This window comes from Pelobates fuscus, chromosome 6 (genome assembly GCF_036172605.1).
Source record: "Pelobates fuscus isolate aPelFus1 chromosome 6, aPelFus1.pri, whole genome shotgun sequence".
In the NCBI taxonomy this organism is placed as follows: Eukaryota; Metazoa; Chordata; class Amphibia; order Anura; family Pelobatidae; genus Pelobates; species Pelobates fuscus.
This window is the reverse complement of record NC_086322.1, coordinates 117296693-117514547: the sequence shown is the minus strand read 5'-3', so window position 1 is coordinate 117514547 and position 217855 is coordinate 117296693. Positions and strand designations below refer to the sequence as shown.

At 41.6% G+C, this 217855-nt stretch overlaps 1 protein-coding gene and 1 long non-coding RNA gene across 2 annotated transcripts; both read right to left on the bottom strand.

Moving 5' to 3' along the window:
* Nucleotides 1-97312: 97312 nt before the first annotated feature.
* LOC134614421 (uncharacterized) lies at nucleotides 97313-98193 on the bottom strand. Its single transcript, XR_010091250.1, has 2 exons — nucleotides 98037-98193; nucleotides 97313-98001 (listed from the first exon to the last, which is right to left on the bottom strand). It is a non-coding gene; the product is annotated as an uncharacterized LOC134614421 (long non-coding RNA).
* A 15-nt stretch (nucleotides 98194-98208) lies between these two features.
* NEK1 (NIMA related kinase 1) lies at nucleotides 98209-213880 on the bottom strand. Its single transcript, XM_063458188.1, has 34 exons — nucleotides 213560-213880; nucleotides 209986-210082; nucleotides 206285-206382; nucleotides 201429-201512; nucleotides 200751-200818; nucleotides 200578-200664; nucleotides 197419-197473; nucleotides 196346-196546; nucleotides 193098-193167; nucleotides 191812-191966; nucleotides 190049-190108; nucleotides 189705-189770; nucleotides 189570-189617; nucleotides 178854-178928; nucleotides 165874-166061; nucleotides 165668-165790; nucleotides 165427-165529; nucleotides 163743-163826; nucleotides 156105-156192; nucleotides 155576-155646; nucleotides 153220-153315; nucleotides 147803-147979; nucleotides 146507-146572; nucleotides 145800-146034; nucleotides 145064-145207; nucleotides 142402-142605; nucleotides 139777-139897; nucleotides 137505-137584; nucleotides 130269-130477; nucleotides 115589-115746; nucleotides 114076-114344; nucleotides 108191-108324; nucleotides 105602-105734; nucleotides 98209-99296 (listed from the first exon to the last, which is right to left on the bottom strand). Exons 1-34 carry the CDS (start codon nucleotides 213674-213676, stop codon nucleotides 99283-99285), a joined length of 3978 nt encoding a protein of 1325 aa, XP_063314258.1. The 5' UTR covers nucleotides 213677-213880; the 3' UTR covers nucleotides 98209-99282.
* Between the last annotated feature and the right edge of the window lie 3975 nt (nucleotides 213881-217855).

The window sequence follows — 217855 nt, the reverse complement described above, 5'->3', positions numbered from 1 at the left end:
TGTACTGCATCATTCACAGGCCTCCAAACAGTCCCAATTTTGGTGGCACAATCCCTATTTTAGTGCCTTGTCCTTCCACAACTTTGTTCCTTGATGTCCTGCTTTCAGGGACACGAGGGAATTGTCCACAGTGCGAGCACATTATAAGAAGTCTATATCAAGGGCCCTATAGGGGATCTATATACGCTTCTACAGGGGATAAGGGGTGGCCAGTGCCCCCCTACTTTATTTGGTGCACCTTGTGATGCCTCACAGCCTGCAGGGCTGGTGCTGCTTAAGCGCCTTCCCAGAGAAGGGGCTACAGTGCAGGTGGGGAGACCAAAGATTAAAACGTAAACGAAAGCCCTGAGTAGCTGCTCACTGTCATTTAAAACTAAATATAAATTAGTATAAGGGGTCACTATGACCCCATATAAATAAAAGGGAGCTTAAATCCTCCTGCATGCCCCTACTCGTGGTATGCCGTGAGTAGGGGCATGTCGCCTAAACAGTGCCCCCCCTCCCCGCGCCACCACCCATGACCCGCACGTGGGGGCTATTAATATAAACGGGGACCCAATGTCCCCCCTGGTCCCCACCCATCTCCCCTTTAATAAATTGGGGTCCCCACCCACCGCTCATGGGTGGGAACCAAGTGGAACATTAGTTAGTTAATTTATTAGGGTCCCCCCCTGCTGCTCATGGGTTGATACCTGGAGGGGACATTAGGTCCCCCCAATTATTTACTTAATTAGGGTCCCCCCCCATTAGGTCCCTCCCATTATTTATTTAATTAAGGTCCCAACCTGCACTGTTTTTTCTCCGTGCTGTGTGGGTTAATTCCCCATGTTTGTTCTCTAGGTAGTACCCGCACATCCCTAAAGCATAATCATAAAATACTTATTTAGACTGATAGCAGAAAGCATAATTGTCTTTATCTATGATTAACAGTCTCATGGGACCCTTTGGGAGGCATCAGTGATACGATTCACATCACTTGCCTCCCCCTATTAGCCCTCACCTCGTCCATCTTAACGGAACACTTATGTAGGGGGATATGCCTTCAAACTCTCCTTGGGCAACACTACAACTGTGTAAAGTGACAGATATCACACCTTCACTTGTGCTGGACGATAATGAAGTTTGAAATACGAGAGGAATGAAAATACTCATTGACTCTCTCTTTCATATTTTACTTCTCTTCCCATCAAAGTAGCAGCAAATGCTAGACCCAATCCTTCCTAGCAGCAGCAGCAACTAATAGGTCTTAAAGAAACATGGTGGACGACATGGCATCACTAGTTGAGAGTCAGAAATTCACTCCACACAGCAGAGCAGAAGAGAGTCAGAAGACCAGAAACAGAGTAACTGACAGTAGAAAGATGTACAATCATACATTGCTTTTCATAATTGAACAAAAGTCTTTCGGAACGCTTTAAGGTTTTATTTTACATATGTGAAAGAGTCAGGCCATGTGTAATTTCGGTTCATGGGGTTAGGAACATATATTAAAATTATATTTTAGGGTATAATGTTCCCATATTGGAGTACATTTTTTGCCTGAAGTGTGTGAAAAGTAGGACACACTGGCAGCCACAGAGTTAACATTATCTCCAGCCAGCCTTGCAGTGATTCTTGTAAATCACTTCTTGACACTGCATCTGAACAGATGATGAGCTCAGTCAACCTCACCTTCCCGTGTGGTCTTTGCACTTTTCTCCAGGCCAAATGTTTTATAACAATGAATATTTCAGAATTGCTGAAAACCTTTTCACTTAATGGCCATAGACAAAACAGAAACATTTACCCAGATATCAGATTAAGTTCCAAGTATTAGATGTCCTTTTAAAGGGACACTATTTCTGCTTCATCTAATTTAACCTGTTATAGTATCTGCAGTTCCCTGGTGCTGCCCTTTCATTTAGTGTGAAACAGTTTTTAATGTTTTTAGTTTTAATTATAGGCGAGAGTCCAAAGCTGCAAATCCTCTCTGTGCTGCTTTGGCTTATGAGGAAGTATTAGCCTGAGCAGAAATGGGAAGCTGTGATTGGCTGAGCGTTTCAGCTGACGTCTTTTAGCCAATCAGAGCTCCAACTGACAGTATGAATGAGTATGGCTATATGGAAATGTGTAATCTCTGCCTAAGCCACAGCTCCAGTGGGGGCTGGACTGCCGGTGGCCAGGGACTCCTATTTAATGTTAAACTGCTCAAAAATGGTGTAACATTGAATGTAGGGACAGTGCTAGGAGCCTCTAACCACTATAACCAATTCACGGAGATGAAACGGTTATAGTGACTACAGTGTCCCTTTAATTATAAACATGCATTAATTTTTTCACAACAACAAGGGAAGATTACTTAAAGGGACACTATAAGAACTCAGACCACTTCAGGTCATTGAAGTGGTCTGGGTGCATATTCCCAGGTACTTTAACCCTGAACAGTGATTATTGCAGTTTTTAATTAACTGCAATAATTACCTTAATGGTTAACTCATGCATAAGGACATTCAGTGTCACCCGAAACCCCATAGGTAAGCATTGTATAATGCTTTCCTATGGGTCTGTTCTAATGCAAGGAAAGGTGGTGTCCCCCAATGTACGCAGTCAAGTTTGACTCCTTACCTGGGATCCACCAGCTCCTATTGCTGCCTGAACTACAGCTTGAAGAGAAATGGAAGCTCCTGCTTAAAAGCTTCCATTAGGTCTCCTGAGCTAAACCCTGCAGGGCTAGCTCATTGACTGAGAGCGTTGGCTGATCTCAGAAGAAGAACGAAGCTCTGTGCTGCTAGGCTTAGCTTAAAACAAGAGATCTTTGAAGTCACACCATTCTAAATGGTTTGACTACTTAGTAGGTGAGGGTTCCAGGGCACTTCTGGCACCATAACCACTAGAGTGTGCTGTAATGAGTATGTGCTTGTAGTGTTGCTACTAGTTGTCTACTTTATTTATGGCATTTTAATAATGCATCATAAAGCATTAAAGATGGGTGTTAGCTCTACCATGGAGCATCAAAGAAAGGTTTGCAAAATAAAGAGACTATTGGTTTCCACAAACTATCTTCAATTTGTCATTGAACAACCACTTTACTTAAAAATATCAAAGATCAGTTATTACATATCCATAATAAAGATATTTCTATAACCTTAGATTAGTTCAAATGCAAGGACAGGGTTAATTAATGTTAAATGGGAATAAAATAACTAATTGTGGTTTTACACAGAAATAGCAAACCACAAAATATGCAAACATAAGAGAGCAAGACAGCTCCAAAATAACAAAGAGAGCGCAGACAATCCCTAAACATACAATCACAGAACACATATTGCCTGTGTGGGAGCCATGTTGTTCATTGTGATTTCCTAAAATATATTCAAAGCATATTTTAATAATGTGCACTCATTTATATTGGTAGTTTTTTTTGTTGTTTTTTTTTTACAAAGCAACCCTAGTCTTATATTTTTTTTTTTTTGGTTTACCACATAGTCAATTAAGTAGTTTGAAAACAATATAACCAGGCGGTGGAATTTATAACATTTTCCAGAACATGGAGTAATATCATGATCGATAAATATTTTTTTAATTATATCCCTTGCTTAAGACAAATTAAACCAATGGTTCTTAACAATTTAAGATAGGGACCCATATTGTAAATACATAGCACTAGTTTGGTAATTAATAATAAAAAAAAAAAGTAGCCTGGAGCCATGATAAGCATTGAAATAGCATGGGTATTCCATTTTTGGTTTTATACATACGGTATATAGAATATGTTTGTATTGTATATTAACTGCTGACTAATATAACCTGGAGTTATATTCAGGAATCAGGATTCTAGCGTGTGCTGGTGCCCAGTAAGTGGCGTGTAGATCTGTATCTTATCTCCAACCACAATATGGGTAATCGCTGTTTAAAAATGCTGGGTAGTGAAATTCCAAAAGGGTATAAGAAATATGTGCACATTTACACTTACCGCTCAATCAGCTTCCAGCTAGTTCACACCTTTCTGCAACCTAATATTAAGCTCCATTAGTGCAAGTCCTGGGGCATTTAAACAGCATAACAAAAGTAAATTGTCAGCACACACTGTCCTAGTTGGCTGAGAAATCACAGAAGTTTGTGATGGAATGGTTTGATAAATATAACACCTATTTTCAACCATCCTGCGAAACCCAAAAAACACAAACAGATGTCTCCTGTGTGTTTGACAAATCATTTTAATAGAAAAAGACCTACAGGAAAAATGCCACATAAGCAAATATACTCTTTTTTTGAAATCTGCACAGTTCATCACCAAGTGCACTATTAAATCAATTTTACGAACTCTGTTTTCTGCATGTAACTCCCCACCCATGCTAAAATATGATTATCTGATAACTGACAATATACAACAGCATTTCACATTTTATAAAGTAACCTTTATTATCCATGGGAGAAATTGGACTGTGTTCAGTCTGTCTCGTAGTGCTCTGTGATAGAACCAGGCATATAAATAATATGCTTAAATTAAAAACACCTCAAAACAGATAGGTGTGGTGTTTCAGCCATTTTATGAGTGACATGTTTATCTCACTCATGGCCATATTGAATGAGTTATACTAGATCAGATAAGGTATAAACCCACATTTCTAAAGACTCATTGTAATTACTAGAAATGCCTAATCCAAAAAGTATAATGAATTACTCTAAAATTATGTCAATCTGAGAAAAGAAAAATTCAGCAAAAATATTTGAAAAAGAGGAATAAAAAGTGTCAAAAACACAGCTTATTTTAGCCCATTGCAGGAGAAAAAAGCAGGCGAAAAAAGTCACCAATGTATGAAAGGTGTAGTTTTATACGTAAAAATGGGGCATGCGCACAAACCTGATACAAATGTCAAAATGAATGCAACAATATTTGTATGGCACCCACTGAACGAGGGAGAATCTCTTGTTTTGGATTTTACCAGTATCGTAAATATTCCACAGGCCAGAATGTGGTATGTGGTCAGGATCCAATTCTACAGGAGTATTACAATACATATGAAGATAAATGTGCTGAGATATATGGAAGAATTACAGGAGTCAAATAAGCAGTGAAATATTATATATGCAGCTACCTGTGTGACATGGAATCTAAAAATGTAAATGGATCAACATATGATATATAGGAAGAAATGGAGCAGATAAGATGTGAAATTTGACAATAGAGTGTACTGCCACCTCTAGTGGCAATCAGTCAGACGGATACCTTAGGTGCTTCCTAGTCCAGTGCTGCACAGCATGCAACACTGGTGTTCAACGTCTCCACACTCTGCATGGAGACGCTGAACATTTCCCAGAGGGATTCAATGTATCTCTATGAGGAGATACTGATTGTTGCAGGGCAGTGTTTTGCCCCTGCATGCACAAAGCATCACAATGCTTTCCTATAGGAAAGCATTGGATTGGCTGAGATTATCAATGATGATCTCAGATACGGAGGCCGCAGTGAGACCGTCTTGGTGTGAGAGAAAAGGTGAAAAAAATCATCTTTTCAATAAGATCGGAGCAGGGCCGGTCCCTGGACTATAGTGTCAGTAAAACGTGTATGTACGCTTGACACAATAGTGTTCCTTTACCGTTATAATGTGATGGTGATACTTCTTTAAATGTTTTTGGTTACTGCACCTTTAAGGTGAACACTGACGTTAGTGCCTTAGAATGTGCTAAACTCTTATTTCTGAAGTGATTCACACTCTTCAATGCAGGTTTTCTCCAACACCGATCACACGAGCTCTCCACCGTCTTATCATTAAGAAAGCTGCCTGATTTACTCATTACTGACTTAGACCGGAAACTCGACTTCTCTCACTGCCTTCTACCGCTTTAGTCATTTTGTTAACGACACGGAATAGATTAACGGACTCTGTCTGCCTTGCTCCTTGCCTGTCTTCTCCTGTTTGGCAATGCTTTGATTATTGGGTTTTGGATTACCTCTATTATATTTGGATATTAGCTCATTTTTAAAACCATCATAAAATGAGATCTTTGTGAGATCTTTGTCAAGAATCTATTACGTTACTTTTTAGTTTTGTTTTTTAAAGTGTACTTAATTCAGTTCATCTGGAAAGATAATTCATTTCTAGATTTATTAAAGAGGGTTATGTCGACTTACCTTATAATAGGGTTTCAGGATTCTCCTCTTTCTTCTTCAATCAGGATCTCATCTGACAGGAAAACCATTTTTTATAAACCTGTATATACAAATACAACACTTACATTCAAATGAGAAAAATGGCCTATAAATAATTTTACCCTAGACCTCACAAACGTTAACTTCGGAACTCACAAGCGGTAGTTTGAGTTTTTCCTTTTTGTTTCTATATTTAGAATATCTTTTGAGTGGTAGTTCACATAATCACTCCAAATAACACATTCTGGAGGCAAAGGGATACATCTGTACCCCAACCTCTTATAAACAATATAACTCATTAGATGATTTTTCAAATAAACAAAGATATTGCCAGTATTTTATTAAATACTGTGTTTGTGGATAAATGATGACAAGAAAACTAATTTTACATATTACTGTCCAGGATTACTAAATACCCAGATTATGGTTTCTATTTTGTTTTAGTAAATAACTTAGTAGTTAAGGAGAAAATTAAATAAACATGTCAGTACTTGAATTTATGTAGGTGTTCCAATTTCAATCCAGTGTAACTGTAATCCTATTACTTCTGTCACTAGATACTATCTTTCCATAAATCGGTTTAAAACAAGTAAACAAATGAAAATTATTTTCACCTAATGAAGCTGTAATACGTTTAGTTGGAATAACTATGTATATATTTGTCGTTTTTCTTATCAGAGAAGAGAGGCCATTTTGGAATCACAGCACCATTTTCAAACCCTCAGTGACAGATACTGATTAAAACCAAGGCTACAGAAAGCATGTGAAATCAACGGGCAAATACATTTTGTGCAGAACACCATGAATTTGTAGCATAGCTCCTGCTTTCATCTGTGGAGGGAACAGAATCGGGCTCTATGGTGCATATACTATTCCTTCTAAGGACAATAGTATGTATGGAATGCATCATATTACGCACACCAAAAAAATACAAAAATAAAGGGAATGGCACTTCAGAGGATTTTTATACTATGTTTACATATGTGCTATATTTATAAAATATGTATTTGTGAAGTGTGAAAATAAAATTAAATGTTGAAATTTACGCTGGTCTATTTATCTCTATCATGCATCTTCCACGGCTCAAAACATACACTTGCCACTAGTCATTGGCAAGTGAAAATGTATCCCTGGATAGTATAAATTTACTCCTGGAGAACATACTATGGCTTGCAGTGGTGAGTAACTGTTATGGCCCTTTTCTGTCACTGTACATGTGTATTTTTGCGCAAAGTCAACGAGAAAACAGAAACATTATAGAGATTTCCAAAAAGGGGACTAAAGCACTTAAAGGACCACTCTAGGCACCCAGACCACTGCAGCTTAATGAAGTGGTCTGGGTGCCAGGTCCAGCTAGGGTTAACCCATTTTTTTTATAAACATAGCAGTTTCAGAGAAACTGCTATGTTTATAAATGGGTTAAGCCTTCCCCCAAATCCTCTAGTGGCTGTCTCATTGACTCCGCTAGAGGCGCTTGCGTGATTCTCACTGTGAAAATCACAGTGAGAGCACGCAAGCGTCCATAGGAAAGCATTGTAAATGCTTTCCTATGCGACCGGCTGAATGCGCGTGCAGCTCTTGCCGCGCGTGCGCATTCAGCCGACTGGGCGGATCGGAGGCAGAGAGCTCCCCGCCCAGCGCTGGAAAAAGGAAAGTTTTACCCCTTTTCCCCTTTCCAGAGCCGGGCGGGAGGGGGACCCTGAGGGTGGGGGCACCCTCAGGGCACTATAGTGCCAGGAAAACAAGTATGTTTTCCTGGCACTATAGTGGTCCTTTAAAGTAGGGCGGCCACCATGAAACCCAAGAGAACCAGCAGGCACATTCTTTTAGTGACTCCTCCACTTTTTTTAGAACAGAACACTTTGATAACGCTCCCCCAATGTTTCTATTCCTCCTGCTCTGGTACATTCTGTGCCCTGGTCGGGCCTGGACTGAACCAGATTGTAAAGTCACATTCTGAAATCACTCTTCTTAGAGTTTGTAGAGATGGAAGACAATGTTTTAAATTAATTTATTACAACACAAAACAGTGTACCATTAAATCCAGCCTTTTATTACATTTATTAGCCCAGGGGCAAGGCCTTAGGACTGAACATATTGTGACATTTCCAAGACTGCATTTGAATTTCATAGGAGTTTGCCACAGCTAAACCCGTAGTAAACCTGGAATTATATCAGGAAAAATCTCTAATGTTTCTTGTCAAATGCAGAACCACACAAGAATAAAAATACTCATTTAGTGGATATTTATATTTCCTGTGTGTATTTCAATTTATTTAGTGTAATTTAACTAATTCCCACTTGCTATTTTTTTTAATTTTCCACAATTTTCTTGTTGTCAGTTTTACATTTCAGAAATATTAATCATCTGCTCAAACAATGCTGGTGTCATGGGAAAACACTATTTTAAGCAATTTGAATAATTTCCAGGTTTCTCCAGAATTTGCATAAGCAGCTAGCTACTGATCTAGAAAGGAGTATTTAATTAGTGACGGTTAAAATATAGCTGTAGGACAGGATAGCCCTAAAGAATTCTATGTAAAAAACAGGATCCCCCTTGTTTGTAATTTAAGCAGCTCTCTTATGGCTTGTTAGAAATCGGAAGGAATTGCATTTTAAATCCCAAATGGGTCTGAATTAAAATGGCAGCATAACATGCAAAACTATATGTATATTAATAACCTCATTTTGCTAACGAGCCATACAGAACCGTGCCTACAAGTAACACTGCTCAGTTCTACACACAAAAGCAACTTATTCTGACAATATATGTTTTGTTGTGACCTGTTTTTCATCCGTGACTGAGCGCTGAATTTATGCTCGGGCTGTCACTGTAACAAGCACATTTTGTTCAAATCAAATCAACATCAGAAAACCAAAATGGGGAACTCAGAGGAGCATTAGGAGCATCAGTGGAAAATGATTAAGCATTAGATGTATTTTTTTAAACCTTGAGCAATGAAGTTAAAGTAAAAATATAACGCGATTCAGTAGAACCCTAAAAAAATATAAGAATAATTTGCTAAAAGATAATCGTACTATAGTACACTTTGCTATGGTTTTTACAACTGCAATTCTCCAAATGTACTAAAAAATATAAGTACACAGTAATGTTGGTGATGTGCACTGAAAGGGGAGGCAAAATTAAAGGGGCACTCCAGGCACCCAGACCACTTCTGCCCATTGAAGTGGTCTGGATGCCAATTTCCACCACCCTTATCCTTGCAAGTGGAATTATTGCAGTTTTTATAAACTGCAATAATTACCTTGCAGGGTTAAGTCCTCCTCTAGTGGCAGCCACTAGAGGGACTTCCTTGATCTTAGAACACGAAAAGTGTGTTAAACGACGCTGGACATCCTCACGCTATGCATGAGGACCTCTAGTGTTGCCGGAATCCCCATAGGAAAGCATTGAAGGGACCTCCTGTGGGCGCTGCATTCAGGTAAGTCACTGAAGGGGTTTTAACCCCTTCAGCAACATAGGATGGGGGCTGAAAGGGAGAGGGGCACTGCAGGGTCGAGACATGTTTTCCTGGCACTGGAGAGACCCTGTAAGTTCTAGGTGGCATTAAGCATGACATCTCTTAACAAAATAGACACATTCACTAAAGTCTCTCAGAAAATAAAATACAATTTTAAGTCAAAACTGCTGAATTAAAAAAAAAATGCAATCCTGCTATGTTTTCCATTTCAACCTACAATTTTAAATTGTTGACATTTCACACTTTAGTGCAGGGGTACCCAAAAGATAGGTCCCCAGACATTGTAGAACTACAACTCCCATGATGCTTTACATGCCTTAGTATGACAAAGTATCACAGAAACTGTAGTTTTAAAACATCTGGGGATCTACCTTTTGGGCACCCCTTCTTTAGAGAATAATCCGTATTATGGCTAGTGCATATTCAAAATAGTGGCAGAGTACACGCAGGGCATGAACAGTACTGAATGCACACTTACAGGCTTATTCACTAAAGGTGAATTGTCAGAAATTTAAAGCAAATTCAAAACACCACACAGACGTTGCAATGCAGAGTTATAAACACTCGATGATCCCGAGACTCCGAAACGTGGCAAAAGTAGTGATTCCCATATATTGGGGACAAATGGGTACAGCTTCATTACGCATATGGGTGGAGGAGGTTGAAGACATAAGTAAATTTGAAGACCTAACAGCTACTTTAGTCAGATACACCCAGCATCGGTACTATTGGTTGGAGTTCCTGTCCTCAGACAATTTTACAAGAGGTATCACCGGCTATTTTTTTTTCTCTATCTCTTCTTCTCTCCTTCCCTTTCAGCGCCTTTCACCGGCACTCTTCATTCTTCTTTCATTAGTTCTCGCTCAGCTCTGGATGACACATCAGATAACACTACTTAATGTTTCATGGTTTCTATTTGCCCATGAGTTAAGCACTGGCGATTTCAGTTTACGTCTAGAGCGGAAACCTTGGTTCATCTGTTACATAATTAATCATTATGGTTTTCTTATCTTTACGTGTGCTATAACAATGTATTTTTGCATCCTCTGCTTAGGACAAATATAAAACAATCTTCTCCAACAAAAATCTATTTTTTTTTATTCTGGTTGTGCAGATGGTCACAAGATATGAACAGACGCCACAACAGCGTGTTGCATGCAGTACAGATATTAGACAGTGGCATAGAAATTCGCACATTTTTTGAGTTAGGTAAAATAGCAGAGTCACATGCTTATCCATCATATGCAAAGTGTGTGTAAAGTGTCGTCATCGCTTAATATTGGTAGTTTGCCCAATGAGGTTAAGTAACAAGCTTAGTTTTTTTTTTTTAATCAGTGCACATTTTTAATTTAAGAAAAACTAACATATTGTGGTATGAGTCATAACGTGTGCGCTTGTAGAAGCTTCTTACTGGTTAAGTTAGTAAGATTGTCCTAAACATTTGAAAGAACTGTAAAATTTAATAGTAAAACATAAGCTTATAAGATATGAGTAGGGGGTGGGTCTATATGTATGGAGCCATGACCGGCATTATGGTTAGGCATGGCATCTCACCATAGCTGAGTGACCCTGTAGGAGCTGCATAACCATGCAAATGGTGTACTAAAGGCCACCCAGGCTGGTTAGTCACGGCTCTTAGTGCTTAGGCGAAGGAGGCCACCATGTGTTTTAGTTACTGGGTGCTGAGTTTTAGTGGGTTTGGGTGGGTTGGGAGACATATAAGTACAAGTGTCGAGCAAGGTAAGTAAATCACAAGTGGTAGCTGTGTAGCGGTGCCGTGTGTGAGGGAACATCAGGCTATTGTGATACTATACTCAGTGTCCCCTTGTACCTATCCTGCTCAGCCTATGCCCTTAGCTGTCAGGCACAGTCCAGACCTCTTTGCAGGGTCTCTTCTTGCTATAAGGTGTGCCTTGGCGGCAGGCAGGGGCGTATTACCCGCGAGGCAAACAAGGCATTTGCCTTGGGCGGCATTTTCCAGGGGGCGGCAAAAAAAGCCGCCCCCAAATGCCCAAGGCAAATGTCTTGTTAGCCTTGCGGCTAACAGACATGCCGGCGGGCTGCTGGGTGATCGGGCGGCACTGCTTGGCGGGCGGGCGGCTGGCCGGCGAGGGAGCACTTCCCCTGAGCTGTCTGCTCAGCTCCCTCGCCAGCCGCAGAGTGAGTCTGGGAGCCGGAATATGACGTCATATTCCGGCTCCGCCTCCCAGCCTCACTCTGCGGCTGGCGAGGGAGCTGAGCAGACAGCTCAGGGGAAGTGCTCCCTCGCCGGCCAGCCGGCCGCCCGCCCGCCCGCCCGCCAGGCAGTGCCGCCCGATCACCCAGCAGTAACTGGACCACCAGGGAGGAAGAGACACCCCCCTCCCCAGCATTCCCAAAGGTAAGGAGGGGGGTGTTAAATTAAAAAAAAAAAATGTGTTAAAAATTAATTTAAAAAAAAAAGTGTTAAAAATAAAATAAAAAAAACGTGTTAAAAATTAATTTAAAAAAAAAGTGTTAAAAATAAAATAAAAAAAACGTGTTAAAATAAAATAAAAAAAACAATTTGTTAAAAATAAATTAAAAAAAATGTGTTAATGTGTTAAAAATAAATTTAAAAAAAAGGGTTAATGTGGGTGGGTGAGTGTGTGTCTGTTAGTGTGTGTGTGTGTGTCAGTGTTTGTGTCTGTTAGTGTCTGTTAGTGTGTCTGTTAGTGTGTGTGTCTGTTAGTGTTTGTGTCTGTTAGTGTTTGTGTCTGTTAGTGTGTGTGTCTGTTAGTGTGTGTCTGTGTCTGTTAGTGTGTGTGTCTGTTAGTGTGTGTTTGCCTGTGAGTGTGTGTGTATGTTAGTTTGTGTCTGCTAGTGAGTGAGTGTGTTTGTCTGTTAGTGAGTGTGTCTGTTAGTGTGTGTGTGTTTCTGTTAGCGAGTGTGTGTGTGTGTGTATTTAGAATGCGGGGCGGGGGGAAAGGTTGGGTGGGGTGGCGCGGGGGGAGGGGTGGCGCGGGGGGAGGGGGGGCGCCTGAGTTTTGTCCTGCCTAGGGCAGCACAAAACCAGGATACACCACTGGCGGCAGGAGCATGTGAGCGGCAGTGTATAGACTTCTGGGGCTTGTGTCCATGCATGGCGTTCTTCTAGTTTGCTCCGGGAGGCTGCAAATATGGCGTTAAGCCTTGCCAGAGTGTCATTTCCCTTTGTGTCGAGTGTGTCAGTTTTTGCAGCCATTTTGGGGTCAGCGGGCTCCATCTGAGGTAGCTGATCCACGATCTGGGTGGGCACTCCTGGGATCGGCATATGCCGTGGAGGTAGCCTCCTTTTGATCCTTGGTCCAGGTGATAGGTCGGTGGTCGTTGCTGGGGTAGGAGGGTGTGTAGTGCCTGGAGTAGGCCCGCTCTCCCTCTGCTTCCCTGTTTCCCCTGACGGGCCTTCGTGTAATAGGAAGGGTCTTGTGAGGAGTTGCTCCCACCTGTCCCAGAATTGCTGAAATGCCAGGTCCAGGCTTGTGGGCTGCGGGTTCATGGGCGCTGGTCTCATGAGGTGGGCTGCGTCCGCCATATTGCTGGTTCTGGAGCATCCAGAGCCCAGGTTTGAGTGGGCAGCTGCAGTCCGATGGGCTGTGTGTGTCAGCTTGGCAGGGACCGGGATAACCCCCGCGGGTCCATAGGGGGGGGAACAGGAGCTCAAACTCTGCCTTGCTGTACTTGTGGACGGCGGGAGAGCGTCCGTCTCCCCCACCGCCGCCATGCTTGTAGGCCGCAACATCAGGGAGCACTGACCCGTTTTCAAAATCCACGTATGTGGTGCCTACTCGCAGGTCTCGGTCTCCCCTATCGATTGGTTTCCACTGTGAGTCTGATCGCGGCCTCCGCTTGTCGAAAATCGGCTTTAGGTCAGGTTAGCCACGGGAGCAGCAGCGACATGCGTCTGCTCCATTCAGCGGTCAGGCCCCGCCCCAACAAAAATCTATTTAACACAAAGTGAATTTAAAATTTTAGGCTACTTTGAAATTCATTTTGAATTCCTAACAATTCACACTTTAGCCTGTCTATGTCATGACACCTTTCTAGTTTCCACACTCATTGACACTGGGTACCACACATACTGAAGGCTCTGGCTTCCTGCTGTGAGATGTCTTCACGTCACAGAACAATAGATGCCCTTACATAAGCTCAGAGCTATTAATATTTCAGGCCTAAACATATAGTGTGCTTGTGGTATTAGATGCTCCCTGTACCTGGCTATTTGACTATCATTCATCCGATATGTATTGGTGACAAAAACATCTTAACTTATGTAAGTCTGCTCATCCAAGGGACATGAGACCTCACCATGTTTGTTTATTTATTTATTATTGCGATTTATAAAGCGCCAACAGATTCCACAGCGCTGTATAATTGTCAGGATCGGGACAGGGATCCAACACGCAGAGTACAAAGAGTAGCAGATACGTATACCGGACCTTAGAATGGCCGGACTTAACGTAATACTACGTATAGAATGGTCAGGGACAAGCCGAGGTCGAGGGAATGAGAAGACAGGTAAGCGAGAGACAAGCCGGGTCAAGGATAACAGAGAGGACAGGTAAGTAATAACAAAGCCGGGTCAGAACCAAAAGACAAGAGAATACAAGAGCACTGTGTGACTAGGCTGGCTAGAACCACGACAGGGCAATGAGCAAATGCTGAGAGCTCCCTTAAATACCCTGGTTCTAGAGACTAATCACGCCTCCGCCGAGACCTGATTCGTGTCCGGGATTTGACTGACAGGTCGGGCTAGAATAGCGTCATGACGTCGACTATTGAGCGTCACGTTACAAAAAGGCATAGTTCTCTCGCGGCCGGCGTTTACATGCGCGAGGGGACCGCGAGGAACGGGAGAATCATGCCGTCTGGATGGAAAAACGTCTAAGTCTCTACCCGTCTCAGGAGTAGAGACTACAGGTACCCTGACAATAATTAGTGGAGAAACATACAATATACACAGACAAATGCAAGAGGTAAGAGAGCCCTGCCCGTAAGCTGATATCTAGCCATTGAAGCTCTTTTATACAAAGTGCTTGGCTAGATGGCCCATGAGCTTACAATCTAAAGGATACCATGGGGATTTGAGACAAGAGGTAGCAGGGGAAGTTTGGAGGATATGGCTGAACGAGTTAACAGAGAAGCAGCTATTGGTAAGATGTTAGGGGAATGAAGAGGTAATTGGGTGAGAATCTCAAACAGCTGGAGAAGCATGCTATATATTTAGGGGGAGCTTGGGTGGGCGGGAGGAGGGGAGGGTGGGTGAGAAGTGGGGAGAAAAAATGCAGTCTTTCACTGAGTTGAGTGAGGCTGTTTATGCTGATTATAATTTTTTTTTTTTTTTTTTTTTTTTAATTCTTTATTTTTATTGTGCATAAGTGAACAAGTTGTCCTACATCGTCACGATAACGATTGCAAGAACATGCATAAAACATAATGAAACAGGTTACATACGGTATTAATCTTCATGAGTCATCGCTGGCTTCATTTTGCTGCTTCAGCACATTTGTATATTTAAAGGTATTACTGCTTATCTCGTATGAAATGGCGTTTATGCTAGGCATGGTTATAAGAAACAGAACAGAATAAAGAACGTCTTTTTACCTTAAAGACAGAGGCTAAGGTCCTATATATGCTTAATCACTTATCAAGACATGGTTTAAACAAAGTTATAACAAGTACTTATGTTAGTTGCAAACAAGCTATACATATCCTAGTCAGCCTCAGTGGTATGCATTGTTAATAAATGTTTAAATACAGAGTATAAGATTTACGAAATAAGAACCTGCTTGATATTAAAGATTGCATGCTTTAAGTTCTATGATAGACACCTAGTCTAATGTGTGGCTAAACAAGATAAAATCTGCACGTTTTTTTTAAAAGGAAATACTGACAGACAATAAACTAAGCCACGAGCTAGAGTATGAACTGTCTGTGTTCCCCTGAGGTTTGTCCTAAATCAGTCCGTTTGCCAGGCAACATGAGAGGCGCGGAGGGAGGCAGTGTTAGCTGTCTTCAGCCAATACCCCGTGCATGCCGTAGTGGACAGTCCATCCCTTGCTGCTGGGCAGGAAAGCGTTCAAGGGGCATCAGTGGGTTGGCTGTGCAGCCTCTTGCAGGCAAGGTTCCTCCATGGTCCTGGAGCAATGCGAGGGCTGGTACTTTTGGACCACGAGCCTGGGGTCCTTCCAGGACCAGAATCTTCAATGACGGACGGTTGCGTTGGGCCTTGCGTGGGTCAGGCATGCGTCTTCGCCTGATTCTCGTGGCCCTCCGCTTGTGTGGCCGGTACCTGTGGTTCTCGCCCCTCAGTGCCCTCTGTCCAGGTGGGCGTTTTATGTGAGTTGCTGTAATAGGGGTCGTCTTTGTGCCCTTCAGGGGTTTCCCAAGCCTCCTTGTGCTGCAGCTGTGCACTGTAGGTGGTTCACATGTGGGTATGGCTGGTCGTGTACGTGCCAGTAACCGAGCCCAGAACCGTTCAAAGATTTCCTCAAGGGAGTCTCTCACTTTAGGAATGGGGCTGGGCATTGCAGGCTGCTGCTTTAGCGTGCCGTGAGTGTTAGAGTCGATTGAGTCCGCCATGTTGGAGGCCCTCTCCCCTGGTCTGCTGGTTTTGGCTGTCAGGCCTGGTTGCAGGTAAGAGGTCGGGCCAGCTCCGTTTGGCGGGGACCGGGATATCCCCCACCGGTCCATCGGGGGGGGGGGGAGGGTAATGCTTGGTACTTATCTGTGGCTCGGAGTAGTGAGCGGGAAGCGGCCGCCTTCCCACACAGTCCTCTCCTGTAGGCCTCAGCCTGCCGTTACTGTTCCCGCGCGTACCGGGTGACAAGTTTGGTATCTGCAGGTGTGTACCGGGTTCCCAAAGCTGTCTAGCTTCTTTTTGAGAGTCCTCTAGTCTCTTAACCCCAGATTTCATGCTTTTTTTTCCCCCATACGGCGGGAGCTCAGGCAAAGCATGTCTGTCTCTCTTGCTGGTCAGGCTCCGCCCCCTATGCTGATTATAATGATAAATAAACATGCCTTGTGTTGCACCAGATCTTCAGATTCCTAAAATGTTTATTTATGTGATTATTACCCACACACAATGATGGATTATAATTCCATCCATACACTGTGCTTGCAGTTTTACTTGCAAATGTATAGATATGTATAGATTATGAGAAAAAACTATTTAAAAATATTTTTTTCTCCCAGCTGTCAGTCAATGCCTCAATGTGCTGAGGCATTGAGGGAAAAGGTGCTGAACAAAAAAAAAACTCCCACAGGAGGTCCCTCTGCTCTCTTCCCACATGTGCTGTGGTTGCTATGGAAACTCCCTAATCAGTGGTAGAATAGGAACACAGTGATGTCACTATGGTTTGACGTCGGCACGCTGGCAACAAATCCAGCGTGCTGATGTCACTGAAGAGGTTTGCGGTGCATGGGTATGTATTCCCAGGCAGGGCAAATCAAAGAAGAACGGAGGCGGAACAGTTGAGGAATGGTGGCGCTGGAATGGAGTAGAGGTAAGTAAATGCATCATGTACCTTTGTGATATATGGTGTATTCAATTTATATGGGAGAGATTTATAGGCATGTTACCAGTCTCACCTTTCATTCTGCACATTGAGATGGTGACTGAAACCCACCAGGTATGTAGGTCTACCAGCGAAGACCTTTACTAAGACCGGGAATCAGGCCAAGAGCTACCCCAGCTGAGCTGGCCTCTGGAAGGGCTTGACCTCCCACAAAGGTATTGACCTCTCTGCCCATGCTCCATCTCACAGGTAGGTATCGACCTCTCTGCTTGTGCTCCGTCTTCCAGACAGGTATCGACCCCTCTGCCCATCTCGTCTCTTAGGTTGGTATTGACCCTTCTGACCATGCATGTCTACCAGATATGTATTGACCCCTCCATGCTCTGTCTGTCCAGCAGGTATCGACCCATCTGCCTGTCCTGCTTGTGCTAGGCAGTTATCAACCCTTCTTCCTGTCCTGTTTTCAACTCTTGCACTTGCAGCTCTTTTTTCTCTTAATATGTATCTCGGACTAGGGACTAGTGCAGCCAGCAAGCAGGTCAATAGACTCTACTACTGTAATCCTTGAGAAAAAACTGACAGGGCTCCCAGTTACCAATGTAACTAGCACACACTACTTTATTAACACACACTCAGGAGTAGCCCATCTCCGCATTACATTAAACTTATGGTGACACACTCAATCCAATACACATAACACAATCAAATGTGGAATCATACAGACACTCATAAAAATACAATATTATATTTATAAAGAGTAAGACAAAGACTAACAAGAAATAAGTCCATTGTCTGCATAAACCATAAAATGCAAATCTACCTGAATATGCTAATTAACTAGCCTTGCCATTCAGGTAGTGCACATAATTGTATCAACCAACAGGTGGTGCTTGCAATATTGAACTAAAAGGCAGTACTGCATAGGCTCCACAGCCAAATCCATCTAGTTAGTGCAGAACACCAGCCGTAATAATACACACCATGCACCTATAATGGGTACAGGTTGACTTAAACATCTGAGTCATCTGGGGACCTTCATGATGGGCCAGTCTTATTCTCCCAGTGTCTCCTTTTGGTTAATCCTGCTCTGCTCACACATCTTTAATATGTCAGAAAATCACCTGAAATGAGCAGACCATAGACTGATAGTAGACAGAGTATCATAGCATCACCAGCTTTGAGAAATATAGGATGTATGGACCATGAAACATAGGATGTATGGACCACGAAACGTAGGATGTATGGACCACGAAACGTAGGATGTATGGACCATGAAACGTAGGATGTATGGACCATGAAACGTAGGATGTATGGACCATGAAACGTAGGATGTATGGACCATGAAACGTAGGATGTATGGACCATGAAACGTAGGATGTATGGACCATGAAACATGCACATCATTTGTTTTAGATTAAACGCTTTCTGAACAGATATTTCTTAACTACTTAACACATGACTTGCTCTTTCCTCAAAATGCAAGCGACCATGACTACTCCAAAAACATTCCAGATGATTATTCAGACAAATAAAATATGATGCATCTCTTAGTCATCGAAAGTCAGTTAACCCCTTAAGGACACATGACATGTAATGATTCCCTTTTATTCCAGAAGTTTGGTCCTTAAGGGGTTAAGGGAAAAATGCAGCTAAAAATATTATTTAAACAGCTAAAATGGAAGTTCATGTATACAGTCAGACTGATGAAGTTCGAACCTGCCAGCAATCAGAGGGTTTATTCACTGAATAGTCAATTGTAGTGATGTGAAAATGGCCAAACTGTGGCTGTAACCATGTTTGAGATTAGTTTTTTCAGTTCAGTTATTTTGGCTAGCAGACTTGGGAGCTGACGTCGGCGGGGGAGGAGAGGTCACCAGCGCAGAGGGAGCCCAGCGCTGGAATAAGGTAAGTGGCTGAAGGGGTTTAAACCACTTCAGCGCCACGGGAGGGGGACCCTGAGGGTGGGGGCACCCTCAGGGCACTATAGTGTCAGGAAAACCGCTATGTTTTCCTGACACTATGCTTATCCTTTAAAAACATATCGCCCAACATCAGTGAAGAGGGAAAGGGGGTAGGCCAGTGTCGCTGGCACTGCCCAAAGTGGGTGGACTCACCTAAAAAGGAAGCGGGTTGTGCAAAGAATAGTCACCCTGGTCTGACTGCATGCCAGGCTGCCTGTCAATAATGCAGACTTAATCATGCAGAGAGTGAGCTATCAGTGATCTCTGCAGGGTCCTAGTGCCCTGAACCCAGCAGGAGAGCATCTACACCAGGGGTACCCAAAAGGTAGATCCTTATCAGGGCCAGCGCCACCGTTAGGTGAACATTAGGTGGTATTTCCTGGTGGGCTCCCCCTGTCATGGGCCAGAGCGGTGGGCGTGCGGCTCTTGAAAGCATGCAGTTAGCATGCTGTTTAACATAATATAGGATATGTTAAGTTATGCTGCATGAAATATTCTGTATCATATTTGGCAGACCCAGCAATCACCACATATTTCTCTGACAATCAGATTCATCTTAATCACAGCTGAATGACTAGCACGTACCGCGTCTGTTTACACTAAGCTGCACTAAAATCACCAATCAATAGGATTTACCAGACATCAACATCAGCGATCTGAAATAAAAAAAACATGTCACAGATCAATCTGTATGTCTATCCATCTCTCTATTTTAAAAATGGCCTTTAAGCATGTGGTAACATGATTGCCGTCAGACATCTCGGATTATATAATCTCTCAATGACAGATCCTGTTTTTTTACTTAATACTCCAAGAAATTACTGATTTACAACTTTTTTTAGTGCTTCAGGGAACACGCAGTCACAAAAAGAGGATAAACATAGTCCTCTGTGTGTCAGGTCATATGATTTTTTTATTGTCTGAGAGCAGCTCTGGTGAAAGGAATTGAAAAAGCAGAGGTGTTGTGTCTGAATACCTTGCAATCATTTACTTCACTTTTTTTTCCAATCAAACTCTAAGCTTTCACAGCTTTTAGCGAAGCTTATGTGAAACTGCTAGAAAGTGGAGGACCACCAATATTGTGGATTAATTAATGTCTGGTGTAGTCACAGCTCCACAGTCTCTCCTTCCACTCAGATTTTAAGCTTTTATTCTTCTTCTATAATAATACTTACAATGTTTTATGGGAAAAACAATAAAATAAACACGGGGCCTGGATGATCTGACAATTAAATACACTTCAAGACATTAGTCCCTCCACTGTTTACGTTTGGTTGCGTCCCCTACCCCAACACTCACACTCTGACTCGCATCCTAGTTATCCCAAAGGAGAGAAAGGATCTGAGCATTTGTTTGAGCTGAGGACTGATCACCCTGCTGAACATTGATCTTAAGCTTTTGAGATTTTGGCCTAAGGGTCAAACTACACAGAAGCTTAAAGATAGGAGGCAGGAATGTTTTTGATCAATTTTGGATGATCAGAATGATAGTCCCACACCTAAATCGAGGACATTTAGAATGTGTAATTCTAACTTGAATCATCTTTAAATTCATATTATTAAAAATTTAACTATTTAAGATATTTAGAGGCTAACTTGGATTTCTGTTTACAGACTATCGAACCATAAAGGCTAAACTCAGTATATGGCAAGACTTGCTTTGTGTAGAATAAGGATGTTGAAGTATTTAGCTTTGGAAGTAATTTTGTATTTTTTTTATGTTACTTAATATCGACTTGTATCTATTTCTACATATTTGGATAATACAATTGTAACTATTAATCGGAGTATAAAGGTTTTATCTGTCTCCTACCGTCGGTAAGATATATTTAGCTTTATCTTGGTTGCAGATGGTTTAGGATTCTCACATCCATTGTTACTTAATTTTTGGGGGGGGACACATACACTCTCTCTCTCTCATTTTATTTTATTTCTTTAAATCGATGTAATTATTTTTCTCTTTGGACCCTGTGGTTAGCTTTGGTACAGTGTCATCACATACGTTTGTTGTTTGAGTGATTATTAAGGGTTAATCTAGATGCATTGTGTTAATCTGTGTTGTCTTCACTATATAAGATGCTGTTTGTGCTTTTGGGGCTTTACCTTTGAGTGCTCTATCACAAATGTATGTGTGAGAGAGACCAGGGTGATGTTATATTTACATATATTTTGACTGTCCCGTGCTATGAAGTGATTTTATTAAGTGAAGATGAAAGGTCAAGTTTTATCTTAAAATGTGTCAGCACTCCGTCTTTTTGAATACTTAATTGAGCACTCATTGCGGTGCAGTTTGGTGGACCTCAGATTGCTTTCTTAAAGGATTACTCCAAACACTATGAACACTTCAGTGATTTGAAGTGGTCATGGTAGTAGGAATCTGTATGTGCAGTGTTCCATACAGATTAATCTGCTCTTTTGTGCTAGGGGTTTATTATACACTCAGCACGTGACTTTGACAGTCTAGAACGAGCTTCCAAATGTCAATTCTGTGCATAAAATGTGTCCGTCGTTAGCACGTACAGAATAGACACAGAGTTTCCCCTTGCATGCACTGAAGCATTTTTCTCCCCTCCCCACCTCCCAACAAAATTGCTCATTAAAATAAATTAATTAAAAATCCCACCACCTTTCCACTTCGTGCATGCACTCTCAGCCAGCAAAACAGTCCAATTACAGGAGCTTTGCCAAGTGCTGGATTACAGGTAAATAAAAATCTATTTTTTGCTGGCTTACTACACAACAGAGAGATGATCCCCCAAGAAAGGGTTAGAGTAACCCTTTAATTGTACTGAATGCATTCTAGTAAACAACAACACACCCATATATTTTTTTCTATGAAGGCCTGAATCCCATTTTCCATTGCGTTCACTCAGATCAGGTTGGATTTTTAGAGCATGCAAAGCCAGGGACTATACCTAACATGTGCTCGACATGATCGATAAAGCCCATACACTGGCCTGCCCGTCCCTTCTTCTCTCCACTGCAGCAGGGTTCAACACCATTCATTGATATTTCCTTGGTAATATCCTATGATAAGGTTAGGCCCTGACATGCTCACATGGATCCATTGCCTAAACACGTGTGTCAGGAGTGGACCCTAGGTAAGTTGTTAAACCATTCTCAAATGGTTGACTACTTACCTTTCAAGGATGCCAGTGCACTCCTGACAATATATATAGTACTGTGCACAGCAATGGTTATGATCCTTGGAGAATTTTTTTTATTTTTATTTTTTTTTACTTAAGATAAAGGTCCCCTTTTCACCAGTCCAATAGTAGTAACAATTAGGTCTAAATGGAACAATGGCATTGTGATCATTTCAACATTGGTTTATACAATTACATATAACTATGACAAAGTCATAGAGGAGCAATAAAGACAGGACCAGTGTTTAAACCAGACAATCTCGAAAAGGCTAAAGATTTTCAATATCTTGAGTGAAGATGTGTGCGTAAAATGTTTAAATGATAATGATGGATGAAATGGATCCAGACTGAATGAAGAGTTCTGTGTTATACATTCCTAAATAAATAAAGGCATCTATATTCCTGATCTGTAAACCTGCTATATGTCTCCAGGGCCAACACAACTAAAATAAAGAGCATTCTGGTTAAGGATGATAACTGGAAAGGAAACAAACTAATATTGGACATGTCACCTGCCTATGTGACCTTAAGTTAAGTGAAACTCATTAGACGTGCGAAGGCTTGCAGACTCAGTGATGGGTATGTAAACCGTGCTGCTCCCTGAAGCTGAAATATTTCACTTGCAGCCAGATAATCCTGATAACAGAGTCACACAGGAAGATTTCCAATATTTTGCTTTGATTTATTGCTTTTATCCAACACAATGGGTTCGAGGTACAAAGCAGTGAATAATTCATCTATCTGAGAAATGTCTCTTTAGTTCTACATTATTATTCTAAAACAGACAATTCTTTTTAGTTTTTTCCTTGCCATAAAGGAGGCTCAGATTACTCTTATGAAGCCACAGCTTTAAACATGACCATGTTCACACCCATGTAACGTGCCGTATTGTGTATATCTTCACAAAATTCATCCGATGCTTTATTTCATGGCAGTCTATAGACTTTAAGCTCCTTTGAGCAAGGCCCTCTTCAATCTATTGTCCCTGTAAGTTTTTGTATTTGTCTCATTTATTGTTAAATCTCCCCCTTTGATAATATTGTAAAGCGCTACGGAATATGCTGGCGCTATATAAATACCAGTAATAATATGTTGCACGATATGAAGTGTACCATTAATTTTCCATTAATTTCATTGTGGGGTGAAAATAACAAACATGTAAGCTAACGTTACGTTAAAAAATACAATATTAATCACACTATATATTATGGTTACATTCACTAGCCTCTATATATTCTATGCATTCACGTACGTGGTAACCTTTAGAATTCCTACAGTCACAACGTGATTTTATGTCAAATACCACCAATCACTTCAAGGGAATTATATTAAAAGGCAACCAGTATGTAATAAATCTAAAGTTATTTCCATAATGTACTACTTTGATTACTATATATGGATTTTCTAATTTTCTAGTGGTGTGTATAGGTATTTTATATATGCCTCTGCTTCTGTATATGTAGACGGTCATTTGCTCTGAGTTCACACCCATGTAACGTGCCGTATTGTGTATATCTTCACAAAATTCATCTGATGCTTTATTTCATGGCGATCAGTCACCATTAATGCAAATGATTACTAGATCAATATTTCAGCCTATTAGAAGACATTAGAATATAAAACCCCTTTTTTGCCCATGATCGGGAAGATCGCACAAAAAGGACAGTCCTTTGGAGCAAGGCGATTGGGACATCTTCCTTAATGTAACACATATTGCCTCCAATCAGTGATGACACTTCTCGGGAAACCACAACAATAATACAGTGCGTACCCCAAACTTCAATAATGACTATATTAAACATTACTTAGACAAAATAAAACATTAACTATAAATAGAAACATGGTAAGTAAACTATTAGTCATACATTTTCCCTACATCCACTTTACTACCTGTACCTGTACTAGCACCTTCAAAATCTACTGCGTCCCTCCTTATAGTTCCCCTATCTGTTCTGCAAATTGGGGGCCTGTGGTGAGTTGTGTGTATCACTACTCATATACCGTATGGTGTAACCTAAATGTTACTACCACTACCTGAATCCTTGTGCAGTTTGAACGAGGCCTAGTCTCTCCTGTCTTCTCTCTAACATGTTGCTGCTCAGTGTCAGAACTAACAAACTTTTTGGGCCTCCCTACTATTTGCTCATCATTGCATGTATGCATTTGTGTGTAGTGTCTGCGTGCTTGATTGGAGGTGTGTTTTTATAAGCAACGTGTGTGTGTGTAAATGTAAGTGTGTATTTGTGTGTAGTGTTGGTGTTTGAATGCAGGGGTGTATTTGGCTGTAGTGTTGGTGTTTGAATGCAGGGGTGTATTTGGCTGTAGTGTTGGTGTTTGAATGCAGGGGTGTATTTGGGTGTAGTGTTGGTGTTTGAATGCAGGGGTGTATTTGGCTGTAGTGTTGGTGTTTGAATGCAGGGGTGTATATGTGTGATGTGCGTAGTGTTAGAGTTAGATGCTGGTGTGTACTCACATATACACATACAATGGCACACACGGGACACAGATATACACACAAAGACATTACACAACATGTATGTTTTATCCACCCTTTTGCTTCAATAACTTAGGTTTCCCTGGAATCCAGCAGAGTCTGCAAGGGTATGCCATCAGCGTTTGAAGCTGACTTGTGTGCTGCCCTCTGTGTGATGGGAGGAAGTGATGTGTAATCTGAGCTCATTTGAGCAGGATCCTCATCAACCTTTTGTTCCTGTAACATTTTATAATTCTCTCATTTATTGTTACATTTACCATGTTTATAATATTGTAAAGCGTTGTGGAATAGGTTGGAGCTATATAAATAACAACAATACTAATAATAATTAATACTTCCTCCCAGGTCAGCACGGCCAAAGTGGCTGCACGAGTCGCATCACCGCTGATGCATGAAAATGCAAACTTTAAAATGAAATATGTATTTCTGTAAATTGTATCTGCTTTTAAATCTTTGATGTTCTCAATGTAAGGGATACAGGAGATTTTGCTATCTGGTGAAATAAATTTACACTGGAAAAAAAATTGTCTGATGCTCACAAATCAGAATATGGGATCGCTTTCTCAGGGACATAGGAAGGAATCTGCTAAACAAATTGGTGTGTTCATGTGTAGCTAGTGTGTAAAGGGACCAATTGTGGCCAGTTCAGGACTTAAGGAACGAAAGTTGAAATGTTTGGTTAGGAAAGGAGCTATGTGATTGGCATGTTTATGTGGTACTGCATGCCATTAGTATACTGTCACTAGCAGACCTGCAATCATGGCTTCTTTGTTTATCTGGTTTTAGTTTAGAGGATGAGAGGTGTGGTCTCTGGAGAATGTAAATGAATGGTGTGAACTCCGAAACAGTTTCTCCCTTAAGGCAAAGAAATAAGAATGAATATAAATCCCATTCTACCCTTGATTTGGCAGATAACTGGTGTGCAACCTAGTAACAATTAGTATGAAACACTTGCTTTCTGTTTAGTAACTCACTGGAACATGGTACAGTAGTGTTTTTAAATTGCTGAGCCTCTCATAAAACTAGGATGCAAAATGAAGAGGTTTGTTAGAACAACCTTTAATTATTGTAGTGTCAGAGAGGCCTTAACTTCAGATCCATCTGCAGTTCAGTAGTGCATGCAATTAATATATATTACATTTAAGAAAATATTTACTTAGGACACAAAAATGTGTACATTTCAATCCTTTGAATGGTTCACACAGTACCTAAATGTGTATGTTATATAAATATATTGTATCATTGCTGTAGGCATGGTAGAATGTTTTGTGAATGCTGAGTTTGACATTTTAATCCTGTGTGCATCATGTGAATCTTGTTTGGATGCCATAGCTACTACATTTAAAGAAAGCATGTAAAACTCGCGGCCCACAGGCCGCATGCGGCCCACTATGGCCATCTTTGCGGCCCGGCGAGCCGCTAGTACATGCTTGGTGTTAAAGCAAAAATGTATCCAGCCTAGGAGGAAGCAGGACGCTGGCGGCAGCGAGGGAGCTCAGTCTTCCTGCTCCTCACTGCTCCCTTGCGTGCGCCATCTGTAGTTATGCCAGGTGCCGGAATATGACGTCATATTCCAGCACCCGGCATCACTAAACTGTGCGTGAGGGAGCAGTGAGGAGCAGGAAGAAGATCTCCAGATAGAAGATCCCCACTGGACCCCAGGGAATGATGGGAGTGTTTGCAAGAAAGTGTAAATGTGTGTGTGTGTCTGTCAGTGAGTATCTGTCAGTGAGTGTGTTTGTGTGTCTCTGTGCATGTCTGTCAGTGAGTATGTGTGTGTCTGTGTGTGTCAGTGAGTGTCTGTCAGTGTGTGTGTCTGTCAGTGAGTGTGTGTTGTGCGGTGGCCGCAGCTGGACAGTGGAGTACCTGGAGGTGCACAAAGGCATGCAATGCCATGCTGACGTGCTCCACCTTCACAGGGTTTCAAGAAGTAGCAGGAGGATCTGCTTTGGCACAGGATGCGGACAGCGCCATTTGGGGTATACCAGAGGCCGGACTCCGGAGTCGCATACTTTCAGCGGCAATGTGAGTTTAGTCTGCTTATTGGCTAGAGGGGGGTGCTGGGATTTAGTAGAGGGAGGGACTGGGATTTAGTATATGGGGAGGACTCGGATTTAATAGAGGGGGGGACCAGTGGGATTTAGTAGAGGGGGATGCTGGGATTTTTATATACTGGACGTTTCAGAATAAACCTATGTTTCTATGAAAATTTAAGTTTTTGTTTTTTTGCGGCCCACTTAAACCTTGTTTATTTGGCCCGTGCTAGACTTTGAGTTGGACAAGCTTGCTTAAAAGGTTTAAAGAGCCTCTGCAAACCATTGATGATCTTCAGGTTTTTGGAGTGCTTTAGAAATTAACTGGCTGTGCCATTTGTCTTGTTTTATCAAAGTGTTGATTTCAAGAGGAATTCCCACTTTTATGCCTCCTCCCCCTCTTGGTAACATCTTCTGGCTGTCATCTAGACAGCCAGGATTGTTCCCTTCCTCATCCGCTTCCAGCTCCCACTCATTAATAGAAAAAAAACAAATAAGAGTGCTATTTTAGTCTCCACTAATATTTGCAGATTTTCTGTTTTATCCGCACATTGACATATTGTGGCACATATGAAGAATGTCTATACTATATATGATGATAAGTATTTATATTTACTCATTGTGTTGGTCTATTTAAACAGGTCTTATCTGTTTACAGCTGCTACTGCATATAAAAAAAAATAAAAAAATAACAATATAAAATAATAATAATTATAAGGGGCATCGTTATATTAGGTTTAGGGGGTGTTCTTTTCAAAGGGTTTTTTATTTGTTCATTTGTTGCATTGATTAAAGCCAGCAGCTGACCTTAGGGTCATGCGGACACATCTCATCTGTTTTCTGTCCTTACAGTGCCCACCTGTAGATCCTTATCCGGGTTTTGAAGTAAGTTACTAGTGCTTATTTCCATAACAGAGTATTCTTTATTTATTTACAATGAGCAAAGGAAGTTAAGCAATGGAAAGTCATTGACATAGGAAAATAGACTGTAATTAAAAATGAACATTCAAGTGACACGCCAGAAGTGACAGAGTGAGAAAAAATTGATTCTGACAGGTTTAAATGAGCATTTTGTTTAAGGATTCAGAAAGGAAATATGGTAACATTATTAAATAATATTTTTTTTGTTCTTTGTTTTTGTTTTGCTTAATTTCTCGTAATTATTAGCACAGATTCAATATTTTCGGCTGAAATTTTATAATGATCTACGTAATATTTTAAATTATATATAATATTTAGATTTTTTTATATGATATTTTTTTATATATATTTTAAAAAAGCTATTTAAAAGTTTATCCAAAAACCATAAATCAAGGCCTATCTCCTTATATTGTATTTTCGGAAACATCAACTTATATAGAGACTTATAGAATAATGTTATACAAAAAAGTTAAATTATCAGAAACAGTTTATTAAAGGTCCTTCTTCTAAACAAAAAATGTTTAAAATCCTTTAAAGATTATTCAGATTATTGAGTATTAAAGCATTTATATCAGGGATCGACTGATTATCGTTTTGACGATATTATTGGCCAATATTCGGCTTTTTTGTAAATATCAGTATCGGCCTATATTGTTACCGATAATGAGGTGGTCCAGCACACGCAATCTCCCCTCTCTTTTCACGAGGCCCTGGCCGTCAAAGCGTTGCCGCTGGTTACCGCGGGAACGCTCTGTGGTGCAAAATCGGGAGAGTTTGAGAGAGGAGCTGAAGTAGTGCTGTCTGCATTCTTTCTAGTGTCTAGTGCTGTCTGATCTACCAATTGTGTTCTAATTGTGACCTCCTTGGGCCCTCTCTGAGCCTATGGGTCCCGGCTCTAGGTATATAAGTTTTGTACCAATTCAAGTGGGGATGGCACTACCCCTATGAAGATTCCTTGGAGGCTCCAAAAAAGGACTTGAGTAGGATTTTAAAAAGAGTAACAAATTTATTGATATACAAAAAATTAAAAACAAAATAAATGTATCTATAAAAAAGTCCTCAATAAAAGTCCTTTAAAATGGCCAATACGCATTTCACTCCAAGGATTCTTCATAGGGGTAGTGCCATCCCCACTTGAATTGGTACAAAACTTATATACCTAGAGCCGGGACCCATAGGCTCAGAACCAGGTGAGCACCACATTTATTAACCCATACTTGTGTTCTTCCACTGCCAAAATCTACACATTGGTCCATTCTCTTTTATGTCTTTGAGAATTACTCCAAGCCGAAGTTGAAGGGTGGTGCTACCATAATAAGCACACACGCCTCAATACGGAGCCAGTGTTTCTATATACAGGCTCCTTAAAATGTGAGTGTACAAGTTCACTACGATATAACTACTATTATTGCATTGCCACTTTATATACCATCTGCACTATATTGTTTCTTTATGTATTTTTTGACATGTACTTCATAGTGCACCATTGAACGGAATAACGTTTGGTAAGCTGTACATGTGTTTGAGCGCTCCACTTATAGGTGTAGGTCTTTGTCACTTACACCGCACTATAATCTACATATTCGTTTAGTGGAATTGAGGATATCTCCACACAAGTGTATAGAGCTGCCTGTAAATCATTTCTCATTTTCTAAGCACTTTGTTACACACATTCCTCCGTAAAAAGAGGTAACCTGTGATTGGTATTCATAGATTCTGTATATCCTCGTGTGTATACATAGCTATTATGTCACTCTTTGAACAAATGAAAAAACAATGTACTAATATAGATGAACTATTTGGTGAAGAAGAACATGTCTTCAACCAGATTGATAGAATGGAAGAAAAATCCATATTTGATTGTCAAAGAATACTTGAAAGAACACTAAGTAAAGAAACCAGAATTAAATGGAAAAATTGCCACTTTGGAAAAATATATCCGTGAAACAATTACCCCAAGAGGCCTTAGATTTTTTAAATTTCCCTCATTTGATCAGGAGGACAAAGCATTTATGGACGATTGGGCCACTATGCTTGACTCCTTCTCCTTCACCATGATGCAAAAGATTATTGCAAAAAGAAAACTCACTTTAGATCAATTAGACACAGAAATAAATAAGGAACAAAATTTCCTTATAAACCACACAAATGCAGAAGAATATTGGAAAATCACGGATAAAATGCAACATGTCATAAATAAAGTGGAACAAGAAACAATACAAATAAAAAAGAGCAAATACACACGTGACAAAAATGACTACAGACGCAACGAAGTCAGAACATTTGGGAAAAATAATAAACCAAAAAATCATAATACATATGACCAATATAAATATAACTCCCACAATCCACGCTACACTCGCACAAATTATAAACAAAGAGAAAGTCCACTCAGGGACCACTATAAGAGGAAACCCAGTGAGAAAACGGAACATAAGCTATTTACTAAACCCCACCATAAGACTAACACACCCAATATGAGAACCCCTACCCAGAAAAGAGCCAAATCAGATGAATTTCTTACAGCCCAAAGCAAATTTAGACACAACCCCAGAAGAATATCCGACATCTCCACTAACAACAGATTCGAACCCCTTGCACGAATTACACAGGAAGAGGATTTTTGGAGTTTGAGGAACAAGGACAAACACAAATTCCTCTCACGCCAAAAATCACCAAACAAAAGACGAAGGAGTAAGGAAGAAGGGGAATTAGAGGAGGAGTGGACATACAGAGGAGAAAAGAGAGACAGACGCAACCCATAAAGACTCAAAAGGAGATTGAAAAGGAAGCAGGCATTTTCAACCTCACTTCCATCGAACTGAATTGCACACAAATTAAACTATTACAAAAGGTTCTAAAGTTTGCACCCACTAGGAATCTAAATAAATTCGAGACTTATGTGGATCTGAATAAATGTAAACGCACTTTATGTTTAAAAAATGTTTTCCCAAAAAATCCAATTGTGAACAATGTAATCACGACAGATAAATACACACATACCACACTAAAAGAGAAATCAACCTTTTTTCCTAAACATTTAATTTCAGGAGAAATAGCCACTTATGAGAAAATGGGGATGTCGGACATTAATAAATTAAAAAAAGCCAACCACTATCAACAGAATCTTAAAAAAGATGAATATAATTTTTTTTTAAAAACTTCAGAAAGACAATGACATTGTAATTAAACTGGCAGATAAGGGGGGGTGGGGGGAATAGTCGTTTTAGATATAAAAGACTACCACACAGAATGCATGAGACTATTAAACAACCACGTCACCTATACAATTTAAAAAAAAGACCCAATAAGTGAAATTAAATTTTTTTTTATGATCTTATCAATAGGGGCCTACAAAAGGGGATTTTAAATAAAAAAGAATTTGAATATCTGAATGTGACTGTCACGTCCTGCTCTGTTCTGTGGAGATGTCTGGCCTTGGCTTCTAGTATCCAGTACTCTTGTTACAATTCTTGTTTAGTTTTTCTTGGTTTTTGGTTTTCTATTCTATGTCTGGTTTTCTTTATGCTGGGATTTCTGGGTTAATTCCTGTAATCCATCCCCGGGATTCCCAGTCTCCAGGTTTCATTTAAATGTTTGTTTTATGTTGCCAAACCCGTTTGTTTTCCATCATTCATTCTGTTTCAGTGTTCTTGCAGGCAGCTCCTCAAGGCTTCTGCCCTTTCTTGCAGGTAAGTGCTAAATATGTCTTTTGGTTGTTTTAGCATACATTAGGCAGTGTAGGACATGCCAGATATGGGGTACATTGGCGTTGTTGGCAGGCTTATGCAATGTATGATCATATAGTGTGACTAAACCCCCATGATTTCCATATGTAGTACTTAGTTATTTCTCCTCTTGTTTTGCCTATGTTATCTTGTCTTGTTTTAGTTTGTATCCCAGTCCATGTACAGTCCTGTCTAGTCATGCCCATGTTATGTTTGTTTTCCTCATGTCTTGTGTATATGTTCTGGGTTTAGCTTACTATCCTTCTCTGGTTCTGGGTTCTATAAGTTCTGTCTTGTTTTCATGTTTGATGTATATCTTTAGTCTTGCCTTGTTTCTAGTACTGGATACAATCTTGCTGCAGAGCCTCCCTATTAAGCTCCTGGGAGGTCTGCTTAATTCCAAGCTCCTAGTTCCTGGTATTCGCAGAAGCTGATTCAGGGTCTTGGTATGTGGCTGCACAAACGCTGGTGCTCAACACCAGGGGGCATGCGGTTACCCTGCACCGGACCCTGCTAATCCACCTCCACGCTGAAGACTCCCACCTAACATCAGGCATAATGGGTCCCAGTCCACGCGCCGCCTGGACACTGTGTCTGGGTTTCGGGCACCGGACCGCCACCCTGACAGTGACACATCCAAAGATACCAGTGTTTTATTACCTCCCTAAGGTCCATAAAAACCCTGAGCTTCCACCTGGAAGACCTATAGTCTCAGGCATAAATTCTATATCCTGCAGACTTTCAGAATATGTGGACAAATGCCTCCAACCTACAGTTCAAGGTATCCCTAGTTACCTCAAAGATACAGGAAGTATCTTGAGACACCTGCAGACTATCAAATGGGAACATGACTACTATTTGGTAACTGCAGATGTCAGTTCCTTATATACTATCATCTCACATCAAAAGGGCTGTACAGCGGTGAGATTCTTCCTAGAACAATCCCATTCTTTTGAACCGGACCAAATTGATTTTATCATGGAAGGGATGCAACTTATTTTAACGAGTAATTACTTTTGGTATGATGATACTTTTTACTTGCAGGCATGTGGGACGGCGATGGGCACCAGGTTCGCACCCAGCTACGCCAATCTATTTATGGCAGATTGGGAACGTCAGTATTTACAACTCAATGGAGGCTGGGTGGAGGGCCTGGTGACCTACCGCCGTTACATAGATGACCTGTTTTTTTTATCTGGAAGGGCACAGAGGACACACTACACAATTTTTTAAACCAACTAAATAATAACGAATGGGGTATAATTTTTTTTTTGTTTTATATTCTTTATTTTTGTTGTGCAGGTGAGTACATGACATAGACAAAACGCCACAACAGCGTACATAGAAGTATACAGGATAAATTGTGGCATGAATAGTTGCACATTTTTTTTTTGTTTGTTTAACTAGCTTAATATAACAGATGTGTTCTAAGTTAACAGTTACACATTGCTGTGTAAGGTTTGTGCGTTGAAAGAAAGAGCTAGGTTTGTCACACAGCATGCAATATAGCGTTTCTGAGCTATCTAGGCTCGCTAGATTTATGAATTGTGGGTTATAGCTAGGCTTGTCATATAACAGAACTGTCCTTCCCATCGTGTATAGGGCCGGCTATTTTCTTGGAAGACCCTTAAAGGCTTCCCTGACATGCTATCTAGGGCTACATATTCCTGGAATTTGTTGTGTGTGGTGTAAGCTAACAGTGAGCAGTGTGTTATGTGTTGATTTAGCTGGGTTGGTGTGTGCTCATAAGTGGTTAATCGACCCAGCAATGCCAGGAGGATGAGCGACAAGGAGAGCAATAAAAAATTGTGAGGTCAGACATTAAACCTAGGTAGAGTTAGAGTACCTGTCTGCTGACGCTAAATACCTAACATTGAAATCAACATGAACATAAAAATAACACTTTGCGTTTTCCCTTATTTTTGTATCAAACATTGTGAATCTTAAACCACACTAAGGGGTGGCTTCTTGGGGAGGCCTGCGTAGGAATACCAAAAGTCTCGCAACCCAGGGTGTTGATTGCCGTGGTACGGCGGGTATAGTAGGGTCTATAGGGGGGTACGGAGAGTCCATATGAAGCCCCCGGTATGCCCTGCTTATTGATAACAAATAAAAATAGAAAAATAAACATAAAAAACGGGAAAGAGGAGTCCGGTGTAGGTTAGACCTGTGACCTGACTTAAAAAGCCGTAATTACAAGTCTCAGTTTTGGTACGTCCTGGAGAGGTAGGTTACTGCTGAGATCACTGGGTCTCTCACTTCAGGTTGGAGTTGCCTCTGCGTTGTGCGGCTGTCTTGGCACGAATGGCGCAGTCCGCGCTGGGTCCCAACGGTGTTTTATGTTGGTCGTGTCTGTCCTGACTGCGGGTATGAGGGAATTTTCTGGGAGGCCGAGCGTTGGTAGTAGCCGCGCCGCCTCTTGCAGGTCTTTAACCGTGTGGGTTTGGCCGTTCATTTGGACCTGTAGGGCCCTTGGTGAGCGCCATCGGTAGGTTATGTCGTGTTGCCTCAGGAGCGTCGTGATCACTTGGAGGGACCTGCGCCATTGCAGGGTGTCCCCTGATAGGTCTGCATAAAAGGTAAGATTGGCATTTTCAAAGGTGAAGGGAGTCTTCCCCTTGAGAGCAGTGAGCATCGCTGCTTTATCTGCCCCCGAACGGAACCTCACCACTAGGTCCCTAGAGGCACTTTCTGGGGCCCTCCTTGGCTTAGGAATCCGGAAGATCGCCTCAAAGCTTATGGATTTGGCCTGCTGTGGTTTCAGCAGTGCACCCGTGAGCCTCCTTATTAGGTGTGGGAGCTCTTCTGTCGGTATGTCCTCCGGGACGCCTCTAATCTTGAGGTTGTTGCGACGTCTATGGTCCTCGAGGGCTGCAAATCGTTGGTCAGTAGCCTCTTGGTGCTTCTTGAGTGCCTGTATTTCAGAGCGTAGGTCGGTTATCTCCTGGGCCTGTCCTATTGTGGAGGCCTCAACCATCCCTATGCGAGTCACCAAGCCCGTCAATTCTCCGCGGAGCTGGGCCACATCGGCTTGGAGCACCCGCTGCACCAGCATGCTCCTCAGCGTGTCTGTGGTGACCGGTTCAGGCGGTTTTTGAGGTTTAGGTGGGGGTGCCAGCGGGCCGAACATTCCGCTTGTGCACTCATCCAGGCTCAGCTCGTCGGAGCCTGAATATCCCGCCATGTCGTCGGCCATTTTGGCCCCATGTGCGCCTTGTGCCAGGCGGAATAAATCCCCGATATCGGGCCCCGACCTGGGCCTGTCCGGTTTCGGCTTTTTCGTCTTCCGTCCCATGAGGGTTGCGGATCTGTGGGCTCGGTTTGTGGGTCGTCGTTCAGACAAGAAGCCGTTTTTATTAGCCGTGAGTGAGGAGCTCTGCTTTCATGCGACCGTTTCGGCTGGCTGCTAGGCTCCGCCCCAGGGGTATCATTTTAACTACCAATTTTAGTAAACATACGGTTACATTTTTAGATTTGGATATCTTTATAGACAATGAAAGAATAAAAACTAAAACCCATTTCAAAGATGTGGAGGTTAATAGTTTTATCCACACATCTAGTTGCCATTTTTCCCCTGGTAAAAAAAACACATTCAAAAAACAAAGACCACCACTTTTTTGGATAAAGGAAAAGGTTTTTATGGATGCGGTACATGCTTAGCATGTAGGAATACAAATAACAAAAAAAGACATATCAAAAAATTCAAGAATTTTAATAATAAGTAGGAATTCCCCATTTAAGACCTCATAACCTGCCATTCAAAGAATATAATATATTTATTGGAGTGCTCTTGTGGTTTGAAATATGTGGGACGCACTAAACGAAACTTACATACCAGAATAGAAGAACACACTAGAAACATTAAGAAAAAATTTGAGGGACATAGTGTATCACACCATTTTACCCTGGCACACAATAGTGACCCCACTGAACTTAAATTTATGGGCATTCATAAGGTTAAGGGCAACTGGCGAGGAGGGGACCGTAACAAATTATTAGGACAGAGTGAAATGAGAGGGATATTCAACCTCGGGACTTTAAAACCCCGAGGTTTGAATATAGACTTCGAACTCTGCCATTTCATTTAAATAGGTATATTCTATCCGCCCATTTATATATATAATTTTATTCCACATTATACATTTATTCGTTTGCACAATATATATACATCACCTCCCTACTTAGTGGTGTATTATCCATTTCCCACTGTGAATATCACAGAATAATATATAAATATAAACTCAAACCTCTATTGGATATATGTAATATCCATAAGGGTATCTATCTTAGTACATACTAATAACACTTTCACTTTAAATATACTTATCACCTTATAAGCACTTTATGCACTTTATATTTGCACTATACAATTTTTGGACATGCAACTATTATTACTGTTGTATAACCTTTCTTTCTTTTTATTTTATCCCATTTTTATTTATTATTATCTCTATTTATTTCCTATTTTATTTTTCTGCTATATATCCCTATTCATAGGGAAGATGTCAATCAGGCGGGAGAGGGAGGAGCCAGTGGACACGCCGACACGCCTTAGAGGCGGTACTCATCGGCGTGTTCACGGACCACCCCCTCCCATGCCACAACCCTCTCCCTCCGACCTGCACGCATGTGTGATGTGCGGCAGGGTCGGAGTGCTCGGGAGGCGGCTTAGTGACGCTTACGTGGGTTCGTGACGTCACTTCCGCCAACCGCCCGGATAGCTCCAAAACACTTCCGCCAACCACCACTGCCCACCAATGAGAATAAAAACAAATAAAGGCGCCGAGCACTTTCACCAATTAAAGGCACATGCACATATCTCCCTACATAGAGAGAATGTAAACTTTATTGTGATTGTACATGATGCACTTAACTCATTAAAGGGGAAGACCCAAAAGACATTTAAAAATGAAGATTCAGAGGACCAACATTACAGCTGACTGAAGAAGCTCTATTTTGAGAGTGAAATGCGTATTGGCCATTTTAAAGGACTTTTATTGAGGACTTTTTTATAGATACATTTATTTTGTTTTTAATTTGTTGTATATCAATAAATTTGTTACTCTTTTTAAAATCCTACTCAAGTCCTTTTTTGGAGCCTCCAAGGATTCTTCATAGGGGTAGTGCCATCCCCACTTGAATTGGTACAAAACTTATATACCTAGAGCCGGGACCCATAAGCTCAGGACCAGGTGAGCACCACATTTATTAACCCATACTTGTGTTCTTCCACTGCCAACATCTACACATTGGTCCATTCTCTTTTATGTCTTTGAGAATTACTCCAAGCCGAAGTTGAAGGGTGGTGCTACCATAATAAGCACACAAGCCTCAATACGGAGCCAGTGTTTCTATATACAGGTTCCTTAAAATGTGAGTGTACAAGTTCACTACAATATAACAACTATTATTGCATTGACACTTTATATACCATCTGCACTATATTGTATCTTTTTGTATTTTTTTTACATGTACTTTATACTGCACCATTGAACGGAATAACGTTTGGTAAGCTGTATATGTGTTTGAGCGCTCCACTTATAGGTGTAGGTCTTTGTCACTTACACCGCACTATAATCTACATCTAATCATATGTGTTTGTGATTGTGTGTCTGGGATTGTATGTGTGTGGGTCTGTGATTGTGTTTGTCTGTGATTGTGTGTGCATCTCTGTGGTTAAGTGTGTGTGTTGTGAATATGTGTGTTTAGGTCTGGGATTGTATGTGTGGGTCTGTGATTGTGTGTGTGTCTGTGTCTATTTGTGTTTGTGTGTAAATATATGTATATATATACATACACACGCACATACACACACATACACAAAACCACAGATGTACACACACACATCTATTGTGCTATCGTATGTGTATATAAATGTGTATGTGATTAGTAGATATTTGGTGTCCTTAAATATTGCAATCTCACATAAGGATAACAAATAAGAGAGTTATCTACTCAACAACTGAAAGACTAAAATTAAGAAATTGGCTTTTAAAATTTTTAACTTTTAGCTATTTAGTAAATAATTCCCTAAATTGGTGCCCTAATGTGAGATTTCCATATTTAAAGATACTGAATTAGGGTGCTGTTTAGCAGATAGCTCCCTTATTTGGTGTCCTTAAATATGGCAATCCCACATAAGGATAACAAATAGGGGAGTTATCTGATAGACAAAAATTGTGAAGAGGTGTCAGCCTGCCCACAACAAAAAATCTGGGTGGCTATTGGGATTTCTATTAAAATGTGTTGCCAGATGCCAGCATGCTGGCATCAGACAGTCAATGGCAGCATATTACCCTATCCCATAGTGAAAAGCTTTAGTGCCTCCCCCCAACCCCCCAGTTTTGAATGTGGTATCTTATATGCCCCCCCCCCCATATATTGTTCCTAGAGTCGCCTCTGTGTCTGCATGTGTGTCAGTATGTATATGTGCATACATCTCAGAATCTCGCCAACACTACACACAAATACACCCCTGCATTTCAACGTCAGCACTACATACAAACCCCATCATTATATATAACCACACCATTTTAAATACCACACAACACACAAATGCATTCTTGCATTCAAACGTCAATACTACACACAAACACACCCCTACATTTACTTAAACATACTCAAAAACATACACAAAAACATGCTAACATTCAAACACACAAACACAACTCAGTGCTAAATACATTTAAAAATGCAAATCCATTTTAAAGTGGGGGGAGAAGGGAGCGTGCCAAACATAGGACCCACCCCGGGAGCCAAATGCTCTAGGTACGCCCCCCGCCATCGTGGTAAACATCTTTAACAAATGTCTGGTTTTACAAATTGGTCAGCCATCACTATTCTATACCACATGCTTTCTGAGCCAGCAATCCATCTAGCTGCAGTAATATGAAAGTCAGACTGTGACATCACCTCATAGGGTGTGAGAAAGACTAGACGACTAGAAGGATAACAATATATAAACAATAATTCACACTTGAACAAAATTTGGTTTCCAGGGGAAACAGAATCCATCAATTGTAAAGCAGAATGCAAAGTATGCAGATTGGAATTGGTTGTCTCTTCACTTGCACTGAAGTAGACTATGCAGACCCTGTCAATGCAATCAGAAGACAGACATGGCTATTTAAAACACATTGCATTCACTTACAATGCAGGCAATAAAAGAGGCCCAATCACATGTAAACATGGAATGCATTAATCACTCTGACGGCCTAGCTTTGATTGAGTCCAGGTGTGAGATAGACAAGGGACCTCTATACCAGTGTATGACTCTGGAATGCTTGTGGTACTGGCTGGGAGGTCAGAAAACATGTTTTTCAATGGAAAATTAATACAGGACATGCATTTTCAACAGACAGGTTTTCTTGTCTTTCACACCTCAAATGTGACAATTCCCTGCTGTATCATGGTGTGCAGGTAGTGTTAAACTGTTACCTTTTCATTATAGGCATTATTTAAGAATCCATTTTGACCTTAAAAGTTGTGTATAGATTGTCAGCAAATTCTCAAGGGCGTCTTCTCTAGGCCAGGTGTTATAACAAAGTATGTGCACAGGGCATCCATATTGTATGGTTCAACGTATTTGTCATTTTCTTTAGATTCTTCCATTCTTTTGCGGTAAACAAAATACGCTAATCTTGTACATTCCACACACCTTAAAATTAATATTGCTAAAAGGATTGTTATTGACAAAAAGCGTAAGGGTTGAATGTACTGTTTTCCCCAGGATATGTAGCATTTGGTAAGAGTGCAAAGATGTACGCAGATTCATAGCACCGAAGAAACTAAGTGCAAACCTGCTAATCTTTGTTTTCTTAGAAAGCATGCATTATATACATCGTAGAGCGTATAGGAATTGCACGACAAGAATGAAATGAAAGGTCTCAGCTGTTCTTATATTCACTGCTGGAGTGACACAAATTATTTTCAATCAAACCAATATGTGTAGAGATTGAGAAAGGCAGACAGCCAATATATATAATAAGAAAGGACTGAGGATGCCCCTAGATTCAATAAACATGTTATGACACAGCTGCATTGAACAATAGAGTTGGAAGAGCATACAGCAAAATATATAGTTGTAATAATAATATTTTCTTGTCCTCATAATAAACATCCCATGGATTCCAGACCTTATTAGAAATAATACACATTTTTGGATGCTCCGTGTAACATGTGATTATAAAACACATTTGTTACAGGAACACTATAGCGTTCAAAATAAAAAAAAAACAAAGGATGGAAGCAATTGTACAAGTTCTGATCAAAACAAAACGTGGAATTTGACAATATGTCTGTTCATCCATAATTTACCTCTTTCATTTTGTGCAGCCACATTTATTATATATCAATTTGTTCAGGAGAAACATGGTTTTCATTTCACATCAAATATTTATATATGAAACATAATTTAAAATGAATAAAATCTAAAAAAAAAAAGTGTGATAAACTAAGACATTTTTTTTTTTTAGTTCCGCATGTCATTTTCGCTGTGAATGTCATAATACTGTTAGCTTTTACTGCAAAAAAAAAAAAAAAACCACATATTTGTGTGCAGCCATGTCTCACAAGGACAACAGTACCCCTCACCTTGTATAGATTTCATGGGGTTTTGGAAACGTACAGGGTCAAATATAGGGCTTTCCCCCATTATAGTTTTACACATTGAAAACCCCACCATGGCATACCATTTGCAAAAGTAGACAACTCAAGGTATTCAAAATGAGGTATGACCAGTCTTTTTTTATTAGTCACTTAGTCACAAACCCTTGCCAAAGTTAGCATTCATATTTTTTTTTTTGTATTTTTCACAAAACAAACTACACTTTCAACAATGATATCATCAGCATTATGTGTTATACTGCTCTAAAGCACTCATATTTGTATTCAGCAATGTCTCATGAGTACAACAGTGCCCCCCATGTCCAAGTTTTATAGTGATTTGAAAAGTTACAGGGTAAAATATAAGACTTGCAAATTAAATTCTCTGTACTTTCTGTCAGGGTTGTCAGGCAGGTCTTTCAAATTATAGTTAATAAAATCACATAATTATGTTTGATCGATTACATAAATATACATGTAGAATATTTAGATATATTTATATATATATTTGTGCACGGGGCAACAAGAAGCCGTATCATGTACTTGACACCTTACCATACCTGTAGAGATATACAACATTCGGTTGTGGTGTGCCAAAAACCAAGATATCAGTAGGCCAGTAAATAAAGTGGGCCCACCAAGGAAGGTAGTAAGAAGAAAAAAAAAAAAATTGTATAAAATAAAATAATGAAATAAAAGGGGGAGTGGTTGGATGGACACGAACTGTGCGATACAGCAGTGGAGTCTGGAGATGACGGGGAGCTCTTTTATCAGCACTAGCCCCTCCCACAACCCCAGGCTCCGCCTTTACATTTGTGCACAGGGCAACAAAAAGCCGTATCTTGTACTTGACACCTACCATACCTGTAGAGGTATACAACATTCGGTTGTGGTGTCCCGAAACCTACGTATCGGTAGGCCTCTAAATAAAGTGGGCAAAAAGGGAATGTGCCAAAATAATTTATTCATGCAACAGTCACCAACGTTATCACAACATATAACCTTAAAATGCTAAGTGTTGGGATGCTTGTCTTATCTCTCTCTCTCTGGTTGACGGATGTATCAGCAGTAGGCTGTTGACTTCCAGCGCCCCAATGATTTGATAATATGGGCTGGAATGTTCCTATTGAAGGCTGTTGAAGCCACACCTATCCGGAAGGAGTGTCTGGAATAATGTATGGGATTACAACCTAGTCTCATTAGTAGGATTCTGATATAAAGCGTGAACTTGCTTGTAGTGAGAATGGTCCCACGTAGGATAAGTAAAGGTTGACTGGGAGATAATTGAATGTGGCCAAGATATATATATATAATGATTTCACTGGACACCATTTATTAAACGTGGGGTAATAAGGGATTTGACCCCATTGACTGGTCTTGGTGTGTTGCAGAGAGAGCACATAGTGGTCTTCGTGTTTAATGAGTTGTGATATTTTAAGGCATGACCCTATTTCAAGTGTTGATGGTCGTGAACTCCCTAGGTCTAAGGAACCCCTAAAAGGCCAAGTATATGGCGGCTCTAAAAGTGTGATTAGTCTCTGATTCGAATGGTGAAGTGTCCAAGATATTCGATAGAGACCTGAATAAGTTCCCAATATTTGGTCATCTCTGAGGTGTTTGTGGTGTGCTGCATCTCTGTATTCCTCTTAATAATGTTTTAATTTGATATGAGGATAAGAATGTTTGTTTGTTTGGATATAGTTGACAGCATGTGATGTTGTAACCCTGTGAGATACAGTTTAATTCTGTTATAAGATAGATGCAGTTTTAGGTGGCTTAAAGAAGTGAAAGCTACTAAAGATTCCATAGAGAAAGTGTCTACCACATGAAATTATTTAGTTAACCTAATGAAAGTGTAGACAGCACTTTTGTATGACCGTCTAGTGTTGTCGGACAGGGCCCATTGTGACAGTACTCTGCCATGCGCGAGGAGTTGACCTAATCCATGATGAGGTCTTGAAAATGAGGGTCAGGAGTTGCTATTGGAGAGGCGCTGGGGTAGAGTTCCTGAAAATGGAAGCAAGATAAATGGTCAGCCGCCATGCTGTGACTTACGGGAACATGTGTACACCAGATAAAGAATTGATTAATAGCAGCTAACCAAGTTAAGTGTCTAATGAACCTCATGATAACGAGAGAAGGGGAACGACCCTTATTAGTGATATGGCATGCCGCTTGAATGTCAGAAAACCACCGTACTGTTTGTCCAGACCAAGAGTGTCCCCAGGCCGCTGCTGCGGCTACAATAGGATATATTTCAAATAATGCTGAAGTCGGATTACAGGCCTCCAAAGCTTCGGTTTCGGGAGGCCAACAGCCCCACAGCCATTGGTCACCACAAATAGCTGCAAAGTCAGTGGAAGCCACTGCATCTGACCAAAGCATTGGGGAATTGTCTGAAATACGAGGGATGAACATAGACTTCCCATTCCACTGACATAGGAATTTCTGCCACATCTATAAATCTGCTGTGGCCTGGTAATCAAGGGAAACTCTACTGTCTTCGGAGGGAAGACATGGTAATAAAGAAAGAAAGAAATCGTGAAATGAATGACCTGCCCTGAGGGATTATTCTCATAGCAAAATTTAATGATCCAAGCAATGATTGTGATTCCTTACGGCTACAGGAACCCAGTCGTAAGTAATCATCAATACCTGCTAGGATACGTTCAGTTTTATCCCTTGGTAAGATGGATTCCATAGCCACTGTGTCTAGTTGAATGCCAAGAAAATTGACTGTGGTTTTCGGACCTTCTGTTTTGGAAGGCGAAACCGGGACACCCAAACTCTCAAACAGGTGTATGGTATCCTGTAGACTATGTGGCGAATTATCATTACACTCTATGATGAGAAAATTGTCTAAATAGTTAAGTACTGATGTACATCTACATGAATTAAGAAGCAACCAGCATAAGGCCTCGGCAAAAGTATCAAAACATTTTGGGCTACTTTTTGAACCGAACGTCAGCCTAATGAAAAAATAATACTGGTTTCTCCACTTAACACCATAAAGATGCCATAGAGAAGGATGAACTGGGAGTAATTTAAAGGCATTTACAATGTTGGTCTTATGTAACCATGCCCCAACGCCGGCTGATATTATGAGCTTGAACCGCATTGTCTATCGTGGTATATTGTAGAGAGAATTCCTCAGATGGAATTCAAGTATTCAAACTGGGGATGGTGGAGGAGTGAGGTGCGGAAAGATCGATATTCAGCCTTTTTAAAAAAAATAAATGTTTCCTTGTAACAACTAGTAATGGATTCGTCTGCCAAATAGCAAAGGGAGGTGTGGGAAAGGGGCCTAGGATGAACCCTTGATTCAATTTGTGTAGTAAAAGTTTGTCTCCTGAACCTGGGTCATTGATGGCTGACTGCAAGTTTTTACATTCCGTAATACCAGTAGGTAATGCCAGTGTGGAAACGGTGTGAAAATCCTGAAATCAAGAAATCCACTAATTGTGGAGATGGGTGTGACGTTAACAGTTGAGGCAACTTAATAATATTAACAGATGTGAAGTACTGTTTGGGATGTAGTTTATTGGGGCACATTGTGTTAGAATGTGCTCGGAAACATTGCATACAGATATGTAATAACCTACAGGCACTAAACCCACAAGCACCCACATTAAAATTGTTACATATTTGGGATTGTCCAAGGAACACAATTGGTCTGCCAAGCTTATCTTTAATGACGTTCTAAGACCTGGCTGGTAAACCAGAGGGTTGTTGGCCCGAAACTGAGGTGTCAATGGGGCAAAGATTAGTCGCGTGGGAGGTTGAAAAATACCAAGCACAGGCTGGGGTCCTCAGGCCGGCGAAATGCCTACAGAACAACTCTATGTCCAGTTTGCTCCAAATAATGACCGTATTAAACTGGGCCAAAGTTGCCGCTGCTGTGGCCGAGAATAACCTATGATAATCATAAAAGGCGTATCCACCGTACTTGTGAATGCCTGGGATATCAAGCAGTCCCAAAAAAATCAGAGATCTGCGGATCGCCACGCTAGGCACGTATGGCGGTGCAGGGGTCTGGTGCAGCGTTAAAAACCCACTTTCTGCAGGGTGGCATGGTATAAATTGCAGTATTAAGGGGTTAATCTACTTATTTTGGTGTCCACCCCACCACCATGAGGTTTACTTATGTCTTTTTCCCCTTGTTGTGCCTGTCTTGCTCCAGATGGTACGCTTCCCTAGTTGAGATCATTAACATTGATAATCTCAGTCAATCCAATTCTTCCCCATAGGGAAACATTGGGAGGCTGGTACACACGTGCAGCAAATTGCTGTGCTGAGCCAATTAGCTGCTCTCCGTGAGCAGCTTTTGATTGATAACGGAGTCTGACAAAAGGGCTAGAGTAGAGCTGTGTTTACTGCAATGTTTTAGATTGCATGGTTAAAACTAAAGGCCACTGCAATAACACTACCATTGTTATGAAGTGGTCTAAGTGCTTCAATGGTCTTCTAAAAGCAAAGGTGCATTGTAAAAAAGGACTTTAAAAAAAAGGACATTATTATTAACAATATTATTATGGCATACAGTTTTAATTGTAACTTAGTAGTTATTAGAATATGACAAATATGTCTCCAAGGACCCAAAGAAATGTCCAACAAAGCACATTTTAGTATACATTGTAGTAAATTAAATGATCAGAACTATCACAAGACTATAAACCTGTGGTGTTTCGTGTAGTAAAATCTGCTTGCCCGGGCAGAAGAACAATTTCTCTATGTGCCTGTTCTGCAGTTGTCCAAGAGGGCTGAGGTCCACAGCTCTGGAGGATCTTGTCATCCCCTGCAAAATTATCGGGTGAACTGTTCTCTCCCCACTTCCTACGCTTATGTCATCTTCTTTTATATTCATCACACTTCAATCTGTACCATGAATCTACTGTAAGCCAACAAATGGGTGAGTCAGCTAGGAAGCTTCGCTCAGAGGTCAAACAATACAACTATTTTAAGGGAAACAGTCATACACATTGCTTATATTTGGGAATAAATATATAATTGATGTCCTGTGTAAATCTGACTAACAGTGAATTCATTTCTCTGTGTCAAAGAGCTAATCTAAATTTATATTGAGAGCTTTCTGTGGTATTCATTGAAGTCATATATATATAGAGTCTCCTGGAGCAAAACTCATAAAATGGGGACTTGTGACTGATGGCCTTTTAAATGGCTGCATTGTCTAAACAGCTGCAGTTGCTCTGAGACAGCAAGCATCACAGTCACTTTTGAATTTTTCATAAATGGAATCTTTATAAAATTGACAGACTGCAATTCAAAAATATCATAATGATGGCAATGAAATGATATAACATGAAGTAGGGACTACTTTGTCCTATGTACAATTTTATTTGACAATGAATATGATAAGATAGGGCTCAATTGAAAATTCTGGCACTTGCTTACAAATCTGTATATAACACTGCTCCTACCTATCCTCCGTAATTCACAACAAGGTCCAGTCACGGTCCCTACGCTCTCTGCTGAAGACTTGCATTTATCCTCTATTTGTATGCTCACCTCTGATTATCACCTTCAAGACATCCTATCTGGGCCTTCTTTAATAACGTATGGACCATGGGCAGGGCCGGTGCTAGGATTTTTGACTACACAGGCGAAGATGCATTTTGACGCCCCGCCCCACGCCTCTCCCCAAAAAATAAACAATGCATCTTCACCTCTGTGTCTCGTAGCCCCCTTTTGAATTTCTTAGCCCCCATTAGTGTTGCATATCCAACCTCTTCAATGTCTTACCCCTTTGGCCCCTTTGTGCCCTTTAGTGTGTCTCCTACAACCCCTCTTATGTATTTCTTACTTCCCCGCCAGCCCATTTCTGTCTCTTTCTTCCCCTCAGCCCCTATCTATCTCTCTTTTTTTTCCCACATAGACATGGATACAGGCAAACATACATACATGCACAAATACACAAACATACAGACACACAACCATACAAGCACACAGACATAATTATTCAGGCACACAGTCACAAAGATATACAGACACACAGTCATAAAAGGCACACAATCAAACAAACACAGTCATACAATCTACACATACAGGTACATTGTCGTGCAAACACAGACATACATTCATACAGACACAGGCACACACAGAAATACAGACACAGACATAAAGAAACAGAGAGGCATATAGAGACATACATACACAATGATACAGACAGACATACACACACACACACTGACAGACAGACATATACACACACACACACTGAGACATATACACACACACACACACACACACACACTGACACAGATATACACACACACTGACAGACATATACACACACACACACTGACAGACAGACATATACACACAAACACTGACAGACATACACACACACACACAAACACAGACAGACACACACACTGACAGACATACACACACACAAACACAGACAGACACACACACTGACAGACATATACACACACACACACACTGACGGACAGGCACACATACACACTGACAGACAGACAGACACACACTGACTGACAGACAGACAGACACACTGACAGACAGACACACTGACAGACAGACACACTGACAGACAGACACACTGACAGACAGACACACACTGACAGACAGACACACACAGACAGACAGACACACACAGACAGACAGACACACAGACAGACAGGCACACAGACAGACAGACACACAGACAGACACACACACTGACAGACATACACACTGACAGACATACACACACAGACAGACATACACACACACTGACAGACAGACATACACACACTGACAGACAGACACACACACACTGACAGACAGACACACACTGACAGACATACACACACACTGACAGACATACACACACACTGACAGACAGACACACACAGACAGACAGACAGATACACACACACTGACAGACAGACATACAGACATACACACACACTGACAGACAGGTTCAGGAGGGTGGCTTACCTGGGATCCAAAGTGCTGCCTGAGGTAGTTGGGAGTTGGAGGAGCTGGTCCTGCCCAGCCCCCCTCCTCTCTGCCTCCTCTCTGCTCTCTTCTTGGGGGGACTTCCTCCCATGCTGAAGTGAGGGGCCGGCGGTAGCTCTGCCCCTGCTGGGCGCCAGCCGCGCTGTGTGCTACAGAGGGAGCAGGGATATGACGTGTTCATATCCCCGCCCCCTCCACACAGTCCGCGGCACTGCCGGCTTGCGCTCGGTCACGCTACAAGAAGTGACCGGCAGGAGAGGGGAGCTGTGCGCTTCCCAACCTCCTACTGGTCACCCGGACTTTTGCGCCCCCCGGGCCGGTGCGCCCTAAGGCGGCCGCCTGAGCCGCCTTATGGACGCGCCGGCCCTGACCATGGGCAAGCAATTGCTTGGGCCCCGTGGACCCTGCCACAACACAGTGGCAAAGGTAAAGTAAAAAGGCCCTGGTGGAAGAAGGGTCGACAAAAGGTAGATTTCGATCGGCTGTGTAACTCCAACAATGCTTTGACACTTGGGGCGCTACCATTTTCTCATCCTTGCAGGTTTGTATGTATCACTGAGCAGTATTTGTGTGTTTGAATGTAAGCATTTTTTTATGGAGTATGCTTGTATGTGGTGTTGGAGTTTGAATGCAAACATGCATTTATGTGTAGTGTTGGATTTTTGAATGCAGAAGTGTGTTTATATATAATGTTGGTGTTTAACACAGAGGTGTGTTTGTGTGTAGTATTGACATTTCAATGCAGGAGTGTGTTTGTATGTAGTGCTGGTGTTTTAATGCTGAGATCACATATACACTGTGGTACACACACACACACACACACATACTTATAAACACATGCAGATACACAGATATACACACTGAAACACAGACACACATGCTGATATACAGATACATATACACACTGACAGATACAGTGGCCGGTTCAGGCGCTTGTGTTATGTTTCGTTGCAGGATGGGTATCATTTTGTTCCCCGTGTGGTCCTGGTTCTCTTTTTGGGCTTCTCGTGTAGTTGGCTTAGTTTGGGTAGTCATGAGGGTCGTTTTTATGCCTGCTGGTGCAGGAGCCCTCAGAAAGCGCGTCTGACCATTTTGGCTGTCAGGCCCCGCCCCCCTTCCTGCTTATTTCTATTCTTTCTGCCCCTTCTCCTATTTTACCTTTGCACTCCTTCTGCCCCTTCCAGCCCCTTTCTACTCAATGCTGCTCTTCCCAGCTCCTTGCTGGCCCTTTCTGCTCCTTCATCTACTTTACCAAAGTGCTCCTTCTGATTCTTTCTGCTCCTTTACCTGTGTGATCCCTTTGTCCCTTCCTGCCCCTTGCAGACCCTTCCTTCTCCTTCCTGCCCCTTCCTGCTCCTCGAGCCCCTTCCTGCTCCTTGCTGACTCTTCCTGCTCCATGCTGCGCCTTCCTGCTCCTTTCTGACTTTTTCTGCTCCTTTCAGACCCTTCCTGCTCATAGCAGACCCTTTCTGCTCCTTGCAGACCCTTTCTGCTCCTTGCAGACCCTTCCTGCTCATAGCAGACCATTTCTGCTCCTTGCAGACCCTTTCTGCTCCTTGCAGACCCTTCCTGCTCATTTCTGCCCCATCCTGCTCCTTGCAGACCCTCCCTACTTTTTTTTTTATATTCTTTATTTTAGTTGTGTGCAGAAATAACAAGTAGCCTCAATGCGCCACGACAGCGGCATCAGGGTAAAACGGTAAACAGTTGCATTACAGGTTGTGGCATAAATTAGTCAGGCACATTTTTCTTTAAATGGAGATCGTTAGTGCAACAGTTTGGTGACTCATTTTCCTTCTCCTACTTTACCTTTCTTCTCCCTCTGTCCCTTCCAGCTCATTGCTGGCCCTTTCTGCTCCTTGATGTCTCTTCCTGCTCATTTCTGTTCCTTTTCGTTTCTGCACCTTCTCCCACTTTACCTTCCTGCTCCTTGCTGACCCTTCCTGTATGCTGCCCCCTATGCCTCACTTACCTGATCTGTAGTCTGTCCCCCCATGCCTCACTTACCTAATCTATAGGCTGCCCCCCCCCTCATGCCTCACTTACCTGATCTGTATGCTGCCTCCCATCCCTCATTTTTTTTTTTTATTCTTTATTTTATTTGTGCTTAGCGTGAACAATCATGTTTGCACTGCCACGATAGCTGGTGCAAGCAGGTACGGAAACATACATTAACATAGGTATGGCATTAAAATACACAGCACAGGTTTGTTTTTTTATATTCAGGATGGGAAACATGTTGGAGGTTAAGCATGGAATCATGGTTGCACAAAAGATCTGCCTGTCTCGATATTTAGTAATCCAGTAAACTGGTCAATCATGCAGCCTATGGGGATTAACATGCTAGCTGGACATGCTTGGTACATAAGGTCACATCACTGCACTATCTGAGCATATTATTAGCATTTTACGTCAAGAGCTAACAGATTGTATACATGCTGTACAGTTATATTTGCCTGAGTATGTTAATTGTAAATCTGTTTAGACATATTAGCTAAATTAACAGGCTGGAGAGATGGAAGTGCAGGCTAAAACTGAAATCATAATTAATATAGATTGAGTGAGAGAGACAGGTTTGCTAGGCAAGATGGCATGGTTAGTGTTGCTTGAAAAAAAAAAAGGGGGGGGAAATTTATGCCACCGTGGTTAAAGAACCCTTGGTCCACGGACAGAGACTCTCCTCCCTGAGGAGAGGTGGACGTGATCCTGATTGTGGTTATTCAGGAGGCAGAAAGTAGGCAGCCCCAGTCCCTGTGCAGAGAGCAGCCAACTCCCATCACAGGCAGGTCACAGGTCTGTGTTTCTCAGCTCCATCTGTGAATAATTAAGCTGTGGTGTAGCTTGTCGGGCGGTATCAGCCGGTTGCGGTTGGGAGCTGGGTATGTGTGAGGTCTTCATAGTAAACCGCGGCCGTTGTTCCCATCCCTCATTTATCTGATCTGTAGGCTGCCCCTTCATGCCTCACTTCCCTGATCTGTAGGCTGCCTCCCTTATACCTCACTTACCTGATCTGCCCCCCATGCCTCGCTTACCTGATCTGTAGGCTGCCTCCCTTATACCTCACTTACCTGATCTGCCCCCCATGCCTCGCTTACCTGATCTGTAGGCTGCCCCCCCATGCATCACTTACCTGATCTGTAGGCTGTCCCTCCCATGCCTCACTTACCAGATCTGTAGGCTGCCCCCCATCCCCCACTTACCTGATCTGTAGGCTGCCCCCCCATGCCTCACTTACCTAAACTGTAGGCTGCCCTCTCCCACCCCTCATTTACCTGATCTGTAGGCTGCCCCCATCCCTCACTTACCTGATCTGTAGGTTGTCTCTGCAGGCTGGGAGTTGCTGGCTGCACAAGCTGAAAAATCCAGGGGGGGGGGGGGGCGGCAAGTGCCCCCTGTTTCCCCCCTGCGGACGCCCATGCTGGTCTGAATGCTGTCTCTGCAGGCTGGGAGTTGGCTGCACTCTGTGCTGCTTCCCTGCTAATTCAGTCAGGAGAGAGAAGCAGGGATAAGATGTAGTTTCCTATTCCTGCCTTTCTCAGTACACAGTACCACCTACTGCCTGGCGCCGGTATTGCAGTGTATTATCACTCTCAAAAGAAAAATACCAGCACAATCTGCCCCCTCTGTGGACGCCCATGCTCCAGACCCCTAAAGCACTTTTGCTTGCTGAAATGATTTATGTGTTCTTTTTTCCCATTTTTCAAAAATGCAGATTTTTCATTGAAGTCAACTTCCCCTTACCCGTGCCATTTTATTCCCTAATCTCATCTCCACTAGGTCATCTTGTTTTCCTTCACAATTCCATATTATCTCACTCCCCTTTCCCTAATTCTTTGCCCCTACCTTCAACTCCCCATGCCATCGCTTTCCCCAACTCATTCTGCCTTGCCCTTGTCTAGCAGTGGCTGCCTGCAGTACCCCCCACACCAGCACCTTTCTGTTATGATAAAAGGCACTGGTGCTTGAATGAAGATTGAAATGCTTGGGAATTAAAGAGACCCAGAATAAAATATTAATAGGATAAGATAAACACAACAAATTGCATTAGCAATCAGCGTCCCAAGACATAGATCAACAATTATGTCAACATAAAAAATTAATACTGTTGCAAACAGTTTGTGCTGTGAGCTCATTGTTTCACCAGAGACACTATTTATTGCCCAATATCCTCCGTATTGGGAGTCAATAACTGGAATTCCAGCCATGGTGCTATGGGTGGTTAAGTATTGTGGGAGTAGAAGACCACAGACAATGCTAATGTTTGCCTGTTCCTACGTCTTTTTGTGCCCAGATTCTGTAATATCACATGTTCAGGTTAATAAATTCATGTGCAATGTAATGTAGTTAATAATTTAAGGCAACATCATATAAATTACCTTCCATGCCTTCCGTATAATTGTTATGCCTTCTGTAACTTTGAGTCACTTGGCATGAAATATTTATTCTAGTCTTCTGAAACGCTACAACACTGGGAAATGGAAAACCAGCAGCATGAAAAAGCTATGAAATATAACAAAAAAGGAAAACCATCAGTAAAACTGTTAAAGTGGACAATAAAATATGTCAGGTAAAGAATAGTATTTATAATCAGAAATAAATTGTTAAAAAAAATATTATTTTTTGTATCAAATGCCAGGCCCATGCCCAATGCCAGGCCCATGCCCATGGATAGGCCCATTGATTATAAATTAAATTTTAAAAATATATATATTTTTTTTCTATTCTTAACATGCTCTTGCTTTTTTCAGAGGGAATTAAGTATGGAAACTAAAGAGGGATGCTGGGGAACAAAGTTTGTGTGGCCTGGCTGACAATGTATAAATTCCAGTAATAATAATAATAATAATAATAATAATGAAATTAGTTAAGGTAAAGCTGACTTTGCGCACTATGCAAATGCTCTTGTTGCTTCTGCCTGTTTGTAAGAAGGTAAGGAAAATAGTGGAAAAGTGAGTGTTGGAGAACAGTCCCCAGAAAGTGGAGAGTGAGCGCATCATTAGACTGCCCTTAACTAAAGATGATCTATGCAGACAGAGCACTGAGCTTGGCGCAGCCTGCATGACTGACTGGCAGCCCCACATGCATTCACACCAAGCTGACCTTCCAATTCTTCAGGCAGACCTGCCCCCTTTCTGGGCATACCTGCTCATTTGGGCGCTGCTGGTTACATGATTCACATCAGTGACCCAGCCTTTTACCCCGCCAAGCCATGTCCTGCTTCACCGGAGGCTGCTATTAGTGGGTATGGATTGGCTTGAGAGATGAAAGTGAGAGATTAGCATAGGGTATGTGTTTCCTTATAGCTGCATCCTGTGAGTTACCCTCCAGCATCCGCCAGATACATGACGCTTGGGAGATATGACTGTTTTAGTGTTTTCTGTCGATAAGATTTTGTAATTATTCTCGGCACTAGGCCAAATGGCTCCTGCTGCCATGTTATAAGTCTAACAGCAATGGCAACACACGCTTAAATACCAATTAAAAAGTGCAAGGTACAGTATAATAATAGAATATATGATCTCACAGATATTGCACAGCAAAAAGGTTATATACTATGAAAGATCAAAATAATCTTGGTCAACATAATCATTAGTTGAAGCAAGAAATTATTACTCATATAAGAAAGAAACAAAAAATACAAAACATAGTGTAAGACAATTTAAAACCAATAAAACATGTCGATGACAATAAAATAATCTTACAAAATGATGAGTGTTACAAATGCATCATGGCCTCTCTTCAGGCTCCTATCACAATCTGCTATTTTCATGAGGCTACCACTGGAGTCTAAACTTTAATCCTGTGCCATGCGAACTTCCCTTCCAGGGAGAAATTGCAACATGGTCAAAGTACAAAACGTTTCTCTGGAGCCATATAAAACGCAATGTGAAACCTGTATGTGTATAAAACCACTCAAAGTGCATTCAGCATAATCTCCAAAGTGAAATTTATACAGGTATAAAACACTTAAAGTGCATATAATGTAAACACATGTATCACGTTACTTCAAATAATACATAAAAGAAAAGAAATAAAAAAACAGAAGCATAGAGTTTGGTAAATTTAATTATAGAAAGAAAAAAAAACCTCACAAACAAATAGCACAAATTAAAATTGTGCAAATTCTACATTGTCCAAGGGGTCCTCAATATCTGGAAAAGGTTTGTCCACAGTCCATGTTGTTGACTCACAATGATCTTGATAACATGACCACTTGAGGTTACTCTATATCAACTGGACATTATCAAGCATTTTATGATATCCTTCAAGTCTGAGGTAGTAAAACAGACAAAACTGTCTAGTACTCACTGCACTGTGATCTCATCTCAGTGTCTTCCTACAATGGAAGTTCATATCTGTAAAGATGACGGAACTTTGATCAGATGATTCAAGTAAAAATAACTGTGGCAAATACCTAAGAGTGCCTGTGGCCAGAAGCAAATATAATGCTTATCTAGAATTATATTAAAGTGCTTTCATTTTGTACTTTTTTTTTTTTTTTAAATCATAATTGTAATGGCATTTATCAAGCCAAAGCTTGATAAAGGCTCACAAATGACCCAAAACGTTGCCTATGTGACAATAAAATGCCCTTTTAAATGGCTTGTCTGTCTGTGTGTCATTGGTAAAGAGGAAAGGAACTGTATTTCGATGTGAGCTCAAGCTTTCATCTTCCTCCATTGAATACATTGCCACTTACAGGTAATGGGGTCAATGCAGCCTGCAGACTAGCAGAGACACCCGCAAAAATAGTTTACATTACGGGATTTAAAGGACAGTCAATATCAATAAACTCTCAAGAATTGTAGCGGGGCATAATCCACGATTTGTGAAAATCAGAGTATAGGTAAGATATTATTCCTTTACTGGGGAAGATAGAAAGTCACCAGATACTACATAAATTTCCCATAATCCTCTGAGTGCATTTAGTGGCCCAGGATGACTGATAGTTATATAAACTGCAGTTGAAAAGAGAGCTTTAGAGTTGTGCTAATTAAGCCAGTTGTCCAGGACCACCAACGTGCAGGGTGTATTGATATTCTTATTGGAACAGGATTTGGAAATCCCTAAATCCAGGATTATTGGGCCTTTGAGGACTGGTTAAGGAACTACTGCTTTAAAGCTACATGTTGGATACTCCTGCCTTAATCCTATTTTAATTTATCTACTGATTGTAAGATTAGAAAACTGGGTAGGTAAGTGACAGCTTTTAAATGCATCAAAGGTGGAGAGATGAAACAAGTTCTTGTAACTGCGAGTGAAGAGTAGTAAACATAAACACATTTCAAAAAATGAAAAATAAAGAGAGATCCATTTTCACCCCTAAAATGAACAGTTAACAGTTCTGGGGCAAAGTTCTAAATGTAGATCTCTATGGAAACCAAAGAAACATTCCTAGTGATCATTCCACATTTATCACTATGTCCGGCATGAATTAAGATTTTTAAACAGGTTTGTAAAAATAAATAAATCTCAAATTAATTATATATATCTATATCTATATATCTATATTTATATATATATAATATGGCTGCTAGAACTTCCCTGGAACCAGAGTCTCTTCTTTTCTGGCAGAACGATAGGTATAGAAGGTAGTGTCAGGAAGCAGTGCCTGTAGTAGTTTTCTCAAAAAATTTCTGGAGCTTATATTCAGCTCCAGATATATGCTCCTGGACGGCATAATCCCCATCTAAGGATATGATGATGGTCCTGGTGTACTCTCAGAGGCTTCTTCAGGGTCAGAGTGTTCTGGTGTCAGTGCCAAAAAACTGTATCCTCAGTGGATAGGAGGAAAAATAAAAACAAAATATAGTGCTCTCTGTAAGGTCTGGAATAACACTAGGATAAAAAAGTGGAGGTATACTCACAAGCGGGGAGCAAAAGGAATATTGCTCAGTATAGGAAACGTAGGTGGAATAATCCCCACCAAGGATATCACTTGCAAGTCCTCAGGTTCTTAATGATGAAATTGTGATGTTTAAAAGGATAGGCTGGGAGGCTCCAAAATAGATAAAATTTGCTATCTTTATTGGAGATTAATAAAATAAAACAATATAGAAAAAAAGACTGTATAATAAGGGACTCCCCCCTGGCCTACCTCACCGTCATTGGTCTGGCGATCTGCATGCTGCTACTTCCGGTGCATACAGACCGCCATCTGACCACTACTACCTGTCCGTGGAAACGGCTGTCTCGATCCCCAGGTCTTCGTGGCTACATTCCATACCGCCGTTCTCCCGTACAGCCTTCCGATCCGGAAGCTCCAGCCTGACCTTCGACCCCGTGGACCGAGCAGTCACACCGGCGCCCTAGATTGGCGTCTTCATGGTTTGGGCTTTTTCTTTCAATTACGTGTTGATATGCGGACATGTGGACTCTTGCCGCATAGAGCATTTGTGTCCTTTTTCTACTTATCCGTTTGGCTCGTTTTCATATTTGTTTGGTGACCTGGTTATTTTGTCCCCTCCCCCCCGTTTGGCTCTTTACCAGGCAAACGGGTCGTTTAGGCGCACGACTGCGTTCGCACGTAATCATGGTAAACAGACTTGTGGGCTCTCTTTGTCCTTTTTCCACATATTCCACAAATTCGATTAGTAAGGGGGATTCAGTAATTTCCTTATGTTCGGCTAGCAGTAGCTAAACGATTCTCGAACATTTACGCCTATTATCATGAAAGCTTAGTAAATACTCTCCATACATTGCTATGGTTTCCTAGCTCAGGGTGATTTGGCTGGCGGCCCTCTAGCGGTCAAAACTTGATATTACAGTAGTATAAAGATACATAGGAGACCCTCATACAAGAAAACTATTGGTTGACAGAATGTATTTTCTTCTATGTATAGGTTGTCCAGTTCAGTCTGGATGCAGTTTCTAGTTAGCACATTTATAAGTACATAGTATATGCACAGCGCTTTGTTTAGGATGGTATTTGGCTCTACATTGTTTTTTGTGTAATAGTTCCTTAAACATAATATGGGTCGAAAAACAGCCCTAAGATTTTTGACACCTTCGCTGAGAGCTTGTGTTGGCTTCTATTGAACATGTGCAGGTGCCATTCAGTAATCCACTACCTGGATGACTCTGTTTATTGAGAACAATTCCTCCCCCCACCCAGGCAACTTAAACAGAGCCATCAAGCTATTTCATTGCTTAGGCAGTCCAGTCTCTCCCAGCAAAACTGAAGGTCCCGACAACATAGTTAGTTTCCTGGGTATTCACCTCGATTCCGTGGCCATGGAAGCCAGCCTACCATTAGATAAAATAAGTCATATCATACATATCATCAACCAATACGTCCGAGTTGGTTCCTGTAATCACAAGGAAAAAATAGAAAAATAAAGAACTGCTGGGTTCCCTGAATTTTGCCATATGAATCATCCCGCAGGGTAGAGCCTTTATCTCTAGACTCCTTAGCCTACTGCCCAGTTTTTCCAACGATGATAGTCATATCTCCCTCAATTTCATATGCCAACGCTGACCATCTCATGTGGAGGGAATTTCGGTTGCACTGGAACAGGAAGAGCATGTTTCTTCCTCAGTTGTCAGTGGACTCCCCCATAATTTGGGCGGATGCTGCAGCTACCACTGGTTTTGCATATTTGGCGATCAGTGGCTCTGGGGTAGTTGGCTAGTGGACGTGCAGGATATTGAGGGGTTCTATCCCAACTCTGCATTATTCAAAGTATATCCTATTGTAGCTTCGGCAGTGGCATGGGGCCATTTATGGGCTTGCTGCTCAGTACGATGCTTTTTCGATTATCTAGCCACTTGCCATATCATTAACAAAGGGCGATCATCCTCACTGACTATTATGAGTTTCATTAGGAGACTGACTTGGTTAGCAGCCTGTAATCATTTTTATTTGGTTTGTTGCCATGTTCCTGGAGTTTATAATACCGCAGCTGTCTCGTTTTTAATTCCAGGCATTCCCACGCTACCCACTGCCTCACGTAAAGCCACGGCCACCCCTTTGTTCCAGGAGCTAGTCATGGATTAAATAAATTAATGGTCCATAGTCAAGTCCTGGCCAGCTTAGCCCTTTCAACCAATACCCATCAAGCATATGATAGGGCTTTCTCTTTGTATAAGAAATTAATGGCTGAACATACAATTCATATTATGTTTGACATTACTTCATTGGTAGCATTCGCTACTTTTTGCCACCTTAAGCTGCAGCTGTCCCATAATACTATCAAGCTATACTTAACAGGCATTCAACACCATATGTATTCATATTTCCCAGACAAAACCAGTTTTCTTTCTTCTTACCCAATCAAGGCCATACTTATGGGCATACCAGTGGTGTATCCTGGTTTTGTGCTGCCCTAGGCAGGACAAAACTCAGGAGCCCCCCCTTCCCCCCCCCGCGCCACCCCCACCCAACCTTTCCCCCCGCCCCGCATTTTAAATACACACACACACATTCACTGACAGATACGCATACACTAGCTAACAGAAACACACACTCGCTAACAGAAACACACACTCGCTAACAGAAACACACACTCGCTAACAGAAACACACACACACTAACAGACACACTCACACTCAGTAACAGACAAACACACTCACTAACAGACACACACTAACAGACACACACTCACTAGCAGACACACACACTCACTAACATACACACACACACTCACAGGCAAACACAAACACTAACAGACACACACACTAACAGACACACACACTAACAGACACACACACACACACACTAACAGACACACACACTAACAGACACAGACACTAACAGACACACACACACTAACAGACACACACTAACAGACACAGACACTAACAGACACAGACACACACTCACCCACCCACATTAACACATTTTTTAAAATTTATTTTTAACACATTTTTTTAAATTTATTTTTAACACATTTTTTTTTATTTTTTTTAACACTTTTTTTATTTATTATTAACACGTTTTTTTTTAAAATTTATTTTTAACACATTTTTTTTTATTTATTTTTAACACATTTTTTTAAAATGTATTATTAACACGTTTTTTTTAAATTTATTTGTAACACATTTTTTTTAAATTTAACCCCCCCCCCCAGCCTCCTTACCTTTGGGAATGCTTGGGGGGGGGGGTGTCTCTTCCTCCCTGGTGGTCCAGTGGCTGCTGGGCGATCGGGCGGCACTGCCTGGCGGGCGGGCGGCCGGCCGGCGAGGGAGCACTTCCCCTGAGCTGTCTGCTCAGCTCCCTTGCGCGCCTCAGAGTGAGGCTGGGAGCCGGAATATGACGTCATATTCCGGCTCCGCCTCCCAGCCTCACTCTGAGGCACGCGAGGGAGCTGAGCAGACAGCTCAGGGGAAGTGCTCCCTCGCTGTCCGGCCGCCCGCCAGCGCCGCCCGACCGCCGGCATGTCTGTTAGCCGCAAGGCTAGCAAGACATTTGCCTTGGGCATTTGGGGGCGGCTTTTTTGCCGCCCCCTGGAAAATGCCGCCCAAGGCAAATGCCTTGTTTGCCTCGCGGCTAATACGCCCCTGGGGCATACACAAAGCCAGCGGTCCTACTATGCATCAAAGGTTACCCATTGATAAACAGCTGTTCAAGGCCATATCAGACTTGTGTTGCGGTTACCGGCCCGCCGCATGGCGCAGCCGGGAACCGCTCCTCCATGTCTTCTGGGCGTCGCGCCCAAATCAAAGATGACGCTGACCACGTGGTCGCATCCATCTCAAGCTCCGCCCGGCAAATTTATACGGACGTGCGCGTGACGTCACAACGTCAACGCACGTGCACGTTCTGGGGTCAGAGGTCACCCAGAGATGAATATTTAAATCCCTAACTCACTCCAGTTCATTGCCCTGTCGTGGTTTCCTGTTCCTGGTTTCCTGAGAGTGCGTTTATCTTTGTGATTCTGATTTCCTGGTATTCTGATCTTGGCTTTTCCCTGGTTACTCCGAAATCTGGTTCCCCTGACTTAGCTTGCTTAACGGTATTTGTGTATTTCTGGCTTCCTTGACCTCGGCTTTCCCTTTGACCATTCTCTGTCTCTAGCGTATTAGTCCGGCCATTCTAAGGTCCGGTTTACGCTCTGTCCTTTTATTTCCTTTCCTTTTATATGTATATGTTTACATAGTTTCTGTGTGCTGGACCACACTAGCAGTCGTGACATTACGACAGGGCCATGGATCCTGTGGAACTATGCAAACATATGATTGCCTGTGAGAATAGGGTGGAGGATATGGGCCACAGGTTAGATCAAATTGCCCAGGCATTTCAGACCTTGCTCCAGAGAACTGCCTATTTGGAGGCACCTCCCATACCACCTGTGGCTCCGCCACCTGTAGTGGCTCCTGTGGCACATAAACCACCATCCATAACCCTTTCACCTCCCCCTCGTTTTGGAGGTGATTATAAGGAATTTAGAGTTTTTTTTAAACCAAATTGAATACCACTTCGAAGCTTCCCCTGGTTCATTCCCTACAGATAGATCGAACATTGGCTATCTAATGAACCAATTAATGGGCAAGGCTTTAACCTGGGCTAACCCCTTATGGGAAAGTGGAAACTCAGTAGCCCGTGATTACAATGTATTCCTAACAGCCATTAAAGCTACCTTTGAGCCTAAAGGGAGAGAAAAGAACGCTGCCAGAGCCCTAATGAGAATAAAACAAGGCAGCCCCCCCGTCCCCCCCGCGCCACCCCCACCCAACCTTTCCCCCCGCCCCGCATTCTAAATATACACACACACATTCACTGACAGATACGCATACACTAGCTAACAGAAACACACACTCGCTAACAGAAACACACACACTAACAGACACACTCACACTCAGTAACAGACAAACACACTCACTAACAGACACACACTAACAGACACACACTCACTAGCAGACACACACACTCACTAACATACACACACACACTCACAGGCAAACACAAACACTAACAGACACACACACTAACAGACACACACACACACTAACAGACACACACACTAACAGACACACACACACTAACAGACACACACTAACAGACACAGACACTAACAGACACAGACACACACTCACCCACCCACATTAACACATTTTTTTAAATTTATTTTTAACACATTTTTTTTAAATTTATTTTTAACACATTTTTTTTTCATTTATTTTTAACACTTTTTTTTATTTATTATGAACACGTTTTTTTTAAATTTATTTTTAACACATTTTTTTAAATTTATTTTTAACACATTTTTTTTAAATGTATTATTAACACGTTTTTTTTAAATTTATTTGTAACACATTTTTTTTAAATTTAACCCCCCCCCAGCCTCCTTACCTTTGGGAATGCTGGGGGGGGGGGTGTCTCTTCCTCCCTGGTGGTCCAGTGGCTGCTGGGCGATCGGGCGGCACTGCCTGGCGGGCGGGCGGCCGGCCGGCGAGGGAGCACTTCCCCTGAGCTGTCTGCTCAGCTCCCTTGCGCGCCTCAGAGTGAGGCTGGGAGCCGGAATATGACGTCATATTCCGGCTCCGCCTCCCAGCCTCACTCTGAGGCACGCGAGGGAGCTGAGCAGACAGCTCAGGGGAAGTGCTCCCTCGCCGTCCGTCCGGCCGCCCGCCAGCACCGCCCGAACGCCGGCATGTCTGTTAGCCGCAAGGCTAGCAAGACATTTGCCTTGGGCATTTGGGGGCGGCTTTTTTTGCCGCCCCCTGGAAAATGCCGCCCAAGGCAAATGCCTTGTTTGCCTCGCGGCTAATACGCCCCTGGGGCATACATAAAGCCAGCGGTCCTACTACGCATCAAAGGTTACCCATTGATAAACAGCTGTTCAAGGCCATATCAGACTTGTGTTGCGGTTACCGGCCCGCCGCATGGCGCAGCCGGGAACCGCTCCTCCATGTCTTCTGGGCGTCGCGCCCAAATCAAAGATGACGCTGACCACGTGGTCGCATCCATCTCAAGCTCCGCCCGGCAAATTTATACGGACGTGCGCGTGACGTCACAACGTCAACGCACGTGCACGTTCTGGGGTTAGAGGTCACCCAGAGAGGAATATTTAAATCCCTAACTCACTCCAGTTCATTGCCCTGTCGTGGTTTCCTGTTCCTGGTTTCCTGAGAGTGCGTTTATCTTTGTGATTCTGATTTCCTGGTATTCTGATCTTGGCTTTTCCCTGGTTACTCCGAAATCTGGTTCCCCTGACTTAGCTTGCTTAACGGTATTTGTGTATTTCTGGCTTCCTTGACCTCGGCTTTCCCTTTGACCATTCTCTGTCTCTAGCGTATTAGTCCGGCCATTCTAAGGTCCGGTTTACGCTCTGTCCTTTTATTTCCTTTCCTTTTATATGTATATGTTTACATAGTTTCTGTGTGCTGGACCACACTAGCAGTCGTGACATTACGACAGGGCCATGGATCCTGTGGAACTATGCAAACATATGATTGCCTGTGAGAATAGGGTGGAGGATATGGACCACAGGTTAGATCAAATTGCCCAGGCATTTCAGACCTTGCTCCAGAGAACTGCCTATTTGGAGGCACCTCCCATACCACCTGTGGCTCCGCCACCTGTAGTGGCTCCTGTGGCACACAAACCACCATCCATAACCCTTTCACCTCCCCCTCGTTTTGGAGGTGATTATAAGGAATTTAGAGTTTTTTTTAAACCAAATTGAATACCACTTCGAAGCTTCCCCTGGTTCATTCCCTACAGATAGATCGAACATTGGCTATCTAATGAACCAATTAATGGGCAAGGCTTTAACCTGGGCTAACCCCTTATGGGAAAGTGGAAACTCAGTAGCCCGTGATTACAATGTATTCCTAACAGCCATTAAAGCTACCTTTGAGCCTAAAGGGAGAGAAAAGAACGCTGCCAGAGCCCTAATGAGAATAAAACAAGGCAGCCGCTCTGTAGCTGATTATGCCATAGAGTTTAGAACATTGGCGTCTGAGGTTGACTGGACCAATAGTGGTTTTGTGGCTCCTTTCTCAGAAGGTTTAGCAGAGAATATACAGGACGAGACCGCAGCCAGAGATCTTCCGGTTAGCCTTAATGACTTTATTGCATACATGATAGATATTGATAACAGGCTCAGAGAAAGAGAGAAAAACAAACAACGTACTAGACATTCTAACTTATCCATAGCCCTTTGTTTCTCTAACCCAGTGGTAATTAGCCATGCTCCACCTCCAGAACCTGAACCCATGCAACTGGGCATTGCTAAACTCACTGAGGCAGAAAGACAACACAGACGCAACGAGGGGTTGTGTTTGTATTGTGGTAAAAAGGGGCATCAAAGATTTTCATGTCCAGTCCGGCCGGAAAACTTGCGCACCTAAGGCATGTTCGGGGACTGACCTTAGGTGTGATATATGTCCCCTAAATTGACTAAGAACCGTTTCCTTATAAGCGTTACTTTGTCTTATAAGAAAACCGCTGTACAGTGAGAGGCTATGATTGATTCTGGGGCAGTGGAGAATTTTCTAGACAAGGAATTCTCTGCTAAATATCTCCTGCCCTTAAGGCAGAAAGATAGACCCATAGCAGTAGAGGCTATCGATGGGAGACCCCTTACCCAGCCTCTCATCACACACGAAACCCTGACGATCACTGTCTCAGTGGGTATTCTACATTCTGAAGAAATGGTTTTTCAAATTATATCTTCACCTACATGTCCGATAATACTCGGTTTCCCTTGGCTCCAGAAACCCAATCCACGTTTAGATTGGGTTGAAGGAGAGATTGTTAGTTGGGGTGAGAGATGCAGAGGTGTTTGCTTAAAGCAGGTGCCACAACCAATTGGTACCATCAATATTCCCATAGCGCCTCCCTTAACCACAGAAATCCCACCGCAGTATTTGGACTTAAAGGAGGTATTCAACAAGGATCAGTCGGAGGTTTTACCACCACATAAACCCTATGACTGTGCCATAAACTTGTTACCAGGCACTATGCCTCCTAAAGGAGGAGTATATGCACTATCTCCCAAAGAAAATCTTTGTTTAGAGGAGTATATAAAGGATGCTCTCAGAAAGGGTCATATCCGTAGATCCTCCTCACCTGCTGGGGCTGGGTTCTTCTTCGTTTCTAAAAAAGAAGGAAACCTACACCCTTGTATAGACTATTGGGGTTTGAATAGAATAACGATAAAAAACACCTATCCCATTCCCCTTATTTCTGAGTTATTCGACAGGTTGAAAGGAGCTCAAGTCTTCACTAAGCTCGACCTCAGAAGTGCTTACAACCTAGTCAGGATTAAGGAAGGTCATGAGTGGATGACCGCTTTTAATACAAGAATGGGACATTACGAATACCTGTTTATGCCGGTATTCCAGGATTTCATTAACGATGTTCTTAGAGAGTATCTCCACATGTTTGTTTTAGTGCATCTAGACGACATTCTCATCTACTCCCCAGACCTAGAGACACATCACGAACATGTGAGACTAGGACTTAAAATCCTGTTAAAGAACAGTCTCTACTGTAAGCTGGAGAAATGCTAGTTTGACCAAACCGAGATACAATTTCTTGGATATGTTATATCTCCGTCTGGTTTCAAAATGGACCCACGCAATTTGGAAGCAGTCTTACAATGGCCGTTACCCAAGGGTCTCAAAGCTACACAACGCTTTATAGGTTTTGCAAATTATTACCGCAAATTCATTAAAGGTTTTTCCTCTGTAATCTCTCCTATTACCAACTTAACCAAAAAAGGAGCGAATTTAAGATTATGCTAGCTTTAGTGTACTAATAATCTTAATTTTAATAAGGACAGGAGGCGAGTATTTTGCATTAACTCTCTTTACTAAACTCCATAGCAGTAAAGAAAAAACGTAAAGTAACAAGTAAATCACTGAGCAGCACAGTATATAAGGGTCATACTGTCTGCATAACTTCCTCTTTCTTGAAGCGACATCCAAGTCCAGATAGATGCTCGAACGTCCAGAAACTCAACGAAACTGTAACTGTGGTCTCTGGCGAGCGGAACTTGAGTAGACTCCTGGTAACGAGGTAGGAGATAAGACCAAAACGAAGTCGTCATCCCATCTTACGGAGTCGTGAGGTTAATCAACCAGCGAACAGTGGAGGTCCTGGAGAGGGTTACACTGAAAGGAGAGTATAAAATCGGTTAGGTACTGAACCGTAACTGTTCACGCCTGTGTGTTTTAACAGAATGGAGTAAATTAACTCAATAAAGACTGATTGTAAACTGATTATAGAGTAAAAAGGGTGTGAGATGTAAGTATGTTGTACGACTAGAGTGTCTGTCTAGATGGCCGTACGGGCATGGAGGTGGAAAGATACCGAATGTGTTTAGTTGGTAGAGTAATCACTAAATAAATCCCAATATCCGTCGCCTTCCGATCCACTCCCCCGAAGAGTCAGGGTAGGGAACAGAAGGGAGGGAAAATACTCGCCTCCTGTCCTTATTAAAATTAAGATTATTAGTACACTAAAGCTAGCATAATCTTAAATTTTATAACATGACAGGAGGCTTCCTATTTTGCAATTTTAACGCTGAAGAAGAGACATCCCAGCAGAAGGGGGAGTGCGAAAATAAAATGTACGGAAGGTAGATTCCCGAGACCAGTCCGCTGTTCGGAGAATATCCGAAAGGGACGCCCCTGCCATGAAGGCTGATGATGCCGCCGCACCGCGGACGGAGTGGGCGCCGAAAACGGGGTCTATACCTGCAAGGGAAAGGATCCAGCGGATCCATCGGGCCAGAGTGGTGACCGAGACCGGTGCATGAGGGCGTACGTAGGAGACTAGGAGTTGACCCCACGTAGAGGGGCGGAGTGAGGAGGTGACCGAAACATACCTGCGGAGGGTGGACACGACGCAGAGCTGCGGGTCGTCGGGGAAGAAGGGGTAAAAAACCGAAGTCGATCCCGACTTAGTGCGACGAGAAACGCGGAAAGTGACCCCTTCAGGGGCCACCTCAAAGGCGTCAACATCGAAGGCCCGAACATCGGAAACCCGTCGAAAGGACACTAGGCAAAGGAGAAAAGCGAATTTAGCGGATAGTTGGCGTAGGGAGAGGCGGTCATTTGGAAGCCAATCCCTGAGAAAACGAAGGACTAGACCCACATCCCATAGGTGGGGGTATTTGGGGGCCGGGGGGCGGCGGAGCCGCATACCGCGGAGCAGACGGCAGACCAGAGGGTCTTTGCCGACCGGGAGATTCCCGACGGGGGTGTGAGCCGCCGAAATCGCGGAACGAACGACGTTGACCGATCGGTAGGAGCGGCCAGCTAAGAACAAGGAGGAGAGAAAATTAAGAATCATGGGAATAGGTGCTGTAAATGGATCGGAGTCCCGTTCCATGCACCAAGTAGACCAGGAGGCCCAAGCTGAAAGGTAGCATCGTCTAGTTCCCGTGGCCCATGAGTCCCATAAGAGGTCCCTAGCTGCCTGCGATAGTCCGCTGACTCGCCAGGAACCCCGGAAAGAGACCAAGCCACCAGGGGTAGCCGGTCTTCCAGTAGGAGAGGGTGGAGATACCCTTTGGGATCCGTGAGAAGGTCCGGGAAGGATGGTAGGAGAAGAGGGTCCCTGTAGGAGGAGGCCAGGAGGTCCGGGAACCATGGTTGGCTCTGCCACAAGGGTGTTATGACAACTAGGTTGATCCGTTGCGTCCGCATCTGGTGTAGCGTTCTCGCAATCATGGAGAATGGGGGAAAGGCGTAGGCTCCTGTCGTCGGCCAGTGTTGGAGAAAGGCGTCCGTCGCCTTGCTCTCCGGGTCCGGGAGCCAGCTGAAGAATTCCGGAGTCTGGTGATTGTTGCGAGAAGCGAACAGATCCAGGTGAAATGGACCCCTCCGGGCTGCCAGGGCCCTGAAAATTCTCGTGTTTAGCTTCCAGTCGCTGACGTCTCTCCAGTGGCGAGAGAACCAGTCGGCAGTGAGATTGATCTCTCCCGGTAAGTATTCCGCTTGTAGAGTGATGTTGCGAGGAAGGCAGTAGTCGAAGATGTCCCTCGTGATATCCGACAGCAGGCGAGAGCGAGCGCCTCCCAGGCGGTTGATGTACTGGACTGCGGACACGTTGTCCATGCGTAGGAGGATGCAGCAGTTGGTGCTTTCCCTGGCTAAGCTGCGGATCGCGAATGAGCCTGCCAAGAGCTCGAGGCAGTTGATGTGCATGGAGAGCTCGTGCGCTGTCCATGTTCCTCCCGTGTAGACGGTTCCGTTGGTGGCACCCCAACCCCACAGACTGGCGTCTGATTCCAATACGAAGTCTGGGGTGTCTCCGAATATGGCCCTGCCGTTCCAGGCCTGCATGCTGTCCAGCCACCATGAGAGTTCCTCGCGAACTTCCGTCGTCACCGGGACGGGTTGGTCGTAAGTAGGCCTGTGGCGTAGGTACTTGGTCTTGAGACGTTGCATGGCCCTGTAGTGGAGGGGACCCGGAAATATGGCCTGGATGGAGGCGGATAGGAGACCCACAATCCTGGCCAGGTTGCGTAGTGGAATGGAGTCGAGTCGGAGAACCCTGCGAATCTCCTTGCGAATGGCTGCAATCTTTGAGGCTGGTAGTCTCAGAGTGCAAGTCGTCGAGTCGATCTCGAAGCCGAGGAATTGTATAGTTTGGGCAGGGGTCAGCTCCGACTTCTGTTGGTTTACCACAAAACCCAACGATTCCAGGAGGGACACTGACAGGCGAGTGTGTTGGCGGAGCCTGTGTTCGTCGGAGCAAAAGAGGAGAAGGTCGTCTAAGTAGATGATGCACCTCACGCCCCTGGATCTTAGGTGGGCCACCACTGGCTTCAGGAGTTTGGTGAAGCACCATGGGGCTGAGCTGAGTCCAAAAGGGAGGCAAGTGAACTGCCAAGGACGTCCGTGCCAGAGGAAACGTAGGAGTGCTCGACAGTCCGGGTGTACCGGGACTGACAGGTAGGCGTCTTTTAGATCGAGCCTGGTGAACCAGTCGTGACTTCGAAGGAGGTCTCGTAGGAGGTGGATGCCTTCCATCTTGAAGTGGCGGTAGACCACATATGCGTTGAGGGCGCGTAGATTGATGACGGGGCGGTATTCTCCTGACTTCTTCCGAACCAGGAAGATGTTGCTGAAGAAGCCGCCCCTGTCGTGGGCCGGTTGGATAGCCCCTTTGTCTCGGAGCTCGCGTAGCTCCGCGTTGACCAGGTTGTGGTCGGAGGCTGACATGTGGATGGGGCGAGGGGGCTGAACCTGAAAGGGAGTCCCCGCTAGGTCTATGACATAACCCTGTACAGTCTGTAGAATCCATGTGTCTGAGCAAAGGGCGGCCCAATTCTGGAAAGAAAGGGAAATACGGCCCGCAGTGCGGGTACAGGGTAACAGTGGAGGAATATGGGTTCTTACCTGCGGCAAAGCGGGAACGTCCACGTCCGCGGGGTCCGCGACCTCTATCTGAGCCTCTCGAGAAGGGTTGTTGTCGGTAGTCCCTTGTCGGGTAAAATGGTGTTGGCTGGGTGCGGGGGCCTGAAGGCCAAAATCGGCTGGCGGCACGGCCCCGTTGCCGGCCAGCCCTTCCAAAAACCCCTCTGGTGGGGTTGCTTCGGAAAACTTTGCGCATGGATGACTGCGCCTTATTGAGGGAGGTGAACACGTTCACGTGTTTATTGAGTTCCTTAAGGAACGGTTCACCAAAAAGTTTTCCTTGTGCCTGGGGCCCAATCTCCTTAGTGCCAAGGTCTGCCAGTTTGCCGTTAATACGGTACAACGCTGCTTTTCGCCTCTCCGAAGAGAGCGTAACATTGGTGTTTCCGATGAAACAAAAACACCGTTGTGCCCATTCACGAACATCATGTGCCCATTCCCTGATGTCCTCGGAGGAGAAGGAGTCGGCTTTTGCGTAGGCGTCGTCCGCCAGATACATAATGCGTGCCAGGGGGCCTACAGAATCCAGCAGGTTGTCTTGAGCACCCCATAGGCCTTTCTCCACCCCACGGCGGGGGTCTCTACCACTACGCATCATGAAGGTCGACATGACCTTATCGAATTCCGGGGTCTGAGCGACTTTATCCGGCAGGGAAGGGCGTGGGCATTCAGACCTGAGTCGGCTGCGGACCTCCTTCTCAAGAGGTTTGCGAAGCCACAGGTGCATAAACCTGGCAAGGTGTTCTGGAGGCGACCAATCACCCGATCTGGGGTGCCGTATGTTACGGGGGTCGAACATCGCTTGACCCGAGGGGTCCAAAATAGTGTCCGAGTCGCGAGGTTCTGCGTCCGCAGTATCCTCGGTACCTCCAGACTGGGCAGCACCCAGGAGGGTCTCTCGCATGAAAGCGGAGACAGACTTCTCATCCGAGCCCCAAGCGTCATAGTCCGAGTCGGAAGCATCAGCCTGCCATTCATCCAGGACTGCCATGGACTGGGCAGGGTCCTGCTCTTCGTCCGAAGAGTATTCCAGATGCGGGGCCGGGGCGAGTAACTTAGAGGGCTTGCGTTTGGCAGGTGCCTTACCCTTAGTCAATTTTGGCGTGAAACCTTCGCCTTTGTCATGGCGCTTTTTAGGGCGGGGATCGTCCCTTGACTGGTGGTCGGATAACTCAGATTCCGATTCGTGGCGGGAACGTCTGCGTTTTGGCACGTCAGGAGCCGCGGCTCGGGTCTTAGAGAGTGCCTTCTCCACAGAGGCAGCGACAGCTGCGTTAATCATGGCCTGAAAGTCCACAGGGAGGTTCTGGGAATCTTCCATGGCAAGGGTAGGCAAGTACGTCACTGAAGGCACGGTAAAAAACGGGCACCCAGGTCTTGACAATAGGCTTAGGGTCAGGTTTGTATAATGGTGGGAACAAGCCCAGAATAACCCCAGCAGGGTATGATAGTGACCTTATAAACTGGGGCTCACCCAGTTAGAGAGAACTGCGACAGCTAGTCTCCCAGTAAGCAGCGAATATAATGGGGGCTCACCCCGGTTGCACAGGGTAGAACCCTTAAGTGCAGGTCACAGTAATAATAAACAGGCAGCAGCACTGACCTGACTGACCCAGCCACAGTATATCTTGATAGAAGATGATGAGACAGCAAAACAACAGCATATAGAGGTGATTGAGCAGGTAATCCTTTTGTTCAGACACAAAGGGTGTGAAAAACCGTAATGCAGGCTGCAATAGCAGGTGAATACAGGCACACTGAGTCCCTAATGAGGTGTACAAGGCAAGGTTAAGATGGCCGCGAAATTCTCGCGAGATTCGCGATCCAAGATGGCGGCCGCGAGGTAGGCCGCAAAGCCGGGGACTAAATTTATTAGGCCGGCCGCGAGTGGAAGCGGGCCGGCGCGGAACCGGTCGCGAACGGAACCGGCCGCAAGGAGGGAGCCCAGGAGGGCACTCCAGGTAGGGGGGGGCGGTGGGGAGGCCTGGGGGACCGGGATAAAGCCAGGGAAAGGTCCCAGGAGGTGTAAAGGGGGCAGAGAAGAGGGCCGAAAGGCCACAGAGAGCCCCTAGTCCCACAGCCCACTAAATAAGTGCAAAGGCTAAGGTAAACAGCAATTTAGGCTATGTAAATAGAATACATATAAATAAACAGATAAATAGGACGAAAATGATAATAAATATAAATATAAATATAAATATAAATATAAGAGCTCCAGAGGAGCAAATATTCTGACCTGTCTGCGATGGAGCAGTAAAGAAAGAGGAAGTTATGCAGACAGTATGACCCTTATATACTGTGCTGCTCAGTGATTTACTTGTTACTTTACGTTTTTTCTTTACTGCTATGGAGTTTAGTAAAGAGAGTTAATGCAAAATAGGAAGCCTCCTGTCATGTTATAAAATTGCAAATCGTGGCTCAAGGAAGCAAAAGAGGCATTTAAACAATTACAATCTTTATTTTCCTCAGCACCTGTCCTGACACATCCCGATCCAACCAAGCCATTTATTCTAGAAGTAGATGCATCAGAAACAGGAGTAGGAACCATTCTGTCTCAAAGAGAAAGTCCTGATGCGCCTTTACATCCCTGTGGATTTTTCTCTCGAAAACTAAAACCTGCAGAGAGAATTTATGACATTGGGAATAGGGAACTATTGGCCATTGTACTTGCCCTTAAAGAATGGAGGCATCTCTTGGAAGGTTCCAAAGAGCCACTTCTTTTATTTAGGCATATGCAATGGGGTACAAAATAAAGAGAGGGAAATGCACGAGTGGTATACAGTATAGGGTTAATACATCACTAACAATGACGAATTACATTTCCTGAATAGCAATGCCTAATTTTTATTTTTTGTCGGTTAACGAAAACATACTATAAACATGAGCAACTGCTTTGTATTGCAATAGGGAGCGTAAGTATGCTATTTAGGTTGAGGGCTGGGTAGGGTGAGAGGCTACTCTGTGTGTGTGGCACATCATGAAACGAAAAATATAACATATAAACATAACAGAGAGTGTAACAGGACATACTGAAATGTCATAACGAGTGATGGCGTTAGGGTCAGTGTGTGTCCTCGTGAATTACTAGGGCTATGTGTTAGCGCTTTTTGTCGATTTTTTTTCCCCTTTAAGCGTTTCTAGTCAGCAGAAATCAGACTGATCCTTTACAAGTTTTGCTTATGAACTGTAAGCTAAGACAAGTAGCAGGGGTTTATCTACGGCTATATTAAGTTACAGGGCTTGTCAGTTACTGGACTGAGAGTATCCACATTATGATCTAACTGTGGTTTTTCAAATAAAAGAAAAAGAAATAATAATTTCCCTTGCAGGTGTGTACATAGAGTGGTGTACTGACTTTTGGAAACTATTAAAGTAACAAGCCAGGCTACATCAAGCATATAAAGCAAAACAATATGAAAAGTAGGTCAGGTTATAGTTACATGCTAGAGTTGTGCGTTGCTAAAACAAAGAGCGCCAGGCATGACATTACAGGAGAACCATAAAATGGTGCTTGCTAGCCAGCAGAACTACGTCCATTTAGTGTTTGGTAGGTAAAGCACTTAAGATTATGACCGTATGGTAATAATAGAGTGGGAATAGACACCCCAGGAGACCCCATGCATACTGTGTCAGCCGGGTTAATTTGGTGAGTTACACGGTAGTTACCATACTGAGTCCATTAGAGCATGATACAGTCCAGTTAGATCTGCAGTCCATATGAGTGAGCAGCCAGGCCTTTAGGGCCCTCGGTTAGATAGTAGGGGGTGGTCTGCCTTTGCCGGTCGGTCCGCCAGGTGTGTGTGGTGGAGGGTTCAGGCAGGCTTCCCTATCAGCCTATCCCTCTGCTGGGCATCTTGGGTGTAAGCCCCTGGTAGTCTTGGCGAGTGAGTCGGGGTCGTCTGCAGCGTCTGGCTCCACCCTGTCTCCAGGCCTTGTTCGTGGTCAGCATCCTTGGACCACTGACTCGGTTTCTCCTTGAGGCCGGGTCTCTCCCTTTGTGGGCGTCTCGGAGGGGCCTGTTGTTCTTCCGCCGCCTGCGGCGTGCGGCCCTCCGGTGAGGTGGCCGATGACGTGGAGGGGGTTCCCTCACGACCTTCGGCCTGGACAGGCTTTTGGTGCAGTAAACAAGCGTTTGGCGTTTCGCTTCGCCCGTGGTGGGGCCTTGTCTCTTTCTGTGACCCCTGGTCTCTGTTGCTTCTGTGCGGGGCATTTGAGAGGCCTTCTGTTCCAGCTTTTCCCAGAAGCGCCGGAATATGGCGTCCAGGCGCTCGGATAGAGGCCGAGAGGATAGCTGTCTGCTCGCACTGCCATCCAACGCCATCTTGCCATCGAGGTGATCTGGTAATGCAGGCGGGTATGGCGATTCAAGTGCTGGCTCGGTGCGGACCGGGATAACCCCCACCGGTCCATAGGGGGGGGAACGTGGGCCCGTACTGAGGTGAGTCGAGTAGGTAGGCGTCGGGAGAGCGGCCGTCCCTCCAGCGCCTGGCGTGGGCGCAGGCCTCAAAGTGCCGCCGGGCGATTTCGAGCGAGGCATCCACAAGTGTGGCATCGTTGCCGAGGTCTCGGTTTGCTTCACTGTGTGCCAGCCCTTGGGTGACCAGTTTCAGAGCTTTTTGTGCGGGTATTCGAGCTTAGATCGCCGGCAATTGCAGGAGCTCTTGCTGCCTGCGTCCACTCCGCTCGGCGGTCAGGCCCCGCCCCCCAAGAGCCACTTCTGATTTTTACCGATCATAAGAATTTGACTTATATTGGGGACGCTAAGAGATTGTCCTCTCGCCAGGCTAGATGGTCATTGTTCCTCTCCCGATTCAATTTGGTAATAACATATAGGCCTGGAACCAAGAACACTGAGGCAGATGCGCTGTCTAGACAATTTGAGACAGATGAAGTTCCGAGCAAGAGGTATTCCCTATCATACCTCCAGAATGCCTTATTGCTACTACAGTTTCCGAAGTGTCTTCTCCACTCTTCTGTGCCATAATAGCAGATCAAACTCAGGCACCTGTGGAGAGACCCCCGGATAAACTGTATGTTTCACCGCCACTAAGGAAAAAGGTACTTGGTTTATTTCATGATAATATGACAGCAGGTCATCCTGGAGTCCATTAAACTCTCTCTGCTATCTCCCGGAGGTTCTGGTGGCCTACACTAAGGAACGATATAAAAGAATATGTAGGGCACATGTCAAATATGTGCCGTTCCTGAAACCTCCCACAAACCGCCTCCTGGGTTGCTACAACCAGTGCCTATACCTAATGCTCCATGGACCCATTTAGCCATTGATTTCATGGTGGATCTGCCAAGCTCAAACGGGTTTAACACAATCCTTGTGGTCATAGATAGGTTCTCAAAAATGGCACATTTTGTACCTCTTAAAAAACTACCACCTGCCCAAGATCTTGTACAAATATTCTTGAAAGAGATCGTTCGGTTACATGGAGTGCCTAAAAACATAGTATCTGACAGAGGTACCCAATTTATTTCTAGGTTCTGGCGTGTCTTTTGTAAGCAATTGGGTATAGAACTTTCATTTTCCTCAGCATATCACCCTCAGACTAATGGCGCAGCAGAGAGGGCCAATCAGTCTTTAGAATCTTATTTACGTTGTTTTATCGATGCTAATCAGTCTAACTGGTCTGAACTCTTACCCATGGCTGAGTTTGCCAGAAATAATGCGACTCATGAATCCTCTAATCATAGTCAATTTTTTGTAAATCAGGGTTATCACCCCGCTGTTTTCCCTTCTGAATTTTCTGACACGGATATTCCTGCCTTGAACACTCATTTGGATTCTATTCATGACACTTGGGATTCTGTTAATGCAGCACTACAGAAGGCATCAAAACGTGCTAAAATCCAAGCTGACAAGAGACGGGGTGCCAATCCTGTCTATCAAACAGGTGACAAGGTGTGGTTATCCACTCGTCATATCAAACTTAAGGTTTGTTCTATGAAATTTGCCCCTCGGTACATAGGTTCCTTTTCGGGTCCTCTGCCGTATCAACCCTGTGACTTATTCCTTGGCACTCCGCGCTCACATGAGAATTGCCAATTCATTTCATGTATCCTTGCTCAAGCCTCTTACTTGCAATCGGTACACTAGATTGACTGCTCCTCCTCCACCCTTGGTAGTGGGTGATCAGGAGGAGTACGAGGTTCGTTCGATATTGGACTCCAAAATCTCTAGAGGTCTCTTGTCTTATCTAGTTGACTGGAAAGGATATGGTCCAGAGGAACGTTGTTGGGTTCCTGCTGACCAGGTTCATGCGCCCCGTCTTGTCCAATCATTTCACAACTGCTTCCCTCTTAAGTCGGCTCCTTCCCGCCCGGTGGGCGGTCTTTGAGTGGGGGGTACTGTTGCGGTTACCGGCCCACCACATGGCGCAGCCGTGCCCGACTGGCACGGTCTCGCCTGCTTGTCGGCGAGCCGGGAACCGCTCCTCCATGTCTTCTGGGCGTCGCGCCCAAATCAAAGATGGCGTTGACCAGATGGTCGCGTCCATCTCAAGCTCCGCCCCACAAATTTATACGGACGTGCGCGTGACATCACAACGTCAATGCACGCGCACGTTCTGGGGTCAGAGGTCACCCTCTGACCAGAACCCAGAGAGGGATATTTAAATCCCTAACTCACTCCAGTTCATTGCCCTGTCGTGGTTTCCTGTTCCTGGTTTCCTGAGAGTGCGTTTATCTTTGTGATTCTGATTTCCTGGTATTCTGATCTTGGCTTTTCCCTGGTTATTCTTCTGGTTCCCCTGACTTGGCTTGCTTAACGGTAATTGTGTATTTCTGGCTTCCTTGACCTCGGCTTTCCCTTTGACCATTCTCTGTCTCTAGCGTATTAGTCCGGCCATTCTAAGGTCCGGTTTACGCTCTGTCCTTTTATTTCCTTTCCTTTTATATGTATATATTTACATAGTTTCTGCGTGCTGGACCACACTAGCAGTCGTGACAACTTGCTAGATGCAACCCTATTTGAACCGATCACTAATACCGTCATTAAAGCCACAATCTACCTGACCTTTTTTGGGTTCCTAACACCATGCAAATTTACCATCCGCAGCAAAAATTACTACCATGATTGCCTCAAATGCTCCTACTTGGTTAGACATCACAATCATTATGTACTGTCACTACCCGGTACCAAGACTAGTCAGCTGGGACAACCGGTTCGAATCACATATTACCCTATGCAAAACAGATGGTGCCCAGTGAAGGTTTTGGGGGCTTATTTCCTCACCCTACCTACACCAGACGACACACCTTTGCTGTCACTTCATGGGGCAGTCCTAACTACCTCAAAGTTCATGTTACTAACAAGACTGGATTTAGAAGACTTTGGGGAGATTAGGCAACAGTTGTATTCCAAGTCAAACTCAAACATATATGAATAAATGAGGAAAAAGAGAATAACATGTTATAGTGCAACCCTGGAGATACCTCCCTAGTGCACTGAGCACCATTGTGGCTGTCTGTACCTGCTCCTACCATCTTTAATTTGATTTTAGACATTATATATATATATATATATATATATATATGTACTATCATGAGCACCTAACACAAGTATTAAGGCAATTTGGCCTGGATTTGTGGGAGGTGCTTGGTATCCACTCCTAGCCTACTTAAGGCACACCCCTTACCTTGCTCCTTATCGTTCGAGGTCAGCGTTGAATGACCCTCCCACCACAACACATTTTACCTTTTATTTCCTTCTTTCTTTTTCCTTGGTAGGCCCTCTTCTTTCTCAGGCCTACCTCATCATCGGTTCCAGCACACCACAACCGACTTGCCCTTTTTTACTATCCTACATTTAATTATGGTATTTCACTCTGTACTATCATGAGCACCAACACAAATATATATATATTATATATATATATATATATTTTTTTTTTATATATATATTTTTTTTTTTTTTTTTTTTTTTGTCTTTTTTAAATAAACACATCTATAGATTATTCTCATCTCGACTGTGTGCCTCTTTCATTATCTCCTTTGGTGTCCTGCACCTTTTGTGATATAATATCCATTACAGAGTGTTATATATAGAGCCAACGGTGGGCTCTAAAATCCATAAGTTATCTGCACACTTCATTGAAGCCGTTATTTACCCAATGTATACACACACACACACACACACACAATCTTAATACAATGGGTAGACAACGCTCCAATGCAGTGTGCAGGTAACATATATATATTATCACAAAGGAATGGTTGTTTCTTTTTTTTCTCTTCTCTCTTTATTTACACTGTTTAAACTTCCAGGTTGCACTATGTTTTTCTCTTTTTCGTTTTCCACGTGTATTTATGTACATTTGAGATTGACGAGGAAATACCAGTTTATTACTCGATTGATAAGTATACATATTGTTTTCAAACTGTTTTGCGCACCCTCCGCTTTCTTTTTTTGTATTATATTGCATTGATTGGTTGTACCTGTAAGGGAGCAACCTTGGAGTGTTTGTGCAGCTTCTAGGATGTGTTATATTGTTAGTATAGCATTGCAATTTTACTATAATAATTCAAGTTTTTAAACAGTTCTAAATTTTGTTCCTCCTGTGATGAATGAAATTGTTGACAAGTGCTTAGTTAAATGTCCTGTAAATCTTGGACCGTGTGGTGTTCATTGACGATGCCATAAAATGATATTTTGTGTGTATATGTTTAATGCATAATCTTTTAAATTAATGTAAAAAAAATCAAGGTTACTTCTAAACTTCTTAAGTCCCTAATATAAACTTATCCTATTTTATAATAAGTCTTCCATCACAACATCAGTGTCTTAATATAGCAATTCTTTAATACTAGGCTTTACATTCTGAGTAATAAAAATATAGCACTCCTTCTCCCTTATTATTTCCTGTACCTCCTAAAAATGTATAACCATTTAGATTAATTGCCAGCCAGGCATTTCATCCCAAATATTCTACAGTTAATGAGTTTGCCCTGTTGTCTCATGGTTGGATTCAACAGACCATGAGTTAATGTTATATTCACAAAACTGTATAATATAAATTAAGGGTTTAAGTAAATTGGCCATAAACGAGAACCAGTAACAGTTTCAACATGGAAGCAAAGCAAAAGAAAATCATTAAAACATAAATAATCCCACATAAAACGTGGACATTTTCCCTCCTTCATTGCTTTAGCTCTGTCCTCGTTCACAAGCCAGCCCATTAATAACTGCTGCTTCTCTATGGAAAGTGTGCCATAACAAGATTAATAGATCTCAGAAACTAGAAGGACGTTATCATTTTGCTAAAGAAAATTAAAAAATGAGCATCGTTTGCTGTTTTTTCTATGTCATGTATTGAACCTGCACATGGTACTGTTCACAAGATATATTGATGTGACTATTAGGGCAATGTCAAATTAGCATATGTTCAGAATTATAAAACTTTAGAAGCATCTGTAACATTTTATAATCCACCATCCTGACTCGGAGCTGTTCACGTTTCAGTGATTTTGTTTTATACTATAATACAAGAAAAATATAGTGCATTTTACAGTGAAGGCTGTTAAACCAAAGCCTATAGATTATTTTTCTCATTTATCTAATTGAATACAGCTTTCTCAGAAAAAGGCCAGGGTAATAATGGGTAAAATGTGCTGCAAGAGCTAGAGATTAAAATTGAAGGGACTCTGTCGGTTAACATATGAAACAACGCGTTTTGGAAGGCTCTTAATTTGTGCTCACAAAATTGCTAGATAAAGAGTTCTTTAGCATTGAATGAAATTAACACTACACTTTTTTTCAGCTCTGCAGGGAGCAGAGTGTGACCTGGTCACACTCTGTGTCAGGATTACTAGAGATGCCCAACACGCAGAACTAAAGTAGATAATAAGAAAATTCCTAAGACGTATTACCGGACCTTAGACAGGCCGGATTTAACGTATAAAGGTAAATAGACACAAGACAGGGAAAAGACAAGACGTAGAAATAACGTAAACGATCAACAAGCCACGGGTCTAGGAATGGATAAATCAGAATAGTCAGGAGCCAAGCCAAAGGTCAAGGAATACAGAGATCGGATAGTCAAAAAGAAAACCAAGGTCAAATACACTAGAATCAATACAAGGAACACGCTCTCGGATAACCAAATGGAAACCACAACAGGGCACAGAGAAATGGACAAAATAGGCTTAAATAGCTTAAGATGTTCCCTTATAGGCTGTAGGGAAACATGTAATCATGTGTGTGTGTGTGTGTGTGTGTGTGTTACACACCCACATGATAATTTATGGTCTGGCCCTTTAAGGGTTAAACAGGAAACCCTTAAGTTATTCACAGTTGCAGCGGCCGGCGTCTTTAATGATTACAGACCCGGCCGCTGAGAGAGGAGGAACCACCACCATGGGTGAGTGATTGGCGGCATTCCCAACACCACGTGGGAATGCCGCCGGACCTAGGCGTGCCTAAAAGGTAAGTTATCGGCGGCATTCCAATTAGTGTGTGGGAATGTCGCCGCAACAATGCGCGCGCGCCGGATCCCATGCCGCTCTGACAGGACCGGATCCGGCGGGCGGTGTGACACTCTGCATGCAGCCTTTCTGTATTAGGAGTTCTCACATTTGTCATGGCAGCCATATTGAAGGGCAAACGCGATCTCGAGGTAATTATCATGTTTATTGTTTGCTAGATAGTAATATATTTGCATACCTGCCAAAAACTGACCTTGTCATGCATAGACTTTGCATTCCTCTGTCATCTTTTAAGTTATAAAGTCCCTCTTTTCTAAACTAAACAGATTTAAGTTTGTTAACCTTTCTAAATAACTAAAATCTTTCATTAATTTTAATAATTCTAATACAAGTGCCCAAAATTTCTCAGCATATTCAATGTCTTACCACTGATTTATAAAGAAACAAATGTATATTTTTATTCTGAGAATTAACGCTTCTTTTTATGTATAACAGTACCTTACTGGCCTTGACATTGCAATTGTTGCCTAGTCTATAACAATCCCCAAATCCTTCTCATGTGGTGTTATTCCCAATTCACAAACGTTTAAGGTATAAGATGCTTGTACATAAAGTACCATGAATTGCATAACTTTGTATTTATCTACATTATAGTTCATCTTGAGTGCCCAGTCCCCCAATCTATCTAAGTCCCTTTGTAGTGAAGTATTATTCTGCTCATATTATATTACTTTACAGAGCTTTGTGTTTATGTTGAATAGAAGTGGTTCCAGAACAGACCCTTGAGGGACACCACTTGCCACTATTGTCCAGGAACACTATAGTATAGAAAAGTATCTGTACTCTATTCAGTCAAAGTTCTATCTAAGAACAAGAATTTTCATCTAGACCAATTCATTTTAGTTTGAACACTAACCTATTGTGTGGAACCATATTGAATGACCTGACAAAATCCAAATAGATCACATCTTCTGCAAAACCATGATCTATAGTTCTACTTATTTCTTTGTAGAAAGCAATTAGGTTAGTTTTACAGTATCGATGTTTCATAAAACCATGCAAATGTTTGCCAATAACAATGTTCCCATTGAATTTCTGAAAGTATCCTTCAATATATAATATTTTCCTGGTAAAGATTTGGAATGCTTTTTGAATATAGGAACCTCATCTGTCTTTCAATTCTCTGGTACATTTTCTGAAAGAAACGAAACCTGAAATATCATAAACAAAGTTTCACTTATTTCCACACTTAACTCCTTAAGTACTCGTGGGTGAATACCATCAGACCTTGGGGCTTTGTTTATATTAACTTTTTTAGTTGCTGTAGCAATTGAATTACAATTTTTCTTCAAGTTTTTTTACTGCAATTATTTGAATATTTCTTTCTAGATATATATTGGGGGGAAAATAGTTATTTACCATTTCTGACTTTTCATGATCATCATTAACTAACACACCAATCTCTGATTTCACTGTACATACACTCATTTATTTTATAAATTTGTATCTAAATAATATTTTTGGCTTGTTTGCTATCACTTTCTTATTTTCTAGTTTAACCCCTTTAACCACTTAAGGACCAAACTTCTGGAATAAAAGGGAATCATGACATGTCACACGTCATGTGTCCTTAAGGGGTTAATCACCTTTTTTGCATGCAGTATTGGCTTCCTTATTTTTTTACATAAGATGCCTCTTGTTTGTCTTATTTAAATGCACTTTTCTTATTTTTCATTTCTTAACTTACCTTCCCACTAAGACATACTGGTTTCAATATGTATCTTTTATATTTATTATCCAAGGGTACATGCTGAGAAGTGCTTCTACAAATTCTCCCATGAAGGTATCATTAAACAGGCTCAAAAATGGGATTCCCCTTACTGAACTATTAGTCCCTCTTTCTCAATTTATGTCTGTGATGTAGAATTATTAAAAACCTGTATTGAACCTGTGTCGAATTTTTGCACTAACTCCATTTTAACCCACATTACCTGACAGATCCTCCATTTTAAACTACATTACATGACAGAATTTCCCAGCAACATTTAGTGTAATGAATAGAGACTGTATTTTCTATAAAGACATAGCTGACTCCGGAATTATTGAATCTCCTGTAACATGCAACAAAGTATAACCAAGGCCAAGGCCAAGGCCATGAGAAGCAGGCCTAATGAAATGTTCTATTCATAAAAGAACCCTGCACCTGACCACGAGTCTGACATCACTAACTACCCAAAATGACGCTCAAGCCCCCCTTCCCAACGAGTAAGCCTCATGCTGGGAGAGATGGCGCTTGAGCCATCTGTCCACACCCGTGTCCAGAACAATACCACCTCCCGGTGGGAGGACACCTAGCTAACCACTTAGTTCTTGATCCAATTAATAATATTGATGGGTGGACACTGACATAGCCACTTAACATTTAATCCAATTAATTATGTTTATTCACTGATATCTCAATAATCAATGATGATGTAATTTTGCTCTTATAAGGGTCTGCGAGCCCGCTTTCCCTCAGATGCCATTAAATTTTCTGAAGTTATTTTTAACCTGAACTGCATGTGTCAGTGTGAACTTACTTCTGCGTATACGCAATTTAATCATCTCAGATTTGGACAGGAACAGATAGACATTTAAACATATTTGTTTATTTCTAAATTAATCTACATCAATTTGGCGCATCCAACGTGGGGCACCGGGCTATGGCCTCTGGCCATTAGCCGTACTAAGGAAGATGCTGTTGGACGGGGGAATCAGGGGGGGAAGGAAAGGAGATTGATCACCTCTGATTACACGGTAGAGACTTCTGCAGAGCCACCGGTATGTTCCAGCCCCTTTGATTGACCCGTCCACGTGTCTGTGACTGCTGCCGGGAGGACATCAAAGACAGGTAATATATTGCCCGGTGTCTTGTTACTCACTTGTTTACCTGCATTTAGTCTATCTGTTGCCTGGGTGTGTTTGTATTGGCCTGTTTTAGCTTAAGTGCCCGGGTAGAGTGTTTATCTGTGTACCCCTTTTGGGATAAAGGGGGGTGGACCTGGGGGTGTTTGCCTGGGGTCCTCTGTTTGCCTGTTTACTCCTTTTAGGAACCACGTGGCTGTGGTTGTAAGGAAAAAGGGGGGTGGACCTGTGGAAGTTTTCCTGGGGGTCTTCTTTGCCTGTTTACCTCTTTTAGGAGCCTCGTGGCTGTGGCTGTAAGGAAAAAGAGGGTGTTGGATCTGTGGAGGTTGTGTAGACTCATAACTTCCTGGGAGTCCTTCTGGTGTCACTTTGATAGCCTAGCTAACCTCATTGTGCACATAGCTCTGCTTGCAGAGAGGTGGTACCCTCCAGCTTCGAGCGCTGAGGCTGGTGGCATTCCAATTGTTATTTGTGGTGCGTGGATTCGGGCAGGCATTGCTGTCTCCATCACCACGGGGTAGTGAGACTTATGAGTGGGTTCATAGGGGCGCTACGAGGGTGAGGATAGTGGTGGCCACATTTAGTGGACTGCTGTAACGAGGGAGGCATATGGATTTCGGGCCGGTGTTAGCTGTTATCCTTGGCCGCTGGTAGTGAAACTTACGAAAGTTGTTCTCCGAGCGGGGACACTACGAGGTTGAGGGAGGTGACTTTGGTCACACGAGTAAAGGAAAGGGATTACTGTTGATTTTATTTGAACTGTGATGCATGCACTGTATTTCAATTGAATTGTTGTTTTTGTTTAATTGGGAGTCATTCAAACTCCTGTGTCTGTCTCTAAAATTCCACTTTACTTTTACCTTTTCTATACTTCCTGTGTTATTTACACTATCCACTCCTATTTCTCTTGTGAGAGAAGTGATTCTCACCCCGCTCCAATCCGTGACTACCACCTCGGGTAGGCGGATTTAGTGACTGGTGTACGTTTTGGGAAGACGCACTTGAGGGGGACCCACCCTTCTTGAGTGGCAGTCGAGCATTGTAGACGTTCTGTTTCATTTTTCTTTCCCTATATCTGGGACGCCTGTATAGGGGGATATGGGACAGGAATTGAGTAAGCCCGGTAAGGGCTGGCTAGCGTGTGATTTAGTTGAAGATAGAGAGGGAGAAGAAATGGTTAAAGGATTTGAAAAGATTGCTAAAGTGTGCAAAATTGCTGTGCCTTCATGTGGTAGATTGCAGCCAGAAAGCTGGCGTAGATTACTGACAGAGAAGAAAGGCAAGCTTACAGATAATGCTTTACTGGTACAGAGTAGCAAGAGCTATTCAGCAGGAAGGTTGGGGTGAGGAAGAACTAGATCACAAAGGGTTAAGAATGTATGTATATCATAATAATTGTGTTACTGGAAGGCTCTCTCAGCCAGAGCCCTGTCATGGCGTCCAGGAGGTGACCACTCCCATCATCCCGTCAGTAATGACGGTCATCATCCCTGGTCCCCAATCTTAAATGCTGTGGGGTTTTTGTATTTTGTGTCAGCCATTAGATGGCAGAGGGCCACCCTGGTAGAGGGTGGGAGTTTTGTATTGAGTTTCACTGAGAGTATTACTAAATGTTGCGTTTTTGTGTCTCTTTGCTTGCAATAACTGTAACGTAACTGTCCTTCCAGTGCTGACATGGTTAAATCTGGTGCCTGTCTCTCCTCTCTTGCTTCCCCCCCCCCCCTTCCTCCCTCCCTCTCCTGCTTCTGTTCTCTGTGTGCGGAGGTTCGGGAGGGGGGAGGGGGGTTGCATGCTGGCAATTCAGATTTGTTTCTTCCGTAGCGTTATATATATATATATATTTGGACGTGTTAAGTGATTAATGGCTGGTGAATGATGGGGGGTTAGTTGCACCCCGTGAGTTTATTTTTGCATCATGTTGATGTATAATGTTTTAAACTGTCTTATTTAATCCGTCAAGTCTGTCCACAGTTTGGTATTTCATTTTGCCGAACAGAATGTTGCTTCTCTGATTTATTTTATTAGGCTATAATTTAGTGTAAAGCTGAAATGCCCTAAAAGAAAATGGCCCCTAGAACAAAAGAAGGTTGTCCTTAACCCCTTAAGGACACATGACATGTGTGACATGTCATGATTCCCTTTTATTCCAGAAGTTTGGTCCTTAAGGGGTTAAATGACATCTCGTCAGTCCTGGCTCCTGCCCTCACTTCTGCCCTTACCATATCAGTGAGGTCATATCCGCCCATAAATCGTGTCACTTCTGGCATGGCTGACGAGACCTACTCTTAAGACATGCTGTTTTCCTTAAACTCCCGCATATTATGAACAAGAAAGTTACAATTACTATAATAATCCTGCTATTAGTATCCCTATATTAGAAAAGTGTCTGTGACAAGTGATAGTTAATATGTAGATAGAATGTTTATATATGTATGTCGATTCACGTGTAAGTAACAAATGTGTTTTAACTTTGTGTACAAAAATTTATAACTTGCTGGAAGAAGGGTTATCTTAAAGAATATTTACTAAAAGAAATTTCTAATAAAGATTTCTTGAACAAATGGTGATACAATTAAGGATTGGTTTCAAAATGTTTTGATCTAATTGAAAAGGAACCAGTTAACATTATAAGCATAACTATTAACAAATGGTTAAGGTGGGAGTGTGTTCTAATCTGTCTTTATTGGATAGTATTTGCCTCCAAGATTAAGGACTGACTAACATAATTTTTGTTGTAAGCCCAGATATTTTATTGTTGCATATGCATAGAAGTTGAGACTTTGGGCATTATAGTGTATTGATTCTAGATCTGTTACTAGCAGCAAGTGCTTGGCCTTATGCCTATCCCACGCATGCTTAAACATTTTTACCGTGTTAACCTCTACCACTCCAGTTGGAAGGCTATTCCATGCATCCACTACCCTCTCAGTAATGTAATACTTCCTGATATTATTTTTAAACCTTTGTCCCTCTATTTTTAAGACTATGTCCTCTTGTTGTGGTAGTTTTCCTTCTTTTAAATATAGTCTCCACTTTTACTGTGTTGATTCCCTTTATGTATTTAAAATGCTTTTATCATATTTCCCCTGTCTCGTCTTTCCACCAAGCTATACCTGTTAAAATCCTTTAACCTTTCCTGGTAAATTTTATCCTACAATCCATGAACCAGTTTAGTAGCCCTTCTTTGAACTCTCTTTAAGGTATCCATATCCTTCTGAGGATATGGTCTCCAGTACTGTATCCAGTACTCTAAGTGAGGTCTCACCAGTGTTCTGTACAATGGCATGAGCATTTCCCTCTTCCTACTGCTAATACCTCTCCCTATGCAACCAAGCATTCTGCTAGCATTTCCTGCTGCTCTATTACATTGCACATTGTCATTAACAGCCAGAAACTGGAAAACAAGAAAGGTGAATTAATGTATAGCTGTTTATAATGCTTAACAAAATCTCTATTATCTTTTTCATTTATTTCACAGAAGACAATGTTATTTGTCTAGTTTGTATGCTTAAATAAAAAAAAAAAAAAAAATAATACATTACCAGTGAAGAGTACAATAAGTTTTATCCCATTTGCGAGACATAAAATTGTGATAATGTATATTTGTGATATAGGTAAGAATTACATTTTGAAGTTAGATATAAATAAAATAAAGAACGAGAGTCAGGGATAGCGTCTGTCTCCACGGGCACAAGTCTGGTGTGGGAGATGTAGTGGGTTAGCCACTGCGGGGCACCCACGGAGTGAAACGTTCGAGGCCTGTGCAGACAAGATGAGCATGTTAGCCTTTTATTATTTTTCTCTAGGGAAAGCATAGGGCCAGTTAATAGTTGTTGTACATGGGCTATTTGCAGCCTCCATTGCATTTCTACCTAGTCTTGATTTTTGATGTATCCTCCATTGCTACATCACCTGTCTGCTCCCCTACCTGCCCACCCCCGCTTACTCCTTCCACCGATCCCTCCCCTTCATCTACAGTACTCCACTTTCTCCTCCTACTCCTCCCTCTACTCCACCTTCTCCTCTCTCCTCCTACTTCTCCTCTACTCCTCCTCCTACTCCTCCCTCCTCCTACTTCTCCTCTATTCCTCCTTCTCCTCCTCCTACTCCTCCTTCTCCTCTCTCCTCTCTCCTCCTACTTCTCCTCTACTCCTCCTCCTACTCCTCCCTCTACTCCACCTTCTCCTCTCTCCTCCTACTTCTCCTCTATTCCTCCTACTTCTCCTCTATTCCTCCTTCTCCTCCTCCTACTCCTCCCTCTACTCCACCTTCTCCTCTCTCCTCCTACTTCTCCTCCTACTCCTCCCTCCTCCTACTTCTCCTCTATTCCTCCTTCTCCTCCTCCTACTCCACCTTCTCCTCTCTCCTCCTACTTCTCCTCTACTCCTCCTCCTACTCCTCCCTCTACTCCACCTTCTCCTCTCTCCTCCTACTTCTCCTCTATTCCTCCTTCTCCTCCTCCTACTCCTCCCTCTACTCCACCTTCTCCTCTCTCCTCCTACTTCTCCTCAATTCCTCCTCCTACTCCTCCCTCTACTCCACCTTCTCTTCCTCCTACTCCTCCCTCTACTCCACCTTCTCCTCTCTCCTCCTACTTCTCCACCTTCTCCTCTCTCCTCCTACTTCTCCTCAATTCCTCCTCCTACTCCTCCCTCTACTCCACCTTCTCCTCCTACTCCTCCCTCTACTCCACTTTCTCCTCCTTCTACTCTTCCCTCCTCCTCCTACTCCTCCTTCTACTCCACTTTCTCCTCCTTCTACTCTTCCCTCCTCCTCCTACTCCTCCTTCTACTCTTCCCTCCTCCTACTCCTCTCTCTACTCCACCTTGTCCTCTTCCCCTCCTCCTACTACTCCACCTTCTCCTCTTCCTACTTCCCCTGTCCTTTCTACTCTACCTTCTTCCCCTCTCGCTCTATCCACTACTCATTCCTCCATCTCCCCACTACCATATCTATATCCTTTATATGCTTCCTCCCTTCTTATTCCTTACCAATTTCCTCCGCTCATAGACAACTCTGCCTCTACCTGACAACATTATATTTTGAAGAAAAGTTGCTCTGGCCACTCTTCCGCCACTTCCCAGGGGGGAATACCACACTAACGAAAAATTATTCAGACTGGTGGAGGTGCACTTCATCATGAAAGAACTGTTTTGGGCACTCTCAAGGAAATAGTGCGGTCCTAACCCAGATTCCCATGGAAGTAAGACACCTGTATCATCACTGGGAGGTGGCTGTCCCTCATGTTTTTCTTCACTAAGTCCCCAGAAATCTCATGAAAGGAACCTGACTCATTAGAACAAAACATGAAACACTAACAATCAATTTACAACTCTCTACAGAGGGGGGTCAGCAAGAGAACTGTAAATAGAAAGACAAATACCCCCCAATCTCACACAGAAATAGGTGAGGAAACCTCTTCTACTGCTCCTCATGGTTGCTTTGAACAGATGAAAGAAGAAACAAGACACCTTTCAACAGAGCATGCAGTAGCTTTACCAGATCCTGACTCCACTCTGTTTGCGGATAAAGAGGAAAGGTACCATACTGGATTTGCTGTTGCTACAGAAGATCAGGTACGTCAAGCATCTTCACTTTCCTCACCCACATCTGCTCAAGACGCTGAATTGACAGCCTTCTCAGTGGCATGGAAAATGCCTGAAGGAAGACATGCCAATATCTACACTCAAGATATGCCCTGGGTGCAGCACATTATTTTGGATCAATCTGGAAGATAAGAAGCACCACTCAGCTGACCAAGCTGCCAACCAAGCCACAAGTGCACCAAGGGAAGTGGACAGAAGGGTGTCCGCTGAAGAAACGTCTATACTCACCATGTAGATCCTATCCACAGATCTCAAGCTTCTGAAAGAATGACAAGCAGCTGCTGACCCTGAAGAAATACAAAACTGGAAAAACAGAAAGGGGCAACCCTTGAAGACGGGCTGTACTCCAACACTCAAGTTCTGTTTACCCAAAACCATGTACTGGGCAGTGGGCCCATGGAACTTTATACCTATCCAAGACCCTCATGAACTCTTTGATCTCTAAATACTCTAAAGCACCTAGAATTACTCCTGTAATCATCAGTTACTGCCGATCCTGTGTTATTTGTGCCAAGGACAGCTCAGGCAGAAGAGGAGGAGAATCCTAAGCACCTAGCTAACTCTCACTATCCCTTTCAAGAATCCAGGTGACAAAGAGCTGCTGGGTCAAATATGCACTAGTTATAATAGACATTTTGTCAGGATGGCCAGAAGCCTAGCTGGTCATCAATGTGACAACCAAGACCATATACCCAATAGTGCATTGTGAAAGTTGCAGAGATCACTCAGTGGATTCACTGTTCCAGATTCAAGACTCTCTCTGCAAGTAACATTTGTTGATTTTGACAAACCTTTGACTCTAAAGGAAAAATGACTTGTTAGAAAACAAAAAGATATCAACAAGTAGGTGGTTGATGGCCATAATGCCTGACCACCTGCCATCGATGGAAAGCCGAGGACCCCAAAAGGAGTCCTCGTGAAGCTAAAGAGATCCAAACGCCAAGCTTCCTCAGGATTATTTGCTCATCCTGAGTTTGTGGTGATATTAATATTGACTAAATGATCCGAGTCCACCTACACTGATGTAGCGTGGGACAGGTTTAATACTATGACGAATAAGCAAATGTGCCCTAGCCAAGGTTATTATATCCATACACATAATACATGACAAGGTACTCTTGACACACCACATTCATGCTTCAGAACACAAAGAGGAGCACCCCTCTAAAGGGAAAGTTTGACACACATATATATATATATATATATATATATATATATATAGATGCCATAGGTGTGCCAGGGGGGGGGGGGGTACCAGATGATTTTGCAGTTAAAGAAAAGTTTGAGTCCATTTTCCCAACCGTCACTGCTAATAATAGTATTTTGATTTGTATTTATTATATCTATTACAACCAACAACGCTTTGTTAATTACACCAGGGATGCCCTCCAGGGATTAGCCAAACAGCTGCAGGCTACATCTCAAATGTCCTTCCAGAATAGAATGGCCTTAGACATGATTCTAGCTGAAAAAGGGGGTGTATGTAAAATTTTGCCCGACACCATGACATGTTGTACTTACATCCCAGAAAACACAGGCCCTAATGGTAAAGTCACCTTAGCCATAGAAAAATTAAATGAGCTCTCTGAAGAGTTAAAAAGGAATTCTGGGATAAAAGATCCCTGGGAAAGATGGTTTGGTTGGATGACAGGATGGCAAAAAGCTTTAATGCATATTGGTATAGCAATACTAATTTCTCTTTTTATCTTTGCTCTTCTCGTTTGTTGTGTCCTCCCTTGTCTGAGAAAATTCCTACAGAAGACTGTTGATGACCAAGATTTTCAAGATCTCAACTCACCCTGTATACCGCTGCAAACTATCCCTTTTGTTGATAAAGTGCAAGAGTTCTAGGAAGGGACCAGTTTAGGGACAGCATCCGTCTGTGATGGGTAAAGTCTCCGTGCGGAGAAGTGGTGGACAAGCCACCATGGGCCACCCATGGGAGTGAAGCGTTCGAGAGCCATGCTGACGGATGAGTTAGCCTACTAGGGTCAGATTAAGGGACAGAATTGCACTTTGCATTAACACTTAGCTAGCGGCCACGGGGTTTCTGTGCCTTTGGGCTAACACGTCTTCTGGTATTAACAAATAAAGTTTATCTTTTAGAATCTAACATTTCATAGGGGGGACTGATGTAGAATTATTAAAAACCTGTATTGAACCTGTGTCGAATTTTTGCACTAACTCCATTTTAACCCACATTACCTGACAGATCCCCCATTTTAAACTACATTACATGACAGAATTTCCCAGCAACATTTAGTGTAATGAATAGAGACTGTATTTTCTATAAAGACATAGCTGACTCCGGAATTATTGAATCTCCTGTAACATGCAACAAAGTATAACCAAGGCCAAGGCCAAGGCCATGAGAAGCAGGCCTAATGAAATGTTCTATTCATAAAAGAACCCTGCACCTGACCACGAGTCTGACATCACTAACTACCCAAAATGATGCTCAAGCCCCCCTTCCCACCGAGTAAGCCTCATGCTGGGAGAGATGGCGCTTGAGCCATCTGTCCACACCCGTGTCCAGAACAATACCACCTCCCGGTGGGAGGACACCTAGCTAACCACTTAGTTCTTGATCCAATTAATAATATTGATGGGTGGACACTGACATAGCCACTTAACATTTAATCCAATTAATGATGTTTATTCACTGATATCTCAATAATCAATGATGATGTAATTTTGCTCTTATAAGGGTCTGCGAGCCCGCTTTCCCTCAGATGCCATTAAATTTTCTGAAGTTATTTTTAACCTAAACTGCATGTGTCAGTGTTAACTTACTTCTGCGTATACGCAATTTAATCATCTCAGATTTGGACAGGAACAGATAGACATTTAAACATATTTGTTTATTTCTAAATTAATCTACATCAATTGTGTAATTAAAATCTCCAATAGTTAAAGTGTTACAAATGTGCAGCTCTCACACGCTGCTCTTACAGCTGTTATTCCTCATCAATATCAACATTAGGTGGTTTAAATATATCATAACCAATATAACAGATTTCCCTTATTTTACCCTAAGCAGATATCTACCCATAACGCTTCCACATTTTTACTTGTCCCATTCCACTTTCTTAATATTTTGCATAAATTGTTATATATGACACCAATAAAATTAAAGTGTACCTCTTTGTCTATTTGAATTGTTGTGAGATATGACTTTGTAGATGACTAAGTGTATAATACTAATAGGTGCCTGTGTTAAGAAGCCAAATATAAAAATGTATAAGTTACTCACCGATAATAAAAAAAAAAAAAAAAAATCCCAACCAAAAACAAATAAGCAAAAACCAGAAGGTTAATGTAACACTCCAAGCACCGTAACTAGTACAGCATGCAGTAGTGGTTATGGTGCATGAAGTGCCCTGGTCCCCTCATCTTAAATGGTCAAACCAGTTTCCTGCCTCCAATACGTCTGACAAAGAGCTGGAAGATTATAAGCAGGAGCTTATGTTAGCTCTTCTGAGCTAAGCCTTGCAGTAACTTTTTTATGAATGACGAGCAACTGATTGGCTTAGAGCATCAGCTCATAATCAATCAGCGGTGTTCCAACTTGGAAGCACTTCATGTTAAAACTGAATTGAAGACATTGGATACCGCTAGGGACACGGAGATCCAGCGCTGGAAAGGAACCTTTGTGGTTAAGCCATTGGTGAGCGGTATAACCCCTTCGGGTAAGAAAGCGCCAGGAGAATCATGGCACCATGACGACTTAAAGGTACACTCCAGGCAGCTAAACATGTTAAAGGGAAACTATAGTGCCAGGAAAACAAACTTGTTTTCCTGGCACTATGGCTTCTCCCTTTGTCAAGCCACTGCCCCCCTGCATGGTGCAGGACTAAATAACCCCTTCTGTCACTTACCTGTGTCCAGTGCCGATGCCCTCCGCTGCTGGCTCAGTCCTCGCCCCCACCCCTGTCAGTTGGCAGGGGAGACCTCATACGCATACCGGTGATGCTGGAAGTCCTCATGCATAGCATGAGGATGTCCAGCGTCATTTAGACGACCAAAAGTAACCCAGCCTCCATAGCCACCCCCTCTCACATTTTAACATGTTTCTGATTCATGTTTCTGATTCCCAGTCTCTGAAGGAAACTTATTTTTTGCAGCCAATGAAAACAGAGTATTACCTAGTATAAGGAATGCTCATAGCACATACTGCACTGCAGCTAGAACCCATATGTGCTCCTCTTCCTCCTCCCTCCCCGTAATGCATTCTCCTCCGGCCCTGGTCAGCCAACCTCCCTACCCACAGTTAACCCCTTCCCTGCCAGACCCAGTCAGCCAACCTCACTATGAGAGAGAGAGAGAGAGAGAGAGAGAGAGAGAGAGAGAGAGAGAGAAAAAGAGTGAAATTACATTAAATCAGAGGAGGAGCAGAAAATCTGATCAAAGTAAATATTAAAACCATAGGCATGTGCATGGGGTGTGCCGGGGCACACCCTAATCCCTGCAGGCCGCGCTGTGTGCCTCCATGGGCCGGTGAGGGAGATGAAAGATCCCACAGGCAGTGAAGGAGTCAGGAAAGGACCCGGAGAGCTCTTGCCAGCAGCTCTGCAGGCTTCCTCTCGCGAGGTCTGAGCATTGCCATGGCAACACTCAGATCTCGCGGGAGTGAACTCTAGCCCTGCAGGCTAGAGTTCACTCACACTAGGACCAACAGGGATCAGAGATGGCAGCAAGGATCCCCCTCCCAGGCAAAAGGTAAGAAGGGAGTGGGGCTATTTCACAATCTGTACCCCTACCCCCACACACAATCCCTCCAAACAAATTCACACAGTACACAGCACCCTCACCCACAGCACACTAATATCACCCACCCACACACACACAGAGCAGTGTATGTATGTGTGTGTATGTATATTATACATTATATACACACACACACACACACACTGTGTGTTTGTGCTTGTGCTTTAGGGTGCACACCCTTATGCAATAGGCTGAGCATGCCTATGACTAAAACAGGTACTTCTAAAGTTAATTTTGAAAAAAAAAAATTGTGAAAAAGTTATGGTGTCTGAAGTGTTCCTTTAAATAACTGAAATATGTAGCATACGCTATGATAATTAGATTTATAGCCTTCTTTTCCTAAACATTATTCTATAAAATAAACAAACAAAACTAATCTCACCTCTTCTCAGCAGGTAGTAGAGCAAGATGATTCTGCTAGAATGCCTGAACAAAACCCAGCAGTGCAGGCCCAGCTCATGGGCTGAGAGTGATAACAATGAGTCATTCAATAGACTTTAATACAACTGATATCTGTCATGATACAATAGTTGTTTTTATAAACATTGCAAATTAAATATTACACAGCCTGTTAAAGATTATGTAAACGTGATCACACCAATTCGTAATGCACACTCCCAATAGGGTCGTCACTTAGCCGGTATTTTACCGAGACAGCCAGTATTGGAGGCCAGTGCTGGTATTGCAGTAATACAGGCAAAACAAATGTTTCTCACTATAAACTGAGATTAGATGCAATACCGGCGCTGGCCAGTAGGTGGAGAGAGACAGGGATAGGAAGTTACATCATCTCCCTCCCTGCCTCTCTCTACTCAGTGATCCGTGGGGAAGTGGCTCTGCTGAGAGAGTCCAGCCACCAACTCAGTTAAGTGAGGGATGGGGGGAGACAAATGGAAGGGTAGTGTGTAACAGATAACACAGGGGGTACAGGGGAATAAGAGATATATAGACATGGGAACACAGATACATGGGGAAACTGGGAGACACACAGACACTAAAGGAAGACACAGACACATTGGGACACTGGGGTACACAGGGGATCCTGGGAGACAGAGAGACAAAGGGACACTAAAGGGAGACACAGGGACACTATGGGGATACTGGGTGATCCTGGAGACACAAAGACATGGGAACACAGACACTAGGGGACACTGGGAGACATGGGGACACTGGGAGATCCTGGGAAACACAGAGACATGGGGACACTGACACTTGGAGAGATGGGAACAGTGTAAGACATATGGAAACTGGGAGACATGGAGACACTAGTTGACACTGTGATACATGGGGACACAAACACTAAGGCAGGGGTTCTCAATCTTGTCCTCAAGGACCCCCTACCAGTCCAGGGTTTAGGAATTACCTGGGTGTGTCTAAGGTGTTTAGAAAAAGGGAAAAGAAACACCTTAGACTCTAAGGTGTTTTTTGGGGTTTTTTTCTAAACACCTTAGACACACCCAGGTAATTCCCAAATCCTGGACTGGTAGGGGGTCCTGAGGACTGGGTTGAGAACCCCTGCACTAAGGGATACTGAGATACAGGAGGACACTGGGAGACATGGGGATACAAGGATACATAGTCTCCCAGTGTCCCTATGTATCACGGTGTTCCCATGTATCTTAGTATCCCCTAATGTATGCGTCCCTGAGACACTAGGGCACACTGAGACACTAGGTAACACTGGGAGACATGGGGACCCTGCAAAACTAAGTGAGACATGAGGACATTGAGACACTAGGATACATAGAGTCCCCATGTCTTCCAGTGTCCTTTTGTATCCCAGTGTTCTCTAGTGTCTCAGTGTCCCCATGTATCTCAGTATCCCAATGTCTCCCAGTGTCCCAGAGACACTAGGGCACACTGAGACACTAGGCGACACTGGGAGACATGATGACACAGACACTAAGAAACAGTGGGATACATAGTGTCCCTATGTTTCCCACTGTCCCAATGTCTCCCAGTGTCTGTGCCCCTGAGACACTGGGAGACATGGGAACTGAGACACTAGGGGACACTGGGAGACTTAAAGACACTGCGCTGTAAAACAGTGGGAGCAATCACTCTTACAGCAAAATCAAACCAAGTAGTTTTTTGCTGATTTTAAAGAATTTTCAGTTATGTCACTCCTTGTAATTTACATATTGTAATGTCACGCATGTATAATTAAGTATGCAAATTAGTATGGCTGGTATTTTATTTTTTTCAATGGATTCTATGGAACTATAGTGTCAGGAATACACATTTGTATTCCGAACACTATATAGTGTTCTTTTAATATATTTTCTTTTAATATATTTTCTTTCCCTCTTGCCACTATATTTCTTTTTTTCTCTCTACGGACAATTTTATATTCACATCACTCCCACAGGAATCTCAATTATGTCAAACTCCCTCATTCCAAGAGTTGGTCAGGGCCCAGCTGAAATGTAGGATGTGTAGTACAAAGTCTTGAGTTATCAGATTCACTTTTCAACTGAAGTAGTATACCTTTCTTGCTTAAAATCCCTCTAACTAAAACAAAACTCTTTGCTAGATTATATAGTGTACAGCTGAGTTTCTCAATGCAACTTTGTTTTGTTTTTTTAAATATACACACATTAGCATATAACCCCAAGATTTATGCTATTATGCAGGTAAAGAGAATTTACTAAATACAACATCTAATGTTTTATCTTTTAGAATTACACATATTCATATTTTTTATAATTTTACTAAATGGCTGAGAGCCCTTGTATTTGCACGGTTGTCTTTGGAACAAGGTAATGCTAACTTTATAAACAGGAACTTGCTTTTATACGCAAGTTAAAGGTTCAATCAGGTTTTTAATTCCCCATTTTCATGAGCTTTTGCACTTTTTCTTTTGCAACTGCTTCCATTGCATGGGGTCACTGGGCAAGTGTCCCGCTGTGTTTTAGATTGATGTCTCTTTAAATGAGCCCAGGGCACACTAACATTGAACAGAAGGCCGATCCAATGACATCAGCAAAGTGGAACATTACACAATAAAATCAGCAGGCTCTCTGTGAGCCTATAAAAGGATAAATGCCAAAAACAAATTGAAAACATTAACATTGAGTTAACCCCTTTAAAGGGTTAACAGTGTGTTCTAGTAATCTATAAGCACCCTGTGTAAATGTCTATTAGTATATTTTCAAGAGAAGGAATTTTCACATACAATTTCAACCCCAAAACACACATTTCAGATTTAAACAGGAAATTGTCATTGCTCTGGAAATTACATAATTAAATAAAAAAAATCTCCTAAATTGAATATAAAGCTTTTTTTAGATCCTCCTTTTCCTTTTCAATGTATAATAAAATGTAATAATTGACATCATAATCTAGTTCAATCAATGCACATGGTTTTGTTTTCCTCCTTTCTCTCTGCAGTCAGGTGCAAAGGGTACAGACAATGATTGACAGGGAACCAAGATGGAGGTAGATAGTTTTAGGCTAAATATATCAGTGTGAATAACTACATTTTCATATCACAGACACATTTGTTAAATAAAGAAATAAGTAAAAATCATATGTGATGGTTTCCCTTTAAATTTGGATATTGGTAATAGTATATACTTTACTGGTTAGTCAACAAATAAACCGCTCCCTTTCTCTCTGTTCATTCCCACACCGCTAACTCTCAGTTGCAGGATTTTTCAAGTACTGCCCCGTTCCAATGAAATTCTCCTTGCCATCAGCCTCTCCCCCTTGCCTCCTGTCTTCTAAGGAGCCACTGAAAGCACACTGCTACCTCAATACAGTTTCCCTCTCTGTTCCTTTGCTCCCATAGCCCAGCTCTCTCTTTTTCCACTGCTCAGTTCTCCCACACATCACTTTTAAGAGATTATTTTGGCAAAAAGTCTAAAATAAAACGCTTATTCCACCACCATCAACAGCTCCCTTGTGGAATTCTGCTATGCCCTCTCTGATGTCATGGGATCACTGGATGATTGTCCAATCCAATTCTTATTCAGAAGCATTGTGGATTCTAGGCACATGTGCGTCTCATCAACTGCCAATGAAATTTCTTTCAGAGAGAATAATGGAACATTAGGATTCTCTATGAAAAGCCATGTATGAATGGGCATGAGGACCAGGAAGTAGTAGTACTGGCTTTCCCATGCAAAGAGCTTGGAGCCATAGCTTCAAGCTATGTTGTCAAGTCTTCAAACAATAGAAATACGTGGCATTGGACAACAGAGGATGGAGGTAACTATGAATGACGTTGTTATTGGTCTTTTAAATTACAGTGGAATTGCCTCTGTTCTAAATGCAAGTATTTTTTAATGTAGTTGCACTTTCAATTACTTTTTCATTGCAAACACATCCTTTATTGTACATGGTGTACAGTACTTTATGGTAAAGTAAAATATTCCCCACCCACCAGCAACAAAGAATAGTCCTTGATAGTGTTATCCCCTTTGTTACTTTAATAGTTAGCCTTTATTAAGGGAAAGAACAAGAGATATTACACCTCGCATTTGAGTTACATGTGTACTCATTGTATCTTATTTTCTGGCTAAATAGATTTCAGCTTTCTTACACTATTGTCAAAATGACAAACAAGACAACCATAATAAACAAATCTAATAATATAACAGTAATACAATATTTGTAAGGTTGGAGGTACATGCAATGTTGCAAAGATAGACATCCAAGAAAGAAGAATTGTGGTAGCTGTGATGTTTAAACATGTAGCCCCCGTGTCCTTTCGATGCTGTAATTCCTTTATGTACAGGAGTGTCCAACCAGCTCTATTAGACATGCACTCGTTGAACCAATGAATAGGATGACAGTGTATTTTTTATGCCTGCTCTATATATAACTGCAGTGGTACTGAATGCACAAATAAACTTCTGTTTTGTAAGTGCTGTACGCTGTGGATCACTTTAATAACTGAAAAGACTTGTCAGCAGTGTTCTTATTTTGATCCCGTCACCTGCAGACCTCTGCATACAGTGTATTGGGCCTTGTTGGAGCCCTCTTCATACAGTATATTGGACCTCACTGAGGATTATAAACTGCCATAGTAGATCATAGAAGAGTAATCTATTCAATAACTTGATTGACAAAAAAGCATAGGCTTTACTCCTGAGTAGGACCACTGAGAATAAATACGGTAAACAGTCAGTTTTTCTACAGGCTATTGTAGTCTGTAGGTAAGCACAAGTACGCAAATATCAAATTTGACTATTCCAATAAAACCCAGCAACAAGTCAACATCAATAGGCTTCCTTAAACCCCAGGAGAACCAGGACCAGTGCTACCGGTGCTCAAGTTATTAAATTCTTTCAAGCATTAAGCAATTCCAACGTCTATGACTCACTGCCAGTTGATCAAAGGATGCAAGTGAGAAATAAAAGGGGCAGAGAGAACAAAATAGTTTAAAAGCAAAATAAAAACAAAACGGCTTACTATAAAAGGGTGAGCTAAAAACGTTGCGATACCTCACGGTATTTTAAAAAAATAAGAAAAATAGTATATATATGTTTTTTCAGAGGCACCCAAGTATTAACATTTTGATAACTTTGTAATGAAAGTACAAAATAATTTTCCTATATTCATTAAAAAACAAACAAAAAAACCTCCCCCCCCACACTAACAAATTAAGTTGCATTCACACACTATACACACCAGCTGCATGTGCACAAACCGACTCTCCATACATTTCATATTTGCATTTACACTTATTCTCCATTAAAATACATTTCTGCATTCACACATCCTCACAGTGCAAATACAAACATACATTCTCACACATACACACACACTCAATTAAAAACAAACATAGAAAAGTTGGACATAATATTTGCCCAAAGAACCACTCCACGCAGCATAATAATCTACGCTTCTTGTCTCCCAATATTTTCATCAGAGGGGTGGGTGGGTCACTAAGATTTTAAGAAACTGAGAGAATTGAAAGTGGGAACCGTTTAACACAAAAATCTATGTAAATAGGTAAACTATTGGTGCTTAGAGTGTCTCTTTAGGGTAAATGGGGATCTGCAGATGCTAGGGCTCTGGTGCAAACATTTTCAGCATCTTACGGTGAAAGGACAGAACTACTGCGTCACGGAGTGTTTTAGGAAAGAAAAAAAATGATTAAAACAAACAGATATCACAAGTGGCTTGAGAAATTCTGAGTCTTGAATGGTGGGCTGCTATACTTTGAAATGCTCAAACCTATGTTGTGTTTCAATCTGGCTCTGCCAATATCACATCAAATGTTGAAGTATTTTTTTAAATTTTTGTGATTTACCACAAGGAATAAAGATAAACAAACCATTAAATATAAATTACAAAATTAGGATTTTTATTTTGGAATGTTAGAAATAACATACTTTTTTTTTTAACATTTGCATAATGAGAGCTTAAATATTCCAATATTTATTTTCGGTTTCTTATTATAAGCAAATCTCTTATGATGCTTAAAAAACAAAAAATATACATAACAAAAGACACCGGAGTCTATTCATTAAACCATGAGTCTTAAGGACTTGCTAATTTGCAATCAGTATTAATACATATTTGTTTTTACTCTAATTCAGCTATTTTTGCCTTAATTATGCAAACTCCATCACAAGCCCTCACAACAATGCATGTGTAGTGAATATTGTCCACTCCGTTTAAAGTTATTACTTTACCATGATATCTGAAGAACAGAACAAATATTGTTAAGGTATGAAGAATGTTGTAGATATTGTTAATAAACAGGATTAGTATGTTTTAGCCAAAATAATCAATGCTGACAGTTTTCTAAAGATGCTTACAGAACCTATTAATTAATCAGAGCACATTAAGACAAATACTAGCCTGTATTAAGTTCTGCAGACTTTGCAGGATAGGGTTTACAATTAGACCCGGATAGAATTGCTATTAGTTACACAATATTAAAGAGACACTTCAAGAATCATAATGGGTTACGGTCCTTGAATATAAGTACCCAATTTCTCTCAGAAGAGAAATGTATATGCATATACACTTGGACAGCTCTATCTATGCTGCATATCTCAAACCCCCTGCTCGGCTGAGATGTATAGGATATGTTCAGAACCCTCACTAAAAACAATAGGAATGCAAAGATTGGCTTAAAGGTATCATCAATCTCCTAATTTTCCTGGTTATTAGCAGCAAATATAGAGATGGAGTGTATGTATGTTTGTATAAATATATATATATATATATATATATATATTTTTTTTTTTCCTTCTTGTAATATTTTAATTATCTATAGAAGGGTGTTAAACGTGATGTTAAAAGGGACACTCAGGGCACCAATACACCTTTAATAGATTTTGACCTCCTTTACATGCGGTATTTTTTTGCATGCTCAAATCTTAACCTTCTTAGCCACACCCGCTAATGCCACAAAGACCTTATTAAAACATATGCACACAGTCTCAGCCCCAATAGCACTAATTAACAGATTCATTTAAAGCCTGGCTGTAAACTATAAACAGATAGTGACATTGTTACAATATATCTCCCTGGGTGTCTGCTACTTCTTTTACATAAACACTATAAAGATTTGAGCATGCAAAAAAAATACAGCATATTAATGAGGCCAAAACTTATCAAATGCATTAAAGTTGTATTTGTGCCAGGTGTGTCCCTTTAACCGAAGCTTGAAGTGTCCCATTATTGTGATAACCTGAAAAGGCAATAAAAAAAAATAATTTTCTTCTAAAATAGTTAATACCCTCGGTTAGTGTTTTTCAAGAGAGGGTGCTTTAGAAGATTATATTTTATACAGACACACACAACACAGATTGTCTGCTTTTATGATGCTTTTACAACTTTCTCACATTTGACATCTGTAAATAAACATTAACAGATCAGAAGCATAATAATAAATATGTGAACCAATTTTCCAATCCCAATGTAATATGTGACAACAAGAAACAAAGAAAAAACGATTAGTTCTTACAATAGCTTGACCTGATCTGCTTGCATTTGTGTTAAATACCAGACAATAGCTTTCTTAGAGTAGCATTGGACCATCAAAATGCTAATGGAGTTAGCCTTCTTTGGGCTTGACAAATAGAACAGAGAAGTTAAACAAACAGCATACAGATCTGGAAGGTAGATTACCAAGGCATAAAGAGGCTTCCCTCTGTTCATGCAGATGGCAAACCGCAATAATAAATCTTTAAACGCCAGGAAGCATAGACTACGCACTCTCTCTAGAAAACTAATAAAAAATAAAAAGGTAACGTTCATACTGTTTCAAGCAGCATTGATTGTAAGAAAATCCTGAGATATTCATTCATCATTATCTGTAGGGGGAAAAAAAAAAAACACACAAATACTAACGTTACCACAGAGAGAAATAAACTGAAATTATATAAACAATCAACAGAATAGCAAAGAGATCGAAACAACTGGCTGTCATGCTCTATAAATCTTTTTATGGAAATCGTTTAAGGCTTTTACAACCCTTTTTATTTATTTAGAACACACAAAAAAAAAAACAACCAAAAAAAAAAACAAACCCTGTAAAATACGGTAAGTTTTAAACTTACCTAGCAACTCTCCGCTACTGGTTTCCATGGTCTGTTAAGGCTTCCCTTGTGAAGTCCAATCTAATTTCTCACAGAGATGCATTTGATTGGACTGATTTTCCAAACTCCATTTATACTGTAGGGAGGCGGGGAGGAAGCACTCCTTGGGTGGGAAAGGAGATTCCAGCTTCCCCTTGCAGGCGCTCTCCCAGCGCTGGATGCAAGGGTAGAAGCTCATTACGTCTGTCATAAAGGTCCAAAGTGCGGAGACGATAAAACATTTTTGCACAGAATTGACATTAGGCAGTTCAGAACAGAAATCCAGCTGCCTAAGTCATGTGTGCCAGGGTTGTAACCAATACACACACAAAAACGAATTTATATTTTTTTGGCTCTGACCACACTGCCCTACAGTTGTTGGGCATGTGCACTAAATGAATCCAGAATGAAGTATACATGGGTTAACATTTAAAAACAAAGCATAGTTATGTTAAGAAGAACCTGCTGTGTGTTCTAGTTCTCATATTGCTTACTCAATAGGTACAAAGCATGTAATCAATTTGCAATATTGATTGTTTTCTTGAAAGTACATACAGTACATATAGTACATATACCGGTAGTTGAAAAACGGAAAAAAAACCAAAAACTAATAAACAAATAAAAACCTACTATATTGATTGTGGTAGTGACCACACAATCCTTATTTTGTGTCTGAAATGTAAGTTGATCAGACACAGAAACGCTTACTGCATTCTCCACCTTGTGTTTGTCTGAGAAACTGCAGTCCGCACAAAAGGATTCTTAATAAACTCTGATAACCAAGGAATCAATACAGATTGGGACAATAGCTAGAATGTAAAACGTCAGCTGTCATTAGTACATTAAATCTATATGGGGACAGCAGAAATATAAGCCGATGTCAGGAAAACAAGAAACAAGAATCTCAAAACAAATTGCTCTATGTTGGTGCAGATGGTTGGTGGTACACACCACCATAAGAGCATGCAGATGCCATAAAAATGCACACTGCCATAAAATGCACATTCCATGTTGTGCAAATGGTTAAAATCAAGAGCCCAATTGTATAATGCGGCATACAAACAAAGGCTATTATTACACATTACTATTCGTTCATTTAGATGGTTTCGTAATCTCTGAATTCCTGACAACTCACACATTAGTAAATAACCCTGACAGTGAGCTTAATTTGCTAGATTGCTGTACATTATAATCAAATGGATGTTTTAGGTACTATGTGCATGTGTATTTGTTATTGTAAGAGATTGAGGGGCTGACTGCCACGTGTTCATTCTTGTCTGGCAACAGGAACCACCACAGTGATTCTTCAGGTAAGGTCTTGCGCTCTACCCACTGAACTGGCCGTTATTAACCCCCATGCCAGATCATTTTCCCCCTCTGTCTGCTACAGATACACTTTTTGGCTACTTGCGTCAAAGTGAGAGCTCTCTACTACTTTAGAGGAAACCAAGCCATTGTCTCTGCTCCTGGAATACATGAAAGACCCGGCTTAGGCCACTGTTCAAAATGAAACATTGTCCAATTTATTTTTAAACTGGCACTAGCTAGGGAAGAGGGTACGACAAGAGGCGAGTAGGTCTACCAGTGAATGTGTGTGTCAGTCTCTTCTGTGTGTAGATATGTGTAATTGTCCTGTGTGTGTAAATGTGTAATGTTAATTATCGAGTCATTTCTGAGTTGCAAATAGTTCAGAACTTAGTATGGACTCCCAGCAACACAAGAGGTTGAAAAATCCTTAGAATCAGATGTCCCTGGGGGTTTTGGACGTTGCAGAAATTCTGCACTGAGGTAAGCAACAGCTTTTCAGTGACATCATAAAGGAATGGAAGCTAGGTGTGAGGCATTGCATAGATGGGATACCCCATGGTCTTTTACTGTAGAACATAATTGAGCTATCCTCCAGATCTATGATATTGCAGTGGAAGACTCTTTCTAACTGAAAACAGTACTTTCTTGGCAAAATCTGTAGACCCTTTTCCAAAACTTCAGATAAATGTGATTTAAAAGGTTCCTCTATTCATACTGGTTGCTGGCTAGATAATGGCAGGAAGGTTACTTGAAGGTTTCTAAGGTTGCATGGACTTTGATAGTCATTCTAATTATAGTTTGAGTACCTCTGTTTGGTTTTAATGCGGAATTGTGATTTTTCTCTTTAGCAATGCCAACCATTTGGGACTAATGTCTCCCCCCCTTGGGGGTTTGATCAACCTGACAAATGACCGGGCCATCTTTTTTTAAGGGGGAGGGTAGGGATATTTCTCATTAGCCATATGGGCACTATACTATACACAGTGCTGCTTCCTGTAACACAAGTACAGATAAACACTTTAATAACACTCATTCAACATTTATTTTCTTTGAACACCTGACAGATCTTACTCTCATTACTGTATACACTTAAAATATTTCTGTGTAGATTCAGAATAAAAATACAAGATAATATTTCAGCCATTTATTTGTTTTCTTTATTGGCTATGTTTGTTTTCCTAAAAAAAAAGCTGCTTTGTTGAACTTAATGTATGCTTGTACCCATTGTATCATTGCACATCACTATGGAATATACTGGTGCTTTTAAATAAATGCTACGATAATTGTTTTTGGTTTATTTTTCCTATTGCTTGCTAAGAATTTATAAGGATTGGACACATTATGTAAACAGCACTGAACAAATGACATAACACATTCTGCTTAGATGATAAACTCTTTATCAAGAACTATCCAAGTGAAAGGTGTATTCTTAGCTTCTGTTCATGAAAACCGAGAACGGGAGTCGTACCCAAACACACAGGAAAGAGGAAACCCACAAAAGATAGATGAGAAAGACGTATTACGAGCCTTAGAATGGCTGGACTCAACGTATAATACAACAAGAAACAGGGTCAAGACACAATCAAGGACAGGATAACAGAAATACTCAGTCAATACGAAGCCGGGTCAGGATAACAAAAATTACGAGTCAAATATGAAGCCGAGGTCAGGATACCAGAAATCACAAGTCAAATACAAAGCCAAGGTCAAACACAGGAAATCACAAGATCTTTCAAGATTCTTTTCTTTCAGGAAGTGTTCCGGAGGATTGGAGGAAGGCAGATGTGGTTCCTATATTCAAAAAAAGGGTTCAAAAATCCTTGCCTAGAAATTATAGACCTGTGAGCTTAATTTCTGTGGCTGGTAAAATATTTGAAAAAGGTTATTAAGGGATAATATTCAAGAATTCCTTGAGAAGAACATGGTTATCAGCAAAAATCGGCACGGTTTTATGAAGCACAGGTCATGTCAAACTAACTTGATTGCGTTCTACGAAGAAGTAAGTAGAAGTATAGATCAGGGTGTTGCAGTGGATGTGATCTATTTGGATTTTGCCAAGGCATTTGATACAGTTCCACACAATAGATTAGTGTTCAAACTCAAGGAAATCGGTCTAGATGAAAATGCTTGTTCTTGGGTAGAACATTGGCTTAAAAACAGAGTACAAAGAGTCGTCAATAATGGTACATTTTCAAGCTGGACAGAGGTGGCAAGTGGTGTCCCTCAGGGGTCTGTTCTGGGACCCCTTCTATTTAACATGTTTATAAATGATCTTGAAGACAGCATTGAAAGTCATGTTTCAGGGTTTGCAGATGACACAAAACTTTGTAAAATAATACAATGTGAGCAAGATATTACTTTGCTGCAGAGGGATTTAGATAGACTGGGGGACTGGGCACTCAAATGGCAGATGAAATGTAATATTGAAAAATGCAAAGTTATGCACTTCGGCGTAAAGAATACACAAGCAATGTATACCCTTAATGGAAGCGAATTAGGGATAACAACACAATAAAAGGACTTGGGAATTGTTATAGACAACAAACTATGCAACAATGTGCAATGTCAATCAGCAGTGACCAAGGCCAGTAAGGTATTGTCATGCATGAAAAAGGGCATTCATTCTCGGAACGAGAATATAATTTTGCCTCTTTATAAATCACTGGTAAGACCACATATTGAATATGCTGTGCAATTTTGGGCACCTGTTCTAAAGAAGGATATTATGGCACTAGAAAAAGTGCAGAGGCGGGCTACAAAATTAATAAAAGGAATGGAACATATCAGCTATGAAGAAAGGTTAACAAATTTAAACCTATTTAGTTTAGAAAAACGTCGCCTGAGAGGGGATATGATAACATTATACAAATATATTCAGGGCCAATACAAACCATTGTGTGGAAATCTATTTACAAACCGGACTTTACATAGTACAGGAGGCCATGCGTTTTGACTGGAAGAAAGAAGATTTCATCTAAGGCAAAGGAAAGATTTTTTTACTGTAAGAACAATCAGGATGTGGAATTCTCTGCCTGAAGAAGTGGTTTTATCAGAGTCCATAGAGATGTTCAAACAGCTACTAGATGCATACTTGCAAAAACAGAATATTCAAGGATATAATCTTTCAATGTAGGGTAATAACTGCTTGATTCAAGGATAAATCTGACTGCCATTCTAGGGTCAAGAAGGAATTATTTTCCTAGCTTGTTGCAAAATTGTGCTTCAAACTTTTTTTTTTTGCCTTCTTTTGGATCAACAGCAAAAAACAAATGTGAGGAAGGCTGAACTTGACGGACGCAAGTCTCTTTTCAGCTATGTAACTATGTAACAAGGGAACCTCTAAGAGCACTAAATGATGATCCAACATAACCCACAATAGGGCAATGAATGAGGGCTAAAACAAGCCTTAAATAGGCTTTTTACCCATGTTCTGATAGGTCCACGTCATCACTGCAAGCCAAAACAGATTAGAACCGCAATGATGATGTGGTCACTTTAAGAGTGGGCGTGACAACAACATCCAGGCTGCACTGCCTTAACTGCCATGCTCCAAAATGTCGGATGCCTGTCTCTTGCAAACTCATGGCAAGGGCCCCACGCAGAGGATACCGCATCACTCCACAGCGGATTACTTGAGGAGGCTCCACAAAATTTTCCAGCACTTCTTGCTGAAAATGCAGCAACGACTCTCAGCCCCCAAAGTCTACCCCCACCTGGAAGATAGAGAAGCTTAGCAGCGGAAGGGGCCTACTGGGAGAAGCACAAAGGGTAGGAAACCTGCTTGTCCCAAGGCGCAACTAGCTAACCTGAGAGCTACAAGGGGCTTGCCGGCCCAGCTGGGCCAACAGAATCGCAGGACAACCCAGGACAAGTGGCGAAAGACGGCCTGACTCTCCAACCGCCCACAGCAAGGGGTGAAAGTGAAAAACACCAAGATCTATGGGGTATCGAAAATAGCTCTCTATCAAGCATGGGAATGGAGGGGCTCACAAATCCGAAAAGCAGCAACTGCAAGCAATGTACACAAATGGGAACAAAGAGGCATAGGCTGACTTTGACCAAAGGACTGGGGCCTAAACCCTCAAGCCGCTCAAAAGCAGGCAACCATTATCTTAGTGCAGATTTGTTTATATCAATCTTTCTCCCTCACTACTAAGCTAACTAATATCAAGATTGTATGGTGCATTATAAATTAGACCTAAACCTGAGGCACTATCTTATGTTCTTTCTCTTTTAACTTGACTTTGCTCACACTTATTAACACTCAGGACATAACTCTGTCGCAAGCAACATTAACCCATAACAAATGTGCTTTCTAATGCCTTACAACGGTAATCTTTGTCTGAAGCTACGCTTACTCTAGCTGTTGTGGCACTGTAAACTTGTGTGTATTTTCTTTGCAAAACTAAAATAAAGAATAAAAAAAAAAAAAAAAAAGTGGGCATGATGTCATGTCGAAATCTATTTATAGATGTCCCGCCACGCGACTGTGTGTTTCGGCAAGACCAAGCGGCAGGAGGAGGTATGGACAGATCGAGGGAGGTGAGTCTCCCTCAATGTGCCGTGCGGAGAGGTATGCACGGCTCGGCGGAGGTAAGTAATGCCACAATTTTACAGATAACTAACATGTAGAGTAGTGTACTTGATAAAGAACTATACAAATGTTCCCTGCACCTTTTATACAGTCAGGGGTACACAGTTATAAACGATGGAGGACTTCACTGATTACTTACCTTCTTGATAGGCTCCATCTGCCATTACTAAACGGAGAATTTTGTGATACAAATGCTGGTGTTCACTACCAAGAATCTGTTGTACAACTGTAGAACATGTATCAATATTTTCATCTTCATCTTCATGAATAGCCTGAAACAAGTGCAGCAAAATGTAACATCCACCATGCAAATCATAAAAGGTTTGACAGCACTACACCATTATAAGATTCAGTAATACACCCTGTTCCAAATTATTATGCAAATTCTATTTAAGTGTCAAAAAGATTAAATATTTTGTTTTTCAGTTTAACTCATGGATGGCATTGTGTCTCAGGGCTCTTTTGATCACTGAATACAATCTCTGATACCTGTGATAATTAGATTGCCAGGTGAGCCCAATTTAAGGAAAAACTACTAAAGGAGGGTGTTCCACATTATTAAGCAGAGCACCATTTTCATGCAAGATGGGGAAGAAAAAGGATCTCTCTGCTGCCAAAAAGAGTGAAATAGTTCAATGCCTTGGACGAAGTATGAAAACATTCGATATTTCACGAAAACTTAAGCGTGATCATCGCACTAGTAAGAGATTTGTGGTTGATTCAGAGCACAGATGGGTTCGTGCAGATAAAGGCACATTGAGGAAGATTTCTGCCAGATCCATGCATCGGATCAAGAGAGCAGCTGCTAAAATACCATTACATAGCAGCAAACAGATATTTGAAGCTGCTGGTGCCTCTGGAGTCCCACGGACATCAAGGTGTAGAGTCCTCCAGAGTCTTGCAACTGTGCATAAACTCTCTATTCGGCCACCACTAACCAGTGCTCACAAGCAGAAACGGCTGCATTGGGCAGAAAAACTCACAAGTTCAGTGGTTGCAAGATTTGTGAAGCTGCTATCAAATAAGGGGTCCTATGTTAAAATGTTTAAAAAGTTAAAATGTTGTTATAAGTTTGATTGAAATAGCTTTCAGTAAATATGCTGCAAACACAACAAATGACAATTTTCAGTTCTTTACAACCTATAAAGTGTTTTAAAACTTACTGTGCGTAATAATTTGGAACAGTGCATTGTAAGTTTATGTTTAAAAAAAAAATACTGTTATCATTAGGAGGTTTGTTCAATAAAATTGTAATTGTACTCTTAATAGTTGATAACATGAGAATTATGTTGACTGTTCTTTACATCAATTATTTAGGTAAATGAGAAAAATATAATCTGCATAATTTGGAACAGGGTGTAAGCAAGGAATCTATTTTTTTCCCCACAGATTATGTTGACAAATCAGTATAGTTTACTGGAGGACACTAAACCATTTTGGTGTGACCATATTGGGCTGAAAAACACCAGGGATATAAAATTATCCAGTCTTAATTCCGCTGAATGATTTAGAATCCTCATCCATAAAGTGTCTGTCATGATAAAATGTATTTTATTGAAAAAGTTTCCTTAAGTTGTAGATAAACATTCAGCAATAGTAGACAAGTCAAACAAATATTTACTCTTGACCGCTGGTGGAATGCTGGAAATTAAATAGCTCACCATTCTATATGATGCTGTGATGGAGCTCCCTGTACCCTGGCTGGGTACCTCCGCCAAGGGTCCGCTTCATAGCTGTGGCTGGATAGGAGACTTTGCTCTAATTGTTCCCAGGGATTGGACGCCACTCAGTCCTGGGAACTCCAGTCCTCACAAGGACTTTCCCTGCTGCATGCTCCACAAGCTGGCACAGGGACTGACCCTTTTCTTCCAACCCCCAAGTAACTGGACGACACACACTTCTGGTGTATAAGTCTGATAATCCTTTATTGTTACATCCTCATTTTATGCACAGACAGGGGGTCTCCACTCTTTCAGTACACTTCCCTTAGTCCCAGGGGGGGGGAAGGGTTACAGATAACCATCTCCCGCTCTGGGAGATAACAGGACAGCAGTTCCATACATTAAAACATACTACATACAGGGGGGAAGACTTAGAGGCTCCGTGCCCCGGGAAGGGAAGCGGTTACAGACGTACAACATATATCACTGGATATCCCAACTAGGATCCCTGCAAATAGCGGGGCTATCGGATGTACAGAGCCTGAGAAACCATCGTACAAAGTCTTGAGGCTCTGTACATCCCCGAAATTAGTTCTACGGGGTTGTATGGTTTAAGCCAGTCAATTCAAACTTCTAAACCAAGGTTCAACCAATTAGGTAAAAGGCGCAAAACTAATTTGCACCAATCAGCGCTCAGGGAGGAGAGAGGCTTCACCGCCCAATCATGAGAAAGTGCGCAAAAAAACCCTGGGCACCAATCAGAGTTTGGTAGGAGAGGTGTTTCGCCACCCAATCATGAGAAAGGGCGCAAAACCCCGTTTGAATGGGCGCTCCTTCTACTGTTGGTCGCCTGGGGTGGTACTCGTTCGGGAGACAAGCGAGTTCTGTTTGTATGAGTGCTCCCAAACCTTAACAGGGCATATTACACAAAATACACGAACAGACAGCGGGGGGAAAACACACGAACAGACAGCGGGCATATGGAACTCAGTGACGGCGATCCGTCACAGATGCCATTAGGAGCATAGATTTATGGGACTAGCAATTTGAGGATCATAGGAACTCACCTTAATTTTATTGTAGACCTCTATGAACTTATCAAAACCAATCTCTTGCTCTAACTTGAGCCGCAGCTCCTCAAGATGGCCAAAGACGCTGTCGCCGTCGTCGCATTCACTGGTAAAGTCCTCATGGCTGTCATCTGAAGAAATACAATGATAATACTTTGTTTCAGGGACAATCTACTGTATCTTATGTATGCAGCTCTTGTGCCAAATACTCAAAAAAAAGGTACAAGAAAGGAAAACGTGCAGAAAAGGAAAACATTTGATGGAAAAACTTCTGCCACCTAATATGATTTCAGCTAAATTTGGAACACACAAATTTTACCTAAGTTTACCTGAGGAATGTTTAACATACTTTTAGGAGACAATAGGGTTTTTTAAAAATGTATTTACTCTTTATTTTACAAAGAGTACATCACGCCACTGTTTTCAAAGGAACATATGTTGGAGATGGCTTGCTCCAGATTTAAATTATTTTAAATTTATATATGCTCTACAAATCAGCTTAATAAATAACCTGTATGTGTTTGCTTTCTCTGTTTTTATTTCTAACTTTCTTTTAATCAAAAATCAGCCAGGAAAGGTGCATATGTATACAGAAGACGGGTGAAAGCATCAGAAGTGCATAATGGAAGAGAAGACACACAGTTTGCTGCATTTCTATTAGTCCAGTAAAGGTGGGAGATTGAGTTATATAGGGTTCACAAAACAGAGATGATTTAATCAATTTAAAAAGAGTATTTATCAGGGCCAAACTGAAGTGGTTCTGGGAAGAAACAAATTAAAGTGTAAAAGTTAGTAAAGAGGAACATCTCACTGTGGTAAACGCCACAAACTTTTATTCATATTTGCTTCAGAGAGGACTTGATAGCACTATAAATACGTTTTCCATAGAATAAGAGGAAGTACTGGATAGGCAGCCATAAACACTCAAGCCATCAGAAACCAACCAGCACCTTGCTTCATCCCTTATAAGAGGCAACAAGGCCGCAAGCTGCCCTATATCTAAAGAGCCGCCGACAATTAAGGGGATGGAAGAAAGAGCACTGTTGCTTACTGCTGGATGTCTAACCTGTAGTGATTCCCAAAGGTGTCCACAGGGGACCTTATGGCTCCCTTGCAGATCTATTCGGAAGATGCTGTTGCTACTCAAAAGCTTGAAACAAAGCAAGTAGAAAGAGGTTTAATAAACATTATAAAACAGAGTAAGCCAGGAAAGAGCATTGTTTATCCAGCTTGCCAACATGGATATACAGATCACACCACCATTAGGGGAATCCGGAAATGTCACAAAAAGAGAAGACTGCAATCGGAAAGATAATCTTGTGGGTAGGATTATTGAGGGATATGACCAAGGGGAGACAACACTGTTCAAATACTACCCTTCCCCCATTCCCCTTTTTACTATGTATATTTGGAGTCCTGATCAGATTTATTTTGGCGCTCCTCCCCTCTAGGTGCCTTATAAGAAGTGAACACAGAAAGCACTAATTTGAGGAGAGCTTCTTGAAACAGTATAATCATAAAGTACTGTATTAAGCATGTTTATCTCCCACACTAAGATTCTTGTAGGGGGTAATTTTGAAGGTACTTAAAAAAAGACAGATACTGGGCAACTTGAAGTCTAGTTGCCTTTTATATTTAATGAAGGGGAGTCACTGGGAGGGCCCCTAAGGTCTTTAAATATGTGAAGCAGGTCAATCACCTACTTGTTGGTTGCCTCACATCTGAATAAAAATGTGCACGGACGGGGTTTCAAGGAAAGGCAAATGACCCTCAAAATGTATCTCAAAATTTGCAGGATACAAAGACACACTCGATTTTTTGGTCTTTTCATTTATAAGAAGATTTTAGTTACCTGCAGTATTGGCTCTCTTAATCAGAATCACATTGTTACAGTGCAGTTTGCAATTAAGATCTCTCAGTCATCTTTATTACTCTCTGTGATTACGATAATGGTACACTTTTGAATAAGTGATGCCCCCAGACAGGCAAAAAGTTGACTCAAACAGTGCCAAATAAGTGACTCAGCTTTATAAAGCTCATTCCCTAGTTTATGACTACACTAATGCACATTAAAACGGTAACGTTTTTATTAATGCGTAGGTCTCCACTAGATACTTCTAAATAATGATTCTGCTGGCTAGAAACTTCTAAAATTTGCTAGGAAAAAAGATACAGGAAATACAAGATGAAATACAAGATAAAATACTTAAGAAATGAGTTATATATCTTGCTTGAAGAGTGAATAAGTTCCACCACAATACAATGAGTGAGCGCTAGATAACAACAGTGGGCGGCAACTCTATAAGGGAAACCCTCAAATACCCTTAGGAAATAACACAGTAGAAAGCAAATAAAAATAAGAGCTGCGCCTATAGAAACTAAAATAAAAAGTCCAAAATTAGAACGAAGGATAAAAAGTCTTATCTAGATATATTTGGTGCAGTCGTCTGATATAGCAATATTCAGTCCGGAACACTCTTTCTTGATTAGTTCTTCCTTGTGGGTCCACTCATATGTAAGAGACAAGAAAGGGAGCCGGATAGTGTAGTAGGTTAAAAATAAAGGAGGTAAAAATAATATAAAAGTCTTGAATGCAAACTCACATTTGAGAGAGCAAGAACTTGCTCTGGTGTGAAGGGCGTGCAGCGGTATAATCCCCGCTTATGGGATATGCAGTGAGTGTTCTTCGTATTCGGTGTGTTTCCTCCGTCCTATATACGTCAGACACTCGGATAGAGAGAGACAACCAATAGTGTACACTGATAGGTGACTAATGAATAAAATAAAAATAAAATGGATACTCACAAGAGGGGAGCAGGTCAACTGCTCCCTTTAAATAGCGCTGGTGGTATTATCCCCACCTAGGATTGCTTGGAGTCCGGAATAATGATAAAAAAAGGCCAGGTACAAAGTAAGATAAATAGGTATAAAAATTCAATATTAAAAGGTAGTAAAATATACTTTAATATTAAAAATACACAATATAATAACCATAAACGCGTTTCGCCAATACGGCGTTATCAATATGGGGAAAGAACCTGATACCTGGCAATGGAAACTTTAAATAACAAACACAGTATTTTGAAATTGGCGCCAAAAAATTGGGCAACCAATCACAGCAAGAGTTAACAATAAGAAAATAAAATCGATTTAAAACAGTGTGAATATAGTATAACAGGATAGAGAGCCATAATAGCAGCATAAGTGTATAATTATATATGTAAAACGAACTATATGTACACCAGAATAGAATATAGCACGGTCACATGACTGGCATAAATGCCCAGGGGGATGTTGGGAACTATAGTAGGACGCCGGTGGGCACTGCGCAGCCGCCGGCGTCTTAATAGGGATGCGGCGGGGGGGGAGTGTATGAAATCACGTCAGCTCGCATTGGGCATGCGGCTGACGTGAAGGAAAAGAACGACGGCCAGCACAAAGCTGCGGCCGTCGATATGAAAGGGGCGGGGGGAAGATGGCGCTGCGGGCGTCATGGCAACCAAAATAACAAAGCCGGTCGGCTCGCACAATAGTGCGGCCGGCCGGCCAGGGCAAAAAGCAAAAATAAAAAGGAAATAAGAATTGGGAATAAATGGAATAAAATAAAAACATAAGTTACACATCATGTCTGATCCATAAAACAGTGTGATCAGACATGATTGTAATAAAGGAGGGAAGCATAGATAAATAGTATATAGAGTATAAAAAAAAAAAAAAAAAAAAAAAAAAAGGAGAAAGAAAATAACTTAATACAGCATATAATAGAAGCATGAAATGGATAATACAGCATATCTGGTTGGGCATAATGGTATATAAGAAAAAAAACAAAACAAAACAAAAAAACGGAAGCATATAAAAAACAGAGGACATCTTAAGGGGACAGTAATCTCAAAAAATATTAACACATAAAATATTAAAAATGCAATATATACAGAAATTACAAGAAGTTAAACAAGTCAAAATCAACATTGAGGCCAAGTGGGGCAAGGGTTTGGAGTTTGTCTCCAAACCCTTGCCCCACTTGGCCTCAATGTTGATTTTGACTTGTTTAACTTCTTATAATTTCTGTATATATTGCATTTTTAATATTTTATGTGTTAATATTTTTTGAGATTACTGTCCCCTTAAGATGTCCTCTGTTTTTTATATGCTTCCGTTTTTTTGTTTTGTTTTTTTTCTTATATACCATTATGCCCAACCAGATATGCTGTATTATCCATTTCATGCTTCTATTATATGCTGTATTAAGTTATTTTCTTTCTCCTTTTTTTTTTTTTTTTTTTTTTTTTTTATACTCTATATACTATTTATCTATGCTTCCCTCCTTTATTACAATCATGTCTGATCACACTGTTTTATGGATCAGACATGATGTGTAACTTATGTTTTTATTTTATTCCATTTATTCCCAATTCTTATTTCCTTTTTATTTTTGCTTTTTGCCCTGGCCGGCCGGCCGCACTATTGTGCGAGCCGACCGGCTTTGTTATTTTGGTTGCCATGACGCCCGCAGCGCCATCTTCCCCCCGCCCCTTTCATATCGACGGCCGCAGCTTTGTGCTGGCCGTCGTTCTTTTCCTTCACGTCAGCCGCATGCCCAATGCGAGCTGACGTGATTTCATACACTCCCCCCCCGCCGCATCCCTATTAAGACGCCGGCGGCTGCGCAGTGCCCACCGGCGTCCTACTATAGTTCCCAACATCCCCCTGGGCATTTATGCCAGTCATGTGACCGTGCTATATTCTATTCTGGTGTACATATAGTTCGTTTTACATATATAATTATACACTTATGCTGCTATTATGGCTCTCTATCCTGTTATACTATATTCACACTGTTTTAAATCGATTTTATTTTCTTATTGTTAACTCTTGCTGTGATTGGTTGCCCAATTTTTTGGCGCCAATTTCAAAATACTGTGTTTGTTATTTAAAGTTTCCATTGCCAGGTATCAGGTTCTTTCCCCATATTGATAACGCCGTATTGGCGAAACGCGTTTATGGTTATTATATTGTGTATTTTTAATATTAAAGTATATTTTACTACCTTTTAATATTGAATTTTTATACCTATTTATCTTACTTTGTACCTGGCCTTTTTTTATCATTATTCCGGACTCCAAGCAATCCTAGGTGGGGATAATACCACCAGCGCTATTTAAAGGGAGCAGTTGACCTGCTCCCCTCTTGTGAGTATCCATTTTATTTTTATTTTATTCATTAGTCACCTATCAGTGTACACTATTGGTTGTCTCTCTCTATCCGAGTGTCTGACGTATATAGGACGGAGGAAACACACCGAATACGAAGAACACTCACTGCATATCCCATAAGCGGGGATTATACCGCTGCACACCCTTCACACCAGAGCAAGTTCTTGCTCTCTCAAATGTGAGTTTGCATTCAAGAGTTTTATATTATTTTTACCTCCTTTATTTTTAACCTACTACACTATCCGGCTCCCTTTCTTGTCTCTTACATATGAGTGGACCCACAAGGAAGACCTAATCAAGAAAGAGTGTTCCGGACTGAATATTGCTATATCAGACGACTGCACCAAATATATCTAGATAAGACTTTTTATCCTTCGTTCTAATTTTGGACTTTTTATTTTAGTTTCTATAGGCGCAGCTCTTATTTTTATTTGCTTTTTATTTGCTTTCCACCACAATACAAGCCTGTTCAATATGAAGAGTAGTATGTGCTTTCTGTAAAGAATACTCTTCAGGAAATACATTTCTAGAGGGAAGGGGAATAGTTTAACAGTAAATGTACTGCTTCTCATTAGTAAACATACTAAACAAAAACAAAAGCAATTATGATATTCTGAAACTTAAACTAAAAGCAAGAATATGTAATAAGACAAAACGTGCTGGCCATACCAGACTGCCACTCTTCATTAATGGCACTTTCACTGCTCGGAAGATTCTCATCATCTTCCTCCTCCTCCTCTTCTTCTTCTTCTTCTTCTCCCTTTTGCTCCTCACCATTGATGGTAGATTCTGTCGTTTCCAGCTTGTTCTCTTCCAATGGCTCCACAGTCACAACAGTCTCTTCATCAGGACAGTATTCTTCAATTGCTTCATCCCTCAACAGTTGCTCCATTGATGCCTGCAGCTCCTGCAAGTCTCTGTCTGTCTCTCCAAACATGCTTGTAACCAAATGCGAAAAAATATAAAAATTTAAATAAAATAAACATGGAATTTATGGAGCAGATACTTGGATAGAGTTTTCTCAAGACTGCATTTGTTGCAGAAGTCAAACAAACTAACATGTAATGAAATTTTTTTTTGAAGCTGTAATTAAACAAACAATTGGGGAAAAAAAAAATGTTTTACTTATTAAATGAAATTAAAACACTTCATGTGGAATCATACACCTGCTTCTGATTGGATTATATACACAATGCAAGATATCTTGCACTTGCAGTAACCTCTAACCGATCAGGATGCATATGAAAGATGTCCACCAAACCTGAAGTGGCCATAGCGTTATAGCAGGGGTGGTAAACGATCTGTAGTTCTGAGGCCTCGCGCCCACCTAATTCACCTTCCTGGAAAACATATGCTGAAGCATGGGCAGGTAGCAGAGTATCCGTGTAATTGTGTATCCATGTGTCTGGAAACGTGTGTGAGTATGTGTGGACTGGTTGGGTCTCAACGGCGGTTTGCAAGGGGCCATGATTGTTATGATGGCAGCCCTGCATGGAGGACAGAGAGTCAAGGAACCGGATACAAAGTGGAACCGCTGCAACCGCTGGCTGGAAACTGACACGCTCAAAGGAAACAGCAAGGAGTCCCCACTCCTAGACACCAAGACCATGGACAGTTCATTTTACCATCACTTGCATTTTATGCGTGAGAAGGAGCTTCATGTTCAAGTTTTGCCTAGAGCCTCACAAAGTCTAGAGCTGCCTCCGCTGCAGATAGCTACATTCAAGAAACTTAAAAATGAAGTTGATTGCCCCAGATAATAGAAGATCCGGAGCAGCTTCTGCTCTCTTTACATAGAACATTCATGTGTTTTTATGGCATCCTATGCACAATTATCTTTCCAGAATATCTCAGGGATATTATGGAAACATGTTCACACACATCTACTATTACTGTGTTGACAAAATAAACTCTGCAGACACAGAAAGAAAAGATGGAGATGAGAAGATAAATATATGAAAAAGTTGTTTGTGTCTGTAACAGCCTGTATGTGTCATTGTGTTGGTGTATTTTTGGGAAAACATTATATATTTATGTGTGTCTGGATGTGTGTTTCTGGTGCTGCCCTTGCTTAAAGGGTTCCAAGATTTCTAATACTAGACCTTGAAAGTTGAATGAGGAGATAGGGCACAACATTACTTTTGCTTTAAATAAATGAATAAAAGTCAGTCATCATGCTTACGTATCCTCGGAGTCAGAGTGATCTGCTTCCTGAGCGGGATCATCCTCTATGTCCTCTATTTCTAAAGGGTCCTCTCCTTGTACATCAGCCACAGCAGGAACATCAACAAAGGTTTTGAACAGCTTTGTTAGGTCTGGCAAGGAGCATGTCCTTAACATCTACATGGATAAAGAAAAACAGACTGTCTTCAGAGATGCACTTTCACACTTCTAATAAACTCATTGTCCCGGCCACAAGGCACTCATTGAGTGCTACTTTCAATTACTGGTTGTTAATGTAAAATATAAATTTTAACTGTAACTTGAATAGCACCAGGCCTATAAATACTTGAGCTTTACGTCTGTTCAGTGCCGGTTGTTGTTTCCTTCTAGTTATCAGAGAGCACGTTATATGCGGTTTGTTACCTGGTTTTTGATCCTTGCTTGTCTTGACTACTCAGATTTTATGTTATGTTACACTTGACCTTTGGCTTTTTATTGACCTTGTTATTTATCAGTGCTAATGCACTAAGCACTATGATCCGGTAATACGTACCTAACCTTTTTCTTGTTCTATGTAACTATTCTGCATGTTGAATTGTTTTCTATCCTGCCTCATGATTAGATTGATTAGCTGAGAGTGGGTTAGCTTGAATAGATGTTGGAGAGGAAAGTACTGTAGCTAATGAGTAGTGGGAGTTTACATGTAAGGCTAAATATGTGTATTTGAGATTATTGATGAATGCTTTAGACTTCTTAAATTTAGTAAACCTGATTTTTACATTTGCATCAGTGAACGAATATGGCTACTCTATACACAAATACACACACACACACACACACACACACATATACATATACACACACACACATATACATATATATATACACACACACACATATACATATATATATATATATATATATATATACACATACATATATATATATATATATATATATATATATATATATATATATACATATATATATATATATATACACACACACGCACAATCAGAAACATGTGGAATTTGACTTATACAAACATGATAAACAAATGAAAAAGTCAGTATTCATCTCAATGCAGCAAGCAATCTTATGACAAGTAAAACGCCAGTTTCACATCTGGATTAGTATGAATAAATCAAACAATTATACTCCCATCACCATGGCGGATGTAGCAACCACAATTATCAGTTTGCACCCCCAAATCTCAGCTCACAGAAGAAAGTAATCACAACATTGTTGATTGTTGAACAGAGAAAGGGGATTCAATAAAATAAATTCCTGACAATTAAAGAAGTAGGATTTTCCCTAATGTTAAAAGCAGACATTTAGAAAAGTCTGGAAATAATTAGTTTACAGGTGACAAATATCTAGGAAGATTTTCATCAATGATTAGAAGCATGTAAAGCAAATGTAGGCATTCACAAAGCTGTGAAACTTCACACTCGCCTTTTCACACGTAATCCCCAATTCATTTTAAAAGTTCTTCCAGACACTGCCCATTGCAGAACACGGGCATCTCAAGGCGAAAGACTTCTCATAAAACAAAACACAACTAAATCTTGCAGTACCATGATGGGGTATAATACTTACAGCAACTATGCCTTTTCCACTTAATTGCATTTAGCTTGTAGTATGTAGACCCAAACATATATCAAAGTAAATAACTAGTAAAATTATGTAATGTTAAGATAATGTTAAAGCACATCTGTCACCAGAAATAAACTTTATCTAATCTGCTTCTCTATAGCTCCCTGTATATGAATCTCTCTTTTTTTTCCCTAGAGTTCTCTAGTGTTCATAACATTTATTTAAAAAATAAAATAAAATAGGGACTGCTCATGACCTCATGGGCAGAGACCATCCCTCACTACTCTTCTGGCTCCCCTGAAACTCCACACAGACAACCCCAGCCCTCAACACATCCTTCCTCATTTGGGACAGGACCATCCCTAAATACCCCCTTATAAACATGCCTTCGCCGCTCACTCCAATCCTGAGGTACAAACAATTCCCCCTAGGAATGACACCTTTGCACACTGCAAAGACAACGGGCTCCTGAGATACTTCCACTTCTTTTGTGCCCACCAAGTGATACAATTCCCAGACTTACCCAGGAACACACCACTAAATACCTTTGACCATTTCAGATACCTACACATTCGAAGCTTCCTCAACGAACCCCAACACACCACCACAGCCACCACCAAACTGGCTAAATTTGAAAACGCATGCATCCACACCCCGGTCCACAAAAGGGCAAATTTCCTCTATATATCTCCAAATGAACTCGGCCTCCCCAGCAGACGCAACCTTGTACACCAAAGCATGGGAAAGAGACATAGGCCCACCAGACGACCTCTCGGACTGGACAGACATATGGGAAGCCACAGCCTCACTCACAATATGCGTAAATCACAAAGAGCAGGCCTACAAAACGCTGCTCCGGTGGTACCTGACGACCTTGAGACTGAAACAGATGGGTCATTCGGACTCAGACACATGCTGGAAAGGATGCGGAGCCCAAGTCACATACATCCACCAATGGTGGGAGTCCCCCCATATCTCCCAACTGTGGTCTGCATTATCTGACCTCACCTCCCGACTCCTACACACTGATATCCCCGTGGACCTGGCTGCTCTCCAAACCCTACGCCACCCTAATCAGAGCACAAAATAAACTGATCGCAAAAATCGCACTAGCCACCAGGCGAACGATCGCCGAACAATGGGGCAACCAAATCACAACCTCATTAGAGACCGTGCTCCGCAAAACTGCGGAAACGATGGAAATGGATAAACTATCTGCCCTACTTCACGATACAACACATAACTTCCACAAAATCTGGGACTCATGGCTCTTGGACCACTTATAACACACTTGAATGGGAGTCCGATGACTATATACCGCCCAATGGAAACCAAACCGACCCCAATGCCCACACAGTACCAACCCCCTCCCCCACGCCTCCCACAAGCCCCCTGCTCTACTACCCCCTTCCCCAAACCGCACACCTCCTCCATTACCCCCCCCCCCCCCCCACTAGATCCATCTACAATATTTTACTAAAAATACAATACTCGTCTCTGGAGGTGCACCCATAGTATGCAACCCTCCAGCGAACTACAGTCGCAGACATCACATATACACGCCTGACCTAAGACGACCCATGGGCGCCCATAAACCGACACACAAACGAAGTCAGGTGGGGGAGTGCCCTAGCTCCACCTGGGGTGGCTCACCCACACAAGACCACATAGACACCTGACGCCCAGGGATCTTTACCATAAACCCACTTACCCTCACCTAAAACGACCCCAACAGCCTCACATACGTCATTTGTATACATCACAGACTTGAATATCCAGAGGGACAACATCCCCATAGATCAATGTGCAGAGGCACTAGACAGGGCCCCCACGGGGTCTTCACGTGCCTAGAAGAAACTATTAGAAGCTATCACTAGGAGTTGAATGACCTCGTAATTCCAACCGTAATGTAACATGGACAAATGTTTCAATGACTTTAACGCAAAATGTACCCCTCCCTGCTTTCCATTCTGTTTCCTAATATAATTAATGTTAAAACTTGAAAATAAAGAATTAAAAAAACAAAACAAAAATAGGGACTGCTTTTCTTTAACGAGACACTACAGGCACTTTGGGAGTCAGAGACACTGTAGTATTCATTATACAGTTTTGTATTTCTAACATCATAGTATATCAGTTATCGAGACATTGTTACTTATGGAATTTACAGACAAGAGAAGTAACCAATATTTTAACTTAAACATGTCTAACAATCTGCACAAATTCGAGTATTAAAGACAGGAATATCTAACAGAATGATTGCCCAAGAAGGCCCCAAGCTCGTTGCATGTTGAGAAAAGGAAATAATATAACAAAAAAATATAAAAGGATTCATAAATAATGAGCAGTGACACATGTGTTGGCACAGGTATTCAATGATAGGGTAAGATGAATGGACAAGTGTTCTCCCTAGTTCATTTCCGAAAACCATATCAGCAATTCCAACCAGCAGCATAGAGTCCCTCAGCATTTAGAAATAATTTGGACGCCCAAGTGTCTCGGTGTGTCCCAGCAGGCTGAACCATACGTCATGAGCAGGATTTCTACCAAATACTTAGACAAATTAAGAGTCCCAGTATCGGATCGCAACGGCTCCCTCTTCTGTGTGCTTCTCGCCCCACTGTCATGTTGGGGTCCTTCTTTCTCACTGACGGAGCTGCTGACTTTTGTTGCAGGTTAACAATCTGCTTGTGACAAGAGTGGCCACTCTACTGCTTTGGGACAGGTTGAGGCATCCGACTCTATTTTTCGCCAGAAATCGTAGAAAATGCTATCCAGCCAGGACAAGATGTCAAATTCCTCCCCCATGATGCCAGGGGACCACACGGCGTCCACCATCTTAGGTGAGTCGCTAGCTTTTTCATTTGCCTCTGTGGTTCCACCCAGTGTTCCCGCTAGGTTAAGGCAGCCTTCCAGGTGTGAACTGGATTCTGTCCAAATCTAGCTTGATGAGGCTGAGAATGGTGTTTATATCAAGTATAGGAGAGAAGCTCTATGGAAACATATTTCACAACCATACTCTTGCCGCTCAGTGGTCCTGTTATTTAACCTGCATGTTTAAATACACTTCTACTGGCTGCGTTCCTGACCGTCATCAGAGGCACTTCCTCCTCCAGAACCAAGTGAAAGTCGATAATGCAATCAAAAGCTGCTCCTAGCTGCATTTGATTGGAGGAGCGCAGCTATGAGGAGCATTGGACTGGAGGAGTTTGTGGAAGACATCAGCATGCATCAAGATGGAGCAGGTGGCTGCAGCGGAGGACTTTAGAAGTTGGAAATTAGGCAAGTAATACTTATTTTATACAGCAAGAAGGGGTGGACAGTGCTCACAGCAATAGAAGGGAACCTATAGTCCAGAAAAAAAGCAATTATTTTTGGGACTATAGGTTACCTTATTTTTGCATAAAACTTTTAAACAGTGATGTGCAGAAGCATTCTAAATTTCATCAATATCAGATATACACACTCTAGCTGATGTCTCAAGGTCGGTGGATCTCCAAGGGTGAGTAAGCACCAAGTGGATAAAGATAAAGGGACACTTTAGTCACCAGAACAACTACAGTTTATTGAATTTGTTCTGGTGAGTAGAATCATTACCTTCAGGCTTTTATCTGTAAACACTGTCTTTTCAGAGAAAATGCAGTGTTTACATTACAGCCTAGTGATAACTTCACTGGCCACTCCTCAAATAGCTGTTAGAGATCCTTCCTGGGTCATGGCTGCCTAAAATGCATCCAAACATTCAGTATCTCCTCCCTCTTCATGCAGAACTTTCCTCATAGAGATTCATTGATTCAATTCATCTCTATGAGGAAATGCTAATTGGCCAGGGCTGTGTTTGAATCATGCTGGCTCTGCCCCTGATCTGCATCTTTGTCAGTCTCAGCCAATTCTATGGGGAAGCACTGTGATTGGATCAGACCACCACTTCTGATGATGTCAGCAGACTGCTTGTTCTTCTGAGTCAGCATGCAGTGTTACAGCTGCAGGCTTGAATACAGTAAGATTTGTACTATATTTATGGAGGCGTGAGGGGCCTAGGGGGGCTAGATGGTGGTTTTAACACTATAGGGTCAGGAATACATATTTGTGTTCCTGACCCTATAGTGATCCTTTAAATCAGGCTGCTTATAGTTTATGGGTACTGCACACAGACTATATCAAGAACTATTTAGCAGTTTGGAATATATGGGATTATAATAATTAATCATATGCCAGTCACATCGAACCTATCCATGCTCGACAGTGGCTTGATAACCTTTTAAATGGGCACTGTTACACGTGGGATTTCAAACTCACATTCGGCTGGTATTTTTGTGTGTGGTATTTTACATAGTATATCTAGCTGCGTTGGCACTGTCAGAGCAAATCATGCAAATTAGTTCAACCTGGAGTCGGTTCAGGGTGGACAAAAATAGATTATTTTTAAAACAGATTTAAAAATAAATAAATAATAAAATAAAAAAAACTTTATTTTATTAAAATGCTTATGGAGGAAAAATCTATCTATCCAAGTTAACTGAAAGGACGCTTTCAGAGACAGCATGCATTCTCAAGGCAAAAATTTTATAAAATGAACACACAAAGTTCAGAAAAAGGCTGTGAAGGGACTCCATGGGTACCCAGACAACTTAATCTCCATGAAGTGGTTTGGTTGCCATGTTCGTTCCCGTTTTAACCATGCAGCCGTTAATACTCTTCCTTCCATCGGGTGTCTGTATCTGTATGTATATCTGTGTTTCTGCATGTTTGTCAGAGCATATATCTGTTGGTGCATCTGCACTTGTGTCAATGTTTGTATCTGTATGTCTGTGCATCCTCACATGTGTCAGTGTTTTTATATGTATGTCTGTGCATCTGCATGTGTGCACTGTATTTACTAATATGCATAGAGCAGAGGAGAAGCAGTGGGAGTCAGGGGCAAAGGAGGAAGAGCAGGGGAGCCTGGCGCAGAGGAAGAGCAGGGGAGCCTGGCGCAGAGGAAGAGCAGGGGAGCCTGGCGCAGAGGAAGAGCAGGGGAGCCTGGCGCAGAGGAAGAGCAGGGGAGCCTGGCGCAGAGGAAGAGCAGGGGAGCCTGGCGCAGAGGAAGAGCAGGGGAGCCTGGCGCAGAGGAAGAGCAGGGGAGCCTGGCGCAGAGGAAGAGCAGGGGAGCCTGGCGCAGAGGAAGAGCAGGGGAGCCTGGCGCAGAGGAAGAGCAGGGGAGCCTGGCGCAGAGGAAGAGCATAAATCAAAAGCCACGAGACATTATAGGTAAGTAAATGCCATAATATGTGTAAAAAAGTTTTTAGAGACTATTAAACTGGAACCGATATTATGTGGCAACCACATTACAGTAATAAGTACTACAGATTGGTTTTCCAGCACATGAAGAGATATGTGCAGACGTAGACGTAACTAGAAATTGTGTTTTAGTGAATTCAACAATGGCCTTAGACAGCTGGGCTGTTCTCAGTAAGGATGGAACATTTACCGAAGAGGAATTTACTTTAATAGTCCTGTTCAAAGGAAGTATTCGCAGTATGCACTATAACAGAGAGGTCAGGTGGATGGAAGGTGAATTTGTCTGTAGTACATGTTCTAATGCCAGCTGCCTTTGGGAAAATGTCTTTCAAAAGAGGTCCTGGGGCCATCATGCTCATACTAGACCTTGAATAACTCCAAATATATTGCACAGGAAGCATTGTTAAGAAAATAATTGTAAGTACGCTGGTTCAGTGTCAGCACAGATGTGTGAAAGTGAAGAATTGCCACACATTTCAGTTAGTTTCCAATTTTCAAGCAAGAGTGACTTTTACAATCATAAAAAACATACACAACTAATGGACAACCCCAGCTCAAAGTGCCATCAGGAAAACTAAATCTCACCATAGCCCAGATTTCAGGTACTATTACTTCTTAATTATATAGTGCCAGCAAGTTCCGTAGCGCAGTGCTATGGGTGGGCTGACACACACGTAATTGTAACCAGACAAGTTGGATGCACAGGAACAGAGGAGTTGTGGGCCTTATTCAATGCTTACATGCTAGAGGGAGTGGGGTAAAGTGAAAAAAAAAGGGTAAAAGTAGGGGTATCAAAGTAGTTTGCTAGAAAAGTATTTACGGAGGGCTCAGCAGGTTATTTTTGACAGTTGCAGGAGAGGAGTCAGAGTGGGGCTGAAAAGCTGTTAACAGTTTAATTGATACACTTTCCTGAAGAAGTGAGTTTTCAATGATTTTTTGAAGGAATGAGACTGGGTGAATGTCTAACGAAGAAGGGAAGAGCGTTCCACAGGAAAGGTGCAGCCCTAGAGAAGTCTTAAAGGCGAATATTAGAGGTGGGACGAATTAAAAAACTTGTGTGAACATTAGCAGGGAGCTTGTGTATAGGCGAGTTAAGAGTTACAACAAACACAACTGTTGGTATAGATTTTTGATTAAATTTTTCTTCATCCTAGTAAACAAAAGTATACAAACAAACTATTTTGATATTTCTATTTATTAACATTTTCTTTCGGGTTATTATTTCTCTCTCTCTCGAACCCTTATCTTGCTCTCTCCTAAAGGGCCACACTCCATTCTCACCTCCAGTTCTGCTACTTTCCCTCCCTTCCTATTGTGTTTTTATACCCCACCTCCTCTAGATTGTAAGCTGGTTTGAGCGGGGTACTCAACTAGCTATTGTTCCTGTTACATTTTGTTATTGTCTCATTTGGTAAATTCCCCTTTTATTGTAATGCACTGCGGAATAAGCTGGCGCTATCTAAATACCCATAATAATAATAATAATAATAATAATAATAATAATAATAATAAATATTAATTATTAAGTACCAGTGATTTTGCAGCACCATCACATTAGATATTTGTATCTACTATTCTATTCCATTTTTTATTTAAAGAAAATATTGAATTATCCCTACAACTAAAAGTATAGCATGCAGCCTCCGCGTTATATGTATGTATACAAAACTTATTTGCTAAAACGCTTACAAAGGTTAGAAATTAAACATTATGAAATTTCAATAAAACAGCAGCAACTGACAAAATAAAACAAGATAGTGAAACAAAAGAAACTTTTGTTTCTTTTGTTTTGTTTAATACAATAAACATCTTTGATAGTGTTACAGGTTTTCATGGTTTGTAGAGTGCCACATGTATGTTACTTCCCTTTCTTAATACTCTTGCCAAGCTGTCATGCTGTGGTTTGACCTTCTCCTCCTTACCTCACCTTTTCCAAGCTTTTATTGAGCCAAACTCTGCAGTCATACAACAGATGTGTTCCGTTTACCAGTTTGTCCCAAAGGGAACAAGTGTAAGGACAGCAATGACAAATTTACTGGAAAGGTCCACGTGTACAAAAATATATGCAGAGTCCTTAGTGCTACACAATATTACATAAATATATTGACTTTTTTTTTTTTTTTTACATTTTTGACGTCGTAGGACCGTATTGGCCAAACAATTATCTAAATATACGACGTCACGCTTGCCTTCCCTTTTAAACTTGTGGATTCAGATGTACCGGTTCAGACTCTCTTAAGAAAGGCGCTGATGCGCAGAAACGCATGCACGATTTAATGCACATTACGGGCTATTGATTTTAAATTCACTTTGACCTGTGGTTCTTTGTTCCAGTTTATCCTTCTTGGGTTGTCTTTATAAATGCTGGGGTTAGCTAGCAAGCGAGGCTGCCTTGAAGCAGCTGGGGGTGTTCCCTTTATCATGCTAACCACCATCCGTAGCTTCTTCACCATTAATAGAAACAGGACTTTTATGCTAACTGCTGACTTTGGTAACTGCCAACTAGGGTTTTGATACCTTCAGAGACCTATATGGAGGAAAGATCTTTTCATGTATAATCCACTTAGATGAACCTTTGAGTACTTATGCCCTTCCTTAACACATTAAGAGACTCGTTGTGGTAATATGTGCTAATTCTCTGCTATAATTAAGGTCTAATAACTACAACCCTTGAACCAACATTTGTATCCAAAATACAGGACCTTGGTTTAAATTTTCAGCACTTGAAAATTATGTAACATAATTCAACCTTCTATTCTAACTTGTTCTTTGTTTATATTTTGAATTTTGTAGGCATTTTTTGCCTCTACCTCATCATATATATAGTGTTCTATTCAATTAGACTGGAGAGCTTTCTCCCCTTTTATACTGAATAGGATTTGTTTCTATATCTAGATATAAGTGGTATCTGATTTCAGCAACATTGTACCTTTTACATTTGATTGGTATATTGAACCATTAACATTTGCTGGCTTGTAGCTGAAGCAATCATTAAGAAGTTGAAAACCATATAAACTGGCTTATGAACCCAATGGTTAATTTTCACATATTGACTTTGTTGTGACACGATTTGTTGTTTGTTTATATTGTATATCTGTTTTTTTTAATAATAAAGTATGTTTTATTCTTGATAAGTGGTTTAAAATCTATGGTAATCTAATGGGATTTCTAATTACTTTTTAATTGGGGTTACCCCCCTTCTAAATTTCCAGTAACCCTAACTCTTTAAGGACCCTCCGCACATTTTATGTAGTGGATGTCCTCTTTTTTTCTGTTTTTTCAAATTATCTCTTAGGTTTTAATACCTGGGTTACAGTATTGTTTAAAGTCAATCTTTTCACACTTTGGAGCAATTATGACAGGTTTTCTCTCTACAAAGCCCGACATTAGCACTTGGTGTCTTATCAGGGGATGAATTAACAACTTCTGGACAACCAACTGACATTCACTGGAGCTTTAATAAGCTCCACACATTGTACAAACAGCAGATTAGAGTTCGTTGGGAAGGGTCATCTTTACAAAACTATATAAAGAAAGATATGATCCCACGGGGCTTAAGGGTCAGGAATGTCCCATCCTCATACACAGAAAATACAGAGTTTTCGAGTGAATGGGAAACTGCGGCAGAAGCGTGTTCCAAACGCTTTATGGAAATAATCTGCACGTTTGAAAATGAAAAACTCAATGAGATAAACACAAACTTAAGCAGAGAGATCCATCAAGCAACGGAGTTCCAAACTGTGACGGACCACCTGGCACCCCCCGACTGGGTGCCTCCGCCAATCGCTGCTTCCCAATAGCCTGGAGTACTATAAGCACTGCACACCATAAGAACCGTAGTCCCTTAGCCGCCATCTCACTGTCCTCCACCCACACGGGACCCAAGCCCAGGATCCAGCTTGGTCCTCTCCTACTCCAGAGAGTCTAGCAGGTATAGCAGTGTAGCTCTTACAAGAGCTAGTGATTATAGCCAGTATAGCAATCCAAAGCAGGTATAGCTGGTATAGCTGTTCCTTAAAATCACGAGACAAGGCTGCATGTTGAGGGTATAGTGAACTGATTTTAATGGGAGCACACTTGGCCTTTTATGACAGCCCCCATGCAAGGGGCACTCCCCCCTGGACCTGAGTGTAAACCACAGTAGAAACAAATACATAATCACATTGGCTCTCAGATTCAGGACACTCCCATACAAACTAGGTCAATATCTCATCTGTACCTGGAAGATAATTGAGTCAAGTACTGTATTAACTCCATTATCTCCAGACACAAAAACACACATTTTTATAAAACCCCCACAGTTTCGGCCGACCGCACGCATGGTCCCATGCCCAAAACATTTCCATAGAATTGCGCCAAGTGCCGCTGGGGGAATGACCAGGAACCGAAAGTTTTCATGCCGAAAATAGTTTGCAGCTAAGTCCCCCTGAAGACTATTCGCGGTTTTGGTCCAATGTGAACGGCCACCATTGAGCTAGCATTTGGCTCTATGGAAAGTGCCGAACCAGGGGCAATAAAATATGGGTCTTTACAGTTGCTAACCTGGCCCATAGTCTTTTGTCAGGAGGCTGGCAAGCAGGCCCCTCCAAAAGCCCGTGGAGAGGTTCTGTTCGACCCACAAACTAATCCCCAGTTAGAAAACAAACTAAAACAAAATCTAGACCAGACATAGGCAAACTTCGGCACTCCAGATGTTTTGGACTACACCTCCCATAATGGTTTGCCTGCATGATGGGTGTAAGAGCATTATGGGGGATGTAGTCCACAACAGCTGGAGTGCCGAAGGTTGCCTATCCCTGATCTAGACAAATACCAACCGTGAAATCACCGAAACATCAGAAGTTTGTCCGAGATTTCAGAGATTATTAAACCGGAAATGTATACAAACATTTCACACTAAGAACCAGAACAAACTCAGAAAATAATATCAGAATATGAATCTTCTGATTCTGCTGGTGATACTCGTGATTCCCATCCCCGATCGCGAGCTCCTACTCCCTTAACCCATTTGGAAAATCCTAGGAGTATTCTAAAATGAGGGGTGGATTTTTTATTACCGGATCCCCATGAAGAGTTCCTGGGTTACAGGACAAGACACGCAACCCGCACCAACTACCCCTAAAAAAAGATCCTGGGGGCAGAGGAGGAAGGAGGAGATAATAGTCTAAAGTATTGAACCTAACCAACCCAAAAATACAGAAAACCTAAGAGTAGTCAATCTTTCAAAACGTAATCTTGTGAACAATTTTGGCCAATGATGTTCATCTCAAGAAGGTTCTAAGCTCATATGCATGCCTCACAGCTAGAAGGGGGAAGAACCTACGTCCAAATTTTTTGGAGATAGCGAGGACAAACAGAGAGATTCTCTCTTTAACTGTAATAAGGCTGGGTCTTGTCTACCTTATCACCTGTGAATGTGGTAAGAAATATGTGGACAAGACCTTCTGTCCCTTTAAAGAGAGAATTAAGGGGCACATTAGATACACACCAAAAATAAAAAAAAATGTAAAAATCGACAGAGACCCCCATCTCCCGTCACCTGAATGAGAAGCATGCAGGAGACTCAAGGCTCTTACGCTTCTGTGGCATAGAACTGGTCAAGAGAGGCCAAAGAAGAGGGGACTATGATACATTTTTGCGTCAAAGAGAATGCTGGTGGATTTACAGGCTTAAGACCCTATTTCCAAAGGGGTTCTCGTTTGCCCCCTTCATTTAATGGATATCCACCATGCTTTTGGCACAACTACTAATAAGATACATATACCTGTCCAAGCTCCATTTAAATTTGACGTCCATATCTTCCACTAAACTTACAAATTCAACATAGACTAATGTTTACTTAAAGGACCAATCTAGTGCCAGGAAAACACTCTTTTTCCTGGCACTATAGTGCCCTGAGGGTGCCCCCACCCTCAGGGTCCCCTTCCCGCCGGGCTCTAGGGGGTGGAAGGGATTAAACTTACCTCTTTCTCCAGCGCTGGGCGGGGAGCTCTCCTCTCTGCCTCCTCGGCTGAATGCGCATGCGCAGCAAGAGCCGCGCACGCATTCAGCAAGTCTCATAGGAAAGCATTCACAATGATTTTCACAGTGAGAAGCACGCAAGCGCCTCTAGCGCTTTTTTTTTTTTTTTTTTTAAATTCTTGCCTCAAGTTGTAGGATTAATATCTTGTACATTTTCAATACGTATTCTAAAATATAGGCAAAAATTAGGGAGGCAATAAATCCAATACTCCATAATCTGTATATTAACATTGGGGCATAGGAGTGCGCACGGGGTGCTCACGTGTCCCGGACCGCCTGGGACAGTCCCGCATTTTGTGGGTCTGTCCTGGGTACCTTATTCGTGAAGAGGGGGCCCGCTGGCTTCCCCCACTATGCCAGTGCCGCGGACTCCCATTTGCTGCCCGCCCGTGGAGATGTGTGAACAGCAACCCTTCTTCCCCTCGCTGCGAGGAAGTGAGGTCACACATGACGATGTAGCTTCCTCCCAGCGCTCTTTGCAGATGGCCGCACGGGAGGAAAGAAAGAGATGCTCCCAGGACCAGGTAAGTACATGGAATGAGGGAGTGTGGTGAAATCTTTATCATGTACTCACTAGTACTACTACAAAATTGAGGCTCCGTGCTACACTGCTGCTATGCGATTTAAAAAAATTTTATGCCGCCATTATGCGGGGGCCGCTGGGCAGCAATTTGCAATAGGAATGTGCAAGTGTTGCTTTGCCTTTAAGACATTTGGTTCACCTTCCCTTCCATTGGCTGTCCACCCCCACTCTCTGCAAACCCTGTCACCTGACAGCTGACGTCAACAGTGTCTATATTTGAGTTCGGGGCAACCATTGTAATGGTAATGTATACTGTGTATTGACGTAACCTATATATAGGACAAAGTCGGTTGATGTGTGCTGAAACCGACATATGTGGTAGGCCAGTAAATAAAGTGGGCCCACTCCAAAAGAGTAAAATAATTAAGGGAGTGGAGGTTAGTGCATGCAGAAACGTCAGACCACTACAGCAGTGCAGGTAAGGGGGGGGAGAGGAGGGAGTCCCTTAAGTAGGTCCCACATGCCCCTCCCACCACTCCAGGCAAAGCCTTCACATTTGTGTTCGGGGCAACCATTGTAATGGTAAACTTATACTGTGTATTGACGTGACCTGCATATAGGAAAAAGTCGGTTGAGGTGTGCCGAAACGGACGTATGCGGTAGGCCAGTAAATAAAGTGGGCAAAAGTAGAAGTATCATGCCAAAGAATATTTATTAATACATGGGACATAAAACAAAGGATATACCTCAAGATGACAATTTTACAAAAGGTGTCCTCATTTGTAGCACAGGTTGAGGTATGTATACAGAGAAATAGGACACAGGACACTAAGGACACTTAGATGGCACTAAGGACACTGCATATAAATTTGTCATTGCTTTCCTTACACTTGCTCCCTTTGGGACAAACTGGTAAACAGAACACATCTGTTGTGTGACTGCACAGTTTGGCTCAATAAAAGCTTTGAAAAGGTGAGGTAAGGAGGAGAAAAACAAAACAAACACACACACACACACACACACACACACACACACTGAAGAATCCAATCTTAAATCTAGAAAACTGATGGATGATAAATTAAGCTACATAGACTGTAAGCTCATTTGAGGAGGGTCCTCTTCAAAATATTGTTCCTTTAAGTTTTCTAGTAATTGTCCTATTTATGGTTAAATCCCCCTTCTCATAATATTGGAAACCGCTACGGAATCTGTTGGTGCTATATAAATGGCAATATTAATAACGTACTAGAAATTTCGCAACACTGAATTGAGTAGTTACCTTTGGATTGTTTGCATCAAACAGACCAGTGGAGAGCCCTATTAGGAGCGATGCTTTGCCTTTAGTTTTGGTGGGAGATGCAGATCTTGAACGAGGTGGCAGTGAGTCATCCAAAGAGGACTGAGCAGAGAGGTTTGGTGTCATTGTATAACGTGGAAGTGGAACTTTTTCAAATAAAGCTTTGGGTGCTGTCGAGTCTCCAACATTTTCTGTGATGACAAACCATTTAATATACAATGTCAACAGAGATTGGACTAAAGCATTTAATACCTAATGCAGCATTGTTTCAAACAATTTGAAAACTCAATGAGAACAGAGACCGCAGACACATAACTATTATACACAGGGTAGAAAATATAAATATTTAGCAGTAATCATTGGTGATGAACCTAGGCCTTGTGTGGTCATGTACTCCGATAGGGAGGAAACTATATACGATTTCTATATCAATGCGAGTTTGTTGAAAGAAACGCTGAAAATGAATGGTAGTACCTTGCAAAAATATTCACTTTACGTTGGGTTTTAAGTACATTCTGGGGTCTCTTCATTATAACCCAACTTAATAAAATTTATGTTAACCATGAAAGTATAAAAGGCGGTGTTGACCTATCTGGGTATCTAACGATGAAATATCTAATCAGATAACTTCTAATTTGAGTGTAAGATGGCTGCACATTTATTTTTAAATCCATCTATGGGCAGGCATCCTAATCAATAAGGGACTAATACGCTTCGGTTACCTTGGGGGAACAAAATAAAAATATCAGTCAGGCAACTGGCAAATAAAAAAGGAATTACAAAAAATAATTATTTTTTCTTTTTTTTTTTAATACAGGCATATAAATACACATCTGTAGTTTGTCTACATTGGGTACAGATGCTTGCAGGTTTTACAATGCGTGTTAAATAAATGACAACATTAGAACATACAACCGATGCATTACTCTTAAGTCTACCCCCCTCACACCCAGGTCTCGTGGTAGGTTCAGTGTGCTTTTAATAACTGGTCATGCCCAGTTGCAGTAAGCATATTTAGTAGTTCTAAAAAAAAATAAAAGAAACCATCTGTTGCTACCTTTCTGCCGCTATCACTCTTTTTCCCATAACCTCAACTCATTATCCCAACACAGTGTATGAAGATTAAAATCGGTACTACATCAGATCATGCACTTGGAAAGTATAGTTTTTCATGCATTAATATTACACAACAGTAAAAAACAAAACTATGAATAAAAACACAAGTGTCGAGGGGGGGGGGGGGGTTCGCCAGTGAGTCAAACTACACAATTTTCCACTATATTGATTTCATGGTCCCCAGATCTTGTTAAAGGCAGACATTGTATTCCGGACCTGTGTCGTAAATGAGGCACATGCCCTTAATTTTGTATATGACGTGCATTAGCAGTAGGACCTCAGGAGTTATCAATGTCTGCACGGTGGTGCTAAGCGCAGCTAGATTAAGCATGCTTTGGAGCCTCTGCTCTTCAGCGGTTATTCCCTTCACCGGTCTAGATAATAGAGCTGCCCGAGGGACTAGATCAAAATGCCTTTAGAAAATTTTGGTTCCCAATATATTTACTTCCCTCCATAACCCAGCCACCCATGGACAGGTCCACCACATATGCATGTATGTCCCTCTCTCCCCGTCATACGCCAGCACGTATGTGTAATGTACAGCTGGACTGGTGTCTTGAGGATAAGTTCTTGTATGGTTACACAGATTAAGGTCTTTGAGTATGCCTCCAATATGTTCTCCTTGTCCTCCCCCAGGTCTACAAATCTCAATCTCATTTTGCTGGTCAGCAAAGCTCAATATTTCCCTCAACCTATACAAGTGTATATATGTCTGCAACACTATTCCCTCAAGACTTCCAATATATCTTGCCCGCAGACCGGGTATAATCACGGTTTCTCAGGTAGGGTGTCATCAGGAGAGAGTAGATCACTGTGTGTATCTTCCGCTTGTCACATCCCTTACATGCAGAGAGCAGAGTATGGCCAGGCACGGTGTGCATAAAAATGCTCCTTAATCATTGTGGACCCAAATAAAGTATTGTGAGAGGTCCACCACCATCAGGAGAGATTTTATATCTACCCAGTTACATCGGTCATCGGGAGAATGCCAATGTTTCATAATGTATGATAATATAAATATATTCGTCCCAGAATGTAGGACAGTGTAGAGAAGGCCCATAGAGGAGACAGGGTCAGTCAAGGTTAGCAGTACATCGTCTGCATAGGCTGAAACTTTACATAATCTCTACTTCTTTGATATCGGGGTGTTTTCGTATAGCAAACGGGTGTGGTTCAAGGGATAATGCAAGTAAGTGAAAGAGCATCCTTGACGCATCCGGTTTTTAAGGGTAGAAGGGTGTCGATTGTGCACTTGAATTAAGTGGGCTCTAGGGTTAGTTAGTATAGTGTCAGAACTGCAGTGACATAACGTTCAGGAAAGCGTAGCCAGAGCAGATGCTCAAACAAATAAGACCTCTTCACTCTGTCAAACAACTTCTACGCGTCCAGTGAGAAGACCAGAGAAAGTGCTTTCATGTCCACAACTCCCATCTGAGTGTTTTCGTAGACCTCTCTGCCTTGGATGAAGTCCCCTTAGTCTGGGTGGACCAACGCACTCAATATTGTATTCAAGCATTCTGCCAAGATTTTTGCATAAACCAATAAATATTTAGCTCTGCATTAAATAGAGATATGGGGCAATAATTTAATGCCATAGTTTCAAGGCAGCCAGTTTTGGACGCAGTACAATATTTGCAAAAAACAGGTCTCCATCAGTTCTCTCTCTCTGCTAAAGTTATTAAACAGGGTTTCTAGATGTGGAATCGATTCCTCTCAGAACACCTTGCAATATCCCCCATCAAATTCCTCTGAACCCGATGCCTTATTGCCTTTGAATACTAATATAACTGCATTAATTGGGGCAGAAAGTGTGTTGAGTCTGTCGATTATTTAATGCTAATGTGGCAAAATAAGTGTGCAGCTCTGAGAGGTATTAAGCATTATTGGAATTATGGTGAGGAGAGTAGTTGTATAATGAGGAGTATAGTTGAGTGAAGATGTCGATGCCTTCAAGTGTTTTACTCTGGTACCGCAATGCTCTTGCTAGCAGTGTATCCATCTTGTTGGATTCCCTTCAAAATAGTCTTTTTGAACACAGGATTGAGCTGGCCACATCCAAGAGCAAGCTCGTTTAACGAGTTGATTATTGCTCACACTTCTGCCAGCTTAGCTGCTATTGGGCACTTTTTATGCTGCTGTTCCGCATTACAGAGGACTTCTGTAGGTCAAGTAGGCATTGTGTTTTAACCTTCTTTTTATGTGAAGCCACGTTTATAAAATGGCCACGGAGGACCGCTTTGTGAGCTTCCCAAATCGTGGGCATGGGCATGTCAGGGTTAATGTTACAAACAAAATATTCCCAAGCAATATGTTGGACTCTGTTGAAATTATATCAACATCTTTTAGTAAGGATGAATTAATTTTCCATGTTGGAGGATGCGTTTTTCAGGTTTCAAAAGGTTTCATCAATGTCTGCATGGTCTGACCATGTGATACTGTTGATATTTGTCTTTTCCACTTTAATCATTCCATTGATCAGAAAAAAGTCTATCCTACAGTATGTAGAATGCGGAGAGGAATAGAATGTAAAGTCTATAGTATTCGGGTATTTGACCAGCCATGTGTCCAGCAGACTGTTGAGTCACATAAACCTTTGTACTCATAAGAAGAAAAAGCATTGGGTACAGTAAAAGTGTTTTGATGCACAAAAGGGTGGTATGTGTAACCTTAAAGGGATAACACTAGAATTATATAGACAAATGAGGTACAGCTGTAATAAGAATTATTAAACCCCCATTAATTCCCATTGAAAATCAGGTTTACAGACTTTCAGCAGCTTGCAATGAACAAATCCAACAAAAGCAATGGAAATAGTTCAACACGACAACAAGTGTTTTCCCCAAATACAACTGAAAATGCAAGTTATAACTTCTCCAGTTTAATAGGGGTTGAATAATTTTGATTACACCAGATAATCCCACAATGGGATCAGACCTCGGTATTACCACTATTTGTAAATTACTTGTTCAGGGTAGGGACAATTGGAAAAATTACCGCACTAAAAGGACCAACTCTAATAGTGATAACCAAACGTTATCCAATCTATGTTTTTATTTGTCAATCTGTATTTTTATTGAGGCATGGTAATTGGGTTACAGAATAAAGAGAGGGGAAATGTGCATTTAGAATACAGTACAGGGTTCAATAACAATGGTAGCTAACATTTCCTTAGTATTCATACCTCTTTTTTTTTTTATGTGTTATGGTTTAACATCGACATATAAGCAAATCAGAAAATAATATTAGCAGAATCAGGCTGGGTCCAGGCTAGTCAGTAATAGTGAGTGTTTCAGTCGTTCAGTTTCAGTAGCGGAATTGTGATATAAGTGTTGAACTTGTCGCTCCAACATGTGTCGCTCCAACATGTGTGTCGCTCCAACATGTGTGTCGCTGTAACATGTGTGTCGCTGTAACATGTGTGTCGCTGTAACATGTGTGTCGCTGTAACATGTGTGTCGCTGTAACATGTGTGTCGCTGTAACATGTGTGTCGCTGTAACATGTGTGTCGCTGTAACATGTGTGTCGCTGTAACATGTGTGTCGCTGTAACATGTGTGTCGCTGTAACATGTGTGTCGCTGTAACATGTGTGTCGCTGTAACATGTGTGTCGCTGTAACATGTGTGTCGCTGTAACATGTGTGTCGCTGTAACGTGTGTGTCGCTGTAACGTGTGTGTCGCTGTAACGTGTGTGTGTCGCTGTAACGTGTGTGTGTCGCTGTAACGTGTGTGTGTCGCTGTAACGTGTGTGTGTCGCTGTAACGTGTGTGTGTCGCTGTAACGTGTGTGTCGCTGTAACGTGTGTGTCGCTTTAACGTGTGTGTCGCTTTAACGTGTGTGTCGCTTTAACGTGTGTGTCGCTTTAACGTGTGTGTCGCTTTAACGTGTGTCGCTTTACTATTTATTGCTTTTACTTTATGCGAGATACTAGAGGTTCTCTCGGCTAAGTCAGGTTCAAATGTAAATGTTACCTCCGTATGTCGAAGCATGTAAATGGGTAGCCATGGCTAGTCTGCGGGCTAGGTTATCTGCGCTGGTTTAGCCCTCTGTTTATGCGGAGCAGTTAATGTGAGGGGGCTTAGGGGGCTCGGAGCCTATCCGGTAACATAGACATTTAAGGCACGGGAGGGGCATGAGACGGAGCGTACTAAAGGCAAAGCACCGCCATGTAAAGTGTACTAGAGAGGACCTAAAACTGCTTGTACCTATACAGGAAACATGAGCTGAGTCATATTGAACAGAAACTATGTTAAGACATGAATTACACATCTAAGGTACTGCTCAGCTGCCCTCTGGTGGTACTTATCAGGTTACATCAAATAAACATTACTCATAGGAGAGAGTCCCAATGCATGTGTGTGTGGGCATAACGGTAGGTTTAGGCACATGTCATCCAGCCGGTCTGCACCTCATGGCAAAGTGCTGGTGTTTCTATGGTGCGACAGGTTCAGCCAACGCCCTGCTTGTGCCGGAGTGTTTGTGCTGCAGCGTGCTGGAGATTGCTCGGGCCTTCCTGGCACTCAGCTCCCCACTCTGCGGTTCTCCTTCTGCATTTCCCGGGTGCTCGTCGTCCTGGCGCCGTGTCTCTTCGGCCCGAGGCCTTAGTAGGGGCCTGTGCCGCATGTCCATTGACCCCATCAACAGGGTCGTGGGCCCGAGGGTGTGCCTGAGCACAGCTATCCCCTCGGGTATATGGGCGGCGTGGGAGGGTCACCTCCAGGTAAGCCCCCAGCTCGGAAGAAGGGTACACTGTCCCAGTAACGACTTCCTTGCGAGTGGTGCGGTGTGCCGTTCGGCCCTTGGGTGGTCCCCGTGGGTACTCCAGAGTGGCATCGCCAGGCAGGGCTGTTTTAGGGATCGTGACTGTACGGCAGCGATAGGTATTATGTCCGCCATTAGCCCGCTTTTTTCTTCTGTGGGTTTTCTGTGGTAGCGGTTGTCTCTCTAGCGTCATGAGGCCATTATAGTTTTGCTGTCGGCAGTTAGGAGGCCGCCGAGGTCGCCGCTCATTGCGGGTTTGTTTACCTCTGTACGGCTTCTCAGTAGCTTGTGCCTGTCTCATACGTTCCTGCAGCTTGGACCAGAAATTTTCAAATATGACCCCTAGGGTGTCCAGAACTTGGCACCTGGGGTTTGCTTCATCCGATTGCGTTATTGTCTGGCCCATCGTCGCAGCGCCTGGTGCGTCCGCCATCTTGGATCGCTCTAGACCCGCTTGATAATTGCGCCGGGTACACAGAGGCGTTTAGACCGGAGGCAGTACAGGTCTTTGGGAACCGGGGTAACCCCCACCGGCAGGGGGGGGGGGGGGGGGGGGGTTAGGATGTGTGTGCCCCCTCGTCTGCCAGAGAACCAGGAGAGCGTCCGTCCCTCCTCGGCTCCCACCCGCACAGGCCGCTTGCCGCACGTGGTCCGCCCGGTACCGGAGGACCAAGTGACTGGTATCCCCGGGTTCAGGTCGGTCTTTTGCACTCGGTTAGTGCTATCAGCAGTCCGTGTGTTTGGGTGGTCGGGCGTTATGCCCGGAATCTAGGGTCCAGACTCGGGAGCCCACTCTGTGTACGTCTTGTCCGTTTGGTAGTCAGGCTCCGCCCCTCATAACTATTTGAAGTCCCCCAATCTATGTTTTTATTAAATAAAAATCACTTTATTAGTTATAATCCACAAAGGAATAGAAATCACTGCAAAAGTGCAAAATTAAAAACATGTGAACGGGATGGTAAGTATACAAATGACTAAATGTTTTATTCCTTTTTAGATTGTAAGTAATAAAGTGATTTTTATTTATTAAAAAAGTAGATCGGATAACATTTGTTTATTCTATGTTGAAGTTAGTCTTCCTAGTGGGGTAATTTTTCCAATTGTCCCTACCCTGAACAGGTGGGCATGGTGGTCTTTGGCAATTTGGCATAATTGCTCCTTGTGCAGTTGGCCCTTATGCGCAAATTGTTGCGACACAAGCAGTTCCAGAGGACTTCTCTGATATTTATTTACTTTGCTTATGGTCTTTAAAACATATTTTTGTGTTTTATCTAAACACACTTTTACATAATATGTTCCACACATTTTATATTTCCATGTTGAATGTAACAACACAACTAACCTGCATCTTCATCATGCTCAGAATCTAATTTAGCTTCTTCTTTAAACTCATTGTCACAGATAGCTTCCGCCATATCCTCACTAGGAACAAATAAAAAAATAAATAAAAATAATCATAATTATATATACTGTATATACACACACACACACACATAGAACAAAATTATAAATGCAACACTTGTTTTTGACCCCATTTTTCATGAGCTGAACTCAAAGATCTAAGACTTTTTCTATGTACACAAAAGGCCTATTTCTCTCAAATATTGTTCACAAATCGGTCTAAATCTGTGTTGGTGAGCACTTCTCCTTTGTGGAGATAATGCATCCACCTCACAGGTGTGGCATATTTTAAGATGCTGATTAGACAGCATGATTACTGCACAGGTGTGCCTTAGGCTGGCCGCAATAAAAGGCCACTCTAAAATGTGCAGTTTTACTGTATTGGGGTGGATCTGAAAACCAGTCAGTATCTGGTGTGACCATCATTTGCCTCACGCAGTGCAACACATCTCCTTTGCATAGAGTTGATCAGGTTGTTGATTATGGCCTGTGGAATGTTGGTCCACTCCTCTTCAATGGCTGTGCGAAGTTGCTGCAACATGATGTGATGGTCATGGATTAATTGCACAATGGGCCTCAGGATCTCATAATAGTATCTCTGTGAATTCAAAATGCCATCAATAAAATGCATGGGTGTTCGTTGCCCATAACATACGCCTGCCTATTCCATAACCCCACCGCCAACATGGGCCACTCTATGCACAACGTTGACTTCAGCAAACCGCTCATCCACACGACCCGATACACGCTGTCTGCCATCTGCCCTGTACAGTGAAAACCGGGATTCTTCCGTTAAGAGAACACTCCAAAGTGCCAGACGCCATTGAATGTGAGCATTTGCCCACTCAAGTCTGTTATGACGACGAACTGCAGTCAGGTCGAGACCCCAATGAGGATGACGAGCATGCAGATGAGCTTCCCTGAGACGGCTTCTGACAGTTTGTGAAATTCTTTGGTAATGCAAACCTATTGTTACAGCAGCTGTCCAGGTGGCTGGACTCAGATGATCTTGGAAGTGAAGATGCTGGATTGGTGTGGTTACACGTGATCTGCGGTTGTGAGGCCGGTTGGATGTACTGCCAAATTCTCTGAAACACCTTTGGAGACGACTTATGGTAGACAAATGAACATTTAATTTACAGGCAACAGCTCTGGTGGACATTCCTGCAGTCAACTTGCCAATTGCACGCTCTCTCAAAACTTGCTACATCTGTGGCATTATGCTGTGTGATAAAACTGCACATTTTAGAGTGGACTTTTATTGTGGCCAGCCTAAGGCACACCTCAAGTCAATTTACATAATACATACAATGGGGTTGTGTAGGAGGGGGGAGCTCTTACTTACCTCGCCTGCAGCTCCTGTCAGCTCCCTCCGCCTCCGCACCGGTCCGTTCAGCACCTCTGTCAGCTCCCAGTGTAAGTCTCGCGAGAGCCGCGGGGTCATAGTGCGGCCGCTAGACTTACACTGGGAGTGGCACGGACCGGCGCGGAGGAGGAGGGAGCTGACAGGAGCTGCAGGAGAGGTAAGTAACAGCTCTGCCAGCCCCCCTCCTACACAGCCCATCCACTGGTCCACCAGGGAGTGAGAGCCCCCCTCCCTGCCATGTATCAAGCAGGGAGGGGGGACGAAAAAAAATTAAATAATAATAAAATAAAAAATAATAATTAAATCAAATAAAAAATAATAATAAAATACATTAAAATAATTAAAAAAATAATAAAATTGCCCACCCCCCACCAAGGCTCTGCAACACACACACACACACACACACTGCAAATAAATATTCAATTAATATCATTTTTTTAGGGTCTTATTTTATTTAGAAATTTACCAGTAGCTGCTGCATTTCCCACCCTAGTCTTATACTCGAGTCAATAAGTTTTCCCAGTTTTCGGGGTAAAATTAGGGGCCTCGGCTTATATTCGGGTCGGCTTATACTCGAGTATATACGGTAGGTCAAATCGACTTCAATGCTTGAGCCCTTCAACCCTTTTTCTTTTAACTTGAATTTGGGGTTAGGGATGTACTGTGTTTGGATATTTTGAGCAGGAGAAAGCCAAAATCAGCATTACGAAATATTGTGCAGTGCAAAGAAATGATGAATCCTTGCACATATTAGCTTTAATTCTTACTAGTAAAAGACTTTCTAGATAAATCAAATATCACACTAATGGGGTGTAGGATACACTTAAGGCTGCAAAAGTGAAGTTACCTTTGTTCAATGTCTGGCTCATTCCAAACATTTGTGACCTGAACAGGACGCTGCTTGTCATCGGTAATCTCACTAGGTTTCACATCCTCAAGTATCTCAGTTTCCAAGTCTTCGGGATCCTCTGGATGAATATGGTTTAGATAAGAGATAACAGTTTTACTTACTGTAAGCATAGTTTTTATTTCTGGACATATACATAAAGATGTGCTTTAGCCATTTCTGCTTTTCAATCAAACGTATGTTATGGTCCTTAGGATTATGAGGTCCCCACCAGATTAAACTGTGTGGGCCAAAGGTAAATGTCCACAAGATCACACAAATCAATTGTGTTCCAATCTGTGGCTGCATAGTGGGGGAGCTGGGCATGAAGGTGGGAAACATTCACAAGTCTAGCACAAGTCTATCTCAGATATTCTGCCAACCGTACTGGTGTAATGTTTCATTCCTTGATAAAATTGCAGGGTAAAGTGATATAACAATGAATACATGAATAGATTACCTCTTTTCTTGTTATGGAAGCCAGAGCATATGGAGTTAGATTTACATTAGAAATAGAGAAACCAAACACTTCCTTATAGTAAATTAACTAGAATAATAGAAGTATGATTCTTTTTCCTGATAGGTTGCTCCTTTTTTATCATCTCAAAACTTTGCAATTTATTTGCTAAGTGACGCAGCAAACCAGAAGTAGATCAGAGATCAAATGTTCAGACAGATAACAGACCCTTGCAAGAAGACCAAGTTTTCTTTAAATTCAATTAAGCAGACAGCAATGGCTGGAGGAAGGAGGAATTCCTAAACAGGAAGTGTAACTACTGTAACCAACCCAGAGATAGAGGGCTCTTACCGCACCAACAAGTCAGTTTGGCAGAGAAAGGGCTGCAGTCCAGAAAATAAGCTATAACACAGTGTGTAGAAAACAATTATAGCATGCATGTACCCATGTCCAAAATATGAATAAACCACTATTAAATTCTAAATTCATATCTGCATACTTTAGATATTGCATTGGGGTCACACAATCCTCTGTTGAACTATTTAAGCAAACTAGTAGTGCCTCCAGTAAATGGCAACTGACTGTATAATAAGCCATTTTTATATAGTGCCAAGGGGCCAAAAAGTGCTTTAGTGCATAGTCTAGAAATTAACGTAAATGAAGGAATCATTTACTAATGGAGATTATGGTTACCCAATGTATTGGTGCTCATTTTATTAAGAAAGAGGAGTTGACCCTGCTTGGAATCAAACTGGTGACCCCGAAATGTAAGCAAGCTTCAAAAGCCATTTCATTGGCATGCAGAGTACAATATTTATAATCTATATGCGGGACTGCACCCAGTTTCCTGCCTACGACAGACTACGTGATATTAAAGAGCAATATTTTGGTAGAATACACATAGCTCTTTAAACAAAGTAATTCGTTTCATTTTATAAATGTTCATGGCATCTGAATCATGGATCGTTATTTCTAGGATAATACATCAACTTAGTTTGTGAGCAAATTAGTAAATGTTTCATTGAATGAGCGCAGGAAACTATCCAAATACCAGAGGGTGTTCTATTTGTAATATATACCTCCATAAAACCACCAGTAGGAACAATTAAGAGGTATATTTTACCATTGTCAGGATAATCTTAATGCCAAACACGCATAATTTAAATAAAAAATAAACAAAGAAACCCTAAACCGTAGTACAGTACAGGCCAAGGTAAAAACAAAACAAAAAAAACAAACAGAAAAAAAAAAAAGAGTGTAGGTAAATGGGTAGACAATTCAAAGGATATAGAAGTAAGAGTAATCCGATAACAAGCCATGATCAAAATACACAGCAAGCAATAGAATAAATATGCTCTTGGATAACCAAAGTGGAAACTACGACAGGGTACTGAGAAAATGTTAAAATAGGTTTAAATGCCCCCCCAAAAAATCTGTGAAAGGTCATGTGACATCGGAACATGCGTGCATGAAGTCACAAGCAGGTTCCTGATAATCAAAAATCACATGGGACCTAAGGAGCCTAAAACGGCTCTGGCATGCAGCGGCCAGCATCTTATAGTTTCAGACCCAGCCATTGCCAAAGAGAGGGAGACAGAGTCCGAGACGGTGCTCTGACAGGAGTAGAACCCGCGGGTGCTACGACTATGCAGCGCCGCACAAGGTAAGTCTGAGTTCGGCGGCATTCCCACAGAAACGTGGGAGACCAAGGATTCAATCAATACTTTGGGCTGCAAACTATCAGCTGGGGCTATATTTAGTTGCTTCAGACTGACACTTTAGATGGGATTAAAATTGCAGCTGCTAGAACTTGGTGTGGACAATATGAAAGCCTTGCTATAATATTTCTAGATATGCAGCTGTGGCAGAACATCCAGGATAGACTGTTTGACCTTCACTACATAGCTACAAAAAATAATTAGAAAAGAACCCAGAAAATCAGGTCACTCAATGACTAATATCTTAATGAAATGGTTTACACATGTTGAACTAAGAGAAACAATCCCTTGAACAAAGGATAAAAGTTATAGAGGGTAAAAGATTGTAACGTACAATTTTCCCACATTTTATGGTGGAAATATTATTTCCAATTATTTGTGTTTCTATATCTATATTAATAAAGCACTTACCGTGGGGCTGATCTGCAGCCTTATCTGGAACAGACATCATCAATGTTGGGTTGATTTCTTGTTGCAGAGAGCCCTCTGGCTTCTCTGCTTTATGTTCATCAGATACACCCACATTATCCCTGTCCACAGGAGAGACGTCAATTGCTTTATGGTCTAGAGGCTGATTTTGTTCTGCTACATCTTCTTTCTCAGGACATGGTTCAACTGCATGAAGGAATTTACAAAAAGATTTCAGACGCACAACTAAATATATACAGCTATACAAGTTTAAAAGCCATTTTGACATCCTGTGACATAACATTAAGGATCACAGAGAGTTCGGCTGCTCCTGGGCCCCAGGTTCCTTTCCCAAAGTAAAGGAGAAGGTGATCTTACGCCTACTAAACTCCTACTGGTTGTACCATGGTATATGAAATCATCTCGGGCTCCATTAACCCTCCAACAGGGGTTTGAAAGGGGAATGGGTTATCTGGTTTCTACTACAGGCTGCATGATGAAAACAAGATCAAAGAATATCAGAGTGACACGGAACGATTTAAAAAATGGAAAGAAATATTACAATAATGACATACCTCACATCAAAAAAAACCTAACTGGTGGGGGCGGGGCCGGGCGGCCATGCCGACAGGCTGCACATCACACGGGCTCCCGAGCCTACGGAGGAAAATGGGGAATATACCCACATTACTAGGCTCTTACAGACCCGGGGGTCCGTGGCACGAAGCTCTAGAGTGTCCCAGTGTAGCTGGGGCGCCCGATGCAGGGCGGCCCTGGGTCCTGGTGTGAGACTCTGGGGCTCAGAGATTGAGGCCTACCCGGGAGGGGAGAGGGGTGGACGGCCGCTGCCTCGCTCTCCACCCTGACTACGGCGAACCAACACCTACCTAGTGCCTTCCTGGTCCCGTTTCCCCCCCCTGTGGGCCGGGGGGGTCATCCCGGTCCCCACCAGGCGGGCTACCACCTAAGAATCCAACTTGGATGGCCCAAAGCCGGAGGAGTGAGACTCCCACGCGGTCTCATTAAAATGGCCGCCAGCCGCACAGCAACTGCTCCAACTGAGACGGTGATCCCTCATAACCTGAGCTGCTATCATGGGTGTCCCTGAGGGCCCTCAAGCCTCCACATAACGACTTGTGAACGCACAAGCTGACAGGCGAGAACCATCACAGCCAGCACATCCTCTACCTGCCCATATCAAAACGGCAACCCCAGCATGGCAATCTGCAGGCAAGCTCCACTAAGGACCAGGGCTGAAAGACCAAGCAGAACAACCAGCTTCACCAACTGACCACACGGTGCTACAACCCTCAACAGCTCACCAAGGCAAGGCAAACTTACCCAGCAACCGGGAAGACACAGTGGGACATTAGGACCCAGTGGAATTCAAGGGGTAATCTCAAGGGACTCTCCCCCCGCATGGGCATGGAACGCGACCCCCCTGCCTCAAGCTTTGCACGGGGATGGAGCTGGCAGTGACCCCAGCCGTTCACAGCAAGAAGCACAATGTATAGCATACCATGAATAGACACACCATATATCACTGTAGTTACAATCATTGAATAAGGTGCACATTCTCTGCATATGACCTTGTATATAGTTAATCTTTATTGGAGCTTTATATGTATAGAAGGAAATAGCGGAATGTATACTGCTTTGCCTGGTGGCACCCTGCTTTACTGATAATCTTAGCTAAGCTGGAAACCTTAATAGCATGTTAGACAGCACTGCATAATCTACCATAACCTGAAACGCAAACTTACGGTCTCATCTACTGCATGTCATGACTATTTAGACCAGCGGTTAATGTACTAAATGTATGTCCCTCACTTAAGCATAGTCAAACGTAACCATGTCACTATCTAGATATTGAAGCGATGTCACGCGACATAAATATTAACCCTAAGCTACATAGCCTATGATTTACCAATAGTCTACTCTTGTAATTAATACTCAACTAAGCATGACCAGCTCAGATATAAGTGTTTTATATATCTCTAGCTAGCGACTAACAAACGTAAGAAAAATCCCACTGTAATTAATGCTGAAACGTATTCACCGTATAATACAAAAATGTGCATTGACATAATAGCCATGTTTTAAATGCCTACTGAAAAATGTGAACGTGAGCTGTTGTGGCTAAGTTTACAACGTTGTTAACCATGTGCACGCAAAAATAAAGAATTTAAAAAATAAAAAAATAAAAACCTAACTGGTAATGTGAACAGAGCCCAGCACAAATCATTCTGAATTATACTTCATACAGTTAAAGTGATCGCTCATGGAGTATCCACCTCATAATAAATAGAAAGTCAATTTAAAAAAGTTAAAACATGCTCTCTTAGGAAGGCCTCCTTTTGTGGGTACAAATGTCCCCTGTGTGAGAGTGTATTTAAACTACATCATTCAAATTTTTGCAAATAAAATAATTTAACTGGTTCCTTATGCATCAAATGACATTGTGGCCTGTATCATAAATTCACCTAAACATTAGTAGTTATGCCTACAACTTCAAACTAGGACATAAAAGTGAAATTTCTTGGAAATATGGAATGCTGAGAAGTAAGGTAAACCAGGAACAACAAATGTCAGAACATACCCTAAGTATTTGCCTTAGAAATACTGGACACATGAAATCAATAAGGTTCAAGTTAATCATCCTTACTTGTTAGTTGTAACTTTTCAGTCTGCATCTGCAGTTTAGCTTCACCAAGGATTCTCAAGACCGCATCGCCAGGACTGTTCGTCCACACAGGTCGCCGTGGTTCTCCACTGTCTAAATTGATGTCAACACCCTCTACCGTATGATCTGTATTACATAATATTAATGGATTAGTGGATAAAGCGTGTTTAAGTAATCAAACACAAACCCAGTGAGAATATTCCAGAGGTTAAAGATTATATTCTTGAAGGAAAATACAGATTTTTAATTACTAAGAGGAAAATTTTGCCTCTATGAGAAGCTTATTGAACAAGTTAAAACGGATTTATATTTTTTACAAGGCAAGGGAGGCATATAAAAAAAAATGTAGCCGCTCAGACTCCTTGAAAAATATTGCACAACTATCTTTGGAAAGGTAATTATAATGCACCTCCTCCATCACGATTAACACCTATATATGTAAGTTCCGGTTATTTATTTCTGATGTTTTGTTTTACCATTCTTTTTCTTTGTTAATGTTTTACTCCAAAGTACTGCTGCATATGACGTCATGAGTTTATTTTCTTTCCCTTGGAGATAGTTGCCTGCAGAAGCTGCACAGCTTGGAGTTTGCAGCAAATGCAGGAACATTATAACGTTTTCTCTTTTTTTTAATTTATTGTCCCGCATAGATTTTTAATGCAAACACACACACACACACACTTCCAACCAAGGATGTCTCTTCAAATTTGTAACTCACTCTGGGCTGCAATAACTGTATCCTCTATGAGTGTGAGCTGTGAAAGAGGGATTACAGGAGGAACATGTGCCTGCCACTTCTTCCGATCACTGGGTACATGATCTCCACTTTCCTGCACATGTTCTTTGTCGCCACCTTGATCAACTTTCACTTCCAAATCCTGACTGACCTGTTCTTCTTCTTCCTGAGTTTTGAGGTGCTGATTTAATCTACGGAGTATTTCACGTTTTTCATTCTGAAATAGAGCAGTACAGAGTGTATAACAGAAAGACTTAGAAAAACAGAGCATTGTTGGCTTATAAAAATATACCTTACGGAATATACCCAGTTAATCTTTCCTATGTATTGAGCAGTTTGCATCATGTCTTGTGTTGCTTGCTATGTACTAACATGCACTATCTACTACTTATAAAAAACAAATTTTATTAGCATTCTGCTTATCACCTATGTTCTACTCATCAACTACCTATCATCTATATCGTCTATCAACATCTACTATAGCCAGTAAAGGTTTTCAAGGTGACTGGACCTTATTTAGCCCTTTGCCCCAGGCCAACACGTGTTTTTAACTTGATGAAGTAGCACAACACACACACTGACTACTATTCACAGACAAATCACATTTGTTTAGCTACTGGTGGTATCAATTGGTCAAACAAGAAGCAATAATCGATATGTATTACTTTTATAATGCAAGTACCACTCACTTGGATTGAGGTTTCTGTTTTTTTGGACTCCTCTGTTGTATCCCTGATTTCTGCGGTTTCTCCTTTCTTTACCCAGATATGATGTGAAAAAATTAAATCAAGAAACATTTGTATCAAAACATGTGATCAAAAAAATTAAATCACAAAGCATTTAATAACGAATTTAGATGATACAGTGAGAATTATTTCAGTATCCCTAATTAGTAAGAAACAGCTATATCTCCCAATGAATTCGCAATATTTTGTACGAGTACACACCAGCCTACCTTAGAAGAAAGCATGAGTAGTAGCTATAAACATGAATGGCAGCTAGACTCTTTGAAACTATCTAACAAACTACTTTAAATAAGCGTAGTATACGAGTAGTAATATGTAAATATGAGTAGTGAAACGCATATTTGGACATCTTTCCTTCAATGTCGCATCAAAGGTGACATCAACATGCACTGAATTTTAGATGAAAAAGTAGAGTCTGAATATCGGTCCACACATTGAGCAGTGAACTCTCCCCATCCAGTGAGTTTCTATTACAATGTGTATTTGAGGGGGTCTTCACACATAAAGCACTATATTTTTGTTTAAAGGAACTCTATAGGGTCAGGAACACAAACATGTATTTCTTTTGAACAGGCTTTTGTAGTCAGGGAATTTACCGCCTGAGCTACCTCACCGACATTCCTGACCCTATGGTGTTAAAACCACAGTTTAGGTGGCTTGCCCCCCATGACACCCTTAGAAAAGGTGAAAACTCACCTTATTTCCAGCGCCACGTGGGTCCGCCATTGCTGGCAGCGCCCCACCTCCTTAGTGATCTCAGAATGGCCGATTTGTAGCCAATCCAATGTTTCCCTATGGGAAAACATTGGATTGGCTGAAATTGGCAAAGTGGTGGGATGGGGGCAGGGTCAAACACTGTTTTAGCAAATCAGCATCTCCTCATAGAGATGCAGCTTGAGTACTATTGTCACTTTGAATACAGTATGGTGACCAGTACAAAATCAGAATCAAAGAGATGGGAATGCTTTTTCTAGTTGAAATGGAACCAATTCAAAAACACAAATTAAGAAAAATAAAAATTAAGGTAAATTGCGAATGGACATATATTTCATTGCAACCACAGGAGGTTCAAGTCACAGTGCTAAACACAGAAGAAATACCTTTCAAGTTCAAAGACTGGCAGTAAAGCACAATAGATACAATACCCAACATGCTCAACTTAAAAGAGAAAAACATATTTGACATCACATGAAATAGAGAACTAGGCACCACTGTGAGAGTGCATAATAATGGTCTTACAGCTCCCACGTTCTTCAGTGCAGAAGTCATGGAGATGGCAGGTGTATTGGATTTGGCTGGATGTTGTAAACGAACTGGTGAACCATAAGGTGAAGCACTTGCATGGCTCGGAGAACCAGGTCCTGCTCCTGCTGCGTTAAAAGGCACATTGGGATTCCTGAACCCGCGAGCTGCAAGCTGCAAGACAGAGTTACCAGAACATGAGCAACTCAAAAAATATCATATAACTTAGATATGTTATAAAATCAGCATATGAATATAGAACCCACAAGAATTTGTCCCACCAGGCTAACAAGACAAAGCAGAAAATAACTTCCTTGTACATAAAATATGGTACTCGTGGGGGCGGGACCAAGTAGCCGAGCAGGCAGGATACAAACAAGCTGAGCTCCGGTGATTTTACCTGCATATAGAGCAATTAACACTTGATTGTGACAACTGCTAAGACCACCTAAGAGTCCCTCGGAAGTTAGGGTGACTGCTGGAAGGTTTTTGGTCACCTTTTATAAGTTACAAGTTACTGCCTGGCAGAGGAAGCATGCAATCACCCGTCGTCCTCGCTGAGCCAACAGTATCGATTGACCCCCCCATGCCCACGAACCAATGGGGGTTATCCCAGTCCACCACAAAATCTAATCTTGGCTCCCACCTTAAGGGTGTCATCTAGGAGACTAAGTGCCTCTCATCGACAACTGTATCCACCCAAGATAGCTGCTGTTCACCGCAAAGCACCATGTGCTAGGGCTCAAACACCTTCCTAGCAGAATTGCAGTCTTCGGACTGCTTTTGATCAGCTATGTGCCGAGTTCTGGAGTCAACTGCAGAGTAAGCAGCCAGAGGTGACTAATGGGAAGACAGGAAGAACAATATCCTTATCAGAGATCCGTCCATTCTACAGAAGAAACTGGGAGACGGAGACCACTCTATGCCAGACGGCGCGCAGCTGGGGCTTATCGCCCACAACATAGCCATGATACTCAGAGGTACCATGGAAAGCAGATATCTTCATCAGCAAGCTCTGGAAGTAGGAATGCCTGGTGTGACCATGATCGCTTCCCTGCTGGGGACGTGGAGGGAGAGCATTCCCATTGGCCAACTGGTCTGCAACCCCTCAGAAGTGTACCACATCCCTGTTCTGGCCTCCAGAGGGGACATCGGTTAGTAGCGACTGTGAACTGCCTAAGATCCCCACCGCCATGCCCTAATGGCTGCTTAGCTCAGTTCTGATCTTAATGGACTCTTATAACCTTGCTTCTGCAGCAATTTATTTTATGGTAATCAGCATTTCAGTTAAGAGTTTTTAGTTTCTTTAAGCAAGCTCAAGACCCATACAGTTTACATGACAGTAGGGAAAGGGAGCCATTATCACTTGACACACATAGATAGATGGATAGATACACACACACACACACACATCTATGTGTGTGACGAGTAATAATGGCTCCCTTTCCCTACGGTCATGTAAACTGTATGGGTCTTGAGCTTGCTTATATATATATTACTCGTAGGCATATCAGAAAGTTAATCAGATATGGTCAAATAAAACACACAGTAGATCTGTTAACTATCCAAATAAACAATTAACCACGACTCCTGCTAAATACGGATATATATGTTCTGTGAAGATCCAGTACTGAATAGCTTTTTTTTATTTTTTTTATTTAGCTGCCCTTCTGCACGGAGTATGAACTGGTAAATATTTAGGTTAGTGTTAAGAGTGCCGATTAGTTTAACTAGTGCATAGAGGATTATATCGCAGCATGTACCTTTTCATACTTGGCTGCTTATTTTGAGTTATTCAAAATTATTTTAACATGTTTTATGCAGAAATGAGGAAACCTGAGAGATTTAGTCAAGCTGCCTCATTAAAAACATAATGACAGGTCTTAAAAACTGCTGTACCATTAATGCAAAACCTATAGATTAACATGTATACCCTATGCAACAGGAGAATATCAGGAAAATCTCTTTATTATGACGGATCCACTTCAGTGACAACAAATACATAAAAGTTCTTGCTTGGGGTCGGTCTGTTGGTTTCCAAGTATGCAATTATTAAAAACGTATTCTTTGCATGTAATAAAACGTGCAGTATATATAAAGATAGAATATTTACATGCAATTGCAAAGTAAAAATCCGCACAAGAAACTGAAACTTCGAACTAGGTTTTAAACATTAAAAACACTTCAGAGAATAATCTGGATGGAAATTGTTTTTCCTTTTTCCCCCCAGAAAGCAAAGGTAAAATTTCCAATTCCGATGTTTAGTGATGCCAAATTACCACATAAAATAAGGATCAAATAGGATAACGAACAGGTAGTGAAAATTTTATATAAAAATGCACAAAAAAAGATTGTCGTCACCTGCCATTGAATGGAATGTGAATTTCTATTAAAATTTATAGAAAAATGTATAATACAGGAATAATGAAGTATGCGATCAGTATTTGGCATGGTATAAAGACCATTTGCTAAAAAATAAAAGAAAGGTTGTAAAAATAACAATGTGTGCATATGTCACCTTTAAACAAAGCTTTTTTTTAAACTAGGGAGCTTCAGCCAAACAGCTTCAACTTATTAAAATGTGGCTGAGAGAGAAAGAAAAATTAAATTAAAAAACAAATCAGCTATTCTTGTAGGTTGTACGTGCAAAGATGTGAAGAGCAAGTTTTCATCCACTCCACATGTCAAATAAACAGTTTCTGCACCTGGGAGACCACACAAGACTAACTCCCTCTATTGCATTTTTGTTCCAATTAACCTTTCACCAGAGAAAGATATTGCTAGCTTCAGGTGATAATGTATCTGAGGTGTGCTTCCTTTGAGGCAGTCATCCTCTCAGTGTTAAGGCCATGTGGTTTTAATGTGCATGCTATACATTGACGGAATTCTATATTCAGATAAAAATTAGGACTAATAAAAGTTTACCTCCCTCACTGTAAAAAACCAAAAAAAAAACCTTCACGATATAAACATTTTTTTTAACAGTTAAATTGAACATTGTGTACTTACGTTTTGCTAGGAAATACAAATATGGCACACATTAAAGAAACACTACAGGCACCAGAAAAGCCATTGCATAATAGTTAATAGAAGAAGGTCCCCAGTACCCCTGTGTACAGTTAATTATAACAGTGATTTGTTAAAATTGCAGCTATACAGAAAGCATGTTCATTTTCTACTAAAAATGTTTGTGGAGGAGAGGATTCGTCCTCTTCTGCATGGACAATTATTAGTATGCAGAGTTTAAACACCCTGCGTAAAAAAAAAAGTTCTAAAAACTGTTTTTTGACTCTTACGATGGGGAAGGGCAGAGGGCATTGCTATGGTGGCTATGGTGCCTCAAGTGCGGCTTTAAATGTATTTTCTTTGGCAAATGTTATACATCATCTCTGTTGCATTAGTGAGCAGATTTAATCAATGATAGTTAAATCATCTATTTAACTAGATCAGTAACAGTGGAGAGAGAGCACTAGAATGGAAATCCAAATGTAGAAGCTACCCACCCTGTTAAACAAGTCTGTTGAGGAGGGGCAGTGTGAAAGGTCGAATCAAATATCTCTTTACTGTTTTTTCATATATATATATTTTTTTAACTTTAATTACTCAGATATCAGGGGAGTGATAAAAAAAAGCACTATTGCTTCTGTCAATAAGTCCATTGTAGGGTATTGAGACAGAACTGCTGCTCACACTGACAGGTTTATTTCTGCTTCAGGAATGAAGAAACTGGCAACTGTGTCAGTGCTCTGTACGTACAACATCCCATAATGGAAATGCCACAGCTAAAATCTCTGGGGAAATCAAAAAGGTAGCAACACTGCCGGGCAGATAGAAAAAAAGCAAAGAGCAGGTATTGTTCTCATTTATTGGTGGATTACAAAAAAATAAAACACCATGCTAGTAATATCAACAAAAGTTAAAATAGGGTGATCAGTAACATTTTCACCTAATTTAACAGCGAAACTTTCATAAACGGGACATAAATAATAATCTCACATTAGAAGAGCAACAGGTAGTCATACTGTTCATGCAATGGGCCATGACCTTTTTTGGCTAGGCAATAGTGTGGACTGGAACATTCAGCATTCTCAACTCAAACTACAAGCATAAGATCACATGACTGAGGAACTATTCTAGAAAAAATTATTAGCATTATAACATTAATAGACCACAGATGTATTAAATAAAATAAACAAAGAATGAGCGATATAAATTGTGAATAACTGCCCTATTGAACCTTCCCTTTTTACCAAACCTAATTGTTTCCCCTTGGTTCGGTACTTCAGTACTACCAAACATTGACCACCTCCCTAGGCCTTTAACTTAAAAGAAATCACAAACCTAAGTGCTCTCTCTGGGTGGCTGCCATTTGTGTGACCGAACCCACATGCTCTAGTAAATGGCGGCCATTTTGTCTCCCGAACGCAGGCAGCGGTACTTGGTCGTCGAGTGCGTGCTTTGCCCGACAAACCCCAGGAAAATCATACCGTTTCCTGCTCAGTTCCCAGAAAAGCCAGGAGAGTGCTTTTCGAGGAAAAGACACCCCCGAACGCAGAGAACATACACTCCCTATGAGCCAGGGGGGAGCTTTTGCTTATATTTGTATAGGAACTCCCAAAAATCTTTTCCCCGGTGGCGAATCGGCTATACAACATGGATCTGAGCGCTATTTGGACATCTTGGGTGCTCAGATCCTGGCTATCCGGGAATATAATACTTGTCGGGGTTCCTATAAATATTGTGTGCATTCTGAGGTGTTTTATGTGTATATACTGTACCTCAAGTGCCTGGGAGATAATAAGTAAAAGCAAAATTTACTATTCTCTCAGACACAGACGCCTGGGATGGCTTACCTATGTCTTTGCTGGAGACCCTATGCTGAGGGTCTGTGTATATAAGCGGGCAGCTTGGCCATAATAAAAAACATTCCAAACATCAAGTCTCGACTGATGTTTGGGTATGCGAACTGATAGAGAATGAACCTTGAGGAATTTTGGGACACTTCAGACGAACGTACCACTTTGGGTACAGGAGGTTTGTTATATAAATAAATACCCCTCATCCCATCCTAAATGTGTCACATTTGCTAAAAATCCTCAGGATAAGAAGGGACCATGGAGTGGCTGAATAATCTCAGCTAATCCTGGTCTCCCATTGTTCACAATGGAAGTTTAAGGACATCCTACAAACTTTGCTCAGCTGAGTATGGAAAATTCTGTTCAGTTATCACAAGTACTTTTAAAAAACATGAATTAAACTACTCAGCAAGCTTATCACTGCGGCAACAATGCTCCTCTTACCTTGCCCGAGACATGAAATGAGACACATGCAGGTCAGAGAGAAGCAAGTCTACTACTAAAGGATGAAACACACTGGATCGGACACTGAAATAATGAGGAAAGACATTTACTTACATGTTCTTCCCACGCTCTTTTTTCTCTTTCATCAGCTTCTCTCCGTTTTCTTTCAAGTTCTTCTTTTAAAACTGCTGCTCTTGCATTTGCTTGGGCCTGTAAAATTTCATATATGGTATATGTAATATATAATAATGTTATATATGTAATAATAAAATGGAAAAAAAATAAAACGACAACCATGATAAAATAAAAATGGAAACTACAAATCACAATAGTGTACAGTTTTAATCAATATTCTTTTTTCTTTTCAAAATACATAATAAAAAGGAGACTGTAAATTAAAGGTTTACAAGAAAACCGTTCACAAAGAACACGTTTTTCCTTTAGTTGTTTGTACAACATGGTATCCATTCAAGTGTAGTATTTAAAATACTAATCATCAAAGCAGTGACGTTGAAGTGGCATAGCTCCCAAGTGTCTCTATTTGGGCCCAAATCTCTGTCCCTTTTCCATGCTTATGTCCATCTTTTCTAGGAGCTCCATATTGTTGGTGTGCCTAGTGTATAATGGAGCTCCATATCAATAATACTGTGCTTATAAATCTATGTAAATTAGGTACATTGCCCTTAATCTAAATTACATTTTAGCGGCATAAGTTATTAGGGATTCAACTGGCCAAATCCCGATTCACAACCTTAAAATTAAAGTGCCCCTCTTTGACTATTTAAAATGTTGGGTGGTATGTAATGGCAATACATTCATAGGAGTGCAGTTTTGTTATAGCACCATTCATGATTACTAGTGGCTAAAGGGCCTTGCCAAAAACACAACAAAAAGTAGCAGTGCCACAATATCTTTCAAATATGGAGCTGTGCTTCAGTCAGCCAAATAGTAAAGCATGATCCCTTATTTATCACATAAAAGATCTAAATTGAATTCCAAGTGATTTTCAAATTTAGGAAGGAAAACATTGGGATTTGCGGTAAGGTTAGGTTCGGACATATTTGGACATGGACAAGTTTTGTTGTTTCGGGTGTTTGCTAAAATAAATTCAAGTTACAGTTAAATAATGAATGTGGGCTTAAAGTGCAGTGTTTCAGCTTTAATGTGAGGATATTCACAAACAAATTAGAGAAGGGGTTTAGGAATTACAGCTCTTTAATATGGAGCCCCCTCTTTTTCAGTAGACCAAAAGTAATTGGATATTTGACAAAAAAAGCTGTTTCATGGACAGCGATGAGCTACTCCATTATTTCTATATCAATTAAGCAGGTAAAAGGTGTGGAATTGATTTCAGGTGTGGCATTTGCATTTGGAAGCGGTTGCTGTGAACCTACAACATGCGGTCAAAGGAACCCTCAATGCAAGTGAAACAGGCAAGCCATGGGCTGCAAAAAAATAAAAAATCCATCAAAGATATAGCATGAACGTTAGGAATGGCCAAATCAACAGTCTGGTATATTTGGAGAGAAAAAGAAAAACAAAACGGAACGCTCTGGTGAGCTCTGCAATAGAAAAAGGCACATTCATGAGCCTCAATAATAGAAAAGCCAGACTAAACTTTGCCAAAAAAACTACTAAAAAAACACCCCAGTTCTGGAATAGCATTTTTTGGATGGATGAAACAAAGATCAACCTGTACCAGAATGATGGTTAAGCATACCACATCATCTGGAAACATTGTGGGGGCAGTGTGTTAGCATGGCCATGTATGGCTTCCAATGGCACTGGGTTACTAGTGTTTATTGATGATGTGACAGAAGTCGCCGGATGAATTCTGAAGTGTATAGGGATATATGGTCTACTCAGATTCCGCCAAACTCAGCAAAGTTGATTGGACAGTGCTTCACTTTACAGATGGACAATGAGCCAAAACATACTGTGAAAGCAACGCAGGAGTTTAAATATTCTGCAATGGCTGCATCAATCACCTGATCTCAAAACTTCAAACAGAAAGACCAAGGAACAAACAACAACTGAAGACAGCTGCAATAAAGGCCTAGCAAAGCATCACAAAGGAGTAAACCCAACGTTTAGTGATGACCATGTGTTACAGACTTCAAACAGTCATTGCCAGCAAAGGATTCTCGACAAAGTATTAAAAATTCTCATTTTATTGAGGATTGTGTTAATTTGTCCAATTACATTTTAGCTCCTGAAAGAAGGGGACTGTGTATGAAACTGAATGCAAATCCTAACAAATAAATATGGTATCCGTGTCCAAATATTTCCCAACCTAACTGTATATATTTGATTTCAAGGAGCAGATTATGGAGTCACCTCCATTCATAAACACTGCTGCCTTTCTGCAAGCCATGGATAGATCACTCTAAAATATGGAGGACATAATGCACATGGAAGGACCACTGAGAAAATCTACTAATGGAAGTGTGTATGAATGGGCAACACTTGCTTTCAATGCTTCGATTTTCTTTCTTCTCAGTTCAGCTTCTTCGCTGCTCTTGTGTCCAGCTTCCTCATCATCTCCCTATAAAAAAAAAAAAAGAGAGAAACAATTGAAATCTTAAATAGTCACATGGAGGTATGAGTCAGTGCACATATAAGGGAAGACTTGGAAGGCACAGGGAAGGGGACCTGCCACCATTGATGCTACAGGTGTTGCCAAAATACGCAAAATATGACACCGCTGGTGGTTTCAAACTGAAATGCTGCACATTCAGACAACAAACACCATGACCACTTCAAATCACCGAAGAGGTCATAGTGCCTGGACTATCCATTTAATATAATTTGTTTTCCTTCCAGATTAAACTAAGAATTCTGATGGTCTACCAATGACAATGTATGTGAATCACATAGGGGAAAACAACAAACAAGATAATATATCCAATCTGTAACACAAACAATATAATGATAATGATAATAATAATAATAATAATAATGACAACAATAATGATATTTTTAATAACAAGATGTCCCACTTGCCTTTTCGCCACGCAGCTTGGCCATGATTTGTTGTCGCTCATTAAAATTTTGTAGCCTGATCTGCCTGAGTCTTGCTAAATATTCCTGCAAGAGACCAACAAAAAGACCCACTTTACTACTATGATTAAAGATTGATAGAATACTTTATCTTCTCACTCAAAATGATTTAACACATACAAAAATGAAAGAGATGTTTATATATTGAACAGGATGTTAGAGCCTGTTGGAAAGCCAATAGATTGAAAGAAAAACTGAGTAACACAATTTTTTATTACCAAAATGTAACAGTACGAATGTCCAATACCCATTCACAAAATATCTTCATACTATTGGCTCCTCAAAATGTAATCCAGTACAAGGCAGCCCTCTGTACGAGAAAGGCATGGGGGATTACAGAGACGTACTACTCTTGCAGTCACTGTTCTCAGCATTACACATGTAGTACAATATGTCAGGATTACTGTTGATCCAGCAAGCAGAAAAAGTATCACACCTAGGACTAAGGATAACGTATAACCAGACCTTAGAATGGCCAGACTTAACACAACCAAGAATAGTCAAAATACTTGCCGAGGTCAGGGATACAGAGTGAGACACAACGATGAGGGAAAGCCAAAAGTCAAGGATACCAGAAATCAGGGAAGTCAAACGAAGCCAAAGTCAAATACCAGAAATACAAAGATCAGAAACACTCTTGGATAACCAGCTAAGGGAAACCACGACAGGGCACTGATCAAAAGGTAATTTGGGTTTAAATAACCCTCCTAGAGCTGTAAATGGCTATATGTGACCTCTGACACCAAAACATGCGTGCACGTCTACGACATGACATCGCACGCATGTAAGCGCCATCTTTGATATGGGCAAAGGCTATTTCTTTATTTAAAACGGAACCGCCGTGGCCGGCGTCTGTTAACGCCGCATACGCCAGGTACTGGGATGGAAGGAGGCCGGGTTTTGAATCCCAATCTGATAACGCTCTACTCTTGCAATAAATCACTGCTGGCCAATGTCTCAAAATGAATTATGAGAAATGAATTACAGCAGCTGGTTTAAAAAAAAAAAAAACCATGGTTTCTAAACAGACAAGTATTTTATGAACTAGGTCTAAGGACCCAGAGCAAAAACAAATAAATAGGGGATGGGTCTGCGCCAATATACAAAATAAATAACAATAACAAGTCCAATTAAATCTATTAAGTGGTCTCCGAAGTTGTAGGATTCTACTTGTTACGATATCCAAGCGATGTGGAGGAAGGTGGTGAGTGATGAGTAAGATGATCCAAAATAGTAAAAATAGGAGAGGTCTTACTTACAGTTGACAGAGCTTAATCCAGCTCTGGTGTGAATGGCTTGCAGCGGTATTATCCCCGCTTACAGGATATACGACGAGTATCCTCTTCTATGTGGTGACAGACGGCCAAGTGGGAGATAAAAATAGAAACAATAATGGTGCAGTATGTTCCACACGTGAAATAAAAGATGTAAAATATAATAGATACTCACATTTGGTAGAGCTTCTGCTAGCTCTAGTTTTATAGGCGTACAGCGGTATAATCACCACTTGTAGGATATAAGATGAGTGTTCTTGATGGTAGTATCAGGAGCTCGGAGAGAAGATAAAACAGCGATAGTGCTCTCAATAAAATATTGTTGGTGTATAAAATAAAATATACTCACAGTGTATAGGGCAGGCTAACTGCTCTATGATAAAAACGTAGGTGGCATAATCCCCACCTAGGATTCTTTGGAGTATAATACCAGGAAGTAAAATGAATAAAAGGAAAAAAGTATATAAAAATGTATATAGTATAAAATATATATATATAAAAGGCCAGGTAATAGTCAAAAGATAATGGTATAAACGTAAAAAGTGACCAAAATCTATTTATTAACAGTATATAAAAACAGTATAATATCCAAATGCGTTTCACCAATATAAGGCTTTATCAATGGATAAGGCTTTATCAATGGATTTTTTTTATCCATTGATAAAGCCTTATATTGGTGAAACGCGTTTGGATATTATACTGTTTTTATATACTGTTAATAAATAGATTTTGGTCACTTTTTACGTTCATACCATTATCTTTTGACTATTACCTGGCCTTTTATATATATTTTATACTATATACATTTTTATATACTTTTTTCATTTTATTCATTTTACTTCCTGGTATTATACTCCAAAGAATCCTAGGTGGGGATTATACCACCTACGTTTTTATCATAGAGCAGTTAGCCTGCCCTATACACTGAGTATATTTTATTATTTTATACACCAACAATATTTTATTGAGAGCACTATCGCTGTTTTATCTTCTCTCCGAGCTCCTGATACTACCATCAAGAACACTCATCTTATATCCTACAAGCGGGGATTATACCGCTGTACGCCTATAAAACTAGAGCTAGCAGAAGCTCTACCAAATGTGAGTATCTATTATATTTTACATCTTTTATTTCACGTGTGGAACATACTGCACCATTATTGTTTCTATTTTTATCTCCCACTTGGCCGTCTGTCACCACATAGAAGAGGATACTTGTCGTATATCCTGTAAGCGGGGATAATACCGCTGCAAGCCATTCACACCAGAGCTGGATTAAGCTCTGTCAACTGTAAGTAAGACCTCTCCTATTTTTACTATTTTGGATCATCTTACTCATCACTCACCACCTTCCTCCACATCTCTTGGATATCGTAACAAGTAGAATCCTACAACTTCGGAGACCACTGAATAGATTTAATTGGACTTGTTATTGTTATTTATTTTGTATATTGGCGCAGACCCATCCCCTATTTGTTTTTGCTTATCTATTCCTAAGGACACTTGAGGGAGTCATTGTTTGGGTCTGCTGCCTCTCCGATTAGTGCTGACTCAACTCTTTGTTTTGTTATCTAAGGACCCAGAGGTCTGAATTGCATAAGGAAGTACTTTTTGCCTATTTGTTCCCCCTGTTTGATTTTGTGCTGAATAAACTTCAGTTTGATCTTGGTGAGCGCTTGTTGTGATGTTTTTTTCTCTCATTAGTTTAAGTATTTTGATTACAAAAGCTTTCATGAAGGATGATAATAGTTTTGGTTAATATCATGATTGTGATTTAGTATATAGTTTGTATAATCAATGACAAGGAAGTAAGCATACTTTTACAAGGCAGTACAGTTGGGTCTTATCTGCTGAATATAACTACCCATTTACCAAACTCACCCAAGGTACCTAATAAAACCACTGGCACTGGACATCTACTACGCAAGTTATGACTCAAAGGAAGTTCCTACGGTGCTACTTTATTTAGTTAAAGCCAAATGTATAGGAGAGCAAAAAAAACACTTTGTAGTAATTGTCAATAGACTCATTAATGTGAACAGTGAAAATAGAACTGCTACAAGAAAGATCAAATTTTACTTGGCGTACATTTACTTTTCTGTCGGATTAGAGACGGTGCACAACAACAGGGATATCCACCACGTCTTGACAGTAAAAGGCCGCCAGTCAGGTAAACTAGATATTTAAGAGTTAAGCCCCTCCTAACAATCCTCCCCCTTATGGCATACAATCCCCAATCAACACAGTTATCCCAAAAAATACACAAGCCAAATAACTGCAAAACGTATTTATGAATAGGGAGGAAAATATATGCACAGCTTCTAATCCTAAGGATAAAAAATTACGGTAAGTAAAATGTGATTTTTTTTTCTCCAGAATAGAGGCAGTGCATAGACAACAGGGATAGAAAAGCAATCCCCGAAGGAAGACATAATTTCACCACTGCTTGGAGCACCTTGCGCCCAAACACAGTATCCTCAGGAGGCCTGCATGTCTAACTTATTGTGTTTGACAAAAGTGTGAATGGAAGACCATGTAGCAACCATGCAAATTTGAGACAGAGTAGCCAAGGCTGTAGATGCTCAGGATGTAGCAACTGCGCTTATGGAACAAGCTTCTAAATGAAGAGGAGGGGTAACTTTAGAGGCACTTTAGGCAATAATGAAAAAACAAAATAGTTACTTGCACACTAAACCAAAATCACCATTCAAACAACTTTATGTTTTTAGTATCACTCCAATGCCCATTTATGTGTAAGCTCACCTGCCACTTAAAGACAAATCTCTTAGGTGAGTCCTACACTAACAATTCATCTTGCTTCTTTCAGCTTCAGGTAAAAAAAGAGGGGTATTTTTTCTAAACCCTTACATACTTATTAATCGTTAATGGGTTGGAATGAGCCTCTTTAACCCATCTTGCTAATGAACCTTTAGAAGTCGTGAGACCTTTCTTCTGACCCAGAGATAGAAAGAACAGCCTGTCGGAACGACAAAAATGTTTTGTTTTTGTCTAAATAGCACTGCAGGGTGAGTTACATATTGGGAGTACAATCTCTTGATTCCTATTTTCCACAGACAAAACTTTAGGAAGAAATGAAGGGTGAAGTTTTAAGATGACTTTATTCATATGAAAAAACTAAATCGGAGGACTTGCTGCTTAAGCTTGACGTTCCCCCAAGTCTTTTTGCTGATGTAACGGCCACCAGAAAAACAGTTTTCTAGGTAAGGATGTTGAGATTGCAGTCTTCTAAAATCCTTTGCAAATGCCCATTGGAGGAATTATGGAATTTTTGGAAGAGAGGTTGAAATTGGATTTTCATGAATTCCCTGGTACCAAGAAGAGAATTTTGTTAGTCTGAAACAAAGGTCTTCTGTCAGAAACGGGTCTTGCACCAACAGAAACTTCTTATTGTGCTTGGTCAAATTTTCATCAATTGGTCTCTAAGGAAGATGTTCCTCCACCCATTCGGTCAGAATATTTCTCTGTAGAAGCCTTATTTTTGCCTTGGCCAAGCCGATGGCTGGAATGGTAGTGTTAGAGGCTCAAACAACTTCATTGCTTCCCTTAAGGTACTGACCTTTTTTGTTTGCAGAACCATAATAGACCTTAAGATATTGGTTTTTCTTTTCTGCTGGAAGAAATACTGTAGACCTAAAGAAGAGAATAGATCTTGTGGGAACCAAATCTGATTTTTCTTGATTTAAAATCCAGCCCTGCATTTAGGCAGATGGAGGTTAAGGGACTTTCCAGGCAGAGTATTTTACTCACCTGGTTCCAGCGCATGGAGCCTTGTGAAGCCGCGCCTCCTATTTCGTCAAAATGACGAAATAGGCGGGCGCGAGCAATCAGACTCTTCCATTTGGAAGCGTCATTGCTCCCTTGTGCGCATGCGCGGCTTCGCCGCACATGCACACATACTTCATAGGGCGGCATTAATGCCGCCCTCTGAAGTCCTGAGCGCACTACCGCGCATCAGCTCGCGGTCTTTGCCCACCCCCTCTCCTCTGCTGACAGGCTGGAGAGAGAAGGCGCGCACACAGTGCCTTCTCTCTCCTGCACACGCCAGTCGTATCTCAATACGTCTGACGTGTACAGGGCCTTTTTAGGGCCCTACATGATAGGAAGTCCCTCTGGTGGCCATCTGAGTGACGGCCACTGGAGGTATTCCTATCAATCAATGTAAACACTATTTTTTCTGAAAATACAGTGTTTACATTAGATTACCAGCAGGGAGCTATAGATCTCACCTGAACAAATACATTAAGCTGTAGTTGTTCAGGTGACTATAGTGTCCCTTTATGTTAAGGTCTCTTAAAAGAAGTCATCTTAAGGATGCTATGAGAAACAAATCGTCTAAATATGGAACAATATGGACACTTTCTTTTCTTAACCCCTTAAGGACACATGACATGTGTGACATGCCATGATTCCCTTTTATTCCAGAAGTTTGGTCCTTAAGGGGTTAAAGCAGCCGTGATGACTACTAGGACTTTGGTAAACACTGGAAGGGCTGAGGACAGATCAAACAAGAGCACTCTGAATTGTAAATGCCAAGATTCTTCTTTCCATTTGATACAGAACCTCAGGAACGTTTTGCTTGTTTCCACAATGGGAAAATGTAGATAGGCATGCGTGAGGTCTAGTGAACTTTAATCAAGCCCTTCTTGAATAATGTGTGTTGTGGATTGTATGGTATCCATACAGATTTGTTTCCTGGTGATGAAACAATGGACTTCTTTAAGGACTAGGATGGGTCTGTATGACCCACCTGGCTTTTGAACTTAAATAAAAAAAAAAAAAAAAAAGGAAGGCTCCTGAAAAATATTCTACAAGACGAAGTTCTTCTATCACATTCATTTTTCTTTAACTAATCCTGTAATACCGCAAACAAAGCTAAAGCAGTTTTGGGTGAATGGACTGACAAGCAGAAAAATCTTCTTGGAGGATAGTCATTGAGCTCTAAATCGGTATCCTCTTGTCCCAGACCCAGTTGTCGGTGGCATCACAACCTGCATGTGCTTAAGACACACCTTCCATTTCCCGCATATGCCATAATGGGAAGGAGTGTTAGGAGAGGCTTAACTGTTAAATGTAAAATGTGTGTTTTCCTTTTATAACATGGTGCATATTCCTGTTGTGCACGGTCTTTAATCTGGAGGGAAAATCATGGTAAATATACAATTGCTATGGTAGAGGTGTTTGATGAAAGTTTGAAACTGTCCCAAAACCAGCTTTGTTGCTCTTAGCTTTCAAGATTACATACCGTATTTTTCGCTCCATAAGACGCACTTTTTTCCCCCTCAGAAGTGAGGGGAAATGTCTGTGCGTCTTATGGAGTGAATATGAAGCTTTACTTACCTGTCTTGTAGCGTGGGCCGGCTTCACAGCGCGCACCGCGGTACAGGAACTTCAATTTCAGGTTCCGGTTTCCGGCGGGACTGAAAGGAAGTGCGCACTCCGTGTGCACACTTCCTTTCAGTCCCGCCGGAAACCGGAACCTGAAATTGAAGTTCCAGTACCGCGATGCGCGCTGTAAGGCCAGCCCACGCTACAAGACAGGTAAGTAATTATGGGACAAGGGGAGGGGAGGGGGACAGTATGGGAGAGGAGAGAACAATATGGGAGTGGGGTGGAGAGAAGACTATGGGAGGGGGGGGGGGAGAAAACTATGGGGGGGGGAGAGAAGACTATGGAGGGGGGGATGGGGGAGAAGACTATGGGAGGGGGGGGGGGAGAAGACTATGGGACAGGGGAGAAAAAAAAATATTCTGAACAAACTGTCCCATAGTAAGAAACACTATGGGACAGTTTGTTCAGAATATTTTTTTTTCTGGGTTTCTTCCTCTAAAAACTAGGTGCGTCTTATGGAGCGAAAAATACGGTATTTAAAAAGCATACAGTAAACACAGCAAATACACATAAGCATGGCAGTGGGTAAAATAAAGTATGTTATACAGCACATGGAGCTTACAATGCTTTCCACATAATACAGGTCATGTTTGAAATGAAGCGTTAAAACAAAAGTAGAAGATACACAAATCAAGTACATAACTAGGACAGACAGCATGGAACTGGAGGGAAAGAGATGAGCAGGAATAGTTACAGCAAGCACTTCCCCTAGTTAGTATTGTTATTGGCAAGTAAGGAGGCAGGCAGGTAACATTCGAGATTGCTTATGGGGTCCCTCAAATCTTTCCTGTAGCTTCTTTGTTAAATACATAGCAACCATGCATGACAGAGATGTGGGAATAGTAAGAGATGCCAGAAACATGGTGGCCGGGCTCATGCATACAGGAATCCTACCTGTTCTTCTTTGTTTCGAGACTTGCCTCCTCCTGCAGAATTTGGCCTGCCTCCATAGATAGCTGTCAAGTTGCACAGTGCATCCTGTTCACCATTTAATGTATCAAGTGTAAGAATTGTGGGGGCTACAACAAAGTATATAGGCCTGCAAAAATCAACCATTTCACTGCATATATCACTGACCCTCAAACTGTCTACGTACCACTGCGTGTTGTGACATTGGCAATATAGTTTCATTTAATGGAATTGGGAAACTATTTTTAGCTTGACGATGCACCATGTTACAGAGCACGAGACATTTTCATGATAGTCACTTTGAAAAAAATTTGCATGCTTACTCCGACGTAATTTGTGGTAAACTAAAACTGTCAAACATTAAGAACAGTTGATTAAGACAAAGAAGGTGTGACAATCAAAAAGAAAGAAAAAAAAAAGTAAGTGGACTCGCACAACACCGTTCAGCACGCATTGATTCTATGGTGGAATAAAGGTTTGGACAAACATGTACACGCATATTGATCAGCTTGTCGATACAATAGCATTGCTATGGGCATTGGTAGTTAGACCAAAAGGGAAGCACTGATGAAATCACATAGCACATCAGGAACAGTTATTATAGCTAAACCAGCACAAAGAATGATTCATGAATATGATCATTGTATACAGCAGTAAGGTTTTATATTCCATATCTGAGGGATGGGCAACCTGGAAAACCCTACAGTTGTGAATTACATTTTCTACGATCAGGAAGCATTTAGATTGGTTGAGCATGATGAAAAAGGTGGTTCACAAAAATGTTGGCTGCCAGGATAGCCATTCCTAACCTACCATCAATTTACAGTTTTACGTCCCAATGTCTCTAGCTTATAATAATTTCAAAACGTTTAATTAAATTAGAAGAATTTGAATTTTCGGTAAACATTTTACATGTTAAATAGAAATGCAATCCAGCTATGTTCAAGCCATTAAAATGAGCCTTAGAATTTTCAGCAATGTTTACCCAAAAAGACTAGAAAATATAAAACATATTATGCAATAAAATAGTTGTGACATTGAATTGCCACATTGCAATGTGAAGTATAAATAAGTAAACACTGCTGCGAGAAGAAACATAGAGCCTCCTAGGCATTAGCAAGATCATTTACTAAAGTGTGCATACAAAGTGAATGTCAAATTAAAGGTCCAAAAAACTGAACCAGAAGCATTCTCTAAATCAGCTATGCTTTCAGTTTGGCTTCTTTGGTTTTAAATTCTTACTTTAGTGAATGTCTCTGCAAGTAATAGACACCATTTCAATAATAAAGATTAAAGCACCTAAATACTATGATGTGAGTGAATACTAATAGCTAGTTCTCCCAATTGATGCAGCTTCTCATTTTAACTACCAATTTTAGAAATGGTCAATACATCTTCTTTAAGAATTTTTACCAAGAACAACACTGGCAAATCTACAAATCAGACAACTGAAAAAAACACTATCAACGTCCATTTTCCTCTAACTCCAAACCTAATGCTTTCAGGCCTGAAAAGGTGTAGTTGAATGAATAGGGTCAATGAAGTTTTCTGCACTAATAGCTCTAAGGTAGTTGTTATAATCAAAGACTTCACTAGTCAGATAACTGGGTACTGAACATATTACAGTTATGTTCTAACATCAGTTTATAAAGTGTAATGAATTCTATACCATATTTCCCTGAGCACGAGCTTTGTTTTCCATTGCTTCTCTCTTCCTTTGCCAAAACTCTTCCACCTGCCTGGCATTTTCTGCAGCAGCATGTCCTCTATGCCTACACACAAGGGCAAAAACATAGAAATAACCGGACTTGCATTTAGGCATTATTGTAATGATACTTGGGTGATATTGAAGGTGAAAAGGATGTGGACTATAAATGTAAGAATTACAGGTTATAAAAGGGAGTACTTACTTATGTGCAATTGCTTGTTTTGAAACCTCCTCCAACCTCTTCAATTCTTTCTTTATGGCATCACCATCAGGAAAGGCTATGCGAGGAGAAGGGCCATTAGGAGCCTCTGGTTTCACTGCAACTCTTTGGGTAAAAGTGAAGTAGTCAATCAACCGGTTATTGGGAACAGTTAACATTGAACAAATTGTGGGCCCAGAAGCTCATACCTGCTAGCCTGGTCAGAGGACTCACTACTGGCTTTCAACTTGGCATCTCTTTCTTCTACTGCTTTAATGTGTTCTTTCTGCTTCTGCATCTGGTCAAGTAAGGAATGATAATGTTCGTAGGATACTCGAGCCACAGCCTGTGGTGGAGCACCTCCACCACCACCTCCACCACCACCAAAACAAAATGCCTAAGAAAGCAACACAGGTTATCGAGAATATTACTTAGAGCAAGCAGCTCTCAAAAATGCATAACAAAGTCAGCTACACCTCGGTTTATTGTACCTCTCAACAACATTCCGAATCATAAAATAATGCTACTAGTTATAGAAACCTAAAATAATGTGTTTCATGCAAACTTCCATCCATCACAAGTTAAAGTGTGATATTTTAAGAAAGACTGTGTCCACATTTGAGGCCTTTTTGAGGAATGGAGGAAGTTGCTTGCTGCCTTTGACTCCATTAAGCCTCATACACTGTTATAAGAGTTATTGGGGTTTTCAATTACTATTCTAATACAAGTTAAGCTAAAAAAAAAAAAAAAAACCACAGAGTATGATGGTTACAAACTAGATCTACTATGCATGTGATATGCAAGTATGCAAGCTCTAAATTGATATCTTCATACTGGAGTGAAATCATAAGTAGCAAGTCAGTTGGCAGTGAAAATACAAAAAAAGATAACTTGTTGCAAAGTGTATTTGTGTAGGAAAACACAAACGGATATTTGAATAAACATCAGATATGATGAAGTAAGGTTTCTTCCTCATATCTGAAATAAGATTATTAAGGAGCAGATACAAATTCAAGGATTTGAAAGAAACGGTTAGAGTTCTCTTTGTAACTAATTCATCAGCCTAAGAAAGCAACAAATCGTGCATAAATAAAACTATTTATCAAATATATTTATAGTTAATACAATGTTAAACAAAAATCTGCACACCAGTCAAGACATAAGACTTGCTTTTCCCACAGGAATCACAAATTTGCAGTGATGTTACTACCGCAAAGGATTCTGGGCGGGCTTATGCAAATTAGTTCAACAAAGAATCACATTTTTGCCTCACTCCATTTTAAACATGGATTACTTTGAGTCTGTGTTTGCTGTATACAACAGCTTTGAACAACAACTTAGGAAAAGATGCAAAGCCAGTGAACCACTCATGGACAGCTGTTTCATTGTTAATTGTTGTTTCGGCTTCCTGACACTTCCAGGTGGAATCAGTCTGTGGGTGTTCACGGTCACGATTGGCAAGTGTATTTCACCATTTTGCTAGATAGATATATATATATATATATATATATAAAAACTGATATTTTTCAAGATAATGTATAACACAGTGTGTGTGTATATATATATATATATATATATATATATATATATATATATATATATATATATAGTTATCTTGAAAAATATCCGCCAGGGTCGAAACGTCGCTCACTTGTAAGGATGTAATTTTGCTTTTCCATTAAACCCCAAATTCAAACTCCTGTGATTGCACCCTGGATTACCATTTTTTGTATATACTGACACGGGTGGCACCCGGGCCATTTATATATTTATTTCTAGCGGAAGGAGAGTGCCAAGCTTCCAACATTTGATATATATTCATTTATTTTTTTAAACCACATGAGGTTTTAAGCTTTTTTTTTTTTTTTTTTTTTTTTTAACGCACGAGGTCAGTGGCTACTGTGGAATGTTGAAACCCCCCAAAAAATAAAAAAAAAATCAGTGAATTATTTTTCCTAGAATGTAACTCCAATTTTATTAAGACACGGAGGCTCCTATTATGCTGCACTCTTTCTTTATTTCCCTCAGCAGCAAAGATTTATTTATTTATTTTTTAAACATAACCAGTATATAACAGAGTCTGAGAGTAGTATCTCCTTAGCAACAGGAACAGCCAATCAGGTTCCTCTCTCCAGCATAATAGGCTCTGTCAACCAATCCTATTCCTCTTTCTTTGCTGCTCCCTCAGTTAAGTAACATCAAGTCCCCACGGTTCCTTACCTGTGGGGATCATACTTTATATTATATTATTAATCTAATTGTAATTCTTTATTGTAACCTTTAGTGTAATTACTGAGTTTTATCATCTATGTTCAGATGCCAGTTTGATTCATATACCCCTTTAACTGATTTTCCCCTGTCATGTACAGTTTTTCCTTATACTTTAGTATTTAATGTTTCCTAATTGCTATTACATATATACCGTATTTATCGGCGTATAACACGCACCTAATTTTTAGAAAGAAATTCCAGGAAATTTCCCCCCCTCCCATAGTATTCCCCCCTCATCCCATAGTGTCCCCCCCTTTCCATAGTATTCTCCCCCCTCCCCTCCCATAGTATTCTCCCCCCTTCCCCTCCCATAGTATTCTCCCCCCTTCCCCTCCCATAGTATTCTCCCCCCCTCCCCTCCCATAGTGTACTCCCCCCCCCTCCCCTCCCCTAGTGTACTCCCCCCCCCCTCCCCTCCCCTAGTGTACTCCCCCCCCCTCCCCTAGTGTACTCCCCCCCCCCCCCCCCCCCTAGTGTACTCCCCCCCCCTCCTCCCCTAGTGTACTCCCCCCCTCCCCTCCCCTAGTGTACTCCCCCCCTCCCCTCCCCTAGTGTACTCCCCCCCCCCTCCCCTAGTGTACTCCCCCCCCCCCTCCCCTAGTGTACTCCCCCCCCCCTCCCCTAGTGTACTCCCCCCCCCCCCTCCCCTAGTGTACTCCCCCCCTCCCCTCCCCTAGTGTACTCCCCCCCTCCCCTCCCCTAGTGTACTCCCCCCCCTCCCCTCCCATAGTGTACTCCCCCCCCCTCCCCTCCCATAGTGTACTCCCCCCCTCCCCTCCCCTAGTGTACTCCCCCCCCCTCCCCTCCCCTAGTGTACTCCCCCCCCCTCCCCTCCCCTAGTGTACTCCCCCCCCTCCCCTCGTGTACTCCCCCCCCTCCCCTAGTGTACTCCCCCCCTCCCCTAGTGTACTCCCCCCCCCTCCCCTCCCCTAGTGTACTCCCCCCCCCTCCTCCCCTAGTGTACTCCCCCCCTCCCCTCCCCTAGTGTACTCCCCCCCCCCCCCCTCCCCTAGTGTACTCCCCCCCCTCCCCTAGTGTACTCCCCCCCCCTCCCCTAGTGTACTCCCCCCCCCCCTCCCCTAGTGTACTCCCCCCCCCTCCCCTAGTGTACTCCCCCCCTCCCCTAGTGTACTCCCCCCCTCCCCTCCCCTAGTGTACTCCCCCCCTCCCCTCCCCTAGTGTACTCCCCCCCTCCCCTCCCCTAGTGTACTCCCCCCCTCCCCTCCCCTAGTGTACTCCCCCCCTCCCCTCCCCTAGTGTACTCCCCCCCTCCCCTCCCCTAGTGTACTCCCCCCCTCCCCTCCCCTAGTGTACTCCCCCCCCCTCCTCCCCTAGTGTACTCCCCCCCTCCCCTCCCCTAGTGTACTCCCCCCCCCCCTCCCCTAGTGTACTCCCCCCCCCCTCCCCTAGTGTACTCCCCCCCCCCTCCCCTAGTGTACTCCCCCCCCTCCCCTAGTGTACTCCCCCCCTCCCCTCCCCTAGTGTACTCCCCCCCTCCCCTCCCCTAGTGTACTCCCCCCCTCCCCTCCCCTAGTGTACTCCCCCCCCTCCCCTCCCCTAGTGTACTCCCCCCCTCCCCTCCCCTAGTGTACTCCCCCCCTCCCCTAGTGTACTCCCCCCCTCCCCTCCCCTAGTGTACTCCCCCCCTCCCCTCCCCTAGTGTACTCCCCCCCTCCCCTCCCCTAGTGTACTCCCCCCCTCCCCTCCCCTAGTGTACTCCCCCCCTCCCCTCCCCTAGTGTACTCCCCCCCTCCCCTCCCCTAGTGTACTCCCCCCCTCCCCTCCCCTAGTGTACTCCCCCCCTCCTCCCCTAGTGTACTCCCCCCGTGTACTCCCCCCCCCCCTCCCCTAGTGTACTCCCCCCCCCCTCCCCTAGTGTACTCCCCCCCCCCCCTCCCCTAGTGTACTCCCCCCCCTCCCCTAGTGTACTCCCCCCCTCCCCTCCCCTAGTGTACTCCCCCCCTCCCCTCCCCTAGTGTACTCCCCCCCTCCCCTCCCCTAGTGTACTCCCCCCCTCCCCTCCCCTAGTGTACTCCCCCCCTCCCCTCCCCTAGTGTACTCCCCCCCTCCCCTCCCCTAGTGTACTCCCCCCCCTCCCCTCCCCTAGTGTACTCCCCCCCCCCTCCCCTCCCCTAGTGTACTCCCCCCCCCTCCCCTCCCCTAGTGTACTCCCCCCCCCTCCCCTCCCCTAGTGTACTCCCCCCCCCCTCCCCTCCCCTAGTGTACTCCCCCCCCCCTCCCCTCCCCTAGTGTACTCCCCCCCCTCCCCATCCCTAGTGTACTCCCCCCCCCTCCCCATCCCTAGTGTACTCCCCCCCCCCTCCCCTAGTGTACTCCCCCCCCCTCCCCTAGTGTACTCCCCCCCCCTCCCCTCCCCTAGTGTACTCCCCCCCCTCCTCCCCTAGTGTACTCCCCCCCTCCTCCCCTAGTGTACTCCCCCCCTCCCCTCCCCTAGTGTACTCCCCCCCTCCCCTCCCCTAGTGTACTCCCCCCCTCCCCTCCCCTAGTGTACTCCCCCCCCTCCCCTAGTGTACTCCCCCCCCTCCCCTAGTGTACTCCCCTCCCCTCCCCTAGTGTACTCCCCCCCCCTCCCCTCCCCTCCCCCCCCCTCCCCTCCCCTCCCCCCCCCCTCCCCTCCCCTCCCCTCCCCCCCCCCCTCCCTCCCCTCCCCTAGTGTACTCCCCCCCTCCCCTCCCCTAGTGTACTCCCCCCCCTCCCCTCCCCTAGTGTACTCCCCCCCCTCCCCTAGTGTACTCCCCCCCCCTCCCCTAGTGTACTCCCCCCCCTCCCCTCCCCTAGTGTACTCCCCCCCCTCCCATAGTGTACTTCCCCCCCTCCCCTCCCATAGTGTACTTCCCCCCCCTCCCCTCCCATAGTGTACTTCCCCCCCTCCCCTCCCCTCCCATAGTGTACTTCCCCCCCCTCCCCTCCCATAGTGTACTTTCCTCCCCCTCCCCTCCCATAGTGTACTTTCCTCCCCCTCCCCTCCCATAGTGTACTTTCCTCCCCCTCCCATAGTGTACTTTCCTCCCCCTCCCATAGTGTACTTTCCTCCCCCTCCCATAGTGTACTTTCCTCCCCCTCCCATAGTGTACTTTCCTCCCCCTCCCATAGTGTACTTTCCTCCCCCTCCCATAGTGTACTTTCCTCCCCCTCCCATAGTGTACTTTCCTCCCCCTCCCATAGTGTACTTTCCTCCCCCTCCCATAGTGTACTTTCCTCCCCCTCCCATAGTGTACTTTCCTCCCCCTCCCATAGTGTACTTTCCTCCCCCTCCCCCTCCCCTCCCCTCCCATAGTGTACTTTCCTCCCCTCCCATAATTACTTACCTGTCCTGAAGCGTGGGCCGGCTTCACAGCGCGCACCGCGGTACAGGAACTTTAATTTAAGGTTCCGGTTTCCGGCGGGACTGAAAGGAAGTGTGCACACTATTGTGCACACTTCCTTTCAGTCCCGCCGGAAACCGGAACCTGAAATTAAAGTTCCTGTACCGCGGTGCGCGCTGTGAAGCCGGCCCACGCTTCAGGACAGGTAAGTAATTATGGGATATCGGCGTATAACACGCACCCACGATTTTCCCCCTATTTTCAGGGGAAAAAAGTGCGTGTTATACGCCGATAAATAAGGTAATACCCTGTTTCCAGAATGACACCCTGAGCCCAGTCTTTATTGATCGGGCGCAGGGAAGTCTGACGGACTTTTGGATCCGGTCACAGCGCTTTCGCGCCATCTTAGCCTGTCAGACCGCCATTCACTTGTTAGTAGCCAATTCCGGTTCACGGCATTCGTGTGTTTTCCACGAACGCGTAAGTTTCATGAACTTACGCGTTCGGTTGTTTCCCCGACACGATTACTTGCCAAATTTTCGCCATTCGCGGAGGCCAGTTACACGAACGCTCCTGCCTTTTCGGGACTTTCGCCACGCGAGGCGGCCATTTTATTGTTTTTTCCCCACGCTCGGAGCTTGTTACTGCCCCCAACGGCCGGAACTCGGAGTTGGGTTTAGTGATAATGGCGGTCGGACGGCTCTCTGTATCTCTGGTCTGATTTTCAATTGTATTCTAATATTGTGAGTACTTGTCTGTTCCCGGATTCCCTCTCCCTTTCTTTGGGTTAATCAACCCTTCTCTAGGTTGTTTCATTCCTCTAGGTTCAACAATTTAACTGTTTCTTTTCTATACCTGTCAGTTTTCATAGCATAATCATTATGCCTGCTGACAAAGATAATCAAAACCCATCTGGGTCTTATGTCCCCACTCAAGGGGATTCAAAAATGCCTTCAGCTGAGCTTGATACCCCTGCTGATATGCAGACTCTATTTGACAAAACTATGTCACAGGCTATGACTAAAGCCTTTACCTCAGCCATGGGACTAATGTCTGACTCACTGTCACAGACACTGACACATGCCTTTATTCAGGCTCAGAAATCGGCACAACCGGCCATTACCCAGGCTTTACCGACCACGACCCCTGTACAGCCTCAGGCTGGCCGTAAGGCCTTGGCCAAAACAAAACACTCCTCAATATCTCAGATGGACAGTTATGCACCTGTCACAGATGGCGCGTCTATTCCACCACCGCGCAAAAGAGCCACTAGCCGGGCAAAATCGGCTAGATGATGGAAAAGGGCAAAAGCCCAACTAGATTCTGAGTCGGATCTCAGCGATATTGAGGAGGAAACCTATCTTCGGATCTGAAATCGGATCTCAAATCAGATAGTCTGGCCGAAGGATACGATCCTGACCGAGACCGCACTGCGTCTCAAGCAGAGACATATCATGTGGAGCAAGAAGCCCCATACGATCCTGGACCTTCATGGGGAACCCCTATTTGACCCCGATGATCTGCGCCATCCACGATCAGCGGAATGGTCCCCCTCGGACCATGTGATGAGATATATAGCGTCTAGAGTACGCAAGCCTTTGGATAAGGCGACAAGCAATAAGCTCCGGGCAGAATGCCCACGACCCACGGTCCCTGATGATGCTTGCAGAACACCTGCAGTTGACCCTAAAATTATACAATTCCTGAGTAAGACAGGTTGGAAGCCTAACAAAGCCTTGGATTTTTCCCTGCGCAATTGCCAGGATAAAGTATTAGACATATTGGGTCCGGCAACTAAGATTTTTGAAATGGTCGAAGACGACCAAGATCTGGACCGGGCCGCCATAAGCAGGTGGATCCAACGAATCATAAAAAAAAAAAAAAAAATGCCTTTCCACCGTTTGCAATGATCCCGCATTGCCTACTGCAGCTGCGACGACAGACGGGAACCCTGGTGATTGTGACGCCGTTATGGCCCTCCCAACCATGGTTTCCCCCCCCCCCTCCTAGAGATGGCGATAGATATACCCCGCATTCTCCCACACTTCGAGTACCTCCTTCAGGACCCGGACGGATCCCCTCATCCCTTGATACAACAAGGCCTTCCCCATCTCACAGTGTGGCTGATTTCAGGGGACCTTGGGCAATCCAGGGAGTTTCTGAGACAACTCTCCACCTTCTCGAGGGCGCATGGGCACCCGGCACGAGACAGGCTTATAAGTCTTCATGGATCAGATGGCGTGATTGGTGCCTGGAACGAGATTTGGATCCCATATCGGCTCCTTTAACCTCGATCCTTTAATTCCTGACTTCACTGTTTGAAGATGGCAAAGCCTACCGTACAGTGAACCTGTACCGATCGGCCATTTCGGCTACACACCGAGGTTTAGATGGAATCCCGATTGGACGGCAGCCGATGATATGTAGACTCTTACGCGGCATAAAATTTGCATGTCCCCCGGTGCTACGATATTCGGTACTGTGGGACGTCTTCATCATTCTCACTTTCCTAGAATCATGGCCAGGCAATACAGTTCTGTCCCTGAAACAGCTGTCTGCTAAACTGGTTATGCTCCTTTGCCTCATATCCTGCAAGAGGGTTTCCGATGTTTGAGCTCTTTAACTCACCGCACGTTCCTACACCCCCGAAGGGGTCAATTTCGATATTTCTCGAAGAACAAAGTCGTCATCAAAGAGAGTGTCATACCCAGCGTTTACGGACAGGCCGCTCCTATGCCCGGTCAAATGCTTACAAACTTACGAACATCGCACCTCCACACTACGGGACATAACGAAACACAAACTCTTTGTTTCATTCAGAAAACCACACCTTCCAGTATCTACTCCTACCCTAGCTTGCTGGGTTAAATGGATTATGTCCTTAGCGGGCATTGACACATCATTCTCACCTCACTCTGTACGGGGAGCGATGGCTTTCAAAGCCTCTTCGATTGTCGACTTGAAGACATTATGAAAGCGGACGATTGGTCATCAGAATCCACCTTTCGTGACTTTTATTTTAAACCCATTCAACACTTTGCGGGAACGGTAGTCTCCCAGCTTTAAACCAGCATAATAGGAGCCTCCGTGTCTTAATAAAATTCCAAGATTTTACTATTATCATGACGTAAAGTCATGATTTTATTAACGACACGGAGGAGAGTATTATCCCTCCCGCCCAGCCCGAAGAAGGAGGGAATATGGGTAAGTTGATCTCACGCCAAGTCCTGATTTATGGAGTTTCCTCTTCATGCTATGTATGTCATTACTTGATCTTATCCACAAGGAACAGATTAAGGGTAAGTTGGCTCACGGTAAGTCCTGATGTCATGGAGTTTTTTCCCTCCGGTTATGTTTCTCAATCCCTAATACTTATTCACGATAGCTTGAAATAATAATTAAACTCTATCCACAATGACTGGTGATTCATGCATACACTCAGTTTCATACTACAATATTACCATATTTCTCCTCTTTTACAGCCTAATCTGCATATCTTCATATCATATGGATATTACCTTTGTGATCGGACCAATTTTCGGTTGGATGGTTATCGTTATTCGGGATCGCAAATAAAGAGGAATAGGATTGGTTGACAGAGCCTATTATGCTGGAGAGAGGAACCTGATTGGCTGTTCCTGTTGCTAAGGAGATACTACTCTCAGACTCTAATGTTATATACTGGTTATGTTTAAAAAAAAAATGATTTGCTGCTGAGGGAAATAAAGAAAGAGTGCAGCATAATAGGAGCCTCCGTGTCGTTAATAAAATCATGACTTTACGTCATGTTAATAGTAAAATCTGTGAATTATTCCATTTAATGTCTGACTTAAGGGCCCATAGCAACTGCACCTTTGTCTAAGCTTTCTATATATATTAAAAAAAAAAAATTATATTATATTACTTTTTGAAATGAGCAAAAGCTGGAGTAGGGCATTTGATTGGTTTAATGCTAAGGTAGGTAGGATTAAGATGATAAAGTGGGAAATGGATCTGGAATTATGGATAGAAAACAGTAGAGCTGTGGTAGTTAATTGGAATGAGGGCAATGATTGTGTTTGGTTTCAGATTGGGTATATATGGTTGGAAGAAGCAGGGCCGGATTAACATAGGGGCAGATGGAGCTGCAGCTCCAGGCCCATTGCTTTTTTTTTTTTTTTACACACTACTCTTAGGGTTGCCATATATTTCTCATGTATTTCTTATCGTTGCTAGGTATTTTGCAGAAGTATTTCTCAGGTATTTGAGGCTGCCTAGCCGGTGCCGGTATTGCAGTAATACCGGCAATACAAATGTCTGATTATTCTGCAATACCAGCGCCGGCCAGTAGGGGTCGCTGTTTGTGTGGAGAGAGGCAGGGATAAGGAGTTACAGCATCTACCTCCCTGCCTCTCACTACTCACTGATCCGCAGGGGAGCAGCTCTGCACAGAGTCCAGACAGCAGCTCCATCCTGCGAGACATGGGGATGGTGAGAGACTGGGGGACACGGAGACACTGGGGGACATGGAGACACTGGGGGACGCAGGGAGACTGGGCAACTTTGAGACCTGGGAGACATAGGGCCCTCCCAGTGTCCCCATGTCTCCCAGCCAGTGTCCCTAGTGTCTCAGTATCCCCATGTCTCCCAGTGTCCCTGGTGTCTCTCAGTGTCCGTAGTATGCCAGTGTCCATAGTGTCTGAGTGTTTCCTAGTCTCCCAAAGTCCCCTAGTCTCCCAGTATCTCTTTGTCCCAGTGTCTCAGTGTCCCCTAGTATAAAATAAAAAATCTCAGGCACTCACGGTGATAGATTTAAGCAGGTTTATTGGACACCACAATGTTTCAACATGTACCTAGGTCTTTATCAAGTCTCCAGTGTCTCCTATATATCACAGTGTCCCTTTTGTATCAGATTGTATCAGTGCCCCATGTCTCCCAGTGTCCGTAGTGTCTCAGTGTCCCTTAGTCGCTCAGAATCCTCTAGTCTCCCAGTGCCCCCATGTCTCACAGTGCCCCCAAGTGTCTCAGTATCCCCTCATGTCTCAAAGTCACCCAGTGTCCCCATGTCTCCCAGTGATCTATAGTATCTCAGTGTCCCAATGTCTCCCAGTGACATGTGAACAATGGGAGACATGGGGACACAGACACTATGGGACTGGGAGACATAGGGACACAGACATGCCCCCTTCTTGTGTATGTTCGCCCCTTTCGGCAGTTCTGGTTATGTGATTTGTGTCAGTGGCCCACCCCTTTACCCCATCCATAGACTTCCTGCTTTACTGGACACTGCTGTTAGGGGGTATGGGATTACTTGAAAGATGAAAGCGTGAGATTAGCATAGGGTATGTGTTTTCTCATAACTGCATCCTATGAGTTTCCCTCCAGCACCATCTCCATAAGATATATGACGCGTAGGAGGTAGGACTGTTTTAGTGTTTTTGGTCAATAAGATTTTGTAATTAGGCCCATCATAATTGTCAGCACCAGGCCCACTGGGCTCTTAATCTGGCCCTGGGAAGAAGGATTGGGGACTAGGGGATAAAACCGATGTTAAGAATATTGGATTAGGAAAAATGGAGAAAGGCTGGATATGGCATATGGAAAGCAAAGTTGAGTAAAAACTTAGAAAAATTAAGTTAGTGTAAACCAAGCATACAAATAAAAATATGGGATGTGATTTGTGATTGGGGTCAGACTCTTGTGGAGCATGAGGGTTATAAGGCTTGAGTAGGGCATTTGATTTTATTACTTTACACTGATTAGCCACAACATTAAAACCACTTGTCTAATATTGTGTACGTCCCCCTCGTGCTGCCAAAATAGCTCTGATGCATTGAGGCATGGATTCCACAAGACCTCTGAACATGTACTGTGGTATCTGGCACCAAAACATTAGGAGCAGATCCTTTAAGTCCTGCAATTTGCTAGGTGAGGACTCCATGGATAGGATTTATTGTTCCAGCACATCCCACAGATGTTCACATTAAGGTCGAGGGGCTTTGGAGGCCAAGGCAACATCTTAAACGTTTTTGTCATGTGCCTCAAAGCATCCCTGAACAATTTTTGCAGTGTGGCAGGGAGCATTATTGTGCTGAAAGAAGCCTCTGCCATCAGGGAACACCATTGCCATAAAGGGGTGCAACATTCTCTAGGTAGGTGGTATGTATCAAACCAACAAACACATGAATGCCAGAACCCAAGGTTTTCCCAGCAGAACATTGTCCAGAGCATAACCCTGCCTGCGTCATACTGCCTTCTTCTCCAAAAAAAAAAAAAAAAAAAAAGAAGGACTGCCTTTTAGAAGAAACCTCAGGTGTGCCTGGATATCTCGTTTTTTTCCCCCCCATTTGAGGTCTTCGGGGATTGGCCCTATCTTTCTGGCGCACCCTGCAGGAAGTATTCCCCCTTTTTTAGTGTGTGCACTACACTTTTTTTTTGGCAGACAATGTTTCCCATAGTGCATCTGGCTGATATCTCTTCCCAGCCACATGATCTAAAAGAAAACATTAATCGGCACAGGCAGCCTTCTACCATTGATCCATGGTACAGTTTTGACACTTGCGTCCTCATTGAAGGTGCTTTCAGCAGTAGAGAGGAATATTCATGTGCACTGACTGGTTTGCGGCTATGCAGCCCCATACGCAGCAATCTGCTATGCACTGTGTGTTCTGACAATTTTCTATCATGACAAGCATTATGTTTTCAGCAATTTGAACTATGGAAGCTCTTCTGTGTAATTAGACCAGATGGACTAACCTTCACTCCCCACGTAATCAGCGAGCCTTGGGTGTTCAAGACCCTCATGCCAGTTCACCAGTTACCCTTGCTTGCACCACTTTTGGTATGTACTAACCACTGCATACTAGGAACACCCCACAAGACTTGTTATTTTGGAGATGTTCTGATGCAGTCGTCTAGCCATCACTATTTGGCCCCATGTCAAAGTCACTCAGATCTTTTCACTTGCCCATTTTTCCTGCTCCAACACATGAAATTCCAGAACAGACTGTTTACTTGCTTCCTAATAAATCCCACCCCTTGACAGGTGCCACTGTAACAATATAATCAATATCATTCACTCCACTTGTCAGTGATTTTAATGTGGCTGATCAGTTTACATTGACAAGATTACTTTCTATACATCACCAAATGCTATCAAAAACAGTGCTTACTAGGTGTGTCCTTTACATATAGTCAGGAATGGTTGCTTTCTATAACCAACAATTCTAAACCAAGCGTTTCACAGGTCCATTTTAGGGACTTGTTAGTTAAAACAAATTATATATTTTATTTTTAAATAATCTATTAAAGTCCCAGACATCAGGCTCCAACCGAGGCATGTTTGCATGTTTTTGGCTATAGACATTTTGCCTTAAAGACCTGATTCTGAAACCAACCTACCACATGGGTGCATTGTGATCACATGAATGAACACATTTGTTTTCCTGACTGACAAGGCTCATTTGCAGAATGAATATTCCTGGTAGTGTTAAAGTGTAAAGAAACATTATAATGCAAGGTTTTATTGTGGCAACAGAATGTAGGTACCTCTATAAGAAATTGTAAATGTAAACTATAATTTACATGTACCATTATAAAATCACACATATTACCTTCATTTCTCCACTTCCTCCTGAGCCAATCACATTTCTCCATCCCTGCTCTCTTGCTCGGTTTATCCGTTCCATCTAGGAGGAAGGGGTGTGCAACAAAAATACATAAATACAAATATTACAGCAGTTGTGATTGCAATTACTCTCACAATGGTCACAAAACATGACATTTAAGATGGAGCAGATATCTTGGAATCTTTAAGATTGCGGCACAAAGAAAGAGGGCTAGATCAACTTAAAAAAATTACAATTTGAACAAGTCCTGGGATATGTACTAGGGGCTTAAATTCAACTTCTTAAAACCATGAGAAATTCCATGAAAGAAATTAAAGTGAAGAAATAGCCAATAAAAAGAAAAACACACGGTCTGCCTCTATATTGCCCCTGACTATACGCCACCAGGGCAAGACAATACCACACAGGGGACATACCCAGGCATATACACTTACTGTAAACCTCACACAGCTATTAAGCTCATGACGGACAGTGAGCAGACCTCTGGGGCGATTTGCCATGGGTCACCTCCGGGCCAGATAATAGGACCCCAATCTCAGTAAAGCACCCTAGCATTAGTCCACCCCAATGTGCTCTTACACTAGCCCATCCTAAGGCGCACATCGCACTAAGCGATCAACTTAAGCCTACCCTTAAAGCACTAGATAGTATGGGGCAACGCTTACAAAGTGACACGATGATGCTGCAATTATTATTATCGCACGTTTCATGTTTTGTTATGTGTTTTTATTTTCTAATACCACTTGTACACTCTTCTCATTTGTATAGGATGTTGCCGCATTCATTTTTGCTCTACCGACTAACCCATCCTATATTGTTAGCCTACAATATTTCAATCGTTTCTTGATCTGAAAAGCTTAATTAACTTGATACTAAGCTCATGACAGACAGTAAGCAGTCCCCTAGGGCGTTTTGCCATGAGTCACCTCCGGGCCAGATAATAGGACCCCAATCTCAGCAAAGCACCCTAGCATTAGTCCACCCCTATGGGCTCTTTCAATAGCCCATCCTAAGGCGCACATCGCTTTAAGCGATCAACTTAAGCCTACCCTTAAAGCACTAGATAGTATGGGGCAACGCTTACATAGTGACACGATGATGCTGCAATTATTATCGCACGTTTCATGTTTTGTTATATGTTTTTATTTTCTAATGCCGCTTGAGCACTCTTCTCATTGGTATAGGATGTTGCCGCATTCATTTTTGCTCTACCGACTAACCCATCCTATATTGTTAGCTTACAATATTTTTCACCGTTTCTTGATCTGAAATGTTTAATTAACCTGTTATGTTCTCATACCAAAAATGTGCAGTACTACCGCTTGCCATGTACCAATCTCTTATTAGATGTTATTGCGCTATTGCTGTTGTGGCAATGAAATCACCTATGTATAACACAGAATGCACAACAAAAATAAAGAATTCAAAAAAAAAGAAAAACACAGGCTTTGAATTCTATGGTTTTACATATCAGGACAGAATACCAATCATCTGTATCTCAGCAGGTTATAAAGTTAGGTAACAACATCCATTGTGTCATGATTTAACAAAAATCAAGCCAAAACAGAGAAGTCAAATGTGAAAAACTAAGTGCACCCTTACTGCACAGGATTTGAGAGACTAAGTAGCAGACAGGTTCTGCTAATCAAATGCATTTGATTAATTGATCATCAGCAACTGTGCCCACCTCTATTAGAGCCAAAGTTTTAGCAGTTTGATGGTCTGGAGCAGTCAGGTGTTTGTTAACACATTGACAAGGAGGAACCATAACAGCATGATCTTAGAGAAGGAATTGTTGCTGCCCATCAAACTGGGAAGGGTTAAAAGGGCATTTCCAAACTTAAAGTCCATCATTCTACAGTGAGAAAGATTATTCAAAAGTGGAAAACATACAAAACAGTTGCCTATCTTCCCAGGAGTGGACATCCCAGCAAAATCACCCCATCACACCATGCAATGCTCAGAGAAATCATCTCTGACTCAGTTAGCATGTTAAATGTTAACGTTCATGACAGTACAATTAGAAAGAGACTAAACAAATATGGTTTGTTTGGAAGGGTTGCCTTTTGGTTCTACAAAGAACATGGCAGCATGACTTAGGTTTGCAAGGTTACATCTGAACAAACCACATGACTTCTGGAACAATGTTCTTTGGACAGACCAGACCAAGATGTTTGGCCATAATGCACAGCAAAACGTCTGGTGAAAATCCAATACAGCATATCAGCACAAACACCTCATACTAACTGTCAAGCACGGTGGTGGAGGGGTGATTATTTGGGCTGGTTTTGCAGTCACAGTACCTGGGAACCTTGCAGCCATTGAGTCGACCACAAACTCCTCTGTATACCAAAGTATTGTAGAGTTAAATGTGATGCCATTGGTCCAAGAAAATTGGGTTATGCAACAGGACAATGTTCAAAGCACAGCAGCAAATCTACAACTGAATTGCAGAAAAAGAAAAGAATCAAGGTGTTGAAATGGTCTAGTCGAGGCTTCCTCAAACTCTGGCCCTCTAGATGTTCTTGAACTACAACTCCCATGATTCTATGAATGAAATAGATAGGCTGAGAATCATGGGAGTTGTAGTTCAGCAACATCTGGAGGGCCAGAGTTTGGGGAAGCCTGGTCAAGTCAAAGGCCAGACCTCAACTCTATTGAAATGCTGTGGTGGAACCCTAAGAGTGCTGTGCATAAGGAAATGCCAGCAACCCTCAATGAACTAAGCATCCTGGTACCTCCAACCTTGCCTCAAGTTCTGGTTATGTACCTTATATATCCACAGTTCCTGCTCTTGTGCATCTGCATCATCTATAAAGAATTCACTTATTATTATTTGTGTGTAATAATTATAATTTGTCGTATCTTTCAATCTTTGTGTTATGGGTTTCTTCATAATTTACTTCACTGGCTTTGTGGTTTCCTTGTACATCGGTTCCCATAAACCCCTTTCTCAGCTCATGAAGATCACTTCAATAGACCCAAATCTGAACTTTTAAATTAAGGAAAAGGAGAGGTCATATCCTACACGATCGATATGGCATTACGGTGTTCTTATGTGGGTGGTCCGCATAGTATAGAAGCCTGGAGCAGGCAGCAATAAGAATGCTGCACGCGCCTTATTAGATTGAAGAAGTGACATGGATGAATTAAAGTTCACCTAACCACTTAAATAGTGGTTTTGGCGTAATCCCATGCCCTGTTGTGTTTTGTGTTGTGGTTTGCGATTAGTGCATTTTCTTTAGCTTTCTGACTTCTGATAAAGACTTTTTTCATTGAGTCGGAGTATCAATTATCCTGAGCTTGGCTAGTTTCCCAGTTTCTTCATATCTCTTTAACCCAAACATTGGCTTGATCAGTTTATAAATAAATAGTTTCTGTATTCAAGCATTAGTCCAGCCATTTTAAATATTCGAATACGTTCTATACAGTATGCTCGGATTTTGAAGTTCTGCATGGTGTGGTACAATATTTGTGACATTACATCAGGGCCATGCTCAATAAGTAGCGTCCTGTGAGAATAAAATTGAGAAGTTGTGCCATCGTATGGACCAATTCGCCCAGGCACTTCATATTCTCCTGACACACACCACTTAACTGATACCTAAAAAGCCAGACCACTGCTTCTCCCCCAACTAGGCTAGTAGTGGTTGATTCTTCCAGTATACATAGTCCTTCAGTGCATTGAATTCTTCCCCTAGATATGGCTAGGACCCCAAGACCTGTAGGGTCTTCCCTAATCAAATAGTTTTTTTACATTGAAATGTCTCCCAGATCATTTCCTATAGATTGTGCTAAAATTGGCTTTCTAATGAACCTACACATGGATAAGGCTCCAGCTTTGGCTATCAGTAATGGGAGGCAAAAAAAAAATAAAAATTGTATATTATTACCAGAAGTCTATAACAGCCTTTCATGTATCTATGTGTATTCAATGCTCATAGCTTATCCCGTAAGGCTGCCAAGGACCGAATGATACTCTAAATTTCCATTGGCTTGCTATAGAATCGAACACATTTCAAGTTCTCATCTACATCTTGTCAGGTTGTGTTAGGTTTTCCTTGGTTAGCAAACACCCATAAGAAGCATTGAAGGCCTGATGTACACGCACTCGCCATGCATGTGTATTATGTACACTTTGCGCTGATGTCGGAGGAGGCGGAATTGGGTGTTTAAAGGGTTATTTAACTCTTTCTTTGCGGTGGGGTGGTGGGGGGGAGAGGGGGGAGAAGAATATTGTGGGGGCAGCTCTGTACTCCTAACACTAAAGTGTTCCTATATATGCCATCAACATGCCTGCAGCTCTTTGTAGACTGGATGAATGTACAGTTGACCTCAAACCTGGCACTGTTCCACCCAAAGGAAAGGTCCCCCAGGAAAATGTAATAATGGAGGAGTACATAAAAGAAGCCTTAGAGACAGGATCTATCTGAAGGCCTTCTCCTGCTGGGGCAGCCTTCGTTTATGTTTCAAGAAAAAGAGAGTGATCTGAACGCTTGTATAGATTAAAGGGGTCTTAATGAAATCACCATGTGTCATAATTACACAATCCTTTTGATTTCTGAGATGTTTGATAGGTTGCAAAGTGTCCATATTATGACCAAACTTTATCTTTAGGGAGTATGCATAAAGGAGGAGAATGAATGGAAGACAGCTTTTAACACCCAGAGCATGTATTATGAAACAATTCATGTTTTGTGAAGCCAAACAGATGCTACTAAAAGGATTAGTGCACCAAAACAGGAAGATGTAATTACAGTGTAAAAAGTATTTCACCAATATTGATATATTTAGCCTTTGCTAGATATCAAGCATGTTCTGGGTTTTAAATATTATTATTATACAGTTAAATCATATAAATTTTATAATTTCAATAAGTGCAACCCTCCAGCTGTCCAAGACTTTATTAATGTCCTCAGAGATTACAGCCATTTTTGGGTCAACGTATACTTGGATGATATCCTGATGCATTCTCTTAACATAAGCATATTTCCTAAGCAAAAAAAACAAAAAACAACCACAAGTACTACACGCACTAATAAAGAACAGTCTTTATTTATTGTCACTTAGAAAATTGCTTATTTGGTCAAACTGAAATCCAATTTTTTGGGTACATAATCTTTTCCCTTAATTTTGGAGGGTAATGCTGAAAACAAGACTTGATACTCACTGGAGCGATCACGGAGAACACCCGTGGAGGCATCCTGCAGATTGGCTTATGGTCATCTGCACATTCACCAGAATGGTTTTAAAAAAAAAACAGCAGTAAGTTTGATGACTTGTATTTGCAGACAGAGAGACAGTGACCTGTGAGGAAGTCTGAGCAATGCAAATTTTATTTGGTCTGAGTACCTGCAGTTTTTTTTGTTTTTGTTTTTCTAACCATCCTTATGTTTTAATTTCTGAAGAAAGAATTTTCTTGTTTCCTGCTACAGAGGCCATCCTCTATAATTAGTTGGAAACATCATGTGCCAGTATTTGATTTAAAATTTGTAAGTGCAATAAATTAATTAATATTGTTCATTTATTGGAAGCTCTGCACTATTTCTCTTCCTTTTTTGTTTTGAGCTACATGGTTACTGTATACTGGGAAGATAGCAGAGATGTCATCATAACTCAAGATAAGTGACAAGCCTACCATTTGAATACACTTGTAAGTGCAACATATTTATCTCTCACAGTTATCAACACAGAATATTGCACTGTTTCTTTATGTATTTGTAGATCTTATATTTCCTCCAGGCAGGCAAGAACATTCAGCTAAGCCATAAAAGGACTTGGGAGCAGTTTCACCATTTCTTGGAAAAATCTGTCCTTCAGTACAAGGCCCAATCAGACAAATGCAATCATGCAGCTTCTTCCTTCTAAATAGAGGATATTGTATAACTCTCTGCAGATAATATCAATCTCCAAGTTCCTTCTATGAAATGTGCACGTCGGTTCATTGGTCCTTTGAGAAACCTAAGTAAGAGCAACGAAGTATGGTACGCCTTGAATTTGCCAACATAAATGTGCATTCCCAACATATTTCACACCTCCTGGTTGAAAGCTCTCCTTTGCAAAATATATACTGTGACTGGAACTTCAACATCTCTATCAGTTGAGGGACAAGAATAGTTTGAGTTGAAATGTTAACTTCTCGTTTCTTTCAAAGTAATCTTCAGTACCGCATGTAGTGGAAGGGTTATTGTCAAGAGGAGCGCAGTTGGGTGTCCGCTGGCTGACTGATATGCCCCTTGTCGTGTACGTATCCTATATTCCCGTTTTCCTGCCAAGCCTGGTCTTTTATATCCTTTCCTTTTGACACAGAGCTCTGGAGTTCTTGTGCGGGTGTTCTGCATCGATCGGGAGGCTGGAGCCCAAATTGGGCAGCAATGAGAACCTTGCTACACCCACTGGCTGTCAATAAAATAACAGGTTCGGTTACTTCCTGGTTTGTTTAGTTCAGTGGAGCTAAACTCAAAGGCAATTGCCCAGAGAACCTGCCTTGCAACAACTTCAAATTTAGCAGCATTGGGAAGTCTGTGATTAAACAGCCACAGAGAGCCTGGGTTGAGGAAGAAAGGGGGCATGCAAAAGCACCAGACAAGATATCTGGAGCTTATGAAAGATGTTTGGAGTGTTTATTTTTTATATTTGGACATTGGAGTGTCCCTTTAGTGTGCCATCAAAGCTAATGCTTTCAGATTCAAATAGGGGAGTGGAGACTTGGTCAAATGGTCTGATCTGATTATAATCAAATATTAGCATGTTAACATGACCTGACAGTCAATTCATGTTTTGTGAGGCCAAATAGGAACCACTAAAAGGATTAGTGCACCAAAACAGGAAGATGTAATTACGGCGTAAGAAGTATTTCACCAAGATGGATATATTTAGCTTTTGCTAGATAACAAGCATGTTCTGGGTTCTAAATACTATTATTATACAGTTAAATCATATAAATGTTATTGATCCTCAGAAAAGTGAAAGGACAAGCTGACTTTTTGGAACCAACTGGTGACAATCAAGCTCTAACTCCTGGGCTTTTTTGTAAAATTACAAAGAATAAAAAAAAAAAAAAAAACGGACACAAATGATGTGGATCCAATAAGTAATGTACCAGTACCACCTAGTGGTGTTAACCTAGAAAAGCATCCCAAAAAATAAAAATGAAAAATATCAACTAGCTTCCACGTACAAATGCTAATTAAAGAGTTAAACTAAACAGAACAATGAGTATTGGACTTCCGCGATATCCTTCATGGCAATGACAGGACACCACTGACAGTTCTATTGGAGAGGGACAATAGATATTTACTAAAGGCAAGCTGCAAGAGTTAAGGACACAACGGCCTCTAATAGAGGCAAAGCCTTGTATTGCCCAAATGAAAAATAAAAATCACTGTTTACTAGATATATCCCAAATGAATACTTGCAATAATTATGCATTAATTATATCTAAAAACAGTTAGCAAAGACTGCATATCTCCTGCCTGCTGGCTTTGCAAGCCCTCCCCTTCTAATCCTGCCCAGACTTTCTGTGACTGCCCAATTATAGACTTCCCAATGCAGCTCAAAGAGAAGCCTGTGCAGGTCAGATGATCTGGGCATTTTTCTGCTTCTTGAGTTTCGTTACACTGAGCTAACCAAACCAAGAAGTAACAGGATCTGAAGATGCTTCACCTTCTCCCATCTCATGGACCTTGGAAGCTTCAAACATCTGTCTAGGAAGATTTGCTGTTCTTTATTATACACCAACCATAAGTAGCAGAGATTATAGACATTAGGATGTAAGGTACAGGGCCTCAGTGTATAGACCTACATGCAGAGGAATATGGTTTGTGATGTGGATGTCGTGTTATCAATGGGTATAATGTAGTTTAGTGATCGGTGGAATCTAAAAGCTGTATTTTACACAATACCCGACTCCTGATAAATTTGGGTCTGAATTATAGAACTAGAATAAGATTGAATTTATCAGGATCTACTGATAAAACAAAGCAATTAAAGCAGACAATGGCATGAAAGGAAAGAAAAAAATGGAATGGAGAGCAGAACATTGTAGCATGGACAGTAACACTAGACTGCAGACAAGCATGGTCATTAAACTATGCTAAAATTAAACAGCTGAATGGCGTGCTTTTGATTGCTTTCAGCTAAATTTGATTTTTTAAGTGGTAAGAATTTAAAGGGTTAAAGCACAAAAATAAGGACACTAAGAAAATAACCTATTCATTCTACATTTCTCATTTGCATGTTGCACACACAGTGGCACCTCGGTTTACAAATTTAAGTCATTCTCCGGGACGTTTCTTATTGCGAAAAATATGTAAATCGAAACGCGCTTTCCCATAGGAATGCATTGAAAACCAATTAATCCATTTTGGAGGTCATAAAGTCAAAATGAGCTGGCATGGAAAGCAACCCACAATGCAGAACACACAATAAAAGGCACGCAAACGACAAAGCTCAGCCCCCTACCTTTCCACAGCTTGAGAAATGCACCAAAAAGTCCCAAAACAACTGCAAACAATTTCCAGAATGACTCCAAAACTCGATGCAAAAGCCGCCCCAACACCTCCACACTCGACGCCACGTGCTACCCACAGGCTCCAGCATGCAGGGGGCAGTGCTATAAACCTCCCAGGTGCAATTCATCCTGAGGAAACTTGCCTTGTATAGCGGAAAAAAATTGTACACCGAGGCATTATTTTCAATGGATTTTCATTTGTAAAACGAAAATTATGTTAACCGAGTCGTTTGTAAACCGAGGTCCCACTGTATTGCCATTACTTCATGATGGCAGCCAAGCAAATCTCCAGTTCCTACTCTCAACTATTGGTAACCTGGGAGAAGTATAAAATAAATTAGAAAATAAGACATACGTTGCTATAAGTTTAAAGGAACACTACAGTCACCAAAAACAACATTCGCTTAATGGACAAGTTTTAGTGTATACATCATGCCCCTGCAGTCTCAATGGTCAATTCTCTGCCATTTAGGAGCTAAATCACTTTGTTTATGCAGCCCTAGGCACACCTCCCTGCATGTGACTTGTACAGCCTTCCTAAACATTTCCTGTAAAACATCTAATGTTTACACTTTATTGCAAACTATGTTTAATTTATAATTTATCATCTTCTGCTCAGTTAATTGCTTGCTAGACCCTGCAGTAGCCTCCAGTGTGTGATTAAAGATCAATTCAGATAGCAGGAGAGAAAATTACTTTAAAAGTTTTTAACAGCTGATTGAAAATAAAACCATTTTGTTTTTCATTTTGTGTCAGTCACAGCCAGATGATGTGTGGCTAGGGCTGCATAAAGAGAAATAAAGGTGATTTAATCCCTGAATGGCAGAGAATTGAGCAGTAAGACTTCAGAAGCATGATCTATACACAAACTGGTTCATTAAGCCAATGTTGTTTTGGGGACTGTGACTTTAAATATAAAATGGTTTTGTAGTTTTGCATTTTGTATCAGGTTAAAAGCACACTCTAGGCACCATAACCACTAGAGTTCCCACACACCATCCCAATGTTCAGATAAAGTTTTTTAATTTCTTATCGCTGAATGAGAACCGTCAGTTACTCACAGCCCGGGCCCCTCATTGCTACTCAGCTGATGCTTCTTCATTATCTCAAGCAGCAAAGGGCAACAGTGACTGGCTGAGAGGGTCAGCTGACCAATCTTAGCCCATCACATGTGCCTATCACTGGTATGAGTTGATATGGCTTAGACAAGATGTAACTTTGCTTAGCCATACCTCCAATAGGGACCAGGCGGTGGGCTGTGTTGAACCTTTGAAAATTACAGGATTGTATGTTGGTTAAGAGAATGGATGTAGGTTACAACTAAACAGCAGGTTATTGGAAAGATAAAAAAAAAAAAAAAAGAAGCAACATGTGTGTGTGTTAGCGCATCCATAAAGAATAAGTGAATTAATGCACAAACTTAATGACGCACAATTGCAGTGGAATTCAGCAACAACCACAGAAATTACAAACATGTTTTTTCCCCATATACAGCTATTTGCCACTGGGTTTTCAAGACACCATTTAGTGAATAACCAGTCTTGGATGGTCACATTTTAGGAATCCTTAACCAAACAAATGTATGTGCTGGATACTAGTTACTCTAAACACAGTATATGAGAGCAGGCAGAGAAGAGCTCTACATGTGTAGAAAACAAGAGAAAAAAAAAAAAAAAACAGAATGCATGTCCAACATAGATAGAGTAATGCAAACATATTCATTTTGAGTTTTCAGAAAGGCTTTAGGGGATAACTGCATGTCCCTACAGGCTTATTTTGCAGATTTGTGGATTTCAAGTAAAATGAGAATTTTATAAATCTCTTTAGACTTACGTCCTTACTAAGGGTCTTATAGTAACACCTCCTGGCCATCAAGCAGACAGCCGGGAGGGTTTCCTACCACACTAGATTTGAATTGTAGTTCAAAGTAAATAAAGTGCTTTGGAGCTGCAGAAACTCTCCCAAGGCTGGAACCAATGGTGAGTTTAACAGATTTAAACCCTTTCATGGATTCAAAATAAGAGAAGGGCAGTATTTTTTACAGGTTTAAATAAAGTATAGAGTTTATATTTTGTATATGTTCCTTTAAGTGTCAAGAGGAAATGTATTTTGGCTAAAATTTACTGAACCCAAACTAAGTTAGCAGTAATATGTGATGTGAAGGAAGACAGTTAGTAATAACATCATACCCGCTCCTTTTCTAATCTTCTCAATTGTTCAGCCTTCAGCAAATTCATCTGAAATGGATGCAAATATTTACAAAATGAAGTAAAAACGACAATATCAAATAAAGGTTTATTTTCACAAAGCGGCAGTAGACGTACCTGCTCCCTCTGTCTTTTTTCCTTCTCGAGTTGTCTCATGTCAAGTCTCTTTTTCTTACCTGGATCCTGCAAGATATTAAACTCCTATTATTAAGCACACACTGTGCTAGGCCACACTCAGACAGGTAGGTTAGTGAAATCACAGGTCAGCAACAGAAACTTGGTTAGAAGGCATGACTGGGAAGAACCAAGGAGGAAAGGTTTGAAGGTTTTCATTTATATATAAAAGAGGTCAGCGCTAGAATAGCCTGCACCATATAAATGCATTTTCAGGACCCTCCAGCTCAGCGTAGGGTTAACATTAGTTCTTGAGCTTGAAGGAAGCAGGAGGGACAACTTTGTACCTCAAACAATTTCCTCCTTTCTTCTACGGGATTCACTTTCTTCATTGGTACATGTGGAGCCTGAACAAAAAGCAAAACTACAAATTAGATAAGAGCATTTCAAACTTCCAAGAAACCTTGGCATTTTAAAGAAAAGTTAAATAGGCCAGTTCTGAACAATTTTAGAACGTAGCCCTTTTTCGGTTATGTATATGAACAGTTTTTGGGCAATCAACTACATCAATCAAGATACTTTAGAAAGGCAGCAGTGAAAAAAAAAAAAAATAACTAAGACAACTAACCTTGTTGTACAAACAATATATATATATAAAATGTATCTTGCTAGGCACAGTTACATGAGTTAAACAACAGGGTGACAAGATGCAGAGTTTCATGAGATACATAGTTCACAGATTGAAGGATATCGATATTGATATAGTTTTCGAATTTCACTAGACACATTTATGGACCAAATGAAACTTCTCTTCAATAATGCAATACAATGTTAAACATAATTTTTATGTAATCACATGATCTCTAGGGACTATTGAAACCTGTGCAAACAAAAGAAAAACTGTACTGGTAAACACTAGTATGAATAACCATATTAACATAAACTACAATAAAAGCAAACTTAACAGTGTGCTCGGGAGGGGAGTGAGGGCAAAAAAAAAAAAAAAGAGACACGGAAGAAAATTACAGAAGATGAGTGGACCCCAGCGAGCTCGGGAGTAGCATGGAGATGGGTCGCTTGTCCCCCCTGTCTTTCCTTCCCCCCCATACCTTTCTTTTTTTTTCCCCCCGCTTTCCTTTCTCTCCTATTTTTCCTTTTTTCCTCTACATGTATCTCTCCCTTGAAACTCAAGGGAATTCTTAAAATTAAAGTGTTAATATATGCGTGAATGCTCGTACTAAAACAAAAAAAATCCTTGGTGGAAAGTACGAGGTGTGAATCAGCCATAAGCAAAATCTGGCATTTTATTGTATGTTATCTCTATCTTAACTCAGCAAATTCTCAAATGTAGCGATAAGAGCATTGCCAATAAGGCTTCTGCACAAGCCAGATTGTCGTTGGCATGTTAATGTTTTTCCTGCCGAGTGAAAAATAAAGAATAAAAAAAAAGCAAACTTAAGTCTGCCCATGGATAACGTAATTTTCAGAGAGCATGTAAAGCCATGAAACACATCCCTGGCAGTAAGCAGCAGACTAGAGCTTTAACCCCTTAAGGACACATGACATGTGTGACATGTCATGATTCCCTTTTATTCCAGATGTTTGGTCCTTAAGGGGTTAATGAAATGACTCACAATGTAAAGAAATAATTTATATGTTAATTTTTTGTACTATGTCTGAAATGCAATAAAAGGGGGATAAGAAGGATAAGAAGTACTTTAATTATATACAAGGCACACATCATTCATTCATAGTGTTTTTTCCCCCTGACTTTCTTAAACAAAAAAAATGAAGGACATGTAACCGCTGCTGGTTCCCCTATTTACCACTAAAATGTCTAAAAGCATGTAATATTTGAAATATAAACTAGTAATATTTGCATATGCCAATGACAGGCATTGTCACATAGGCTTCCACCAGAACACTGTCAAGTACAGTGGAATCTGGAACAGCTCTTGTTCTCAACCCTGTAACACTTTCAGTCCCTTTCACAGACTCTGGAACAGCATGGAAATAGCAACAGTTCATTAAGCAAGATGTATGTAGCTCTAGTTCTCTAGTTAGAGGTGATCCTGTTTGTTTTACAGTTACTGTTAACAAATGTGCTCACCTGTCTGTGTCTGATCTGCGGCTTCCGGTCGTGGTGCTTTTTTAAAGCATCCGCTGATTTTGTTAAAGGCACTCCGTACTTAGCGGCTGGTTTGGTGATTTTGTGGGCAGGAGGAGAGGGAGAAGGCATGGCTTGTGCTGGAGCTGGCCTTTTACCTGATTACAAAAAAATATTTAAGCCTTTATTTCAGTATTTAGAGTAACCTGCTCAAAAAGAATCTTGCAATCCCAAAGAAATGTAATCAGTGCACAAGTCAAACACCTAGCTCCATATTATTTTAATCACTGCTGAAGTTCTGGCAGTACAAGCTGAATGCCTGTTCCTAACCATGCATTACTTACAATCGAATAAATTTTATTCCAGGACAAATGCATATATCTGTACACATGCACCTTCATTAAACTAATGAAATAAAACAATTTTTATATATATATATATATATATATTAGGATATTTAGAGGTTTTATTTTTAAAACCCTCTTGTTCTAGCACATAAAAAATAATTGTATCAGAAGGTTCATCGGTCGGTCATATTATGTATAACCAAATTTGATTAACTACTACACAAGAAATTAAATGTTCATTTTTTTATTCCTGCTAAAAGCCAATCTATTTTAGGATTTAATTTGACATCTGATGCAACAGAAAGTAAGCAGGATCAATTGAACAAAGCAATCCTTTAAGAAAACATAAAAAGACAATGCATTGATTACCATTTGTGTAAGACCTATATGGAAGCTTTTCAAAGATGTAAGTCAATCTGCAATGTTTAAAACAGCTCTGTTACCATTGAGTTTCTTATAAAGATTGGATCTTTCTAAAAAACCCTTTAGTTGTGTTTGAATTTCTTGAGATTCCAAAGCAATTAAACCATATCGTTTGGCATTCTTTGACAAAAGACTGGAGTTTCTGCCTTTTCCATTTCCCATCAGCCATGACGACGGATGGAAGCAAGCATCATCTTGTGTGATGTGCAATAGATGCCTCTGGTTTATTGTACAAGATCATTTACAGATTATACCATGGTCTTACAGGATTTTCCATAAACTCAATTTTGCACTCTTGTGGAAGCAAAAGAGTACAAGAGTGATGTTTGCACCTGACAGATGAAGTTGCCAGGAGCCGAAGATGATAACAGTGATTGGATGATTGTGCCAAGAAAAGACAGCTTAAGGGAAGTATATCTCCTTAACAGATAAGCAAACATGCCACCTAGTGGGGTTTTGCTGGGAGAAAAGTGCAAATACTCCAAAAATGACAGTGTCATCACAAAAGATTTTACTTACCAGCTAATGCGTGACATATAGGTTTAGCTACATTTGGCCCGCCTCCCATGCCAAATTCTTCAGCAATAACCTTTAAAAGAAAAAAAAAAGTTAACAAAATAAATAAGAATAGCATAAACATAAATAAGGAAATGTAACACAGAGAGCACACTTGGTTTGAGGGCCTTTGCGTGGTGGCCACAAGGCTATATGAAGCAATCTCGATGCTGTTCCAATACTTGCTGGTTAGGGACAGAATGGAGAAAGACATGTGTCAGAGACAATGGGAGGGTCAGCTAGCTAGGACCTTTTCAACTGCTCAGTGGGAGAAGGTTCTACTGGGGCAACACAAGAGCTCTATTACTTCCCACTACCAATAAGTAAATAATAAACTTCTCTCCTTGTAATATAGGACCCCAGTCCTTCACAGAATATTCCCTACAATTTCCAAAAAGCTGTTGGAGATGCCATGGGGGACTGGAAACTTTGATACATATCTGGTGGGAATGTCCTATCATAGCCCCCTTTTGGGTAATGGTGAGAGGTGGTGACTGAAATCTTGGGAGACTCAGTTCTTTGGAGTGCTGAAATGGCCTTGTTACATTTGATCAATATGCCTAATTCCACATATAAATTCTGCGCCATTTTTTCAATTCTGCGCCATTTGCTTAACACTGCTAAGGCACTGATCCCCATCTCATTGGAAGACTTGATATACCCACGAAAGAACATTGGTTACATTTTATTATGTCTCTCCAACACTTTTTGACTTGTACTTCTTTGGACATTGACTACTGAAACCTTTCAAGGCTGGAAAGGGGAGGAAGGGCTCAATTATAAGCTTTCGGACAGTGATTGTTATTTCTTGATATCCCAGACTAGTCCTCATTTACATTTGATTCCTGCTATGTACGCACACATGGGCCGCAGGAGACAGGACTCCTCCATATAGTCAACCCTCATAATGTGGCATCTTCAGGCACTTAATGTGGCACTTAAAAGTGGTTTCCTTAATAGACTGACTGCTAGTGGGGAATATGCCAATCTTCTAATATTGCATATCCCTTAGAAACATAGAAACATAGAATGTGACGGCAGATAAGAACCATTCGGCCCATCTAGTCTGCCCAGTTTTCTAAATACTTTCATTAGTCCCTGGCATTATCTTATAGTTAGGATAGCCTTATGCCTATCCCACGCACTCCTTTACTGTGTTAACATCTACCACTTCAGCTGGAAGGCTATTCCATGCATCCACTACCCTCTCAGTAAAGTAATACTTCCTGATATTATTTTTAAACCTTTGTCCTTCTAATTTTAGACTTTGTCCTCTGGTTGTGGTAGTTTTTCTTCTTTTAAATATAGTCTCCTCCTTTACTGTGTTGATTCCCTTTATGTATTTAAATGTTTCTATCATATCCCCCCTGTCTCGTCTTTCCACCAAGCTATACATGTTAAGATCCTTTAACCTTTCCTGGTAAGTTTTATCCTGCAATCCATGAACCAGTTTAGTAGCCCTTCTTTGAACTCTCTCTAAGGTATCAATATCCTTCTGAAGATATGGTCTCCAGTACTGTGTACAGTACTCCAAGTGAGGTCTCACCAGTGTTCTGTACAATGGCATGAGCACTTCCCTCTTTCTACTGCTAATACCTCTCCCTATACAACCAAGCATTCTGCTAGCATTTCCTGCTGCTCTATTACATTGTCTGCCTACCTTTAAGTCCTCAGAAATAATCACCCCTAAATCCCTTTCCTCAGATGTTGAGGTTAGGACTCTATCAAATATTCTGTACTCTGCCCTTGGGTTTTTACGTCCAAGATGCATTATCTTGCACTTATCCACATTAAATGTCAGTTGCCACAACTCTGACCATTTTTCTAGTTTACCTAAATCATTTTCCATTTGGCTTATCCCTCCTGGAACATCAACCCTGTTGCATATCTTAGTATCATCCGCAAAAAGACACACCTTACCATCAAGACCTTCTGCAATATCACTAATAAAAATATTAAAGAGAATGGGTCCAAGTACAGATCCCTGAGGTACCCCACTGGTGACAAGCCCAAGCTTCGAATATACTCCATTGACTACAACCCTCTGTTGCCTGTCACTCAGCCACTGCCTTACCCATTCAACAATATTGGAAACCAAACTCAAAGATTGCAGTTTATTGATAAGCCTTCTATGTGCAACAGTGCTTCTCCTGCTTCATATTTGGCACTTTGTAATATGTAAAACGGTTCTTACAATAGAGACCTGAGTATCTTGAGCTGTTCTCTTTCTTGAATGTTATGATTCATTTTTTTTTAAAAAATTCTCTAATATAAAAAATAAAAAAATAAAAAAGATTTTCAAAGCAATAAGGAAATATACAATAGTATGATTTTTTACACCACTGATGGTGAAATATAAATTCACATCTATTTTAAATGTATAACTCCCATGACACTTTTCTAAGATTAGGTAATGGCAATACTAATTCAGAAAGAAATTCCCATTAAAAGTTTGTTTAAAGTCTTGGAAAGCTGAGGGATTATATTAGATAGCACACATGGAATTAATTCATGTAAAATGTAGACAGACATTTTCCCATGACTTCAATTGCACTTAAACCAATGTCTTTTTGTACACTTGTATTGAAATGAGCAGTCAAACAAATAATTTTTAGCAGAGATGAACAAATAATCAAATATTCCCTATGTGGGTCTTTTTAAAACCTTCAATGATGCTCATCGATATAGTGTTAAAGTTCTGTTTCAAGGCAGTCTAGACATAAGTTCTCTTCAGTGGATAAAAATGGCGAATTGAGCACACAGTTCCTCTTCTTTCTTGCTTAGATTTGATGGTTTATATTTAGACATTTTATATGTAGTTTTAGAAGAAAGCTCTACTGGAGGCTTCAAATAAATTGCATGTTACAAACATCCACTCCCCCTCCCCCCCTAAAAAAAAATAAAAAAAAAATTATATATATATATATATATATATATATATATATATATATAATTTCATTTTTATTTATTTATACATACACACATTATCATTTTTGTTTTACTAGATCTATTGATGATTTATGCATAATTTTATTAATTTTAGAGTAAAAAGCCTGTACAGTCACGAACAAAAACGATCAATTCCTCTTTTTTTTTCCCCCATTACTTGGTGAAGAACATATTTAGCACAATGAGTTTTGATGTGGATGTGGATCTAAATATCCTAGGATGCATTTGATTGAAAATATGTGGATGATTACATAAACCCTTACCTGTGGAGGCAAAAAACGCTCTATACGTCTGTATATAAAAGGCTTCTCCAATATGGAGGTGACAGATGGACGATCCCTGGGATTCCGCTTAAAAAGCATAGAGAGTAGATTGCGAAGGTCATAAGAGTAATGCACAGACACAGGAGGATATGAACCCCGAATTATCTTCAATACTAGGTTTTTCATGTTACCAGCTTCAAACTAGAAATAAAATAAAACAACTTAAACTATACTTCGAGAACTTGAACTTCCAGGACCATTACAATAGAATCCTCCACCGGATAGTTATATATATTTTTTTTTTTACTGAGCTGTAGACCCTAGAAATGCAACTGAAATGAAACAAATTATGGATTTAAAAGAAACACCACTTGTCATAAAACAGCTACAGCCACCAATACAAAAACACATTGTATTAAGAAGAATATAATGTTACAGTAAATTTACAAACAGAATACACGTATAACAGAGGTATGGAGCATGGTCATTAAAATAAAAAAATGAAATCATACAACAAACTTTCAACCTTTAGCATATGTGAAAACAATTTAGCATTTTTGCAAGTTTCCAAGCAAATTCCCATACCCTCTGGGTAAGAAAAGGCTAAAATTAAAAATGGATCTTGTTTTACTGGAAATTTTCAAATGAAGAAAAAAGAAATAAATATATATATATATATATATTAGAGATTAGGTTTAAGTTATGCATAACCCACACAAAACAGGCTATAAAACCTAAGCATTATCCATATTTTTGAGTAACTAAAGTGCCAATAAATAAAAATAAAAATTATTTTGTCTCAAACATGTGCACCAAATGGTAGATCTCCATATCTCTCTGAATCTAAATCTAAAGTGTGACTGTACCATATTGGTAGAAGAGGAACACTATAAGAAAGCAGTTTCACTTTAAATGATCAATAAGCAACCCTGCTTGTATTCCATTCATAGTGGCTGAGCATTCTCATCCGTAATCCCAGCTTCATACCCGACGATACAGGAAAAAACCTAAAAGAAACGCCACTGCCACTAAAGCTGGCTTTGTGCTTATATTTACTGTAGAATAATACTTACCGCGTGCTTGAGGGTGCACATTTCATAAAGGACGCATCCTAGAGCCCAAATGTCACTAGAAGAGGAAGTCACAAAAACAGATTAGAATGTTTACTCATTCTTGTGCATGAAAACACATGCAAAAAGACTAAACTTGCCCCCTTTTTGACATTTTCTTTCCTGCCCAGCCCTTTAGGCTAGCTATGCAGGATAGAAAATGTAGTCAAAACATCTGGGGTACGAGGGTTAGTCCTCACTGTACTTGGGTATAGACATGAGACAAATGTGATAAAGAGGGTGTACAAATATGCAAGACCTAATTCTGTTCAAGACTGCCATCTTGGTCTAGTGCTTGTATACACACACACATATATACATACATACATACATACATACATACAAGACACACAGGAACCTCAGAACTTGAACAGTCCCATTCCCGAACAATTCGGAAGTCGAACTAAAATTCTGAGTAAAAAAAAAAAAAAAATGCTTCTGTATGCGAACGATCCTCGGTACCCGAACACATCACGCGGCATTAACCTCTATGGTAATCTCGTTGGTACCTCGTTAGTATAACGCATCGCTCCATTCTGTCAGCAAACAGCTCCATTCTGCCAGTTAACAGTCATTCAGTCTTCAAATAGAGTTCCACTAACTCTTAAATAAATTTTATTGAGTCTTCACATAGAGCTCCATTCAGTCTGCAAAAACTCACCATGGGTCCCAAAGATATTAGCCAAGCCAAGAGGAAAATTGTGAGTACGACAATAGAGTTGAAGATAGAAATTATTTTAAAAACATGAAAGTGGTGTCCGTGTCTCTGATCTAGCAACACAGTTTGGAATGGCCAAATCTACAATTTGTACCATATTAAAAAAATAAAGACTCCATCAAAGGAGCCAATGTTGCTAGAGGGGTGAAAGCAATTACAAAACAAAGAAGACATACACTAGAAGATGTAGGAAAAATTGTTATTGATATGAGTGCTTAGAGTGAGGTTTTCAAAACAAGTAGAGGGTGGTTTGAAAAGTTGAAAAAGAGAAGTGGCATAAGCTTCCAGTGATAAAGATGGAGCTGAGAAATTTGTTGTTGAATTTAAAGCCTATGTAGAGGCTCAGGAATTTGTTCCCCAACAAGTGTTTAACTGTGACGAGACAGGCCTGTTCTGGAAGAAAATGCCAAAGAGAACCTACATAACAAAGGAGGAGAAATCATTGCCAGGACACAAGCCAATGAAGGACAGGCTAACCCTGTTTTTGGGTGGGAATGCGAGTGGGGATTTTAAATTCAAGCCTTTGCTAGTCTACCACTCGGAGGACCCGAGGGTATTTAAGAAAAACCATATCCAGAAAAGCAAATTGCAGGTGATGTGGAGGGCCAACAGCAAAGCTTGGGTAACCAGGCAATTTATTGAGTGCGTTCATGAGGTGTTTGGGCCAAGTGTTAAAAAAATTCCTAAAAAAAAACAAAACAAAGAAAACTTGCCTGTCAAGGCTCTGCTCCAGGATTGGAGGACGAATTGATGGAGGAGTTTTATTAATGAGAAGTTTTTTCCCCCCCCCCCAACACATCTCCTCTTATCCAGCCCATTGACCAGCAAGTAATTTCAAACTTCAAGAAGCTTTGCACTGTTCCAAAGGTGCTTTGAAGTAACCTTAGATACAGAGCTAACCCTTAGAGAGTTCTGGAAAAATAGTTTTAATATCCTACATTGTTTACACCTCATAGATGAAGCATGGAGGGATGTGTCTTATAGGACCATGAACTCAGCCTGGACGAAATTATGGCCAGAGGCTGTCCCTGAAAGAGTCTATGACGGTATTAAACAGGATGCGCCTGTTGTTGAGGATATTGTGTCTCTGGGGAAATCAATGGGCTTGGAGGTGAATGATGATGATTTTGAGGAGTTAGTGGAGGATCACCAGAACAAATGCACCGCAGAAGAAATCCAAGACCTTAAGAGGGGGCAGCAAAAGAGGGCATCTGAGGAATTATCATCATCATCATCATCATCATCAGAGGAGGGAATAGAAAATGTTCCTAGTTTACTGATCAAAGAAATGCATGCGAAGTGGGTTGAAATGCAAAATTTTGTTGAAAAATATCACCCCGATAAAGCTGCTGTAAGTCATACCACAAACATGTTTAATGATAATGCTATGTCTCACTTTAGACACATTTTAAAACAAAGGCAACAGCAAGTCTCAATAGACAAATGTTTGGTGAAGAAAAGGTCCAGGTAATCATGAGCCTCAACCAGATATCAGTGGTGTTAAAATGATCAGGGTAAAGAACGTCAGAACAGTTACCTTTTGTAATTACGTAAGGCGACTCCTCATCCAAACAATGATAGCCCCTCTCCTTTCCACTTCCGCCATCAACTCTCATCATTACAGGTAAAGTGACATTTTCATTTACTATACATTGTGTTTATTATTTTATGCATGTAAGGCATTATTAAACAGTAAAATTTGTGTTACAATGCTGTAATTTTGGGGGTCTGGAACGGATTAATCAAATTTACATTAATTCCTATGGGAAATGTTGATTTGGTTCTCGAACATAATCGGAACGGATTACGTTTGAGTTCCGAGGTTCCACGGGATAGAGATAGATATAATTATCGGTTCAGCCGATATTCCGGATTTACGAAAATATCAGTATCGGCCACTATTGATACAGATATTGGCGATAATGTGAGAGGCAGCGGTGGCCCAGGGCACACAGGGCCGTCGCCTTAGGGCGCAACAATCGCGTGACCTGCATGAAGAAAGCGCATAACGCTCTCCCCTACCAGTCACTCAGTGTAGCGTGGTCCGCTCTGCTCAGCCACTCTACAAGAGAGGTAATGACTTACACCGGGAGGGGAAAGGAGAGGAACAGTAAATAGTCTTGAAAACAAAAAAAATCTGACTGACGTAAATTTTTTGCATTTACCACTTAATTAAAAAATAAAATTGTAGAAAAAAAAGTTCAATAAACATATTCAGTTAACAGTAGATTTGTGTAGAAATTGTTTCTTTTTCACAGTGGTAAATGTCCACAGATTATCGGCTCTCAAAAATCTATATCGGTCGAATAAATATACATACATACATACATACATACATACACACACACTTCTCCAATTAGACTCCCAGTGTATACCATACAAGTTCAAACAAACATTATACAAACCTCTTGTTGTTATAAGGTCTGTTCTCACATATTTCAGGAGACAGATAGTAAGGTGTTCCTATACATGTACGAGCCAGCTCTACAGTACTAAAAAGGAAGGAAAAACACAGCAAATTAACAGTTATAACCCGTACCATACCTTCCAACAACATATAGTTGAGAGGCAGTCTTACCTGTTCAGAACCCTAGCTATTCCAAAGTCACCCAGTTGGATTGTTCCACTCTTTGTCAAAAAGATATTCTACAGTGGATACAAAATGTATGTATATATTATTAAGCAAACTGGAGTGAGATAGAGAGGAACACAAAAATATATATCGTAATCTATATGGCATTTTAATATGTGATGTTAAACCATTTCCCACAATTTCACATGGCATAAAATGTTAATCTGTACCCTGAATAATTTGTTCAATGGAATTAAAATTAAAAAACAAAACAACCCCCCCAATCTAAGAAAAACGTCAATTAATTGCCCACAAGCACATGTAGTTCAGGGTAATTAGGGCAGTTCTGTAACTCCATCAGTATCTTATAAAAATAAATTGAAGTATAGCTGACTATAGGTGTGTGCAGAGTGCCTTGCCTGGGGATGGGTAATGTTTGCTGTATAATTATAGAATGGTGTGTGTTACATTCCTTTGGACTTATTTGGTAACTTCAGATTTACAGAGCATATTCCAACCGTAACATAAGATCCAGATAACCACTACTTTGTTCAGCTAAATAAAGGTCCCCTGAAAACATGGGGTACAATATTAACCCCCGTCTTGCCTGTAAAGATGTATTGTGGAAAAGTTGTCCAAGAATGTCCTACTGAAAAGAACATGTGGTTTTGCAATTTACATTACCTGTGACTTTATGTCCCGATGTAGAATTTTCCTGTCATGGACATGTTTTAAAGCCAAGCACAGCTGAACAAACCAGTCGAGAATCTAAATAAAACAGAATGATCCATATAATGAAATAGCAGTACAATCCTGAATTTGCACAAAATCACTATCTGCTTCTATGGAACGAAACCCGTTGATGACCTGTTGTGGGCACTAATTAGTGTGATCCCTTTGAAACCCACGGTCAGTTCCTGATATCATTGCCTCCACTACTCTGGTACAATTATCCAGTTTATTTACTGCTGCTCATACTGCCTCTAAACGATTTAATCGATCTGCATCTAATTAAGCGAACCTGTGTACCCACACTCAACGTTTAAGCAACCGTTTTGATTCAGCCTGCTGCTCAACTACCCACTGTTGGAGCTTCACTATATGTATAGACCAAGCCTGTGGGAAGATTATCACTTGCTACTTATTGGGTCCCCTCACTGCATGGTATGTGAACAGAAGCAGATTCTTCAAAAGTTTTATGATTTTAGGTTCATTCTTTTATTCTCCTCATTCACCATCCTTCTCTCCTCTTTATTTTCCACTAGAGAGACAGAGAATATTTGTGGGGGTGGGGGATAAGGAGAGAAGGATGGTGAATGAGGAGAATACAAGAACAAAAAAACTAAAATCATAAAGATACTACAATATATATATTTACCATTGTAAATATATCTCAATGGTAAACACAAACACACACCAGTCAAGCCACAAGACTTGTTTTTCCCCACAGAAATCTCACTTTAACAGTGCTCTCACTACTGCAAGGGATTCAGGGTAGTTGTATGCAAATGAGCTGAACAAAGAGCAAAGTATTAACTATCCACTTCAGGTGGAAGGGGTTTTCATCCACATTTTTTCCCCACCACAACTCTGTTGAGATTTATACATACATACGTTGTTTTTTTTACATTAAAGGAACACTATAGGGTCAGGAATACAAACAAATATCCCTGACCCTATCGTGTTTAACCCACCATTTAGTTAGCTAGCACCCCCTTAGTTTAAAACTCTCCTTATTTCCAGCGTCGCGCGGGTCCGCCGGCGCTGGCCCTGCCCCCTTTTTTACATCATCAAAATGGCCGATTTTTAGCCATAGGGAAAGCATTGGATTGGCTAAAATCGGCACTGGGCGGGGCCCAATGCAGTTTTGGCCAATCAGGACCTCCTCATAGAGATGCATTGCAAGTTCAGCGTTTCCATGCAGAGCGTGGGGACGCTGAACGTCAGGGCTGTTTTTTCGGCAGCACTGACCCAGGAAGCACCTCCACTGGCCATCTGAGGAGTGTCCACTTGGAGGTGACCTCTAGAGGCAATGTAGACATTACCGTTTGCATGAAAATTCCTGAAGGGACCTATTATACTCACCAGAACAACTACATTAAGCTGTAGTTGTTCTGGTGACTATAGTATCCCTTTAAGAAAGATGCACTAACTATCCATTTTGCTCAGTTTTATTATGATTGTTTTTTATATGTAATGCACTTTATTACTATTTAGATTTTTTTATGAATTCGATAATTGCATATGCACTTTTTGTCTAACCAAACAAGTTTGTGTAGTACTAGACACTGTTTCTTTTGCTATAGTTTTTAATAAAATATAGCGGTTTGCTCATATTGGTATTTACTTTTTTTTATGCCGCTCTCCTTACTTTATATTTTATGTATGGACTTCTAAGAACTGGACACAAAATACCATTAACAAAGGTCCATGAACAAATAATGGACATGGAAAACAAACAAAAAAAAAAAAAAAAAAAAGTCGTTCTTTAGGCAGAAGGCTTTGTACTGTGGGGATTATGGACACACATGTTCCTAACAAAACCTGTTAAAGGACCACTATAGTGCCAGGAAAACAAACTCATTTTCCTGGCACTATAGTGCCCTTTGGGGGGCCCCCACCCTCAGGGTCTCACTCCCATGGTTGGTACTCTTTTTCCCAGCGCTGGTACTCTCCTCCCTCTTCTGATGTCATCGGCTGAATGCACATGCGCGGCAAGAGACGCTCGCGCATTCAGCCAGTCTCATAGGAAAGCAAAGCATTCTCAATGCTTTCCTATGGACGCTGGCGTCTTCTCACAGTGAAAATCACAGTGAGAAGCGCTTCTAGCGGCTGTCAATGAGACAGCCACTAGAGGCTGGATTAACCCATAGGTAAACATAGCAGTTTCTCTGAAACTGCTATGTTTACAGCAGAAAGGCTTAATCCTAAATGGACCCGGCACCTAGACCACTTCATTAAGCTGAAGTGGTCTGGGTGCCTTTAGTGGTCCTTTAAATGTAAACTTCAATTTACAACATTAGCACACACAAGCATTATGTGGGTCAAAATATCGCTTCTGCAGCACAAACAGGAGAAAATGAATTAGCAAATAAAACCTGAAAAAATAAATCTGCTTCTATGTACTTTATAAAGTGGTAAACTGATGTTGACCTCATCTTAAAAGGTTTTCTTTTTTGCTACAAAACCCCCTGAGGACAGAGGCAACTGTACAACTTTTGAACAAAAACACCGGTCGGCCTCCTTGCCTGAAATTATCAGAATTGACAAGCTCAGCCAATCCAATTATTTCCTATAGGAAAGCAAAGGGCAGAGCCAAATGCCACTCTGGCCAATTAGCATCTTCTCACAGAGATGCATTGAATCAATACATCTCTATGGAGAATGTTCAGCGCCTCCATGCAGAGTGTGGAGACGCTAAACTTCAGTGCTGCACATTGTGGAGCACTGACGTTCAGCGTCTCCACACTCCGCATGCATTATGGACAAAATATTAGAATTCGGAAAATGTCTATTTACTCTGTGTATCTGTGCTCATTATTCACTGTGTTAACCTGTCTGCTTCTCCTCTAACCCCTCCTTTGTTCAGTAACTGTTCCCATCGACTACTGCCTTGTGTAACAAGATGGTGCTGGAATGTGTAGGAGAGTTCCATGTTAGTATTGACATCACGGCCAGTAGGATGGAATTAGATGAGACCCCTTAAAGTGTAACCAATTGTTGGTGTATTTTCTCTGTTATCTATAATTATGCATGTGACGTATTTATGTCTTCACAAGGGGCTCCCGCCCCCTGATTAAACATTCCTCAAGTTCTTCGTCAACCATGAAACTTGTTTCTGGTGTGAATTACTTAGGAGCGTGCACGCATACATTTTAAACAATCTGGACAGGGGCAGATATTCATATAATCAAACACTTGGTTTGATCCAAAACACATGGAGGCGCCGCACATTGTGCTGCACTGAACCAAGAAGTACCTCTAGTGTCCGTTTGAGTGACTGCCACTGGAGGTGTCTTTAGGCAGTAAATACTGTCCTTTTCTATGAAAAGGCAGTGTTAACATAAAGAGATACCTGCAGGGACATACTATACTCACCAGAACAACTACATTAAGCTGCAGTTGTTATGATGACTATAGTGTCCCTTTAAAAAAGGGAAGGAGCAGATATCACACAATCTTGCCATTTGTTCCCACAGAATCAAGGCGTCCTGGTAGGTTAATATGGCTATCCTTTCCTTAAAAAAATCTGAAGCATCCCAGCCGCTTCTCTGCCTCCTTTGCCCTTTCTCCCTTCCTCTTCCCGCCTTGCCGACCTCTGCCGCACCTCCTCTCCTCATAGTGGTTCGACCTTGCTCCACGCAGCGGAGTATGGACCCACTGCCCACATGAGCTGATCAGGGAGACCACCACAGTCTCAGAGACATTCAGAGTATAACTGGACCCCCGCATGGGGTGAACACCCAATATATATCACGAGCTTACGGGCGAACAGGTTGGGGAGGCGAATTACTGCAGGTGAGACGGTTGGCTAACATAGCGCTACAGGAGGTATCAGCTGGGCATGTACAAAATGACCATGGAGCCACTTACTACTGTGACACAGACAATACATAACGGGTGTGACATACTCTCTAGACCATTTAGTTTCGCAGACACACACAACCTTTAGCCAACCTGTAACTAACGAACAGGAGAAACACCTCCATACACAACCGTACTTACCGAGGGCACATTTACCTACCTATTCCCCCCCCTCCCCTCCTCCCTCTTCATTTTAGTTTGGGTCATTAAATAAAGATTGTTGTTACTTTTATACTTCACATTAGGTGTGTGGTTGATTTGTACATATTGTAGATTTGATATTCAACAACCAAGGGGAGTGGTTTACTCAACTTTTAGAACCATATTCTTAGACACATACATGTTGTATGTTGGAAGATGCCCCTACTTTTTAAAAATATGTATTTACCTTAAGCTTTTCATCACAGGCCCATATTAAGTATTCTGGGATTGAGATAAGGATTCTAGGAGAGCATGGATGCTACTAGGGTTCAAAATTTCCACTCACCACATTGCCATTGGCAAATGAAAATTTAGCACTGGCAAGTAGAATTCACCCCTTATGAGTATGCTATGGCTTGCAGTGGCGAGTAACTTAAGGTCTGGCTAGTAGCATAGAACTTCAAATTTCAAAGTCTCAGTTATAATATACAACTCTATACCATCACCAGAATATGAAACAAATATGTTTGCTAGCAATTTACATATCACTTTGTCAAGATGCAAATGTATTATTTGTGAAGCAAGTTGTGTATACATGTCCTCTTCAAAGTGGAACAGACAGCACCAAGAACAGCATTCAAATATTCACAACTTACAAATTAAATGCAGTTGCTTTATCTCCTACTCCTAAGCGCCACAGTGAGTATGGTTCTCAGATCTACTAGTAACTGGATTGAGTTGCAAATGTGGCAGTAAAGAAAAATACATTTAAAAAAGTAAAATAACTGCTGTAATTACATTTCACCATAATTTACCTGATCTTCTGAGAATAATACTCCTTTTTGTGTATTTATTCTTTTAAATAGATCCCCTCCTTCACAATAATCCATCACAATGTACAGACAGCCACTTTCTGAAAAAGAGAAATAAAAATAAATAAAAAGTCTTTTGATATGGTTCTGTATAGGAGTTTGGTTGTTTTAAAAATAAAAAACGTGTATTTTCTTAGGCTTAAAGGTAGGAAGCAGAAAGTGACTATAGATGGAATGTTCACAGCTAGTTTTAAAATGATGGGGCAATTCTGGGCCCTACACTCTATTCCACAGTGGTTGATGAATGCAGGTAACACTACACAGGAAATATGTGTTCATTGCAAAAAGAGTGTATATTATTTGCCAGATTACTTGAATACATGCAATGAGGAAACAATTATTCTATAAGGTTGCTCCCAGGACTTTGCAGTTCAAAGCCTGAGATAGCATCTCTGGACCTCTGACACAGCTACCCCTGCCTCATTATCCTTTGGTGGTCTACCGTTTACTCACAACCCAAGACAGTCTGACAGTAAGGGTGGCAGTGTAGGGTTACTGCTTTCACCCCACAGCTCCTTCAAACGTCAACCCCCCCCCCCACCCCCCAACCCCCTTCCCTCTCTAGCTCCTCCTCTGAAATTCACTCCCCCCGCTTGTTCAAACCCATATCTGCAAACATTGCAGTTATTTATTGGTCCCCTGGTTCCCCTGGTCTCTTCCTTGACCATTTTGCTGCCTGGCTTCCTTACTTCCTTTCAAGCGAAATCCCATATTCTTGGGGGATTTCAACATTCCCATAAACCCACCCATGACCTCAGTTGCCTCAAAACTTTTTTCAATCACCTATAACTATCACAGTGGGCAATTTCTCCCACACATGTAGCTGGCAATACACTAGATCTTATTTTTTTTTCAAACGCATGCACAGTCTCCAATCTCTGTAACACTCCTTTTCCTCTATCAGACCACCACCTCCTATAATTTCTTCTTGAGTGCGACACCCAACATTTTCAGCCTAAACACCCTCAACTCAGAAGGAACCTGAATTCTCTTAACCTCCAGCAGCTCTCAACTGAGATCCATTCATAACTCACATCCATCCCGATCTTCTCTTGTCCCTCCCTCCCTCCCTTTCTCCTCAAACGCTACCCCCACCTCTGCTACCCCCTAGATGCTGCAGCCCTGCTCCAAGAACGCACCTCAAGGAGGCACGCCTCCAACCGTGGCACACCAAGTACACCTGCTACCTGCAGAAATACTCCCATTCAGCTGAACACTGCTGGAGGAAGTCTCGCACACTGTCGGAATATTTGCACTATAAATTTGCCTTGCGTTTAAACAGCGCAGCCCTCACCCTTGCTAAACAGCCTTACCTTTCCTCTCTCATTAGTTCATGCTCTCACAATCCTAGGTGTCACTTTAATACTTTTAACGCTCTTCATCTCCCTGCTGTGGCCACCCCTCAAACTAATCTTTCAGCTGATAGCTTTGCATGTTAATTTACTAACAAGATTAAACAGTTAAGGAATAAATTCTTCCCCCTTTACTCCTCTCTATCTCAACCTCACTTGGACCATACCATCCCTACCCTCCAAGCCTTTTCTCAAGATACAGAACAGGAGGTGGCTACTCTTCTCCTTTCCTCTCTTCCCACCACGTGTCCTCTTAACCCCATACAGTCTCACCTCATCAGATTTTCAACTGCTCTTTTTCCTCTGGTGTTGTTCCTGCTCCCCTTAAGCATGCTGCTGTTGTACCCGTCCTAAAAAAAGCCATGTCTTGACGCAGCTTCTCCCTCCAACTATTGTCCCATATCCCTGCTGGCTTTCTCCTCAAAGTTTTTGGCAAGACTTATCTTTACCCGTTGACTTGCTTCCTCAATTCCAACGCTCTCCTCGACCCTCTTCAGTCTGGATTCCACCACCTCCACTCCACGGAGACCGCTCTGATTACAGTTACAAAATTATCTAATTGCAGCTAAATCCAAAGGCCACTACTCCATGCTAATTCTTCTCTGCCTTTGACACTGTTGATCGTGGCCTCCTTCTCCTAACTCTTCAATCTCTTCGTCTCTGTGACACAGCCCTCTCATGTTTCTCCTCCTATCTCTCCGAACGTTCCTTCAGAGGTCTCTTTTTCTAATAACACCTCCTTCCCTCATTCTGCCTTAATCTGAGTCCCTCAAGGTTCGGTTCTTGGTCCCCTTCTGTTCACTCTCGCTCTATACTGCCTCTCTTGGCAAACTCATTAATTTGTTTGGATTTCACTACCACCTGTAAACTGATGACACCCAGATACATCTCACCTCCCCGGACCTCTCCCCTGCAACGTGTCACTGCTTGCCTTTCTTCCATCTCTGACTGGATGTCCTCCTGCTTTCTGAACCTCAATCTTTCTAAAACAGCTCCTTGTCTTCCCTCCTCCTAATACTGATCCTCTGTTTTCGCTCTCCTTTCAAGTTAGTGGTACACACACACACACACACACACACACACGTCCATCCTTGCAAGTGCCCTGTCTTGGCTTTATACTGGACTCTGGCCTCACCTTTGAGCCTCACATCCAGTAGGTCACCAAATCCAGTCGATTCCACCTTAACCCCTTAAGGACACGACATGTGTGACATGTCATGATTCCCTTTTATTCCAGAAGTTTGGTCCTTAAGGGGTTAAACATTGCCAGCATCGCCCTTTTATTATGCAAGAATCTACTAAAGAGCATGGATTATTGTAATCCCATCCTAATTGGTCTTCCCAAAAGCCATATTAGCCCTGCTACAGTCTGTAATGAATGCTGCTGCCAGACTGATTTTCCTACCACACCTCACCCCTGTTACTCTTTACATTGGCTTCCTGTATACTATAGGAGTCAATTCAAAGTACTAATGCATACCTAGAAAGCACAGATCCATAGGTATGCCAATTCTCAATCTCTCCGCTCGGTCCAGGACCTTCTCCTGTCTGCTGCTCGCTCCCGTACGGCCAATTCACGCTTGCAGGACTTTTCGCGGGTGGCTCACTTCCTTTGGAAATTCCTGCCTACTACAATCAAACCTAGTCCTAATGTGTTTTACACCCCACCTTCTATAGACTGTAAGCTCATTTGTGCAGGGTCCTCTTCATCCTATTGTTCCTGTAATTCTTTGTAATGGTCTCATTTATTGTTAAATCTCACCCACCTATAATATTGTAAAGCACTACAGAATTTGCTGGCGCTATATAAATGCTAATAATAATAATAATAATAATAATAATAATAATAATAAGTAACTTGTCTACAAGGTCTATCAAATACATGCAGGTGCCACCTCTCTGATCAATTCCCTTGTGGTTTTCAGTAAGGAGCTGGTGCTTTGCCCATGCATGCAGTCTCACATTTATGAGTTCATTCATGAAAACCATGTATGAAGCCATTAAAACTATAGACCCAATAAGCAACCGGCAGGTGTTCATGTTTAACTTTAGGTTTTAAAAGGACACTGAAGGCTGGAAGGGACAACCATTTTGAATGTAGTATAGAGGTAATAGATTAAAACATGCAAAATTGCATTAAAATAAACATATACACACAAATGGATTTGATGCATAATCTGATAGCAGCAGCACGGCAGTTCTATAAGGTGTGTGTGGGCTAGCTTAGTGAACTAAACCAGTGATGCTCACTTCTACACACTTATCTGTTACTTAGAACTGTACAAAAATTACCTTCAAAAGATTCTATGTATTGGACAATATTTGGATGCTTCATATTCGCCAGCACTGCAACTTCTTTTCTCGATTCCTGCCTCTCTTTGTTGGACATCTTAAAAGGAATATATAAAAGATAAACATATTACGTTTCCCTTATGGGCATGATTTGGACAGCGATCTAGATGGACGAGTAAGATCTTCGTTCTGATTGTGACACCCTTCCAATAGCTTTATATATTCCATAGACTTACTGGCAACCTCATATCTCGTGACAATATGTATAGCCAGCAGGTGAGGGAATCTTTAATGGCCAACTTATTCTTAGCCAAAAATAAATAAATTGCAGGTCGCTTCTCCATAGGATGCTGGTGCCAGTAAACTAAGCCTTAAAAGCGGGGTATCGGGATGATGACAGAGTCTGCAAAACTGCTCTCTTGGCAAGATCATCCTCAATATAGGTGGCTTAAAAACCTTCCTAGCATGAGAGATTGACTGCAGCAACAGAGGAGTAATAGTTGAGATTCTCGCGTTGGGTCAGAGAATAGCGGAGTTGGAAGATAGGGTTGTGGAGTCCTACAATACAGCTACACACAGATCTAACACCATTCAGGTCAGGCTGGTTGAAATGGAATCCATTATTAAGGACCTAATAGATCGAGGTAGAACTTATGAATTAAAGACTGCCCAGAACCTAGGAGTCCTTAAGATCTATCATTGTAAGTATATTTAATTTAGCCCTAAGCTACTCGATATCTCAGATTACATGCGTCTAATCCAGGGGTCCTCAAACTCCGGCCCCCCAGATGTTGCTGAACTACAACCCCATGATTCTTTGATTTACATAGATAGCCAGAGAATCATGGGAGTTGTAGTTCAGCAACATCTGGGGGGCCGGAGTTTGAGGACCACACATAGCCCTACAGGCACATTGGCTGGAAGGAAAAACAGATTAAATCATTCGATTTAATTTATTTGAGACCAAGAAAGACATACTCAAGATGTCCAGGAACACTATACTTACCTACAACAGAACCTCTTTAGGTTTTGCATGATCTGTGTCCATCTACTATTCAGAGGAGAAGGCTAGGGAGACCAGTTGCTGATATACTATGTTCCCATGGTATTCTTAACAGGTTTTAGAAATTTGGACAAGATGCTCTCTTACACTAGTTTTGTTTCTCGTTTGGCATGTAGTTTATGTGTCCCCCAAAATTTGCGACAAATCACTATCGTAGACTTTTTCAATTATACTGTACTTTGGATATGTAATGCATACATTGAGATTGCTTTTCTATTATATTTTAAAGAGACTTTCTTTTTAAGCAAATGGCAGGTCAGACTTACAAACAAGAATTTTATAACATAAATCCAATACATGTGCCACTCAAAAGACTTTAATACATTCAAACCAACGTAAGAAGAAGACACAGAGAATAAAAAAAAAATTAGGAGTTCCACGTAAGGAGGGGGGATGGGAATGTAAAGGTCCAGAGAATGCTCACAACCCTAGTGAAAATTGACTCAAAGCTCAGTGATCATTATGACAAGGACTATGAGGCCAAAACCGGTACAACCGGACTGAACCAAGAACCTTGGAGGTTAGGCAATTCATTAAAATTGCTTAGCTAATTTTGCAATGGACCAAGCACCAAGATGGCTTAGCAATGTTTCTCCAGGTCTCAGCCAAAGCCCTATGTGCCTCTAGCGCAATATTGCTTATCAAACGGCGTTCATGCAAAGTGCATAAGTGGATGAACCTGCTCCTGCTTAGAGAGAGTATGTCTGATAGGTGAAGTGCATTCACCAATTTAAGTGCCTTTGTCGGTCAGTATTTTGTCTATTTTTATTCAACTGTGGTTATAACGTGGGTTTTACCCTTTCAGTAGCAGCAGTGACTCGTCCTCACAAGATACAGTAATTTCCTTGTACTTTCTTCAATATGTCTTAATTACATGATTAAATAAGATGTCCCAGTGTAATATGAACCAGGCCACTAAAGTGAAGGGTGGAATTATACCTCACATCCAGTAGGAAACAGACTGAAACTCGATTACCTCTAAAAGGAAGCTAGCTAATACGTTGTAGCTCTCTCTATTAATGACAGATTCTAGTTATAGAGAAAAATAAATAAAAGGAAGCTAGCTAATACTTTGTAGCTCTCTCTATTAATGACAGTTTCTAGTTATAGAGAAAAATACATTTGTTGCAGTGTATCGTCTTCACCCGGACAGAAATTTTCTACGTATATTTCAGTGGGGATTCAAATTTTTTTTTTTTTTTTTTTTTTATTTGTAGACCTTTTATTGAGCTACACTTCTCTGCCATCCTCTATATTCCATTTTATAATATAGATATTCACAGTGCAATAATTTTTGGTTTTATTTGGGCTTCTTTTATTTCATCTGTAAAGTCTTTGCACTTTTTTTATTTTACTACACATACCAATGCAAAGACAGAGCCCTAATGAATATGTATAGCTTTAAAAAAACACTGTACTAACCCATCCATTTCCAGATTCTAACATTTTCCAAACATTCTAATGCTCTCTGTTCTATTTAACGCAGGCATAAATGGCTAATGCTTTTTCTTGCATTCTGCCTGTTTATTTCAATTTTGTAATGAGGAACATTGTTGACAGTACTAGATGGTATAGACTAAATATCCGGATGCACTGTTAATTGTTGGTAACCTAAACCATAAGCTTATATAAAAAAAAAAAAAAAAAAAAAAAAAAAAAAATCACCTTGCTCTGACGTGCTTGTATTTTGGTAATGTATCACATTATTAACAGTTAAGTTAAAATAAATAAATAAATCCAATACCCTTACAAGCTTTCAACCATTTTGAATCTGGAGTTTTATGATGATAGGTAATGGTCAGCTGAGTGTGTGTGTGTTCAAAGCCACTGCAGTATAAATGTGCTCTACTGCACAAATTGCACATGAACTCAGTGACTAAATGTGAATTGCTGTAAACCCCACTATGCAAAACTAGAGCCCCACAAACTCCTGAATAACTGTGACTCTACTAGGACTATTTGTAGTAAAAAATTCTCTTAAATACAAGTGTGGCATCTAGTGGAAGGAAATGCAATTTAATTAAATGTATTAGCATTTGACAAATTGATTTTTCAAATCAGAAAAACGTGTCATGGTTAAATAGGGTGTAGCCATAGAATGGATCACCATTGGCACTACCCTAAGGGAAGCCTAGTTCATGACAGATTGAGGACTGCACTTCTAAAAAGGTTAACCCCCAAGTACCATGTTATCTCTAGATTGCAAGCTCGCTTGAGCAGGGTCCTCATTAACCTATTATTCTTGTAACACTCTATAAATGTGTCAGTTGTTAAATTACCCACTTTTATAATATAATAAAGCGCTTTGTGATAAATTGGTGCTTTATAAACGCATAAAAAAAAAAATAATGTGCCCCAACACCAAATAAAACTACATAGTGTCAATTCACAGCTATCCCTCGCCCCCCTGCGTGCTGAGATACAGCAGACCCCATTAAACCCATGTCAGCTTGGCCATGAAGTGCCGGCTGTGAGCTGTGCTCGGTGCTGTACCGGGGAGCTGACACTCACCTTAGAGATGCCGATCTCTTTAATGACATACTGCCTGCCATCGGCTTTGGATTTCACCAGGATGGCCTTTCCAAAGGAACCCTCCCCGATCTGGCTTATTTTCACGTACTTCTCCATGTCTGTTGGGGGTGAGCCCTACGGCATGACTGTGCTCGCGGCCCTGGGTGGGGGATGCACTTGGCTCCCAGTCTCCGGGACTCGGCTGGTCGGCCCGCTGGCTGATGTTAGCGGTTGCTGGGCAGCGGAGCCGCCGGCGTGCGTCGCACAAAAATGACGTCACGGACCTGTCAGCCGCCCGATCCCGCTATCAGGGCTCTCTGCGAGCTGTAACGAGCTGTATGGACGGTGTGTTGTCATCAGAGGAGGGTGGGCGAAATGCCGAGTACAAAACTGTTATGTGCAGTTTGCTGGTTGTCTAATGTTGCTAAGTGAAGCATCGGCAGACATCTTTACTACGGGAATAAAAGTGTATTTTTTATATTATTTTTTTTGCTGTTTATGGGGCGTTTATTCCGTGAAAAACGAATTGTAGTGTAATGAAATCAGATAGGGTTATTGAATAGAGTGATTGTTGGGAATTCAAACTAAATTAGATATTTAAGAACAAAATATGCATAATTTTTCCAATTTATTTTGGCCTTAAATTGGAAATTTACTTTGAATTCCCGAGAATGCTCACTTAAAGGAACGCTATACTGTCAGAAACACAAACACGTATTCCAGACACTAGTGTTAAAATAAATGTTTCGGTCACCGGCCCCCTCAGATCTTACTGAAAAGGTGTTTTTACCAACCTTTTTCCCCCTCACTGCTGCTGACCCAGCCTGGTTCCACCGCCATCTTGATGATCTCAGCCAATCCAATGCTCTCCCATAAGGTAAGAAATATGGGGAAATATGGGTCATAAATATTCAGTCTGATGTGGCTGCACTGACATACAGGGTCTAACAGGACGACTGGGAGCCTTGAAATCAACTTCCTGGGACTGTGTTAGCTAGCCTGCTTCTTTGCAACAAGTGGTCAACGCCAAAATGAAGCATATGATTGCCGCTTTGCTGCATTGGATAACACACAATGCAAAAAACAATTTGAAGATTCAGGGCATTCCAGAGGAAGAAAACCTAATTATTATCCCTCCTCCCTCCCCACCTGCTAAAAGTATAGAGAAATTGGCACACTTAGTATTGGGCATCCAGGCGTAATCTTTTAAACTTATAGGTATATCCCCCACCTAATAGCTCCTGAAGAAAATACATTTTGCTAACAAGTGTAGTTTGCAGACTTAGATTAGGTAGCAATGGTACTATTGATGTACCCTGTTAGGTTTACCATTAGTGCATCTTTCGTTGAAGGATCACTATAGTGTCAGGAAAACAAACTCGTTTTCCTGACACTATATAATCCTTGGGAGACCCCTTCAGCCACTTACCTTAATCCAGCGCCGGGCTCCCTCGGCGCTGGTGACCTCTCCTCCCCCGCCGATGTCAGCGCCCGAGTAGAGCGGAATGCGCAGCAAGAGCCGCACACGCATTCTAACAGTCCATAGGAAAGCATTTCTCAATGCTTTCCTATGAACGTATTGCACGCTGGATGTGAATTTTGCATCCAGCGTCGCAGAAGCGCCTCTAGCGGCTGTCAGGAAGACAGCCACTAGAGGTTGGATTGCCCCTGCTATGTAAACATAGCAGTTTCTCTGAAACTGCTATGTTTAGATGCGAAGGGTTAAAACCTGAGGGACACTGCACCCAGAACACTTCATTGAGCTGAAGCGGTCTGGGTGACTATAGTGTCCCTTTAACTAAACATTGAATCCCTTGTTCGGTGTGTGTATTACGTGCTTGACTATCACACTAGATTGCATGTCATGGTTTATGCTTTTATTCTTTGTCTTTATGTCATGTTAATATTTTTGTGGATTAAATCAAAAAATAAAGAATAAAAAAAAAAAAAAAAACCATCACATTAGAAGGGACAGTGCAGATTTTGGAGCCTAAATCCCTCTGTCTCTATTTTATATGCTAATGTCCCTCATTTCTAGAACCCCCATCTTGTTGGTGTAACTGAGAGTATGCAAAGCTCCACAACAATAATACTCACAGTAATGTATCATTAAACTACAATAAATATCTTTAGAAATTAGTCTGTCTAAATAAGCTACACTGTCCTTGTTATAAATTACATTTAGTTCCATAAATTGTTATTAGTAATCAGTGACTCCCCATACATAAAACTTTCTTGAAAAAGATATGTTTCTTTTCAAGCCAGTTTTATAATTAGGGAGGCAATGATTGGCTGAGAGTGTCAGCTGACCGCTCTCAGCCAATTGGCGGCGCCCATGTCCGGCAGCACTCCGCGCTTCCTGAAACTGAGAATTTAGAAGCTGGGTGCCGCCTGCGGTATCTGAGGTTTGGCACTAGAGGCTTACTTTGGGGTTAACCCTGAAGATAAGAGTGCACCCGGGGGCCAACTGGCATCCTAACAACATAATTTAGATTAAATTGTTTTGTTAGTGGTGACCCTGTTTGTCCATTTCAAATGTTGGGAGGTATGGTTTAAGAATGTATTGACAACTTACCTGCGGCACCTGCCTCCTCTGCACCTGGACGCTCCTTGACAGAGTCAAGTCCAGTGGAACAGGGAAGTGTTCATTAGCTGATAGCACCCAGCTGTCAGCCAATGAGCTGGCACTACACATTGGAGCTAAATGCCAGGAGCATAAAGCTCAGGAGGATAAGGCACACGGCCGTCAGAGGAATCCAGGAAAGTTGCCAAACTGTTCTTATACAGTTTAACTACTTACAGTAGGGTGGGGACCAGCATCTTCCTGGCACGTGACCACTACAGTGGGTTAGGATGTACCTTTAAAATAACTTTGTTACAGTGGCAAATCCAGAGCATAAATTTGTGAGAGGCACTGCCAGATGTTGTGATGGTGCATTGGATAGAGCAGGGGTCTGCGTGCAAATACCAGACCCGAGCTCGTTTAGAGCTCCCCTTTTAGTGCGCAAAGAAACCAGTGGATGCAGACTGATACTGTAGAAAAAGCAGAGAACTTGGTCTGGAAGTACAGACCAAGTTATACCTCCTCAGCATCAGGGGCAGAGATCGCTTGGTTGCTGACGGGGGAGACAAGACACCGCTGGTCAGGGAGACCTTTTGATCTCCATGCCAGCTCGTTGAGCAGCTGGCAATCCCCTACAGTAACCCCAGAGAGCTGGTTCTCTTGATCATTGCCTAAGTGGCCTAATGAAAGCGTCAGCGCTCATTACACATCATCCCTTCTCTACTCTCACCTATATCACCTGAAATTCTATTTTTGTGTTCTCATTACATGTTTTCCCACTTCTACATCTAACCTACACATTCCATGCTCATTTCCTTCTTCATTTCCACTTTATACATGTTATCTCTCTCCCCTACCTATGTCATTTCACATTTGCTTTATTCCATGTCCCCAAATACTAATTTTATTGTAACTATTTATGTTCGCTCTCCCATGTAAATCTAACCCCTACTTCATTCTATTTCCCCTTTGTTTTGACTTCCTTCTCCCTCTCATTATATCATACTATCTACTCCGCATTCTCCTATGCTGCCCATTTTCTACCTCCCAATAATCCATTCCTCCACACACTTCCAAGATTTACCCTGACAGAGATGTGACCCAAGTAAGGGACATTTTCATTACTCCCATTTGAATTGTGGCTGTCTGTCACTGATTTTTGTGTAGTATTCTCAGATTAAATACTGCCTGCTCCAGAAGAGATGTGATGTTAAATCCCCACCAAACACTTTCCTCCATATTAGGCAGGTGGTTTTAATGTTGTGGTTGATTTGCTATAAGGATGGTTGTGTACAACCTTTAATTTCACAGTTTAGTGAATAATCCTGAATAGTACGTCCCAGTGAAGATGGATGGATTTTCCTAATTTTAAAGTGGATATTTATTAAAGGTAATATCGAGGTAAATGAGGTGAAGCTCACCTAATATACACATCTGGCTCAGAACAAATTGGTGTCTGCTACAAAAACAGAAAAGAACTTAACAAAATGCCATACAAATTATAGTATTTTGACATTTATATGAAGCATTATCCAATGTATTTTCTATGATAGGGTTTAGCTGCATTCACTACACTACATCCTAATGCTAGTCATTTTGACGCTGAATGTGGAGTACTTCGGAAAAGGGAAGTGTGAAGGTGGCAGAGTTGCTAGTTGCTGTCAGATTAAAAAAACTATTAGAGATGTTCTTGATTGTAAACAATACTTTGCTTTACATTGCTAGAGCGAATA

Excerpts from the sequence above, each read along its gene's own strand:
- NEK1 (XM_063458188.1), bottom strand. The coding sequence starts at position 213,676 with ATGGAGAAGTACGTGAAAATAAGCCAGATCGGGGAGGGTTCCTTTGGA. Across the intron at positions 191,967-193,097 it reads TATATGTCACGCATTAGCTG|GTAAAAGGCCAGCTCCAGCA; the intron begins GTAAGTAAAATC and ends TTTTGTAATCAG. Across the intron at positions 142,606-145,063 it reads TGAAAAGTTACAACTAACAA|TTGAACCATGTCCTGAGAAA; the intron begins GTAAGGATGATT and ends TCCTTCATGCAG.